General features: G+C 35.6%; 8 protein-coding genes across 16 annotated transcripts in view; 2 read left to right on the top strand and 6 right to left on the bottom strand.

The window, feature by feature from the left end:
- The window catches only part of LOC129242094 (transportin-1-like), a 4,346-nt gene extending 1,804 nt beyond the window's left edge, over window positions 1–2,542 (bottom strand). Inside the window, exons 1-2 of the mRNA XM_054878653.1 lie at window positions 2,444–2,542; window positions 7–663 (exon numbers count right to left, since the gene is read on the bottom strand). Of these exons, the coding sequence (XP_054734628.1) occupies window positions 7–663; window positions 2,444–2,542 (756 nt within the window). The remainder of the gene's footprint in view (window positions 1–6; window positions 664–2,443) is intronic.
- Window positions 2,543–11,846: 9,304 nt separating this feature from the next.
- On the bottom strand, window positions 11,847–16,932 carry LOC129242092 (transportin-1-like). The gene is made up of 6 exons (XM_054878652.1): window positions 16,834–16,932; window positions 14,276–14,947; window positions 13,050–14,126; window positions 12,821–12,991; window positions 12,573–12,738; window positions 11,847–11,878 (listed from the first exon to the last, which is right to left on the bottom strand). The coding sequence occupies exons 1-6, from the start codon at window positions 16,930–16,932 to the stop codon at window positions 11,847–11,849; spliced, it is 2,217 nt and encodes a 738-aa protein (XP_054734627.1).
- A 10,663-nt stretch (window positions 16,933–27,595) lies between these two features.
- LOC129241868 (U4/U6 small nuclear ribonucleoprotein Prp4) lies at window positions 27,596–29,799 on the top strand. The gene is made up of 2 exons (XM_054878412.1): window positions 27,596–28,969; window positions 29,035–29,799. The coding sequence occupies exons 1-2, from the start codon at window positions 27,730–27,732 to the stop codon at window positions 29,415–29,417; spliced, it is 1,623 nt and encodes a 540-aa protein (XP_054734387.1). The 5' UTR covers window positions 27,596–27,729; the 3' UTR covers window positions 29,418–29,799.
- Window positions 29,800–39,419: 9,620 nt separating this feature from the next.
- LOC129240080 (solute carrier organic anion transporter family member 74D) lies at window positions 39,420–189,001 on the bottom strand. 8 transcript variants are annotated; one of them, XM_054875561.1, is made up of 13 exons: window positions 188,555–189,001; window positions 184,629–184,805; window positions 153,141–153,184; window positions 118,356–118,445; window positions 85,954–86,138; window positions 68,344–68,774; window positions 47,915–49,642; window positions 46,358–46,837; window positions 45,921–46,284; window positions 45,673–45,854; window positions 43,169–43,330; window positions 39,749–39,925; window positions 39,420–39,675 (listed from the first exon to the last, which is right to left on the bottom strand). In XM_054875561.1, the coding sequence occupies exons 7-13, from the start codon at window positions 49,218–49,220 to the stop codon at window positions 39,506–39,508; spliced, it is 2,841 nt and encodes a 946-aa protein (XP_054731536.1). In that variant the 5' UTR covers window positions 49,221–49,642; window positions 68,344–68,774; window positions 85,954–86,138; window positions 118,356–118,445; window positions 153,141–153,184; window positions 184,629–184,805; window positions 188,555–189,001; the 3' UTR covers window positions 39,420–39,505. The 8 variants fall into 8 exon arrangements, with proteins under 8 accessions (XP_054731536.1, XP_054731532.1, XP_054731534.1 ...); XM_054875557.1 differs by lacking the exon at window positions 68,344–68,774; XM_054875559.1 differs by lacking the exon at window positions 68,344–68,774 and having other exon boundaries at window positions 188,602–189,001.
- A 3,838-nt stretch (window positions 189,002–192,839) lies between these two features.
- Window positions 192,840–193,364, bottom strand: LOC129242422 (uncharacterized). The gene has a single exon (XM_054879049.1). It carries the CDS (start codon window positions 193,279–193,281, stop codon window positions 192,913–192,915), a length of 369 nt encoding a protein of 122 aa, XP_054735024.1. The 5' UTR covers window positions 193,282–193,364; the 3' UTR covers window positions 192,840–192,912.
- A 67,805-nt stretch (window positions 193,365–261,169) lies between these two features.
- LOC129241344 (uncharacterized) lies at window positions 261,170–261,773 on the bottom strand. The gene has a single exon (XM_054877604.1). The coding sequence runs from the start codon at window positions 261,457–261,459 to the stop codon at window positions 261,292–261,294; it is 168 nt and encodes a 55-aa protein (XP_054733579.1). The 5' UTR covers window positions 261,460–261,773; the 3' UTR covers window positions 261,170–261,291.
- A 2,029-nt stretch (window positions 261,774–263,802) lies between these two features.
- On the bottom strand, window positions 263,803–264,652 carry LOC129240923 (cytochrome b-c1 complex subunit 8). 2 transcript variants are annotated; one of them, XM_054876995.1, is made up of 3 exons: window positions 264,577–264,652; window positions 264,073–264,271; window positions 263,803–264,007 (listed from the first exon to the last, which is right to left on the bottom strand). In XM_054876995.1, exons 2-3 carry the CDS (start codon window positions 264,245–264,247, stop codon window positions 263,913–263,915), a joined length of 270 nt encoding a protein of 89 aa, XP_054732970.1. In that variant the 5' UTR covers window positions 264,248–264,271; window positions 264,577–264,652; the 3' UTR covers window positions 263,803–263,912. The 2 variants fall into 2 exon arrangements, with proteins under 2 accessions (XP_054732970.1, XP_054732971.1); XM_054876996.1 differs by having other exon boundaries at window positions 264,073–264,290; window positions 264,577–264,591.
- Window positions 264,653–268,162: 3,510 nt separating this feature from the next.
- Window positions 268,163–270,049, top strand: LOC129241318 (uncharacterized). The gene is made up of 2 exons (XM_054877576.1): window positions 268,163–269,965; window positions 270,025–270,049. Exon 1 carries the CDS (start codon window positions 268,299–268,301, stop codon window positions 269,907–269,909), a length of 1,611 nt encoding a protein of 536 aa, XP_054733551.1. The 5' UTR covers window positions 268,163–268,298; the 3' UTR covers window positions 269,910–269,965; window positions 270,025–270,049.
- The last annotated feature ends 11,100 nt before the right edge of the window (window positions 270,050–281,149 follow it).

Below are 281,149 nucleotides of genomic sequence, written 5' to 3'. Positions count from 1 at the left end.
ACTTACCTCAATAATTTGTGACATATGCGGCAGCAAACGATCCATATGAACGTCTAACAGCATCACCAACCCGCGACATACATTCTTTTTTACCTCATAATCTTCATCGGACGTTAGGTTAAATAAGCTTTCAATGAATGCGTCGATGTGTAGCATCAGAGCCTGTGATCGGTTCACAATGAATTGGTTGATACAAGCTATGGCATGTGAACGTATCTTCGGGCTATTGTGGTTGAAGTATTGAAGAAATTTCGGAATCATCACGTTTAGAGACCGATTGATTACACCCAAGTCATCTTTACATATCTTTTGTAAAGTACTGAAAGAACCTTCACATACATTATAGTCCTGCGAGTCCAACATGTCACACAAAGAGGGAAGTAATTGGGGCCAATTTTGTAAACGGCCATTGCTGGTGATAGTAGTGATCAATATACCAACAGTGGCTCTTATCAGAGGTGACGGATCTCCGATAGCTTGCAAACATTCATGCTTGATATATTCAATAGTCTCTGGCGGTAGAGTATTTCTATGAATCCAGATGCTATTTTTTAAAATTAGACCACTTAGAGAACGTGTTTGCTCATCCTCAGTTTTTAGTTTCGTCAGTACATACATCAGGTAATTATTAAAATCGGGATGTTGATTCAATTCCTCTAGTTTCTGCGAATAGAAATATAGCCGAATTTATTTACTATTTGCTTTAATAAACATAAAAACATTCTTATGAGTGCGTCTGAGCACAATGTTCCTACATAAGAATATACTAGAGGCAAGTATGAAATTTTCATACAGTTTTTCTAGTGCTTATAATACGTCGAAGATCCTCTATTAAATGATTTCCTAAAGTTTTAAGCCGACTAAATCATTGTAAAGACAGATTTGGAATAATACGTCCCCTTAGTATTAAAATAGCCTATAAATTTTTTGATGTTTTGAGAAAATGAATTTCAAACTTTTCGTCGAAAGTAGCTCTCACTCAAATTTCGCTATGTCTATAAATATTTATTATTTTTTGACTGACGTTTTGACCCACTTTGTGGAACTAGAATTTGACAAAATTTTGACCACATATAAAATCGACGATGGAGAATCCAAAAATTCAATAAAAAAATAATAGCCTATGAGCACATAGGCTATTGTTATACTAAGGGGACGAATAATTCTGGTAGAAAGGTACAAAAAATGACAAGAAGGATGGAGTATTTTTACGAGCTGTTAAATGTAGGCATTATAAATTTTAGTAAGCCCTGTGAAATAACTTTGAACGATACAAATGGTGATGAAAGAAACTCTCCATGATATAACGACCACATAATAATCCGGGAGCAAGGGGTCATTTTGACCTCATAACTTTATGCCGACTGATTTTAATACTGAAGGCAGACGCCAAAGTGAACGTCAGCTGGCGCATCCGCGGTGGGTGTGATTGTGGGATTGTGTCGAAAAAAAAAAACTCCTACCAACTCATTTTATACCGGCTGCAATTTTGTTCGTGTATTGTTGAAATTTAGTAGAATAAAAAAAATAGTCAGCTGCGCGGTAGAGGGGGGAAAACACGTCAGCTGAACAGGTGAACTTGTAAAAAAAATTGAAAAGTGAAACTATGTACTTTTTGCCGATGTACTTTACATCATTTTTAGTTCGGGAGCCAGGGGTCATTTTGACCCTTTCATTTCATGCCGACTGATTTTAATACTGAAGGCAGACGGCATTCAACGAAACCAACCGTCAGCTGGTCCAGTAATGGTGGGAACGTGCGTGGGATGCGAAACGTGTCGAAAAAAATTTTTACCAACTCATTTAATACCGGCTGAACTTTTTTTGTGTATTGTTGACATTTAGTAGAATAAAAAAAAATGGTCAGCTGCGCCGTAGCGGGGGTAAATACGTCAGCTGAACAGGCGAACTTGTAAAATAAATTAAAAAGTAAAACTACTTTATGCCGATTGACAATTCCACTCGCCGCCGAGATGTATGAACGCAATGATACAAAGTGTCTTTCTGTTATGAAAAAACTCCTCATAAAAACTCATTTGCCGTTCGGAGTCGGCTTAAAACTGTAGGTTCCTCCATTTGAAGAATGACATCGAGGCACACGCCGCAAATAGGAGGAGGAGCTCGGCCAAACACTTAACAGGGTGTACGCGCCAATTATTTATTTATTTATCTAATCAGAGGTGCATCCGAGTAGGGTATTCAGTCTTAAGGTGAACGTGTACACGTATACTAAAGCAATAAATTAATTCAATAATGCAAACAGTTGTGTTGTCATTAGCTGGTGACTTTTATTTAACAATCCTGTGATCGGCCTGAGAGGAATTATTGTTAGACGTTTTAGTTGGATAAAAACGTAACAAATTCGTAACAATATATTATATATATAAGATAGTGTAATTTGAATGGACTTTTAACAGTTTTCGGACAGTATTTTTTCACTTACCTGTTTAACAGCTATTTGAGCGGCTTTATCCAGCGACTGAGCCTGTTTGAGGACTGTAATTAGTTCTTTTAAGTCTTCGGCTTGCGGTTCCCACGTCATCTTATCTTGATTTAATTCAATTATTTGGGGTGATTATCTGCAAAAATTTCACACTTGTATTACATATGATACTTAGATATATGTATATTAATATATTATATATTATAAATACTAATATATAAGAGACGAATTGAGTACTATAGGTGGCGTCTTCCTAAACCTGTTACTTTATTTTTCGCGATTTTGACACGTCTGATGTCAAAACGACGGGAAATTACATGTTTGTGAAAATTCAGTGAATGGCTTGGTAATTTGTGAGATTTAAACTAAACAAACTAATGAAAACGAAGTGCCGCGTGTTAAATTGTGAAAGCACAAATGATTATAATGCCTCCAAATGCAGTTTTTATGTCGGAAGACGCCGTGGCAAGAAAGTGTGTGTGTATGCGTATAATATCTTATGCTTGGTTGTTTCCATTGCTTTCGCCTACTCTTCCTATTCACAAACAAGTAATTCCCCTTCCTTATTTTTATTCATGGGCTCTGACGACATAGCGAATTCGGAAGGCGCAACCTGGTATTCTATCATTCTTGTATACTATAGGTATCTTCTATTCGCCATTTCCACGCTCGCTATCTTCATGCTCGATTAACTTAATGAGAAATTTGCATGCGAAAGCAAAAACAAAGTTATTGAGCAATGTAACATGTCTCATGTAATTTTAAGCAACTGCCTTTTAGCATGTTATATAAGGCACTTCTATTCCCACGTTGCCAATATATGTCCATTTATACCAGTTGCTTCATCTATTGACCACTTGTTAACGCTTGGCGAAAAGAAGAGGCCCTATATATAGATAAATAGGTACATATGCATATATGACCAAGGTGAATTGAATACTGAAGGTGGCGTCTTGTATTCTATCATCCTTGTTATATGACTTATTTCACGAACAAATTTATCAGCACTGCATGCGGTAGGTCAAGGCGAAACTTGTACAACATGCCAAGTATATTCTCATTTTATATACCTACATATGTAACTTCAAAACAAATCAGGGTACAACAAAATTAATTCATTATTATTTTATTTTGCCAATAAAACAAATTCTGTATATTACCATAATTTGTAAAATGCAAGCGCAATGGGGAAAAGTGCAATTCTTTTCAACGCGTAAGCAAAAATCGTACAATTACAATTTACTCGGCAACACGTGTTCAATTACCCGAAAAGATATAGTTTTGTTGATTTCGTTTAACTTTTAACTTTGCTTTGAAAAAAAGCAATGTTGAGAAAATATGGGTCCTTTACAATAATCCTGTTCGCAAACGCCAATGGTTAGATAAAGATGAAACACCAGAACCGACCCAAAGTCGGACGCAAAGTTTTGTTTCACCACGACAACGCAAGATCTCATACCGCAAGGCAAACATTAAGCAAGCTGAACGAGCTCGGATGGGAGCTAATGCCACATCCACCATACTCTCCGGATATTGCACCTTGTGATTATCACCTTTCCATATGTGTAACAAGAACTACTCCTCAAAAGAAGCTATAAAAAGGGATATCGATGCGTATTTTGGCTCCAAGGACAAACATATTTTTGAGCAGGGAATCAAAAATTTGCCTAAAGTTTGAGAAGACATTGTAAATAATGAACGAAAATATTTTATTGATTAATAAATACTTTAAATATTTTTTTTATTAATTTTAAAACCACCTTTAAAAAACGCACGAACTTATGGACTGACATGATACTATGTACATATATCTGTGCTTTAATTGAAAAAAAAATTAACATATTTGTTTAGACGGTGTTCTGGTAAGATAGATCGTGCCAACTGACCCGGGTTTACGTACTAGCGAGTTTACGTTCTCCACTAATTTCACTATTATTATATTTAGATATACAGTAGGTTCTGTTTTTATGCGGCTTTTTTTATGCGGTTTTGAAATAGTGCGGTTTTTTTTTAATTACAAAATGCATGTCGACCTATCGGGAATTGTACATATAAACAAGATTCTAAGCCAGCTAAGCAAAAACTCATCACAGATTACATCAGAAATGCTAACCCTACAAGTTTGGAACCGCCTGCATCACCATCCTGATCAGACGTGTACATTTCGTCAAGTGACGAAAGTGATTTTACGCCAAATCCTAAACGAACGCGCAATATTTGGGTATAGCCTGATTCTATTTCTGAATTAAATTTATTTTTCGATTCTGACGTTTCTTAAATAAAGATATAATTTTCAAAAATACAATATTTTGTTTGTGCGATTTTATTTAATTATTTCAGATTCATGCGGTCTATGGAACGTATCTATAGTTATAATATGGGACTAGTGCCCTTTTTTATGCGATTTTATTACATTATTTCAGATTTATGCGGTTTTAGCACTTTTGAAACGTATCTATAGTTTTACTATAGAACTAGTAGCTTTTTTTATGCTGTTTTTTTATGCTGTTTCTTGCGGAACGTATCTACCGCATAAAAACAGAACCTACTGTACTTATACATATGTAAGAAGAAGATTTCATGAACAAATTTAGCAATATTTATAAAAAACACAAACTTACCTTTGATTTACATGTAATCAAAGTATTATTTCACTAAACTTCCGCCTTTCACTATGTTAATTAAATTTCTAGACGCAATTTTTAAACATATTTTTTAAAGTGCTCAGAGCTACTGCTCGTTGTCCGTACAAGTTTAAGAATGATAGATAGAAAATAGTTTTTTATCATTCTTGGTTCGAGCCAAGGCACATCTACAAGGAGGCAGCAGTAGAGCAAAAACAACAATAGCTCATTTACAAGGTGGCAGCAGTAGAGTAAAAACAACAATGGCGTGTATTTTGTTGTTGCTTGAATTCTCTTGACCAGTGATCGTCAGGACATTGCTCATGAACGCTCTCTGAGTATGCTGTTCTAGACAATAGGGCAATAACAAAGTAAAAGGTAAACAAAGTTTGACAATCTAGAATTGAATTGTATAAAGGTCAAAGCAGCTGCTTTTCTGATAATGTCTTGTTTACGGCCTTCAGCTGACTTTGCGATTTTATGTCTCGATTGTCAAAGGGGCCTGCGTGCTTGTTTGTTTATATTCTCACAAAAACAAAACACATGTACTGAAACCTTCGTCCTTTTGGGGAGTTTTTACGTGCCTACCTGCAGCTAATGCTACTATTTGGTAGGTTTGGATTTTTTTTCGGTCCTCTGATATGCTGGTGCGAATAATCATTCGTTACAATTGCATTTCTATTTATTTAAGAATGGGCCTCTTTTTTCGCCAAGACTTAGCAAGTGGCGAACAGATGAAGCAACTGGTATAAATATACATACATATGTTGGCAACGCGGTAATAGAGGTGCCTTAAATTACATGTGTTTGTATGACAGTGAGTTATACCAGTCTAATGAGTTATAGCCATACTCGCTAGCGGCAAATCTTACTCCACAACTTTGTTGTTGCTTTCACACGCAAATGTTTCATAAAGTTAGTCCAGCAGAGAAGTGGCATTAGAAGAGGCCTATTATTTGCTTGCCCTTTAGCTACGGTGCTGCTACTCTACGTGAAAACATTACACGATGCTGACGAAGTTCGGGACCGGGGGATATTGTTATTATATTATAGTGAAGAAAATATGAACAAAACAGTGTTAAACAAATCATGAAAAAAACAGCTCAAAAACTCAGTTGAAGTAAGTTTTGCAGAAAGAATTGAAAGAAAGTTAATTTATGAATAATTTGTCAGCGGTATGTCAAATCTAATTTAAATAAAAAATGACTACTCCCTTCAATTGGGCGTACGAGTTTCGCTTTGACTTTCATATTAGCTGTATCTTTTGAATACTATTGTATATCTGTACTTTAACTGAAAAAAAAAATTAACGTATTTTTTTAGATGGTGTTCTGGTAAGATAGATCGTGCCAGTTGACTCGAGTTTACGTACTATCGGGTTTACGTTCTCCACTAATCACTATTATTGTATTTAGATATGTAAGAAGAAGATAATTACCTATTTCAAGAATAAATTTAGCAATATTTATAAAAAAACACAAACTTACCTTTGATGTACACACTAAAAATAGATTACACTTAATCGTGGTCTTTAATGGATGATGGAATTGGATCTTGTAATTTTTCGGTGATTGAAGTATTATTTCACTAAACTTCCTCCTTTCACTGTGTTCATTAAATTTCTAGACGCAATTTTTAAACGTATTTTTTAAGTGCTCAGAGCTACTGCTCGTTGTGCGTACAAGTTTAAGAATGATAGATAGAAAATAGTTTTTCATCATTCTTGGTTCGAGCCAAGGCACATCTACAAGGTGGCAGCAGTAGAGCAAAAACAACAATGGCGTGTATTTTGTTGCTGCTTGAATTCTCTTGACCAGTGATCACCAGGATACTGCTCATGAACGCTCTCTGAGTATGCTGCTCTAGACAATAGGACAATAACAAAGTAAAAGGTAAACAAAGTTTGACAATTTAGAGGACAGATTAAATTATAAAAAGGTCAAAGCAGCTGCTTTATTGATTTTGCGATTTTATGTCTTGATTGTCAAAGTGGCCTGCCTCAAAACCAGAACACATGTACTATCATCTTCACCCTTTTGGGGAATTTTTACGTACTTACCTGCAACTAGTGCTACAGTTTGGTAGTCGCTACAAGGGGATCGCTATACGCGTATTCTCTTCAAATAATTATGCAGACACTCTGTCTGCATTGTACGTGCGAACTTTTTTACCAAAAAAAATTCCAAGAAGGATATCAGGCAGCAAGGCAGGCATCATCTGGCAATGCAAGTAACACCCGCAGGAGTGAAGAAGGAGGTCCGGGAGTAACTGTACCGGCAGACAAAAAGGACGACACAGCGTGTCAGCCGTTTCACCGGGCAGCACCATTTCACGGACTACGAAGAAAGTGCTAGGAAATAAAATATAGAATTTTAAAAGAATAGAAAAACGCAAGAACAGTGAATTTTAAAGTTTCAAAGGAAGGAAATATCGAAACTAAGGAAAGGAAGGAAAAGCTTAAAGAAAACAAAGAAGCAGAAAATTTAGAAAATAGATCCAGTTAAATAAACATAAAATTGATGCGAAAAACAAATCGGAAAGTAAAAAATGTCTAATCCTAGTAACTTAGTCAGGCCACTAGTGGTAACGTTGGTGCACTGCATCCTAAATAATTCCTAAACCAATATGGTTCAGCTGACAGAAGTATTTACCAGTGTAGTCCGCAACATATTTGAAAGAGAAGACAGAAGTATTGTACAGGCCTCTTTAAATCCCAACTCAAATTTTTGGATGTGACTTGGATTTATAAGCAATATCTGGCAATCAATATCGACAAGATTCCATGTATATGAGAATTTTCAGGACAACCAGGAAAGTTAAGTTCCTGGAAAAGAGCGTAAATCGGGTCCTTCAGACCCACAAACCTCAAGAAGAACACCTGAATACTATGGAATTAGTATGAGAATATTGAATGTTATTCGAAATAAAATCGTGGGTAATGCAGACATTGCCTTAGAATCCTGTAATATCCTTTAGGAGTGGAACGCTTCTTCGATTAGTCATGCCGCAACCATAAACAGTTGATTTTGAAGTAGAATTACTGATAACAGCACTAACGAAGAGAGGGTGAGAAATCAAAAAAATAAGAAAATGGACAGTGATGAAGAATTAATTTAATGTTTTTAAGTATAATTGCATTATACGCTAAAAGAAAAAAATTGAAACAGAGAAGGAGGTGACGAGTGCATCCTATTAACGTGGATTGGGCGAAAAATGGATACTATCGAGAACATACCACAAAATTAAACAATTAAGCTAGGAAAAATTTTTTGCCTCACAAGAATGACTCGCCAATTGTTTGACTGTTTGTTAAACTTAATGACGCCGAATCTAATGAAATATAATATAAGGAGCAAATATATGCTGAGGAACGTCTGTCACTAACCCTGCTGTAGGTTTTGTACTTTTTTATATTTATAGTTGAGTATTATAATTACAATACTTGTCAGAGACTTGGCCCCCGATATACCAATTAGGAAAAACTACATTCCTCCACAATTTTATAATGCTAAACGACACGCAAAAGTGGTATTGCCCAGACAACTACACAGGTGCCGAAGGAAACAAGGGAGAATGGAGAAATGAACTCAATTCGAATGCGGGACACTGCGGTTCGCTTGAACTTTTATACGCAGAGGTCTGAATAGTGCATATGAACACAGATTATACTTAACTAACTACTTTATTAACGAAGGAGCAGTAGCCTTCCAAGATAATAAAGAGTAAATCACATTGAAAGTGTTATAATTGTTTTATTTCATTTTATTTCATTTGCTGTTCGTTGCAGGCCAGAGAAACTTGAGTTCCAACTGGATGGTTATCAAATTTGTTTATACATAACTTCTTAATAGTATTATAGTCTATTCCAAAGTAAAAATGTTTCATTACACAGTTAATTTCATTTTTTATGAAAGTAAAGGATGGTTAAGTTTAAAGGGCCGGTGTTGATTTTAAATAAAATACAATTTTTTTAGGAAATCATTGTCATTTCTCTTCATTATGATAATATTGGTATGACTCAATTACGTATGGAACAAAATATCGGCCAAATTGCGCCGATGGTCCAAATTTTCGATGACGCTGAAGCATAATTGAGGTTCTATGCCGTTAATGTGCCGAATTATCTCATCCTTTAGCTCCCGAATTGTTGCTGGCTTATCGACGTATACCTTTTCTTTCAAATAACCCCAAAGAAAGAAGTCCAACGGTATCGTTGACGTTTAGGTGTGGATCACATTCAATATGGGTCCTTGAAATTTAACCACCCTTTATATATATATCACATGACTTTTCCGGCTCTCAACTTGATCATTAAAAATATACATATATAAATTCCCTTTGGTATTTAGAAAAGAATTATTATTGGTCTTCTGCCAGAGCTATTTAAGGAATGATTTCATTCACAAATAATAAATAAAATTGGTTAAGTAAATTCTAAGTATAATCATGCAGGGCTGAACAAATCCAAACATATTTTAAGAATACCAAAAGATTAACATATTTTAAGAAAAACAAAAGATAAACATATGTATCTTAAGAATAACAAGATGTTAACATGTTTTCCCTAAACAGCAATCAAAGAAACTAATATACAAGTCGTGTACCTAACTACCTAGAACTATTGGAACTAGTCAACATAACTTATACCAATCCAACCCATATCAATCTGGTCGTTTTTAAAGCACTATCGGTATTTGACGGCAACGTTTCCAAATACCGCGTATGGAGGGAAGATGTCTCTAGACCTATGGATGGAATTAGTAATCATAGGAATTCCAAAAGATACGTAGAAGCTCTATCAATTATAAAAACTAAAATACAAGGTGCAGCATCTGACGTGTTGATCAACCATAACACAATATTTAATTTTGATGCAATCAGGAACAGATTGGACTATACCTATGCTGATCAACGACCTTTATATGTGTCGCAGGACGGGATGAAGAGACTCACACAAGGTAAACACAATTTAAGTGAATTCCATGACAACGTGAATAGAGCCCTGACGCTAATCACGTCAAAAATATCTATCAAAGCCAAGAAGTGACCAAAGTAATGACTGATGAGGCAACACAAGAAGCGGTTTAAGGATGGAATAAATAACTCATATATTCGATCCACCCTAGACGGAAATCCTATAAGGAATTTAGAGCATGCATTTGCAGTAGCCCGTACCATAGAGTACGATGACGAATATCGAAAGTTATGTCTAGGCTATGCACAACAGAATATTCATCCAACCAACAATAAACACTACTATGAGAAAGAACATCACCAGAGAGGTCCCATGTATCAGCAGAAATACAACTATAATCAGCCACCATCACAATTACCAAAACCAGAATCCATGGACACAACGGAAACACAATATTCAGGCAACCAACTCAGCAACAACGTAAAAAATTACACAGTTACAGGAGACGACAATGAGTTACCTGATATAACTAGCCATGGTCATCATAATCGCAATTCAAGCAGAAGGAGACACCAAAATAACAACCATAACTAACAGGAAATATATTCTAACTAGAACCGACGATGCAAATTTATTTGACGAATTCACATTTTTATTCTACGTAACTAATTCCTAAAAAATTACCACATCATACGAACAAATATTTATTAAAAGCACTAAAAATCCTATCATTGCTATTTACAAATATCCTATCATAAATAATCATTGTAAACTATTTAAATTCACACCACTTAGAACTAAGCATGTAAAGATTTTCACCGATAAGGAAATTGTCCTTTGCAACAATATTTACACTAGAGTGAATAACTGTAAAAATTATTTAGGCAAGAACAAGGAACAAACATTAATTCGGTATAAATCGGGACGATTTAATTTAGGAAGGGGAGAGTTAAGGAATGATTTCATTCACGAATAATAAATAAAAATAGTTAAGTAAATTCTAAGTATAATCATGCAATCCAAACATATTTTGAGAATACCAAAAGATAAACATATGTATAATATTTTAAAAATGACAAAAGATAAACATGTTTTTCCTAAACAGCAAACAAATAAACTAATATACAAGTCGTGTACCTAAAACAGTAAGATGAGGAATAAGTATAAATACGACTGTCAAATATGTTGGCACTCAGTCCAGTATATGTTGGCACTCAGTCCAGTATTAACATAAGTGATAAGAACTACCCTAAAATTAAATACAAAAAAATTAATTTTTTCCAAAGTCAAGCAAGTCCTTAACTATCTTCCAAGTCTTTAAGTAGCTCGCATCACTATTTCCGTGCACCATTGCATAACCGAGGCTTGCGCCTTCGTTTTTAATTTGGCAATAGCTGAACAAATCATAGTTCCAAATCCAGTTATTTCTGCACTCACATTTTCTTTACGAGCTTGTTTAGGATCATTTGACTTTGTACTTATGCCGCGCAATTTACCTTGAGGAAGTCAGCCGTTCTCTGCAATCGGGCAGGTTCTGTAATTCACTTCAGAGTGGATTTCATTGAAATATTCTGGCAATTGCATTGAAATTCGCTCGGAAGTGAATTACGAATGAGCATTATCTGCCAAGCTTTCTCATGCGAGGGAATCAAAGAAGAAGACTGCGGTACAGCAACAACATTTACATTTGGTTGTCTGGATGTCAAAATTTCCCTGGGAATGTAAACAAATAAAGTAGTAGGGCACTTCGACATTTAAATCACCAAATCGTAAGAAAAAAAGAAAATCAGTTTCTATAGCGATGTCACCTTGGGTGAAATCGTCTTGTACTCGGGTGTAATGATGTTCCATAGTGAAGTGACGTTCATTTACGTGGGTACTTTTCAAGTTCTTCGACTGCAAATAGTTATATTAAGTATTAATCACTTTATAGAAAAAATGAATGCATATACATATATAGGGCCCGCCATCTATCGTTACGGATTTGAACTAGGTATTATTTGAAGAATGGTAACACTTAGCTGTCATCTGACTTGACAGAAAATTAGTTTTATTCTTCCGCTGAACGAAAATGGTTGTGTATACGCTCAAAGAACGCTGGCAAATATTGCGACATTTCTTTGAAAATCATGGTAATGTTGCAGAATGTGTACGAAAATTACGTACGGCAATGGGAAGGAGAAAAGCACCGAATGAAGCGTATGTGCGTTACTTTGCGAAAAAAGTAAGAGAAACTGCGATTTGACGCCGTTGGATTATTATCTTTGGGGTGCCGTCAAAGACCAGTGTTATGCCAACAAACCAGCAACAATTGATGCTCTGAAGACCAACATACGCGATGTCATAGCTAAAATACAGCCGCATACAATCAAAAATGTGTTGAAAAATTGGACCGATCGTATGGGATGGTGCATGGCTAGCCGAGGCAGTCATATGAATGAAGTTGTGTTCCATCATTAACCGGAAGGATTGTACTTCAAAATAAAAAAAAAAAACAGTTTGAAAAATATTGAGTAGTTTCTTTTTTATAGCATTTTTAATTCCGTAAAGTTATATGGCGGACCCTGTATATGCATGTATTTTTATTTACCCGTCACTCTGTCGCGAATTTCGCTATAAGCGAAGTAAGCGGTCAATTCGTTAGGGCCACTCATATGTTTAAGTAAAGTTGGTACCAATTTTCCAAAGAATGGATACACATGTTGAAAACAGGATTTAACTAATTCTCCCAACAATTCGATCGACGATTCTTGCACCTGAAATTGTGAATGAACAAATTTTAAAAAATTTACATTCCAATAGAAGAAACTATTCTATAACTTTGGAGTTAATACTTACGTCTATATTTGTATCCTTCATGCAGTGGTGAACTAAATGTGTGATATTGCTGTTGGCGACTAGTGGCGCAATATGTCCCGCCAAACCTTCTGCCAGGCCTGTCAATAAATCTAATGCACCAATCATTCTTACTTTATCTGGATACTCGAGATCAGGATTAGTTTTGCATGCCTTTAATTAACTCAATTATTATACTTTTGATTTAATATACTTTATATTTGAATTATACCATATCTTGATTCAGCGTCTGTTCGATAAGTGAAATGCAACGCGGATAAAATAGATCGCAGTATGGTAAAAATCCCGACTTTAAAGCTGTTGCGATGCTTGACAAGCACTCCAAAAGAGGAAATAGGTCTTTGTCGTCATCCTTTAGCAAATTCCACTTTTTAATTAGTGGGGGCATCAAAATATCGATGTATTGTGGTTTGTTAAGATGGTGACCCACAGAGTCGGCTAGAGTTCCAACTGCGTCATATAGTCCAGGCAAATTTTTATGTTGATATTTTGAGAAGGCGAATATAAGTGTTTTTAATATATCTTCCAAATATGGAACCAATTCGGTGCAGGCTTCTTCTTCCAGAGTAGCGAATGCAAAGCAAGCTACCTCTTGTACACGTTTATTAGAATCTAATATGCGTTTTAGCAATTTTTTAATTAATGGTTTCAAATATTGATCATGTCGCTGGTTTACTACCCAGTTAGCATAGCGCGATAATGTCCAGCAGGTTATGGAGCGAACGAATGCCATCTGGTCCGACAAACAACTGATCAAGTAGGGCATGACTTCGGGCAGATATGATCTCAAATTGTGTATGCAGCCTTCGGCAATAGCACCCAGTATACCAATTCCAATCTCTTTGATATACCATTCTCGATGAAACAGAGTATCTTTAATAATGGGCAGAAAAATAGGTACACATTCTTCCTGAAAAGCTCTTGCTAATACAATCAGTGCAACGATGCTACATTTGCGCAAATCCCATTTTGATAGTGAACTGTCATCATCTATCACATCATCAACATTGTTTTCGTCAGATTTCGACTTGTGCGTATAAGATTTGTGGAATCGAGGACGTATGTGCTCCTCACGGTCAGGCACCATGTCGCCCTCCTCAACATTGCCGTTTAGCAGTTTAATATCAACTTCAGAGTATCGCATTCCTCTCACTAATACTGGAATCAGCTGTGCTAAATAGGGCGCTAATACGTCCCTGCAAATACCCTGTTCACCGAGAGATACCCAGAATTCTGACGCTTTTAATGCTACAGTTAGATCTGGGTTTTGGGTGTGTATGAGCATATACTACACAAAGAATTGATTAGTATTTTATAAAATACTTTTTGACAGTGATTAATTTGAACTCAATTGAGTACTATAACAAAATTGTTATGTTTTATAAATTAATAAATTAAATATTTTACCATTGACCAATTCATGCTTTAATAACTTACCTCAATAATTTCTAGTATATACGGGAACAAACGATCCATATGAACGTCTAACAGCATCACAAACCCGCGACATACATTCTTTATTACTTCATGATCTTCATCGGACGATCGGTTAAATAAACTTTTAACGAATACGTCAATGTATATCATCAGAACCTGTGATCGGTTCACAATGAATTGGTTGATACAAGCTATGGCATGTGAACGTATCTTCGGGCTATTGTGGCTGAAGTATTGAAGGAGTTTTGGAATCATCATATTTAGAGACCGATTGATTACACCCGAGTCAGGCATCTCTGCTGAATCTTCGCATATCTTTTGTAAAGCACTGAACGAACCTTCACATACATTATAGTCTTGCGAGTCCAACATGTCGTACAAAGAGGGAAGTAATTGGGGCCAATTTTGTAAACCGCCATTGCTGGTGACAGTAGTGATCAATACACCAACAGTAGCTCTTATCAGAGGTGAGGGATCTCCGATAGCTTGCAAACATTCATGCTTGATATATTCAATAATCTCAGGCGGTAGAACATTTCTATGAATTCGGATGTTATTTTTCAAAATGATACCGCTTACAGTACGTGTTGGCTCATCCTCGGTTTTTAATTTTATCAGTACATAAATCAGGTAGTTATTGAACTCGGGATATTGATTTAGTTCCTCTAGTTTCTGCGAATAGAAATATAGCCAAATTTATTTACTATTTGTTTTAATAAACATAAAAACATTCTTATGAGTGCGTCTGAGCACAATGTTCCTACATAAGAATATACTAGAGGCAAGTATGATCTTTTCATACAGTTTTTCTAGTGCTTATAATACGTCGAAGATCCTCTATAAAATGATTTCCTACAGTTTCAAGCCGACTAAATCATTGTAAAGACGAATAATTCTGGTCGAAAGGTACAAAAAATGACAAGAAGGATAGAGTATTTTTACGAGCTGTTAAATGTAGGCATTATAAATGTTAGTAAGGACTGTGAAATAACTTTGAGCGATACAAATGGTGATGAAAGAAACTCTCCATGATATAACGACCACATAACTTACCAATTGTAATAATAATGAATGCCAGTGCCGAATTTTTAAGAAGATTGTACAAACTAATAAAAGTGGTGTGGAATAGCAGTGCGAGATGACTGAAATATTGGAGGGATAAAGGCACAAAAGGTGTAACTCTGTCATTGTTTCATTATACAAAGATATCCTGGCTAAATGTGACGTACAAAATATTCGCTAAAATATTGAGCAATAAGATGACGCAACACGCTACGAGAGTACTACCTGGTTACCAATACAGTTTACGGTTTCTGACCTAATAGATGTTATGAGTACACACTCAAGTTATGATATGCCAGAAAAGATAATTAGTCTGATGATGACGGTAAAGAACACAAAACACAGAATTAGTATACATGCAAGAGGAGACATCCGAAAAATTTTCAATTAAGATGGGAGTGGAACAAGATGATGTACTGTCATCAACAATATATATAATCGTATAGATGCTTTCTATTTCAATTCAACCGGGTTATTCGGGTCATGTTCTTCGATTTCGATGTAACTCAAATATGTTGCTCTCTGGTCAAAATAACGAGACACGTATTTTTTTGTTCGCCCAAAAAATTTTTTTTCAAGATTTATCGGCAATTTAGTTTTTCGGCTCAAAATCGATTTTTTTAATTATATAAGAATTTTTTTTTTTTTATTGCTCATAACTTAGTCAAAAATGAACCGATTTTAATGATTCTGGGTTCAAAATGATCATCATTACTTCCACGAGCGACTTCATGTAGAAACAATTGCAAAAAAGTAGTTGAACATTTTTTATTTTCCAAAAAACAAAAAGTATGAAACAGGTTTTTACTCAAAAATTCATTATTCAAAAACAACTGATTTTAGCTACTGGGCATTCAGCTCAATTGAAGTTTGAGGTGTCCTCTTGGTTTGGAAAAAGTTGAAAAAAATACTCTTTTTGAAATATTGAACTTCGAAAAAATTTCGCAGTTTTTGTTTTTTTGCAATATAAAAATCAGAATCATTAAAATCGTTTCATTTTTGACTAAGAAACAATTAAAAAAAAAAATTAAAAAAAATAGATTTTGAGCCGAAAAACAAAATTGCCGATAAATCTTGAAAAAATTGTTTTTCGGGCGAACAAAAAAACACTTTTCTCATTATTATGTATTTTCGAAATAGCACACGATGAGACGGACCTCCATCTGTCTTGCGCTTTTTTTAGAAAGGAGTGTGCACGCTAATTATTTATTTATTTATATAATCAGAGGTACATCCGAATAGGGTATTCAGTCTTAAGGTGAACGTGTACACGTATAATAACGCAATAAACTGATACAATAAAGCAAGCAAGTTGTGTTTTCATTAGCTCGTGACTTTTATTTAACATTCCTGTGATCGACCTGAGAGGAATTATTGCTACACGTTTTAGTTGGATAAAAATGTAACAAATTCGTAACAATATATTATATATGTATATAAGATAGTGTAATTTGAACGGACTTTTAACAGTTTTCGGACAGTATTTTTTTACTTACCTGTTTAACAGCTATTTGAGTGGCCTTATCCAGCGACTGAGCCTGTTTGAGGACTGTAATTATTTCTTTTAAGTCTTCGGCTTGTGGTTTCCACATCATCTTATCTGGCTTTTATTCAATTATTTGGGGGTGATTATCTGCAAAAATTTCACACTTGTGTTACATATGATACTTAGATATATGTATATTAATATATTTATATTATATATTATTTACATACATATATGGATGCAAACAAATGTACATACATATATACGGAGCCGCGACCATTCGACATGATAAAAATTCACGATTCACCAAATATTGGCAAAAATTTCGTTATAAATATTTCAATACTAGCTTTAACCCGCGGCCCCGCTCGCGCAGGAGTAGTTTTGAGGGATTTAGGATATGTATGTATGTATGTATATAAAAGAATTACAAACAATAATTTCATAGAAAATATTTTTTTATTAATAACCATAATATTACAATACCCGGCATCCGTTGCTATGCGTCGTTGAATAAATTCAAAACAACCAATCAGAAAAATATCAAGCAAAATTATTTTTATTAATTTTTTATCTCTAACCGTTTTTGAATTTTGCATTTGGGTCATAGTTGAGCAGCTTATGCGGATTATGAAGTCTAGAGTGTGCTATAAATAGTGGGAAATAGGAAAAACTAAGATTTTTGAGATTAAATTTAAGCAAATATTCGATTATTAGTGACGAATGAGAGTGGTGGCGCGGCCTGGGGGCTGTGGGAAGGGAGTTCTATCATAAAAACATGCGTATAACCTTCTTTGGGTGAAATTATGAATGTATACAAATTTTTACGTCATTTGGTGTTGTCGTTTCGTAGTGATACGCGGACAACGTACAGACATTCACCTTTATAGTACAGAAGATGACTACAGTAGATTCTGTTTTTATGCGGTAGATACGTTCTTCAAGAAACAGCATAAAAAAAAACAGCATAAAAAAAGCTACCAGTTCTATAGTAAAACTATAGATACGTTTCTAAAGTGCTAAGAAACGCATAAATCTGAAATACTGTAATAAAATCGCATAAAAAAGGGCACTAGTCCCATATTATTACTATAGATACATTCCATAGACCGCATGAATCTGAAATAATTAAATAAAATCGCACAAACAAAATATTGTATTTTTGAAAATTATATCTTTATTTAAGAAACGTCAGAATCGAAAAATAAATTTACGTCAGAAATAGAATCAGACAATACCCACATGTTGCGCATTCGTTTAGGATTTGGTGTAAAATCACTTTCGTCGCTTGAGGAAATGTACACGTCTGATCTAGATGATTATGCAGGCGGTTCCATACTTGTAAGGTCAGCATTTCTGATGTAATCTGTGATGAGTTTTTGCTTAGCTGGCTTAGAATCTTGTTTATATTTATAATTCCCGATAGGTCGACATGCATTTAACTTAAAAAACCGCACTATTTCAAAACCGCATAAAAAAAGCAGCATAAAAACAGAACCTACTGTATTTTAATTTGGTATGTTGAATTTTAGATGTAAATTTTTGTCATCATTAAGAAAAATTGCCATATGGGGGGCTCGTTTTAGAATGAAAGTATTTCTATATTTTTGTTTTGCTGTACAATATTTGAAACTGTTCAGCGCCATGGCAACTAGAATGATGGCCGCTACGACTGCGCCTATGAATGTATTTTGTTCTTTGTAGTCGCTAGGCTTAGAATTTTAGCTTTGGGCGACATACGCATTAGAGGAATAAAATGAGTGTCCTGTGTGTGCGGTTATTTGTACATGCATCTGTGTATACTAATAAGCTTTGTTTTGCTGTATACCATATATTACATAGTATATGCATTGGCATATGCTAGGCAGGTATTCGATCATTCGGGTATTTATTACCTAATTATTGCATGTATATGTGCAAGTTATTTAAATAAATTTTTTTGTGTGGATATTTCGAATTTTGATAAAACACTTCATATCAATACAATTTAGCTAAATATATACTTAAAATTTCACATTCATGCATGCAAACTTATATACATACATATGTACATAGAAATAATTTATTAATCATACAATAAATAATCCATTTGCGGATGCAAAATGACGACGGCACATAAGCGTGAAAGAAATACATATTTATTCACAAGTCGGCTGTTATTTTACTTTGCCTAACACCAAATCATGGCATTTTACATTTCAATGCAAACGCTATATTTAATTCTGTTGACTACGCTTAGCTATTTAACTTTCCTATGTAAATTATTCCCCAGTCGTGGTGAAATATTAAAAATTTCTTAGCCGCGTTTTGTTAGCATTTGAAATTTAACCTGCCTATTCGTTCCTGAGCCTTCTCTATAAATTTACGTTATCTACTTATACTGAAAAAAAAATATTCAGAATGTTTGTGTACATGGTGCTCTGTCAGTTGACTCGGGTTTACGTTCTCCACTTATTCCACTATTACTCTCCTACTGTATTTAGATATACATACTTATACATATTTCAAGAACAAATTTAGCATTATTTATAAAAAAACACAAACTTACCTTTGATAAACACAATAAAAATAGATTACATTTAAGTCTTTAATTTGATGATGGAATTGGAACTTGTAGTTTTTCTGTAGTTAAAGTATTATTTCACTAAATTTCTCCCTTTCACTGTGTTGATTAAATTTTTATATGGAATTTTTAAACGTATTTTTTTCAGTGGTCAGGGCTACTGCTCGTTGTGCGTACAAGCTCAAGAATAATAGATAGAGAATAGTTTTCTATCATTCGTGGCTCGAGCCAAGGAACATCTACAAGGAGGCAGCAGTAGAGCAAAGACAAAAATAGCGTGTATTTTGTTGTTGCTTGAATTCTCTTGGCCAGTGATCGTCAGGACATTGCTCATGAACGCTCTCTGAGTATGCTGCTCTAGACAATAGGATAATAACAAAATAAAAGGTAAACAAAGTTTGACTTTACTGATAATATCTTGTTTAAAGGCTTCAGCTGATTTTGTGATTTTCTGTCTCTATTGTTAAAGTTGCCTGCTTCTGAGTTGTTGGCCTGCGTGTTTGTTTGTTTATATTCTCACAAAAACAGAACACATGTACTGAAACCTTCGTCCTTTTGGGGAGTTTTTACGCACCTACCTGCAGTTATTTGTTGATGATTCGGAGAACGTAGATAAGGTTCATCGGCCCGTTCCTCATTTTGGGCAGTAACAAAACAAGGGTAAGAAATTCAACTCAGAAATTACTTCACCACAAGTTAACAGTAGGAAATTAATTAATATGGCTGCCGGAGAGAAATGAGGGGGAGAGAGTGACACGCAAGTGTGAAAAATTGTAGTTTACATTAGCTTACATTTGCTTGCGTACATAATACGGTTCGATAAAAATTCTTAAGAAATTCAGCGCACATTCATTCATAGGCACAGCATTGTGTCAAAAATTATGAATTATGAAGCGTCAACAAAATTGCTTCATAATTTACTTAAACATTTTTATAGGTCTATACTATGAAGTAGTACATTATTATGTAGTCAATTTTAATGTTTAAGAGGATAAGTATGTAATAAATTTTAGAAATAAAAAATGCATATCAACTGAATAATATTAAATCAACAATTTGCGGCTTTGGTCCCCGTTGTTATGCACAGCGCTGCACAGCTCACATACGCTTCAATATTAAATATTTGGCACTTTGGGCTTCATCCGAAGGCTAAATATATACATACATACAATGTACAGTAACCTTCAAATAAGCCGCATTCTGATTTCAGAGTAAGTTTCTAACTTTGCAGTGTATACATAAGTTTTGGTGCACTTTTTATAAATTAGAGAAGTACATCCGTAAAGTAACGTACTAATTAATAATTTCATATTATCAGAGAACAAAAAATAAATGTTTAGAAACTTTCTTTAGTATCGAAATGGCCGGGACAGAACTTTTTTATAAGCTACTTGTTGCTGTCTTCTGCATTTTACTGTACGCTCATGCGCGCACTAGACGAACAGCAGCTGCAGTCGTCGAGCATTTAGAAAACATATTTACATACATATACGGAGCCGCGACCATTCGACATGATAAACATTCACGATTCACCAATATTGGCAAATATTTCGTTATAAATATTCCATATTGACTATTTTGATTTGATTTTTTCAATCTTAAAAGCAAATTTTTGTCATCATTGAGAAAAATTGTCATAAGGGCGGCTCGTTTTATGAATGAAAGTACTTTGCTCATAGAAATATGAGCTCGAGGTTATCAATGAATTGGTTTGTTTTGTTGTGGTGATGGCCGCTACGACTGCGCCTTTGAATGTATTTTGTTCTTGTAGTCGCTAGGCTTAGAATTTTAGTTTTGGAAAAGCACGCCTGTACAGGCCTAAAGTGAGTGTGTGTGGTTATATGTATATGCGAATATGCGTTGTTTTGCTCAGAACAGAAACATCTACGTACATACATATATTGTCCAAACATATGTATTCACACATATGTGCATACATACATATACATACGTAGACGCATACAGTTTAGATGAGTTTTTTTTTGCATATGCAAGGAATTTGTTTGCATATTTTTGTCTATTTACTCTTAATTTTTTTATAGGTAGGTATGCAATTTTCATCGTTTCTCCATTTAATGCGCTTATAATTTATTTTTCTGTTAAGTCTGATTTTTATAAATAAATACTCTAAACTCAGCGAGGACACCTTCCAATAAAAAGCTTCACATATGATATTTTTCTTCGTTCAGATTGTAGTGTCTTCATTTACATAGATGGAATATATGTATGTACGTACATACATATGTATGCCGCTCTGATGCGTATATGTTTATTTGTATATATATTACATAAATGTGTGCAGGTACGAACATTTTGTTACGCGTAGATTTGCGTTAAATTCACAATTATCGTTCAGGTATATATGTACAAACTGATTTAGTTAAACGTATGCATTTCAAAATACGAGGTGTGTTCAAAAAATAGGGTGAAGGTCGCGGGCTATGTACATTCGATTCTCGATTAATATTTTTTATATGTTGGTACACTCGTCTCGAAGATATGTTCACGGTTTTAGCAATATAGTATGTTAAGTTTGTTTGTGAGAGGCATAAATAAGACAAGTGTGTGCGTGTTCGGCGATTTTCTGGTCTCGACTCTTGGCTCCCTTGGACTCTTCTATTGGGACGAGTTAGCTTTGGTTTCGATGTCATAACCTTATACCCATGATTCGCCACCAGGTATGACCCTTTTAAGCAAATCTGCATCATCGCTAACGTCATCGAGCGTCGTCATTCCCATCTTCCCGACCTTCTGTGAAAAGCTTGTACCACTTGTAAACATTTTTTTGGCTCAAAGTACTCTTGCCGTATGCCACTGCCAACATTTCAAGTGTTTTTGAGCACTTAATTCCATTTTTATACAAAATTTGATGGTACTTCTCTTTTTTCGATAGCAGAAAATCGCCGAACTCGCAAAACACTTGTCTTATTTATGTCTCTTACAAACAAACTAATTATGCTATATTGCTAAAACCGTGAACATATCTTCGAGACGAGTGTACTAACATTAAAAAAAAATCGAAAGTTGAATTTCCATAGCCCGCGAAATTTGAAACCTTCACCTTATTTTTTGAACACCCCTCGTATACATTTATCAATACAAAATTCTCTATCTAAATATTTTTTGCATTAAGAATCTAAATCCCGAAAGAATCACTGTATTCGAGCAACATTATGGGCGATTTTTGGTATAACAAAAATAAAAGTTCTCCTGAGCAAATCAGTACACAAAGTCCATCGGGTTGAAGTTGGAGAGACTGCCTTGATGGAGGAACCCATTAGGAGAGTGATAACACAGTCTTTTCTCAAATGATACGACCCAGCAGTTCGCATATAAGTGTTACAACTGCGGTAAGACTGAGAATATTGCGCGGAATTCTAGTATACCACGCAGCAAACTGAACTCGAACTCAGGTAGAAGAATCGAAGCGCTGGGACTGACAATTGCGCTCCCGATACACAACAGCCGTTAAGCTAAAAGGTACCAGCTCTAACATTTTTGTTAGCTGAAATCATAGGTGAAGGAATAATTGGTGTTGATTTCATGCTGCTGCCCGGTTTTACTTTGAATGTGGGTAAGCGGTTTCTATCGCTTTAGAATAAGGATGTACCTCTGATTTCCAGGTATGAGGTACAGTGCAGAAAGGTGGCCCTAGGTCACCATCAATGGATTCCGCCAAGATTTGAAGCAGTCATATTCCCCAATATGGAAGATGGCTGCGCGACAGGTAAAAAGTGGATCATAGAAGCTGCTAAAGAGACGGCAAATATAATTATAGGAATAACACTGGTAAAGAGAGGGAAAAACGCGTGTGTGATTTAAAGTCAGCATTCATTTTGAATGAAGGAGCTATAATTGGAAAATGAACGACAGAACTCAACAGGAAAGCGAATAGTTCCAGGAAGCAAGAAAAAAAATCCCGACTTCATAAAAAATTGCTATAGAAATACAAATATATAATCGACGGTGGTTTTGGAAAATTTGTTAGAAATGGCATTGTGAAACGTCGAATAAATACAACAGATAAAAAGCCTATTCGCCAAGTTCAACTAGCAAAACGCGAGGAAGCAAATCGGATATTCTAAGATATGCAGCGAAGTGGAGTAATTGATCCATCAATAAGCTGGTCGATCGGTTGTACTGATTAGAAAGAAAGATTGTAGCACCCGGTTTTGTGTTGATTATAGAAAGCTGAAAGAAGTCACCAAAAAGGACAACCACCCATTATCGCGAAAAAATGGAAAGTGGTTACTCTCAGGCGGAAATTGTGGATTACGATCGTGAGAAGACAGCCTCCAGCATAGGAGACGCGTTGTGTTAGTTTTCTGTGATGCCATTCAGATTATGCAACGCGCTAGGAGCCTTTGAGCTTATGATGGAGCAGGCACTGAGGGGAATCCTTTGGGAAACGTTTTTAGCCTATTTGGATGTCATCATCATTATGAGTAAAAATTTTAGCGACCATCTGAAAAATTGGGAGAAGTTATTCAGCGTATTGCTTCTGTGGGACTACGATTGAACGATACGATACGACTGAAGTCGCGTATCTTAGACAGGCGAAGGCGTCGAGGCAGACAAGGAAAAAATAAAGTCAGTTGAAAGTTAGCCACGACCAAGAAATGTGCACTAAGTGCACAGTTTCCTGCTTGTGCGTATTACCGTCGTTTTCTTCAGGATTCGCAAATGTTGCTCGGAGTCTACATAATCTCATAATCAGAAGAATCTCACTAAAAAGATTTGCGCCTTTGCGGGGCACAAATAATAAGAGGAACCGTTCAGCACTCGAAAGAACTTCTTTGTATTGCCCCTAAGTTCGTTGTGGATATAAACGCTAGCGCATACAGAATAAGAGGACATCAGACTATTTAATTAACTAATGTTGCAACCCGATGATGAGTGGGAGCCCGGTGCGATAAGTAGTCAACTGAATGAGGCCCACCTGGAAAAGATCATGGAAACCGAAATTGCGATAAAAAGTCCTATGGCATATTGGGTGCATTGGATTAGCTTTAAAGGTATAGATGGAGCTCTATATCCATAAAGCGGGACGGAAATAATTACCATTACGTTTGGTTTCGCCAAAACTACAAGCATCCTGGGAACGTCCATATAAGGTGATTAAAAGATTAAATGATGTGGTGTTTCGTATACAGCAAATTAAAACTGTACCGGGGAATGTTAAAGTAGTTCAAATACTCGGAACGACCAAACTTGAGCGGAGAACAGTGTGGAAAATTGTGAATATTCGCGAAACTACTGGCAATACCAAGCGAAGGAAATCCTGAAACACAAATATAAGTGCCAACTATTCGTCCAAGGACTGTCACTTCAGCAGCATTTTCCGTATATTTATGGAAAATGCTTATGCTGCCCATAGTGAACAAAAACAACCAAATAAAAGAAATTATACTCATACATACTTTCATACTATGGTGTCATCCCAAGGAGTCTACGCTCCCTGGGGATCGGACGACTAAGCTGTATTCTAAGCTACCGTGGGGTTGCGGATAGCCGGAAAGCCTGTAGTAGCAGGGCAGTTGCGAAATAAGTCTATACGAATAAGCAGTCCCCGAAAATTAAGCGATCAGGAACAGAGGATGCGGTACAAAACTAGCACAGATATGATGAAGTTCCTATGACAGCGGCGAAAAACCACCGTCTCTTAGAATATGTGTTCCACTCATCATGTGTGGGTATAAGGAGTTATACAAAAAGTCCAGGCGCGTCGACCCCAGAATAGTCGGTTTCCTGGTCACCGTGTGTTCACCAGGTTAGGTGTGGCTGTTAACAGCCCGGTACGGGCTGCGGCGCAATGGGAGTTTCTCGACACCTTACTGTGAACACTGTGCTGTGAACTCCGAAGAATTCAGCGAAGGTGGTTTGGTAGTTCTTTATAATCCGCAAAGAAAGAAAGGGATTTCTCCAAAACTGCAAGCATACTGAGAAGGCCCATGCAGGGTGATTCAAAGATTAAATGATGTGAAGTATTGTATACAGCAAGGCAAAACTGGACAAGGAAAGGTCAAAGTAGTGCATCTGGAAATATTGGCTCCATTTAGATCGAAAGCGGAGGGCAATGTTCCATAGTTAAGTTTCGCGAACGAACTGGCAGTAATAGCGAACGAAACCAAAACAAAAACAGGAATTAGCCTTGATGGCGACAGCAGATAGTGAGACACATGACGTTTTCTGGGTTTACCGTTAAATAAGTTAGGCGAAGACGATAGGGGACTACATCGCAAAGACGGAGTTAAGTTTGCTGCTATAACAACAGAACTCGCCAGAAGATATGAGCTGTCAGATCTAGAAATTACGATAGTTATTCAGCACATGTAGTATACAAGCAGAGATGCATGCGCTTAGAGTGTTCATTGGAAATTGAGCTTGTAAGCGAATAAACGAAAAGTAATAGAGTGATTCAGTCTTAAGCTGTGTACATTTAAAGTAAAGTGTTGGAAATTAAGTAAAGCAAGTGTGTTACCATTAATTTGTGATTTTATTTGACAATCTAGTGATCGAACTCAGAGTAGTTATTATAAGAGATTTATTTGAATTAACAATATACTAACATCGTTTCTAAGTTAAACTACGTTTAACGTATTTAAATAATAAATAATATTTTATATTGCACTTAAAAGGTTTAAACAAAACAAAGTGCGAAAAGGAGCAAATTAATATAAAACCTTCAAATGCAGTTTTTGCGGATAACGCCGTGGCATGTGTCGTGGCATGTGTCGCATGTGTGTATAATTTCTTGTGTTTCGTAGTTTCCATTGCTTCCGCCTACTCTTCCTTTTTTGTTTGTTTACTCGTGGAACCTGACGCCACAGCGAATTTGGAAGGCGTAACCTTGTATTCTTCAACCTTGATTCTGCCATGTACCGAGATATAATACTACCTTTCCATACACGTAGTTTGCTTTCCCATTTGTAATCTGCAATTCATTTTCCCATGGTGAAAAGGATCAGCTAATGGGCTGACGTAACAGGAGTTTATTCTTGCACACAAAGAAATTGTGTTGGTGATATTCGGAAAAAAAATTCACTCAATCTCCATCAATGCTGCTTCGTTGTCGTCTGAGCAACGACTGATTAGACGGGTTTTTGAATATACATATGTGTGAAATGAGCGGGCAGAATTCGTCTCCTACTACTTCTAGTCCTAGTGCGGCGTGGCAGCCGAATTTGCTAGTATAATTTTGTTTTCCACATAGTGAATGACCATACATGGTAAATCTTGCATAGTTTGCCATACAAAATTTTAAGAACGAATTAGCTCATTTGTAAGTAATTTTGTCTCAATTGGCTTGCGAATTACGAACCAATCGTTGTTTTTTCCTGGTTTTTATCGGAAATTCATAGAAATTAAGCCTCAAATCAAAATAAAAAGTAAACCAAAACCAACAGCAAGAAAAAATCCTTAGTTCCTTCACTTTTTCACGATTTCTAAAAATATGCGGCGATTTTTACGGCAGTCGCGCTATTCGTTAATTTGTTCGTCACATTTCTCTAACAACGCCAAGGTGAAGGTGGATAAAGAACGTGACAGTTACTTCATTTTTCGCGATTTTGACAAGTTGATGTCAGGTACCTTAATAATCCAAAGCAAAACTTCAGTAAATGCTTGCTAGTATTGTGTGTGATTTGAGAGATTTCAACTAAACAAACTAATAAAATCGGAGTGCCGTGTGTGAAATTTTGAAGGCAGAAATGATTATTAAGCCTCTAAATGTAGTTGTTTTGCATTTTTATGCAGATGATGTCGTAACAAGAAAGTATGTGTGTGTAAGTATAATTTCTTATGATTGGTAGTTTCTATTGGTTTCTCCTACTTAAGTCTTCACAGACGATTAATCCTCATTTCTTTGGTTTGTATATTCTCGGAGCCTAACGTTACAGCTCCTTTTTTCTCTATTTCACCGGCATGCTGCTTTTTCCTAACACCTTTTCTTATTGCTGGAAGGTAGAAGATACAAATTAATATAATCTTCCGCATGAAATAATGTAAAATTTTAGTTAATTATTAATAGCATATAATAGTGATAAAGAATAAATAACAATACGAATACGCGTGGGAACAGGGTAATTCGCGAATTATTTAGAGAGCGAATTAGGTGTCGTGGGAACACAGCATAAACATTTGCCTGTGGAGATGTGATGTAAAGGCGCCGACTTCTATCTATCGATAGCACAAAAGCATTGATAGACTATCGATGAGTTATGAACAAAGTTGTTTCAGATGCCGGGTAGCTTTCTGAAATTTTTTGTGGTTTTTGTTCACTTTCGGCACAAATTAAGTTTAAATTTTGTTTATTAAGTTCTTTTATTTGATAATTAAAAAAATATGTCCGACGATGAGGACCTCCAATATGTTAAAAGGCAACGAACGCTTCATTATGGTTCACTTGAGGAAGTAGAAAGAAAGCGTCAAGCTGCAGCTATTGTTTCAAGCGGTAATCCTGCAGCAATAACTTGTACTTCAAGTGGTGGAGTAACGAATCAACTTGAGGATATCGACTCCGATGAAGATTATGAAGAAGTAAAGAAACCTTCCGCGCCTTCCTTGCCTCCTACATCGGGTGCATTGGCAAATAAGATCGATGATGATTATTTCGACTTGGAAACTGAAGTAGCAAAGGACAAGGAAGCGCTTCTCAAAGAATTTGAACGAAAAAAGCGCGCACGGCAAATAAATGTTTCCACAGACGACGCTGAAATAAAAGCCAACTTGCGGCAACTCAATGAACCAATATGCTATTTTGGCGAAGGACCTGCTGAGAGGCGACGTCGATTAAAAGAATTGTTGGCTAGCTTGGGAGAGAATGCGATCAAACAAAAGCAGACGGAAGAAGAAGAGCGAAAGCAACTTCAGAAAGAACAAGAGTCAACATGGTATCACGAAGGACCTGAAGCTTTACGTGTTGCAAGAATTTGGCTTGCTGATTATTCATTACCGCGAGCAAAAGAGCGCCTAGAGCATGCGCGCTGCCAACTGGATATACCAAGTGCGACTCGTGCAGGACGCATGGTGGAACTTCAAAAGAGGCTGCATTCACTTGCACCGCAATGCAGTCAAGTGGGCGACACACGTCCAGTTAGTGGAGTGGCTTTTAGTGAAGATTCTAAATTGCTCCTTACATCATCATGGTCAGGGCTATGCAAAGTTTGGACAGTACCAGATTGCAAGTTATTGCTGACACTGCGTGGCCACGCCAGTTACGTTGGTGGTGTTGCATTTCGACCCGGGGTGTCACAAGAGGATGGTAATGTTGTGACAATGGCTTCTGGAGGACATGATGGTGCTGTTAAATTGTGGGGCTTCAATTCTGAAGAATCGTTAGCTGATATAACTGGTCATATGCCGCATCGTGTTTCTAAGTTAGCATTTCATCCATCGAGTCGATTTCTCGCTACGGCATGCTATGATTCTTCATGGCGCCTTTGGGATTTAGAACAGAAAACAGAAGTTTTGCATCAAGAAGGGCATGCCAAATCCGTACATTGTCTGAGCTTCCAAACCGATGGCAGTGTTATTGTAACCGGTGGACTTGATTCATTCGGGCGCGTGTGGGATCTCAGAACAGGTAGGAAGCATGTGACTTGAAAAATTAGAAATGCGACATCATTCATTTTATAATAATTAATTCAGGTCGATGCGTAATGTTTCTAGAAGGCCATTTAGGATCTATTTTCGGAGTGGATTTTTCACCCAATGGCTTCCATATTGCCACAGGTTCTCAGGATAATACTTGTAAAATTTGGGATTTACGTCGACGCCAGCCTGTTTACACTATGCCTGCGCATACAAATTTAATATCGGACGTGAAATACCAACGTGATGGTGGTAATTTTCTTGTTACTTCGTCTTACGATTGTTCTACAAAAATATGGTCAAACAAAACATGGCAGCCATTAAAAACGTTATTAGGACATGATGGAAAAATAATGGCCGTGGACATCTCGCCGAATTCGCAACATATTGTAACGGCTTCATTCGATCGTACCTTTAAGCTCTGGGCTCCGGAAAGCTGATGCTAATGGACAGCATTTTTCATCTTCATGTGGATGCCTTATTCTTGGTTTTGATTATTATTATTACTTATCATTAAAATTCACTGCGAAGTTACATAGTTTATTTTTGTATTGTTAAATATGCTAATGTTGAAATGTTAGACCACTTATTTTTTCCATAGAACGGAACGAGGATTTAACATATCTTTAATGTTTCTTACAGTAATGTACCAACGATCGAAAATTTCATTGAATAAGCAACTCTAAAACGTATTGCGCAAAGATCTTTAGGTAAAAAAGATTAATTAAATATACGCTGAGCAAACATCCACTTTGTATTTGAATGAGAAGAATAATGTAATTAAATATAAAATAAAAGTGATTTGTTATGCATTAAAATAAATGCTAAGTTACGTTATTGTATGCATTAAGATACAGAAAAATTTTTAAATAAATTTTCAAAGAACTAGCTCGAAAGGGGATGAAAAGTTACTGTAAGAAAACTGCCTGCAAGACGTAGATTACCATGGTATCGCGAAACCCAGTAATACACTTAAAGATATTTATTCATAAGTTTTTTTGTATGCAATTATCTGACAAAGTAGGAACGAGTTCAAAAATGCATAAATTCAAAACATCAACGCCTTTGATTTTAAGCCACATTAGATGAAAATATCTAAATTGCGTAACTTAATTACAAAATGACTACGCGGGGTGGTTCAAAATTTATTTAGCTTTTAGTGAATGAATACAATAAAAATTATTGTAGGCTAAGTAGAACACAGTTTAAAATTAATAATGATTAGAATAAATAAAGCTACTTATAAAAAGAAATTCAAAGAAATTGTAAAGCGTATAGAGATTTGAAAACACTAAAGAGTCTCCCTCTGGACCCATCCCGTCGAAACAGCATGTTTCCTGGGCCTACCCCTAGATGAGCTAGACGAAGACGACCGGTGATCTGCCCGACACTGTCGGGGCTACTATTACTGTTAACAAACAAACAAACAAACAAACGGTTTTGTAATAATAAGTGAATATGATTAGCGAATGTAAACTTTAGGTAAAAAAATACTCCCAGGTCTTTGATTTCATTTGAACGCTGTGGAGCCGACATGGATATATGATAAGAACTCTGAGTGATTTTACAGCGTTTAGAATAGGTAACATGAAAACATTTATTTATATTTAAAGAAAGACGATTTTTAATGCACCAGTTGTTAGTATTATTGATATCTAATTGTATCAATTGAGAATAAAGAGAGGTTACGAGCGTTGAAGACCATTAGTGTATAGTAGAAAATTTGAAAAGGAGGAAACTGTACCGATATCTTTAATAAACAAGCAAACAATTAAAGCTGCAGATTTTGCAATGAACTAGAAGAGAAGAAAACTCTTGAACACCTTCTATGTTCTTGCTCTGCATTAGCTAGAAACCGAATGAAATGTTTAGGAGCTCTACAATATGAGAGGCAAGAATGTCTGTCGGGGTTAGAGCTTCAGAGTTTACTTAGATTCGCAAAAGACGCAGGCTTATTACAAGAAGCCTACTACAAGGAAACGTAAGGCTCAAGCCCCATCTGGTACCACTAAGGGCCAATAGGTCTATGTGATGGTTATCAGCCAGCCAGGTCAACCTAACCTAACCTTTAATAAACAAGACAAAAGGCAGACACCTAACATTGTCGACAACCATGTAGTGACGATTGTGTAAATCCAATTCAACTCGCAAAAACTGAGTGGAAACCGATGCACAGTGGTCCGGCGGCCGGACAAAATTCAATTTTTCAACATTTTTGAAATAAAAATTTGATAATGAAGATGTTTTCTTAAATATTCAAGGCAGATTTCCTGAAAATATTACTTAATTTAAAACATTTTTCATTGTAGTTTTTTGACTTTAAACATTAAATTGTATGCAAATCTTACTTCATACAAGAGTTTCATTTTCATGTCTGCAAATAAATATTACCATTTGATTGTTAACCAAATATTGAAAAAAAAGAAGATAATTGAATATATTAACGGAAACAGTAATAATTCTCTTAAGTTGTGGTACAAAATCCAATTTTTTTTTTTTGAAATTTCAAAATTTTTCGTAAATTTTTTTTTTTAAAGATCATTTTTTCGAGTGGTCCACACCGGTCCACTTGAAATCAACCTGAGTGATGTAGAAACATATTTCAACTATGATCTCAAACTGAAACCTGTTGCGCAAAGTTGCGCAAATTAAAAATAATGTAGCTTTTGTGCATTTACCCACAGGCAAAACGTTACATATGGCTTATGCAATTTTGTGTAAAAGACAGAAAAAGACATCACAGACCCCATCAGCATTAAGAGACAACTAAAAAAAAAATTTTATTAAAAAACAAAATTTTTTTATTTATTTTTTTGCGTTCTTCAGAAAAAAAAAGTTTTGAGTCAAAGAAGTTAGAATTACAAGATACAGAGGATTCTGAATCATAAAAAAAAATTAAAAATGGAAAACAAAAAAACAACTAAATATCAAAAAAAAAAAATTTAAAAACTAAAACAAAAAAAATTTAAAAATTAAAAATAAAAAAAAAATTAAAAATTAAAAATAAAAAAAAAATAAAAAAAAAAAAATAAAAAATAAAAAAAATCTAAAAACAAAAAACAAAAATGAGGAGAGAATAACCTTACCGTAAACCTCCACGTGGTACTCTCTGGGGTCGTGAAAAATGTAAAAATGAACTCACCAGCTAACTACGGGAGTAAAAATGTATTTATAGTATTCAATGAATTTAAAATTTGCTAAAACTAAGGTCAGATTCGTCATCACTGATCCTTAAGGGGGTAGTATGGTATTTTTTTTTTCATTTTTTTTTTTTTTTTTTTAATTATTCTATAACATCTTAAGATTATTGTGTGAAAGTTTGAAATGCATTAGAGTAAAATTGACAAAGACACAAAGGATTAAGTATCTACCTCTCCAACCGGATTTCACGCTGCCGAAAATAGCTACCTAATCTTTAAACGCGTTTTTCTCACACTTGCCTTTTTTACGGTCGGTGTCCACTGTAGATTCATATCTACTGCACCGATTCTTTTCAAATTTGGTTTTTTTGTTTCTTTACTTTATTCACGAGGTAATGACGTCGAGTTTTTTTTTTTTAAATTTTGTCATATTTTAAAACAACAAAGTTTTCAAGTTTTTTTTATGAAAAATCGGTGTTTTGACTTCAAAGCGCTTTAAAAAATTAAAAAAAAAAAAAAAAATTCGACGTTGTTACCTGCGAAACTTTATTAGCTGATGAAATCAATTTGGTTTTTTGATTTTAGTTGATCCAGTAATGAGTTCTGAGGGACACCGCAATAAAACTTTTTTATGAGACGTCCGCGAAGATTCGCTGCCACCAACTCATTTCTTCATAAAAATCAATGAAAATTTCACACAATATTCTTTAAATATGACTTTATAATGAAGTAATTTTAAAATTTTGAATAAATCAACTGTGTCGACAAAAAAAATGTCGAAAAATATGCTTGTTTTACACCGAATTAACCATACTACCCCCTTAAAACCCCTAAATATATATTTTCAGCTTAATTGAGCTTTTGAATTTTGTCCGCCAACGCCTTCTGGTCGGACCACTGTGCAATGTGAGCAAATTTTTTTTAACAGAATAACATGGGAAACCCTATCGAAAGCATTAGAAAAGTCGGAAAGCATTAGCCCCGTGAAATCTTAATGGGGAAGCGGCTATATTACCGTCTGAAAATACTTCTAAATTAGATACCGCGGAGCGGCTTGGCATAAAGTGGTGCTGCTCCAGAAATAAAATTCCTAACAGCAGATAAAAGTTTATTTTGGATGATGGCTTCAAAAAATTTTGACATGGCAGAAAATGTAGATCGTTTTTAGTACCTTTCTTGAAAGTGGGTAAGATGAAAGCTAATTTCCAATCAACTGCAAAGACGCCCAAGGACTGCCACTCCAGCAGCATTCCCCGTATTCAAGTATGGGGGATGTTTATGCTGCTACAACAACAACAACAACGCCCAATGATAAACGATTTATTCAACAACATGGGTACACTAATGATTTAAACAGAAAAGCAGACTAACAATCAAGACCAGCTTATGACGAGGATTTTAGCTGAATAATTAAGGACATTCTGAAAAGGATTCGTTATTTTGCTTAATTGTATTGTAGATTTTGTTGAATATTCAAAGAAATGGAAAGAAATTTACTTTTGATATTGCAGAGTTTCCTTCAATTTGAATCGGGCCAAGCCACTTCATAGTGTTTTTTGTGAAGATCGGAAAATCACGTTTACAAATTTCTACAACACCAGTTCTCAAAACCTCGGAACACTCATGGTGTATATCTGCTTTAGTTACAGGTAAATTACATTCTTGTAACCCTGTGAGAAAAAACTTAACTTTTTTCAACCTTTATTTATGTATTTATTATTTAAAGTAAAGTAAAGTAAATGTGGCGCATTCGCTACATATTCCCATACAAATGCGTTCAAATATATAGGCGCAGTCAGAGCCGCGTGGCCCAGCCGAAGGTGTAACTTTTGAAATATTTTCTTTCGTCTTTTTTAAAAGGTTATATATATAAATCGATAGCAAATTATATTTTATGAAGCTCAAATCGTTAGCTAGAATAGAAATATGTTAAATTCACCTCCAAAGTTGGAAAACGTCTGACCCGACCTGGGTGCCCAACGGAGGGTTAATAAAGTGCAAGTTTCAATCAGCTCGAAAATTGCGTTGCTTTTTTACTTTTTTGTTTTGTGGTGGCTTTCTTGTGCTTTTTCCTCATATAACGAATGCTCGACATTTTTTATATGTAAAAACGAGAGCACTCCATTATCCCGACTTTGAAAACCCCAAAAAAGACGTAATCGAGACAATTTTTGGAAATCCAGTCAATGAATCATCTGCGCAGGATTTAAAACAGGCATAATAAAATCCGGACCAGACAAAACAGTTAAGACAATATCCCGCCAAGGTAAGACCTCGACAACTCTAAATTCTGACAAGACACAATTCAGAGAAAAAATATAAATTCGTACCGAAAGAAAGCGGCTGATGATTGATATACAGGGTCCGGCACTCGAAGTGTAACCAATTAAAAAGGCCATACATTTAGTTTGGAAAATTACTTTTATTTAATTCAAAGTATAGAATGTGTGAAATTAATAAAAAATTATGAATCAATTTACTTTTGCTCGATATGACCACATTTTGCCTTAACTATGAGCTTGAGATGGTGTCGAAACGAGTCGCAAGCTGCCTGAAAGTGATTTGCAGGCATTTTGGCCCACTCGTGAACAATGGCTTTTTTCAGCGCCTCGAGACTGGTGAATCTTTAGTTCGTACCTTTCTTTCCAAAATGGCTCAAAGAGAATAGTTCATCGGATAGGCATCTGGTGAATTTGAGAGCCATTGTGTGGACGTTATGATGTCCGGAACGTTGTGTTTTAACCATTCTTGGTTCACTCGAGCTTTGTGAGACGGTGCCGAGTCCTGCTGAAACGTCCATGGTCTGCCACCGGAATGTTTGTCTGCCCATGGCTTCAAAGCAATCTCCAGAATAGTTTCTCGATAATATTCCGCATTTAGCTTTACGCATGAAATCGATTGGAGAGCGCCCATTTGCGGTTGTAGCTGCGCAAACCATTGCCTGTGGCGTGTGCTAACTCCTGGTGGCCAATCGATGACTCAAATTCTCGTATGAACGGTCGGTCAAATAAACCCTATAGTTTTGGGAGTTTACGAATTGTTCAATTTGAGAAATTTTCTCGTCAGAAAATACAATGTTCGGAAATTGATTGCTTTCGGCTAAGCGAAGCAACTCCTTCGTTCAGCCAAGTCTGACTTATTGCTGCTGTGCTGCGAGCTCAAGCCCCTTTTGGATCTTGTAAGGTTTGGCTTTGAGATAATGTTTCAGTATGCGCAGATGCTGCGGTTAGATATTTTCAGTTCTTTCGCTATTTTATTGGCACTTCGTCGGGCATTTCACTCAAGTCACCTCTTCTCTTTTTGAACCATTTCACGTGCCGTTGCAATCTTTTGATGACCACCTCCATGACGTTTCGCGATGCTATTAGTATCATTGTAACGAGTAATGGTGCGATAAACAAAAACTTGATTTACTTTAAGGTGGTCGAGCTCACGAACAATCGCTGGTTGTGATTTTCCAGCCAAATATAGTGCATCAATTGCATTATTACGTTTGAAATCCATTACTGATTTTCTTTTTTCGCGTTTACTCTCGGCAAAATGTTTCCGCGCGCTTGAAAACAATACTCTGGACTGTCACTTAGCCAACTGAGAGACAGCTGATACCCATGCATGAGCTGCGCGAGCGATCTGAAGTTGATTACACTTCGAGTGCCGGACCCTGTAATTAGTAGTGAAGAAAACATGTAATAACTTCCTATAACTGAAAAAGTAATATTTTATAATGACATTTCTTTTATACTTAGGTAAAATGCAAGGATGATAGATTTGCAAGGAGCGATCATTAACTTTGGTGAAAAGTAAAAGAAAATGATGAGGGGAACTTCGGCTGCTACGTCACAGGGGACTCGTCAGCCGGTTTCCGCACAATCATTTCACAAGTATTAACACACTCGTTCACTATGGTCTGATATTTCATTAGCCTATCTGGAGAATTTGTACGTAGTTAAGAAGTAATTTATAAACAAGGTGGCAGCACAAACTATTACATTAAATATTATTATTACTATAAACAGGGAATGTAAATATAACCGAATCTCCTATATGTACAATATTACTATTTTTTCTTATTTAGTTAGCGCCTCTATTCATGCGCACTATTAAATCAAGCGGAGTATTACCACTGCTGAAGTTTTACTGCTGCGAAATACCGTTTGATTGTTTAATATTTTGATGGATTTTTATTTTCGAGCAAAATACAGTTTTCACTTGAATTATCAGAAAACCTTGGATTACTAGATTGGATTACGGTTGCTTTAATAACCAATTACCTCAATAAAAGTGATTGCCTCTAATCAAGTGAACCGAACTCAATGGTCTTTGAAGGAAAAGTATCCATATTTTTATAAAAAAAATTATTAAAAGTTAATAAAAAATAAATAAATTGCTAAAACGTCCCTGTGTTCTAGCCCCTGAGCTATGCACAGTTATTTAACGCAGTGCATGTAGATATGTATGTGCACAGTTCCGTAAAGTGTTGGTTGCTTACCTTTTCATGAAAATAATAAACATTCTATCTTCTTTCTTTATTTTTATTTTTGACTTACATTTATAATTATATATGTGTATATATGTATGTATGTATGTGTATATGTATATTAAATTGTAACTAAAATTTAACTACCACAGATAGGTTGCAATTACATCAAATTTCTATACATTCAATATTACTAGATATTAAAATCGTATGAATTATAATTTGTGTGTGTATGTATGCATGTATGTATAATTGAAGTAAGTATATAGGATAGTATACGTACTTATAAGTCATGTGAAAATGTTTCTTTACAATAAATCATCGCTTCAGCTAACACTTTAAGATGGCTTACCATACCTACCAGAGAAAGTGTAATCTAAAAACTTGTTTTATTAGGCAATTAAAGGTAAGATTTGCTCTTAGTAATTTTTTTACACAATAAGTAAGGAAGTTATTGTACTTATGTGTAAGATGTTACTTTACAAAAAAAAGCACAGAAAAAAGGAAGAATAACAATGACTTTTGAGGCAATGTCCTTACATATGTTTAATTCGTGTGAATTTTTCCATACAGATAAGTATATCTGTTAATAAATCTGTAGTTTTGTATATGTAAATATAATATACAAACAGTTGCGAACACGAAAATAGCACTACCAAAAAAATATTAAATTTAAACAAAATTTTTAATCTATGATGTGAGTAGAAATTTTTTACTATTATTTTGAAATATTATTATATTCTTTAACTAAACACATATATGTATGTATAAATCAAAAATAAAGTAGCAGTTTTCATACAAGTAACGCAAGTTTACAAAAAAATTATTTAACAACCCGTCGTGATTTATATAGAAAAACAAAAACAAAAACAAAAATAAAAACAAAGTAATTTTTTATCGGTACTGCTATTTTCATGTTCATAGCTGTATATTGTTTGTTTTTATTTTATATATCTGCACCTTTTCTAGTGCTCGATCTATTTTTGCACAAATGATGTGCTAATGTTTTGATTCTATCATAATTAGACTATAACTGAGATTTATTTTGTTAAAATGTTGACAATTGTTAATAAGTGTATTTTATATATACATATATTTTATATTACTAAACATATACAGGGTGTAGAAGAACATACACACAAGTAGTTTGAAATATGTGTTTTAAGCTTTTAATATTTGTTGTTAAAAGTAGACGAATTCCAAAAAAGAATTATATTACAAATAAAAATAAAAACACATTAAGAAATACAAAGGTACAAACATTTAAAGTTAGATACACACTTGCCCATGCGCATATTGTAAATATGTATGCATGTGTGCAAACGTTATTGAAGCGATGTCTCCAGAGAACAATCAAAACAGAGAAAGTGCAACTCATGTACTCAAATTTGCGAACGCGAAAAATACAAAGTGCCCATGTCACTGCACTCGTCATCTATAGATATTTATATGTAGAATATTTCTCGCAATTTTATAGATGTTGGGACGCAGTTTATGAACTGAGCTTCATAAAACCAGAAAAATCAAGAAATATAAAGTCGAATAAAGAGTGAGCTGCTATGTGCAAAGAATATATGTATGTATAGAGACAAGAGGTGCAGTTTCAATTAGATTCAAATTAGTTTTCTAGCCGAGCAGAACGGGTCGGAAGTTGCACTTACTATTGTATGTTCTTTGCTATGAGATTTTGAAAACGACAGTAGGATTCACTATGTCTTGCAAAACCCTTGCAACGTTAAAGAATTGGAAAGTTTTCCAACACGCGCAACTACAAAACGCATGTAGGGAAATTTCTCCTCCTGCTTAATACCTGCAAAAATTGCTACTCCTGTAAATATAGGTATACATACATATTTTCTTGCAACGAAGCATGAAATGTGCGAGTCTGTGCCAGTTTTTTATTGTATTTTTTTAAGGTTTCTTCAGTTCGGCAAATATGCACTCGCGCTTTTCCTCACGTTAGTAGTTGAATTTTGGATTTCTTCCTATTCTTTAATTATGCAACGCTTAGAGAATTCTCTTAATAAGTAGCAAATTGCAAAAACGTATGGAAGTTTTGAAGAAGTAAACGACTTTTGTGGGTTTTTTTGTGTTTGAAAATTTGGAAAATTGGTTGGAAGATGAGTATTTCTAAAGAATTCTTGACATTCTAGCATTATTTATGGTTTTCCCTAAAATGATGCCATCGATCTTCTTTAGCTAAAAATATAATTGATAATTTTAGCAGGTATCCTTTATGGCGAAAATCGGTAACAAAATTTGTTAATTTGAAGTATTTGTTGAAAAAAACTTACTGTCATAAGTATTACGTGGTTAATTGTACCACATAACCAGGACTTCTGTAAAATTACCACCAATGTCCTTTTCATTAATCTGCCATTGGCGTACACGTACATACGTACATGTACATATGTATATATACTTATGAATGAATATATACGGACTTATTTCAAATGTATATACATATATATGTAAATATTTAATATAATTTTTTTTATTCTAGAATTCGCACATTTTTCTGTTTTAATTTATCCACAATTATCATGCGTGCAATCCTTGTGCATTTCGTTAGTATTCCACCGTCACGCTCTTTTTGCTGTCTAAAACTATGATTTCATTAACTAAACTTTAACTAAACTAACCAATAAATCAACTATCAACAATGAATGCTAGATCGCATTCCTTCGCTAAAATCCATCAAAGCATTTGTGTACGTTTGTTTTTCTTCAATTCCACATGTATCCGTTCCATTAGGCGTGTGTCATCTAACTACCGCTATAGCATTGTGTTAAAGCAAAAGAAAAAAACAAACATGGCCAACTTAACATTCAAACAAGGGTTCGCACTGTTTTTAAATTTTGATTTTGTTCTTTCCAGCTACTAATGACGACCCTTCTTGAGAAAATGCCGTTCAAACGCTTGTATCTGGCGCTACCATCGACGTTTTGCACTCCGTTTCAGCGGCGGTCTGTTTACCGTGCGATTCATCGTTGTCCTCTGGTGTGATATCAATACGATGTGCTTTACTCCACACAACCAAGTCCATTATGAATGCTAAAAACATTATGCCGGCGGTTATGCCTGCAAAAAAAAAAAATATATATATATATATTTATAATTACATACATAAGAGTAAATCCAAACATATTCTTACCCAAAAAGTAATGTCTAAACGTATCAGCATCGTACAGGGAACAGGCTCCATGCTTGCCGCACACCGTCTTCCAAATGAGACACGCCGAATCGACAACGGCGCCATAAATAATCGGACAAGGAACATTACCGAATAGACCAATAGCTGATTGTATGATGCCCATAGCCATGGCTTTATCTGTGTATTCAAATAAAATAAATTTTGTTATATTTAATTGAGCATTAAGTCGATATAACATATGGGCTGAAAAGTCCCGGGCCAACACATAGATGGCACTAGTTTTATTGCATTCACCTCCTTTTCAGTTAGTACTAGCCTTAAAGAGACAGCTGTTAAAATATCATGATATTCTATTCATTAGTTCGTGAGTTATTGCGCTAAGAGTGACGCTATTTTTGTCATTTTCAAAACCAAATAACATCAACAAGAATTTTGTGTTTTAATTGTACACTGCTGCTTTATGGAGAAAAATACCGTTCAAGTGAAGCAATGACTAGAAAAGTGTTATGGAGACTCCGCTCTATCAGAAACAACCATTAAACGATGCTTTGCTGACTTCAAACGTGGTCGTAGCAGCACCGATGATGCACAACGTATTGGAGGCAAATGAGGCAGTAACACCAGAAAACATAAAAAAACCCCACAAAATCGTTTTGAATGATCGAAAAGTGAAGTTGCGTGAGTTAGCTGACATCGTAAAGATATCCAAAGAACGCGTTGGCTTTATATTGCATGAGCAGTTGACTATGAGAAAGCTCTGTTCAAAGTGGGTGCCGCGTTCGCTCACTGTTGACCGAAAACCAAGGCAGCTCACCGTGTCACAAGTCAATCAAAACAATGGCAAAACTACATGAATTGAACATCGATTTGCTCCCACATCCACCGTATTCGCCAGATTTGGCTCCCAGCGACTACTGGCAGTTCGCAGACCTACAAAAAAAAAAAAATGCTTACTGGTAAGAAATTTCGCTGTTCTTGATGAAAATTATTGTACGTTGATGAATAAAGCTAATTTTGAACAAAAAATGTGCTTTCTTTGTTAGACCCGGCTTCGTTGGTGGGTTGAAGTGGTGATTCATCCAGAATCCAACTAGCGCTTTAGCCCCATTTTGTTGCCACATCCTCGCTACCAACTTGTTTAATGTTATTTACAGCTTGACTATAATCAGTCTGTGCTGTTGAAGAACCTTAATAGGTTGTTGACTTCTAAACCAGCAAGTTGTTCGAGACTCCCTTCCATAAGGCAGAGCATTCACAGAAGATATGCAAAACCGTTTCCTTTTTTCTGGTTATTTCCAACTGTGACAGTGTGTGTTGTGAGGGATGTCTATTTTGGCCGCATGTTATGCCAGTTATGACTGCCGTGAGTCTCTAAGCGTCCCGTCATTTCATGTTTATCAATAATGTATACTTAGTTTGAAGGACCCATCTTCTTCCTAGCATACGTTTCAATATTTAATTTTCAGCTGCCCCTAAGAGTCCAGAATTACCCCTAAGTACTTTGGACTGGGTGAAAGTGAGAGAGTTTGTGGATTAATATTTGGTAGGGGAAAATTGTGACTTTTTAGCTCATGTGTTAACATACACATTTAATTTAAATAACAATGAAAGCTAAAAACACAAGCAGCTAGTGCCGCATCATTTCCAATTAGTTTTCATATTGTACTCTAATATACGAGTAAAAGGCTAATAGGTACGAGGCCAATAAATAATAATAATAACAACAGCAATAATTTTATTTAATAATAAAAATAATAATAATACATTTTTAAAGTGCCCTTCTTTTGTTTTCCAGTTTATTGTGAAGTGAGAATTGGTACAATTCTGAAATGATGCATAAGGTTAAAATTATTACGCTGATTTTGTAATTTTATTTTTAAATAATAGATGCTGAGTTGACGACAAATTATTAAAAAACAGGATATGGGAGAATAAATAGCTTTATGTGTATTGATGTAGGGATTATGCTCGCTTATACCCGCCTCTGTAAAATATGAATTTACTGAAGGTGTCCATAAGGCGCGAATGTAAAAGCTTCAGCAAGCAATCGGATCAAATTCAAAGTGACATAGTCATGTGTCGCGTGTTTTTTAAGAGCTTGGGTATTGTTGGAATTATTTATTTTATTATATTTTATGTCCTCCGCGGCTATGAGTTACATGGTTCATTCGATCAGTCCAACTTTGGACTACTTTTTCCCAATGAACGTACCGAACACACACAGGAATTGAAATTTCCTTTAATTTGACAGTTTTGGTTGCAGTTTTAGTTAGAGTTTTGCGTCACTTCAACTTTAGAGCTGGCTCTAAGCAAAAAATACGACTCTAACTTGACAATGACTAAGGTAAAATATATGAGGGTGGTTCAATAAAGACCTGTTCCTGAGGGAAGTTGGTGATAGCATCGTGTGTTGCCATCTATCAAACGACGGCAAAACAAATTTCAGACTGATTGATAGGCTAGTTTGGATTTGGCAGCTATTCGAGTAAGACGTGTTTCGTGATTTTCACTAAGATGAAAAAAAAACAGTATCGTTCGGTAATTGGTTTTTTGTTTTTAGATGGGAAAAAATTCTAGGAGATAAAAGCAAAGTAGGATGCTGCCAATGGGGACGGCTCGCAATTTATGACCGCAATTAGATATTGGTTCAACGAATTTAAACGTGGGCGAACAACCGTTTTTGATGAGGAGCGACCGGCAGGTGGGGGTTATAGAGGAAATCATTCAAAAAGTCAACGACAAGATTCTCGCTGATCGACGAACGAAAATGCGCGAAGGAATAGAGGTCATAGGTGTGTCGACCGGAACTGTAATTAATATTTTACATGATAATTTGGCAATGAAAAATTTGTCGGCACGATGGGTGTCGCGATTGCTCACGGTGGACAACAAGCGGATGCGGTGTTTAACTTCGAAGTAGTGTTTGGAGCAATTTAAGCGAGATCCGAAGGTATATTTGCGCCGTGTTGTTACCGTTGATGCAACCTGGATTCATTATTACACACCAGAAACTAAGCAACAATCAAAACAATGAATTTCTTCCGGTGAATCTGCTGCAAAGAAGGCGAAGACAATGCCATCGATCGACAAGGTCTTGGCGATGATTCTTTGGGAACGGCGTCATTCTCATGGATTTTTTAGAAAAAGGAAGAACGATCACTGGACACTACTAAAGTGAGTTATTGGACTACTTTCACAAAAAAATTGAAGGAAGAAAGTACTGTTTTTCCACAATATTGAATGCACGCAGAAAAAATCAATGCCCTAATCGAAGTTGTGGTTGAACACTTGCTCGATAACTACAAAATGAATGAAGAGTACGGGAAATAAACATGTTAAAAAAAAAATAGAATAGTAAAGTAAAATTGCTTTAGATTGAATAATCTATGAAATACATTTGTATAAATTTTTTCCACAAACCTTTTGGATGGGTGCATCGCATCACCAGTAACATGCTGCCCACCTCTTGCGTCGAATGCATAAACACACAAACGGCAAATATTAAAATGAAGAACACGAAATTCTTGCAATTGCTATCACAGTATCCGTTGACCGCTTGGTACGGTTGAGGGTCCCTTAAAGCTGTAAGTACAGATAAACACGCGCACGCAACAGAAAGTTGGTTTGGGGGAGGGGGAGAAGAAAGAAGAGAAGAGAAGAAAAATGGGGTAGGTTATGTGACAGTGACTCGAGGAAATGGGCAAATAAATAATTTATATGAAAAAACAAATGAAATGCAAAAGTTAATGAAATACATGTAAAGCAATGCAAGTAAAAGTGTGGATGTTTCTATGTATAAGAATGTGCTTCCGTATATTGTTGAATGGTTGTAAATAAGTAAACGAATTTATAATTAGTATACTGTTACATGCAATACATGTCGAACTTTTTTAAATACTTCAAACCTTCCCTGCTTCGTTATCGCCTCCGAGAAGTCCGAAGTAGATATCAAATTTAGCGAAAAACTCTGTTTTCTAATGAGTGTTGTCTATCAGCAGCTAGGTCAATTAAAAAATTACATCTATGGATCAGAAAACCGGCATGTGATTGCTGTGAAGCAAATGCATTTACACAGAAACAGATCTTTGGTCGGTGGCATCATTGGATAATTTTTTTTCGAAATTTCAGCGGGAAGTGCTATTTTGATCAACAATAAATGCTACAGGGCTATGGTACCAACTGTTTTGCCATTTAAAGCTATGTTTCAGCAGGATAGTGCACCTTAGTACACAAACCAGGAAACAATTCAACTGTTTAGTCTTCTTGGAGTTGTATGACCTCCTTTTTGTTGTGTGTGAAAATCACATCATTCGTAAGATGAAATGAGAAATCGTATTATACGGATAGTGGGAACTCTTATTCTTTTTAATAATATGTATAAATGTATGCATGCATATATTAGGTTGGTCCAAACAGTTTTTTGTTTTGTTAATGCTATCCTCTAAATTTGTTCTATAGTAAAAAAAGGAGACACGAATTTTGCATTATTTCTTTTTTTAATACTATATTTACCCGTATAACCAACGCTTTGAAAAACACACTTCTTCGTAAATTTGGTTATCCTCTTTAAATTTTTCTTCATAATTGTCTAAAAAATGATACCCATATTTTATTAAAAAAAAACAACTTATATAATAATTTGAACTATTTTTGATAGAGACTATGAAAAATTGCAAAGTTTAAAAAATGGTAAAAAATAAAGAAAAAATTTAAATGTATAAACATGTGTTACCTTGCGTTTAACCGCCTGTTACCGCCTGTAAGTATGCAGCAAGTTGCGTTTTTGTTTATCATTTCATTTCCCGAGCAGATCGCAACTTATTAAATGGTAAACTTAAAGCATTTAGTAAGTAATAACTTAAGATAACATAAGTAATTACCTACTCAATGCTTAAAGCGTACACTCTGTGCATACTACAGGCATACCAAGTGCTCCAACGCGTCGCATCAACAAGCTCTTCCAATACATTTACAAAAAGGTGCTTAGCCATACCACACAGATGTGTGCTGACAAACCTTGTGAGCTATACAGCTCAAATAAATAAACACGTAAATGAGTTCACTCAGAACTCAACTCCTACTCCTCGGTTCCTCCACTTTCCCTAAATCTAAGCAATATGTTTGTTTTATTTTTGGCTCAAGAAATTTTTAATAATTGTTTAAATTATTTATTGTTGACACTTAAAAACTTAGTTTTATTATTTTTCGTCGAAATTTTATTTTTTTAGCGTCGTAATAAAAAAAGTTTAAACTACTTTAACCAGATCATAGGGTAGGGAAATTGTGAAGGGAAATTAAAAGGAAGATTAAATAATATCGATCTGTATATATTATATTTTATATCAAATTTATGAAGAAATGCATTTTTCCTATGGGAATTCAATTATAATCTTCAAACCATTACGGATGAATAATAATAAAAAGAAAACAAGTTAAAATAGGGGTCTCATTTTTTTCACCATAGAACAAATTTTGTGGGTAGCATCAAGAAAAAAATGTTTTTTGGACCAGCCTAGTAAATATATTTACATATAAGTAGCTAGTAAAACAGGCTTTTTTGTCGGGATGACAAGAGCAAAATTTTAGTTAGTTTTCTAATTTTTGTTTTATGTACCTAAAAGTAGATAAATTCCATGTAACATCAAATTTTTGCATTTGTTCACGAGTGTAACTGAGTGGGTTGTTTTAAAATGTTAGATACATGTGTATGCATGTCAATGTAGGTTCGATGTACATATATAGTTATAATGATAGTACTTCTTACAAATATATGCTATGACATCTCTTATATTATATATTATATTAAAGGCGATTATGATACTAAAATGTTATTGGTATCTACATTTGTAGTCTACAATGCGCTATGGGCAGTCAGGTAGAACGTCTGTGTAAATTGAGTGAATAAATAACATATTCAAACTTACAATCTGGAATGCATGTACAGTTACTGAATACGGTGCGATTATCGCTTTCACGCATCGAAGTTGCTCCACATCCAGCATGACAGGTGGATATGTATATACGTCCATCCGCACCACAAATGGGCGCGAAATTCTCTTTATCACAAGAACAATTGAGGTCACATGCTGCTTCGATCATGGCCGAGCTGTAATTTGGTTAAATATTTTAGGCAAACTCGTAAATTTCAAGGCTTATATTGCTTAGTACTCACTTATTGCTCGTGCCAGTCTTGTATCCGGCAAAGTCGCTCATGCTACATCCTACAAACATCAGTACGACCATGCCTGCTGCATAAAAGAGCGCTGTAAATGCAATCCAAGCGGCTACTGCTCGCGCCGACGGCTTTAATTTTAATATAACCAAGCCGGATATAACAATGCCCACACCCATGACAAGTATGCCACAAAAGGCGGCAATCATGTTGGCATCGTAGGAGGTCAAACGGAACTGTGTTTCGAGGTATTTTGGTAGAAAAGTATAGAGCCCTGCAATCGGCAGTAGATGGAAGACGCACGAAGCGGTACGGAACATTAGAATGTCGTTGCTTAGTTGACGGCGTACCGTTTTTGGGAAATCTTTGATAGAAAATGGGAGATAATAATTTTAAATCATGAATATTTATTATTACTTCAAATGGAAATGGCTGACCTCTCAATTTTGGTTTTTCATCTACCTCTGTAGTTGCTACAGCCTCTTCGGCACCTTCTTCTTTGGCCTCGCCTGCATTGGTTTTTCTTTTACCGCGCAGTTGCTTTGGGAATGAGAACATTGCGATGGATGATAGCATCATTAAGCTACCAATTACAACTGGACCCAGCCACCAAGCACCAATCCAACGCGGATCGCTTGGGTCGAAACCCGGATTTGAAAAATTTACGTACCATCGTGTGCAGAACGAACCCACTATAAAACCAGAAGCAGGTCCCAAAATGCGCACACCAATCGTTATGGCCATATACATTGGTGATTGTTTGCTAGCCACATTATCGTCTATGTACGGTATGCCCAGTGTTGCCACGGCCGTCTGTCCAATACCGGAGCTCAGGAGACTAGCAAAAAAGATGCACAGCACAATAACGGTAATTTTAGAGTGTGAAGCTTGTTCCAATTTTTGATTTTCGTCGCATTCTGGGGAGAAATGGAGGATTAAAGTAAACTTGGTTAAAATGAGTCAAATACTTGTTGGAAACTAGTGCTTTCATTAATCTATAAACACAGCCTTTTGCCAAGAGATCACCAGAAATTTATGCTACTTGAAAATACTCTCAAAATTGGCATGTACCATACCTTTGGAAAAATTCTGCATAAGTGTTCGTCAATAGCTTGCCATAAGCCCTTTTTTATTTTGTATTAAGGTAAGTCAAGCTAGATTAAACCGGCTGAAGTACCTGCTACCGGCTGAAGTAGACTGCAACAGTTCTTTGAAGAAGTGCTTTCCCGAAATCTGAAGTACATATTTATAGCTCCTGAAAAAAATGTTGTGCGGAACACCGAGCAAATAACCTCAGTGAGTTCTCCAGTGAGTGAGACCCTATATGAACAGTTTGGTCTACCTTTTATTATCAGGAGTTCGAGCTTTTTCATTTTCTTAAGGATGAGAAGTAAGGAATCGCGGGAATACTTTATAATTTAGAGCCGATGTGTAACGGACCGTCTTAGACGCTTTTTTTGCAGACGCCAAAATTTCAGTTGACGTGCCTTTATAAAATGTTTTATTCCAAAGTAGATTACAAATTAAATGCCAAGCGTATTCTTTAGAATCAGGTCACTACTGATATAGGAAACTGTTTCCTACTTAAATGTTTCTAAGAACTTTCTACAGGTGCATATAAATCTATAAAGTGAAATACCCGTGTTTATACACCATCTTCTAAGGATGGTGGACTTTTAGGCCTTTATAGGAAGCTTAAAAAAATTCACAATAACATTCTTTCGAGGCATTTATGAATGTATATTGGGATATAGTAATTTTCCCGAATTTTCGGGCGGGCGGACATTCGATATAAGTTCACAGCGGCATTCTTACACCATATGTGTCTCAAATAATCTCATAATGAAGACAAATTCTGAATACTTTCATACATTTATGAATTTAGTATAAGTAACATTTTAGGGGTCCTTTAAAATTTTTTTTCATAAAGTGAGTTTTCTGTAGGTTGAATTTCTGTTGCGTTTTGGTTTTGCGAATATATAAAGGATACTTACCCGAATTGGAATTTGTCGCATTCTGTCCCGGTATGCACAGATTCATATCATGTGGTCTTTTTACAGTAGTTAACAACGCACTTATGCTTCCCTCCAAAACATTCCCACTTGTTGCATTTACTGTATCATTAATTCCATGCAGTCCATAACTGCCATACAACATTTGTCTATTTAAGGAGCGCAACGCCGCATTAGCACCATTACCGCCATTGCTTAATGTGTCGAGAGATTGCATCAGTTGTTTACCGAATATAAAGTGTGGCAATGCGCAAGCAAAGGCTGCGATGGAGAATAACACCATGCCACAAGCAATCCAGCGTGGCCGATGGCCACGTCCAGCGAAGTAGGTTAGCAGCATAGCAGTACTAATTTGACCCATCTCACTAGCGCTTAGCAAAAAACCCGTTGTTTTGGATTTGATCTGAAATAGTTTCTCTATGGTTGTGATCACTGACACGAAATATGTCATATACATGCCCTGCAGGATGTAGGCGAGCAAAAAAACGACCATAAAAACATTGGTGGAAGCGAAGTTACGTGCCCATTTTGGCCGACAGCCGAACAGACCACAACCTGGAGCTTGCCGATCGATATTACTTAGCTCGGAATCTGAGTCTGACTCATCTGGCTCACGCGGCCGAGTATGCTTCTGTGTGTATAGACCGGTAAGCGGGTCTTGTTCGTCGTATTTGTCTGATACGCCTAGGCCAATGCCATTCTTGCCGTTCATAAGCGAACCATTATTGTTGCCCTGGCGATTGACTGGACAATGAAGTAGACCGTTTTTGAGATTATTTATTTTTTCGGCATCCTTCCACTCGTTGTTGTTGCTCGTCGATGTGGCATATATCACAGTTGTGGCATCAGCTAGGGCTTCATTCGGCTCCTGGTCAACCACATTACCAGCTTCACTTACCATTACGTTCTCACTACCAATTGTGTTGCCATCAACAGTGGCACTGCCATTGCCATTAATTAGAGCAGTGCTACCCGTGCCATTGGTATTAGCCAGTAGTGGTGTCCAGGCTTGAGTAGAGTCACGACGTGTACCATTCTGATAACTATTTATAGCGATGACATTGCCATGACCATTATGCAATGGTGTTCCATTCAGAGAGGCATCACCATTGGTCCCATGGTGTTTGTACCCATTTTCTGAACGTCCATTTGTTAAGGTCACGTTGGGCGTAATCACTGGGATATTTACTGTTGGGCTATCTTTTATTTGGCGTTGTGGTGATTGGAATTTTTTCATTTGTGGATTTGCCGTGGAATCGACATCATTAGCATAGGATGATGGATTCATATTAAATCGTGGTGATGGTGATGGCGATGGTGATGGTTGGTCTGAAGAAAGTGAGCACGGAATAAGAGTAGGCAGGGGTGCTTTTTACTGCAAGGGTTCCTACTGAAAGTTGAGCCTTGCTATGGGTGTCGTATGCGAATGGAATTTTCTATGATATTACTACATTTTTCTATATGCGCTTACAATTTCAAAGTAGTGTTAATGGCACTAAGGTACCTGCAGCACAACTCTATTTGCTTATTGTTGATACTTCTGTATATCGTTTGTGTTGTTTGTTACGTTTGTTAGTGGCTTTGCCGTGCGTCTGGCAGTATTTTTTATTCGGCAGAAACAGTTATTTATAATATTTTGTATCTTATCGAGGTAGCTGTAAAGTTGAAGGTTTGTAGAATTTGAAGTTGCTAGTTTTTATATGGCAGTGTCTGGAAAGATAAAGTTAAAAATGGTTAGATATTTTAATTAAGTGGTACATAATATAAATATAATATAAATTTAATTCAACAAGGTAAAGTTAGATTTAGAGTTTATTCGATACATTTCCCCAGTTCTATCAAAGCATATTCTTACAACATCCTGATCTTTTCGCCAATAGAATCAGAAAATAAGGAACTTGGTTGTGTGCTCGATGTCGATTCCTCGTGCACTCATCTACGTCCACATTTCCCGAAAAACCACTATGTTCCGACGCTCAATATTCACATAATCCGCTGCTCTTTCCCTATTACCTTTCCAGCCAAGTACAACATCCCACTGTTAAACCATCCACCTTATTCACAGTCGTGGCTATTGAGTAAAAATGCTGCACCAAAATTTACACAAAATGAATTTGAACATTTATCCTTGAATATTCTTGAAGAAAAACTAAATATTTCGCCAACAAAAATATGCATTTTAATAGCTGGATTTTTTATTTTCATTAAAAAAAAATACTGTTCATAGCTTAACCCAACCTTACTTGTATAAATAAAATTTTCAAACTTTACACCAAATTTAGAAAAACTCAACAATTTTGCATCTAAATTTTGACTTTATTAATTTCAATTTCTAGAAAACTTCTGGGTAAGAAGTCATAGGGCTTACAATAAGTGCAAGCTTTAAACGGCTTAAAATTCGCGTTTCTATATGAAAAAAGAATAAAATAATATGAATTGGTATTTAGCCCACAGAATTAACTGGAATGTTGATACAAAAATTTCGTGTGAAAAGCTATGTGTAATACTTATATCCATTTCAGTAAAAAATACAGAACAAATTTTCAAACTTTGTAAATTTTGAAAATGGGTGTATCCACCGCCCACATAATAAATTTTATAGTTCCCAAAGCACAAATAACATTACTGTAATCCAATTGTTCCGATTTGGTGTCTATTTGAATTTTTCCAATTGGATTTTGTGTACAGAATTACTCGTACGCTAGATGAGTTGAGGTAGCAGAACGGGTTGGGACTGCACCTTTTTGGTTGTTTAGGTTTTTTGTCCCATATAATAGACGCTGAAAGGTAGGTGAAATGGTTGAAGTGCCAGTCTGACACTCCTCAAGTAGCCCTAAAGCGCCGTTTTGATTAAAACGGACATAGACATAATATAGCTTTTGAGATAGTGCAAATAATAACACCAGGCAACAAAACTAAAAAAACTTTCGATCTCGAACTGCCAAATTTTTTTTATTATGTGCTTTGATATCCCAACCACGGGAAACGATAATAAAATTCAAAGGTACGAGAACTATTTTTTTAAGGGGATGGTCTAGAAAAATCAAAAATTCGTTTTTTTGTCTTTTCGATATTTCGAAAGTATGGTATCTTAACAATGTACTGTTTTCATGCGGAAATTCCCAATATTATAGCTTCTACAGTCCATTAACAAGGTAGAGAGCCGACCGCACGCTCCTGGTGTTATTAAGAAAAACAAAAAACTATTCAAACTAACCGTCTGAAATTTTAATATGTTGTTGTGATGACTATCGCTCGTAAAAGAATCATATTATTATTTCAATTATTTCGTATACATTTGATTAAAAAAATGATAAAAATCCGATTTTTAGAGTGTCAAATTCAAAACCGCGCCATTTTGTCAATTTTTTTTATTCTAGTAGCGGGACATAGCTACAGTCATACTGATTAAACATTTTTTTTGGTTTTTGTGTTTCAGATAAATAGAAGAGCCAAAATGGACAACACCGTCCAGGTCCAATTTTTCGGTATGGTCAACTTCAGCGCCATTTTTAAATTGTTAAAATTAAAAAAAAAAATTCTTTTTTGTATGTAAAAGAAGTTAAATAAAAAGTCTAAGAAATTTAAAAATCATTTTTAATTTTATTGTAAAAAAAGTTCCTGAAAATACCCTAAATTTTCGAACGCTAGACCCCCGGTACCCTTTAATTTTTTCGAGGTTTGAAGAAGGCAGTACATGGCTCGCTTAACTGATTATGATGATTAATATGCTAATCGATAGAAATAGGATAGGAACAATAGGCTTCAGTACATGCCATAAACATTTCAAGTGGTGTGGCAAAAGTTTTGGTGAATCTTCACAATTCTTTCTAACCAAATAAAAAAACTGTTGCCAAAAAAAAATGTCAGATTTTCTTTTCTTCATACATACATACATTTAGATCACATATTAATGTTGAGCTCTCACTCAAAATAATCCACCTAACCATAATAAAATTAAAGCAGTTTGGTGAATTTATAAGAATTTGATAAAATATTGTATTCTGGTACTTCAAATGAAAGTTGAGTTAACTCATCGAAATTCGGAATTTGTGTTACTTCGCATTAAAACTGGGCAAAATAGGCTATGCAATCAAGACAACTTTCCAAATAACCATAATTTGCAGAAAAACAAAATAACTTTATTAAGACTATAGACTACTAAATATGATACAAAAAAACCAATCATAGAAAGAAATACGATTTTATAAAAATGTGTTAAAAATGGGCCTGCTACTTTATACTTTTAATTACGCATAACAAAAGTGCACTCAAACAAAAGTCATGCCCTGGCAGTTCGGAATAAGAATTCATGTTGAGTTAGATTTTAGTAACAAAAAGAAGAATATGAAGGTTGAATGTATCGAAAGGCAACAAAAGTGTGACCTCAAATACCTAGTCACTCGTATTAAGATACTGATTTTCGTCTAATGGGGCAGATGGATTTAACACATAGCTAACTCAGCGCCTCAATAAAGATTTCAGAATGTAAAATAATAGGAAAACGTATAGTTTTGGTGCCGATTCCGGTTTCCATCGTTCGTTTGCAAGTACTTAAGTATATTCTATATATTAAACCGTAATTAAGTCGCTGAAATATTGCAGTCGCCAAATTGCTTTACAATTACGGAGAGATAGCAGAAAATATGGAGCAAATGAACCATTTGAAGGTCAATAGATAACAAATACTAATTCAAGATCGTGATAAAAAACACATAAATGGATCTATTCTACTACTAACTATTTATATAACATATTGTATGCGCACTATTACATGCACTTGAACCAATACCATTGGATTTCACTTTCGTTTTCAACTAAAATTACATTTATCAATTTTATTTGCGATAATTTTACTGCATTTTTTATACCACCAGGCTTCAGCTATTTTTTATCACTGCGATTTCACTTTCAATACAAATGTGGCCTTGAATTTCAACTATTTTTATTCGTGTATGTGTGCTTCTAGTATGCACGCTTATAAACATATGCTCATATACATATAAATATGCACGAGTGTATAGTTTTATTGGTGTGCCAATTGATTGCTTGCTACGAATGTAGGTAATGGGGTGACTTGAATTGTTATCAGTTGATTTCGGTTGTTGATAACAATATTTAAAATAATTTTTTAAATTGTATTTTGGGCTTTTGATAATATTGCATTATTGCTGCACACACTACACGTCCAGTGGCACCGAAGGCAAAACTTTGACTAAATTTTGTGAAATGTTCCAAAAAATGCACAAACGCAATTGTAATCGTAGCAAAAAAAAAAAACCACAAAAGAAAAAAGTCACAGTACATACCTACTCAAATTTTTTATCAGTGCAGTGCAGTCATTCACAGCCACAGTCTCAACGTCAATATTGATACAGCTTGCAAAAAACGACAAATAAGATTCGGCAGTCCACAATAATAACAATAATAAGATGAATTTTAGTGTGTATATAATTTAAATGTATGCATATAATATGTGCATGTGTATGGTTGTCGCACAAAACCCTGCAGGGAAAATCTGACGTGGCATGATTTTCGACCTAACACGATGCTGCCAATTGCGAACTATCGAGCTACAGACGGTGCCAGTTGTTGTTGTACTAGCACAAAGCATTTGCCATACACTTTTATGGAATTCTGGTGGGAAGACAATTTTTGGCCGGATATAAACCCAGGTGGTGCAGGTAACATAGAACCGACTGTGGTGGAAACTCATAGTACGAGTAGAGACACCTGCCTTCAGGGGTTATATACAGTTAAAATGTTCAAAAAATCGATTTTTTTATTTTATTTTCTTAATGTACATATATTTAAGAATACACAAAGAAAATTTAATATCGAGGCCAAAATTTTGGTCAAAATTGGCAAATTATTTTGCTTATTCGTTCGATTTATTACTAGCTTTAACATTACTTTAACAAAATCTGTTTGGTTTTTTAATTTCAGAGGATCCAGTTCAGAGATATAGTGGTCACGGCGGAACGTCTTTTTAAGAGGAGCTCCCGGAGATCAGATGTAGCTCTTTTCCAAATAAATATTTTTACTAACACTAAGTCTTTAAATACAGTTAAAAGATAACATAATATGTGACAATATTTTTAGATCAATAAATTTAAAAGTTTTCTCAGAAAAAATTCTGGAAAATTTGCTTTTTTCAGAGTACGAAAGTCAAAGCCGAAATGTAAATGCCATCTGAAAGATGTGACCTGTTTCCGAATACATTTAGTTGTTGTGTCTCATTTGAGTTTTATTGTAATATTTTTTTTGACGACATGGGTAAAAATGTAATCGACCTAAACGGCAATTAAGTATTCGCCATCATTTTCTATTAACTCATCAGACTATATTTGTCAACTAGACTTGTGGTATTGAAGTTACCTTGAGATAAAATTTTTAAAAATTAAATTACTGAAAAAATTATTCTAAATTATTCTAACCTTAAAACAAAGTTCCTTAAAAAGTTAACATACGTTTAAGTAAAATATACATACCTAAAAAAGTTGTACAACTTAAGAGAATAGTGAGAGCGAGCGAGGCATTTAGCACTTCTTAGGGTATTTACCTATTTAGAACAGAGAAGAAACGCGAACTAGTCAGAATTCTAAATTCGCTAGAAGCAAACCAGTACTAATGGATTTTCCTGCAGGGTTTTCCCAATTAGGAACACATTTACATAGCCATACCAGTAAACGCAATTTTCAGACGAGAATTCAATGTCAGGGTAAAAAGGTACAGCGCTGAGTGAATGGCAGCCGTATGCTAAATTGACGATTTTTGGTAACGTAAAGAATATTTAATAAGCCGGAGAAAAGCAAAAATAATACATTTTGATGAGTTTGATACAAATTAAGTAGTGTGAGCTTGCAAATTTTGAGAATTTTACTTCAGATAATTGGATATACATACATACATACATATGTACATATGTATTTTTGCAATTTATGTTTCTGAAATTTTTTACCGGTTTCGTATATTTTAATAAAAATACTATGCCACAAAACCGTGTTTGGCCTCTAATATTCCTAAAGTCTCTCCTCGAAGCGATGAATCGGAAAGTTTATTAATAAAGCTGTAAAGATGTCGTTCGGATAGGCAATACGTGCAGTTGCAAAAATTGAATATGAGCAGAACAATTGCTGTAACAGCACGCAATTGTCGTAATTTGTTGCATTTATTTTATGATAAACGCAGTTCTACTGCATTCGGGTGTCCAATGTTGCACATATCTAAACATCTGGGGGTTATATAACTTAATCTTTTAAGAACAAAGGACCCATTTGTCGTAAGGAGATAGCTGCTATGAGCTACGTTTGATAGATAATGTGGACTTTAATTTAGTTGCATTGCAAAAAAATAAATAAATTATTTCAGCATAATCGCAGCGTGCAAATGCTAACACATTCATGCCAAAAAAAGTATAAATTGTATATATTAAAAATAAATGATTATCAACTAGTACTAAACTAGTAACATTACATACCACATAAGTTGAAATAAATTCTGTTAAAAATTGGTTCTTAATTTATGACAAAAAATTTTTATTTTCACTTATTGTCGCAATTTTTAAAAGTCTGCTGAAAGTTTAATTTTCGACTATAAATGCAGAACGATAAAACAATTACACTTATAATCAACTAGTGCTTTTTCGGCATTGATATCTACTACACTCCACATCCATTTTTCGATAGTTTCAAACTAACATAGTATCTACAAAACCCGACAAATTATGCCTACGGGCAACAAAACCATAGGTTAACTGGCGCCGCTTATGCTGTTGATGGGGAAGAGCTTTCTCTTACTTACATATATATATATATTTATTATATACTTATAATTGGATTTTACTACTATTTGTGGTGTGTGTCTTGATGTTTTCGCATAAATGGAGGGATCTACAGTTTTAAGCCGACTCCGAATGGAAAATAGTTTTCATGAGGAGCTTTTTCAGGGCAGCAATAGACTCGGAGGTTTGCGATTGCTTACCGAGGTTTTCTATTATTTTTCTACTTTCTAATTTTTCTATTATTTGGTGTTAGAGTACTTGGAACGAATAAAACTATATCATATATGTATGTATTTGTTAGTTCTGCATCAGTTGTAGAAAAATTGGAAAATTTGTGTGAATGTGCATACATTTTTCGTTGAAATAAGTAGTTTTTTAAGGTTTATTCTCTTGTTTTTATTGTTTGTTTTCGGTGTCAGTTTATTTCATACTAGCAAAATACTGTCAAATTGCCACTATGGGGCCTATCGCAATTAGTAACTGCTAGGGAAAGTTTTGTGTGAATTATTTTAATAATAAATATTGAACTACCAAATAAACCATTTTGTTAAATTAAAAAATATATGTATTTATTATAATGCGTGAAAGGGTAGTGTGGAATATGAAAACTGCTGAATAATATTGATATAAGATGAATAATGATTAAAATCGTTAGCACAAATTTTTGATTATTATAAAAAATGTTAGGAAGTATTTGTACAGAAAATTCGTATATATATTCATATTCAAATAGCAATAGTCTGCAAGCACTATCGTGACTAGGAACCAAGGCGAATCTATTAAAGGTGGTGTTGGTAAATCAGCTGATGTGTTTTTTTTTCTTTCGCTGTGTCCATGTGGCTGTCAGCACAGAATAAAACAAGGCGAATTCGTTTTTTGTTTTCTACTTTTCCAATACTTTGCCGTGACAATCAAACGTACAAAGCATTGTTGTTGGTTTAGTGCCACCACTTTTAATAAATGCGCTACGAAACTCCTGTCTTAATTGTGACGCAAGTGACAGTTTGAATCATTTCGTTATTTGGCGTTTACACGGGACAGTTTTGCAAAGACAATAACAATACATTCACACTTTTTACTAATCGTTTGCTCTTTTTTACTAATACATTTACAATGATTTGACAATATTGACCAATTCGGCGACGTTTTCTTGTAATTAGCGAAGGAGTAGAGCAAGCAATTTGCACGAAACGACACTAAACTAACAGCGCTTGCTTAAAAGTGAATTGTATTTATAACTGTCGTTCTCTATTTTTACAACTAATACATACTTTCAATTGCCTTCAGAACATTGTCCTATGTAAACCCATGGTTACGTTCCGTTTGGCCCATTAAACTCAGCGATTGAGTCATTGCCCGGCTACTACATTGGCGAAGAAATACTATACATATGTCCAACTTTCGACTTTGCCACTATTGTACTCTAAAGACAGATCCCACTATTCGTGCCATGAGTAGCGAAGTGGTTCTCACTCATAGAAATTGTAGTAATTCTGCGCCAGAGAATTGTTTCATTAGTGGAGGTTTTTCCTATAGGGTTATTACCTGCTTGAATTTTTGTTTGCCAGAATGCTAAGGGTGTGTACGTGATACTGATAATTAAATTTTCGTTATCAAGGGTCGCCATGGTGTGCATGTGTTCTTTACAAGATTTGCTGTATTGGCGTTGCATTTTTTATTTCTTGAAGCCAGCGTTTTTGAAATGCGCGTTTAAATGTGTGTTTTCATTTCATCGCATGCATTTAAACTGTAATTAAATTTCACAAGAAATGATTTAAGCTTAGCTATAAGAAATGTGAATTTAAAAAATTAAAATTATGTTTCATCTAATTAATAAACATCGAAATACTCAGCTCCTATCGGCTGTTTTGCTTGGCTTGAAAAATGGAATTTAATGATTATAATATGAAAGCTTATAATTAAAAATATAAAGAGAAAAATGGCTGAAACACAGACAAACAACAGACTTAATACCTAATCAATCAGTGTATATTTTAAAAACACGTATGGTGATCGTGACTTAGTTTTACTTTATCTATGTATAATATATTTGATATATATGAAATACAAAAATTAATGTAAAAATGGTATGGCTCTTGATCTTTGAAAGGAGAATTCTGCGAAAACTCTTTCGCGCGATATGTAATAAAGGCGAATGGCGAAAGCGCTACAATAATGAACTCAAAAAACTGTACTACCCGTTTGTAATAATCATAATAATGATCAACAGACTGAGATGGGCAAGTCACATGTTATGGGCTAATACCGACTACCCTAACACAGATATAAAAAAAGGTGTCGCCCGCTGCTCTTATGGAATGTCGGTGTAGAGGAAGACGCAAGTTTTTTGGGATTTCGGGGTAATTTAATACTATATAAGTTAAAAGTTTCATGAACAAGTTGGAAAGGATCCTAGATCTAGTATAATATTTCTGAATGCTTTTCTTCTATAGTGTTTTGTGATAAGCATCCAAATACCCTCGTCGGTTCCTGATCAAATACTATCTTTTTACTTTGTAGCTTGTGACTTTGATATGATGAATACCCTTTTAATGCAATACGAATGGGATAGTTTATTGTCCTGCTCTGACATTTCTAGCTACTGTCATATTTTTAAAAGTTCAATGTTTGAATTTTGCTTAAATAATATTTCGGTTATATAGAAACTAACCTGAAAAAGCTAAAAAATATTAGAAATAAATTCTTAACAGAAATTAAATTATCTTGAGGTAATTTTTTTCTCGCTAACTTTTGACGCTATATAAAAGATTTTAATTGTTTCAACAAATTTCTTCACAGCAACTACACCACCTTGATCTAGAAGTTCGCGTAATATATTCAGAAAATTCAAAATACAAGTTTATTTCTCGAAAGTGATATTATCGCCTTTAAAGTACCCCACCCACTGCCAAGCACTTACGCCACCTAGTGATTTTTGATTCGATCAAACAGAAAAAAAAAACTGCAGGGAAACATCTCACGGGAATTTGTTGGCTGTTCGATCGTATTCGTTCCATTCTTGGTCAGAAATACACAAACAATTACGGCTCCTCGCAACGGTGCGTTATATAATATGTATATATGTATTTATAATTGGTGCGTACGCCTTTCTTAGGTGTTTGGCCGAACTCCTCCTCCTATTGATTTTGTTCCACAAATGAAGGGACCTACAGCTTCAAGTCGTCTCCGAACGGCACATATTTTTTATGAGGAGCTTTTTCGTGGCAGAAATACACTCGGAGATTTGCCATTGCCTGCCGAGGGGCGACCGCTATTAGAAAAAACGTTTTCTTCATTTTTGGTCTCTCACCGATATTGGAACCTACATACATTCTCACATTCGGCTATGGCGACGGTGCGTTATCATGGTGTAAAATCCACGAGCTGTTTTCCCACAAATCCTCAACGTGGTTTTTTAGATCTTGGTTCATTAGGAGCTCTCCACTCAATCGCCTGATATCTGGATTGCTGGTACTCGTAAATCAAAGTTTCGAGTAATGATGCGTTTGATAAATGTTGGATCGGATTCAGCCTTTAGAATAATGTCTCTGGCGATATCAACGCGATACCTTTTTGCATGCAATTCAGGTTCTTTGGGACCAATTTTGCAGCAATACGGCGCAAACCCAAATCATTAACTAAAATATCCTGAATGGATCCATAAGCCATGTTCAAGACCTGTGCAAACTCTCTGAATGTTACGAGTAATTTGCTCTAAATGATCAACTTTTCTTTCATTTTATTGAGATTTTCATCATTACGTTTCGATGGCGACGGCCTGCCACCTTGATGCACTCACGATCTCTTCTGAAGCATTCATGCCACTCGTAAACGACTGTTTTTTTAGAGTATCATTACCGGAACAGTTTCCTAAGATATCTAACCATTTCGCACTATTGAACCCATTTTAACCCAAAACAGTTAACAGTTTTTCAGTTCCAGTTTTGCAGTTGATGATAGTTATTGCAGGCATTAACAGTCTTAAAGCGTGTGTGAAAATGCATATTGACGGACTTTCATTATTCATGTATTTTATTAAAAAATTGCCCTGTTAATTTTACCCTTATACAAATTTTTGAATTTGTCATTGTTTTCTGGAATTTTCACAAATAATAGGAAATTTGAATCTATTAGCCCAATTCACAACTGAGACAGTAAAATTATAGATATGTATATGTATTTCGAAGCTATCTAATGTGTCGAAACCAAGGCGAATTTATTACAGGTGACAGCAAACACATATAAGTAAAACCCTACATGTATTTGTTGTTGCGTTTGGTGCAAGCATCATGTCAAAATCAGCAAGCAAATGTAAACATACGAATGTAAACATACCAATACATACAAACAAAGCATATCATTTTGACGTAAGCCATACCTACGGCGAAAAATTCAGCTGGGTGAATGCTGTCACCTTATTAAATCCACCTTGGTCGAAACTCTTTGAGAGTATCATTAAACTCTCTTTGAGAGTATCGGCAAATTCTCTACAGTTTCGGATCGTGGTGTTTTGAGTGAAGACGTCTTTTTCTGATGGACTTCAGGAACGTGTCGCATTAGATATAATAACGAGAAAGAGGAGTTCTTACAAAGTGAAAATGTCGTGCCGTTTGTTATTTAAATAGCAGTGCATCCGATGGCAGAATACCAGATGAGTGTTTATGGTACGAGGATGATCACCTGGTACATACATATACATATATAAGTACATACATAAGCATAAATACTACATAATGAAGGGACTTGTTGGTTTACGTCGAACCCGGTTTCGAACCTGGACCAACCGAATAGTAAATAAGCACAAACCATTCTGCTACGGCGGCCTCTAAGTTGCATAAACAAAAATCCAAGGTGAGTATGGCCACAGAGAAAATGGAGAAGCGAAAATAAGAGAAGGCTCTAAGCTTGGCCATAGTTGGCAGTGATGAGTAAAGTTCCTTGACATTTTGCACTAATGCAGCAACAGTGGCGTTAACTTTACTGACAACTATATGAGAACAACAATTGCCATAAGAAAAGTTGTGTATGCATATTATCTATGTATATAAGTTCGTACATACTTACATATATACATACATACATATTAACACGTTCAGCAGAAGATGGGCAGCAACAGAGGTGTATTAAGTTTGTTTAACTGCGATGAAAAGTATGTACATATGCACATACACACATGCATCATCATCATACCCACATCTTGTGATGCTGTTGTTTTTGTAGTTGCAATACTGGGCTTCGCTTGTTTTGACTATTATTTTTTGGCAATAATTCCTTTTTATTCATTTATGTTTTCAGACCACTTTTAGCCTTTGTTGAGATTCACATGCAACTAATCGTCAAAAAATGCAACCACAGTCCCGCAGCATTAGCAGCGATCATGGCAATATTGGCAAATTAAATAAAAATGCTGTTGTTCTGCTCATGGTTGTGTTTTGCAACAGCCAGTGTTCTTCAACCTGTGCGTTTGATAATAACCAAAGATGCTGTGGTAATGATGATGTCGTTGGCTTTGTTTTTTCTTCTTTGTTTGGTAAGAGATCATTCACTTTGGAGCAATTTTATCCGCTTTTGTTTTACACAGAGTGGCATGGTTGACGTACATAGCAGTCGCTTGGCAAGAAACAATTGCATGAAGCTAAAAGATCGAGTAGTGGATGCATCCGCAGTAGTAGCAGAGTTTTTTCAACGTAATGTATGCGTGCAAATGTTCTTATATATGTATGTCATGCATGCATACATACTCAATATATAGGGGGTATGTATTTTGGTGTTGCTGGCGAATTTTGAATGTTCTGAATTGTTGTTGTTGCTGCCGTTTCTGCCACCACTGCACTTTCAATTGACAGCTTTGCCTCTTCCGTTTCAGTCACTGTTTGCTAAGGTTTGCTTTGGGTTTTTATTGCTGTGTTGTTGTTCTTTCGATGCAGGTAAAGCACATTGAACTCAACAAGTGGTTGGTGGTATTTTTGTTTGTGTTGGGTTTCTCTTGGACGACAACTCGTTTGTTTGCTCGCCCTTTGGTTCTTTCGCCCATAGGTAGTTAGGCTGTTCGGTAGCCTCTTATTGTTTTGCACCTCCTATCGTTTTCTTTTACTTCATGTTGCAAAATGAATTGCATAACCTTATGTTTTCGGTATTTTTCATTAAATATTTAGGCCTTATGTTGGAGGTTTTTTTGAGAACAGCTCTTAAGATATGAATTTTTATTTAAAGCGTCTGGATGAAGCTTGGGTCTATCACTACGATCCTAAACCAAAACGAGAGGATAAAGTGGGGCGACCCTTTTCTTCGTCTTCGCAACGAGTTGGTGTCCAGAAATTGGCGAAGAAGTTGTTAGCACCAGTTTTTTGGGACGCGAAATTGGCCATTACTTCCGCCGTTCTGTGGTTGATGATTTGCCTCCACCGCTGCGACTGACAAAAGCGTCGAGTTAAAAAGATCATCATGTGAACAACGGTTAAAAAACAACTGATATTCGCTACTTGCCCCACATCTATCACATGACCATTTCATACCGTTGGAATTGATACTTTTACTTATTTCTGGTGTCGGCACAAAGTATCAGGTATATTTAAGTATCGAGTAAAAATCTGGAGTTATAAAAATCAGGCAAGATTTTGTGTTTTAAGTATTACTCTTGAACGAATGCGAATTAATTCATTTTCATTTCTTATTTGAATTTCACAAAGGAAAATGGACAAAAATTAGCATTTTTATGTTCAGTATAATATAATATAATATTACTTTAAAAAATCGTCCTCCCAACTGAGGTGCAAAAAGACAATTTTTCTAAATGTTTTAATGGTAAGCGGTTTCATTTCTATGTACCCAAATTTCCGGCTTTCAAGAGGGGGTTTTCGCATGGGAGAGAGTTTTTTTAGGATATTGGAGAGATTGAAAAATCTCAACTTTCCAAAAACCATTACACTCAGAAGGTACAAGAAAAGTAAACACGAAAACACAGCGGTAAATTGAAATTTACATGCCTTACTTTGACCTGAGGGGATGTGTTTATGACAAGTGATGGTCAAGGTGAATCGACAGCTGATTTGCTTATTTTCTTGGGTTTGCTGGTTGGAATATTTAAGTGAAGTGCTAGCTTCTTTATTGTTGCTTACTTCTTTACTTACATTCTTATTAAAATTTTCACTTTCGAAGGACGAAATTGCAAAAATAAAATACTTGTAAAAGCAGTTTTTGCCCTAGCGAAAGCACTTTCTGTGAATTCACTTTCAACTGATAGTTATACCGTTTTTATATAGTTAATACCGAAAAGAACGACCGATACCAGGACCAAACTAAAAAAAAATATCGAGTATATATAATATAAGAATTATCTGCTTACGAGTATTTACTTGCAAGTACAGGCATCGGAGTAGTACACAAAATTTCACACTGCCTTATTGGAAGCGTATGCCTTAAGATTATGGCCAGAAATATATACGACATTTTTTACACATAGCAGAAAATTGCCGAATACGCAAAACACTTGTCTTATTTATGTCTCTCACAAACAAACCAAATATGCTTTATTGCTAAAACCGTCAACATATCTTCGAGACGAGTGTACCAACATAAAAAAAAAAATAATACTCAAAATTCGAATGTACGTAGCCCGCGACATTTCAAAATTCACCTTGTTGTTTGAGCATTGTCATTTATGTCCTCATGACCATCTCTGAAACATGTAAACCACTCATGAACTCTGGCACGAAAGAAACAATCATCGCCATAAACTTTTTTCATCAATTCAAATGTTTCGGTAAACGTTTTATTGATCTTAAAACAAAATTTGATGTTAGCTCTTTGTTCGAAACTTATTTTTGTACCGATGACACAAACATAACTTCGCTTCCACCAAGCTTTTACTGGAAGTCAGCTAGGAATGTAACATCCAACGCACTAACTTACTAAAATGATGGCGCCATCAAAAAAATGTTTATCACGCTAGTCTTGTTTATTTTGAACTTCACCTTGTAAAACTAACAATAACAATAACAAAAGAGCTTATGATATACTAAATCTATGAAATAACAACAAGTTAAAAAATTTCATTCATACAAAGCGAAGCAACGTAGATATGAGAACTTTTGCGTGTGTTTCAGAGTTAAAAGCATTACAGATAAAAGAACCAACTACGGGTTGGATGCAATTAAGTTTATGAAAATCAACGAAATCAACAGCGTGATTATAACAAATGCTAAATGTGAGCTTTGTGTGTATAATGTTTAAATAAAAAAAATTATATTGGTCAATATAAGAGATTTATAAAGATTAATCTCTTATACCTTTTTCTTTTCAATTTATTATACCTATTGCTTATTATTCACAAATAAATGGCATTTTACAGATTTTATGTATTTTTCCAAAAAATAGAAAAATAATTTAAACGGAGACTTGAAGAAAAAAGAACAGTGTTGCAAGCAAATACTATTTCGAAGATAATAGCAAAATTGTCCCCTAAATATATATGTGTAAATGCCTCTCCTAAATATATATCGCACCCTAAATACAAAAGGGTCACAACTCAAAATGTTCCTTCTGCTCAAATATGAACGAGACGTTATCAATAAAACGGTCCACGAACGACATATGGCAAAAATAAATTTTTTGTTTTTTTGGTAGGACTGTTATAAGCTTACATGGCAAATTTCAGCGTGATATGTCACATAGTTTGTTTTCTGTGCTACTGTAAACAAGTCAAGCTCGAGTGTGGAAAATTTTGAGTTGTGACCCTTTTGTATTTAGGGTGCGATATGTGTAATGCCACCTTTTATTATTCCGCCATGATATATTAAGCCTTCTACAGATTAGGTGCAGGTGCATTTTCTTGGTTTAAGAACTCGCCTTGACGGCTTTTGCATAATCGTAGGAACTCGATGAGTTGAATTGCTTGGGAAAATGAGGGGAAATTAAGACGCAAAAATTAAAGATGTTACGCCAATCATATAAGGTGTAGATGTGAGCTTTTGCACCGTTAAGAATATGACTGAAAATATCGAAACGAACTGGGCTTGACAAAAAAACCAATACAAGGCAATTCAAAATAAAGTTTTTTTTATGGTTTTCTTTGAATGACGCAGTTTGGTCTACTCAAAATTCCTTCTAATAGAATCAGTTAGCAAATAAGAGGTATTGTGTACGCTTATAACAGAGTGGGAAGAGAATGTATCGTTGCAAGAAATCGAAATCTTGGTTTCTTAATGGCGACAATGAACCAGTTCACACATCTCACCGTGTACGTAACTATTTCACTAACAACTACGTCAATACCGTTACATACAGTCTGTGTCAGAAAAAAGAAACCGCGATTATTCATGAAGTATAAAAGGTGTATATTTAAATTTTGTTTTACATAAAAGTATGTACAAAACTGCGAGTCGCAATTACTTAATAAGCCGTGTAGTCTCCATGGTTGTCGAATATAGCCTGGCGTCTTCTCGGCATGCTTTGAACCAGCTTTTCTGCGTAGCTTGTCGACAAAGAGGACTAGATTTTGCGAACTTGACGCGCGAGTTGCTTTAAATCATGAATTGGCCTTCCAGCAAGATGCGATTCCATAGTTCCCCACACATTTTCAATGGAGTTGGCGTATGGGGACTGGGAAGGCCAGCCCATTACTGTGACCCCATTTTCTAGTTTTGTTGTTTTTCAATGTGTTTTTCTGAGAGCAGTGATTTTGATGATGTGGGACGGTAGGATATATTTGCTTCATTCAGTCGACATTCGATGGTGTTGATACTCACATCTATTCCCTTTTTAGCAAGAAAGTTGCGCGCTTGCCGTAGTCGCAAAGAAGGGTCTCGCTTAAAAAGTTGGACGTCATCAACATTTTTGTACACTTTGTACAGCTGATTCCACATGACAACAAACTACAAACTTTTTTGATTTTTTAATAACTTTTGCAGCCGCGGCGTAAGATAAGTTCGGGTCTTTCGAATGTGTGGATAAAAATACCGCTTAGAAATGCTTCGCGTACTTCTCACTCATTTTTGTTTGGTTGCGTTTTCGGAAAAATTTCGAACGACACTAACCTGAGTTAGCACTGGCGTCGCAGCAAAAAGCAGAATGTAATATATCTTGAAGTTACAAGAAAAAAACCGGTTCTTTTCTTCTGACACAGACTGTAAGCTCAGCTCTGTATCTATTTGGCATGACTATTTTAGGGAAATTGCACTCGTGACTGCACCTAATGGTTTGAATACCTAGTCTGCAAGAGCGTTATTCATGGCAGATCCCCTTCTTGCCAGTTCATCCGATTTTTCATCACCTTCAATGCTCCGATGTCCCGGGACCCAGATTAAGGTAACTTTATGGTTTTCGCTCAAGGTGGTTAGGCTAGTCCTGCTTTGTTCCACCACTTTAGAGGTTGTTGTAGCCGAACCCAGTGCCTGGATTGCAGCTTGGTTATCCGACAGATTAGCGATATTGCCCTTAAAAGAGGGATCTGCGATTAGTAGTCTACAAGCTTCCCCAATTGCCAGTACTTCCGCTTGAAAGACACTGCAAGCATTAGGGAGACGCACAGATTTTTCAATTTTAAGTTTATGAGAATATATACCAGCTCCGACACAACCATTTTACTGCCATCTGTATAGACTGTAGTGTCGAAGTTGTTTAGTGAGAATCCCTTATTCCATTCTTTCCTAGATTGAAAGAGAGTGACAACATTTCTACTGAATGTTACCGTCGGGACGATGTAGTTAGTCCTCTTCGAGGTATACTGGGTTTGTCGCAGTTATAGACTGGCATGACCATGAGCTTTTTCCTTCCAGCGACCCGCTTCATTTAACCTAAATACACTCATTGTTGCCATCTTCTTGATATGTAGATCTACCGGAATAACGTGTGTCAGAGCGTTCAGGGCATCCGTAGGACATGATCTGATTGTACCGACTGTTATTGCACAGGCTGATCTTTGTATTCTGCCAAGTAATTTGATATTATATTCTCTCTCTAGAGCTTTTCACCAAAATACTGAGCCATACCTGGAGCCGAAGAGTTAAGCACCTTTTGAATGATCCCACTGATCGTATTGGGGCACAGTCTTGATGCCATTAACACCATATCATCAGCGTGGTGAGTATATACTCGTATGTGAGTAACATTTCATTATTTCGATCACAGAATATCCAAATTATGCTTCTACAATTTAAAAGTTATGCTTATATAAAACATAGAAGTTCGAGTTTAAATTTGTCAAGGTCGTCTGTGTCATTCTATTTATTTCATTTGCAAATCAAGTTTGAATTTAATATTATAATATTGGGGTAAATGTTGCGGTGTGCTACTAATTATAATTAATGGTATTTCTAACTAGTATGGAAGGAAATATTACTAAAATTGAATATTTTTATTTCACTTACAACAACTCCCTTGTAGCTTACTGCAATACATAAGTATATGGAAAATACTATTTAAAAATTAGATTAACATCAGTGGAAAATTCACACGTTTCCTAATACATTTCTATTTTAAATATGCCAAAAGTACTAAAGTAAAATATTCCAGTTAGAATGAACATCTTCTTTTAACTATCGGCAGCAATTTCTTTCCGGGTATACCTGCCTTTATACATATAATTTGGCAGTGTGAGCGCGGCCTTAGTTTTCGCTATAATCCAGAAATTCAATGTGAAGGTCAAAGTCAGCGGCAGTGAATGACTGAAATCAAATCTAAAATAAACATTTAAATGGAAGTATTCAACCATTAATGTTTATATATGTATCTACGCACATACCCATATGTATGAAAATATTCATACAAGCACATTTAACATATCAAATATTTATATAACATAAAAGTGTAGTGTAACGAGAGTGAGAATTAAAACAAATTTAGAAAATAAAGAAGTCAATAAAGAACAAGTAAGGAATGATAAATTCGGTCCAGATCGGACCGGACTTTAAATACCCGCAAACATTTTAGGAAGATTTTATTTCGGCTGGCTGTTAATTCTTGGAATCAAACAAACTCATAGTGAGAGGTACAGCTTGTGACACCAGACGGGTGGATTGTGACTTAGTCTAAGTATATAAAAAAAGAGCGTGGTTTCATTGGATCTCAATAATATTATTGTTGGATTTAAAGAAGATGATAACAATACTTGACCCCAACTTAAGTTTTATTAAGCCGTTATCGAGGCATACGCATACAGCCTCTTGGTATTTCTTTTAATGGGTTCATCATTTGTATTAAATTTAATTTTGTTTACTTTAAATAGAGATATTCCGTTTTTTTCGTTCTTATTTGACACAAATAATGAAAAAAAAAAAAAAATACGGCGCAAGTAAAATTTCAAAAAATGGGTGTTGCCCTGATCATTTGGATAAATATTGTAAATGTTGTTTGGAATATTTAACTGTTGCACGAGCACTTAAGATTAGTTTAAATGAAAATTAATTAACAAGTGGTCGCATGTAAATTTCCTGATAAGCTTCTGTTTTAACAGGAACTGAAGATTACAACTACATTAAGTTAAAAATTTAAGGGTGAAAGACAGTTTTTGGCATCATGCAAGCTGAAATCACGTCCGATATCTTCACGGGTAATCAGGCTGCTATAGCGGTAAACTCAATTAAAATAACTTCCAAGCTTGTAATTCAGTGCATAGAGGAACTCAACTCACCCAGTTAATGCCTCGAATTCACTCTGGTATGGGTTCCAGGTCACAGGAAAATCAAGGGTTACGAGAAGACGGATGAGGTTTCTAAGCTAGGCTCCTGCTTAAGATCGACTGACCAGTAGAAGTTCCCTTCAGCCGGTTTAAGATGGAACTAGAGACTCACTATTACAGATGACCTTCAGACATCTCAAGACTAATCGCGATTCTCACAGAACATTGGAAGGTTAGTGAGTATACAGCGAGGTTGAATATACGACTCAATAGTATATGCCACAGTGGTGTAGAGAAGGGGGAAAGGAATATCCGTTCACTATCTTTTCAATCGTCTCGTGTTAAAAAGAAATAAAACAGTAATGCAACTCTCGCTGTCACCATTGGCGCAATATTCGATAGAGCAGAACATTGACGGTACTTTTAAGCGGTCCTAGGATCCACTGCAAGAAAAAAAGTTCAGGTTACATTTTTATTATATTTTATTAATATGATTGAACGTGAATTTGCATACTAACTATTTTTTTTATTTTTTTTTATAAAAAAACATTTAAGCCCACGTGATTTCAAACAGGTAGCTTAAGCTGAACTCCATATCTAGCATTCCACTCCGAATGGTATTCAGCCACGGCGGCGGTCACTTTTATAAAAAAACTTAGCTAAATCCGCTAAGAAATCTAAGAAAAGCGATACTACATATTTTCTCAGCGCTTAGCAATAACAATGTACAACTACAACTCTATTTTTACATTGTTTTGTTTTACGATTTTAAAATAAAACGTTTCACTAATCAATTTTTTAAACAAAATTTTCGTTTTTGCATGAATCTCAAAACAAAAAATTTTTTTCTAAGCAAAACATAATTCCCAAAAAATTACTTATTAAGTAAATATTTTTCGTGTAAGATAAAAGCAATAAGCACATTTTAGAGCTAACGAAATCCAAATGTGCAGTACAACTTCAACGTAATCTTTATATAAGCTTCCAGATTACGGCAGCTTGTGTTACTACTGGGACCAACTCCAAAGTTAATTATATCGTTTATTACAAGTATAACGTCAAAGATCGTTCTTCAGAGCAGGGAGGCAGAAGAAAGGTTGGCAGTGAATTGTAAGCTACATTTCTATTGGGTTTCAGGTCATAACGGCATTAAAGGAGCGAGATAGTAGACGACATAGCGAAAAAACGGGTTATCTCTATCTTCAGAACTTGTTAACGAAGTACCAAAGTCTATACGAACATTATATAACGAACTAGACAAAAACAAGACTGAAGATTCAGGACAACACTCAAATCTTAAAAACCCCCGAAATAAATAACTCGAAAAAGCAAACAAACCATTTTTTTCTCGCTTTTCTAAGGAACGTACATATCTTCCGCGCAGAAAAAGATGTCAGTGTACTTGCAGAGTTACCTTGGCTCTGATCATACTTAACAATCAGATAATGGCATTTAAAGACTCGTATCGCAGTTCAGATTTATTATATACTCGTGTACGTTTTCGGTGAACTTTTTCTTCATGTTGCATGCCTTAGTGAATTAGAAGACTAAAAATGGATCCCAATAAGGTTAAATAATTAGATTCAGATAACAAATGGATTACAATCAATTGTCACCAGACACTGAACAAGTTGTCGCATACAGATTTCCCAGTGAAGAAACAGAAAAGTGAAATGTGGCATTAGTGTATCGGCGTCGCACAGTGCACTTGAAATACATTCAAACGCACGATCCCAAAGCGTCAAAAAACCGGCTATTAAGCTACAAGAAGATATGCCATTGTAATAGTGGCCAGTACTCTTAGCAACATCAACAACATAATCGATGTTACACGGCAGACGAGCTTGACAATTTTGCTTTCAATGTTATGCATTTTGTGTCAAGTCATTTGGCTGGTTGTTATTGTTGTAGCAAGTCTGGACTGGACCGGGCCAGACCAGGCCAAGTTGGTCTTACAACTTGCTTGAATGCAACGGAAGACGAGTCGATCAAGTGCGGGAAGTTTGTGGAACTAGTAGTGAAGAGCTATTGTGAAAAAGAAAATAACAAAAGCAGCAACAATAAGGAAATGAATACAACTGCAATTTTGCAATAGTTGCGCTTGCGCAACATATACAGCTACTTGCTACATAGCTGGCAGTACGAACAGGGCATAAAAACAGAAAATAGCCATAAAAATGACAGCAACAGGAAATATAATAACAACAACACTGCCAATATCTTGCAAGCAATCGGCGGGCAAACAGGCACCAGGCGTCTAAAGCCGCCATAAAACGGTGGTATGTAACTATAAGCCACGAAATGTGCTATTGGGAAATAGTTTTTCCTTAGAAATCTGTTTTATAAACTTTCATTTTATTGGCAAGCAAGTGGCAGGAAAGTGGATGCCACTGCGTTCAATCATAAATATTATTATTCAAGGAACTTCAGAATGTAGCAATACATACAAACCTTAAATTCCTCAAGCTTAATATCTAATACTCGTATCCACTTGTTATAAGCGTCGCATGTAGGGAGGAATAAATAAACACTTCTCCTATTTTGCTATGCTGCTGTGCGAAACTGTTTTTAAAAACTTCTTCTTCTTAATTGGCGCGATAACCGCTTACGCGATTTTGGCCGAGCTTAATAAAGCGCGCCAGTCGTTTCTTTCTCGTGCTAACCGGCGCCAATTGGACACACCAAGTGAAGCCAAGTCCTTCTCCACCTGATCTTTCCAACGCAGAGGAGGCCTTCCTCTTCCTCTGCTACCACCAGCTGGTACCGCATCGAATACTTTCAAAGCCGGAGCGTTTGTATCCATTCGGACGACATGACCCAGCCAACGTAGCCGCTGGATCTTTATTCGCTGCGCTATGTCTATGTCGTCGTAAAGCTCATACAGCTCATCGTTCCATCGTCTGCGATATTCGCCGTTGCCAACGTGCAAAGGTCCAAAAATCTTACGCAGAATCTTTCTCTCGAACACTCCAAGCGTCGCTTCATCGGATGTTGTCATCGTCCAAGCTTCTGCGCCATACGTCAGGACGGGCATGATGAGAGTCTTGTAGAGTGTTAGTTTTGTTCGTCGAGAGAGGACTTTACTGCTCAGTTGCCTACTTAGTCCAAAGTAGCACTTGTTGGCAAGAGAGATTCTACGTTGGATTTCAAGGCTGACATTGTTATAGGTGTTAATGCTGGTTCCCAAATACACGAAGTCTTTTACAACCTCAAAATTATAACTGTCTACAGTGACGTGGGTGCCGATACGCGAGTGCGCCGACTGTTTGTTTGAAGACAGGAGGTACTTCGTTTTGTCCTCATTCACCACCAGACCCATTTGCTTTGCCTCTTTATCCAGTTTGGAGAAGGCAGAACTAACAGCGCGGTTGTTAAGGCCGATGATGTCAATATCATCGGCATACGCCAGTAATTGTACGCTCTTATAAAATATTGTGCCTGAGCGATTAAGTTCTGCGGCTCGTACGATGCTCTCCAACATCAGGTTAAAGAAGTCACACGACAGTGAGTCACCCTGTCTGAAATCTCGTTTGGTATCAAACGGCTCGGAGAGGTCCTTCCCAATTCTGACGGCGCTGCTGGTGTTGAGCAACGTCATCTTACATAGCCGTATTAGTTTTGCGGGGATACCAAATTCAGACATAGCGGCATACAGGTAACTCCTTTCTGTACTGTCGAATGCAGCTTTGAAGTCGACGAAAAGATGGTGTGTGTCGATTCTCCTTTCGTGGGTCTTTTCCAAGATTTGGCGTATTGAGAATATTTGGTCGATGGTAGACTTTCCAGGTCTGAAGCCACACTGATAAGGTCCAATCAGTTGGTTGACGGTGGGCTTCAGCCTTTCACACAATACGCTCGCTAGAACCTTATAGGCGATATTTAGAAGACTAATCCCGCGGTAATTGGCACAAATTGCAGGATCGCCCTTCTTATGGATTGGGCAGAGCACACTTAAATTCCAATCGGCAGGCATGCTTTCATCCGACCATATTTTGCATAGGAGCTGATGCATGCACCTTACCAGCTCCTCGCCGCCATGTTTGAATAGCTCAGCCGGGAGTCCGTCGGCGCCCGCGGCTTTGTTGTTCTTTAGGCGCGTTATCGCTATTCTCACCTCGTCATGATCGGGTAACGGAACTACAATTCCGTCGTCATCGATTGGGGTATCGGGATCTTCACATTCTCTATGACATGCGCAGCTGTCACTGTTTAACAGGTTCGAGAAGTGTTCTCTCCATAATTTAAGATTGCTCTGTACGTCAGTCACCAGATCGCCGTCTTTGTTCTTACAGGAAAACGCCCCGGTCTTAAAACCTTCTGTAAGCCGCCGAACTTTCTGGTAGAATTTTCGGGCGTTGTTCCTATTGGCCAGCATCTCAAGCTTAAAAACTACTTTCATTAAAAAAAAACTGAGTTTTCAGAGGTATTTTAAAAACCATCCAGCTCACGTAAATCTTGATATGGTTAGTTGGCGGAAGTCTGAAAATATATTTTCGTAATTCCGGTGGGACAACCTCAACTTTTTTTGGTGAGGCACACTAATGTACATACGAGGGTTACTCTTTATATTTTGGATTGCGTCTGATGAACTGTAATTTGAAATTTTAACCGAAAATTTTGGTATTTTTTACCATAAATTTACGTGTCACATTTGTGTTGCAAAATTCATATCGCTCAAAAGATGGAATTAATTCGTGAAAACTTTCGTACGATGATTTATTAAATTTTTGACGTGAATTTACGAGACAAAAGTGCATTGATAAACTTACTTTGACTATGGATGTTGAAGTACCACATTTAGAGACTGTAAAGCGCTGGTATAATGAATAATTTGACAATCGCCCAAACAAGGACTCGTGTCGATTGGTGTAAAAAAAACTTGAAGAAATTCAGTCGCGGTGGTTGGAAGCACATCTATGATGCCAAAACAGCTGAGGAATCTGGAACAGAACAGCAATCGACTGTATGGGTGTTCCAAGACGAGCTTAATCCAATAAAAGTTGTTCTCGGAAAATGCACCTCAAAGCAAATCACCGCCAGTTTTTTCGAAAAATTTGGTTATGTCACAACTGTACCAAAGAAACTTAAAACTGTGAATTTCCGAGTGGTACATAACTATTGTTTTGCTAGAAGTTTTCGGAAATTGTGAAAAATCAACTGTCGAAGACGAATCCTCCTTCAACAAGACAATCCGGGCTTTCCCGTACCGGCTCACACAAGAGAGTGTTTGAGCACCCGAAAGACCAAATTAATATCTCATTTCAGATCTGCATTGGCACACAATGACCTGATTTGGCACTAAATGACTAGCGTAATGACACCTGTTGAAGTCTTTAAAGAGGTCGCTCTTTAGGTATACACTTCTGAGTGGAAAGTGTGATTTCAATTTTGAAAATTTTGATTATTTTAAAAAACAATAAAGTCATTTTGATTATTATTTTACTGTGCCTCCGTATATATACAAAGACCGAATCGCATTTCATAGCGAAAAGTTTGATGGACCCATTATTTATTGAAAAACTGCAGGTGGTTTAAGCCACGGATTCCACCATTTAAAAAACGTAGGCAGAGTAATATACTGGTTGCCAACTGGTGATAGAGGGTGGTCCATGTCGTGATTTTTTTTGTGCATTCAAACAAATTAAGAACATTTTTATTTTCGTATATGTGAAGGAGCAGTCATTTACATAATTTATGGTACGATTTCAATCACATGACTACCTGGTCTGGCTTCGTAATAGCGCATGCTACCACCCAAGTTTTCCAAGATCTTGGTGACGATTTTTGGCTCTATCTCACGAATATCTTGTTCAATATTCACCTTAAAGAAGCGAATCGTTATTAGATTATGTACATTAGCTTCAGTCCTTCTCGCGCCCCACAAAAAATGTTTAACGGCGTAGAATCGCAGTTCCGAGGTGGCCGACCAACATCGTCGAGACGGCTGATAACACGATTGCGGAACTTGGCGTGCAAATGATCGATTGTGGCATGGGCTGAGTAGACATTCTGCTGAAACCAAAGACGTCCAAGTTCATGTATTAAATTGCCGATCAAAAATAAAATTTCTCAGGTCTCTGTAGCGCTTTCCGTTGACTGAAATAACGTTTCCAGCAGCATTTTCAAAGAAAAATTTTCCAATGATGCCACGGCTTTAAATTCACATCAAATTGCATAGGTTTCTCGATGATCACGAGCGGATTTTCCGATGCCAATATGCGGTTGTTTTACTTGTTAACAACGGTTAGGTTAGCATAGCCTGATTGACATTAAGCCACGCATAGACCTTTTGGTCCCTAGCGATACCAGATGGAGACCGACCTCTATGAATACTGAAAGTAGACATCATGTAGGATGTCGCCGCTTTTGGTGAATCTCAGCAGAGCTGCGAGATACGCTTCTGAGACGTCTTCCATACCCTCAAACTGTGGGGCCCAGGCATTTTAAACACGTTTTTGATAATGTCAGACAAACGCACAGAAGGTGTTCTGAATTTTCCTCAACACCCTCTCTGCATTTCTTGCATTTGTCCGTGCTAGCAGTTCCTATTTTGTGCGGCCAACATATTACGACCTGGCAGCATAGCTATAATAGCTCTGCAGCCCTTTCGTGAGAGCATAAGCACGAATTGAGTCTGTTTTTTGCACTTTGTTCTACACTTGAATGTTTCATGTAGGAGTCCATTTTGTTGTATACTGTATATAGTGGTTTTTGTGTGTCGCTCTCTTGCTCAAATGTGTCGCTCTCTTGTTCTTGTTCTAACATCACTTTTGGCTATCTCATCTAGTACTTCGTTTCCCATAATGCCTTTGTGGCCAAGTATCCAATAGATGTGCGGTCTTCTGTTTGCGGCTATTTGAGCTTATTGCTTTTATTGCTGCTTGACTGTCCACATATATAATAATTACTAGCAAACCCGGCCCCCTTCGCTGGGCACACTAAAATAGAATAGATATGGTTTAGAACAGAAAATATATGCTTTTCATATTATTTATTTCTTTATTCTTTATTCAAGCGCTTTGGCATTAACAATATTTTTTGTTTTTCTATTTGTTTTTGAGTAAATATAAAATATAAATTGAAAATCAGGAAAAAAGAAGATTGTTTTTAAATTTCAAATCAACGCATATGATCATCCATGAATTTTTCGTTTCAATTTATATGTTTTATTAAGCATTGGAGCTTTTTTAACCATTATCCATTTATATTTTTCAAAAAAAAAAACGAAAAAAATTTTTTTTCCACGAACACATAATTTCATTCGGATTTCACATTAAATTCTCAAATTTCGTAAGAAATTATTCACTGTTCCAAAATCCACTCCAAAAAAATTCACAAACAATTTTTACATGTTGCACTTACTTTTTCCTTATGGCATCCAAATCAGAAAGAAATATTGACACACTGTCAATTTGACAGTTCAGTTCCGCCCCAAGCGTTAAAAAAGTAAGCGACATTATGGCTGGTTCAAAAGAACGATGTACCCGTTGCCAGTGCTCCGAATTACAACCACATTTTACGAAACCCATTTTCAATACTTACTTAACAATGTGCGTAAGTTTGGTTTAATTCGGTGCAAAGACACGGCGGGTCCACGTTTTGGCATATATTTCGAGACCCTAGTCATCAATAGGTATGAAAATTACCCCGTATTAAAGCACTTATCAACAGCTTTCATTTGATACCCATATTGTACATACACAACCAAAGGTTACCCGGGTCCACGTTTTGACCTATATCCCGAGACCCCAGTCACGTAGCGGCATGAAAAATACTTTGTACTAAAGTAGTCACCAACAGCTTTCATTTGATACCCATATTGTACATACACGTCCGAAGGTTACCCGGGTCCACGTTTTGACCTATATCTCGGGACCCTATCTACCAATAGGTATTCAAACTATACGGAAATCATCTTCAATACCTACTTAACAATGTGTGTAAGTTTGGTTTAATTCGGTTCAAAGACACGGCGAGTCCACGTTTTGGCATATATTTCGAGACCCAGTCATCAATAGGTATGAAAATTACCCCGTATTAAAGCACTTATCAACAGCTTTCATTTGATACCCATATTGTACAAACACAACCAAAGGTTACCCGGGTCCACGTTTTGACCTATATCTCGAGACCCCAGTCACGTAGCGGCATGAAAAATACTTTGTACTAAAGTAGTCACCAACAGCTTTCATTTGATACCCATATTGTACATACACGTCCGAAGGTTACCCGGGTCCACGTTTTGACCTATATCTCGGGACCCTATCTACCAATAGGTATTCAAACTATACGGAAATCATCTTCAATACCTACTTAACAATGTGTGTAAGTTTGGTTTAATTCGGTTCAAAGACACGGCGAGTCCACGTTTTGGCATATATTTCGAGACCCTAGTCATCAATAGGTATGAAAATTACCCCGTATTAAAGCACTTATCAACAGCTTTCATTTGATACCCATATTGTACATATACAACCAAAGGTTACCCGGGTCCACGTTTTGACCTATATCTCGAGACCCCAGTCACAGAGCGGCATGAAAAATACTCTGGACTAAAGCATTCACCAACAGCTTCCATTTGATACCCATATTGTACATACACAACCAAAGGTTACTCGGGTCCACGTTTTGACCTATATCTCGAGACCCCAGTCACAGAGCGGCATGAAAAATACTCTGGACTAAAGCATTCACCAACAGCTTCCATTTGATACCCATATTGTACATACACATCCGAAGGTTACCCGGGTCCATGTTTTGACCTATATCTCGAGCCCTATTTCCAAAATAAAATATAATCGATGTTACTCGTGGATAATGTAGCTTTCGAATGGTGAAAGAATTTTTAAAATCGGTCCAGTAGTTTTTGAGCCTATTCGTAACAAACAAACAAACAAAGTTTTCCTCTTTATAATATTAGTATAGATTAAGTTATTTTTTGTTTTGTTGTAGCTCTTGGAAAATACTGCTTTAGTCTGGCAGCTTAATAGGCTGCCTAATCCCTAGTTTTGAGCAGTAAATGCCCGCTCCCACTCCGTCCAAAGTTTTAGAGCCGTCTGTCTAGATGTAATAAGTCCTACGGCCAGGCTTCATGCCTTTGTACCATCCCTCCTCTTCAATTGTAGTATGAAACCTTCTCTCGCAATTAAAGAGCGGAGTCATGTAGTCTGTGTAACTTGAACTTCTTTTTCATATTACGCTATGCCCGAGGGTTCTACAAGTGAATACTTCAGCGCGGATTTCGCTGCCAGATTTTGTGCCACAAGATCAATAGGTGATATGCTGAGTGGTTTTCATCGCTCCTGTTATGCAAAGAACAGCGAGTCGCTGAATCCTTTCCAGTGGCATTAAGTATGTCAATTTTCCTGTCGCAGTCCACCATACTAAGGTTCCGTACAGCAATATCGGTCTGACTACTGCCGTGTAGCACCAATGCATCAGAGAGGGCGATAGACCTCAAGTAACGCCCAGTATTCTTTTACATGCCATACAGGCCATTACTGGCCGTTTTCACCCTTTCCTCAACATTGTGCTTCCAGAGCAATTTGCTGCCCAGTATTACTCCGAGGTATCTCGCATGATCTTTGAGAAGTAGTTCGTTGTTGCCTAGTTTCGGGAGGTTCTCCGACGGGACCATTACTTCCTAGTAAAAAGTATCTCTGCGCCCTGCGCGAGATGCCCATTGGTTTACAGTTTTAAGAGTGTGCTTGTTAACAAAGCAGGCGAGATGAAAATGTGCTTCATAAGAAAAGAAGAGCTGCTCTAAGGCCCCATATTTTCCAACGTAAAAGTGATACTAACTTCTATCAAGATTTCAGGCGGAAATGAGCGGTCGCTGTCAAAATATCACATAATTAAAACATTATATTGACCAACCTTTACGTTCATTCATTTATTTATAAAAGAAAATTGCATTTGCACTGCTTGGTTTGAGGATGATGAAGCTATGTAACAAATCTTCTCTTAGTTCTGTTACAAGTTCTTGTAATTATATATTGGAACAATGGGCGTCCTATGTATTGGAGAAGTAGGAGAGTGGGTTTATGCGTGACTACCATTCGGTAGTGTGAGAGTTCGAAACCTACTGTGGGTGTGAAACACAAAAGGAAACAAAAAGTTTTTTCTAATAACGGCTAACACCTCCGACGCCCGAGTGTATTTTTGTCAAGAAAAATCTCCTAAAAAAACTGTCTGCCTTTCGAAGCTGATATAAAACTGTAGGTTCCTCTATTTGTGGAGGGAGCAAATAGGAGGAGGAGCTCGGCCAAACACCCAAAAAGGGTGTATGTGTGTGATATTACAATACCAAAAAAAAATCCTTTCAACAAAATCTTAAAACTAACAAATACGTGATACAGTTATGTGATCAATATTCTCTTTAAACGTTTGGCTTCATTTTGGCATTGTAAAACACAAATTTGCGTTAAGTAAATACCATCATTTCATGTCAATTCGCGACAGAATTGACTGCAAATGTAATGAAATTCTGAAACAGTATACATATTTACGAAAAGCATCGAAAAGGTAAACAAGAAATATCGCATATACATTCAAACAAGTACAAATAAGGAAGATAAAAGCAAAATTTTCCATTGATGTGGTCCAAAGAGGAGAATTCATTTTGGAGGCGACGACAACATTGAGACAATGGAGTAACTTTCACGTATACTTAGCACGATCCATAACTGTACGCACTTTCGTCAACTCTGAATTGCTGACGAATCATATATTTGAGTCAATATTTACTTATCCAAGCACACATAGCCTTTCGCTAAAATTCAGTGCAAATTTTTGAAGCTGGTACATACATGTATATGTGTTTATGCGAGTATACATATGTATATGTATGTACATACCCAATAAAAATATGAAACAAATTCTTAAACCTTTGAAAAAATCTTAGTTCTCAATCGGTTATTCAGCATTACTTATCATTTGTAATATTTTCTTACATTTCTCTCAAATGTTTGTAATCAACTTTATTACAATACTTGTATATGTATGTATGTACCCACACATGTGATAAACTATGTATAGTATACGTAATATATGAAATAAATGTATTGTATTATGTTTTGGCAAATTAAAATAGTTAGACAATATGAGTAGCTGCAGTAGAGTAGCAAATTATTTTTTTATGCGTGAACCAAAATATTCATGCATAAAAATTAGCTCCTTTTCATAATTTCGTATTTTTACGTATCAGTGGCAAGGCATGGACTGATAATGACTCAGATTCTTATCGCTTTTTACATCGGTTTTTAAATTAATCTTCAACTCTTTCAAGTCTTTCAGATGATGAGGTCGAGCATGTCATTTTAAGCATAAAACCCTCCTTACAGCCTGATATTGTTGGGGTTTCAGTAATTTTTCTAAATAAAAGTCCTATAGTTATCTCTCCTCTAAAAGTAATCTTAAATAAGCACTTTTCACCGATAACTGAAAATTAAAAAAAATATATCCTCAATTTCTAAAAGCGGCAATAAAAATAAAGTAAGTAATTATTGACCAATTCCAAGCTCTCAATAATTTCTAAACTTGAAACCATTATCAAAAAAAGATGGCCTTTACCACTAAAATCTAATTTCATGCAATCAGCATGGATGCGTTTCTGGACTGTCCGTAGTATTTAAGCTCGCCATTTTTAATGAATATTAGATAAGAGCCTTCTGAGCAATGCAAGAAGTAGACTGCATTTACACGAATTTACACAAAGCTTGCAAAATTTTATGATATGAATTATCTTCGTTTGGGTTTCACCCTGTTTTCCTGCAATGGTTGCAACTTTATTTGTGCGGAAGGTGTTGTGTGGACACAATTGATAGTATAGTATAACCTCTGAAACATTCACTGACTGCTCTGGAGAAGCTTTTTAGGTCCAATACTCTTAGCGTTATTTATCAATGACATTTTGCTCTCATCTGCAGATTTTCTGTTATACTGTTGATGACTTCAAAATAGAAATTTTCAGTTATAAATAATACAACTGACGGATGTAGGTTTCAAGCAGATATAGACAAATTTGTTATGCAAAAAATGCTGTCATGTAATTCATTCTGTTAAAATAATGTTTGTGTAATTTTTGACAGTCATCTTGTTTTCTTGATTTCGTGAAATAAATAAATATGGATTTCATTTCCTTCATATAGAGCTGAGATTTATGATCTTTTTCAATTTGAGAACTAAAGAAAATCCCCTATTAAAATTTAAAATGGTGTCAAAGGCAAATTAACACGCATTTGTGTTGCAACACTTGAAGTTTGGGGAAATGATTAGTTATCAAATGCTCCTCAACTTGAGACCGAACAAAACTGTTTATTGGGTAAATTCGTGTGTAAATTCACTGTATTTACTTACCTTTTCGAATTAATTTACAATTGACTTGAAGTTGCTGTGTCAATAAATATGTACATATATTAAATTTGTGTGCGGGAAGTCGGTAAATACAATTTAATAGGTCACTTAGTTATTGACGTAAGTCATAAAACTGATGCGAACTCGTAACTTACAAATTAAAAGCAGAATTTCAACTATTTAATTTTTAAGGGCTATTTAGTCGCAACATCTCTAAAAGGAATAGGAGTTTTAATATTCTAACTTGTTAATTATTTCAGTATTTCACTAACAGAAATGTACAAAATAGGACATGAAAATAAATCTTGGCAATAAAACGTCTGATATTGCCATTTCGATTGATATTCATTCGACGAATTTTGGCACCGGGGCCGTAAAGTAAATAATAACCAAGTAAATGAAATAATTTAACAATAACAGCCGAAACGTTAACACAACTAATGGTTAATAAATATGGAAAAATAATCAATTTTATTTATTTATTTATTCATTGAGTCAATAAATATAACAGATTCATATAGGTTAAGAGGACAAATTTTAATGTATTTTAAGGTTAATAGGCATTAAAAAAGGAAGTACAATTAAACTATCTATATGTATATATTTGGCGCGTACACCCTTTTTGGGTGTTTGGCCGAGCTTCTCCTCCTCTTTGCGGTGTGCGTCTTGATGTTATTCCACAAATGGAGGGACCCACAGTTTCAAGCCGAAACACAGCTACGAGTTTAGAAATTGAATGGCGAGGAGTCCAAAGAACTTTCTGAGTCCTTCGTATATTGTACTGGGACCAAGGGGTTTTCGAAATAGCACATGAAGAAATGGAGCTCCATCTTTTCTGCTCTTTCCTGAGAAAAAATTTGTGCAGTTCCCCGATGCCCGGGTTGGAGGTCTCTGACGCCAATTCAATCCCCTTCCTGGCAAGTTAATCAGCAACTTCATTTCCCTCTATGTTTCTATGTCAGAGAAATGCTACCTGCACACCCAAGAGATTTGATCTCCTTCTTACAGGAGTTTACTAGATTCGTTCTGCACCATGGCATCGTCAGAGCCTTGATCGCGGCTTGACGTTCCCTAAGCATTTTGGATGCCTGCAGGATCGCTTGAAAAACACTAGTAGTATTCGGCAGTTTAAAGGAGATAGATAAATTGTTTGATTTAAAGAAAACCACTGCTCCGACTCCCGATTGCATCTTAGAACCGTCAGTGAAGACAGAGGTGCAAGCTTCGGTGCAGATTTAACGCTTTTAACTCTAATTTGAATTACTCTATTTGTATCTTAATTTTTGTTATAGTTCTTTTCTGAGGTAGTTGACTGTGACTGATCAGTCGATTTGCTATTACTTCATTATAGGTCTCTTTGTCATTAAAATTTATTTTATACTTTTTAGTTCGATTGGCAATAAAAGCGTGTTTTTTAGTTTTTTTAAACTATTTTTTATTTATACTCGCATGCTTGTGCCCAAGGGTATTCTGATTTTGTTCACATAACGGGTACATCTGGCAGCATATACTAAAATACTCAGAGTGATAAAAAATCGGCGAAATCCTTCAGTAACCACGCTCATCTCCCAATTAACGGTAAAAAAGAGAAACCCCTGATATCGGCTTATAATGAAGCAAAATTACTCAAATTTGGTGTAAATAATAGACCCAAAATAATAAATCGCCGCACAAATTTGGTACAAGAATTGCTCCCCACCTCTTTTACATTCGACATAAATATTATTGATATAGTGTTATTTAATTGTCAGTATTGCCTGCATGTTTTCACGACAACTCCGCAATAAGTATTTTTCGAACGAAATGCATGCAAAAAACAATTTTTTTCTTGACCAACTGAGGCTTCCTATAAAACAAAAATCTAACGAATGTACACCCAAGCTTGTGGGATAATATTTTCATTTAAATATGTATGGCCGTAAGTTTTGTCGAAATTTCTCATAATTTGTCATCAAGTGTTTTGGTATTTTTGGCCAAGTACTTCTATTTTTATTTACACTTTTTGTACTCTGTACACGAGCTCGTTTGTTGACCAAATACACGGCCTTACATACACGCCTGATTGCTACACCAATAACAAAATCGTTAATATTTTTAAGCAAATATTTGCGAACATATCTATTTGCACACAATTTTTTGCATGACTGGCCCATTTATGGATCTAATGATTTTGGCAAAGCTTAACTCGACGATGTTGGCAAGGCGTCGAAGAAATGTAAATCAATAGACGAAATATCTTACCATTGTCAAGCCATTGTTATAAATATGCAAAGATCATTTCGAAATTTCACAACACAAGCAGCAAACATTCACAAGTATCTATTTACAAACGTACATACATAAATAAATACATGCATATATACATACTTATGTATGTATATTGAACAATCATACGAAAGTAATGAACCTATGCATGTATAATAGGTATACATCAGGTATTTATACGAATACAAAATTTACATATCTGCGCATAAATATTCATATGTACATACATATAAAATTGTATGTATAAGTATATAAGAATATGAGCATATGTTGGTCATGTAGGTGGCCCAGTCAGTTGGATTCGACTTATTTACGCCCAAGACAATTTTTTATTAAGTCCTTAGCGAATCTGTGTAGCATTAAATTTTTATTATGGAAACGCTTGGTACACATGGATTCTTTCATTGCTCGCTGTTATGATAATTATTATTTTACTTATTACTAGAGAACGATTAAACTTTGGCTTTGGTTATGTTCGGCTACAAAATATTATGGTTCGGTTTCGGTGCGGCTTCGGCAGAAAAGCCTTCAGAAAAATTCAAACAGCCTTGCGATTTACATGATAGCGATATGATTTGCAGTAGTAATATTGAAAACATTATTTTCCATTAATTAACGAACTGAACCAGGAAATTCTAAAATTTTGTAATACTGGTATCAAACCTACATTTTTTGTTGGGGAAAAAATTAAAACCCTTGAGTGTGCCTAAAGAGCATTTGCTCCGTGCTGCGGGTCAGCTCTATATTGATAAACAGTGCTGCTTACTGATGCCGATAAGCTACTGCTTTACATTCCAATATGAAATTGTGCAACTATGTATGTGCTCTAAATAATTTCTACATGTCCATATGTAAAAATAAGTTTGTAATAAATACATATGTACATATGTGTACGTAATTATATGCTAAGAGCTGAAATTAATGTGATTGTATCTTACATATGTACGTATATTTACTTTTTTATTAATAAAAATACTGCATTTTTAGAAAGTTCGTGCTTGTTTATTGCTTGAGTTCTTAAAAATGTTCCATTCGGCCTTAAAAATTGATGTGCGATCGTTCCTAGAATTTTAGTGAATCTATGGAGATGTTAATCATCGCAATTCGGTAAATATAGAACAGACAATTTCAGATATAATAAAATTTTCAATAAAAAACTTATAATTTAAGTAGGTTGATGGTTTGAAGTGATATGGAATATTTGTGCAGTCGTGGAAATTTGTGTAAAAAACTTGTCAAACAAATTTCTCAAGCATTTTGCGAGGTCGCAATTTTGTTCTTAAGAAAAAGGTACACTTTTACTTCAGTAACTCTAATTGTTTAAAAAAATAAATCGATATAGTCACCACTAAGCGTGTCCTACCGGACAGATAGTCCAAACCCAATTTTTTCATCGATAACGAAGTTTTTATATCCTTTTGTATGAATCAATATAAAAGTAATAATCTACAACTAACGTTTATATGCATGAAGTGCGAATATATGTATTAGTTTTGGTTCGTTCCATTAACTTGCAACCAGTATCGTGGTTGACAATGTGGAAGATTGGATTCCAAGAGAAGATAAATATATACATATGTACATATATTAATCTCCTATGGTGCCATTTAAAGGTGGGAGCTTAGCAGAAAATAATGGCAAACATGTTTTAGAAGAGTATTGATAAATAGAAATAGTTTAACATATCTAACAACATATCAAAAATAACTTTTATATACATATATTTGACAGCATTTAAATTTTTGTATAGCGGAACTCTTAGTTTGAATTTTTCCGGTAACGCATTGGTTGAACATACTGTACATATTTCTTTTCAACACATTGCAGGTGGAACGTGTGAAAGCTTCTTTCATCTAGCAAGACGGCAGCCTCACAGTCGACAGGCTTGTAACCGGCCAACAGCTTCAGAGAAATATCCGATATGAACACATAAACCGAACTTCATAACTGGCTATTAGAGGGTTTGGAACGGCAGGAAACCTTTGACAGAGCTCACTTTACCGAAATGGTGAAATATTCTATTCATATTTACCGACATACACGCAGATAGCCCGTGACTTGCTTTTCTGAACTTTATAGTTTTGAAGAAGTTAGACAGTTGATTAATGTCTTTAGCTCAGCTTGGGTGTCACTGAAGATACGTACAAACCTGGATTTCTATATACATATGCCGCGCTATGTAGTCCATATTTTGTCAAAGGAAAGTGAAGCCTATACTAATTTTCTCCGACATAAACTCAGAACCAGTTTTGGAGACGCCAGTAAAGGTATCACCGAGCCTGGTATTTCCTTAAACTCAAAATTGTAGTATCCCTTTAGCCACATAGTGGCGGCGTACTAGCTCGAGGCTTTGAAAAGATATTAGTGTTAAATCTCTATGCTAGTGTCTTAGCTTCGAGTTTTTTAAATTTGTTACTAAATATCGGAGTTTAGACACAAACGCACATATGCAATAAAGTGGGCAAGCACAGTACCCAAATACTATTTATGAATGTTAAGTGGCAAAGTTTAAATGCATTCTTCCTTTTTATAAATATTAATGCATTGAAAAATTATGAATGCAATGCTTTGCGTCAAGAGTTGAATAAAGTTGCGTGACTTTTAATAAGCTTCCATGAATTTACGTGCTGTGGGTGAATAGACTGCGCTAAACACGCACCAAATATTGAATGCATTTACCTCAAAACATATGTAAGTGTGTGCATATCCAAAATCGAAACGACAATAATTTGTAGGTATGAATACAAAATAATGAATATCGAGAAGGATTTTATAAGATTTTTTATCGGCTTGTTTTTGGACAGCTACTTTCTGTTTACTTTTTGTCATAACAGTAATTATATGTGTTTGGAATCACAATGACGCATGACTTATACAACGCGTGATTTTTATGGTATACTAGATAAAAGTATTGAGTTTTAAACACATGCTTATACACAATTTGCTTTGGAAAAAGTAGACGAAAAAATCATATGCAAATACTTTTCACCATGACTCACTCACCTTTTTCCCTTTTTGTGTTTTTCTTCCTGTTTTCTCCTTTAAATTTATTTCTAGTAGAGTTTAACTAAATGCAGGCGACATGAAGTAGCACGAAGTTGCTGTTTGTAGGCCTGCTGTTTGTGCAGTGTGTGTATGTGTGTACGAGTTTCTTGAGTTTGCAGGCATTAAATGCAATTTTTGCAGTTCTGTAAAAAACAAACGGTAAACGATCATTTAATATACACAATATGTAGTATGTGTTTGTATATGTATTTACATAAATTTTAAGCATGCACATATTTACAGTGCAGTGCACATTCAGAAGATGGGTAAGTGTATGTAAAAATATAAGGAATAATTGTGCATTATTGTATATGAGCTATGTATATACTATACACAACGTAGGAACATACGTACACACATGTTTTTTATAAATACGTACGTGTATGAGTGTAATTATGTGCGTATTGTTATGTATACGCATTCCCTTGCTTGACTACATTTACATTTGAAAAGTAATGAAATGACATTCAAGCTGTTGTCGAGTTGTTTTCCAGTTGTCGTTGCGCTGTTGGGTTGTGGTGTAACGAGCACGACCGACATATATAGAAGCAATAATGCGATTATAAAACAGCAGCAACTTTCCGACAAAACTGGGTCATGTTCTGCCTCCATTCTTCGCGCCTTTTTCTGATTGTTGCATGTAAATCTAAGGGTATGAGAATTTTTATATACAGGGTGGGCCAACTAACGTTTAAAACTTTAAATAGCTGGTGCTTGTTTTTATTTGAAAGCACAATCTTTACGTTTAATTATGGAAGACTATTTCATCTTAATCATTTCTTTGCAGTGCGCGTCAATCGAAGTCTTTGTTCAAAATTCGCCTCAAAGGTGTACCTATGCATGTATACTCGTACGTGAAGTGTTCAACTGTGAGAACAGCCTCAATTTGTTCGACTGAGTGCATTGTACCAGCAGGAGGACGTGTTGTTGTATCCAGTGCGTGAAACTGTGCACGTACAAATTGCACGGATGAGACTTCTCTTTAGAGAAAATTTAGAACCTAATTGCTTCCAGTTTAATAGTAATCCACCATTTTGCTCAATCGTAAATTCACCCATTTCTGAAACCGCAGATGTTAAACTAACTTTTTGTCTCACTACTTGTTAAGTGGCCCACCCTATATAAATATGTACATACTTCTGTATATAATAGTAAGTATTTTAATTGAGTTGAGGTAGAATACCATTTATAATCTATTGGGAGAATAGTTAGTTGCATCGTTTGAGTACGCATTCGCAAACTGGGATACTTTCAGTTCAAAATTTTATGAAGATTAGTCCAAAAAGTTACCAACTGCATTGAAATTGATCTGCAGACTATTTCTGTAACTATTTTCCATCAAGTTCTTGATTGAAATTGTGGATTTGACGTCACACTGAATAATCAAAGCATCCTTTGAGATTATTTACATCACATTAGGTTGCTTTTCTGTGCAGACATTCTTTGAGGTACAGCTGTGGAGCGTAAGTTTGTAAAACTCCTTCCCTTTTTTATGCTTAGATGCTGTGAGTTTCAGAGTATAAATATTACTCACTTGGGTGGGATCTCATAAGATTTCTGTTCTTAGAACCGGGGGAACCATATGAATTTCAAACTTGCTCTCTTAAATAATGAGCTTAACGGGATCACATATCATGATGTGGAATAAATAAATGGCGAGGGCCCCTAAAATTTTGCGTGGCCAGGTATATATTTAAGAAAATACAGTGTACTCTCTTCTAACGGACACTTGCTTTCCACCCCCAAAGGGTATTTTAATTTCCCATAACCGGATATCCTACAGTATAGTTTTTACGTTTACTGTCTACCTTATTCGTACAGCTGTTGCTTATACAATAACACTTGTACGAGGTATAGAGGGGGATCCCGTAAATACGAAGAACTTGTTTTTAATGAGTTTTATAAAGCCCAAAGGTCTTAATATTGATAAATTGAGCTACGAATGTTTAGTGATGGCTCGAAATAAAGGCACTCCAAGGTACCATATTTGATTGAAGGATTCGATTCGCGAAAAATTTACAATGCAGATGGACTGGCTTGTTTTCCCGATAAAGCATTTGCATTAAAAGGGGGAAAATGTGCAGGTGAAAAATGGTTAACGATAGGCTTACGATTTTAAACTGCGTCAATATGGCTGGAGAAAGAGAACGCCTTTTTGTTATTGGGAAATCTGCAAGACCTCGGGCATTTCGCAACATGAGTTTAAACAATTCACCCGGTACGTGGCGAGTAAACAAGAAGGCTTGGATAACGTCTGATTTGATGACAGATTTTCTCGTGCAGTTCAGTAGAAAAATGCAACTCCAAGAGCGGAGCGGCATTCTATTTCTAGATAATGCGGCTTCACTTCCTCGCGATCTAAAATTGAAAAAATGTTAAAGTTATTTTTCTCCTAGCAAACACAACAGCGTTTTATCACCCCCTTCATCAAGTCGTTGTAAAGAATTTTAAGTTCATGTATAAATCGTTATTTTCAAAACACATTTCGTTTCGGATAGAAGAGACAAATTCTCCTATGGAGTTGTCAAAATCAATTTATTAGATGTTGTTTATTTCATGCACAAAGCGTGGGAACAAGTGAGTCCACAGGCAATACAAAATTGTTTCATTAAAGCTGGTTGGACCGCAGAAGACGAGCTTCCGCTATCAGCACTTGCTCACTTCTGCAACGTTATTAATCGAGTTCAGAACGAAATCCAAGTTGACATAGAAGACTATCTTAAATTAGATAAAGGAATATTTTGAAGAATCGTTGAAATACAATAGGAAATGAGATTGACGATAAGTTAAATTCCTATAAGGAGGCCTGCATATTATACATCCGCGTGAAACAGAAGTAATCGCAAAAATAAAAGTGCATACGTATTGCGTACATGTGTATGTGTGTAGATATATAATCGTGTATGTGTATAATCATGTGAGTTTTCATAAAAAAAAGCGAGAACACCATTCACGCAATTTAATTACGCGGGTATTGTATGTTTGCAGTCTTTGTTGTGGCAACCTTAATATTCATTTTGCCAAAAATATACTTACATATTCATATACACACGTATGGATATGTACGTGTACTAATTTCAATCGCTGGAAATATTCTTATTGTCAGGCCTAAATGCTTGACTGCCGATATGAAACGTCGCTTGCCACTCTACTCCCGCTTTTACAGTTTCCAACCAGTCACTATCGATTGGGGTTGCATGTAATCATTCCTAAATTCATACATATGTTTGTGTATATCTATAAGTATCTGCCACTGCAAGTCGGGCATTGTATCTGCGTGTAGCCGTGCCGGCGTGTGCACGAGTAAATGTATGAGTTTGCGCAATTGTGAAACAAAATTATCAAAGGCCTTGAGCCAAAAAGGAGTGCATGACTTGCATGCACTAGTGCAACGAAAACAATAAAACAAATTCGTTGCAAATGTGTGTGTACATATGTATATACGAATGCATACAAATGTATATACTTATACATATTATACAAACAAATGTTTAATATTTTTTTCATATCAAACTATCTACTTCGGGTTACTTATAAATAATTACAATAATGTTAGATATGATTCTAAGTAGCAAAATTATGATATTGTTTTTTGGTTTTTACGAGAAGCACGTAACGAAAGCCTATGCCACTCAGAGTGCGACTTTAACTACACTAAGCCGCCTACTGCCAATGAATTAATCGGCTCGGCAGTACTTGTAAGTGAACACTAGGCTCAACTTCGGTTACTGCAGTCTGTCGAAAGTTGCATCTATCTTCTAGTCGAGTCTTTTCGTAACGAACTACTATTATGTATGCTGTCCTGCAGAGCTCGTCCCAAAGTGGATAAGACTATGTTTGTAAAAACAGTCCACTGAAAGCAAACTCTTTAAAAAATTAATAAAACTTAACTAGACATTTCGTGCAGTGTGAAGAAAGGCCGTAAGTACAAATAATAGGGCAATAACGAGATATGCGGGGCATACATATTCTAATGTGTAAACGAGTTCACCTAATTGGGCATTACATTATCCGCCAACCAAGCCATGTCGGTAGCAATCAATGACTGAATACGGACAGTCAACAAAGCTTATAAGGCTAATCTAAAATTGCTCAGATCTAAAATATTATCGCGTGAGCAAAAATTAAGAATGTATAAAACACTGACACGAAAGAAACTATAATAAGATTTATTAAGTCTTAATGACTTAGATGGCTGGGACATGTGGCTAGAATTCCAAGGGAGCGATCAACGAAAAAGCTCCTAATAAAAAACCATCTGCCTTTCGGCATTAGCTTGAAGCTGTATGTCTCTCAATTTGTGGAACAACATGAAGACGTACGCCATGAAGTGGAGGAGGAGCTCGGCCAAACGCCCAAAAAGAGTGTAAGCGCCACCTATTCTTATAATATCTATATTAATAGGTACAGTGGCTCATAGCTTATTTCATGCAGGCGAACTACTAAAACTTCGAGTGCTGTATTTTAAAAGCTAAAGCCGTTTTTGAAAAAATTTGGATATCAAATAATTCACTCGCAATTTCAGTATAAAAAAGGTACTTCATATATTTTTTTAAGCTTTAAATAAAAAAAAAAAACACAGAACAATTCAAAATTTTATGTCACATCTTATTTCATGCAGTATTCATTTTTTCTTAAATCTAAGTTAAACTAATGATTAAAAATGATTTAGTACTTTGTGTGGTATCCTTTGGCTTCATTAACAGCTTTTAACCTTTCTGGCATTGACTCCACTAGCTTTTTCGTAACTTCCGGTCCGATTTTGTTCCCCACTTCCAAAATTACGGTTTTTATCTGATCTCTATTGCTTATGTGATGTGTGCGGATATTTGTTTCCAGTAATGAACATAAATTCTCGATGAAATTCATGTCAGGTGATTGAGCCGGTGATTGCATTAAATACGGACAGTTCCATATGAGCCATGTCTGCACGATTGCCGCCTTATGCTTAGGGTCATCGCCCTGATACAAACGGAAATCTTGAGGTATTCCAAGTTTCGCTGCACTTTGGAGTAGATTTTCTTTTAAATTATTGAGATACATTGTTTTGTCCATAACACCCTCGACAAACACTAAACTTCCTACTCCGGCTGCTGACATACATGCCCATGCCATTATACTGCCATGTTTCACAGACGGTTTTATGTTACTTTTGTGGAGCTCTGTATTAGGTTTCCGCCAGACGTAAGACATTCCATCTGAGCCGAATAGGTTCAATTTGGACTCATCAGAAAATATTACCGTTTTCCAGAAATCAAAATATTTAATTTGGAGCTCTCTGGCGAAGGCAACTCGGCTCAATGGGTTTTTTGTTATTTATGAATGGCTTTTTTCGTGCAACTCGACCATTAAAGTCCTTTTCACGTAGTACCCGTCGCGCTTTTTCGACGCAACATGATTTGCTCACTTCTCCTGAATTTCGTTTAGCAGGTTTGGAGCCGATAGCAATGGTGATTCTTTTATTTTTCGAAGAATTAAATGCTCATCAAAAATTTTATTTGTGGCACATCGGCCTTTATTTTGCATCCGATTTTCATGAACTGTAGAACTACTTAAACAAACAATTTCCGCACTCATAAGCTGAAACTGCATGAAATAAGCTGTGATCCACTGTATGTGGATAGATAAATACGTATGTATGCATTTTTTTATTTTGGGAAAAGAGATAACTGAGAAAGTCTTTTTATTTCTTTTTACATTCAATTGATAAAATTAAAATTTTTTTTTAGATAATTTTCTGGTCATCTTTTTTAAGGGGTTATATACAGTTAGGATTTTCAAAAACTCGATTTTTTTATTTTATTTTCTTAATGTACATATATTTAAAAATACACACACAAAATTTAATATTGTTCCGGTGAATATTTTTGAAGTTATACGCAAAAAAAAATATAAATAAAAATTTTCAAATTAACGGTAAGTTATGCAAACATTTTGATGTGTAAGTCAATACGCACTTTCTTGAAATACGTCCTTTGAATTGGTGTTGGTACATACTAGCAATTTTTAAAACTTGACCTGTATATTTGCAAATTTTGGCAATCGCATATTTCAATGTTTCCATACATACATACATTGATTTTATTATTATTATTGCTTATCGTTGAACTCCGTAGAGTCGATTCATTTATAAATAATTTCCACATCTGATCTTAAAAGGATTGTCTTTTTCACATTCACTTCATTTTGTACCCTTGCAGTCCAATTCAATAAACACTTAACACGTCATTGCCGTCACGTGAGAGAAACTTAAATTTTATTATAAGTAATAATTTTACTTGTCTTAATTTTGAAGTAATTACTTTAATTTTAAGGAGTTATATTGAACTTCAGAGGTTACATTTAATTGTAAAAATGGCGATTCGCGTAGTTCGCTTACTAGAATTTTTGAAACTTTGTTAAACGAAATTGTAAGAAGAGCAGGCTATGGAGACAACTGAGGTGGTAATTAAGCAGAAATTAGAATTGTTTATTAAATTTTATCACTTTTCATGATGGACACTTTTTGGAATATTAAAATTGATTATTTTCTTCTATATAGTCAATTGTTAGAAGTGTAGTGAAATACACCTTTTATTATGTGGGCATTTACTAAGAGCATAGTTTTTTAAATGCCGTTAGTTAAGGTAATTTGATCTGCACTATTAAATGCTTCGATTTTTAAATTGAACAAATAGTTTAAAAGTAAAAGTTATTAAATTATAATAATTCTTAATTACTTAATTAAATATTTAATAAGTAATCATAATTAAAACGTAGTTATTAAACTTGGGTGCATTGATTATTATTCTTGGTAAAACAATTTAACAATTTAATTATTTATTATTCTTGTACGAAAGATGAAATCAATTACAATTCTTATTTTTATTATTGCCTAATAACTGTACTAAAACTGAAACAAAAACTCATGTACACAGTTGTAAAATTAAAATCTGATGCTCCATAGACCCGATTTACACGAGGAGACATCTGGAAGGGAAACATTTTGTTCAAGGGCGAAGGACGGTCGGGGAAGAGAGAAGGGATTTTGTCTCCCGTACTCGGCGACACGCTTTGCTCTTCTTATTCGTATTTCTTATCTTAAAGCAATTTTTGACAGTTGCTTCATTCGTTTTCTTCTCTTGTGGAAGAAAGTTCTAAGTTATGTGTTGGTTTTCAACCAAACGGAAGATAACAACGATGACAAACATCCGAACGCTGCTTGGGAAATGCACGATTATTTTTGCTAGTAAAGTAGGTATAATTTAAAATAGTTATGGGATATGTTTATGTTGATTTCTAATTTTTCCCTGCATTTCTAGATACTCAAGTTAATTTTAAGTTAATTATTTACATATGAAGTATTTTTAATTTAATTTTTTTTTATTCAAGTATAAGAATTTATAAATAATAGGACTATGAATAAGTTCGTGCGGTTTTTTTCGGATTCCCTTTGTGAAAAATTCGGTCGGTTTTGCCGCAATCCACGAATCGATCCATTTTTTGACTTCATCGTAATTACGGAAGTGCTGGTCAGCCAGGCCATGTTGCATCGATCGGAAGAGATAGTAATCGGATGGCGCAAGGTCTGGACTATACGGCGGGTGGGGTAGGACATCCCATTTGAGCGTTTCTAAGTATGTTTTGACCACTTGTGCAACATGTGGCCGAGCATTGTCATGTTGCAAAATAACTTTGTCGTGTCTATCGGCGTATTGCGGCCGTTTTTCTCGCAGTGCTCGGCTCAAACGCATCAATTGTCGTCGGTAGACATCCCCCGTAATCGTTTCATTCGGTTTCAGTAGCTCATAATACACAACACCCAGCTGGTCCCACCAGATACACAGCATAACCTTCAGGCCATGAATATTCTGCGCCGACGTCGATGTTGAAGCATGGCCAGGGTATCCATACGTTGCCCGACGTTTTGGATTGTCGTAATGGACCCACTTTTCATCGCCAGTCACAATTCGATGCAAAAAACCCTTTCTTTTGTGCCGTTGAAGCAGTTGTTCGCATGCCATAAAACGGCGTTCAACGTCTCTTGGCTTCAATTCATACGGCACCCAATGGCCTACCTTTCGGATCATTCCCATGGCTTTTAAACGTTTGGAAATGGTTGATTGATCAACTCCCAAAGTTTTTGCAACCTCTTCTTGCGTTTGAGCCGGATCTTGATCGAGCAATTCCTCCAATTCGGTATCCATGAACTTTGGCGGCGCACCCTCGCGTTCTTCGTCTTCCAAGCCAAAATCACCACTTTTAAAGCGTGCAAACCACTTCTGGCACGTTCGCTCAGCTAGAGCATGCTCACCATAAACTTCCACCAAGATACGATGACTTTCGGCTGCTTTTTTCTTCATATTAAAAAATTCCCCGCAAAAACACATTATTTGGCACGAAATTCGACATTTTCAAGTGTGGTAAAAATATTGTTGCTTACGCTTCAAATAAAAAACTTATACTGACGTTTGTGCCTTACGACAGTAGCTCTCCAATGAATGTTTGGAAATGTGGATCGATGGAATAATAATCAAGTTACGCCATCTGTTGTAAAACCGCACGAACTTATTCATAGTCCTATTATATTTCAATAAAAAAAACAACAAATTATTTATTATTTAACCAGTTTGCATTTTTCATTCATATATTTAAGAAACTGCTAGAATACATCCGAACCAGACGATGCTAAAGTATTAAATGCCAAAATGTCGCGGAAACATTTTTGCCCGTGTGTACGCGAATGAAACATCAAAAGAGAATTTCCAGTGTCTCCCTTCCAGATGTCTCCTCGTGTAAATCGGGACATATTTGTGCTAAAAACAAACTCCGCTCGCTATGCCAAACTTGGCCGCAGCTTCGACGATATGATTCCCTCAAAGACAAATCGTTATATACAAACATATACACTCATGCGTATATACATATTTACATGGTTATGACATGCAATTGTATTTGCCATACTGAGGAATTGAATAATAAATTATTTATAAACAAACCAAATATGTAGTTGTGTGACGATAAAACCAATTCACATGCAATCATACTACTACCAACTACAACGCGCAGAGTTACAACCACACTATATCTACTTATGCGACAATAAAAAGTAAGAACAACATCAATGCACTCTGCGTCAATTTAAGTGAAGATAAATGAGAACAACTTAAAAATGGTAAACGACACATGCAATTGCATTGAGATAGGTCACTCACACGACGCGTCACACACACTTGCGTACATACATGGTATGCACGTCATATTCAATACATTCACACAATGTTATGTACATGTATATAAATATTGACAAACAGGAGCTGGTGTGCAACTGCAGTGCAATAATTGCAAATATTTCTCTTTGCAGAGGGGAGTGGGAATAATGCGAGTAGTGAGCAATGGCCCATGTGTCAAGAGGTCTGAGCGCTGAGAGGGAGAGTGCAGGATTTATGTAGAGAGGGTGCAATTGCAACGTATTGCATGGACGCTAAAAAGTAGACAAAATCTTTGTGTTTGCGTTTCTGGGTACACAAAACAAAAACAAAAATAAAAAACGCTATGTAAATATCAGAGACAAAAGAGAGGAGAGAAACAGAAGTAGTAAATATATATTTAGTATGTACTGTAATAGTAAAATATGTAACTATTAAAAATTAAGCTTAGTTCAAAATCGCACGCATACCGAGCTATATGTATGTACATTTTTAATATACTTATATACATACATAGATATGTACAGTGTATAATTACCCTTATATTGGAGCATACATAGTTCGACTTGCGCATACATGTGTAAATAAGTACATATGTATCTCCAAACTAATTCCATTCGCTTTTATTTGCGCGCAAAAGAGTATGAAAGAAGTTTTTCACGTATACGCCCCCACTAACCTACCAACAGCAAAAGTTGTCCCCCACACAAAGTCAGCACTAGTCGCGCCTCCTCATTCGCAGTCACAGTCACAGCAATAGCAACAACATAACATCAATTTCATTTTCATTTCACTCTCAATTGCACCTGGTTTACATGCACCTCCAGCTCTGCGGCAACCTTCTCTGTAGTTGCTGTTGTAAACGGCATTTTAAGAGTATGTGCTAGTCTTAAAGCTACATCTCGTACATATGTATACCCGTCTGCCATGCAAGCAAATATACCGCACATGCACTTTGTCTATACAGTCATACGCAAACGCACACATACACACACACATACCCTTCTCAATACATGCAAACATATGTACATTTATATTGCAGTACCTTAATTGCTACTCCGAGTCTGCCGTTTTGCTATTTTGTCAGCATTTATGCATTTTGAGTATTGGCGAGAGATGCAACCATATTCAGTTATATGACAAGAGTTTACTGAGTGGAGAGAATTCGTTTTACTTTCCTAGTTTGGCTGGTTATTTGCCGCTTACTCACAGTTAGGCAGTTGTTTAGCTATACCATATTTGCTTACATATACTTGCATGCATATGCAGAATGCCGATATGTTATGAATGTGCAAAGTGAGGGGAGAAGGTGGCTTGTAATCATTAAGTAATATGTGGTTGCGCTATCAAAATATTGAAAGTTTGAAAATTGCATACATACTTGCAAACAATGTCAACAATGCTAGTATGTTATTATTTTTAATTACATGTAATGTCTACAAAATTAAACTTTGTACTTTCAATGGATGCGGTGAAGATTTGTATTCATTAGCAAAAATAAGAAAAAATGCAATAGCAATAAAAACAAATTTTATGGCTACAAATAGGCAACCGGTTACACTCATTCGAATATTAATGCCTCGTTAACAGAGAATTTTAATCATATATAACTACACAATTGTGTGTGTATATACCATATAAATAGGTGCATATATACGAGTAGCATATGTATATGTAGAATATATGTACATACACATGTATGTGTAAATTATACTACATACATATGGTATATTAATGAAACCGGATACGAATAATCAGAATATATCTATATTAGGATATAATAACTTCATACATGCATACTTATACATATGTATATGTGTACCTAAGTAACGTTGTTATGACATACATGTATGTGCACATATACATAGAATGTATGCTAAAATGATGAACGAAATTCACTTGAAAACTGCATTGTCGTTTGTTTTTGTAGACAAAAGAACTCTGATGCTTAAGCCTTCACTCTCTTAGATTTTGTTATTGTAAAGGGATGCAATCTGTCAGAAATCCCCTACAGCTCCTTACAAAGCATTTTGCAACTGTTTCTGCAAATTCTCAATGAAAATAATTTTTTTTTTTTTGAATTTTCATGTAATATTAGATAAATAAATGACTTCTACTCCAATCTCTGGTGCTCTTTTGTACTCTGTACTTCTAAGTCTAACATTAAATCTTATTATTATTTTTTATAAAACGGATTTTAGCTCATAAGCGTAATTTAAAAATTACTCGAGAAAACAGTATGCGAATTCTGTATACACTAAGATTTAAAAACACATTAGGGTTGAAAATCATTATATGCACATTTGTATGCATAATCATATGGAAATGCTACCCTCTGACTAGGACAACAAATTTTTTAATAGCCTATTGCTTCGCCTGACAGGGATATCACCAAACCAAAAGTAACACAGATACACACTCACACTCACTCACAGAAAAATGTATCTTGCATGGTTGAGTACTTGGCAAAATTATCTTGAAAAATCTGTGTGTACATGCTGCCTTCTTTTGCATCGACTTGCAGAAACAAAAACACCCTGGAAAAAGTGCTGCCAATTTCAAACAGCTAAAGTCTCCCGCAATGAACGCGGTGTAATGAAACTCTCTTGAAAGAGGGTTGGCACAATTAAAAATAAAGAGTTATAATAGATGTACCTCTTGAATAGAGTTGTAGTGGACATCGGGTAACGCGTACCCGCTGTCAAAATTATAACACATTTAATACTCGTAGCATGAATTTGCACAGAATTACAGCGGGGACGGATTTCATGCCGTCGATTATTTTTACGGCAGAAAAATACACTTCTCACAAAAATTAAGGGAGCAGTAAAATTTCCTAAATTTTGTAGTGATTTTTGAAAAGCTGTATCGCGGTGAAAAATCATCGCACGGAGTTCCAACCAAAAGTAATTTGAAGCTTTTAGCTTTAAGATCTTTGAGCAAAGTTTTTTTTATTTAACGGTTATTTTGTAATCGTTAGTTAAAGGGCGACACAAAAATTTTCGAAATTTTTTCCTTTTCTTCGATTGCACGGGCTTGGCAAAATTTTTCCGACTAAAACTAGCCATACAGTCAACTAGCTTGATTATCTAGCTTCAATGCGCTTTTTTTGAATCTCGCTTCGATCATTTCTCTCTGAGATATCCGCATTTTACGAAGAAAATACCATTTTATATTTGATCATTGATATCTCAGCAACTAATAACCCCACAATAGATGGGATAATTTCCTATAAGATGTTAATTTAATTTTTTTAGAAAAAAGCTTTTTTTACCCTTAACGTTGGTTTGAAGTGAACACAAAGAACGCCGTTTTACGGTTTTGCAGAAAATCTATCGCTCACTTACAAATATTAATGTGGGAACTCATGTTTCTAGGGATTTTTACAGTTTAATATTCGACTAATAACCCAGTAAATTTTTAAATCGATCCATCAAGCCGTTTTTCCGGACCGACAGCTCAAACTTTTACAAAATAATTGAAGGAGCAAGTGCACTGTTTTTAAACATTATTACATAAAATTGAAAAAACATTTTTTTCAACTTTTTTCGCATTTTTGCATTAGTATTTTATTAAATTAAAAAAAAAATCAAAATGATTGGTCAAAATGATTTGTTTTTTTTGTTTTTTTTTTTTAATTTAATAAGATACATACTAACAACAGCAACAGCAGGCCAATAATAAGCAAATAGTATTCGATTTGCACAAGAAATTGTGGGTTTTCTTATCAATAATTTAGAAAGAAGTTGTTTTTTTGAAACAATGAGCTTCAACGATTTGCTTAAAAAAATAGCAAACAAAAAGATTTGTCTACAAAATAATGGTGTTTTCCATCACCGTCGTAATTTTGTTAAAAGACTGAATTCTCCGACGGAATTTTGTCAGCTGATCACCGCCCGTTAACCCATCTACCCGTTACCTGCTGTCTCGCTGCAATTCTGTTTTGAGCAAATTTTTGGTCAAGTGAGCAGAGCCCGGAGATCGCGAGCATGGAAACGATCCCGCTTAAAGTTCCTCCATTTTGTTCTGTTTTGTTTGTTCATCCAGCAGTTGGACTTTTCGTTTTATTCAAGGCTAATTCGGCCGCCGTAGCCGAATGGGTTGGTGCATGACTACCATTCGGAATTCACAGAGAGAACGTAGGTTCGAATCTCGGTGAAACACATTTTTCTAATAGCGGCCGCCCCTCGGTGAGCTGGTGCATTATCGTGATGCAAGAACCATGACTTGTTGTCCCACAATTCCTTCCTTTTAAGACGAATGTTCTCGCGCAAACGCTTTAAAACGTCTAAATAATATTCAGCGTTAACCGATTTTGCGATTTGTGCGATTTTCAAGCACAATTTCCTTTACTTTTCCGATGTTTTCGTCGTTTACTGATGTTGCTGGACGACGTTCATGAGGCAAGTTTTCAACCGATGTACGGCCCTCTTTGAACGATTTGTACCACTGGAAAACACGTGCACGCGATAGAGCAGAGTCCCCATAGGTTGTCTGCAACATTTTTAAGGCGTCTGAAGCCGAAATTTTGTTGGAATAACAAAATTTCAAACAAATTTTGTTCAACTTGAATTTCCATCGTTAAATTCGAAGAGCACACTCGAGCTTGACTTGTTTACAGTAGCACAGAAAACAAACTATGTGACATATCACGCTGAAATTTTCCATGTAAGCTTATAACAGTCCTACCAAAAAACAAAAAAATTATTTTTGCCATATGTCATCCGCGGACCGTTTTATTGATACCGTCTCGTTCATATTTGAGTAGAAGATGTATATATATATATATATATATAATATAGTGGAATAAATATGTTTGTTTTTGTATATTTTTGCTAGATTTTGCTTCATGTTTCCTTAGTAATTTTTACTTTCAAAAAGTCCTTTTTTCATTTGGTATTAGTTTTCTTGCTTTGGTTTGTGTGAGCTTGATTTTGATTTGTTATCATATTTACAACAAATTTCAGTAATTTTGCTTCATTTATAAGACAGATATCACGATTTTTTTCTTTGCGTATTTACCGTTATGTGCGAGGTGGGTGCAGTTGACCTATTTCGTTAATTTTCAATACTGTATGCGAGTATATGTCCATATATGTATGTCCGTTATGTCAACAAAGTTATAACAATTCATAATATTTAATTTTTACTCTAAAAGTTATGTTCCAAGCTGAATACCGGGATCATTTTAAAAATGTTCCGCTAATATTGACAACCCGAATATACATATGTATATCCAACAAACGATTTGGTAAGTGGGTGGCGAATCGAAAGCAACTACTGTTAAACTACACTTTACAAAGTTGTACAAGTTAACACGCGCTACGTTTATTTTCTCTTTTTCCTTTGCTTTTGCTTTACTTAATTGTAATTTAATAAGACAAACAAGTTGTAGACATTAGCTAAGCAATTTATTTCTTAAGCGTGCCGGAAATGCAAGTAACAGAATATGACCTGCAGGCACTAATTGGGCAATTCTTTCCAAAGAATTAAAAATGCAATATTTGCATTAATATTGTAAAACTTAGTATAATTAATTGAATTGTAAAAATAAATTTTCAGTCTAAAACTGGAGTCCAATAAAGCGGTGCATTAGCTCCGATCTTTTTTAAAAACTCAATTCGACTTTCGAATTAAAAACTGGCGCCCGAGCAGGGACCAGTCGCGAAAAAAGTGTAAAGTGTTTAAAAGTGTCTGTGAAAGGAAGAAATCAAAGTTGACTTCCCAACGGCACCAACCCTATTTTCCGACTGGTCATCAGGACTTCCAGCAGAAGACTCAGGCTCTCTTGTGTCCGTCCGGAGACCACCTCGCATCGAAGTGTTGCAGCAGGAGCCGCAGTAGGTCGGAACGACCAAAAAGGAATACATCCGTGCAGCCAGCGAGGGAAGAGTAGTTCAATGCTACTCCTACTGTAAGTTAGCGTATTTAACTAAAAACATTAAGTTAAATTAAACCTTTTTAAATTTACAAAATAATAAAATTAATAACTTGAGACACTAAATAAGAAGTGAGTGAAATTAAACCTTTTTAAATTTACAAAATAATAAAATTAACAACTAGAGATATTAAATAAGAAGTGAGTTATTACATTAAGTGAAATTAGACCTTTTTAAATTTACAAAATAATAAAATTAACAACTAGAGATATTAAATAAGAAGTGAGTTATTACATTAAGTGAAATTAAACCTTTCTAAATTTACAAAATAATAAAATTAATAACTAGAGATATTAAATAAGAAGTGATCCATTGTGTATTCCAATATATTTTAACTAACTTTTCGCATAGGTACGAAAAGCGTGTTCTAATTTGTAAGGTCCAAACCAAGAACTATAGAAAATCTTTAATCGACAAAAAAATAAAGTGTAATAAAATAATCTGAAAGTTAGGAATAAGATAAAGAAATCCAATTCTGGATCAAGACAAAATCTAAATACAAGTTAATTTTGACATTTCCGTTATTTAAATTATAAGGCGTAAATAATCGAAGATGAGTAATCCAAGCAATCTGATAAGACCACCGGTTCTAGGGCAAATCCCTCCGGGTGCAAATCTCCAAAACGAAGAAAATAGGGGCATAGTTAGGCAAATAACAGAAGTGGTCAATAGAATATTAGACGACAGGTTAGCAGTTAGGAACGTTATAGAGGTAGACGAACCTGTTAACATAGGACCCCAAGGAATCAGTGAACTCGACAAAATTCCTGATGTTGTGCGTTCTTTGCGAGAATTTTCAGGGGACCCAGGTGAATTCGGATCCTGGAAGAAAAGTGTCGATAGAGTTCTACAACTGTACGAGCCAATGCGAGGCTCACATAAATACTTTGGTATCTTAAACACCATACGAAACAAAATTACAGGCCAAGCGGACATTGTGCTGGAGTCCTACAGCACACCCTTAAATTGGACCGCGATTTCACGTTGTCTCACAACGCATTACGGCGACAAACGAGACCTAGGTACTTTAGAGTACCAAATGGCCTCACTGACTCAGGGAAATCTAACCATACACGAATATTATCAGAAGGTCTATTCAAACCTTTCTCTGATCCTGAACAAAATTTCTTGTTTAGAAACCGGATCAGAACCCCGGAAACTTCTTGTAGACACGTATAGAAACAAAGCGTTGGATACCTTCGTTAGAGGTCTCAATGGTGACCTTCCGAGACTCCTAGGGATAAGAGAACCAGCAGACCTTCCAGAGGCTCTGCAATTATGCCTCAAATTGGAGAATCAAACCTACCGAGCAAATATCGTCAGTAGGAAACCACCTGTAAATCTACGAAGGAATTTCCCACCACATCCCCACGCCGTACCGAAACCATTTTACCCACACCTTGCCCATTGGAATCAACCAATGCAGAGACAAACACTCCCACCCTCCTATATCCCACCTCAACAACAAGGGCACTGGCAAAGACCCCAGAATTTTTTCCCACAACAACAAAACTTCAATTCTCAACCTCGACACCTGCCACCACCTAGACCTTTTGCACCAAAGCCTATGCCAAGACCTGAACCAATGGACATCGACCAGAGCATGCAGACGAGAAGGGTCAATTACATTAATAGGCCACCACAAAACCTAGCATTTCACGGGAAAAGACCACCACCTCCCCAGCAAGGTATGGAAAAAAGACAACGAAACTTTAACATAGAAGCGGAACAATGCAACAGCGTTGCATACCGACAAGATTTGGAATATGCAAACCAACACGACGAAATTAGACAAGACAATTACAACGTGCAAGAAACTCTCGAACAGTACGGTACACACGACAACGCTGCAGAGGATTTTTCGGACATCCATTTTTTAGATTAGCAAACTCCTCACTTCCATATTTTGAATGTAAAACGAAGGAAGGAGGAATTTTAAAAATATTGATCGATACGGGCTCAAACAACAATTATATGCAACCCTCTATTGTACCCAATTCCCTCCCAAATAACCAACCCTTTTTTGCTAACACTATAGCTGGAAAAATAAAAATTACGCACCACACCAACGTTAGTTTATTCGGAATACCCGATCTAAAAATTAAATTTTTTTTATTACCCTCCTTAAAGTCATTCCACGGCATCTTAGGCAATGACAGCCTCAAGCAACTTTCGGCGGTAATCCACACAAAATACAATTATATGACAATACAAGATAGAGTCAGGATTAAAATAAAACAGCAAACCATACAATCGATTAACGCAATAGACATACAGACTGACCACCTAAATGACAGACAGAAGACCACACTTAACGCAATTGCGAAGAATTTTCCCAAACTTTTTACCGAACCTGAAGAAAGACTGACATACACTACGAAAGTACAAGGAAGCATAAGGACGTCCACGGACACACCAATATACACCAAATTTTATCCGTACCCTATGTCACTGAAAGTGGAAGTAGAGAAACAAATCAAAGACTTGCTACAAAATGGTATAATAAGACCTTCAAGGTCTCCATACAATTCCCCTGTATGGATAGTACCAAAAAAACCAGACACTTCAGGAGAGAAGAAATTTCGCATGGTAATTGACTATCGAAAATTGAACCTAGTAACTATATCGGACAGATATCCTATACCCGAAATAAATGGAGTACTAGCACATCTAGGAAGAAATAAATTCTTCTCAGTACTCGATTTAAAGAGCGGCTTCCACCAGATTCCTCTAAAGGAATCGGATATAGAGAAGACAGCTTTTTCGGTAAATCACGGTAAATACGAATTTACCCGGCTACCTTTCGGCCTCAAGAACGCTCCTTCAATTTTTCAAAGAGCTCTTGACGACATCTTAAGGAACCATATAGGAAAGAGATGTTACGTCTACATCGACGACATCATAATATTTAGTAAAGACCAGGAAACTCACTTTAATGACATCCAACAAATCTTCGATACGTTAGAAAAAGCAAATCTAAAAGTACAACTTGACAAATGTCAATTCCTAAAAACAGAAGTGGAATTTTTAGGTTTTATAATATCCGAAAAAGGCCTCAAAACAAATCCACAAAAAACCGACGCAATAGCAAAGTTTCCAATACCTAAAACTCTAAAAGAACTCCGATCATTTTTAGGACTTTCAGGGTATTATCGCCGCTTCATCAAAGACTACGCGAAGCTCGCGAAACCCCTTACAGTCCTCTTAAGGGGGGAAGGCGGACGAGTGTCCAAGAATCAATCAAAGAAAGTCATGGTAACCTTGAACAAAGACGCCTTAGATTCCTTCGAGAAACTTAAACGATCACTCATTGGTAAAGACATAATGCTTGCATACCCCGACTACTCTAAAGAATTTGTGTTAACAACAGATGCCTCCAATTACGCAATTGGAGCCGTACTATCGCAAAACGACAAGCCAATAACTTTCATCTCTAGAACTCTTTCTAAAGCCGAAGAGCATTACGCAGCAAACGAAAGAGAAATGCTAGCGATAGTGTGGGCGCTGAATTCCTTGAGAAACTACCTTTACGGTTCCGCGAAGGTTAAAATCGTTACGGACCATCAGCCACTCACTTTCGCCCTAAGCAACAGAAACCACAACAGTAAGATGAAAAGGTGGAAGGCCAGATTAGAAGAGTATGACTACGAGCTAATCTACAAACCAGGAAAAACCAATATTGTGGCCGACGCACTCTCAAGACCGCCACAAGTATCACAAATCAATTCATTGACAGGAACGCAGCATAGTGACGAAAGTTCGGCGCACAATCTTATCCCAGCTGTAGAAGGACCTATAAATGCTTTCAAGAACCAAATTTGGCTCCTAAATGGCGACGAAAATAGTTACCAATTCAAAATACCCTTTCCCACATACCATAGACACATTTTTAATCAACAAGATTACGATGAACAAAATCTAATTTCAATTCTTAAACGTTATTTAAATCCCTCGGTAATAAACGGACTTTTTACCTCAGAGCCAATCATGGGAAGAATCCAACGATTATACCCCCTTCATTTTTCTAAATTCAGAATACGTTTTACCCAAACCAAAGTCGAGGACCTTACAGACGAAGCCAGACAGGAAATAGAAATGCTAGAAGAACACAGACGCGCCCATAGGAATGCACAGGAAAATAAAATCCAACTATTACAAAAATTTTACTTTCCAAAAATGAGTGCTAAAATAGAAATTCTAGTCAGACAATGCAAAATTTGCAAGGAGAATAAATATGACCGACATCCAAATAAGCCACAGCTGCTCGAAACTCCCATTCCGAAATATCCCGGTGAAATAGTGCATATTGACATTTATAACACAGAGAAAAATCTAGTTCTTACTGCAGTCGACAAATTTTCCAAATATGCCCAAGCTAGAGTAATAAAAAGCAGAGCTTCGGAAGATATTAGGGAACCTCTGAGACAGATAATTTTTGCATTCGGCGTACCAAAAATGATAGTAGTAGACAATGAAAAAGCATTAAACTCAGCCTCCTTATGTTTTATGTTGGAGGATCAACTCGGAATAGAAATCTACAAGACACCTCCTTACACAAGCACAGTAAACGGGCAGGTGGAACGATTCCACTCAACCCTCTCAGAAATTGCGCGCTGCCTAAAGGCGGAACGAATCCATAGAACATTCCTAGAAATTTTGGACAGATCGGTATACGAGTACAATTGCACAGTCCACTCGACAACAGGGAAGAAACCGATAGAAATATTTTTTGGACGCAGGGTCTCTACAAATCCTGACCAGTACGAGAAGGCCCGGCAGGAAAATATCGAAGCACTTAGGAAAAAACAAGCAAAAGACTTAGAAGTACACAATCGGAAGAGGACCCCAATGAAAACATATTTGCCAGGTGACATTATTTACGTGCGAATAAATAAAAGACTAGGCTCAAAACTTACTAACAGATACAAAAAGGAAATAGTAAAGGAAGACAAATCTAGTGTAGTTATAACAGAAAAAGACCGAACCGTACACAAGAGTAATATTAGAACTTAACTCATCTATTGCTTTCAGATTAATAATACCACTCGCCACAGGCGAGTTCCGTATCCTCGATTATACAAATTCACAACTTGCAACCTTTAATACAGGATGGACCAAAATCCAAAATGGCACTTACAAAATTATACATACAATAGACACGGACGAATACCAAAGGACTTTGAACGAACTCAACTCCACGATAAGACACAAAATAACTCCCGACAATTCCTTACTCCCCTTCTTGCTCCATGAAATGTCCGAAATACAAAGTTTCCTAAGTAGATTAAAGCCAAAGGTAAACAAGAGATCCATAAACGCAATTGGTACCGCCTGGAAATGGCTCACAGGGAGCCCGGATCACGAAGATCTCGTTATGTTAGAAAATCATATAAACAATTTACTTGAAAATAACAATAACCAATTAATAATAAATAGAGCAATGAGCGGAAGAATAAATAATATAACGGAAGTGTCAAATAAAATATTTAAAATATTAAAAGATAAGGAAGATGTTCAGCATGATATGGCTGTAAACATTAAATTTAAGCTACAATTAATAAAAGATGAAATCATAAATATCAATTATGCAATACATTGGGCCAAAGTTGGCATCGTAAATTCATATATATTTTCTAACGTTGAAATGAAACTAATAAAAGAAATTATTGAGAAAAATAATATTCCCTTCACTAATATAGAAGAGGCATTTGAATTCAGTAACGTTAAGATAGCCTCTAGTAATTCTAAGATTGTATACTTAATTGAAATCCCAATAACTGACAACAATTTATGTGAATCCCTATTAATAAAAGCAATAAAGAAAGGGAATAGATTATATAAAATACCATTTGAAAAAATTATAAGATGTCAAAATAAAATCTTTGGAAAGAAAAGCAACTGTAAAGAACATAATGAAATTAAAATTTGTACAAAGGAAAATATTGTAGACATCAGTAACTCCACATGCATTCCTCATCTACTCAAAAGCCGATCGCCTAGCTGCATCACGATTAACAACCAACACATTCCCACTGTCCTAGAAGTCCTCCCAGGAATAATACTTTTAAATCGATTTAACGACACCGTTCACATCGACAAGGAGAAGATTAACTTAACTGGATCATTCGCAATCCAGTACCATAACTCCACCATTATAATAAACAACCAAACATTTCTGTCTAAAGAAATCTCCAGCGGAAAACCCCTTCCTGCAGTTCTACAACCAAATGCAACACTTACGGCCGAAGAAGAATTACTAAGCCTGGAAATGATGAAAGAACTTCACCTAAAAAACATAAACTATATCGAGACTTTAAAAAATAAAGGATTAACAACATCAATAGTTAATTTTGGGATATCTGGTATAACTTTAACTCTAATGGCAATCGGGGTACTAAAACTAACTTCAACGAAAGGCCCAAAGCGAGGGGCCAAACACGTCTCCGAATTCTTCAAAAGGGCCCCATTACAAGAGGTAACAGTTAAAAATTTCCAACAACCCGAACCACATCCTGAAGATTATCCTACTCAGACGCACGAGGACGTTCGTTTTTAAATGCGGAGGAGTTAACACGCGCTACGTTTATTTTCTCTTTTTCCTTTGCTTTTGCTTTACTTAATTGTAATTTAATAAGACAAACAAGTTGTAGACATTAGCTAAGCAATTTATTTCTTAAGCGTGCCGGAAATGCAAGTAACAGAATATGACCTGCAGGCACTAATTGGGCAATTCTTTCCAAAGAATTAAAAATGCAATATTTGCATTAATATTGTAAAACTTAGTATAATTAATTGAATTGTAAAAATAAATTTTCAGTCTAAAACTGGAGTCCAATAAAGCGGTGCATTAGCTCCGATCTTTTTTAAAAACTCAATTCGACTTTCGAATTAAAAACTTACATAATCAAAAATTATTTGAAGCTAACATAAATTCGAATTACTGAGTCTCAATAGTTTTTAATGACAGACGTTTGCTCAAGTACGCGCATGCATACAGGCATGTACGTACATATGTATGCATCGTCATCGACGTGTGACATAATTAGTGAAAGTGAAATTTATTGAATGCGACGACATCAACAACAACAACTTTGCCATTGGCTGTGCCAACGATCGACCAGCACCACGCCAACACCAACACCAGCGCCAATGCCAGCTACAGCATTAGACATGTCGAAACACAAGTCGTATAAAATGTCTTCGGTGGTGTTTTCTTAACAATATTTTATACGAGTTGGTATGGTGTTGACGAGGTTGGATGCTAATGATGAGCAGTAAACTCTGGAAAAAGCAAGCTTCCCGCATGTATAATTCGTATAATTAAATGTGCATGCTCGTGATTAGAAAGCTCTTAGCTTCTAGTAGGATAAACATCAAATGAAATTTAATTTATGCTTTTGAATATACCGTAATCTGTTTTCCAACCGGTTTTAGTTTCCCAAGTCGGTTCTCAATGAGGTCAACAAATTTTTTTTGAACTACTTGGAACAGGTGGATTTCGCATTGAGAATAACAACGCCCTTAACTGATAACTTATAACTATTTTCAAATTTTCTGAAAAAATCAATGAGAATAACAGAAATGTATAGTTTTGAGTGTCATACACAAATATCCAAGTAACACTGTTTGTAGAAGACATTTGAAATTTATTATTGGCAACGGCATTCACATTCATCAATGGATGCAACGCGACAGTTGATTTGATGCACAGTTGTTGAATAATTTGTTATTTTTGTTGTTGCCATTGTAGCGACTACTTGAAATGCAAGAGTGCAGATCAATGCCATCGTCGGCAGCAGTAGTATCAGCAAAATCGATTCATACACGACGACCTAAATGCATGAATATGTACATACAAGTACATACATATATGTAAGTGCACATACAAACAAACAAAGATGCGATTGCAATTTTTGTTGGCGCTTATTTATAGTTAGTTGTTTCGAATGTTTGTTTGATCAAAAATGCCAAATGAAATGGAAATGAAATTCCAGATGAAAACGAAACTGAAAATAATGATTGCAAAATACACAGATCCACACCTACATACACAGCACACGAACACACCTACATGGAAAATACCTGAAAATTAATAGATAAACCGACAATGAAATATTCATGGGAGCGTATGTACCGTTGCACTGTATTATGACTGCAACTTCAGCAACAACAATATTAATGCAGCAAGTACATTGACACACATATGCATTAGGGTGGCTCATCATATTTATACGCAATTGAATTTGAATCGTATTTTTGCGCTTTTCGAAATTAATTTAAGGAAAGACATGTAATTAAATTATTATGTACATAAGTGGGGTATATGAAACCAATCAAGGAGCTTACAAAATTTTTTTTGGGCTGATGAAGATTGGTGATACCACCTTCATATATGTATACAGAAAACTTCAAATATAAGTTTATTCCCCAAAAGTGATATTTTCGCCTTCGAAGTGCTCCCCATCAACTGCAACACCTTAAATCGCCATTTGATCCTGTTCTCGAAACAATTCTGGAACTCTATTTTCGGTATAGGGATCAGAGTCGTTTTCGATTTTTCCCTTAGTTCCTTTCGGCTGTTCAAACGCGTTTACCGTAGGATTTCTTTGACTCAATCAAACGGAAAAAGTCGCTAGAAGCCATTTCAGGTGATATCGATGGCTGTCGTATGGTATTCGTTTCGTTTTTGGTCAAAAATTCATGAATAACTATGGCGAAAATCACGATATTTTTCTCTCAAATCCTTTTTTTTTGGGCAATTACTTTATGGAAACGCTTTATAACGGTCAAATAATAATTCTTATTAACTGTCTGACCTTATGGCAAAAAATTCGTTGTGTACAATACCGTTGTAATCCATAAAAACTTTGAGCATCGCTCTTTTCTTTTGACTGAAAATGGCGTGGGTTTTTTGCTCTATGTTCATTCCGAGCTCCCCACTGATTATCCTGATGTCTGGATTGCTAGTCGTACTCATAAAGCAACGTCTCGTCTCCAGTAATGATGATGGATTGGATTCCGCCTTGAAAATAATATCTTTGGTGATATCAACGCCTTTGCAACAACACGGCACAAAGCAAATCAGCAAGTCGGCACAATCAGTATCTACAATGTCCTTAACGGATCTACAAGTAGTGCACAAGTCCTCTGCCAGCACTCTGATGGTTAATTTGTGGTAGGTTAATGAACAACTTTTATTTCACTTTATTGATGTTTTCTTCAGTTTTCAATGTCGACGACCTGCCACTGAAGATGAACATTCCTCGACGAACTCACGATCTCTTTTGAATCGTTCATGCCACTCGTAAACGGCTGTTTTCTTTGGAGTATCATTATCAAAATAGTTTTCTATGATTGCTAAGGTTTTTGCACCATTAAATCCATTTTTAACGCAAATTTAATACAAACTCGTTGTTGCAAAATAAAATACATTTTTAAAACCGAAAAAAATCGAAAACACGTGCAGAGGTAGATTTACTCAAGGCGGCATAACTTAAAGAGATATCAGTCAATGGAAATGCAACTTATTAATCACAGATGAGTCAACCTAACATAAACAAAAATAGAAATCAAATCCGTTGACTTAGAACGTCATCTTGTGGTTGTTACGGGAACTTTTTAATCAAAGTGGTATGCAAATTCTGGTGCAAATGCGTAGAATAAGCAATAGAAAAAAAATTAATAAAAACTAAAAATATGTGAAACCATTTAATGAAATATTGTACTCATTCCAAACATTTAAACTGAATTAAATACTTTAATCAGCAGTTTCATAATAATTATGCCATGCATTCCCTATATTATTTTTTTAATAACTGGCAAGTTTTCAGTGGAGAAATATCTTAATTTCAAAGAGTTTTTAGTATTAGTATTACTATTTACTCTTTACTGTACATTCTTTGCTACCTACTCATTATTTTGTTTCCATATCGAAATAGAAACTAAATAGAAGCAGATTCCAAATATGCAGCAAATGAGTAATTCATTAAAGTAAAGGTATGCTTAAATTAGTTCATATAAAATGGCAGCAGGTATTCATTTCCTTTACAATGCATGCAGAACATTGTTGCTCCAAATGCATTTTATTGGGTTTGATTTTACGGAGCGGCTCTTATTACCGGAGAACAGCTGCATTTAAGCCCGGGATTCTGTAATATTTACACAGATTATCACCTTTTCATTATTTCATATATCGGTTGAGAATTGCTGCCGCCTGTGGTAAATCAATGGATTGTATTGAGAAAGATATCATTTTTTTGGAATATCGCGCACATTGTGCATATACCAAGTATGTTATGATATGTATGCAAGTAAAAAACACAAAAGAAATACTAAAGGTGCCACTTTGTCAACTTATGTAGTATTTTTGCACGTGGGCTGTACCGACTTAATATTCGCATGGCAAGTATATTTATTTATATACAGAGGCGTGCACGAGGCCTTTCAGGTGCATATGCATGGAAGGCGTCAGCAGTGACGGTGTTGCTCTCAAGGTGTGTGTATGTGTAATTGTACCTATGTGTGGGAGCAATTTTTGTCGTTCCTTTTGTTGTTGCCATGCTGGGCCGGTTGCTTGTTGTTGACATAAGTAATGGGGTCAAAAGCGTTTAAATCGCACCAGGCGCACTGCATAGAACAACATACAAACATGTTCATATTATTGTGGTAAGCATATGTATGTATGTATGGATGTGCATGGATAGACATATGTACATATACCGCAAAAATAGTTTTCTAATAGAACTTAATTTCTTGTGTCCGTTGAATTATTATCACCTAATCACCTCTTACTTATGGCTTCGTAAAATAAATAAACTCTAGAGCGAAAATTGCAAAATACCTACATTCAGCGTGCTTTTTTAGGTTATCTGGCTCAGTATCCTGATCGATTTCCTCGGGACTTAGAAGCTGAGATAATTGAAATATCACTAAGGCAATCTCTATGCTAGAGACCAGGATCTTTAGAGCTAATATGAGTAATATCAACATAACTAAGAAAGTCCACAGGGGCACTCCACAGGGGAGAGTATTATCTCCACTTCTTTGACTATGTGTGATCAGCAAAATCTTAATAAAACTTAATGGAGGTGGGGTAAAAGTGATTGCGTAAGCTGATGGTGTGGTGTTAATGGCATCAGGACTGTGTCCCAATACGATCAGTGGGATCATTCCAAGGGCGCTAGGCGAGCTTAACTCTTGGGCTACAGGCTGTGGCCTAAGTTTAAACGCGCGTAAAACAGAACTCATGCTATTTACGACCAGATATAAGGTACCAATCTTTACCCTATCAAATATTAACGGACAAACCCTCTCACTTTCACCCAGTGCAAAGTACTTAGGGGTCATTTTAGACTCCAAACTTAGCTGGAAATTAAACGTCGAAGAATGGGTAAGGAAAGCAGAAACGGCTTTACATGCTTGTAAACGTATGCTTGGAAGAAGGTAGGGTATTCAACCCAAGTATACATTATGACCAATTTTAACATATGCCTCGGTAGTTTGGTGGAAAGCTCTAGAGAGAGAATACAACCTCAAATTACTCGGCAAAATACAAAGATCAATCTGTGCAAATCATATCCTAGCGAGGCACTCAACGCACTGACACACGATATTCCAATAGACCTACACATTAAGAAGATGGCAACCATGAGTGCATTTAGGTTAAATGAAGCGGGTCGCTGGAAAGAAAAAATTTATGGTCATGTCTGTCTGTTATTACGAGAAACTCAGTTAACCTCGGTTAGGACTGACTACATCGTCCCGACGGCAACATTCAATAGGAATTTTGCCACTCTCTTTCCATCTAAGGAGGAATGGAATAAGAGATTCTCACTAAACAACTTCGACACTACAGTCTATACAGATGGCAGTAGAATGGATTGTGGTGCCGGAGCTGGTATATATTCTCAGACCTAAAATTGAAAAATCTATGCGTCTCCCTAATATCAGCAGTGTCTTTCAGGCGGAAGTACTGGCAATTGGGGAAGCTTGTAGACTACTAATCGCAGATCCTTCTTTTAAGAGCAATATCGCTATTCTTCCGGATAACCAAGCTGCAATCCAGGCCCTGGGTTCGGCTACAACAACCTCTAAAGTGGTGGAACAAAGCAGGACTAGCCTTACCACCTTGAGTGAAAACCATAATGTTGCCTAAATCTGGGTCCCGGGATATCGGAATATTGAAGGTAATGAAAATGCAAATGAACTGGCAAGAGGGGGATCTGCCATGAATAACGCTCTTACAGAATTGGTATTCACACCATTAGGTGCAGTCAAGAGTATAATTTCCCTAAAATACCTCCGAATCGCGGATTATATTGTGATGGAGAGACCAGACGAAATGCAAACTTATCAGAACGTTATGGTCCACCTACAACCTCAAGGATTCGTCGACATTGATAAACATGACATGACGGGACGCCTGGAGACTAACGGTAGTCATAACTGGCTTTTGGTCTGTCGCAGAACAAGAAGCCAAAATGGGCACCCCTCACAACACATACTGTCACAGTTGTAAACAACCGGAGAAAAAGGAAAAAATCTTCCACTTCCTCTGTGAATGCCCTACCCTATAGGAGGACATAATGTTAACCCTGGGCAAACCACTGTTCGAACAACTGGCTTCGATGTCAACAACCTAATAAGGTTCTTAAACCGCACAGACTGCCGTAAATAACTGGTAAACAAGTTGGTAACGAGGATGTGTCAACAAAATGGTGCGGAAGCGCTAGTTGGATTCTGGATGAATCACCACTCTAACCAACCGACCAACCAGGGCAATCCATTAGTTTGGTGGCCGCCGTAGCCGAATGGGTTGATGCGTGACTACCATTCGGAATTCAGAGTACCTAGATTCGAATCTGTGACTTTAATGCTCGTACATATATACATACATACATATGTAAATTATACACGTGTAGAAATTGTGGTTATCGTTTTAAGTCCCGGCCCATGTCGTTATAGTTTACATATTAACGTATATACATATATAAATTGTTATTTCTAATATTTTGGTCGTTCATTTTAATTGTTGTTGTTATTAGCTCGGAAGCAGTGGTTGAGTTATTGCACGCTACATATTTAAATGTTATTTTAATTTTTTCATATTTTTTCTGAGTGTGTTTACTTGAACATTTACGATGTAAATTATATACATATGAATATGTATGCATTTACAAACCTACATACACAAACATAGTCATGGGTATATACATACATACTTGTATGAATACTGTAAATGTGCTATTTAAATATTCCACATTTGCGTTATCAGTTGAATTTTAAACTTGTTTACAAATACTGTGAAATATGTTGCAACTTTATTACGAGTACATTTGAGTACACGCATTTTTAAAGAGAGTTTTTCATGGCATTCGTGACTGTTGTGCTGTTCGGGTATATGGCTATGAGAGTTTGGCATAAAGACTGCCAAAAGTGTTTTTAGTTGTAATCTTAGATGTTCTCGCGTACAGTTTTATTGTAAATTGCATTCAGTGGCGATGATCGCTAACTTAAGTTAGAATAGATTGCGATTTGTGCCCAGTTCGTAGCACGCACACCCTACACAAATTCATAAACAATCATTTCATTATGATCCTCGTACTGTTAACATGCAAAACGAAAAAGTGGATAATTGTGGATTGCTCTTGCATACTTTTTATTTGCCATAATGATGGCTCATTTTTAAAACACTATAAATTCTAAAAACTTTTTATTAACACTCTTACTTCGACAACGGTAAGTAAAAAATGAGAAAATCCACAAACTGCGCCACACACAGTAGCAACAAGTCCCAATTACTTGGGATTTGTGTCCGCACTTCGCCATGCACGAGGAATTTTCTCCGAACTGCAACAAATCGCTGGGAGTTGGGCTTTGTTTATGGCCGGCTTAAGTAAAAGTGCTCGCTTCAAATTGAATATAAATTCGTCTATTGTGAGCTGTTGTGGGTAATATTTACCTACCAACGGCTAAAATCCAAGCATGGCGTAGTTAAAAAGTGAGAGCTAGGATGCTGGGGAGAGGCAAGATGCGAAGCTGAGGTGTAGGCGCTGAGATGATTCCACATTGTCTTCTATATAACTGCCACGAAGTTATGTTCAGTCGCATCGCATGAATGCTTCCGAGGTAATGCCCAGTTAGGCCATACATCACTATAGACAGTTGCTTCTTTGCTTGATTTTCTTAGTGTTCTTGTTTCTAGATTGGAAACTAAGACGTGATAACTTAGCGAATGGACTTTTAAAACGATCAACGGATAAGCTCTCTTATAGGCCCGGCACAATTGGTCCGTTCCGTCCGTTGCGGCAACGAACTTGACTGACTGCAAAATAAATTATGTGTATTTGAGTCGAAGACGCCACATACGTGCCGTATGCCAAGACGGAATGCACAAAAACTGGCAACTTTCTACTTTTGCCATACGGTAAGTGCAGCGAAAATAATAACTGTTTAAAGAAAAACAAATTATTATGTCAAATTAAATGCAGAAAATAAAAGGAATTAGAATTGATTGAGTAATTTCATATGCGGCTTTATCTCTTGGAAGAGTAGAGAAAAGTCTAGGCTTAACCAAGTTGTCCTGAAAAATAAATATGCATCCCGATCTCGAAGTTATGGTTGCATCCACTGTCTACGACTATCATAAATTCTATTCAAACCCTGTTTCTATTGAATAAACATTAATTTTACAATATAATACATTTTACAACCATCAAAAACAAAACCTTTTTACAAACAACTAAATATAATATTTGCTTTTACGAGAAGAACAATTCTTTTTTTGCTGTTGTTAATATGTATGCGGCAATACTTCCGTTGTGTCACAACAGTACGTTTTACACAGCATCTAAAGCCTTGTAAGTTTGCTTCGCACAACGACGGTTGTTGTTGTTGCAGCAACATAAACATTCCCCATACAAATACGGGGAATACTGCTGAAGTGACAGTCCTTGGCCAGATATAAATACGGGTCGTTTCGGTTACGTAGACCGTGGGAACGGTCATCGCAAGTGGTGGCTAAGCCAAAATCACGAACTTTTTGCATAGGCTTCGTACGTATATTTCTCGTCATGGGTTTAAGCCAATATATATAATATATATATATAGACATAATTGGCGCGTACACCCTTTTTGGGTGTTTGGCCGAGCTCCTCCTCCTATTTGTGGTGTGCGTCTTGATGTTGTTCCACAAATGGATGGACCTACAGTTTCAAGCCGACTCCGAACGGCAGATATTTTTATGAGGAGCTTTTTCATGGTAGAAATACACTCGGAAGTTTGCCATTGCCTGCCGAGGGGCGATCGCTATTAGAAAAATGTTTTTCTTAATGTAGGTGTTTTACCGATTCGAACCGACGGTCTCTCTGTGAATTGCGAATGGTAGTCACGTACCGACCCATTCGGCTACGGCGGTCGAATTAGTCCTGAATAAAACGAAAAGTCCAACTGCTGGATGCACAAACAAATCAGAACAAAATTGAGGAACTTTAAGCGGGATCGTTTCCATGCTCGCTATCTCCGGGCTCTGCTCACTTGACCATAAATTTGCTAGCAATTTGTGAAAGCAACAACAAAGTTAACGAGCAAGATTCGGCACTAGCGAGTATAGTTATACCTCATAAAGCTCAAAACAGAATTGCAGCGAGACAGCAGGTAGATGTCTTATTATCTGAAGACTGATATGCTCAAAGTACCAAGGTGGCAAAAATTTAAACTATTTTTGGAAAACCTAAATGTTTATAATTTTTTTTATAAACTATTTTCAAATTTTTTAAAAGTATATTATATATTTAATTCTGAATGGCTGACTGGACCAATGTGTGAATACGTGTGAAATGAGCAGGCAGAATTTTGTTTCAGAGTTCCCGGTGATATGACAGCCGAAGTTTGTCAATTGCGTTTGTCCTTTGGTTAACAATCAGATCTTGGCTACTTCTCCAAAACCTTTTCACCAAAATATAAATAAGTCAAATTAAAGAGGGAATAATATACTTAAGCGCTCTTCACATAACCATATACACACATACCTATTTACATATGTATATATGTATAAATGTATAACTTTGAAGTTGAAAAGAACTAAAAAGCCTCTAGCAATTTTTGACTCAGAAATTGTAAAGCAAAGTAATTTCATTGCGCTTGTATTTAACTAAGAAACATATTAATTTACTTATGCAATGACTTGAAATAGCAAAGGTATCGGAAAGGCTTTTTTCATGCTTTTTATCCTTATAGACTTAAGAAACGAGAGAAGACGTACATATGTTGCTGGGAACTCAAACTCAAATTATGTGTCAGTTGGTATTTATGTATATTATTTTTTCTGGTTAACACTTTTTTTGTATGAAACGATACTCCTACCTACACGCATATAATACACGCAGACAATTATTCATATAATATAATGCAATTGTGTATTTGACACATCGTCAACAATTAGTGGCAAATTGCTGACAATTGCAGGCAACTCGTGTGCAGCAAATCTAGTTTAGTAGAATAATTTGTGTTGCCCTGCCCTACAACTTATATACATACGTACAGATACACATATGTATGTACATATATACTCGTACACCGACAATTGTGTGTTAGGTTTTGTGTGGTGTGCCAATGGCAGTGGCACTAGTGACGCAGTTGCAACATCTTATACATTATTGTAACATTTGCAACGATTACGTCGGTGTTGCAGGCACTACCACATTATGTCGATTGCTGTTGTTGTGTTGCGGCACATAAATTGAAACGTGGCAGGCAAGCTCACAATTCATCTCAAGTGATGGACGACTGAATTGATTGTAATGAATGTGAGAATGACAGCAGCCAATTGAGTGAGTGATTGAGTGAAAAATTATGACCACAACTATACATCTGTACATCTATACATAACTACATTACTACATGTGTACATATACTAATATAGTGCATACATATGTATGTACATAATGCAATGCAAATGGAATTGAGAATGGAAAGTGATGAAAATTGAAATTAGAATAAATGAATGAATAACATAAATTTAAAAATAAGTGAGTCAATGAATGGTGTACGGCAAGCAAACAAATTTCAACTGTGGCATATCAATCCATGTGCGTCCATGTACATATATACATACACATATGTAATATGTTTTCGTATATTAGTATCAATTTACATACATATTTACCTATGCGGCGTGTAGGCTGTGTGATTGTACATAGAGTATTTATGTGCCTTACTAACCGTTTGTAATTACCTTATTTGTTTAAAAAACACTTCATCATTGTAGTTGTTTTTTTATTGTTATCATTGTTGTAGGTTTGTGGCACAATTGTTGTTAATTTAGCTGAAATATGACAAATAGAAGCACTGATTAGTTTAAATTGGAGTTACGTAATACATATGCACATACATATGTATATGCCCATATGAAGATTAATTTAGGTAAATTTATTAAATGTAGGTATGTTAACAATTATTATAAGTTGTAGAGCTAATGTTCTTTGGAATTGAATAAGACTTTTTGTGGTAGAAAATAAAAAGTCGAGTCCGACATTTTGAGCGTTTCGTTACTTGTAGGAAAGAAGTCTGTAAAGAGGCGCACTTTCATCTCGGCGGCTATATTTGGTAATATTGTTGTATCTGGTATTCGCAAGACTTGTATCTGATAGCCAGGAAGCCATTGTATCCACCAAGAGTGATAGTTTATGGTTGTTTGAGACTTTGAAGTGGTGACATTGTACATATTTTCAAAAATTGCAAAGGAAACGTCATTGCGGTTACGAAACCATAGTTACGGACTTGGATGGTCTAAAATAGTTTATATAAACACAGCTCACCGAATAATTGATCTTTGGGCCTTATGGGCTTAGGGGTAGTCAGAATTTTCATTGGTAGATTTCAATGAAATTTATAGTGCTTTTGAAAAACATAAAAACTCGTGCTTGATCGAAGGATTTTTTTATTTCGATTTTTTTTAACAATTAATTGTCGGCTTTTTCTCAAAAATCTGAAAAAAATATTTCCTGAGGCCGCCACATAGTTAACTTTGAAAAAAAAAGCTTCGATGAGGCACAAGATTATCTATTAATAAAATTAATTTCTTTTGTCCGATTGATTTTAGGTGAATCTCCAAGGAATTGTGATGATCCCCGCAAGGGACTTCTGGAGAAAAGGGGCTCCACTCAAACAGCAACACATTTACAAGTCAAGCCGAAACTTGATGTATTAATGCTATGTTTTTATTTTTGTAAAATAAAGCAATTGACTAGCAAAAAAATTATTGAAAGTCATCATTATTTCGGGCCTCTGACTACCCCTAACCCCTTATATTCGCGAGTCATGTAATCAAACGCCTTGGCGATGCCAACTGGCTGCCTTAGCGCTTTGATTAGATCCCTTTGGAATTTTTTGTTAGTAGTCATTGGAAATCGTTCTTATGCGGATAAGTAAGAAATTATCAAGATTTTTAAGAGAAATTTAGGCTTAGTCCCATCAATAAGGTCTTAGAAGGGTGTGAGTCGACAGGAGGGGGAGCTACCACAGAACCCCAACCATTCATTTGAATGAAGTTATATTCACAATTAATCGGAAGGTTTTCGCTTTTTAATAAAGCAGAAATCATTGAAAATATTGAACTGTGTTTTTATAGCACTTTTAAAGAAATGCGCTGATGAACACCCTTTACCTATAATAATATAAGAGTACATAAAACAAGTTTGGCGCATACAACTTGGTTCATTGCCTAAATATACTTCGAGGCTTGCCCAATGACGAGTGCCTTTGAAGTAGAGGCGTGTTTCTAGAACGAATTATGTACATAGGTACATATGCATGTATTTGTATGCCAGATTATACTGCTCTTTATATTTTCACCCATAAACTGTACGATGCAAATTTCATTTTAAATACTTATACATACATATAATACATATGTCCATAAGGACTTATGCTTGAAAAGTTTTTGTTGTTTACAATTAGATTAAAATTCTTGTGATTCATTCCGAAATGAGAAAAACTAGAGCATTTATTTTTAAAGCCTACACTTGCATCCAACACTGCAACGCACGACTGCACGAGGGAATATTGTAGATGGCGTGTCTCAGTGTGTTGAGAAACTAGGTCAGAAATATTTCAAAATAGTAAAGCATAGTAGGCAAGAAGTTGACGCATTTATTAGTGGTTAATTATTCGGTGAAACTTGTTTTTGCAGGGAAAGAAAAAATAAAAGTTTAGTTTTGCATTTCATTTTAACTCTGTTGTCTATAATTTTTTTTTAATCCGTCCAACGCTTCGGAGCTATGAAATTTTGAAGAAAAACATACTTACTTCCAACAATTTGAAAAGTTTTCAAAATCATTCTGGATTTCAAAGTATCTCATATAAGACAATTATTTCCCAAAATTGCAGAAATATCAAATCTCTCCCAGTTCAATTTTTTATTTTTGTTCTTGATATGGATTTATAACGTAAAAGTTTTTGCGATATATTTTCTGCGAAACTCCAGCGAAGCAGATAATTATTGTGTAGTGGCTGATAGAAAAAACCTTTTTTTGGTTAAACTTTTGGAGCTTTAGGAATATCTTTTATGTATATCAGATGAGTTAAGAAGAACAAATTATGTAGATACTGAATGATCGGGATTGAATGAATGAATGCACACAACAGGTTTTGCGTTCATCGGCATGCTCATTCAGTATTAAAAATATTAATTTCAGCATTCGTTTTTTCCAACTGTCATTGAATACGTTGCTGTGTGAATACAAATTTTCTTTGCAGTGCATAATTAAAAAATTATATGCCTCATTCCCAAAGGAGGTTAAATGTAATATAATATTACTTCATAAACGTCTTGCTGTTCCAAAATCCTCTTTGGAGGGTTGAAAACCTAAAAATTAAGAAACATTTTGAATGAATGAATGGATTGGTGCGTGATACCATTCGCATATTCGTGCATGAAACAGCAAAATTATAGAAAAAGTTTTTCTAAAAGCGGTCGCCTCTCAGCTGACAATGACAAACCTCCGAGTGTATTTCTTCCATGAAATAACTGCTGTTCGGAGTTGGCTTGAAACTGTAGGTCCCTCCATTTGTGGAACAACATCCAGACGCAGACCACAAATAGTAGGAGGAACTCGACCAAGCACCTAACCTTAATAAAGTTCTCCGTTCAAAAGTTATTGACATTTGAAAATTAGGTAGCACGAAAATTAATATCTTGGTAATGTGGCAACCACGCGTGGCATGGATCTAAAACTAAAATTTGTTGTTATGCATAAATTATTTACAAACAATTGGACAACATTTCGGAGAATACCTCCTATGTACGTAATTAGAGGTTTCGAACTGAAATTGTATCCATCATTCCAAAAATTAAATTTCGAGATGAATTAATAACATGAAATTAATTTGTTTTTATAAAATATCCTAATAATTTAAAATTAGTTTTGAACCATGTTTGGTAGGCCAGTGCTCGGAAATATTAATAACATCATAGAAATCGTTGATTTGGACCGGCATGTGGTCAATACTAAGGAATTGAATGTTAGTCATATTGGAATCATTTACATGAGACTATTGGGTTGGCAACTAAGTAAATGCGGATTTTTTTTTTTAGAAAATCAAAGACAATTTTTTCAACTAAATAACTTTATTCTGTAATATTTTGCTCATTTTGATCAATGACCATCTTTCAGGCAGCGTCATAATCCCACGTTCATAAAATTTCTGGTTTTTATTAGCAAAAAACTGAATCAGGTACAATTTGACATCATCATTGTTGAAATTTTTACCATTCAAGGAGTTTTGTAAAGATCGAAACAAAAAGTAATCAGATGGTGTAAGGTCAGGACTATATGGTGGATGTTGCAAAATATCCCAACCTAGCTCCAATAATTTTTGCCGAGTGGCCAAAGATGTGTGTGGGCTTGCATTGTCATGATGGAATACAATACTTTTTCGATTATTCAATTCTTTTGATGAATATCAGCTTTTGATGTTGTTTGAGTTGGTTCACCTGGCCTTCTCCACGATTGTTTGTGCTTGATATTGTTGTAAACAATCCATATTTCATCATCAGTTATCAGTCGTTTTAAAAATACATGATTTTCATTACGTTTCTTTAGCAAATCACAGCTGTTAATGCGTTGCGTTAAATGCGTTTCTTTCAGTTGGTGAGGAATCCATATATCGAGTTTTTGAACATAGCCAAATTGTTTTAAGTGATTTTCAATGTATGTACATATGTGATACATGAAGTTTCTCTGCAATCTCACGTGTTGTACTATGATGCTCCGAATGGATTATTGCTTTGATTAGGAGGTCATCAACTTCAACTGGACGACCAGAGCGTTTTTCATCTTTGAGTGAAAATTCAGCAGAACGAAATCTGGCAAACCAATTTTGACACCGCCGTTATTTTAAGTCTTCGTCACCATAAACAGCATATAACTTTTATGAACTTGCGATGCGGTTTTCCCTTTGCGAAATAAAAAAGCAAAATATGATGAAAATGTTCCTTTTGATTTTCCATTTTTCAACGAACGCCAAACGAAAACTACGCAACCGATCAAGAAACAGCTGAATTGCCAACTATCAAGTAACAAAATGTGTTTTACGTTTGTACTACGTATGCAAACCTAAAAATTCAACTGAAGCCATATATGAGTGAAATCCGCAATTATGATCCTTAGTTGCCAACCCAGTATGTTAATTTCATCGTCGTTCATCCGATATTTGAAACAATTTGTGCTATTTGTACGGAAGATGATAGAACTGTACCATGTGTTTATTTACACACGAACTTCATTATTCGTGACTATTTGGGAAAAATATTCCATAGTTCTTCCATAACCAGATCGCCCTGATTTAGCTCAGTATGATTTTTGGCCATTCAACAAATTAATAAGTGCACTTCCTGGGCACCATTTCGAGTCTACAAGAGAAACTCAATGTAAATCACTGGCACTTTGGGGGAAAGGAACTGAAATGGTGGGACAAAATTGCTTACAACGGTGATAAATAGTGAATAAATCATAAAATATACGGCGATGTTAACTGGGTCGATGTCGTTCGTATGCACGTTGTTATCACGGCTTGAAGTTTATTCGATGTGACACTCAACGAAAGGAAGAGGTTGAAAAACTGACGTTTTTTCGCAGACTGCAATCTGTGTTTATGTATGTATACATATGTATCTATTTAGTTGCTAATGAAGCTGAGATCCGTTATGGGGTAACTACTGCATACATATGCACATGAATTAATCACTGCATAAAAAAGTCGAATGCCTCATGGAGCATGTCATGGTTCGACTTATCTCCACGTCGCTCTAAATATGTGTTGATTATATACGTATGGTTGTATGTATATGCATATGTAACTGGCCCAGGATGTACTTAGTATTACAGAGTACTCGGAATCGGAGCGGCAACAAACTCTGGACAGTGCAATGCATCACGCTTCATTTGCTATACATTCATGTTCACATTTGTCTATACATATGTATGTATGCATTGGTTGTGCGGCCAATGCAATGGTGCAATGATTGCAATCTTTTTTATTATACTTGTTATTACTGTGCGGTAGTATATTGCCAGACAAGAGTATATTCCACCTACAACAAGGCAAGGCGCGTACCAATCATCGGTATCGGTTGATTTTTTGCAACTATGCATTTGCTGTGGTATTTAGACAAGAAATGAATGAATTGTTGTTTTGCTATTGATTTTAGCGACTTTAAGCTCCTATTTGTTTTTGTATTTACTGACAATCGCTTTTGCTTTCATTGACAGTAACAGCGTTTCGCCGACAAATTTATTGCCTTTTATTCGACTACTCTTCTTTCCTCCCTCATGCAGGCCTCTTGGCGCACGCTTCACTTTCTATTTTACTTCGAAGTAACTGCTACAGTTGGCGCAGACACAGGCACGGCTGTTAGTGTGCAAAACATCTTAAACAATAACATCAAAGCATGTCTGGAGCTATGTAAATATGCACAAATGTAACGGTATATGTAAGTATGAGCCATGCCGCAAAATGCATTTGCTAATGATTTTTGTCTGCATGTTTTGCTTAAACGATTACAAGCTACCTCCAACAATGTGGGAGGTCGTGAAAATCTGAGAAATAAAAAACAAGGTAATATGTAAATAAATTCAATTGCACTAGCAATTCTTGGGGTAATTAAAGACGTGAAGGACTTTACTTTTTTGTTGTAAAGTTTAGTTTAAAGCTGGGCACAAAAATTTTTTGTCGACTTGAAATCGATTGCGTGTGTGTGGCGAAGTTGACGATTTTTCTCATTTGTTTTGAAGTGTGCACATGAGTGGACAAATGGCAACATTAAGCAGCCCTGCACCCAAATCGATCGCCTTTTTTCTTCTTCTTTTCCTCCATTCTCTTCATGCACAAATAAATACCATGCAGTATAAACATTTTTTCTGCGATAAGCGGGAAACTAAAATTGTCAATAAATCTCCACGTGGTGGCAAAATGATTTTTAACCTATTGTTTGGATTTGTTTTCCATCTGTGCCCGGCTTAATCAAAGTCTTTCAGCGAGTTGAAGTACTTGCTTTTTATTTACTTCGCTGAGCACACATACATACATAGGTATGTACGTGTATGTATCTGCAATTTACTGCTGGCTTGTGAACATTTTATTGAGAGCGTACGCTGTTTGCCTCTTATAAATATAAGCAAACTCTTACAGATACCAGCCCGAACTACCCAAATGCTGAGCCGTTACAACCTCAGCAGCTGAAGGAAGTGCTTCCAAGCAAATGAGTCAAAACGTTTGATAGAAACACTGAATAAATGCGCTGTCAATTCTAAAATATTAATAACACTGTGGTACAAAAAAAAAAGTTGCAAAAAAACTTTGGACAGGACATGGTGAGGGTTGTAGCCTTTGAAAAACTGAAAATAATGGTATAGTTGAAATTTCCAATACACCCCCAAAATCTCATTTTATGGCCATAAAACCGTTTTTCAGTAGGTTGATATGAACAATCACTCCTAACTTCGCCAATTTCCATCCGATTTCGAATTTGCTTTTTTAGTTCGAAAGAACAAAAACAAGCCTTTTTGACAGTGTGTTAACATTTTTTCTGAAATGACAACTGACGAGACTGTAGACGGAAGTATTTGGAATTTTTTTATTTTTTCTCTATTTTTTCGACTTTGACATAATTTTTACGATATTATCCGATATTGAGGATTTTTTTTAGTACAATACTGTTATAGTAAATTTAATTTTGCGTCGAATGAGCTATATTTGACTGTAATTGAATTAAAATTAAAGAGTTGTGTGGGTTTTAAGATTTTTTCTTTTTTTACTACGAGATTTGGTATGCGTTTCGAAGCATGAAAATTATAACAAGTGTCATTATAAACGCATAATATTTATTGGAGTATTGTGCAGTGCAGCACTGTACGGTATGGTACGGTGCAGTACACAACGGCACTAGTTCCAAACTTAAAAATGCATTGGAAACGGCCCTTTGGAGTTTAGTATGGTACGGTACATTTGTCATTTCTTCATCAGTTTTGAATACTTCTCTGTAAGAAATTCGATCATCATCATTCATCTGAAGTCGTCATCAACTAAATTCCATTGTTTAAATCGAGAAGCGAGCGTTTCAGATTGTCTTCCCGATAGAAGTATGTAAATCACGAGAAAGATCCTGAAAATCTGAATTTGATACAATGTCTCGTTCTGAAAACTTAGAACCAGACGGAAAGTACTCTTCATCATCAGGTTTATTGTTATCAGTTTGATCATCATCAGCAATGAGTTGAACTTCCTTCAGTTCATGACCTGCAGTTGAGTCAATCATATCGTCCAAGACTACGGGGTTCTTAACAGTTGCAACATCAGCATACTTTATGTGCTTTCGAGTTTTATAATGATGACCGTTTACGTCCGTTTTACAAAAATAACAACCATCTGGTTTATGATAAGGCTGATGATGCCATATCATCGGAGAATATTGAGAAAATTGACTTTTCTGGCAACGTTTTGATTTATATCTTTTGAATTTCAATGAAACAAACAATAAAACTTTGACGTTTTAATAAGGTTAAATTATAATAACAAACTTCTTTTGTTAATCAATGTACAGTGTGAACTTTGGCACACTTGGGAGCTTTTTCATATTTCTATTGAAAAAAAAAGTGCTATAATATGTCAGATATTTTCGTAAGTTCTAACCAGTTCTGTTGTATGCAGTACAGTGTACTCTTATGTATACATATACACTCCAATATATAATACCTATCTGTAATAACGCATCAAAACACGTCCTTATTCCTATTTAGCGTAAGTTATACCTACACGCCAAATTAGTAAAAAAAAAAAACAAAAAATCTTAAAACTCGCACAACTCTACTAATTTTAATTCAATTACAGTCAAATATAGCTCATTTGACGCAAAATTAAATTTACTATAACAGTAGTGTACTAAAAAAAATCCTCAATATCGGATAATATCGTAAAAATTATGTCAAAGTCGAAAAAATAGAGAAAAAATAAAAAAATTCCAAATACTTCCGTCTACAGTCTCGTCAGTTGTCATTTCAGAAAAAATGTTAACACACTGTCAAAAAGGCTTGTTTTTGTTCTTTCGAACTAAAAAAGCAAATTCGAAATCGGATGGAAATTGGCGAAGTTAGGAGTGATTGTTCATATCAACCTACTGAAAAACGGTTTTATGGCCATAAAATGAGATTTTGGGGGTGTATTGGAAATTTCAACTATACCATTATTTTCAGTTTTTCATAAGCTACAACCCTCATCATGTCCGATCCAAAGTTTTTTTGCAACTTTTTTTTTTGTACCACAGTGTAATTATCATGTTTAGGTTAAGTTAATTTGGCTGCTCAACACTGCTCTTATATAGTCTAGAGCTAGTCCCCCAGTGTTGTTAAAATTGTGTGGAGGCGTAAGCTAAGTCTTACTTTAGTTCTAGTTATAGTAAATTGTTGACTCTATGTTCCGCAATATCCCTCAATGAGAATGCAGAACGACGTTAAATTGCGATATCCAATATGGTGTAGGACAGCCTACCAAAATCTTTAAAACTCTTATCTGATAATGAATGAGGCTTACTTCCAGTATGCAATATTAACTCGGTGTAGCCAATTGCGTTATGTTTTTGTGTAGCGTTTCTTACATCTCTTTTCGGAGGCATTTTGATGACAACTTGCCACGTGTATGTTTTTAAGTTTTTAAAGAAGTCTCGCTTCACGCGTTCATCTATTATTTAACTGATTTTTTTAGCTTCTGTTTCATAACATACTTTATTTTTTATTACAGTTTTTGAAAAATGGGTGTATTTAGTGACCAAAAATTACATTACTATTCAAGCGTGTTGCTGTACCAACCGAAGCCTCGTACCACCAAGTTCTGCTAGTACCCAATGATTTTATACACGTATGTTAGTAGCTCATTGGTTTACATACATACGTATACAGTTTGTGATTTCATCCACAACGAACATTCACTTTCAAATTCAACCAAACGTGTTAAAAATAACATAAACAATTTTAGTAAAATTCATGAATAATTTTTTGTGGTATTGACCCACAGTGCATGCATGCATGAAAACTTTAAGTAATACTAGCGTTACATCCACTTCTTGCAAAATATTTCGCTCTTTCATCCACGTTTCGATAAAAGTATTCGTATATTACTTTTTAATTCATAGCATACAACAACAGTATACTAGCGCATACGATTTTTAGCACAGTAAAATGTCCCTAAACCAAAGAGTTTATAAGACGGACAGTGGCGATAATCACTGAAATCCATTGCTTTCTATTGTGCATTGTGTTCTGTAGTGGAGTCACTGAGCTTTTTATTGCCTCTAAAATACGGAAACTTTTATAAAATAATTTTGATCTATTACTTTTCTGAGAACTCCCGCATTGCATTTAAACGAAAAATACCTCAGGCTTAGAAAGTATTTCGCACGAGCGATGTTCCATCTTTTGTCCAAATACTTTCATGGATTTTGTAAATATCAACGTTACGTGTTACTAATACTTAACGGTTAATACATTTTAAAAATTGTTGGTCTAAAAGAAATTATAATAATATACATGTACAAAAATTAAATGACATTTTGACAAAAGAAGTTTTTTAATTTTCAATGTGCAATTTTGTACGCAAATATTTGAGTTATGTACAATATAAATTTAAAATAAAGTAATAGCAAATATTTTCTAGAAATAAGCATCTTCAGATACTTGGAAACCCTGTATGAGAAAACACACACTTTTCCCAAAGTTACAACGTTCCTACAATGAATTCTGGTGTAGGGGATGAAAAAGTTGTTGTAATTGCATAATAAAATGACACAAAAATAGTTTGAAAGCTGAGGCGTTAATAACTAAGACTTGTAGCTTAAAATATAATTTACGTAAACTTTCAAATCGTCGATAAATGTATTTTTTTGTCGCCTTTACCAGAATCCATTCTCGTAATCTTGCTGTGGTGTTTGTGCTGTGCAGTGTACACACAGAACATTTCGGTAATTCGCACACTTTTCGGACTTTAATTATTCGTATTATAGATATTATGCTGGGACAACATATCGTAATCAAGCTGTTTAAAATGTTATTTAAGGTAGGCTTCATTGACCCATAAATAAATTCCTAATATTTAAAGACGAACTATTCCAGTTGCTTAGTTACTAATACTAAGAAGGCTATGTACTACATATATACCTCTCTAGAACTTCTGAGCTAAGTAGCGCACATCTTTTACAGGCGGCCACAAAATGATTGGAGTGCCGGCATGAAAAATGTATATGAATACATAACCTTTTTGTACCATATACATATAAGTAACGTTGAGCCGGTACTCCGAGCTGAACGCTAGTAGTAAAATTTGAGGCAAACTATGTATGTATTATTGCTGCGTTAGTTATTTTAAAGCAGGACTATTTGCTTTTTGAGACACTTGATATAGCCTTGCATAAAATAATAGGAGTGCTAACGATTTTAATCAATATAATTTTTAGTTTTAAATTATATACACAAAATTCGAAATGTAAATAGCCTACTAGCAATTTTTATAAACTATTACTAACTTACTCGTACGATTATGTATTGGTTTTTTGGTCCTCGTGGAGCAGAGAAAAAGCGAGAAGCACAGAGAAAAAGCGAGCAATGATCAATGGCCTAAAAAAACAAAGAAAAACATATAAGAAAATTCAAGATTTCATAGTCATGAGATGGGGTAACTTTCAATATAGCACAGTAGGACCAATTTATTTGGTTGAAGGCACCATGGATCAAAGCCCATATGTGAAAATATTAGACGAGGTCATGTTACCATATGCCACATAGAATATGCCACTGAGATGGGTATATCAGCAGGATAATGATCACAAATAGTCCATAAAAGAAGGTTAAGGATCAACGGGTTCTAGGTTATGTGTTGGCCTGCTCAGATTTCCGACCTTAACCTCATAGAAAATTTATGAGCCGACATAAAAAAAAAACGGAAACCAACCAATTCTAGAGATTTATGGAAGGTAATACATAAAAGTGGATCTCATAGACGCTATGCCACGAAGGTGTGATGCAGTACTGAAAATCCGAGGGTATTCCACGAAATATTAGAGTTTTTCGTTTTATAAAGTTTTGAAGGCATTTTATGCTATGCATAATCATGTATTATGAAAATCACTTCTGGATCTAATTTTTAGTTTAACAATAAATAAATAATTGGCGCATACACTTATGTTAGGTGTTTGGCCGAACTCCTTCTTCTGTTTGTGGCATTCATCTTGACTTTGTTCCACAAATGGAGTGACCTACAGTTTTACGTCGACTCCAAACGGCAAATCGTTTTTTTTTACAGAAAAAAGAATACACTCGGAAAGTTGCCACTGCCTGTCGAGGGGCGACCGCTATTAGAAAAAACTGTTTCTTTCATTTTGCTGCTTGCACTGAGATTTGAACCAACGTATTCCCGAATGATAGCCACGACTATGGTGGCCGAATGCTTTACTTTACTTAAGTCGAAATTAAAATTTTTGCTTAGGTTTGATTGAAATACGTGAACTTCGGAAAAATAGGTGATTTATTTTCTGCTAAAAATTTTCAAATATGTAAAACCGTTCTTTTATTGAAAATTTAACATTACATATTTTTCATGTCGGCATTCCTATTATTTTGTGGACAACTGTAATTGTGGCCTTGATGGCAACTGGTTGCGGGTCAGAGAAAATGTGTGCCGGGCCTAATGTTGCCATATTATCAGAAGTACTTGAAAACGTCTCATTTGAATTGATTTTTTGATTTCCGACCTTGAACAATAATTATAGAGTACTGATGTGTTTGACCCTATCCTAAAAAAAAAACCTCACAGATTTTTCATTTCTCTTTGCTTAAGCCTGCTTTTGGTCAACTTGTAGGTCGAAAAGTTGTTTTGTAATCCTCCAGGTTGGGATGGTTCTGATGGTTCTAATGAAACTTTCGATGTATAAGAATGTTCTCTTAAGTTTCTGAATATTTTTTTATAAATATAATATGTTCACCATAACGGTATTAACTGCAGCCTTCAGAGAAGAGATGGTGTTATGAGGATGTTTATGGGTTTCACACTCCACTACGCCCCCTGCGTAATAATCTAGAGGATTAAGGTCTGGGGGGTTAGGCGGCCAAAAGTCCTAGTCATAGACCTTCTACTCTTAGTAAGTCATATTTGTGCTGGCTGCGTGCAAATGATAATGTACGCGGTTTTGTAGGGCAGTTTACTTAACCAGAATATTATGTTTGACCTTTAACTAAAAAGTCACTATAAGCTGTTGCAACTTATGGGGCCAAACAGCCTTCGGATCACTTTTCGTTCGAAAACTTTTAAGCTCCTTTCGTCTTTGCTTGTCAATGCCCAGCACATGCAGCCATAAGACAGCACCGGCAGTATTATTGACTGGTAAAGGCAGAGTTTACATTCATGCATTAGCAGTTTGGACTTCAGCAATTTTGTGTGGGCGTGATATGCTTTGTTTGCTGTATTCTGCCTTGTATTGTGTCTTAACTACTGTTGTCATTTTTTATTAACACTCCCAAATATTTGATATACATATATATTATACATTAGTTAATGTTCTACACTGTACACTTATGTATGTATGTATGTGCAAGTTTGAATTAGTCTATACATATTTCTGTTCAATTATATTTAAAAAATAGCCTGTAACTACGAGTAATGCATGAACATTCGCATGCGTGCATACATACATATGTATGCGCAATTTTGATTTTCAGCAAGCATACATATGTATGTATATATACATATGTGTATTGTGTGTGTATACGAATGGACAACGCGTGCCAGAAGGATTGCTAACTTGTGCTGTAGGTGTATTATTTCACTAGTGAATGCAGTTTGTAAGTTTTGCAAACAGCAATTTTGCCCCTCGAATTTTTGAGCTTGCAACGCATATCTGTTCTGTGCATCATCTGCGTCGGTGAGATGCCATCAGCATGCACCAAAAACGCTAAACATGTTTTCTTTAACATGTGTAGCCTGTATGCGTGTTTGTATGTATGTAAGCACGTGTATGGGTGTGTAGGAGAAAACCTATACATAAGCACATATTCAGAGGGTACCAATGCACTGCAAACTGGAAAATCCTGTTTGTGAATATCTTGCATTCTTCTTACAACATCCACTAAACAAAGCGTAAAAATAACAAAAAAAGTTGAAAAAAAACGCAACTGTGCACTGTGTGGAAATTGCGCGATGCTGCTGCTGTTGCTGCTGCCTCTCCTTTTGGAATGGGCAATTTTCTAGAGACATAAATTTTGCCTTTCAAGTTCAAGTTGAAATGACTGCGCTACCGCATGGTGTTGTTGCACAGTCAGCATCAGTTGGTGGTGTTATTGTTGTTGCATTGCATTCAGTAAGTCAATGCCTGCTCAACACATTCCAGCTTGCGTGTTACATGAGCTTTGTTGGCGTAGTTGAGCATGGTGTGGACGTGGATAAGTATTGGTTGCTTGCTACAGCTGCATGCAGTCGCATCTTGTTGCAAGTTTTGTACCCACCATCAACTGCATGCAACGTTCACTTTCTATCGCCCCTGTGATTCTATCTATTCAAGTTTACATGTTTGCACGAATAAATTCTTTCTCCTTTTATTGCTATTGAATGGGAATTTTCTAGAATAATTCTTGGTAAACCTGTAATAATGGTATTACTAAGCCAATTTACGAGTTCTTTCACGATTGGCTGGGATGGTGGGTTGATTACTTTCCTTTGCTCTGCCGGAGTAGATGGTACAGTTAACAAGCACCCAAACGTAAGAGCGAATGTGTGGAAATAAATACTTACAATTGTTTATTTATAATGCATATATAAATATGTGTACGTGTATCATCATATTTTGTGGCGTTATTCTCAGGTGCATATGAAGGGAAGAGAATTTCTTTACATAAAAAGATGATTCTTTAGTTGTAAATGAAAAACGATAGTGCACTTTCTGATATCCTACCTGGATGACTTGCAAATTGCTCTGAAATGAACCACTAATATATTTTATACACTCATGTACTGTAAATATGTACGTACATATGTACAATATATTTAGGCATATCAATTTAGTTTGTACTAAACCCACCCAATCTTTCCTGTACATGCGCTTGCTGTCGTGTACTAATCATTGACTAACTCATTTTCTTTGTCCAGTTTAAAGTTAAAAAAAATTGTAGCGCATTTATTATATGAAGAAAACGCGCAATACTGCCAGCGGAAAATATTATAAAAACACGCAGGGATTTATAGCATCTTCAGCCTTGAACCTTATTGCACCAGAATGTATTTATTTAATATACGGAAAATAGCGATAAATATTAGTTTACCATAAAAGGAGCACTAGCTGCCAGGGCTTACGGCTCACTGCTCTAATAAGATTATTTTTTGACTAGAGAAATTAAGTTTTTAGAAAGTAAATTTTTTTGGTAAAAGATTATTAAGTATTATCGATGTATGAATTAATAAACAAATGAAATAATGTTGGAAGCAAATTCATAGGATATACGAAGCTTATTTACATATATAGATATTTAAGTAAAGAGACTTTTGGTTTAAATCAATTTTCTCAGATGCACTCTAATTAAGTAATTTGTCTTTTTTACAATGTTTTCCTGGAAAGGAGTCCTTAGTAGTCGAGACATGTTTTCTTGAGATTCATAAAATCCGAACAGTGCTAGAGTTTAATAGGCTATAAAACTGCATACCAACAATTTTGTTATTTGAGATGAAAATTTTACCCTTTATTTTATTTATTTATGCTTAAAAAAAAAATATAAAAAAAATTGTCACAACTAATAAAAACGTTGATGTGCTATCGTTTGTCGTGGGCTGCATGTACGAGTATACATCGAAATGAAAAATAAATTCATATTAATTTCACTCACTTTCCTCTTCTCGGAGATTTGCTTCAGTAACCGGCAATCCAGAAACGATCCAACGCTAATATAAGGTTGTCAAAAAAGTCTTGCGGTATTTTTATTGAATTTTCAATTGTTCATAAAATTGGTTATAATAATGCGATTTAAGTCAAATATGCGCCGTTTTGTTCGATGACGAGTTCCCAACGAGATGCCAACTTCATAATGCCCCTCTTATAGAAGCTCGCTTCCCTATTGTCAAAAAACTCAGAGAGCCAATTTTCACAGGACTCTCTTGAGGACAACTTCCGACTACCAAGCTCGTTCGCCCTGGACAGAAATAGGTGGTAATCACTTCGTGCGAAATCCGGACTATACGGTGGTTGTAGAAGAACCTCCCATCCGAGCTCTCGGAGCTTCTGGCGCGTCACCAAAGATGTGTGTGGCCTGGCGTTGTCCTGATGGAAGACAATTCGGACTCTGTTGATCAAAGATGGCCTCTTATGCATGAGTGCTGCGTTCAAGCGGTCCAGTTGTTGGCAGTACAGGTCCGAATTGAGCGTTTGGCCATAGGGGAGCAGCTCATAGTGGATGATTCCTTGCCAATCCCACCAAACACACAGAAGAACCTTCCTGGCCGTCAATTCAGGCTTGGTCACCGTCTGGGCAGCTTTACCGCTTTTCGACCACGACCATTTGCGCTTCACGTTGTCGTAAGTGACCCACTTTTCATCGCCAGTCACCATCCGCTTCAAAAACAGATCGATTTTGTTGCGATTCAGAAGCGATTCGCATACATCCATACGGGCAAACATTTTTTTTGCGTCAAGTCGTGTGGCACCCATACATCGAGCTTCTTTTTGAATCCAAGCTTCTTCAAATGGTTTATAACGGTTTGATGACTCATGCCCAGCTCTTGGCCGATGCTACGGCTGCTACTATGCCGGTCTCTTTCGATCAATTCAGCGATTTTATCGCAATTTTCGACGACAGGCCTTCCGGACCGTGGCGCATCTTTGATCACCTCTGCACCAGAACGAAAACGTTGAAACCATCGTTGTGCGGTGGAAATGGAAACTGTATCGGGTCCATAAACTGCACACATTTTATTGGCAGCATGAGATGCATTTTTGCCTTTATCGTAGTAGTACTGTAAAATATGCCGTATTTTCTCTTTATTTTGCTCCATGTTTGCGGCGCTATAACTCACGAACGACTAAAAGCAAACAACAATTAATCAAAAACGTGTTAGCATGTGAGAAGAGCTTTCCAAAAAGCTCTAGCGTGAACCGATGCGACGAATACAACTAGAACTACGCGCTTGCAAAAACAAGCTTGCGGAAATACCGCAAGACTTTTTTGCCAACCTTATATTATGCGAACCATTCGTAAGAGGGCGTCGAAAGCTGTCAATCGGTATTGGAAATAAGCTTTGTTTTAATGGATTGTTTGGATGGATCCTTAATTCTTGGATGGTTAAGAATAGCGTACAATTTCTTAAGTTTTTATGTTACGTAAGATTTCCAACCTTCGTTTTTGAAGAAATTATAGTTTTTCAGAACTGATTCCATCTCATCAAATGTGCCTCCAAAAAGTAAAAAGTAAAAAAGCAAATAGCCACGAGGTACAATATAAAAAATAAATCTAAGTATGTATGTATGCATATCTGCGCACACTCGAGTACGTAAGTATGACTGATGAATTGCGTGCTTCCACTATTCACTTTATACTTCCAACGAAAAGTCGTTTAATTTTATTTTACTGTTTTCATGCGTTCTTTACTTCACGGAACCTTTGTTCATATGTATACACTTTTACATTTAGAGCACGACTGTTGCATTATATACATGTGCACATCTACGCCTACATTTTTTCTTAGGTGTTGGGATATTAGGGAGTGGTACAGAACAGCCTTTATAACTCCCAATATTCCGCAAATAATAGTTTTGCGATTATTTGCCTTCAAAGTGCCTTCGGCAATTTCACTGTTGTGTGCCACATTATATAAGTAATAAATTGTTTTCCAAGCCCCACTCCAATTCATAAAATCAATAAGTACACCCATCCGCATGTTCTTGATTGTTTTTATACTTGTATTCGTATATACATATATAATATTTATATGCGATAATAAGTATTGCATTGAGTTCTACCCAAAAATACTGTGGATAGCTCAGTCGGAGTCGGACTGCTAGGGGCACCACGCAAAAGTTTAACAAATTTACAAACACCGATTGTATTTCCGCCATGAAAAAGCACCTCATAAAAACACTTGCACTTTTCATCTATAAAAGACTTTGGAACATCAATTTCGGAGATAGTAAAGAACATGGCAAGGCGGCCGCCGTAGCCGAATGGGTTGGTGCGTGACTACCATTTGGAATTCACAGAGAGAAGGTAGGTTCGAATCTCGGTGAACATTTTTCTAATAGCGGTCGCCCCTCGGCAGTCAATGGCAAACCTCCGAGCGTATTTCTGCCATGAAAAAGCTCCTCATAAAAATTTATGTCGTTCGGAGTCGGCTTGAAACTGTACGTCCCTCCATTTGTGGAACAACATCAAGACGCACACCACAAAGAGGAGGAGGAGCTCGGCCAAACACCCAAAAAGGGTGCACGCGCCAATTATATATATAAATATAAAGAACATGGCAAAACCCGCAATTAAGTCCTTTGTTTTTGAGGCCAATACTATATTACACTCATATTATTGTTTCTAACTGGCAGGATAGCTTTTTCATATCCTCTGCTCTCCATGTTTTATTTCACCTTTATAAATAAAAAAAATATTTACTAAATATATGTACGTAGAGAGCATATTTACTTACATATCTACTAGAGTACTAACTTATTACTTTCAAATTATTAGATGGAGTTTGAAATACTTATTTTTATGATGATAGGAATATTTCACAGACCGCAAAAAAGTCATTACATAACCACGCACTTTTTACTTACAATTGACACATTGCGTGGCTCGTTAAAAACAAATCCGAATACGCTTTCTTAATATTCTGAGAACGCCAAACACTTCAGCAGGGGCCTATTATTTCAATGTACCACAATACCCGCAGTTACGCTACTATTGGTGTAAATAATTTTTAAAACCAACATATGCACTTTGAAGTGTTTGCAGTTACATTTGCAACGAGAGCTAAAGGAAAATTCACTGCTGCGACGGCTGTGCTGACAGCTCAGTTGAAATCCGCAAAAGTAATAGATCGCGGCATGACGATAGTGGCAGGGCTCTCCGCGATCAGTGGTCGGTAAAATAAGATTTATCGTCGGCCGCAGAGTAGAACAGTAGTTGGGTAGCATCACGCAATTCAATTCCCATACAAAAAAAAAAAATAGCGAAGCGGGAAACCTTCAGCGGTTTCGACAAGAACTATAATTGAAATTAAAAGCTATCGAGCTTAGGAAAATTCACAGATGTATGTACATACATATGAATATTCTGGAGAAGAATGGTGGAAGAGTCTGAAGTAGAAGCATGTACAACATGATATAAAATCAAAAGCATAAACACACATTCATGCATATACATACCTATGCACATACATACATACATATTCACTTATTTTCTGTCTCAATGTCAAAGGCATCGTGTTATTGAACCAATTTTACTAGGATGGCAAGGGATTCTGGTGGGGTAATGTGCAACATCTCTCCGTTGTTATAGAGTGCGACATGATGACTATGGTCATGGTGTAGCAGTTGCCGTTGTTGCTGTAACAGTGGTGTAATAAACGAAGGACACACGCGACACATACATGCATACATATGTATATACAACAAACACAAAGAACGAGCAAATAAACAACGACATTTAATACAATAATGCTACGAAGCAGCGATAACAACGACACTAGTAACATCGATGCATACCATCAACGACACGATCGCTAACAATAACAGCCAGCCAGTCAGCCAGTCAACCAGCCAAACTGCAACTTGTAACGCTGAGCAAGTACGCAAGAATGCAGCGGTGGATGTGGTGGCAGTGGTGGAGGCGTCTGCTGGCAGCCTGACTCAGTGACAGATTTTTCTTGTGCCCTCTATATCAACTAAGTTCCCGCTGCCCATTCAATTACCCATCGCCCTGCATCTTTCATTGACATTGAAATATCTTCTTTCAATTTGCGCTAATGGAGCACTTGAAGCGTGCACAGTTGGATGACAGGGCTGTTGTCAGATTGAATTGACAGCCTGAAGATGGTATCTGAATGGAAAAGTAGGAGTCACAGTACATTCACATACAAACATACTGTCAATGTGTAAGTGTACATAGGTACATATGTAAATGAAGAAGTGATGATTAATACCAATAAAAAAATATGTGACAGTAGATTTAAGTAGTGCGTAAGTATATACATAAATATTTTTAGGTAACGAGTTTAAAAAAAATTTCTTTGGGCCCTCTGGTGACGAACTTTCGATTATTTTTTTTTTTTCAAAACTGAAACAGAATAACTAAGTAAAAAATAATATGTATATAATTTTAACGAGATTTTCAATAGGAGTGCCCTCTATTCTCAGTTATATTTTAGATCATCTACAAGCGTTGACAAGAAAATAGTGTATGCAAAGTCAACTTAGTCAATAACAGTGGTTTGACAATAATTTGTAAATTTCTTTAGGAATATGCCCAATGGGGTTTATGCCTTTATATAAGGAATGTCATATGTAGTACATACATATCTTAGCATATGCATGGCTAAATGTGTATATACGAGATCTTCGTGAACCGTATGCACTTCATTACTCTGACCACTTTTTTATAGGTTTTTTTTGCCGGGACAGACACAGTTAAATTCATTGTACTCGCATTCCCTTTTTAATTTTTTTTAAATCTACTCGACCTCCGAAGAAATCTGAGTAGATTTTGTGGTGCCAAGGAGCCAAGATGGTCGCTTCTTAACACATCAGTGCCAAAGACCTCAAGCCTGATTCGAGCGAAGGCGGGGCAGACGCACAGAAAATGGTCCCCCGTCTCATTCTCCTCTCCATATGCCTGACAGAGTGCACTGCCTCAGATGCTCACCTTTTCCCATGTACTTTGCCCATAGAAAGTGGCCCGTTATCATTCCAACCAGCCTCCTATAGTCCCTGAGTCCAATTTCTGGCTAAAGAATTAGAGATCCCGTTACCCGCGGTTTCTACGTGTCCCGGCACTCATGTTAGCATCAGTCTGTTATGTCTACCGACATAGTTCAGCTTGGATTTACAGGACTCGACTACCCTTGAAGTGGTTGGGGGCTGTCTACGGTCATGAGCGCAGCTTGGCTGTCGCTGCAGACACATATAGATTTGCCTTGAACAGCATACACCTCCGCCTGAAACACAGATGCATGCATTCCAAGAGCAAAGTGCAGTTTTGTTCCCCTGGATTCCAGAGCCGGAGCCGTGCCCGGTCCTGGAGCCATCTGTGAAAATGCCGGGCTCATTTTCTGAGTTTGACCACAGTTGAGCCTCTGGCAGCACCTCACTGTATCTCTTGTCAAGCACTACTCTGGATGGCATGAAGTTAAGGGTTTATATAAAATAAATTTAATTACTTTTTACAGTGCAATTTGAATATTGCCTTTTCGTAACACTACAAATTTCGCTATGCTATCCTCGGTAAAGAGCACTTCCTCAGCAGGCATCGGAGTTGGCACAAGTTTATAGGTCCACCGATTTGTAAAACAATTGATATGTCTCATACCATAAATTGAAGGAGGAGCTTGGCTAAATATCTAACAGAGGACGGCATATATATCCTCGGATATACATACAACACCATCAAATTTGACATTTTGTGTATACCTTTTGGAAAATATTTTCGTGGTATGCCTAATTAGGGTTCAATCATCGTCAACGCAGGTTAGTTTTTTATTCCATTCGTAGCACGTATTTTTAGGTACATACATATAGAACAGATCCCAATATAATTGAAATCACTGCAAATCTGAGCGAAATTTTTCTAAATGTATGTACATAGACAAATATACTTACCATGCACGATTGTTTGTTCGTACTTACTCGTACATAACTAGTTGCTAATGTTTGTTTATTGTGATTGTTAGCTACTTCGAAAAACAGGCAAACTACATTTCACACATATCAGAAAACTTTCCACAAAATGACCAAAAAACTAATTCCACACAAATATGTGAGTAATAAAAAAGTATGGATGTTGGCATGTTCGTTTGCAAATGAGTGAAGTGTTCGCAAAATAATTGCCTAAAAAACATTTAGCAAATCACAATATATAGCAACTCGTTCAAAGTCAAGTTCAATTTATTTCAATGTCAACAATGTGCAGCCTAATTTACGACCGTAAACATAAAATAAAGCAGCAACACAAACTGCTGGCAAATGTATTCAAACATATACATGCATATGTATTTTAATATCTACACTAACACATCTATGAGCCAGTATTTACTACAAAGTTTTGGGTATGAGTGGATGGATTTGACGTTTGGCCATTCCAGAAGAAGAAGCTGAAAGTAATTGCTAACAAAATGTAAGCGGACACAACTCTTCCTTCCATATACTAGTTGTAAAATTGATTTTTTTTCGAATAAGTATGTATTTTTCCTTATATTTGAGACACCAAATAACTCGCCATTTGTTAGCAGAAGTCAAGATAGTACCTTTATGTATTTTTTTATTATTATTTTTTTTATTTTATTTTTTTAACATTTGCGCAATAATAAATTACTTAACAAAGAACGGCTTAACAGCGCTAACAACAAAGGCTTTTGGCTGTCTCTAAATTAAAAGTAGTTTTATAATGGATAATTGATTGATATTATATTCATCTTAACAGATCAGTCTCTTTCAGAAACTTATCAATGTTTCCAATGGTTGTCTCTCTAAGAAGATAGAGATGGTCGATGACATTCTAATAATATGTGTATTATCGATACTCATCGCAAAATGGGCAGTTGCGTCATACATCTACTAAAGGCTACTCGATGATGTGAATAATAATTATTACGTTGCAGTTACATAGAATTTCAGATATTACAGTTTTAAATTCTGCTCCCTTTTTTAGTACCCATATTCCCAATATTTTTTTCGAGTTTTGTACAATATTTTTCCACAATTCTTGACTAGCCATATAAGTACAATATGATATTATATGTAAATATTAAATTTGTTATCGATGTCATAATAGAGCTTAAAAGTGGGCTTGTCACTTTAATATGCCCAAATTTTTGAACTACTTGTCAAAGGTGACTTCAAAATGTTCAGACCTTAAGTGTCATTTAAGTAACATTGGCAAAGTTGCAAAGTTACTACTGCACCCATGACAAACCGTATAAAGATTTGATGCGCTAGAGAGAGATAAGCATACAAGCAAAACGACCTACGCATTAATTTAGGTATGGTTATAACAACTATAGTAACAGCTAATAATGTTTTACGACAAATTGTTTGAAATACAACTGACAAGTGCCTCGCATATTTGCCATTTTATCTCAAAAAAAATTGCATATAAAAACAAATAGCTGATTTGTGACATGTAATTTTGCGAAGTTTGCAACAAATGCCTTTACTGTGCGATATTAAATGAAAACCACTATTTTTATTTTATCACAAAAAAAAAAAAAAAAAAAATCTTTTAACCACTGTACATGAAATACAGCTCTAATTTATAACATAAAGTTGGCCAAATTTGACAGTTAGAGTTATATTTCGTATTCCAATGCTTTTAATGGCTTTCGTCATAATTTTGTTGGACATTATTGGAGTATATCTCCCCATATAATCATCCTAATAAGCAAATAGCTTATCTTCATAAAAACTTGCAAACACGGATTGAGTTTTCTTTCAAATAAAACATAGACAAATTTCAATTTTTTTAGGTTTCACTTTTTTTTATTCAAAACACGTCACTTATATGAGAAAAATTACATAAATGAAATGCCCACCATGAGCCAGTCTATGTGCAGATAAAATCTGCCAAATAATCGATTCATGGCTGCCTAATTGTTGAGAACGTCAGATATGGATGTTGAAGTTTGTTCAGCAACACTTTAAGCTAATCAGCAGCAATATTCCAGAACGTCCAGTTTTTGGTCGTCAAAACCAATTTATTGAAATTTTTTCACGAATCTTTGAATTGTCGACGAATGTACTATTTGTCGGGGTGATTATTTCCACCAAAAAATCACAAATTTTCCGATATGTTTATTTTAAGATCGACTATTTTCATAACAAGTTTCAATAATTTTAACTCGTTGTTCTATCGTATCTGTCTACTTGACAAATGTGAAAGATGACAGAAAAAAGGCATTGCCTAGGAATTATTTACTACTGACATCTATGCGTTACTTTTGAGTAGCCAAATACCGTAAGTAAATAATTCAGACATGTATTTAATAAAAAAAATAATCATTTTAGTAAGCCAGAAATTTATTTACAAGAGAAAGGGTAAAAACAGTTTTTTTCTCATAGAAATTCTTTTTTGACAAATACTTTATGGCATATATAATATTATGACAGAGTGGTCAACATTGTCGTTGTTTGCATTAAATCATATGCAATTTTATGCGAGTTACTTTCTCCGCTAGAAATTTTGACGAAGCGCAACGAAATTAGTCGTTTTACGCTTGAAAAACGAGCGCACTGTGGAGAATGTGGTTGCAGTGATTTTTAATTTTGGAGCGCTGGCGTCATTGACCCATTTTTATTGGAAAAATGCTGAGATAAGGCCAGAAATCGTCGCTTTAAATAGCCAAATTTACACACTCTTGTAACTATTTATATCTGTTTTCTAACGTTGACCTCTATCCCAATCAATTTGCATATCTGCTATAGTTACAACAGTGGGAGCCTGCATTATTCATACGTTTCGCTGATATTATTGATTTTATTGTATAATTTTGGGTACTTTTAGCTGATAAATGTTCCTACTTGTCGAACATCTCACAAAGAATTTATATAAAATTTGGTGATGGCCAGATTGCCAAAAGTAATAAAAAACACAAATAACATCGAAAAATAAATTACTATAAATATCACATACCAATTGGCAACACTACTGAACATAGCACCGCAATATTGTAACAACAGCAACAAAATGAAAACTACATCATAATGAAAGTGAAATGCGCAGCGCAGTATGCCACATGGCGTGAAATTTGGTATTCCCCAGCATAGGGAGCGTTAAGCACCGATACCGAGTGGTTAACTAGTCGGTGCAACATCTATGTAGTCGGTTTGGTAGCTTTGCACATGCATTTCTTTAATATACATGCGTATGTATGTATCTATGCTGTTAGACTGGCAATATTTTCCAGTCGTGTCTGGGTTGGAAACAATATGCGCAAGCCACAGAAAGTGGTTACATGAGAAGGGAAATGCCACGCGTTGCACATTACAATTTGTATTCTTTTTATCAAATGCAGAGGGCAGTAACGTGTGACGGGCAATGGTATGTTGAAGCGGTAACACCTCCAGCATCATAGCCACCGAATGTGGTAGGCCATCTATGATGACGTTGCTGTAAAAATGTGTAATGAGCGGCTGCAATGCGATGCAGGCTGCGGTCGGTTGAATGCTATGGCTCGCAACATTGTTGTTGTGCAATATCACATGTTTGGCGTCGTTAGACGACTTTTGTATACAATTTTGCTCAACCAATTCACCATAATGGAGCATGTGAGAATGAATTCGATGCAATGCGGGCCACAAACGGAAAACAAATCCAAACAATCGGTTGAAACTCATTTTGACACACACGTGTGGATTTGTTAATGATTTTAGTTTTAGGCTGTTCGTTGCTGAGTGAACATCGAACGCGGAAAAAAATGATTGTAAGTATGGCATTTATTTGTGCTTGAAAAGAAGAGAGAGAGGAAGATTTCTTTTTTCAAATTTTCCGTATTAGCTTTTGGCAACTTCTTTATGTTTTTCTATTAATGATGACTGGCTTTTGAACAAATCTTTGAGGTCCTCCGTAAGTTATTTATTTATTTGAAATATAATTATGCATTATTATATTTACTTATATGTTATATGCAAATAATTATATTACATTACGAAATGCACTAGTAGATAAGACTATGGGTGCCTTTCAATAAATGTTTTGCTTAATGTTGTCATTTGAGCGCTCATGTGCACACTTTAAAATGTCAAAAGAAAGTGGCATTTACACAGGGAAACATTTGAAAGGGAAACATTTTGTTCGTAGGAGAACGACGGACGCGGAAGAGAGACGGGATTTTGTCACCCTGGCGACACATTTTGCGCTTTTCGTTTGTATTTTCAATCTTAAAGCAATTTTTGCTTCATTCGTTCTTTTTTTTTGTGGGAGAAAGTTCTGAGTTATCTGCTGGTTTTCAATCAAACGGAAGAAATCAACAATGACAAACAGCCGAACGCTGCTTGAAAAATGAAGGATTATTTTTCTTAGAAAAGTAAGTATAATTTTAAAAAGTTAGGGGACATGTTTATGTTGGATTATAATTTTTCCCCCATTTCTAGATACTCAAGTTAATTTGAAGTTAATTATGTATTTATATATGAAGTATTTTTAATTCAATTTTTTTTTATTCTTTTGTGTAAATAAAAAACAACAATTTATTTGCAGTTTGCCTCCTTTATTGAAATATTTAAGAAACTGTTGACGAACGTTCTTCGCTTTACTTGTTAGCGGGTTGCCACATACGCATCAATCTGTTGAAATTTCAACCGATTGTTTGCATTTGTTTTCCGTCTGTGCCCAGCTTAAAGTAGATGCAATGTTTTTTAAGTTTGTTATTATAGAGATTTTTAAATAAACACCATACATGTAGTCTTTTTTGTTTTTTTCTGACGAGTTGAATTTTTTCTGACATTGAAATTCACTATATATGTATGTATGTATGTAGGGGTCTTTGTACGTGCCAAATGAGGGCAGGACAGATCCTGGGATATTAAAAATATAGCAGTTCTTTCTTACAATAACAACAGGCAATGTGAAGTCTTCAAAAGCTTTGGAGTCAGCATAAAACCCTAGGAGACTATTCGTATCACGATATTCCCCACAAAAAAGCGGTGAATCTTTACCAAGCAACTAATAAAGTATATTTGAAGTAAAGGGCTTAAATATTTATTTCTACGGCTTATCAGTAAAGAAAATATTAGCTCCATTTATATTAGCTCCATTTATTTCCCTCTCTTCTCCATGGTCTTTGAGTTTGTCATTCTCATCTTGACGGGATGCTAGTCCTTAAGAGCCTGTCAAAGGTGAGTTTAGGGAAAGAGTAGTCTATTACTTGACTAAAACTACTCATAATATGTCATAAAGAAACGTATCCAATCCGCCGTGTCTTCCATAGCGCCATACTATTAAGCCTAAGCGCTGGTCACGTGTTTTCTACCAGATTTAGAGCGGACAAGTTCACTGGCCCCGCAATCACTTTATTAGGGGTGGTCCTTAAAGCGCCCATGATCTTTAAACACGCAGATCTTCGGAGCCTGCTCAGCAGTTTTGCATAACTTGCCTCTTGAGTTGATGGCCACCACACAAGTATTCCATATAGTAAAATAGATCGAACCAGCAAAGTATAAAGCCAGTGCGTGATACGAGGTGTCAATTTCTATTTGATTCGGACCGCTTTTTTGCATCTCTGCAATACTATGATGTCCTTTTGAACCCTATTTTCAATATTAGATTTCCATGTAAGCTTCCTGTCTGATATGAGTCCTAAGTATAGTATTTAAAATTCTCTTTTAAATGAAAAGACTAATACTACATAATTATATATTTTTTTTCAAGTTTTATAATGTTTTTTGCTTCTTCTGTAAGACTTCAAAAAAATCTTTGGTAAGACTTTTGTGCATTTAATTAGTATATGCCTGTTTTCCGTAACTTTGACTACTTGACTCGGATAATGGGATGCCAATTTTGCTTCCACTTTGCTGTGGTTAGGAGTTCTTAATTTTTCCCGTTTCCTCCTGGGAATATATCCTCTTTGATGTCAGTAGACTCTGGACTCGGGTTTTAATATTGCTTCAGCGATTTATTTTTCGTCAATGGGTACTATTTTTTGTTGCTTTTTAGATGGTGAACTTGTTTGATGTAATATTTATTTAAAAATTAAAAAAAGTTCATTTACACAGGCGAAATTTTCTATTTATCTTGACTAAAATTTCCAGTATAAAATTATTAGAAAAAAATGTCACTGCACCACTAGGCCAATTTCGGTTAATGGAAAGCTAATTATGAAACCAAATTATAAAGGGAATGTGGTGAATGTGAAAATATTTGCTTAGTGGCAAAATCTGGCTAAAAAATCGTAAATCGGGGGAAATATTACCTACAATTTTAGCTGAAAATGTTCAGTAAGGGTATATTACTATTTCGTTGCTGCTTTATAGTATGTTGCATTAGTCGTGCGCTACCACTGAAAGGTAAATTAATAACTTTGAACGAAGTGGATTCTTCAGTGTGCAGCTGTGATGTGCGTTCGCTGACGGTGGCAGCATTGGAGGTAATATAATTCAGGAGAGTGCTTCGCAACCTATAAATAAAACATTTATAGCAGTGATAATGAACGATTTGAGGTGCATGCCACTGCTCAAGCTTATCACGATTGTAATAGCCATGACAATTCTTTTAGTGGCACTCTGCTCATTTAGTTGGTAAATTGGTATGAGAAAAATTCGCAAAATATTAATTGAAAGTCTTTCTCAAAGATCATTTAAGTGTTATTGTTATAAATACTAAATTGAATCTGAGATAGTAGAAGTTATTTTTATCTCTCTCACAATTAACTCCAAACCTGCTATTGTGTAAGTTTGACATCTCGTATGAGTAACATTTATTATCAAGGAAGGAATTTACATTTGGTAATTTTTGGCGGTAATTTGGGGTGGCCGCCGTAGCCGAATGGGTTGGTGCGTAACTACCATTCTGGAGTGCGCAGGTTCGAATCTTCGTGAAACACGAAAATGAAGAAAAAGTTGTTTCTAATAGCGGTCGCCCCTCGGCAGGCAATGGCAAACCTTCGAGTGTATTTCTGCCATGAAAAAGCTTCTCATAAAAAATATCTGCCGTTCGGAGTCGCCTTAATACTCTAATTTTCTCGATTTCTGCAACAACATCAACCCCCAGGAGAAGTTGCTCGGCCAAACACCCAAAAATGGTTTAAGCGTCAATTATATATACATATAGGTATATGTGGGAGTGAACTTTAGTAAGGTAGGAACTCATACTTGTGTCGCCTTGTAGCGCCACGGCATCGATCAAAAGATGAGCAAAGAAGTTTGAGTTAGCAACGAGAACTTACGGAGAGAACGACGGTATCGAGTGCGCTGCTACTAAACGATTTCCAACCAACCAATATTTCAATCCATTTAATTCAATTTCTATTTCATTATAAATCATTATTAATTTGTGAACTTTGTAATAACTTAAAATAATACTATTAAACTACATTCTGACGTCAAATAGTCAGAAACATCAATATCTTTCATTTCACATACATATGTATAAACATATACACACATATGTATATATACACAACATCTGACCCAAAAGTGTGCCTGCTTAGTTCAGCGAATACCGCTTCAAAGGAAAGTAGTTTTTTCTGTTATCCTTCTTCCTATGTCTCCAAGGTTGAATGGATTGTGCTCCGAGATCGATTTTTTTCAGCTTAGTAAAAAACTCCACTACCGCCCTGTTCCGATTTTTCAGGAAGTACTTATTTATTTTACAGGCAATGAATCTGCACCAACGGTCTCTGTGCCTTTTGTATATGAATTTATGGAACCAACTAAGACCTGAACCCATCATTGGCTCTTGTCAAATTGGACGAGTTTCAGATCTACATTTCACCAATTCGTCAGATTATCACAAAAGTTTAAGTTTGTTCCATCGCTGTTACTTAGATTTCTGGACAGTTTCTGATGATAGTTTTTGCTGACCAGATACCTCGGAAATCGGTTCTTTATACCAAATAAGAGCCAATTTTAAAGTAATTTCAGAAATTCTGTTTCGTCAAAAAAAAATATATATATTAGGGAAGAAAGATATGTTAAGCGCACAACACTTCTACTAGCAGATATGTTCCTTTCTCAAAGAACTAATTATTTATATTGAAAGCGCATACTTAGGAGAAAAACTGGTTCCTTATCGAATAAATGGTAGTTAGCCGCAAAATATATTTGTGCGCTAATCTCATCATTGTGCCTAGTAATCCACATGACGTACAACCTTGTAGAGGTAGTTGACTTTAATTAGCCTACTAGACAGTTGAAATTTGTTTCTCAGGAATCCAGACGAGTTATCAAGGTCAACTTAATAAGTTTTGGTACCACAGCGCTCACATACCACTTTCGTCTCTACCCACGGCCTACAACATAAGTGCATATGCAATGCCAGACTTTGTTATTAAAGGGGGAAGCTACTCCAACTAAGTTTTTACCTGAGCATTGCAATATTCTTGGTTCACACTGTTTTTATCTTGCACCGTGAGTTCAACCCGAAGTGTAACGGAAATCGTAGTACATAGAAGGAAGTTGAATGAGCTTTTCATACCATAATATTATCCACCTAACGATATACTTATATACAGGCATGTATTCTTCTAAGTATGCTAGTTTTGAAATTGGAAAAAAAATCAATAAATGCCAGCCCATCTGAAAGACATATAGCCAAGTGGCACGTGGCCATTTCGAATACAACGACATAATTATCGTCACAAATATATGCATTCGCTTTGTAGAAAAATCGATATTCTATAGGCTCATGTTTAAATGTAGGTTATGCTAATAGGCTGTGGAGAAAGTGAATGGTGGTTTCTATTAAATAAATTCGTATTCGAATTTGCCTGAATTAAACAATGCTAAGTTCAACTGTGTGGTTTTTTTTTTCAAAATCCATAGTCCCACAAAATAGACGCAAATACTATAATAGGTTGAATATTTAACATTTATTGAATATTTAACATTTATTAAAAAAGTCGTTGGTTGAAATACTTAATTTTTGTTTTTTTATTTGCAAAAATACTTTCCCCTAGATATTCCTATGCAAAGAATATTTGACCAAGTCTTGCCGTGAGTTCTCAATGCCCGCTAAACCATAATCAGGAGAGCGTTCCTTACGGATTTTATACCATTGCGGCGGTACAGCAACTGGACGATGTCTTTGCAATTTCGGATCCACGGTGGGTGTCGAGCTATTCGCCATAGCAACACAAAATGCGAGTAGTAGTAGACACACTTTAAAATCCATTTTTCAAGTGATTTGCTTTAAGCGACTTAAAGATGCAAACTGTAATTTGAGTTTTGCTTTGTTGACTTTTATAGTCCAAAGCTGTGGATACAAAATGCTTTGCGGGGAATCCCTTGCATAGCTTAGCGATGTGGTGATAGGGAAGACCCTCGCTGTACTATCAATGTGGTTTTACGTATTATATTCCATATGTTTCAAAATTCTTGATAAGGAATGCACTTACAGTGTGTCAAAAATGTTTTCCTAAGGAGACAAAATCATTTTCTACTTTTTCGTTTCTAAATAAATTGGTCGTTTATTAAAACAAATTATAACGATTTTTCGTATTTAAGGCTTACTTATTAAAAAAAAAATTTGAAGAATACTTTAATTTCAATGTCTCATAAAACCATTTTAGGGAGGATTTTAAGCTATTTATTTTTCTATAACTTTGATAGGACTGATATTTCTCATTCTGCTGTAATTGAAAATGAAATTGCATTAAAAATATTTCTGTGCCCAAAAATTAAGTATATAAGATCCCATTCGTGCCCAAGAGTCAGCTGACAAGAAATGATAATAGTTTGACTCCGATTGACCACACAGAACATTTGCTCGAGAAGATAGAAAAATGAGACGGAAACTCAGCAAATCTCGTTAGATTTTGCCAGAATTCTTGCGAGTCATTTTAAGAGTGAGTGTTATAGTTGTTTCACACGCTCAAATTGACTTATAATTATGTATGTAATAGTTGTGGAGACAATAGATATAAATCCATTTATTATGTGAATAGGGAAATATTTGAGCCCGCTTGAAGAAAAGTGTCAAAATAGGACAGGCAATTGGTTGAAAATATTTATTTACGGTATGTCAGAAAATGTTAGACTCTTGCGACATATGAAAATTGGCATTAACAACACTTTCTTGGAATGTCGAAACGAGCGTATTTTTGTTCGAAATTTTCAAATAAAGCATCTCACTGTCTCAAATCTTTTTTTGAGGCCATGGAACTCAAAATATAGTAATTAATAGAAAATCTAAATCAATTAAATTTCAATAATCCAACAATTTATTTAACGAAGAAAGCGTGAAACAATTTTCCCTCCTTGTAAAGATTTTCTTAACACACTGTATTTATGTATGCATGCACATATAGAAAGAATAGGGGTTTACCAGAATTTATATTATTTCATATACTTGTAAATATATTGAGTGACCTAAGCTTCAAGCAAAATTCATTTTATAGGTGAATTTTGTAGCGTAAGGTATTAAGCCGAGAAAATATTGAAATTTAAAGCATTTTAATTATAAATACAGAAAAACACTACAGTTAGGTTAGTAATATTGTGAAAATCAAAATATTATATGACTTACAGTTAATGGTGATGCTTGGGTTACTTTCGGAATGTGCACAATCAGACTGTGTGCAAGTGTTTTCGGTGTTAAGATAGAGAATCATATACTTAGCCATTCGGAAGCGATGCGTAAAAACTCATTGTGATAATAAAAATATATTTGCATAAGTAAACTTGAAGTGATTGTTGGTGATTTTAAAATTAACGCTTTTTATGGGTTTATATGGTTATTCGTAAGTAAGCAAAATCTACGCGGTGAATTTTAATTCTTCTCTTTGATACAAATCTAACACAATGATTTATTGCAATTAGACTCGCTAAAAACTTAATAACTTACTAATATAATCCTAGCAACCATACTATCGATGTTGTTCCACAAATGGAGGGACCTACAGTTTTAAGCCGATTCCGAACGGCAGATATTTTTTATGAGGAGCTTTTTCATGGCAGAAATACACTCGAAGGTTTGCCATTGCCTGCCGAGGGGCGACCGCTATTAGAAAAATGTTTTTTCTTAATTTTGGTGTTTCACCGGGTACCCTCTATAGTTTGAGGTACGATTAAAGCTTTTCTTTGGGAATAAATCTTCCCTTTTATCATTAGGTAGGGTGATGAAGCTCGCCACAAAGCTACACATACTACATAGTGTGGCGAAATTTTTCGAAATCGGTGCATTGTAGTGGGCAATTTATTTTAAATGATTCTGCTGCACTGATCCTTCGTTTTTTTTAGTTGCTCACATTGAATGTATCACATCTTTGAGAGGTACCCTTATTTAGATTCATTTCTAAATCGGAACATATGTTAGTTACATATGTATGTACATATGTATATCTCCACACCGAATTTAAATGTGATACATATGTATAACTTATAGTTCCAAAGTTATGCCTCGTTGCTGAAACGTGCAATGCACACCCAAAATCTCACCGAAATCGATTGGGCGGTAACGGCGACTACGATCATTGTGACACTTGATTTGCGCGTATTAAGATAAAAAGTATTAGGAATGCATGCTTGTATTTTATCTACTTATAAGTGTATTATACATATGTACATATATTAATAAATATATGCAAGAACATAATTTTTGGTGTGAGATATTATCAGCTTCAATTTTGCGACAACAAACATTCCCACGGGGCTCCCTTTGTTTTACTACGTTCAGCACCTAAAAGTCTACGCATTATCAACTTCTCAGCAAAGAAAGAGCATATAAAATATAAAAAAAAAACCGAAACACAGGCTATAAAGCAAATAAAAGTTTCGAATGTATATATAATGCGTGTACGAAAAAAGTGGTTCAAATAAGTTCGTTACCCTATAAAAATCAAATCTGTATCATGTATATGTATTAACTAAAATACTTAGTTTTTTTTGTTACATTTCTTTTGTTTTTTTGTTTGTTCCTGTTCTTCTCACGCATTGCTTGCTTTTGTGAATAATTTAGGGGATTTTGTTTTGTTTTAGATACGCAATCGGAACTATTTTCTAACTGATAACACAATAATTAATGTACTAAATATGCGTGCATGCATAATGGGTGTTTGTTTTTAATACAAAAGAGAATGTGCACATTTTTTTATTTTAAAATAATTTCAAATAATAACGTTTTCGTTTTGTGTTATTTTATCATAATCGGCCTTGTCTCGCTAACAATGTAGGTGGACTTCCAAGACGTCAATCGCAAGTATATCAGCTTAAGTTCCATGAGGAGTTTAATCGCATGGCCATTGCATGAGTTGGGAAGTTTGTTCCTTTACATTAGTGTTGATCTAAATACAACAATTTCTCTTATCACTCAGCTAGAAGCGGATCTCATCATTAAACACAAAATAGATGATTTGAAAATTGTTTAATGATTGCCGATTCTGGAAATAAATTTTTGTGATTTGTAAAATATTAAAAGTTGCTAGTAAATTTTCAAAGCATATTGGTTCATTTGGACGCCTAATTTGAAAGTTTTATGTATCTAAAAAAATACCCTTTAGCAGATGACAACACGAGTGCGAAGCCAATTTGCGTAAAATGTAGCAAAAATAGTTCCGCGCCAGCCGAGACTCCCACGCACTCAGTCGCTAACAACAATTCGCAACTACAAGGGGATTCTCTGCGAAAAAAGCTTGTTTTACTAAATAAATACATATAATATATCCGTATATACATAAATATGTAAATACACAAATATGAATTTGTTTGCTAAAATCAATCATTTTATGACGCCAGTCATCTCCTTTTGACAACTCGTTTTTTACTATAAACGAAAAACCTGTATTTGTATTAATTTAATAAATATTTATTTTATCAACATATGATCTGGTCAGATATTTTAATTCGCTAACAAAGTATTTATTTCCAGATTGTTCGGCTAATCGTCGATTATATTGTAAAGTCAAGGTCTCAAGGTGCTCATAGAAATATTATTAATATATGAGTACACAGCTCTTTACGTTAGGTTTATTGTGATCTTGACCTTAAACTATAAAAAACCACTTGGAGCAAAAGCAGGGGAGAACGTGGATATATTTAATTTAATTAGACGAAACCTTTTGAGAAAAATTACTAATATAACAGATCAAACAGTTGTATTATTCAGACGCCTTTGAAATGTATTTTCAATGATAATCGTAACTTACATATTTAAATCGGTTAAGTATGGCGGCATCTCGCTACATGAATTTAACTGGAGATATGGACCGAACACATAAAAATGCCTCAATGAAATAGCTCATACCTATATGTATATAGCTAGACAACACTAGCTTACAATCAAAATAACCTATGAATCCAAGCACTATAAACAAATCACTTGATTTGATTGGTTGACATTTTCTTTAGAAATTTGAAATTTGTATTGTCTGCCTTATGTTCTTTAATCCAAAATCATTATATGACGATATCTCAAAAACCACATGACAGAAAAAAAATTGAGTGGATTATCAGACTCAGCGACCGATTTTACGAAGGAATAGGGTGGCCACCTAGGGTGAAAAAATTATTAGTTATTTGTAAATCTGTTAATAAACGTTTTTCATAGTTGTATTCACGGGACAATTTTTCTAGTGATATTTATTTGCCACTTACTGTTTAGCACTGCTTAATATAAGTATTCGAAAGGTTTATGTGATCTGCAACAAAGAAAAAATATACCATTAATTCGAGTTATTATTATTATCATACCAAAATAAAATTAAATCAAGTAAACATGTAAGTTCGGAATAATAATAAAAGTTTAATATAATGCAAGTCAATACAAATTCAAAATTCAGTTATTGGATGTATGGACCAATTATAATTTATAATTTATATCTACTTAAACCGACCGCCGTAGCCGAATGAGTTGGGGCGTGATTACCATTCTGGAATTTTCCAAGATGCTAATAGGTCATGAAGAGAAGAAAATACTTGGGTTACAATCAGGCTAATTTGGCCGCAAATAGATAAGAAAAAGTCAGGAGAACTGTTCAACCTCTCAAGAGAGAACAGCTCGAAGGTTGTGACTAGAGACACCGGTCATTGGCTGTTAGGTAGGCGCTATTTTAGGCTAGGAGTATTTTCTCAAGAATACTGTAAAAGTTCTAAAGACGAGGAAGAGGAAGAAACAATAGGACACTTACTCTGTAATTGTCCAGCCTTAGCTAGGAGTAGGGCAATGTCGTTAGGAAAACACTCTTTTGACTCGCTTACGATAAAAAAATCTATCCTACACTTCATAAGAGCGTCTAAATGGTTTCATTATAAATCAGTGTTACACAGTGGTACCACAACGGACCTACATGGTCTAAGTGAGTTAGCTATTTTTAAAATTTACTGTCACAAAAATCTAGCTTAACCCTACCATTCTGGAGTGCATAAGTTTGAATCTTCGTGCATGAAAGAAAAAAAATTATAGAAATTTTTTTCTAATAGCGGTCGACCACCGACAGGCAATGGCAAACCTGTGAAACTGTAGATCCCTTCTTTTACGATGCAAACTCCTACAAATAGGAGGAGAAGCTCGATCGAAAACCCAAAAAGGGTATAAGCGCCAATTATATATATAAATATATATGCAAATACATATATACACTTACTCGTACTTACTAATTGTACGAATTTTTAAAGCTTTTTTAACTTAATTACATACAAAACAAAAGTGAAAATTACTCAACGAGTTATTTTCAGTGCAGAGTACAACTATGTATGTATAGCCACGAAATTTGATGTTTAAAAAGAAGCCCGCTTTATAAAATATTGAATGTGATTTATGTGAGTAGCATTAGGAAACAGCAATGTCTTTTCACTTTTTGGCATGAATATCGAAAATATTGTACAACTTATTTAAGATTTGTGTGTGCACAACAACACTTCAGCACCTCAATGAACGCCCCATAAAAAGAAAGTGTCGAATAACAAAAGTGAGTTGGTCAATTGGTTGACGAGTAGTTATGTGCTATAGGGCATAAGCAATTGAAGTGAGGATCACTTGAACTCGTTCGTATGCATTAGCAAAGCTTGAATATCGAATAGCTCAAAGAGCCGCACGCATGACAACAAACAATATAGACAAATGAGAAATTAAAAAGCGGATATCTATCATACGCATGCAAGTTGCGAAATAACTTCAATTCATGCCGATTCGCCATTATCGTTTGGTACTTTCTAATTTGCAATCACTTTATGTATTAGCAACTTGGACAAGAAGCCAATTAATGAAAGAGTTGATAAATTTATTTTATTGAAACAAGCAAATAACATTACTTTCTACAGTAAACACATATGTACGTGCATTTTGTTAATATGATAGGGACAATAGTTCCGCAGAAAATTTGAAATTTCACTAAGAAAAAAGAGTTTTTGGAAAAATTAAGAGATTAAAAGCATTTTTGAATTTGATAAAACAAAATTTTGATCAAGACGAATCTATTAAAGGTAGTAGCTAATTTGTTTTTTTTTTCGAATTCATTTTTTGTTTTCCACTTTGCCAATACTTTGCTTTGACAATCAAACGTACGAAACATTGTTGTTAATCTAGTGCCACTAGTCTAGTGTTTTAATGAATGAGCCTTGGTATCACTTGTAATTTTAAATTTTGTAATGAGTTTAAATTCATAACTATGAAAATTTTAAAATAATTTTAACACGAGGACTAATTTATTGCTTTTTTTATTTTGCTTTCACAAATAATTCACTTCCTTGATTTCTCCTTTGACGTGACATTTTAATGTACAAAATGTTGTTGTTGGTCTACAACAAATGTTACAAATGTTTGATACAAGAAAGAAAGTGTGTAATTCCTTTCCCACAGTTTTAATGCATTCCAAGATAATAACTTTTGACATAGCGTTGCCCCATTGACATTTTTTGAGCGAGGAGTTTAATTCAGACATTTGTTCATGTGTTCATAGTGATCAGTAGCCAAATATCTACGTGCGTGACCAAATGATAGAACATTGTTTTCTAATGGCGGACGCCCCTTGGGAGGCAGTGTCAAACCAGCGGTGTATTTCAGCCCTGAGCGCACCACAAATAGGAGCTCGGCTAAGCATCCAATAAAGCGGTCTAGGCGCTAATCAGATACTATAAAATCAGATAAATATATGTTTATGTCTACCAATAAAAAATACTTTAGAAACTTTTGCATATAGTTTAGAGCAAGGTTCTTTCAAAAAAAGAAAAATTAAATCAGGCGGCTTTGGAGCATTTCGTTTCTAAAATTATGCCTGATTTTGTCGTATGTTGTTTTTCTGTCCATTGAATCCCGTGAGCTTCTTGATATTTTTCAATAAAAATATATATAATATAATTGGAAAGAGTATTGTAAACATAATTGGCCTCTATAGCCTTTGTTCGGAATTTGGCCGACCTCCATCTTCTATTTGGTAGTCACGCACCTACCCATTCGGCTACGGCTGCCGAAATTGAAAAGATTACTGGCGGGAGATTTAAATATGTATCTCAATTGTCACTATTGCTTACTTTGAAGTACTGTTTATGTCTGTAAAAATATTTGGAGTAAATTTTACGATCCCAATATTTTCAAAATTAAAAAAATCCACTCCGCATTTACTTCTGAGCACAAGACAATTTTACTGTTGACCTTAAGATTGATAAATTAGGAACTCAACTTTCATTTCCAAAAGCTTTTTTCCACATATGTTGTAACTAATTTTAGTGCCAGCGTATAAATTATTTCCTTATGCAAATAATTAAACCAATCTTCATACGCTAACAACCATGCAGTAAATTTAGTTGCTCCTTAAAGGACAGTCCTCATTCAAAGAAAATGCTTTGTAGAGTATTAGTTTTGTTTGTCAAAAAAAGCACTGTCCGATTTTGTTATCAACGACCCGTAGGTGAGCAACGGGGAATATCCAAGAGGCAGTTGTCCGTTAGTCGTATCATATCGTGCAACAGATGCAATTAAGTGTCACTCTCTGCAAAGCTTTGGAGGAAAACAAACTTCCAGTTAATTAGTTCGCGCTGGCGCTACGATACAAATACCCGATAGAGTAGAATGTTTGCAAAAACTAATGTATGCCCTCGATTCGATTTTTTGAAGGGGCCAACCCCGGTTTATAATGATTTTTTCCTCAATAACCTTGCCTACCTTACCTACAATCATGCTGCATCGGGTGTTGTTTTTTTAGCTACATTAGAACTATCGTATCGATAACTATGAGTTGACAGCTGAGAATGGCAAATTGTGCATATATTTCTATTCAGTTAGGTTTGGTAAGTCATCATGAATCGTTGAACACCAGAAAAACGCTTCTTAATGGTGGAAATTTACTTTGCAAAAAAAAAAAAAAAAGAATCTTTTAACGAAGTTCATAGATCAATGGCGGCATCATCGGTCTTAATTTCTTTCGAGCTGTGGAAGGAGCTGCCGTTACGATGAATAGCGAACACTATTGAGTTATGCTGACTCAATTTTTGTTTCCAAAAATTAGTCAGCTAATTATCGAGGACACTTGGTTCCAACAAGACGGGGCAACTTGTCATGAAACGGGATTAACAATCAGTTTATTGCTATATTCCAGCCCCCATTGATGCCATATGGCCAGATTTATTGGAAAAAGTAGTCAAAAATTGCACTGATCGAATGGACCATGCAACTCACAGCCACGGAGGACATATGCTGGAAATTATAATACAAAAAAATTGAATGAAATTGTCTACCAGAATATAATATTGGTGCGCACCTAAGTTCTCGCTGTGTGTCAATAGATGCCGCCAGCAGTGGGTGCTAGTCGATTCTAACAAAACCTAAACGTCATAAACCAAGCTTAGAAATTTGGTAAACAAACTGCTTCGACCCATTAGTGATTTTGTTTTGTTATCATATACTTTTGGTTTCAAAAAGGAATTTCAATTGCAGCTAAATGGAAACTTTTTCTTGCAGTTTGTCGTTCAATACAATCATACGCAGCACAGGTGTGGGGTTTCGGGTGGTTTGAAGAAGTTGATATCACATCAACATCACATATGTCCACATACACTTTTTTTTTTTAAACCGGCATGCAAGAAAATCATTTGTTCACCTTAGAACTATTCTTTAAGTAATATATATGCACAGAATTTTGTTTATGTACTCAGAAAATCGGCTGCCACATTATCTGTCCAAAATTGTTATAAAGAAAAAAGTCTTCTGGATTAGAGATCTAAAGAACTTGTTCAGTAAAAACGATGTCATATGGCGAACAGATAACATACAATCAGAAAGCTGGATAGAAGATACAAAATTGCTTTTAACAAACCACAACCAGGCTAGGATGAATATGTACACAAGAAAAAACCTTAAATACTAGTAGGATATATAAGGAATTAGATTGGTGAAAAGGTCTGGTTTATTTAAAAAAAATATGGTATAGAATCAAGCATGTGGATAATGAGGGCTAGAAGTGACATGGTAATTTTAAATAACAACAGATTTGACACAGAAAATAAAATTTGCTCAATGTGTAATTTAGGCGAGCTTGAAAACATAGCACATTTCCTGGCGCGCTGTCCAATATTAAGAGAATATAGAAAAGTCTTTTTCGGAAAATTTACCTAATGATTCACAACTGATTGAGATTCTCAATGGGGAAAATGATCATCGGGATAAACTTTTGCGTTTCATTAAATATGCCTCTAGATACAGAGATTACTTAATAAAAGAGTTTAACTGGTTTTAAAAAACCGTAAATCGAATAATTGTTTTGTACGAAAAATAAATCGACAGACGGCTCATGCCATTGTCGTTAAATTATTGTAAATATTTATTTTTTCTTCATATTACAATAAGTAAATTTCAAAGTTTGTATATTTTACTTTATTTGCAATAAATACTACCACTTTGGATTTGTGAAAATGTCTAATTTTGTGCCGAATAATCGTCATTTGCGGGATGTGTTGATTTTCCTCTTTCATTCGAAAAAAAAATGGCGGCTAAAGCGCATCGAGAGCTACAAAAAGTTTATGGAGATGCTGCTTTAAGTGAAACAACGTGCCGCGATTGGTTCCGTCGCTTCAAAGACGATTATTTTAATGTTGACGACCGTCCGCGTGAAGGAAGACCAAAAACCTTCGAAAATGCTGAACTGAAGGCATTGCTCAATGAGGATCCATGTCAAACGCAAGTAGAGCTTGCTTCAATATTAGGAGTTACCCGCCAATCCATTTCCACGCGATTGCATGCTTTGGGAATGATTCAGAAACAGGGAACTTGGGTTCCTTATGAGTTAAAACCTAGGGATGTTGAACGTCGTTTTTTCGCTCGTGAACAACTGCTCCAGCGGCAAAAAAAGGAAGACTTGCTTCAGCGAATCGTGACAGGTGATGAAAAATGGATTCATTACAGCAATCCAAAGAAAAGACATGTCATGCTTCTACTTCGTCGCCTCGGCCGAATATTCACGCTGCGAAGGTTATTTATGTATGTATTTGGTGGGACCAAGTTTGTGTTCTTTATTATGAACTGTTAAAACCAAGCGAAACCATCACCAATATGCGGAGAGGCATGAAAAAATGATTCTAGCGCATGACAACGCTCGGCCTCACGTTGCCAAACTTGGCATATTCTCCAGATATTGCGTCGTTCGATTATCACCTTCCGATCGATGCCACATGGTCAAGCTGACCAGCAGTTACATTCATATGAAGACATCAAAAAATCCTCATTTCGATATCCTCAAAAGATGAACAGTTTTATCACGAGGGTATACGCGATCTACCAGAAAGATGGGAAAAAGTAGTAGTCAGCTACGGGCAATACTTTCAATGATTAGCTTGTATCCATTTTTTCAGAATAAAGTTGTATTTTCATCAAAAAAACAGCGAGCACTTAGTTGCGCACCTAATACTATGTATATCAAAAAATGCTTATGCTAATGCTTATAGTGCTCAAACCTGTCCAATTTCTAATATTAACTTTTATATCGATTTAAGAAATTTTCTTTCTCTTCTTTTCCATTCACGTGCATGGAACCAATTGAGTAGACATCGTGCTATGTTCCTGGCAGGTAACGGGTACCTAACTGTTTACTTTAAATTTATTTTGCATGGGTTATACATACGAGTAAATAGGATTTAGAACTTATAGAGGATTCACACATAAAAAATTTCTGTTTTACGAAAGACTTTGCGAGGTCACAGCAAACAGTGCATAATGAGTTTTTTGTTGAAAATAGGTCGTTATATTGGAATTTTAGAACGTGATACACATTTTCAAGAAAAGCTCTTCCAGATAAATAACGAAGGATATTAGTGCTGAATATTATGTATACATATGCACTATATGTAAGTGTGTATTTAACTTTAATTTATATAGATTTAATAAGTATTATTTATTGCGACTCGTAAGCTTTATATTGTATTTATTGAAGTCCCTTTACTGCAATCTAGCCAATATGACTTGAGCTAAGATCAAAAGGAGTTTAAAAATAAGTAAAGAAGAGCCAAATACGCTCCGTGTCGAATTTTTCGTACCCAAACACATTTTAGTAAAATTTTATTTGAGACACCCATGCCATTTGTTGGAATCAAACATGAGAGTTACAGCAAATACCAACAGCCGAATCGACGGCAATTTAGTCTCATTAGTCTCAATAAGTCTTTATCGAGATACTCGCATTTACTCAAAAGTGTACTTCGTGTCGGCACAAGTGCGCGCGGGTATAATAATTGTTTGCTAATTTTCCGGTTTTGAAATTTGAAGACCAATCGTGGAAAGCGTTGATAAAAGCATAGAAACCGCTAGATGAGCGTTGTACGCAGGAACTACTGAGCAGCGGATAAAAATTGATCTTTTTAAATTAAAAATCAACTAATCATAACTCCATATGCTAATTCATAATGTAGACTATATTCGACAATACGTATATAGCCGTTCGCTTGGCAGCTTTAAACGAAGTACTAAAAGTTACTCAGTATTTCTACAGAAATTACAATTCTGGTTCCCCGCTTAAATGGAAACAATTATACTGATAAAATGGTTCTCATTTCCTTTCGCTTAAAAAACAGTCAATAAACACAAATACATACTTATCCTCAATTCGTTTTGCATATTCTGTTTTACAGCGGAGTTACACTTATATGTATATGTATTATACATATAAATAACACAAGTCTACAAAATTCATTCTTATATTCCGATGTATCTTTGTGCGCTGAACACGCTTTTGGGGCTCTAAAGTGCCTATCACGTCTTGGTTTTAATAAAAGGCGGGTGGTTAAAAACCCATAAAACCACTTTTTGGGGATTGTCTAAAAAGCCTGACGTGCTAGGGACTTTATAACCTATACTCAAATTAAAGCTCAAATCTTACGCTATAATAACCATATCTGTAGTTAAAAAAGAAATAAATAAATAAGGCCCAGACACTACGATCAAATTACAAATTGAGCTTAGCTCATAAAAATGATTAGTCTTGGGGATTGTTGGGGTCGGTGATTGTAAAATTGATGTCAATTTTTCAAAATTCAAAATAACGAATGCAATATGGGGATTGCAAAATCAAAAACTTCTGCTGAGGTTACCTACTGAACACTCGAGCTTTTTGAAGTAGCTGAGTACCGCATACAAAAAATAAAAAACCATATAGGCCTGTGTAATACTCACATAGCAGAGCTAAGCACTTGTTTAAGTGATTGCATGGTTGGCTGACTGACTGATTTTATAAATAACCTATTAATCGTTCGTGTGGATGGGGAGAGTGGTGCTAAAGTGAAGTCCCAAAATATGCACGCATACAATTAGATTGTTTTTAATGTATGCTTATTCGTGTGTGTGTGTGCAAGAGCACGCGCACTTTAAGTCAAGTTCAAGGACTGCCAATTAAGTAAAATACGCAGCAGCAATTGAAAAAGAGAATTCGAAGCCACAGCTGGCGAGGAAATAAAGCGTGCGATTGATTGGGCAGACAAAAGCGAGAAAAGGTGCAAAGCAACAAATTAAATAATATAACGACGATATTAAAACTAATAGCCAACTAATTATACAACTAAAAGTCAAATGAAATAGATGCGGAAGTAAAAGAGGTAGAAAAATGTTTTGCTTAACTTAAATATACATACCTACACATATACACATATGTATGTGTTTATATAAGGGTGGCCCATTGTTTCGTGATTTGAAAAATATTAGAACGAAAAGTATGCTTAAAATTCAGAAGCTAAGATAATAAGACCAAAACTATCATAAATGTAAAAAAATATTATATTTTATGAGTCAATATTTTTGGCTGGTCATTCTTGTGTTCTACATAGGTAAAATATGGGAATATTACAATGTAGTGCAACTGTTTCAAGAGCTACGAATTTTTGTATTTTTTATTTATTTTTTACTTTTTTATGGTACACCTCTCTGTCAAACACGTTTAGAGCAAAACGAATTCAAAATAATTAATTAATTAAAATGTTAAATAATACAAAAACTACAGGTTTGAATTTAATTTCAACTTTGCATTAGTTTGATAGATTTTTCCTTATTTGTAATATATTCAACACAAGATGATCGATCATGAGACATAAGTTCATTTAATGCATTTATTGCGGTAAATTGAGTCGGTAAGAAAATTGGCAAATAAATTGCATGCTATTCACATTACAGTACAAATACTTCAAAAAATATAGCCGAAAGTGCTTCTGGGGGTCCGGTAGGCGGGAGCAGGGATACAAGAGACCGCCATGCTCGCTTTCTTGTGAACTTGGGGGTCAGTAGCTATGCTGTCAATCTTGTGAAGCACTTTCATATTAAATGCTAAGGCAGCAGAGAGAGAGATAAGCCAGTGCTAAACAAACCGCATTTGCGTTTAAGAAACGCCTTAGTTGTATCGCAAGAAAACTGAAGAATTGCTATTAAGGTTAATTAAGCTATGGTTAGACTTACGCAATGCATTGTAAAACAAATTACTATTCACGTACTTGTACACTTTACTTTGCTTTACTTAATTAGAATTGAGTTAAACTAACCGATTTTCAAATAAGACACCTGATATTGGACTAAGGAGGAAGGGTGGGCCGTCAATAATAATTTAAGATTTAATTTCTAAAAATTGTGTTGATCCATTAATAAGCAGTGTAAGGAGACGTATGGTATGTGTAACAAAATATTCCAGTTTTGGGTCACAAAATAGGTCTGTTGATGAGTCAAATGCAGTTCTTTGACTGAATTCAGAAGGAAAAGCTTGGTGATTTAAAATGGTCCCCACAACCTATCGATATGAATTTTATTAAGTATTTTCGGAGTGACGTAAAATCACAAATTACTAAGACTCCAATTCCGCCCAATGGAGTGAATGACCTTTAGGATCTATGGGGAAGCATAAGAAAATGTTATTAATAATACTTTTTGTTACGAAATTAGTTTAAAATATATAAGAAAAAACGTGCGTGTAAAGCTGCATGTCAAATGTTCAAGATTTTTGTCGGCTTGTAAGCAAAAGGTGTAATTTTAGTCGGTCGAGATAGGAGTTTATCGGGAAACAAATCACGTTAGTACAAGTTTTCAACTACCCTACTTCGGCAAATGTCTAATTGAGTCTAGTAGTAGTAGTAGTAATTCTTCTTTATTTATTTATAAATTTCATCTTACATTACAATAATTTTTACAATAATTCGTTTAAATATGCATATAAATACATAAAGAAAGAAATAATAAATTTGTGGCAATAACAATGTTGTCTGTCACAACTCAAAAATTAATCAAAAATTGAACTCTGCATTAAGAAAATTTCTATAGCGTAAGGCTGAGTATATAAAGCAAGTTAGTATTTTCCAATTGTGGCCATTAAGTATATCTATTACTTCTGCTTCATTTAGCTTCGCTGCGTTTAGGTATTTTATTCTGATCTCCTTCAGTACCGGACATCTTCCTAAGAAGTGCTGCATATTTTCTTCCTCGTTTAAATTGCAGAGGGTGCATATTTTCTGAGCATTTCCAGTAAACCACATCTTGCTTTGAAAATTGTTGTAATATCAGCTAGCCGCATATCTTCTTTAATATATGATTCCCCTTTTGAGTAGTCTAAATGTTTATAAATTCGCTTCTCGCTTGACTGTGCTTTTTGCCTTGCCATGTTGATATCTTTTACTCTCATTTCGGTAAGAAGTTGCGCACAGCGATCTTGCCAGTCTATAGAAGTGATGTTTTCTTCAAACTTCAGACCGAACTCCATTCCCATGTCGTTCAGATGTTTAAGCCAAAATACATTTTTATTTAAGATGCCTTGTGTTAGTTTGTGTGGGAGTCTGTTGCAATTATATTTGTAAATAGTTTTCCAGATATACTTCATGTGTAATTCTAAAGAATACATGTGGCTATCTTCTATATTAGTTTCTAATGTTATTGCATAATTTGGAGTCTATTGAATTGAGTCTATTGAATGTACGAAATGTTTACGCGCCCCTCTCTATTACTCATACGCCGTGGTATGCCCTACCGGGGTAAGTTAAAGTATATACCTATTAACAACTATAAATTGTCTACTGAGGAAACACAGAGTAAGAACTATTGTTAAAACAAGTATAAAAGTATTCAGTATTCATTATAAACGCTAAAGAATTATCGTATTTCGATTTGATTTATTCCTCTCGCTTCTTAAAAGCTTCTTTCATAAGCCGTGTGGGACACATTATAAAAGATTGCGAAAGTAGCAATAAAGAAGAGAAGTATGTAGTTATAAACTGTTATAGAAATATAATGAGAGAACCCAGTCAAGTATTTTGTGGTCAATTGAGAATTAGAGAAAAAAGTAAAAGCTTTGAGGAAAAGAACAATAAACATTGAAAGCAAAACTTTGAGCAATACACACGTACATACTCACCTCAGATTTCACTTATAAGCTCGTGTGCAGAACTAATATACAAACATTCTTATATACACACATACACACATATATACGTAAATAGATCGAAGCGAACCAACGAGTCAAGTTCAAATCTTGCCAGCCACGCATGCTTAACTGAGAACTTTTGCATTTGTGTGTCTCAAGCAACCAAATGATTGACTAGCGATCTGTCAAGTAGATATATGACACAACTCGAAAATAAATGTGGCCGATGTGAATACGTGAACAACTTGCTGATGGTTGACCATACCGATCCAGCTTTTTCCAAATCCCCTTTCGTGCGCAGAACAGTAAAAACAAAATTTCAATCGATACAAATGCATGCATAAGCCTACATACATATGCACACACAAAAGCAAACAGAAGATCGATATTACATTTACGAATACTGCCATAAATGTAAAATTGTTTAACGAATTCGAAGATACATACATATGTATGAAAAACTTAGAAACGTATGTAGGTTTAGAGTTTAGCCCTCAAAACATGTTTTTTGAAAGCTGAATGGTTACAATGTCAGCTCTTTCTATGAAAGAAAGCTTTTGTTGTTGATTCTAAAAAATATTTATATACGTTGAGGAACTACATCTAAACTGGCCATAGTCGACAAAGAAAATAAAAGTAATTTTCTTAAACTTCTCTGAATATGTAATGAATGGATGTAAGTAATCCACATCTTGCATGAATTAGTTAAATTCATATACTGATACATACATACACATGTGTGTGCGTGTGTTTAAATAAAACGAAAAGTGAAAGAAGCATAAGCTAGAACTAGAAAGAATAGAGACACGACTTTAGAATTCAAAACTAACCAAAATCAAACTTGTACTTGAATTACCACTCATTTAAATTCTTTGCAGAATAACTTCGGATAGTCCGAAAACAGTCTAGCAAAAACAAATAAAAAAACAGTAAAACATTCGCGAATGGATATAATACGAACATGGAATACCAAAGTTGTTTACCAATATATGAGTAGGTATGTGTGTATGTGTATGAATGTGTGCACTAACATGATTCTTTAAGTTTCTAACAATGAATTGAGTTTTTGGCAATATGTGCATTAGGTTGGGTCATTGTCTTGAGAGAGGAAATGCTTGACCTGCCCATAGAGATAAACACGTACCTAAGGCACGCTTTTGAAAAGTAGTCGAAATAGTGCTATCGGAAGATTGCCCCTTTATTTTATAGGCAGCACAACTATCTAGACTCGCCGAGCCCAAACTTTCCGAAGCTGTCTGTAGTATTATAAATTTCAATTTAATTCTACAAAAAATGATGCAGAGTTAAACTTTCATAAAAATAAGTTCATATTTTGTGCTAGGAAATTTCAAAACTGCAAAACGAAAACAAAGAAAAAATGTGGTAGTGTACAAAGACATGGACATAAACTTTATAAAAATTACCAAGCAGTTAATGAACATATTCTTTAAGAAAATAATAAGCGGACGATGATCAAATACTAGATTTTAACCCGTACCTGTCTATACCCGTAAAAGTTTCAAGCAATATTCGTTAAAATATTTTCAATTCAAGTTATTTATTTTGCTATTCCCATTGGAACAGCTTTTTTTGAGTTTCAGTCAAAGATTTTGCTAAGCAAATTTTGCTGCATCTCATAACAATTTAATGTATGTTTACAAATACATATGTAAAAATATATGTATATCGGCTGTTGTCTTACAGTTGTTTTATTGTTCTTTGCTTCAAGCTTTAGCAGGCTTAAAATTTTAAAACCAAAATTCTCTGCTATAAATATAAATCACCCTAATGCACATATAAAATCACATATCTTGTTTCCAAGAAATTGGAATCATATTTTTTTCTTATTATTACTTTTAAACATGTTTTGTTTTCAATTTATTGTGCTATTTTTTTGTTATATTTACTTTTTTTTATTTTGGTTCCTCATCAATCATTTTCGTTACTCTTTTATTCTCTTGCATTTGAGTACTCTTAACATAGCTTTTGAAATCAAATAGTAGATAAAGCTTAATATTAAACAAAAAATTGAAGTACTCTAATAATAAATATCGGGTATTTAGCTGGATGAGAACTATCGGTATCGATAACTATGGCTTGGCAGCTGAGAATGGCAAACTGTATTGAAATTTCTGTTCGGTAAGGTTCATGGTCATGAATCGTTTGACGCCAGCGAAACGCTTCCAAATTGTGAAAATTTACTTAAAAAAAATAAAGTGCAGCGAAGTTTATATAGCGAAGTATTGAAGAAGGCAGCGAAATGTTGATTCGTCGTCATCCTGAGCTAGTTCACCCCGTAAAAAATGTTACGTAAGGATATTGACTTATGTGCCTATACAGCTCGAGAAACAATTGATCATCATTTGCATCGCATTTGTGATAATTGGGCTCACTTAGATTTATTTTCAGATTTATTGGAAAAGCAGACAAAAATTGGACAGATCGAATAGACCGGATATCATATAAAAAAAAAATAATGAAATTATCTACCAGATTATAATAAAAAAAAATTCATTCCAATAATATTTCTGTTTTGTTTTATCAATTTAAGTTTTCAAGCTTTTAAGAAAATACCTCATATATGGCGAACAACACGTGGTCATTTGTTTGATGACAGAAATTCAAAACACTACTGCTAAATAGAATCAAGAATTTCCTTGTTTCATGTCCCCATGCGGGCAAAGTACATTGCGCGCAGTACGGCAATAAGTGGTCAAACACAGACTATGCCCATGTTAAAATCCTGGATGCCACGTTGGGGTTTCCCGGACAGGTGGACTATACTTGCTATTACAACGTTCACGACCTTCCTACCTTCGAGGGAAGAGTGGGAACGGGATGAGGTAAGACAGGGCGACATGTATACACAGATGGCTCAAAGCTCTAGGGTAAGGTGGGTGGGGCTGTATATTCCGAGCATCTGGGGGCCTCCTTCAGTTTTCGACTTCCCGACTACTGAATTGTCTTTCAGGCTGAAATGATGGCAATAATGAAAGCCATGACACAGGTACAGTGTGATGTGATAACTGGAGATGATATCTAAATTTTCACTGATAGCAAGGCGGCGATAAAATCCCTCATAAAACCTCCAAGGTAGCCATGAAATGCCGCGCATATCTTACCAAGATGGCTGATTCATTTCACCTAATGATAACATGGGTTCCTGGCCATTGTGATATTGAGGGGAACTGCAGAGCCGATGGACTAGCGAAATCGGTACCAAATTGACTGATGAGTACATAGACAATGATATATGTAGGTATACTCTTGCAAACGTGTCAACTACGTTTCCGCTAAGAAATTGTAAGAGTAGCAAATGAAAGATGGCATAATGAAGCCACTTGCAAAATCTCTTGATATTTTTGGCCGACTCTCAATGCTAAACGCACGGAACTTCTGCTAAGACGAGATAAGCACAGTCTTAGCACACTGATTTCATTAAAAGGGGCTTTGCCTAATCAGTAGGCACGCCCAAAGGATTGGTGTGCAAACACATGACTTCTGCAGAAGTTGTCTAGACGAGGAAGAGACGGTCCCGCACCTTCTGTTTCACTGCTCTGCTCTATCAAGACGTAGTCTCGCCATTTTCGGTAGACAATCTTTTAATGAATTGAAAGATCTCTGGTCTGTTCAAATTGAGGATTTAACAAAATTTTTGAAAAGTACACATTGCTTTTAGGAGGTATAAGGGCTAGTTTCCCACGCCGCATCACAATCGACCATGACCCTGAGTGTGTCCTACAGTGGACAACCGCTTCAACCTAACCTAACCTTAATGTCCCCAGCAAGAATGATCTGGTCGTTGCTTATATTATTTTATTAGGCCTTAAAAAACATAACTTGTTCCTTAATTTCTTTCCAGCCAGATTTTATAAGTATTTTTCGAGGTATTGACGTACTTCGAGACCTAATACTGCCCGTCGATGTTGAAAGGTGTTTAGGTCAAACTTCACTTCTAATTTTAGGGCTGCTTTTTACAAAGTGAAGGCTTGTGCCAACTATGATCGACAAACGGTTTTTATGAGAAGATGAACTGAAAGTTGCCCGCCGCAGCGTAGGTTTTAATAGTACATAACGCATAAAGATGAAGTAAAGAATACAGTTGTAATATAGGGAGCTTTGCCTGGTTTTAGTTCTTTTTGCTTCCGCAGAATACTATACGTTCCTAATATTTGAGCAATCAATACCAAAAGTGACTAATAAATTGTGGCAAGTATCGAGAAAGCGGCTGTATTGTAAACCTTGGGGTATTCTTTAGTACACTTTGCTACCCACAAAACAGGCTTATGTTTGCTACGTTTTCTATTGATAAAATAATTTAAACGTAAAATTCTGATTGCACAGCGAACTGGTAATTCAGCATGATCTTTAATAAATGGCACGAGATATATACCTTTTTGCGTCTAAATACGACAGAACCAATCTTACATGGTGGGATACTAGAAAGCCCCGAATCAGTCAAAATATGCTTATACATTTTCTGCTCAGGCTTACCTACTACTCCGATTAGTAACCTAAAAAAAACTTGCAAATTATTTAAAAAAAAGTAATGTTGTTTGAATATTACAGAAGACATAGAAATCAAAAAAAGTGGAAGGGTCACACAGTTCAACCTTAAAATCTCATTCGGGTCCAATGGACCGGCCGGTAGACAAAGGGTTAAAATAAGAATAGGACAATTGATCCAAGTAGTATTATAAGGCATCAATAGCGAAACTAGGACAAATCTGTTATGACAAATAAGGTCCTATGCAATACACGTTGCGTGGTTTTAATAGAAGAGTTCACTCTTAACTCTTCTTAGTCTCTTGGAGCGTTTCCCAAGGTATTGTCTTAGACTCCTTGCTTTTCTTTTCCACGACAATCGGTTCTGCGTTACCGGAATGGTACGGATTTATATTCGGCCAAGGACTATCACTCCACTCTGGCCTGGCACTTTCACTCCCCATACGATTATGTTTATGCTGTTACTAGAACAACAACTATTTACGTTTTATTAATATTCGTTTTATTAATTATATTTTTAATTGTTTTTCTCTCTATTTATTTACTCTATGCGGATGACTTGAGAATGTTTTCTATGTTTTTCTGTTACTAACAACTCTTATTATGTACCCGGCCCACACGAAGATGTCGAACAAATTCATGTTGCATTCTCTTAACTACGTAGTCCACTACAAACGTCGCGTAACATCTTCATAGTGTTTTTCAATTCGTTGAAGGGACTTAGTTGTAAGTTCGTCAGATTCATTGAACTCATATACATATGCTTTAATTAGAAATCTTTTGCATATATATTCCATTCAGTATGAACAGTTTGTTGACTTTCGAATAAATAAATAAATTACTCAGCTGAACATAAATTAGTGTAAATGTAAATGGTTGCCATCGTGTGATGATATGAAACTCCAGATTTTTCCGGCCTATAAAAATTCCGAGCTTTGTTAGATAAACTTCAAGCCATTCTTTTATTGCTTGCGGGTCATAAAGAATATGGAGGATAATATATATTAGAATCGGAAAAGTTGAAAATATAAGTAATAACATCTAAATTCTGAAAGATAACTCATTAGTGCAAACCAAAGATGGAAAATGTGGGCAAGTATGTGATTGCCGAACCTATCCACATTGCGAAAGAAAAACCGAACATATGATATTTTGAAGTGAAGTAGTAAAATTGTTTGGTCGGTAGACGTACGGCCTGACTCTGGGGACCGCGAGAATCGAGGCACGTAGAACCCGTTTAGAGGCAGAAGATGGAGAAAGAGTTGAACACATTCTCTCTTAGTGCCTAGCAATCTGTATAATCACTCGATACACTGAGGCTAGACTTATGCATATATGTATATGTACATATTGACTTAGATTGTACTGAGAAGAGCCTGAGAGCTGAGCTAGCGATTTCACAAACACTCCCTAAAGCAAACTTAAGATAAACTTAAGAACTCATAAATAGTCATCACAATCATCACATACCATTTATTTTTAAGAATCGCACAATGCGCCTTAATTTTTGCCCATGGTAATTTGCTTTCTTACTAAAATCATTAGGGCATATGAATTAAAGAAAAAATGTAAAACCTTATGAGATAGCACTGAAAACTATTATCAGCTCTTCTGTGTATATATCTATTTTTTTTTCGTTCGTGGCCATCCAATAAAACTTAAAATTGAAAGTTGGCCTAAAAACACATTTAACTAAAAAATGTGCGCCATCGAAACATAGTTATGAAAATAAACAAATACATACATGCGTAGTGTAATGGATGTACACAAGTATACAAAAATTAATTGTGAGTTGTCTTTGTATGAATGAGCCGTCGTACATACTCATACATATGCACATGACTTAATCGTGCACATCGTGGTCGACAACTTTTTTGACAAGTAACCGACGAAATAGACACAAGCAAATGACAATGGTTATGATAGCGAGAACGTATTGAAATGCCAACCGATGAACGTGGGCCATAAAGTATTAGATCGCCTCGTGATTCTCATCGCTTCTCTTTGCTGCTTACTGCTGTTTAATCATTCAATGACTAAAGAGAAGCTCCCAAAAAGTTTGACTGCGTGTCGGTCAAAGCTAAGCAAACAAGTTGAGTTATGGCTAGCGGAGGAGGAAAAGGGTAAGGAAAATTGGTTTGGAACAATTACAATCAGCCTACACATGAAATATAATATATGCACATATATATAAACACTTGCATACATACATATATATATATATATATAAATGAAATTAAACAGTTACAGTCAAGTAAAATTATGAGCATATTTGGTAACGAGACAATTTTTAATTAGAAAAATATTTTTAAATTTATAAGCTTAACTATTTCTTGATTTGGTTGAGTTTGTTTGGATAAATATGTAGACATAAGCACCAGTTCTTATTTCATGTTAAAAAAAAAATTAACATCAGTACCTAATCTCTCTTTTACACTGGGATGCAAGTACGGCAAATTCAAAGCTTTGAAACAGCTTTCTTATAATTTTTAGTTTTTGAGTTATGACGTTCTATCAGCAAACTACCGATGTATGCAAGCATCGTATAGCTGAAAAGGCATCCAGTTTTTAAGATAATTTGCAGAATAGTTTCCACACAATTCTTTTTTTAATGATGTGAAGAAGTAAGAAAGACTGAGTGAAAAATGGTTAATTCAAAAGTTATCAACCAGCCATTTTTAATTGTCAGGATTTGGTTCAAATGTGATTGATGACTTTTATTAATCGACACACTCTTTAACAGAAAACAAACACCGTACCCTTCAACTAACATTTAAAAAAATGGGCGTACACGAAAAAAACAATCTTTTTTAGTAATCTAATAATAATCAATTATAATAATAAGCGAAAATCTCGGAAACTAAATCAGAAATTATCTAAATATAATGTCCGTAAGTATCTAAGATGTCCTTCCGATAATCCTGTATTTGTAGTTTGGTGTGATAAGGTCAATTCGGGGAAAAAGGAATGTTTTTAAGAATTTTTCAGGCTGAGAGAAGCTGCAGATGGACAAAACTGATGTTACCTCTCATGTCCGACCGACGGTGAGAGTTCTTCCTGTCACTAAACAGACGGGCCTGTAGGCAGCTGTTTGGACTGATGACGGGCCATTTTCGATGCGCAAAGTACATGGAAAAGGTGGGTATCTCAGTCAGTGCACTCTGCGCAGCATGTGGAAAGTAAGATGAGACGGCGGGCCACTTTCTGACACTTGGCACTTGGCATCATAAGATCTACTCAGATTTCTTCGGAGGCCGGGTAGATTTAAAGAAAATTAAAAAGGGAACCCGAGTACAGGACAATGGCCTCAATTGTATCTGAATGCTGTACTTGCTATACAGATAGTGTTAGTTTTTTCAATCATTCAGTCACATTTGAACAATATTGAAAATGGAGTGAGTGAGTGTTTTTCTAGAAATATGGCTGCGAGAATGTTTTTAGACCTTTAAATTTTTCGTATCTCTTGAAAGCCTAAAACTCTACTTTGGTATTGTAGGATTAATAATTATTAAAAAATAAAAAGTTAAAATTAAAAAAGCGTATTTCAAAACGATTGGTAGAGTAGATATGATGTACACTTAGTTCGAAACTAACAAGTTTCAGAAAAACGCTTTAGTGTCAAGCAGCTGTATAAGCCATGCAGCTGTATAAACCATAATTTTGTCAGTTTTGCTCTGACCGACACAATAATCTTGAATTATTATGGATTCATATAAAGAAAAAAATAGAAAATAAAAATTGAATACTCTTATTAAGGTAGTAGTCTGGTCAAATACTCATATTTTATAGATAGTTTTTAGGAATTTTTTTTTTAAGAAAATAGAATCGTTTTGACAATCGACATTAAATAGTATATAAAAACAATTTTTTTTACATATTTTTTTGTAGTAGTGTGGTACCAAAGTAAGCGTTTAAAAAAAGATAAGTGGCTTGTCAACGGGATTTTGGCTCTTCAGGACATCTGAAAATAAGTTAACCTGTTTATTAATCTGTAGGTTTGTCATTCTGGCAGGTGCTACTTTCGTTTCTTTTCAGCCCTAACTTTCCATACTACAGTCTGATTTCCACTCGAAAAACATACCTTTCTTTCAAAAGTCCGCCATTTTGTTATTTTTCAAAAAACAAACTTCCTATTGTAGCACCTGCCTGAATGACAAACCTACAGAATAATAATCAGTTTAATTTTTTCGTTTCAGATGCCCTGAAGAGCCAAAATCCTGTTGACAAGCTACATGGTTGCCCATATTCGACGGACCCATCTGGCATCCCTGTATCTTTTGACAGAGACGTCAGATCGCTTAATGAAATACCGCGTTGGAAGCGTCAGTCCAAGCAGATTTTTACCATGGAACAGTACACGCCACACGAGCGCTCCCAAATTGTTGAAATTTACATTCAACAAAAGAAGTCAAAAGAAGAAGAACAAAATCATCATGTCTGATGAGGCTCATTTCTTATTGAATGGGACGGTAAACAAGCAAAATTGCCGTATTTACGCCACTGAAAATCCTCATGAAATTCAAGAGGTACCTCTTTACGATGAAAAAGTCACTGTTTGGTGCGGCGTTAGTGTGAAAACTCTTATTGGGGCGTTTTTATTCGAAAATGAAGATGGTCAAGCTGTTACCGTCAATCAGGAGTGTTATCGCGATATGATAACCACTTTTGTGATAAAGATTATTCGTTGAAAGCGTATGAGGCAGTTCTGGTTTCAACAAGACGGCGCTCCACCACACACAGCTCGCACCACAATCGATTTTTTGAAGAAATTGTTTCCTCGTCGTTTGATGTCGAAAAATGGCGATTTTGACTGGCCACCGCGTTCGCCCGATTTAACGCCACCTGACTTCTTCTTGTGGGGATATTTAAAATCAAAGGTTTATATTAATAAGCCAAAGACCATAGAAGAGCTCAAGAACAACATCCGTGAGGAAATAGCCGCTATTTCAGCCGAAATGTTAGCTAAAACTATGGAAAATGCTGTAAAACAAATCTACTTAAACCAAATAAAATGATCAACATCAAAAAAATTTGGTTTTTCTTTGATTTAAAAAAACACATGGGCCCGTCGAATATAGGCAACCGAGTACCTTTTTTTTTTCTTAAAATGCTTACTTTGGAACCACACTACTACAAAACAATTAAAAAAAAAATATTGTTTTTATATACTATTTGATGTTAGTAATAACATACTATAAAGTCAAAACGATCGCATTTTATTTTTTAAAAAAAAACTTCTTAAAAAATATCTATAAAAAATGATTATGAAAGAACGACATTTATACGACGAAAATACCTATGAAAGAACGACATTTTCCACATAGCATCGTTGGAACCACTCTAGCAATACTAAAGCGCAGAGGTGGTTCGAGGTGGTCAGAAGTGGTTCGAGGATTAGAAAAAGCGTAGAACCAAGTGCGCTCTATCTAAGGGAAATTACTAGATATTAGGGGACAAACAAGATATTGACGAACAAATACAAGATTTTTCGAATCATCTTACTTCTTACTAGATTTTTATGATTTTTTTCGGGCATACAGTTTTGTACATTGTGTAATTTTAGTAAAATATAGGTAGTGACTTTTTAACCCCTAAATATTTAGTAGACAAATTTAGCAATGGTGGAAAACATTCCAAACAAAAAAATAATAAAAACGCGTATACATCTACTATATATGTGGATATTTTGCAAATCTCGGTTAACTTTTTAATTTTGTTTTCTTAGCATCGACTATGGACGATATTCATATATTTATTATGTCTCAAGTTGATTAAAATCGGCTGGTCTAAAATGAGGATTGGATGGTTTTATACGAAGCTTCCCAATAGCACAAGCTTGAATGTATTAATTGAGATCTGAGGCTCAGGGGACTCTCGCACTGAGTCGCTCGTTTGGGAAAAGCTTGATGCGAATCTCAGTGATCTGCTCGGCAAACGAAATGATAAACAAAAAGGCAACTTGATACACACTTACAAGCGAAAGTCGCTTAAACAAGCCTAATAATCATATTAACGACTTCTTGCATAAGTTTAAGTCTCCAGCAAGACTCCGCTAGAATATGTTAATCTTCGTAGAATCTTCAAAGCAGCTATTCATTTTCTTTTGAAATTTTCATTGCCTATTGTAAGGCAATCTGTCCCATGATTTACAAAGAAAAGGATATATATATGGAATTTATTGCGTGGCTTCTCTTTTATTTTGAACTTTGAAATTTGGTTTTATGTGAAATAGATTTGCAATCGAAACGGCATCCTAACCGTAGTAAGAAAGTTGTTTTCAGGTGATTTGGATATTCAAGTAAAACTTACAATTTAGTTTAAACGCACGCTGTGTAGAACTCAAAATGAATTCGAGCCAAAAAAATAAATACATGTGACTAGGTATACCTTAATTTTTAAACTGTTCACGTAGCGACAATTCCTCTTTCTTCGTTTTCTCATTTTTTAATAGCCACCAGCACTTTCTTCAAGATACTCTATGTACTCAAGCAAGTAAATCTATAAACATGTATGTACACCTCCAACTTACTTAAGCTTCAGTGAAAAAAGAAAATATGTTTGTATGCACGAGTATGTACATATGTAAGTTATTCTAAAATGTAGCTCAGTCAACACGTTCATTATTGAAGCCCTTCGTTTTCGGATCAGGTAATTGTTAATTGCTTCACTTTTATTTTTGGACTTCAATTGTGCTCTATTTTTGATAATTACATACATATGTACGTATGTTTGCTATACCATTAAACTATGTATTTTTTCTCTCGTTGCGAAATGATAATTAAACAAACGTCAATCCATCTCACTAACGATGTCACCACCAGACTACTGATCGGATTTTTGTCAAGTAGTGAGCCCAACCTCGAGCAACTGGTTTTTACGCCAGAATATTAGTGCAGAATAGGCGTACTGTCCATTTTTCACTAGATGTCTTTACCGCACGATGTACTCAAAAAATGTTCTTTCACAGTTTGAAGTATGGTGAAGTAAGTTGTAGGCTACTGTCATCCAAAATGAAAGTAAAACAAGAGAAAGTTTCATACATTCTTCAGTACCGCCACAATTAAGGTAGAATAGAGGAGGAATCGCCTAAAGAATGTGCGCTACGTAGTCCAACGATTCTCTAACGGTAATAAGGAAGACGATGATGAGACACATTTCGATAGGCCAATCGTTGAAAATGCCGATAAAATAATGGTCGTACTTGTGGTTTCGAACTAGCATGTGAGTACTTGTTTTCTTGCTCAGCAACTGAATAATAACCAGAAAATCGTTTCGGTCCATTCGCATAAGGCTGGTCGCCAGAGAAAGCTCTATGTGTGGATGCCCCGCGAATTAATGTATATTAGCATAACCTTGTAGATCGAATTGACACCTACGACTATTTACTGAAACGTAACGTAGTCGAACCATTTTTGAAATACATGGAAAACTATAGGGGAGCAGGTTCAAACGATCACCAAGCGCGGACTTACATCCAGTAAGGTTTTGCTATGTGCTTGATGGCATTGAAAGGGAATCATCCACTATGACACAATAGGCAAATCGAGCCTCTACTGTTAATAACTGGCCATATTGAAGCAGACGATCGATTAGAAGTAGCGAAAATTAAGACAACACTACGCAGGAAACATCGGTAACGACATGCCAGAAGCTCCGATAACTTGGATAGTACAGACCGTATCCGCCGTATAGTATAGACCTGGAACTAAGCTAAAGAGTTCTCCAATAACAGGTGTTATTTTGAAGCTGCCATTTTTTGATATCGTGAAGCAACTTGTCGGACCGCAATACAGAAATTGGTGAAAAATTCGAGCTGTGGAAACAAGTTAGTGATGTGAAGAATAAATCCCATGCACGTCGCTCAAGAACAGCCGAAAGTATTGCTGTTGTAGCCGAAAGTGTTGAAGAAAACCCAGGTTTGTCCATTCCTCGTCGTTCTTTGGAATTAGGCATTCCACAAATGTCATTACACCGTATTTTACATACAGATTTGGGTCTTAAGACTTATAAAGTCCAGTTAACACAAGAACTCAAGTCGGCCGATCATCAACAACGTCGTGTCTTTGAAATGCATGAAAATGATCCGAAATTCCTTCGAAAAATCATCTTCAGTGAGGAAGCCCATTTCCATCTCAGTGGCTTCGTCAACAAGCAAAATTTGTCGGATCTGGTGCTCAGAAATTCAAGAGTTATAGTTGAAAAGCCTCTCTATCCTCAACATGTGACTGTTTTGTGCGGTTTATGGGCCGGCGGAGTCATTGGACCTTACTTTTTCGAAAATTAAGCTGGAGCAACAGTTCGGTGAATAGATTATGCTATCGAGAGATGATTAACGATTTTTTATTGGACGTTTATTTTCAACAAGACGTCGCTACGTGCCACACAAGCAACGAAACCATTGATATTTTACGGGAATAACACCTCTTATTGGAAAACCCTCTATTACCATATTTTCAAGCATTTTAAAACTTTTTTAATTTTAGTATACATAACTACATTTATATTTAAAACTGCGCAGTCACTATATGTATGAATTTTATATTATATTAAATTTTATTTCATTCTAATATTTAGTAAAGACATATATTTTTGTTTGTCAATTGCCTGCCAAATTCACGAATTTTCTTTAAGATGCCAGCGATTACGACGCTTTATAAAAGCAAATTAAATACGCAGTCACACTTCGTTTGGTTTCCAAAGGCGCGGAAGGTGATACTCAATTTCGACCGAAAATGGTTGTGGTGAAAGTCATCCTATAGAGCTTAATAAGTCACATAGAGAGCTCCTTGTCTGCTATAAAAATCAACTTTAATGCCCACGATGGGATGGTGTAAGACCATTTATATGTATGAAGTTATTTTTCAGAATTTGACGTACTGTGAAAATTTGTGGGACGTAACGGGTATATATATTTTTTAACTTCTTATTTCTTAATTCTTCTTATTTTTTTATTTTGAATTTTTATTTATTATACTTTTTCCGAATACCTATAATCGCATAAACTAATGTGGCAATTCACTGATACACGCACATTAATATTTAATCTTTCAAACAAAGAGAGCGATTTACTTCATTTAATTCACAAGAGAAAATCGTTTCAAAATGCGAGGCAATAGTATTTTGTTCTATACAAATGGTAGGTATTTTTCAGGCATAGAAATATAAATTTATTTCCTTGCAAGACCTATTTATACTTTGAGGTGATCGCTTATGCTTCTGAAGCTGAAGTTGCTGAATACCGGGGAAACTTTTTGACAATCTGCATGTTTTTTAGTGATCTTACTCTTTTACTTTAGTTACAAATATTTTAGTTTCTTAAATTTAAAAGCTCAAAGTTCGCCTATAGAACTTATAATTAGCTGCCATGTAGGCCATTTCCAATTTTCTGTTTGACAGCGTTTTTGACATACGTTAAGAAGAGCTTCGAATTATTATGAATTTGTGAATTATTGTATATATTCGTCATCTTTATAAGACACTTCGTGTTCGTAAATTTTTCATGGCACCTTCGGACTTAATTTATCTCGGAATAATAACCCAGCAGCAATAGTAAAAACAAAATGTTTAAAACGAGGATAAGGGGGCCGGTGGTCTAGAGCTCGAAAATTTAGGGTATTTTGAGGAATTTTTTTTTAAATAAAAAAAATCAAAAACGATATTTTAATTGTTTAAGCTTTTTATTTAATTTTTTTTACATACAAAAATGAGGAAAAAAAACAAATTTGTTTAATTTCAATAATTTAAAAAAGGCGCTAAAGTTGACCCACCCGAAAAAGTGGACCTGGACGGTGTTGTCCATTTCGGCTCTTCTATTTATTTGAAACACAAAAACTCAAAAAATTATTAATCAGTACGACTGTCGCAATGCTCCGCACTAGAATAAAAAAAAATTGGCAAAATGGCGGGGCTTTGAGCTTTACACTCTTAACACTAAACCTACCGATACTTTAAGTATTCTTATTCCTACCAAAATGGGTCAAATGACCCGTCTTTAAAATGTTATGTATATTACTAAGATCACATACATATATTTCTCGGTAAGAAAATTAGCAAGAGAGGAGTAAATCTTGAATAATACATTCGATGTATTTTTTAATAAAAGCCGTGAAGGCAAACGGCGATTTAATAACATTATTTTTAAGAACTTCTGACAAAAAGTTTAAAATTGGTCATTTGACCCGTCATGGTTGGTTTAGTATTAAAATCTGTTTTTTTCAGTTTTTTAATCAAAAAAATACAAAATAATTGAAATAATATGATTCCAGTACGGGCGATTGCCATTCATGTTGTGAGCAACATATTAAAATTTCACACGATTCGGTTCAATAGTTGTTTTTTTCGTGACAACACCAGGCTGAAAAGAGAAATTTTGAGATAATTGTTTAAAGTTTTGAGAGTGGCCGCCTGACGAATCTGACTCTACCTACTAAAACGGCTATAGAGTCGAAAATACTGGGAATATTCTTTGACAGTATATTCTTAAAAGCCTATACTTAAAATATAAAATAAAGTCGATTTTTTGAATTTTCTAGACCTTAATATTGTCGTTTTTTATTGTCAAATTTGTCGTTCTTATATAGTTCTCAGAATCTCCTGGAACCAAAAAGTGGCAAATTTTAAAATATATAAATCATTTTTTTGTTTTGAAAATTTATATTTTCTGACTATACTTATTTTTACTTAAACGGCTGTCCCACATACAGATTCCACTCAACAACATAAATTTACTGTTTGGTGTCAATTAAATGCTGATGAAATCACTAGAATTATTTCTTTTAAAATACTACCGAAGAGCACGTAATTTGTTGGAACATACAACAGAGCATTGCTCAACTAAGATTTATTTTCAGGCAAGCGTGCCATTGATGTAAACGAATTTTGTATGTACATAGTAATTGCAAGTATGATTGTCCATATTTTGATTAATATGAAATCATCCAATAATTTGCCTTTGTCGACTCTACGTCAAATAGCAATAATTGAAACTTAGTATCACACTATCCAAAATCACTGGCAACCGTTCTCGTTAGCGGCTCATTTCATTCACTCGCGCAGCATATAGTTATTTGGTTTTTCAAGTTCAAGTTTCTTCTTTTTTGCTGCTTTCAAGTAAGCATATATTGTGAATAGGAATTCATTATCTGTTTATTGGCATCGGAAGTAGAAGGCTTACAATTCGTGAATGATAAACGATCTCTCCCAAATGTCGCCCGCCTGATTGCTTACACGTGTCAATTCTTTCGGTGACACTTAGACTTAATTGGATCTCGATACATATCGATTTATTACTGAATCTATAAGATGGCTCAAGTGTTTTGAGCCCAAATTACTGCAGAATAACGTGGAATTAATTTTCATAGCAGTCCCGTTGGCAATACATTGATTGGGTTGTGTGGCATGTCGCACTGCCTTGTTAAAATCACATATTGGCAATATACACGCTACCAACAGTGTATTAATTTCTCAATATTGAAATTTGTTGATACTAAGCGCACTTCCAGGTTTATTTTCGAAGAACAAAATGCCGCCATAAGCCCACAAGGCGCATATAAGTGAGAAGAAGAATGTTAAAACTTCCAATGTCCAAGTATGGGAATTTTGTCTGTTTGAACGTTTTGAACGAGTACGTATTTCAAATGGAAGTAAGCTTTGTATGAGAAGGGGATCTTTTCAGCAAAACCATCTGACTCTTTTTGGGTGAAAATAAGGAACTATCGACATTGTCGATGATCGTATGACTTCAATTCTTTCACCAACTCAACCAAGTCCTTACACTAATATTGCCATATGTTGGGTGCAGATATGCCAAATTGCTGTAATTGTCATTAAATTGCCGAATTCAGATCGTCTGCAAAACCTTCTATTACAGCAGCGATATGTCTGTTTTATTGAAGAGCCGGAAAAAGTACACCGGTGTTTTACACTTTATTTATTTTAAACTCTTTTAGACGATGATAGCAGCTGAAAATATCTACAATTTAGCAAAAAGTGGGTTTTACGGAGTACCCATTTTCGCAATGAATTAAAATTATTATATACGATTCTGGCGCGAAATCCAACTAATTTTAGTAAATTGTAGATTTTATGTCTTTGTATTAGGGTCCTTTTTTCTATATTAAAAAAGGTATTGCTCCTACTGAAATGGTTGATAAGATTTTATATGAATCTTTATTTTCAACAGAATAGCGCACCCTGTCACACAGCTCATTAAAGAATCGATCTCTAGGGCTCTCTGTTTGGTAATCGTTTCCTCAGGCATCTTATTGATGTTCGTTTTTTTGTAGGACTTCGTTAATGATCAAGAAACGATGCAAACCACTAAGAGGAATATATGCATTTGCATTCATGATATGTAGTAAGAAATACGTCAACATTGGAAAATTGGGTCAACAAGATGTAATTTTACAGGGCTGAGCGAGTACTGAAGGAGGTTACAAAATATTGAACCGTGTACGTATTTAAATGGCGTTTTTAAAAAAGTTGTTTCGTTCATATAAACACACGCATACATACAAATAATATGTAAATGTGACCTGTTTATTTGTTGATCTGTTTATCTATGCATGTATGAATGTGTAAGTACATCCATAAGTATGTATGCCCATGCGAAATTTCTCCCAATTAAATCGAAATTGTACCTTCTTTTCAGTTCTTAAGTACCTACTATAGGTATTCGTGTGGCTGACAATATTGCAGTCTTGTATTCAATATGTTTTTTAGTTAGTTTGTGTTTTTACTCTTTTTATTTTTGCCTTGTGCATATTTTGTGATTTCACTTTCACCGAAAATAACTGAGCCTCGTCGTGAAGGTGGTCACAGGCTCGTTCGCCTGTGCTCATTCCGATGTAAATCTGTTAACAAATTAGTGGGCTACGGCTTCGATCATTGTACTCGTACATACAAGATACCGTTTTTTATTTCAATTTTTGGAAAGTGTCACATTTTTGGAGCACATACGTACTGTATGCACGTGATAAAGTTGCTGATATTGAAAGAGCACATACAAACCTAATGTACATATGTATGTATGAATGTACTTAGTACTTTTTATGTACATAAATACTTTCGCATTTTTTTGTGCAAAATCAGGTCAATGGAGGATTTGTCATTGTTGTTTAATTTGTTGTTTTTCTTTCAAAAATTAACAAGAAATTTTCACAATTTTACTTTAAAATATTAAGAGTAAATATACGTCTGCACACGTAAAACCGACTGTTTTCACATAAGGGCGAAACAAGTACATTTTGGAGTAATACCAAATACGCTCGACGTGGCCGGTTCAGTGCAAGCGTTGAATATTGATGCGCTTAACTATGTCAATACAGCACGTGTTTCATTCGGTTGTAGTAGTTATCGCTAATACGAAGAGGACCGAAGATTTTCCGAAGTATATTTCTCTCGAATGCCCCAAGAGCGGCTGCATCAGCCTGCGACACAATCCATGCTTCAGCGCCATAGAGTAACTCGGGAACATGAGCGCATTGTTGAATGTTAATTTTGTCGGGCGAGAGAGGTCTCTGCTACACATTTGCTTCCTGAGACCGTGGTAACACCTATAGTATTAGCAAGCGTGGTAGTTGCCTGAGCTTAGACTCCATGTAACATCTGCACCTTACCCTAAACAGAAATTCAGCAACTCTCGACTTTTGTGGACGTATAAATCGGCTATTTATTGGTTGCGATGCTAATGTCCATAACATCATTGAGGGACCATTACAGTTTGAAAGCCTGCTACCACTATTTGCAAAGTGGTCCTAAATCTTACATTCTGCAATAGGACGGTTTCTGAACTCATATGGAATTGGCGAGTGTTGGATGAATCATCGAAAATCATTGGAATCATTGTAGAGAACAAAAAATTGGTATACAATACATACATGTGAAGATACAATTTTTTATTTTTTTGGGTAATCTATTGGTGCATGATATTTTACATAAATATGAGGTCATATTAGGTTCGGTTATGTTAACTTAAACGGGTTGCTCGTTAATGAAGCACGGTGGCCACTGAAGCTCTTTGTGATGACTTTGAGAGAATTTCGGAAGACTTGTTCTTAGTTCCCAAAAGTGAGTTTTTACGATGTAATCTAGTAAAGATTGCTCTGAATGTAAACACGACAATAGTTTTTCAATGTGAATATCAGTATTGTTTGTATATAACAAATTAAAAAAAAAAATAAATATTTTAAACAGTTTTGGACAATTTCAGACATTTTTTTTTTTTTGTTTGGGACATTAAGTCCAATGTATTTCTTTAAATATACTCGACCTCCGAAGAAATCTGAGCAGGTCTTGTAGTGCCAAGGAGCTAAGGTGGTCGCTTCTTAACACACATCAGTGCCAAATACCTCAAGCCTTACTGGAGCCAAGGTCGGGTAGGTGGTTGCTTCTTAGCACATCAGTGCCAAAAATCTTAAGTCTAATTCGAGCCAAGGCCGGGCAGATGCACAGAAAGTGATCCGCCGTCTCATCTTCCTCTGCATCTTCTCTGTCTGAGATGCCTATCTTTGCCATGTGCTTCGCCCATAGAAAGTACACCGTCATCAGTCCATCCAGCTGCCTACAGTCGCTTCAGCTTAATGACAGGAGGATCTGGTGACATCAGTTTTGTCCATATGCAGCTTCTCTTAGCCTGCCAATCTCGCTTGTGGGTTGAAGTAATCCGCTTGCTAACCGTGGCTTTGATGGCTGCAGAAGGTACTCCGGGCCAAAAAAGTTGGACTCAACTTGGATTTACAGTACTCCACTACCCTTGAATCGGTTGGAGGGCTGTCTAAGGCCATGAGCGCTGCTCATATAGACACTTACAGATCTGCATCTCCATCTCTTTTCCACAACACAGTTCATTGCTTCTTCAATAGCATATGGAAAAGCATTGTTTTCCAACTAATATTTTAGAATTCCGTATAACATTGGACCTGTAAACTTTGTGGTAGTATAAAATGAAAAAAAAATTACTAATAGAAATACTTAGTTAAAACGAGTCGTCTTATTTCTCATAACCTATCGGAAAAATCAAGACGCCACAAATAGAAGGATGAGCTTGGTCAAACACCCAAAAATGGGGTAAGCGCCAATTATATATGTATGTATGTATAAAGTATGCATCAGAAAAATACTATGAGACTTAAATTTTTGGTCATTTATTGCACATGTTGGGTGCCTGAAGATAACACTCTAACCAGGTTATTCTCGCCTACATTCTAGTATTATTCAATTAAAACTGATTTGTGAGAAATGCAAACATATGTGGTCCTTTGGGTGTGTTTGAATTAATAAATAGAATTGCACTCACTTGTAGGAATTGTCATTCTTTTAATTTTTAATCGAAGCTAATACATATAAAATAATCAGATACATAAAGTCTTTCTCAACAGTTTAAATGTTCTTCAATTTTTTCTTTTGTTCACTAAGAAGTTGCCAAAAGTTGTTATTAAGCGCGATTACAGATTGTGAATTATTTTATTCAAGTTGTTTTCTTTTACAATTTTTTTAAATAATTTATATTACGAAATTTGTGGTACGTCACGGGTAGGGTGAAATTTTTCATATTTTTCAAAGCTTCTTTGCATTATCTGTAAATTGAATGTTATTCACTAAGAAAATCTGAAATAGGCGAATTAGTAAACTAATTTCAGATCACAAATTTTGGACCTCATAATGTTTCGGTGTTTTAAAATAATTTCGCTTGAAAAACTATCACCATAAGCCCCCAAAAACAGAATGTCAATATATGTATGTATGTATAATTTTTTTTTTTTCTACTTACCCAGATTCTTCAATAAATGCAGCAAACTGTTATTCGAGATAAAATTCTGATCAGAATGATACATTTTTCACATTTGCTATTTTTTTAATTAATTTCGTTTTTTCCAAAAATGTTTCTAATATTTAGTGCGTTGTTAGTTTCTTACATTTGTTTCAAAGCAAATGCGACTGTATTTCACTTGTATTGTGCAAAAAAAACAAAAATTATAAATTAATTTAGCACTTATAAACACTTTTTATTATCGATCAATTAAAACGGGTTTAATAAAATTGTAAGACCTGAACATTTTTCACGTATCAGAATATGCACAAATCCTTATTGAAAATGTAACAAATTTTTTTTTTAACGTTTACTTCTCTACATACTATATATAAGATACATTTAGTTGGAAATTTGTTTCTATCCATGTAGTAGAAAACGATATTTTTTCTGTTGCGATTATTTTATAAACATAGAGATTTAAATAAGTATTTTTTACTTCGATATCTTACTTTGCTGAATTTAAAACTAATATTTATACAAAAAACATAATTTAGTATATATTTTTTATAGCTTTTGAATTATGTTTTTGTTTTTTTTTACGTTGATTCGTAGTTCTCTATAAATTCCGTTTTCTAAAATTCCAAGCTGATACAATATTTGTAATATCTTTTTCACGTTTTCGTCGTTGCATATGAACATAAACACATTTATTTGGTGTATTCTTTTAACATTTACTTCTTTGCGTAGATTACTTTATCTTACATTATTACTTTGCGCTAATTTTTTACAAAAAACTTGTCGCACAACGTCAGATATTTAAAAATAGCATTAAAAAACGCAAAAAGTAAATAAATGCAAAAGCAGCCGAAAAATAATGAAAGCAATGTAAACACCAGAAACAAAAATATACAAATGCGGAGAACTTAAAACACGAATATATGTACGAGTGTTGAGAATTTTATGGATCTCATTATTATTATTTTTTTTTTGAAGCAAACAATTTTTAGACACGTATTTCATACTTTTAAAGGCAATAAGCATTGATTTGTTTTAATTTTGTTCTCGTTTCAGAAGGCGACTGCAAAAATTAACGGACGCAAGTGAAAATTAAAAACAAAAAAAAATAAAATAAAATGTTGGCAAAAAACACAATGCTAAAGAACAGGACAAAAATCGGGCCTGTTTTGGCAATAAACGACATATGTATGTATGTACTCGTACATGAGCTCAACTCCAAAAGCTGTTCATAAAAATATTAAGTATTTTTTGTGTAGCGTACGATATTAATGTTACTACTGTTTTGTACCAAAAATCTCATATTTTTGTAAAAAATAAACTTCATTCATTCAGTAAAAAAAATAGCTTATGAGCTTTGTTTCCACACAAATGCACACACTGTACATTGGTACACTTGTTTGCCAACAAAAAAATATATTTTTTAGCTAAACACACAACATCACTACCGCAATTTATTGGTATTCGCACTGAATACTATTCCGGTTGGGCTATGTGACAAATTCATTCTTAAAGTTGTCAAACGATAATGGGAAGCTCGAAACCACAGGACGTATTTTTACGAAATTTCGGGGGATCCGCACTGCAATGCTGCTCGCGATTGAATAATTGCGAATTGTATTTGCGGCTAATATTAAATATGCGAAATGCGAAAAACGAGCAGAGCGGAGCGGAGCAACGCAGAGTGGAGCAGCGCGCCGAACACCAACATTGACTGGCAAACAGGCAGACAGACGGGCCGCAAAGCGGGTAGAACAGGCCCCACAGCGGTGATGATGGAGGCAGCAAAAAGGCGATGGCATCCAAAAGTGAATACGAGTATGAAAATAAGTTTTAAGAGTTTTGTTTTTGGTTTTTTCAGTTTGGCTTCCCCTAAAAGCGAATGTTGACTGTTTGTTCTCCCAAATGCCAAAACCAAAAAAAGCAGTAGACAAATATAAAAATTAGCATTAAAGTCGATGTTCATATTTAAGAAATGTGTAGAAATATTTAGAGAGGCAACATAGCGGGCACTGTGCAAACAATTTTTTTTGGAAATAATTACACATATGGATACTTATCTGTAAATTTTTTTGTTAATTAAAAAAAGAAATTTTCGAAATAAAACAAATTTTCATCAGTCAATGGCAAGAGGAGAATCGCTGATGTCCAGACGCAATTGTTTATATAGTACATATGAATATATCTAAATTATATGAAAGGTCTCCTATGGTTAGTTAACTGCCCATCACTTGCCGGCCTTTTCTGTTGTTGTAAATACATATCTGCTCTCAGTCTCAGCTCTCTTTATACAAATATAAGTCAACTCTTTATTGGCTCTGAATAAAAGAGCATCAGTACACATACAAAAGATACAACAGCAACTCTTTCCTGAACATGCTAGCAGAATAATCAGTAAGGTCTCGAAGGTGCCGATGAATGGTCTATAATTAGACAAACTGTCGAAGTTGCTTTCTTTCTTGTCGAGAGTTTTTAAAGGAGTCTTGTTCGGCGTTCAGAAAGGGCGTCCCTCATTTCAAAGTGCCTGGTGTGATTCTTTTTAGTTTAAAATATATACCTTTCGGCGGTGGTTTTACTACAAAGAAGCAAAATGGCTTTCAATACTTCGAGGTTTTCAATTTTTTCTATTGGATGAAGTTCGTTTTGGCACCAATTATGAAGACACTTTTCCGTGATTAATTTTCAGGAAATTTAGGAGCATCTTCAAAAAATATAGATATGCTACTACATACTTCGTACTGCCTGTGTCCATATAATGAGTAAATGTAGCTTTTCAAAAACGTGGCAGTCTATACATTAGGGGAACAAACTTCTCTTGGATGAGGCAGTTTTGAATAGCGGAATGGAATATTCTAAGCTCTGGTTGCGCCATCTATGTGTGACATCGTACGTTCAAAAGGTAAACACTTTCACTCTATATTATTAGGTGACTTAGTAGAATAAATCGGCAGCGGATACCTAGAGTAGGGAGAAGACAATGCCTAGTTCTGAGCAATAACAAGTATGGCTATTTGAGGCAGTGTAAGGTATGCTACATACCATTTTGAGCGAGAGTTGCTAAAGAGCGCGAATGCGCGATAAACGATTGTGTGTGAGTACTGCTCATGCATATATACATATATACTATGTACGTATATAGAGTAGAACAAATTCACTGATATGTAATACAATTGTATTTGTGCAAAGCGATGTATTTACAAACTTACAATCATATATAAAAACGAAAACGAAAATAGGGAGCGTAGCGTTGTGTTTTATCTTTACTTTCTTAGAGAACCTCCATTAGTAGGGGTGTGTGTGCATGTGATTATGCGTTACTACATGCTTTTGTTTGAAATAGTGTGTGTATTTAAGGTTGTCTGCCTTTCGGAAAGTCAGAGATGAAAATACTTCTTTACTTGCATTCGTACATTTGTAGCTTTTTTGTTGTATCTCAAATTGTTTTCATTTTACCTTATTTATTTTTTGTTTTGTTTTTGTTTATCTGCCTTTTTGGGAAAATGAAAACAAATTAGTTTTAGTAACTCATATAAATACGTATACATTTTCGTAGTGTCGGAGCAAACAAATGAATAGATATGTATATGGGATTGTATGAGTAATCAATAGATTTATATAGATTTTACTAACTAAAATCCGTTGCAGTGGAAAAAATTCACTTAAATCATGTCTGAAAAACTAGCATTGAATTCAGAAATATAATTGAATTAAAATATCAAAAATTGTTAATTTGTTTTAATTTTTCCTTTAATTTTTTTCACATATGCCAGCTCAATGAATTGAGTCAAACCATTGAAATTTTGTTTTGATCATAAAGAAATTTATGTAATTGCATTACACGCCAAAATATAATATGTTTTTATACATATGTATGTGTAGTCAACGCAACTATTTTCTATAGGACATAACAAATTTATATTGGCGCTCACAGTGTTATACGCAATTTTCAACACTTCGGCATACGCACACGACATACCCATGTATATATACATTTGTATGCAATTAGGTGTCATTCCTTATACATATGTACATAGATATGTAGGCATGTAATATATATTTTTTTGCCTAGGCTACGCTGGCCTTTTTTTGTTGTGTATTAAAACTAAATTGAATAATCAAACACTCGCGTTTTAAACGGCGCCACGCGTACACATACACCGGCCGACTAATCAAACTAACAAACTAGTGAACTCCAAGTAACTAATCACGTTGTTGTCCGCGCTGTGATCGCTCACGTTCACATTGTCCTCGGCGTTGGCGGTTTTGATGGCTTTGTCGCTGCTGCCGTGGTCACACGCTCAGTCAATCACTCTCGACACTCGACGGTTACTGAGGATGCGGCCAAACGCGTTCGAAGGCGAATCGAAACTGAAAACGAAATTTTTAAAATAACTTCAAATGTACGAAAAAAATATATACATATGTATGTATGTATGCGCACAAGTTCGAGCAATGGCCTAAAGATATATGTATGTACGTGCATATCAATCCATAATCGGAAATGCGTGAGTTGGCGTGAGTTTTGCGGAGAGTGCATCATTCCATTAAGCCAAATGTGAATTTGTACGGCGAGCGATTATACCCTCTCTTGCCAAAATGTTGAGCGCCTTTGAGTGCAATGAGAGACCAGCGTATATATTTTTTTTATTTCAATTAATTATTACAATAAAACGAATTGAGAGGGCAGGTAGTAGTGAGCTAAATACAAAAAAAGTCATTAAAACAAAACATAAATAAAGATAAGTACCGAAAGTCAAACAAAAATAACCAAAAAGTAAATGTTGCATTCACCTTTCTATATATTTAGGCATCTACATGCACAAATGTGCATACATACATATGTATGTGCATATGGCGTGCCATGGATGCGGGTAGATACAAATTGTATCACATTATGACAGTTCATTGTACAGCAAGTTTTCGTAAAGAAATAGATAGGAACATATGCTGGCGAACGACATGTTTCTATAGATTTGGTTTATTAAATTTCATTTAAAATAATAATTATACAAGGCAAATCTTAGCATAACCGCTGACGTACTTAAATAAATGTGCATATAATAATGATAGTACAACACATGAAGCTATACGAGTATAATATATGGTATGTACGGGTATATTCTCTGAGCGCATCTTGCCTACTCCCTCTTTTCTCTCCCTTTATTGTATTTCTCATTTGCTGTAGTACATTTAAGAAATGTTGGTCTCTGCTGAATAGTTTAATCAAAAAAATTCTGCTCTTGGTATTATAGTTTTGCGCTCTCTCAAGTTGCTGATAACACCGCGCAGAGCATTTGCAATTGTGTCGTTATCGCTAGACACACTGTGCTGTATGGTGTACAACACAATTGCGGCACCGTCCAGCATAGCCATGCATTAATCTTAATTGCCTATAACTAATCCTAAACTCAATAAGATGTATGTGTGCTTTACATATAGGGGGTATCAATAAGATTGTCTAAAACTAAGTATAAATAAGTTTAATTTTGGACGAACCTGAATTTTATATGGCGGGCGAACATTCTAACTTCAAATAAGGCTAATAGACGGATGAGAAATGTATATGTAGATATTACATATATAATACATTTTTTCAAATAAATAATTAAGTTTTACCACTTTTTCCTCGTTAGGAAAGCAATACATGAATTTGCTTGATATGAACAAAAAAAAAATATTATAACGTTAGTCGAAATATCCATTTATTGGCATCTTTGAAATCGCTGTTGTATGGAAGGCTTAACTAAGTATGTCGATAGTAACATGCGTATTAAGTCTCGCTTAGGTAAATCGTTATACAGTCAGATAACACATGGACTGAAAAGTCCCGAGCCTAACAAGGAAAACACTTTTTTTGTTCAAAATCAGCTTTATTCATCAACATAGTTTTCATCAAGAACAACGCAATTATTCCACCTTATAAATTATGCTTCATTAACATCTTTCTTCTGATAAACTTTTCTCATCCCATTCAAGGTCAAACATCGCAGAAATGTGGCAGAATACCTATACAAAAAACACCAGCTGGAACGCTGAAAGGCATAATTTGTTGCGAAAAATTCGAAAGTATCGGCTTGCCTTTACCTTCGCTCGAAATACCATTATTTAATACCTTGAAAAAAAATCCAAGCAGATTGCACACATTCGATCGTCTCACACCATACTGCACCACGTACTTTATATAAGCAGCGTAAACATTAAAACGTGTAAGCATTAAACGTGCAAGCACGAGCTCTACTGGACTCCGCGTCGCAAGTCATCTTGATGACCGAGAAGCTGGCACAAAAATTACGAATTCGAAGAGAAATGTCGACTCTCATTATAATTGGAACTGGCACTGAAATAAAATGGCCTATGAAAAATTGTACTGCCTCAATAAAGAACACTTTTGGAACACTCCTTGAAGTCTTTCTGATGGGCTCTGAACCAATTACTGTTTTGACACATGTGGACCGGCGGTGGACTTTTTTAAATTCTAACTTTTTACTTATTTTTCGGATAGAATATATTTCTTTCCATAAGAGCCAGATCTGTTCTTGTTCCTTTTGAAACATTTCTTGAATTAGGTAAATTTTTAATTTGCTATAATTAACGCTACTCAGAATGTTATGAATTTATTGTCAATTTATATAATAGGTATATTCTAGGATTCAATGATGTATTCTATGTTTCAGGCAAATAACAATTTTTTGAGTGGATATGACGACACTGTCGGAATAACTTAAATGAACTGCTAGAAAATATATCGGTGATGGTTGAATGATATTCTAACAAATAATATTCTAGCAAATAACGGCATTGGTAGACCTGGAAAAAAAAATTTGAAAATGTCGAGCCAAGTAGCACCAGGAGATTTGGTGGCTCCTAAAACACTCAGGCTAAAAAGCCTATTGTATTTGAAGCTCTGGAAAGGGGGTAGATGGTCAAGGAGGGAAGGAGAAAAGTATCAGAGAAAGGGATAGGAAAGAATAGAGACAAAGATAGAGATAATTAGTCCTGTGAGAATGAGAATGACATCGGAACCCAAAACTCGTAGCCGTGCTCTAGCAAAGGCAGGACACTCACAGAGAAAGTGCTCAGTGCTATCCGCCTCCTCCAAGCATGAAAGGCATACTGGGCCCTCAATGATTCCAATGATGGTCATATGCTGACCCCATGTGTTGTGTCCTGTAATGATACCGACCATCAACCGAACGTCTTTCCTTCTAAGTTTTAGTAGAAAGTTTGACAGTTTTCTGTTCGGACTTGTCACAAAACACTTTGCAGTTCTGCAGCGTTCTAGACCGGACTACCGCTCTTTATGTAGATTGCCTACATAATCCCTGATCCAATTTATAATACCTGCAGAACTGATTCCGATAACTGGCTCTGGCCCTGTGGGTGTAACGCTGATCCACGGTTGGCCAATTCGTCGGCAATTTCGTTTCCAGCACCGGAGTGTCCCGGAACCCATATAAGTAAAAGACTGTTTTGTCTTGCGACAGAATTGAGCTTCTTCTTACATTCTTGAACAATCTTTGAAGTTTGCTTCGCGTTCTCCAGGGCCTTCAGTGCAGCCTGACTGTCACTGAAAACTCCAGACCTGATAAGAACTATGATTCCTTGGTCCACCTTTTATTTGGGTTTCTTTCGTTCGGTTTTTTCTTGCTAATCTATTTTATTCTTTCAATCGATTATTTCTGCTGTTCGCTTGTGCATAGTTTTTCATTTATCATAACATAATCAAATAGGGGCAGACTTATGAATTGAATAATCGAATATTTTAAAAATTTCAATAACAATGATCTCGGAATCTTCTTTTTATATCAGCTGGCCACTTCCAAAGTTATCGAAATTACCTTTAATTCCAAAATCAAGTATTAGTAATTTCTTGCCTATGGGCATTTTAGATCAGGCTGGACCAAAAGTCATTTAATAAAGCTTTCAGAGATATTATGCCCCTATGATTAAACCATACAGGCCCCATAATTTTCTTTCATATTGCTAATACTCAATTCCTCATAAGCTCACAGCTTCATCTATAGCCTTTTAAATGCGTGGAAATGCCTGCAGTAAGCCCAACTTTTTGTAGCCAAATATTCAATTTCCATGCCGTCAATATATTCTGCGGTCTAAAAATTGGTAGGATCAAATAAAAGCTCTTCATATTCATTACAACAATCTAATATGCTTGTAAAAAAGTAATTTTCCCCTTTTAAAGTTATAAATAAGTCCTTAAAGCATATATTTATGTTTATATTTTAGTAAAAAAATATATATTTTAGTAAAATTAATTTGTATAAATTTTTTAAAATCGAAAAGATCCTTGAATACCACCGCTAACATCATTCCGGTTAGCATCGTAATTTCTGGTACCACGAGCATAGGCATCTACCTTATAGCGTCCATTACCACCAGTATATATATTATGATCATACTCGACGGAACCTTGTCTGCCGCGTTGTGGAGTGTCCTCATAGTGTATTTTCACGCGCCCGTGACCTCCCTCCTGTGAACGCACTTGGCGTACCAAAACCAATTGTGGTTGATCAACTAGTTCATGATCATCTGCAATATTAAAATTATTGCTGGGGTCTTCATTGTAAAAGATGATGCTGGCGGTAGTTGTAGCGATAAAACAGCAACAGCCCAAAATCAGTACGCACTTGCTGATCATTTTACTTATTTATAGATATTTTTCCGGACTTTTGTGAACTCTACAAATTTTTTTACATTTAAAAAGCGACTTAGTTTGATTGAAGGTTTCAAATTGATTGATGCAGAATTTGGAATTTTCTGTATTATTTATATTCTTCGCGAAATTGACGAAACTGTCGTTATTTTCAGAAAAAAATAATGCTTGGGATTCACCATTTCATTAATTCGTGTTTTTGTTTTTGCTTTCTTATCAACAAATTGGGAATTTTTATTTACCCATACATGTTAAATAATGGTTTATTATGTTTAGCTTTTCATATTATATGTATATATAAATATTTTCTCCCAACAAACAATTCTTATATATGCAGGCAATTAAGGCGAATTCGTATAACGTGATTTTTTGATTTGATTTTTGTAATTTGGTTGTGGGACTACCAAAATTTCAAGTTTAAAAAATATATATTTTCATTTGAACATTTTGTTTATTTATTCAAAACGAAAGCATGAATTCCTTTTGAAAAAATTGATGCTTTTCGTTTTTTATATTATATTAAAAGATCATAATAATAAATGTGTACATATAATAGGACTATGATTAAGTTCGTGCGGTTTTTTTCGAAATTTGAAACTTTATTGACGTAAAATGGTTACAAATTTAATATTCATAGTATTGTCCATCGCTTGCTACTACTTTTTCCCATCTTTCTGGCAATTCACGGATTCCCTTTGTGAAAAATTCGGTCGGTTTTGCCGCAATCCACGAATCGATCCATTTTTTGACTTCATCGTAATTACGGAAGTGCTGGTCAGCCAGGCCATGTTGTATCGATCGGAAGAGATAGTAATCGGATGGCGCAAGGTCTGGACTATACGGCGGGTGGGGTAGGACATCCCATTTGAGCGTTTCTAAGTATGTTTTGACCACTTGTGCAACATGTGGCCGAGCATTGTCATGTTGCAAAATAACTTTGTCGTGTCTATCGGCGTATTGCGGCCGTTTTTCTCGCAGTGCTCGGCTCAAACGCATCAATTGTCGTCGGTAGACATCCCCCGTAATCGTTTCATTCGGTTTCAGTAGCTCATAATACACAACACCCAGCTGGTCCCACCAGACACACAGAAACTTTATTGACGTAAAATGGTTACAAATTTAATATTCATAGTATTGTCCATCGCTTGCTACTACTTTTTCCCATCTTTCTGGCAATTCACGGATTCCCTTTGTGAAAAATTCGGTCGGTTTTGCCGCAATCCACGAATCGATCCATTTTTTGACTTCATCGTAATTACGGAAGTGCTGGTCAGCCAGGCCATGTTGCATCGATCGGAAGAGATAGTAATCGGATGGCGCAAGGTCTGGACTATACGGCGGGTGGGGTAGGACATCCCATTTGAGCGTTTCTAAGTATGTTTTGACCACTTGTGCAACATGTGGCCGAGCATTGTCATGTTGCAAAATAACTTTGTCGTGTCTATCGGCGTATTGCGGCCGTTTTTCTCGCAGTGCTCGGCTCAAACGCATCAATTGTCGTCGGTAGACATCCCCCGTAATCGTTTCATTCGGTTTCAGTAGCTCATAATACACAACACCCAGCTGGTCCCACCAGATACACAGCATAACCTTCAGGCCATGAATATTCTGCGCCGACGTCGATGTTGAAGCATGGCCAGGGTATCCATACGTTGCCCGACGTTTTGGATTGTCGTAATGGACCCACTTTTCATCGCCAGTCACAATTCGATGCAAAAAACCCTTTCTTTTGTGCCGTTCAAGCAGTTGTTCGCATGCCATAAAACGGCGTTCAACGTCTCTTGGCTTCAATTCATACGGCACCCAATGGCCTACCTTTCGGATCATTCCCATGGCTTTTGAACGTTTGGAAATGGTTGATTGATCAACTCCCAAAGTTTTTGCAACCTCTTCTTGCGTTTGAGCCGGATCTTGATCGAGCAATTCCTCCAATTCGGTATCCATGAACTTTGGCGGCGCACCCTCGCGTTCTTCGTCTTCCAAGCCAAAATCACCACTTTTAAAGCGTGCAAACCACTTCTGGCACGTTCGCTCAGCTAGAGCATGCTCACCATAAACTTCCACCAAGATGCGATGACTTTCGGCTGCTTTTTTCTTCATATTAAAATAATGAAGAAGAATTCCCCGCAAAAACACATTATTTGGCACGAAATTCGACATTTTCAAGTGTGGTAAAAATATTGTTGTTTACGCTTCAAATAAAAAACTTATACTGACGTTTGTGCCTTACGACAGTAGCTCTCCAATGAATGTTTGGAAATGTGGATCGATGGAATAATAATCAAGTTACGCCATCTGTTGTAAAACCGCACGAACTTATTCATAGTCCTATTATACTTGCACATAAATATATATGAAAAGCTTTCCCTGTATGTACTTTGAAAGCTAAACAGTTGAGAGATATACATACATTAAAAGTGCACACAAACATACAGTGTAATAAATTGACTTTTTTGGTGACATCGCCTTACAACAGTAGTTAGTTAAAAACAAATACAGGGGCCGAATTATCAGTGACAACCGGCTGAGAAATAGTAAATTTTAAAATTAGTTGAATTTCCTACAAGGTATTTCCAACTAAAGCTTTATCAATTTAAATAAAATTTGAATTGCTTTTTGAGCGCATGGAGCACAGACCGATACTTAAGATAAGTTAGTGTAAGGTTTTACTTGTCCATTTAGTTACATCTGTTATTTTGGTAGCCTAGCGTATATATTAGGGCGGGTCAATTTCTTTCCCGACATCCTTCCTAGCAGATTCGAATTCTACATAACATTCTAAGACAAAAAGTCCACTAGAGCGTAACTCGAAAGTCGATTTCGAGACCTCCATATTTTAAAAGAACCTATCTATAAATAAAGAAAGATTTTAAGATTTACTTGCAACCAAGGTGTATTTTTTCTACTTTCCGCCTTCATTATCATTTCAGTATTAGTTAAAGATAGCTTTTTTTAAATTTGGGGGTCTCGAAATTGAGTTTAGAGATATGCTCTAATGGACTCTTATCTTAGAATTTTATGTAAAATCCGAATTTGTTAGAAAGTAAATGGAGAAAAATCGTTCTATACAAATTGACCCGCCCTAGTATATATTGTATATATTCGTATGTATGTGGTTAAAATATGGAACTTCAGCTATCGGATGCTAGCTTAGAAAGTGTTTCGAGAGCTAGACCAAGCGTACTTATAATTGCAGTTGATGGGGAGTACTTTTAAGGCGATAATAACACTTGTGAGGAATAAACTTGTATTTTGAATTTTCTGAATATATTCCGGGAACTTTTTGATGAAGGTGGCTTTCGAAATAAACACTAAATTGGTTAATACTGTCTGTTTAATGGAAGCGTGACCGCCATAACTTAGGAACTATTTGACCAGTTCGATTCCACCAAACTATAAGTAATTTAAATGGGATTATAGACCATGCATTAGACGCAATATTTTCAATAACCACCAGTAGCTGGAATGACTGCATATCATTGACTTAAACTTTGTGTTAATTTCTGCGAAAGTTGTGGGAATGTTCGACTTCAAATCAGTCGAGTTTGCTTTGCTAACTGTTTGATCCTTCATATTTGTTTTCCTTTGAGATTTTGCTTAAATATTGCCTAAACATTTTCAATTGGGCATCCACTATTTCAATACCATTTTGCTGCTACCACTCGAAAAACCCTCGGCTTCGATGCTCGGGATTGTTGCCTTCTTGTAAAATCTAAGCTTGACTAGTTTTTCCAAACGTCTTTTACTTGTGGTAATTATGCTTTTTGGTAAATTTTATTCATCAAAACTGCATTACAATTGGCGGTAAACACAAATATTCAACCAAATCCTTTTTCGGTGAAGTGGCCCCAAATAAACAGTTCGCTGAAGTTGTCGATTATCAGCAGAACTCCAGGACCGATGTATGCAACTATTCGCCCAAAAGGGAAATTCATCCGTGAGCATTACGTTTCGTTCTGAATTTGCCTTAGCCCATGCAAGTCTTTTTTATTGTGTGATGATGAGAACATTAGTTTTTTCAGTGCGCTCCGGAATTTGAGGTCTTCTGCACATAAACGTTCTCGAATTGTGTCTTTGGATATATTAACACCACCTTTCCTTAAAAGTGCTTCAGCTGCACACAACGATAAGTTCAGTTGTGTCCCCAACAAATCAATGACTTCTTATCTTGCTTTGGAGAGGGTTTTTTGGGCTCGTAAGAGGAAATCGGCAATGTTTTTAACTTCGATATTCTATTATATATATTTATGATTGGAGCTTACACCCTTTATTTTGCCGAGCTCCTACTCCTATTTGTGTCCTGCCTCTTGATGTTGTTCCACAAATGGAGGGACCTACAGTTTCAAGCCAACTCCGAAAAGCAGATATTTTTATGAGGAGCTTTTTCATGGCAGAAATACACTCTGGGGTTTGCCGTTGCCTGCCAAGGGGCGACCGCTATTAAAAAACAACTTTTCTTTCATTTTGGTCTTTTGAACCTAAGTTCTCTCCGAATTCCGAATGGTAGTCACGCACCAGGCGATTCGGCTATGGCGGCCGCCGATACTCTATTGCATCCATTTATCTATGAAAGTCTTATCCTTCTTCAAATATTTTGCTGCAGATATAGGTGATATTTTGGACCGTTAGACTGTGTATATAGAAAAACTGATTCAAATCGTTTTTCTTGCGCGGAACTCAATTTTTAAAAACAACGTACGTTTTCTAAATTTCTCACAAAACTAACAAATTGCACGACGCATATTGCCAAAAGGATACGCCTATTTAGGATACGCATTTAAATTTTTTTATAACGGAATTAATTTTGAATTTCCTTTGCCATGCTTCCATTAGGCAGACTGTAGTATACGTGTACATACATTTTTTATTTATCACATCTCTCTTCATGTCCCGCAGACAATTTACAACTGCTACTCTACGCAAATATTGAATGAGTAGATGTCCCGCCATTGAATTCAAGAAGCAAGACTAATTCTAGGGAGGGGTAGTGAGCTTTCGATCTCTCTTAACCTTAGCCTTCGTTTATTTGTCCACTGCAACGTGCTTCAGGCTAAATTTGAAGCAGCGAAAGAGAATTAATAGCAACGAAGCAGACAACTATTTTTTGTAAAAAATTTTGAACATTATTAATATTTCTGAATTCTGATTCTGATTCATTATTATTATAGGTACTTTTAACAATAGAAAGGTAAACCTCGAAAATTTTACGAGTTTATTTTAAACAAAGCCACCCTATTGCTCTCAACATTGCACTAACATTGCAATAACTTACAAAGAATTTCGAAATTTTCAAAACGTTTATCAAATAAAATAATTTAAAAATAAGCATGAAATAAAACGGCGTAGGGACACTTTTTAAGAGATTATAATTGTTTTTAATCAGATCACTCCTATAGTGACTAGTCGTAAAATTTACGAGGTTTACTTATGGAGCATAGTACTAAAGATGTCAAATCCAAACAAATTACATTGTCGTGTACCTCACGGCAAAGTAGTGCTCAGTTCACAACATGTTATTGGCAGCATGCCAGCAACATGATGATAGCGACAAGATGCCAGCAACATTATTTCACACCTATTTCAAATTGAGCGTAAACTGGCAGTCCGTTTGCGAATGCGGTGCCTGAGTTCGATTACTCCAAAAACATGGAATTTTTAAGCAAAACGTCTTCGTAAAGAGCGTAATTAGGAAGGAAAATTTCCATATTTTGTGTCATTACACTTATGTATGTATGTATATGTTGTAATTTGTTTAAAAAACTCTTCTCTTACCAAAATTTTCTAACTGCTTCTGAGGCGATGCTCGTAAATTTGACGTTTCTTTTCATGTTTATTGGTGGCAAAATTTCAGTAGCACTGGCCTTAACGTAACTCCAAAGGAGATTAACTTTTTAGTACAAAATCACCGCTGATTTTCGATTACGAAGGTGTGGTGCACTCGGAGTTCTTTCCGCAAGGCCGATCGGTTAACGCTGAATATTATTTAGACGTTTTAAAGCGTTTGCGCGAGAACATTCGTCTTAAAAGGAAGGAATTGTGGGACAACAAGTCATGGTTCTTGCATCACGATAATGCACCAGCTCACACATCACGTCTTGTTCGCGATTATTTGAACAAAAATAATGTTAATATCGTTCCGCAAGCACCGTATTCGCCTGATATGGCTCCATGTGACTTTTTCCTGTTTCCCAAGCTCAAGTTGCCGCTCCGTGGAAAACATTTTGAGACAATTGAAGTCATAAAAGAGAATTCGAAGAACACACTCGAGCTTGACTTGTTTACAGTAGCACAGAAAACAAACTATGTGACATATCACGCTGAAATTTTCCATGTAAGCTTATAACAGTCCTACCAAAAAACAAAAAATTTATTTTTGCCATATGTCATCCGCGGACCGTTTTATTGATACCGTCTCGTTCATATTTGAGCAGAAGGTATGTATACTCGCATTATTTATATGAGGTAAATATTTTACATTGGAATGCTTTCATATCTTGGATTTGAAAAAAACTATGTTTTTCTTTCAAAATAGGCTGAGTTTATGTACTTCACAACGTGCGAAACCAACACCAATCCATATAATAGTTGGGATGTTAATGTTCTAGGTCACTATTCTGTCGTTTTCCCCTTCTAGTCGAGAACGAGATCCTTATTTTACTGCACGCTTTTCGTCGTTCACATCTTCTCGGCCTTTTCAGAACATTTTGTACCACCGATAAACGTTACTTTGGTCCAAAGTAGCTTCTCCGTACGACACAGTCAACTTTCGGAATGCATCCGCGCAATTAATTTCGTTTTTCACACAAAATTTTAACCAAAATTTGATACAGGTTCTTTGATCCATCTTTTTGTGTTTCATGTGCAAGCAAAGCAGCTGTCAACAATTAACTGAACATTCGAAATGGCCGAACTCGTTGGCATGAGTCAGAGACATGAGTACCAACCTATCGCCACAAAAAAATCGAAACTCAAATATACGTATCCTGCGAAAATTCAAAATTCGCGATGCGTTTTGAACACACCTCGTATGCGTTATTGAATAACTGTTGATAGTTGTAAGAGCAGAAAAACTTACATTCAACTATCACCTTAGAATACCTTGAAGGTATTTTGAGAATCTTATTCAGAATACCAAGAATTTTCATAAACAAATTACATCAGATAAGAACACCATGTATACGAGCATTTGTAATTGCGTTTGAGAACAAAATGGAATGACGTCACGGTTTTGAAGCTTCGGGTTTTGTTTACATTCCATTGAATGTTCAAGTTTTGATAGTGATTTTTTCGGTGATTTTGATGCAAATATAATAAATGAAAACAAGTGTTTTTTTATGTGGCTGTAAAAATAATACGGTACTTATAAGAAAAGAAGAAAATATGCATAAATTATGGGTTCACTTTTGTGGTAAACGCCTTAGCAAAAATACGAACATTTCGAATAAGGAGATTTTGAATGTGACAGAAGAAAGTGAAGAATCTTTTGCTGCAATTATACAACAAAGTGCGTGTACAGTACGTCGTTCGGAAGGAACACCTGGCATTCTTGTAATCAGAGTAATTTCAAATATAAAGTATTTAGAAAGCCGTAATCTTTTTCTGACAGTCGTGATCGCACTGTATATTATAATATATTTTTAAATAAGCATAAGTCTGTTATTTTATGTTTTGATTTTCAAAAATCGTTAATGACATATAAAATAAACATTTAGTCACTAAAAAACCTTGTTTTAAAAGCATTTTCATCAATTTAATATAATTTTCATAATTCTCCCAGTCTGTTTTCCTGATATTTCTACCAGGCTTAGGTTTCAGTTGATTTTACTACCCTCAAAAGTGATATATCTATGATCAGAGAAGCAATGTTCTTCCAAAACTTTCCAGCTCCTAATTCTGTTAATAACGGAGTCAAAAGCAAAAGTAGCGTCTAAAACTTCCTGTCTATTACCTATGACAAAAGTAGGTTTATTACCTTAATTAAAAATCTGTAGTTTAGTTCCTATCAGATAATCAAAGAGACACTCACCTCTAGCGTTAGTATCAGTGCTGCCCCATATCACAGGTTGCGCATTTACTATACATCCGCACCAATAATTAGTTTTGCGCCAAGCTTCTGCGCCAGCGCTACCAGATCTTTGAATATTAATCTCGGTAGCTCCTCATGGTCATGTGCGAGGTAACAGGAAGATAGTCACATCCGTTAATTTCCCGACTCCAAGCTAATGATTAGAGAGCATGAAAGCATTTATTCCTTTTCTTATTGGCACGCACGCTCTAGGATAACCTTTGTTGCGGGCATACATCAGCTTATATTTTTGAGTCCTTAGTCCGCACACAAGTCCATGTGATACCCATGGTTCTTGAATCAGGACAATATGATATCCACCTTTGGTGGATTATGAGATTGGTGGACGCAACCTTTGAGTGGTGAGGATTAATTTCATACCCGTGCACTTAGGCTCAGGAGTGTTATAATTTTGTTCACATAAAGGTGGTATGTAACAGCATAAAGGAATCAACATATATATCGACCAAAATGAGTGTCGATGCATCATCTAACTATGCGTCCGAAAACGTAAGCAAAAATTAGTATATTCCAATGAAACGTGGTACACATATAGCTTTTTGCCCAAAGTAAAAAATAAAAAAATGGTTATTTCAGCTATAAATTAGTGAAAATTGCTCAAATTTGGGATGATGAGCCTCAGAAGAAAACTCGATGCAAATAAAATCTAAAAAATGGTATCACATCTACTTTTAGGTAAATGCATATATCTTGATTACAACTTAATATATCTTGCCGAAACGTGGTACACATATTGTACCTCAACTCATTTACATACATTTATTTATTTCAGTCTACAGTCCTATTATTGAAATCGGATATACCTCTTATCGAAAATCCACTATTCATGCCCACTTTTTATGTGTTTAGACTAAATTTCGGCCCGCGTCTCTGATGTTAGAAACTATAACTCTCTTTGTCTATGAGTTAGTTTTAATTCAGCCTAATTTTGCTAAAATACATATATTTATGTATGCAAATTTGGTATGGACCGAATTTAGAATACTTATTAATTTTGCTTTTCAAATATTGTTTCCCTTAAATTTTTTTTTGTTAAACGACATCGTGGATTAGATGATATCTATTTTTGTACCATATGTATGTATGCATGAAGAATTTAGAAGCAAGCAATAGTTGGTATACCTTTTTCAGTTGGCTTAGATTAATTTCAATTTATAAAAAATTTTATTTCCAAAAATTGGTTCAGGGTTTCTTAAAATGACAGCCTACAATTGGACAAACTGTTTCTGTTGTTGTTGTTCTAGCAGCTTCCAAATCCTTGTTTAGAGCGGTGAAACCTTCAATCCTCGTCGTCAATATAATCTAACGGTAGATCCTGGAAACGGGTAGTTTCGACGAGTAGTAGGACCAGAAGAGAGGTTAGTAATAGTTGAGTAGATTTAAAAGGGGACCGAAAAGCTCCATCAGTGAAATAAAATCAATATCGAAGAGTTAAATTACACTTCTTCTTATTATCGATCATACTTTTTTAAATTGATTTTTTACCATTTCTCGTTTATTATTGAAAATTATAGCCACAAGATAGGACCACCTATGTAAGTCGACTTAAAAAATAACTGAATTACATATTTATGCATATGCTATCATCTTCTACTACAATTTTATACTTATATACAATTCATTTTAAAAGTTATTGATAAAAACATGTTGGCTTGGCATAAAGTACTTCTCCCTGAAAACATGATTTTCGAATTAGCGGTTACTGTATAGTATGTGGCCAACGAACTAACGGGTGATTTTTTAGCTATTGTCTTTTTAAACGGTTGGCTTAAACAACTGACGCACGTTTCGTGTTTATAATTTAACAAATTTTACAAACAAACAACGCTTTTCATTGAATTTTATTATAAAAATGCGTGTTCTGTTAAGAAAGTTTATCGCGCGCTTCTTCCATTTTATGGTCAGTTTAATCGACTCACTGAAGCGGCTATTAGAGCTATTGTGACAAAATTTATAACCAAATTTACATTATTGGACATCAAACCACCAACACGCTTAAGTAGAGTGCGAACTGAAGAAAATATCGCAGCTGTATCGGCCAGTGTTAATGATGACCATCAATTATCGATTCGTCGCCATCGCAGCAATTGGGCCTCTGTTACTCAACAACGTGGAAAATTTTGCGAAAGGATTTAGGTGTAAAGCCTTTCAAAATACAGCTGGTGCAAGAATTGACGAAGCTCATTTTTAGATCAATGGGTAAGTAAATAAGCAGATTTGTGTATTTTGGAGTGAAGATCAGCCAGAAGAATTGCAAGAGCTACCTATGAATCCCGAAAAGGTCACAGTTTGGTGCGGTTTATAGGCTGGAGGTATCATTGGACCGTACTTCTTAAAAGATGCTGCGAATTGTAACGTAACTGTGAAGGGTGAGCGCTACCGTGAAATGATATCCAACTTTTTTTTACCCAAAATGCAAGAGCTTGACTTGCATGACATGTGGTTTCAGCAAGACGGTGCCACATGCCACACAGCACGCGTAACAAAGGACTTGTTGAGAGGCGAGTTCGGTGAACATTTTATTTCACGTTCGGGACCTGTCAATTGGCCACCCAGATCGTGCGATATAACGCCTTTAGATTATTTTTCGTGGGGCTATGTTAAGGCTCATGTCTATTCAGACAATCCTGCTTCAATTAACGCATTGGAAGACAACATTAAAGCATTTATATGTGAGATACCGGCCGAAACATTGGAAAGAGTATGCCAAAAGCGCAGTCGCGGTCAAAAATTGCATCAAATAATTTTGAAACATTAAATTATATGGATTGTACTATCGATTTAAATAAAAATTTCATGCATTTTCTAAATTTAACGTGTGTTTTTTTGAAAAACTTTCCTATAGCTCTTAAAAAATTACCCTTATTTTTCGTAATTTCATTCGCTTCCTTCAAACGTGCATTCGTATTGTATTTGATGACGAATGCTATGCCTCGGGTGCTGTTCGTTAGAATCTTTCGGATCTCAAACCGTCTAAGATTAATGCATATGTGTCCAAGTATACCTCATTATAGCATTGATTGTGACAGGCATGGTATGTAGCTGCTTTTAAAAATCATAATAGATGGTTGGTAATTTCTTTATAAATGAATTTATTTAAAATTGTTTCACATTGAATTGAAATTCTTGGCTTAATAAAAATCCCATTCTTAATAAATTTATTATTGATATTTAAAAATATTGCCATCAAAATTAGGTTACAGTTTAGAATAACTACCTTACCATACTGAGACAGTCCGATTTACTGCAGGGTTTATGTGTTTATATGCATACATATGTATCAACTTCATTGTCTATTCTACATATATTCTGCTATAAATGTGTATGCACGTATGTGTGAAATATGTTAGGATGTGAACCAATATATTTGCATTTAAATTTAATTTTATTCAAGGTTAATCAATACTTCAGACCACAAAAAAAGCATAACTATTTACAGATGTACTCACAAAAGTACATATATCTGTATGTATATACAAATTCGGGACTGAGGCAAGAAATACACTGGCAAGTTTTGGATCACTAGTTCATTGTTTATGTTATGATTTGTCAACAGCTGAAAGATGATAAAAAAATTTGCTCTCAATTTTTTGATAAAAATGGGTAAATAATATGTGAGAAGTAAATTGTAGAAAGCTTTTTCTAACAGAGGTCACCCCTCCCCAGGCATTGATAAACGCGGTGTGCATTTCTGCCATGAAAATTAGGTTTCATAAAAAACTTGTCATTCGGAATGAGCATAAAACCCTTTGTATTACAGGATCGAGGTAGGGTGCATCCACAAATTGGAAAAAAGCTAGGCTAAACACTCCAAAAAGTATAAAAGTCTTAAGGAACAAGTTATATTTGGACTTTTAATTTATTTGATAGAACATTATCCGTAAATCCGAACTTTTATTTTTCTAATCCTAAACTGGTTCTCATTTTTTTTTTTTGGCCGAAGTAAAAGTTCGTCTCTTCACAAAGAACCATTTGTCGTTCAGAGTCGGTTGAAGACTGTGGGCCCTCTATATTTGGGGAATAACATCAAGAATCAACACGCATGCCACAAATAGGCGGAGAAGCTCGACCAAACACACAAAAAGAGTGTAAGCGTCAATGAGCGTCACCTATTCATAATAATACCTTCTGCTCAAATATGAACGAGACGGTATCAATAAAACGGTCCGCGGATGACATATGGCAAAAATACATTTTTGGTTTTTGGTAGGACTGTTATAAGCTTACATGGCAAATTTCAGCGTGATATGTCACATAGTTTGTTTTCTGTGCTACTGTAAACAAGTCAAGCTCGAGTGTGTTCTTCGAATTTAACGATGGAAATTCAAGTTGAACAAAGAATTTGTTTGAAATTTTGTTATTCCAACAAAATTTCGGCTTCAGACGCCTTAAAAATATTGCAGACAACCTATGGGGACTCTGCTCTATCGCGTGCACGTGTTTTCCAGTGGTACAAATCGTTCAAAGAGGGCCGTACATCGGTTGAAAACTTGCCTCATGAACGTCGTCCAGCAACATCAGTAAACGACGAAAACATCAGAAAAGTAAAGAAAATTGTGCTTGAAAATCGCACAAATCGCAAAATCGGTTAACGCTGAATATTATTTAGACGTTTTAAAGCGTTTGCGCGAGAACATTCGTCTTAAAAGGAAGGAATTGTGGGACAACAAGTCATGGTTCTTGCATCACGATAATGCACCAGCTCACACATCACGTCTTGTTCGCGATTATTTGAACAAAAATAATGTTAATATCGTTCCGCAAGCACCGTATTCGCTTGATATGGCTCCATGTGACTTTTTCCTGTTTCCCAAGCTCAAGTTGCCGCTCCGTGGAAAACATTTTGAGACAATTGAAGTCATAAAAGAGAATTCGAAGAACACACTCGAGCTTGACTTGTTTACAGTAGCACAGAAAACAAACTATGTGACATATCACGCTGAAATTTGCCATGTAAGCTTATAACAGTCCTACCAAAAAAAAAAAAAAATTTATTTTTGCCATATGTCATTCGCGGACCGTTTTATTGATACCGTCTCGTTCATATTTGAGCAGAAGGTATTTCAGACCAAATACAAGAATAATACACCAACTAACCTACAGCATTACAATTATATTGAAACGTTTAAAAAAAGAGTTTCAACTTTTTAAAAGTGTTATTCTTGACATACATATATAATAATTAAATATATAGATTATAATAACCTTCGCATTGATTTTATTTATATTTTCTAATCTTAAGAAAAAAATGTTTAAGTCTTGGAGAGTTGGAGTTCAACATTAAACAAAATTCGTCAAGATTTCGAATATTCAGCAGCGTGGCAACAATTGACCGTAGATGAGAGGAGCTTGGTCGAGAGCACCGTAATAGTATAAGCCCTTCATTTCTTAGAAATAAAACTTGAAGAAAGCAAATTGCTTTTGGGCAACTTCTATTTATTTATTTATTCTAAAAATTAGAAATGTCTCATCAGCTGAAAGTGTTTGAGACTAAATTCGACCCCTGGCTGAGGCGTGCCTTTTCCAAAGGAAAAATACAATTAACTAAAACTTACCTTAAGGTCCTACATGGAGAATTTAAAAGAAGTTCTTTGTTTAACAAATCGTATTACCTAGTTTTTGTAATTCTTTTTCAATTTAGAACCGCCACTCATCCTCTCTAGATTAACAACACAATGAAGATATGGCATTACTTGTGGATGAATCCTCCATGCAAAGCCCGTCATCCGATGAGGACTCCCAGAGATTTGTAAGGAAATTGGAAAGGCTTTTTATGAAATTGACACCTATAAACAAATCAAAGCAGTAATCAATATTGCTTCTCATGGCTTCGAAAACCCACTCGCATTCATTAGGCGTCTGCCACACAAGTCAGTATTCCACATGTGTTATAATCTAACTGAACAAAATGTGGAAGCTATATATTATACAATATTTACATATGTATGTATATGAATATTTTAAATAAACGCAGTATTTGAAAAAAGTTTTCACCATAAGTATTTTATTTTATGAAGAGAATTGATTCATCCTCGTTAGTATTTTTTATTCTACGCAAAAGTAACTCACATAGTCGACCAAAGCTTAACCTTTCATGGGCCTCTTCAGTTTCGGGAACAAGAAAAAGTCGCAGGGGGCCAGATCTGGAGAATACGGTGGCTGTGGCATCATTACTGTGTTGTTTTTGGCCAAAAAGTCGCGCACAAGTAACGATGTGTGAGCAGGAGCATTATCGTGATGCAAGAGCCAATTTTTGTTCTACCACAAATCCGGGTGTTTCTGGCGGATTGCTTTGCGCAAATTGCGCATAACTTGCAGGTAATATTCCTTATTGACCGTTTTACCATGTGGCAAGAACTCATGATGCACAACGCCACTGCAAGCGAAGAAAACGGTAAGCAAAACTTTACCATTCGACCGAACTTGGCGCGCTTTTTTCGGTCTTGGTTCGTGCGGCAGCTTCCATTGAGATGATTGAGCTTTGATTTCCACGTCACAACCATAAATCCACGATTCGTCCCCAGTTATAACAGAGTCCAACATCTCATTGGCAATGTTCATGCGAGGCTGCTTTTGGTCGAAATTGAGCAGTTTTGGTACGAATTTTGCGGCGACTCGTCTCATGCAAAAAACATTGAAAAAAATTGAATAGCACGAGCCAATCGATATGTCTAGGTCCACAGCAACTTCTCTAACGGTGATTCAACGATTGGCCAATACCATTTGCTTCATTGTAGAAGTATTCGTGCGTCCGGCACGCTTTTCGTCGTTCACATCTTCTCGGCCTTCTGAGAACATTTTGTACCACCGATAAACGTCAACATTCGGAATGCATCCGCGCACTTAATTCGTTTTTCACACAAAATTTTATACAGATTCTTTGATCCATCTTTTTGAGTTTCATGTGCAAGCAAAGCAGCTGTCAACAATGAGTGAGAGACATGAGTACCAACATATCGCCACAAAAAAACGAAATTCGAATATACGTAACCTGCGAAAATTCAAAATTCGCGATACTTTTTGAACACACCTCATATAGGACTAGAAAAATAATTATGCGAATTTTTCAGTTATTATTGGAGCGTTTTCCAAAAATTTGAAAACCGAAAATGATCCATAAAAGGTACTGAGGATTAAAGGATGCAATATCCCCCATGATAAAATTTTTACACTGACTTTATAGCTTTAGGATAATACTCAAACTGGATTAATACTCCATGAATTAATACTCCATTTAGAGTAATGTATAAAAGGCAGAAGTCGAAAACCTTGACATATGTTCTAATAAGATAAAAGTTGCCCCGAGGTGGGAAAATTCTCTACACATGCAAAATACAGTAGGTAACCGCCAATATTTGCAATACGTAAATTATTTTATAGTCCGAAGCCCCTGAATAAAATGAAGTGAAAATAAATATTTTCGCGCATCTGTCGAAACCCCACTTTGCCAAGTCAAAAAAGTTGAGTGATTTAAAGCGTATTTGTTTGAAAATCAATAATTTCAATTCATTTATAATGATGCTGCTATTAATATGAACAATATTGTACCAAATTTATGCCCAGCCATATTTATGTGCATACATCATTCACCGACAAATACTTTTCTCCGAAGAAACCGAATCTTACTCAGACAACCAGTCGGTTTGGTAGAAATCAAGTAAATACAAGGTGACAGAATAAATATATTTCAAGGTCTCGGCAGTTGTCGTTTTGTCTACTAATGCCCTTGATTTCTCTTTTTTCGCTTTATTGCTATTATCATTATTCCTTTTTTCTTATTTAAAATGTAGACACAAATATTATCTAACACGAGTGCTGTACTATATGTGCTGTTGTATTCACAGGCTGGTGTGGCAGGAAGAAAGGGAGCATCCGCACTGCAAACATCTACATACAAACATATATCGAGTTACCTCGCAGGGAAAACCGTAACACATCAAGCAAATTTCTAGTTCAGAATTACTACTATTTCGCCAATAGTGAATCACTTCGCTATCCATATTGCGAGTAGCTAAATATACACTTACATATACATATGTCTTCCGAACATGACTGTGTCGAAGCAGAAAAGTATATTCATACTTTGGACCTCCTGAATTGTACCCCAATGTTTCACATTCGATTATAGTGGCATCGGCAACAGCACGAGTTAGAGAATTGTTTTGTTTGTCATATATGTATATAAATTTCCGATTTTAAGACTGGTGCGAAACTATTGAAAAAGGTATGCAGGGCACACTGGATAGGTACATGGTGCTACCCAGATCGGCGCAAACTTTCCTAGTTGCATATACATAAATATATATGGAACAGCGAAGAAGTGCGAAATAGTCATTGGGCCAGATATTCACCAGAAGCGATGGAATTCCCTACAGGGTACAAATCACAGGGAGATCCAAGAGAAAAGGGAATAGCTACATGAGCGGCCGTGCCAGACAGTAGTCTTAAGTTGTGCATACATATGTACCTACATATGTATTTAGATACTCGTAGACAGTTGTGTAGACAGTATCGTGGTTTTTGTTATTTTGATTGCTTTCGCTTACTTGTACATGCAACCTTTTCAACCTATTTTTGTTTGTGGGGGGCTGGCAACAACTTGTTGTTGTGTCGGCAAAACTTGTCTGAAAAACAAATAAAGGTGTATGCCTTAAATCGAAACACGCGCAGACACTCAACAACCGAAATTCATCTCAATGAGGAAAGAGGACATTAGAAAAAAGGTGAATAATAGGAGGACAATCGGTGAAGCGCCGCCAATGTCTGCAACACCGCATTGTCTGTGCGAGGCAAGATATTTAGCTATGTGTTTATCTATATATACATATACACACAACCATGTGTACTTGTATGTTGTGAGAAGCTTGAAGGAAGCCTTGAAATCGTTTGAGTTATATGGCAATAGAATGAAACTGTTTCGGGATTTTTTGTTGTGTTTTATTCAGCTTTTTCCTAAAACAATTTTTTATCAAGGTATTGCGGGTTCTCATGTGAAATATGTCTTCCAAATATTTTCTACTTCTTTTTCAGTTTATTGTTATGTTACTATTTTTTGCTCCTTCCAGACTCCAATAAACCAATACAGCAACATTTGCACGTATGAACATATCTATGAAAAACGAAGCTATGCATGAAAAAGATCAGCCACATGCCCATGTACATATATGCCTATCCACATATTTAAATACACTTAAGTACATACATATGTACATCTACATATTCAGAATATGGTTTCATTTTTACATACATACATTCATACGTACATACATACGTATGCCTGCAAAAATACCAGTAGCAGCTTTTTCGTATAATAATATTTATGCCTTTGCAAATTTACACCCCATCTACGAATCATTGCTGATATTCTTTTTTCTTTGTTTTTGGTTTTTCGATTCTACTGATGATGATGTGATTATAATGGTCACTTACCACCTACCAAGTTACGAGTTTATGAGTTTATTTTGTTAGTTTTGACTTAAGTGTTAACCTTCTAAACCCTTGCCATTTATTGCTCCGACTGAAGTTCCTTCAAACGCGCTACTAATTTATTATGTTTGCACCATTTTGATGGTAATTACGCAGCTAAAAGAAATTTTAGCGAATCAGTGAGTAATAAATAATCAAATATGTTTATATGTATACTTGGTATGTTTCTTTCTGCGGACTTTAGGTATTTAAATGGTGTGGCAATTGAAATGGATGCAAAATTTTATATATTTTATTGGTGAGTATCTTAAATTAATACATGCATTTTTTTGTGGCATGCAAGTCAAGCAGGTAAGCGAATTCTCCGAACTGTGTGTTAAAGGTTGATTTCTTAATTCAGTTCGCAGACAAGACGAATTGCATCAACAGGTAAATTAATAAAAATCAACTACATAAAATAAATATAATTTAACTATGCAAATATACTTTAAAATCGAGTTTCGGTGAACTTTTTACGCCACATTTGATTACGATCTCATAAATTCTACACCTCAACCCCATTTGGCGAAAATTTTGCCATTATAAATATAATATTTATATTTTTCAGACATACTCGTCACGACAAAAAAGTAGTTACCTTGGGTATTTAAGTTGTAATTGTTGCAAAAATGAAATATATTCTTAAATTTCAAGATGTTTAGAATAATTTCAGACCATGCCGGAATAAAAGAAAAAAAATTATTGCATGAGAAAAAAATATATGAAAAACTAATATGCGCTTGATGACCATACTCGTCATTGTTCGATTTTCGCGACACAAATTTGTGCGCACTTTGTAAATCGAGCGACAGTTAACTAGTTAATTGAAACTTATTTACAAGGACTATTAAAGAGCTATAATATTTTTTTAGCTTTTACATCTACGTCGTATTTAACAGCAAGCGAACGTAGCAATTTAGTGTGAGGGCCCTTCGTCGAATGCAATACTCCTTTCATCTTAAAAAAGCAAAAATAAGGCTACGGCTACCCCAATTCGTATTATAGTTGTAATTTTTTCGTAGGAAAGATATTAAGCGTAACAATAAGCCGGCGCTTTGGGCTTATTCCACATTGTCGGTGAATTAGTTTGTAGCCAAGTACTGCATATCATATCAGGCCATCCCCACAGTGAAAAGAATTCAGAAAGTGTGGCCAATATCAGACCGTTAGCCGGCTCTCAGCGAATTTTAAAGGCGTCCCGGGATCATGAAAGCGAATGGTTTATGTTATATGGTATATGGAAAAAACTCAGATTGTGTTGGTGATATACGAAAAAATCATATTACTTCGTTGCCATTTGAACAACGACTGATTGGGCAAGTGTGTAAATGCGCGCGCATTCTGCTGCCGTGAAATGCGGGGCTGCCAAGTACCCCATGGTGAGCGTATTTTACAGAATCGGCTGACGTCACTTAGGATGTGTTTGACAAAATTTAGCTTGTGTCAGTGACATACAAATGCCATTGCATGAGAGTTATATCTTTTAACATAAGAGAGGCAGACAGAAAATTAGCTCTTTGACATAAAGGAAATATACGTAGTTTTTACGATCTCAGTAATATTTATGTTGAACCTAAATGACTAATATGTGGACCAAGTTTGGGCTTGTTTTGTTAAGCGTGACATGACCGATTTTCTAAATGTTTACTTGCGTCGTATCAATTTTTTCTTGTTTATGAGTTGTATCAAATTTCAGTTATTTTACTTGTTTTATAGCAGAGGTATCACAAACAGGGATTCCTTGTTGGCCACTTAGTAAACTTTACTTACGTATTGTATTATTCATTCAAAAGTGAGTGCTTTTATTCTCATGCAAATAACTTTTATATCTTTTCGAGGATTTTTTTCATTGATAGCTCACATTTTTTGAGATATGACAGGTTTAAGAAATAAAATCGAAAATTTTGTATTTTTGAAGAAAAAAGTAATTTTTTGCAGTGAAGCACAAACGAAAGATAAAACATTTGATCGATTAACGAATTCTCCAAATATTATAAATTTTTAAGACCTCCTTACTTGCATTAATCTAAAACCTTTAAAACTACGTAACAGAAAATCAAGTGAATTTGGTATGGTATGAATAGTATGGTTATTGGGATTCATTCTACAGTAAACTAGTGAAATATAGTATTGTAAAATAACTGAAACTTTTCATCTTTGGCAATATTTTCTGTAAAATTTCACTGGGGGAAAAATTAAATACTTTAATTGCCGTGTACACATCTGTTTGCTTGGCGTGTATACTTCGGAACTGTTTTGGAAAATTATTCATTGAAAATTTTTACTAAAGGTATTCTCCAGCAAAAGCTTACTTTCACCAATATGTACTTATATATGTATATAGTATGTATATATTTGAATCATTTTTCCACCTTTTTGAAAACAACTTAGATCAGATCATGAAAACTTTATAGGTCGTAAAAAAATTTGGGACTATTACCGGGCTGGTCTGATTTGTCATAAAATTGTCGCACAGTGTAAGTTGCGATGATTTTTTTTTCGACAATTTTCGAGTTAAATATGGAATATTTCTGGCATTGCCTGTTTCATTACCGAAATGCGTAGTCCATTGTTTGGATCGTGTATTTGCAGGCTTTTTCACCGATACTGCCAACAACATTAGAAGGCCAAAACTATTGCTGCCCAAACCACTTTCAAAGAAACTCAATCAACTTTGTCAAATTGTGTCGGTGGCCAAAGTATCTGGCGATGTGCGTTGCACACTTATGCACGGACACACAGACTCTAAGGCCAAATACGGTCGACATACTTTGAAATCAATTTGAAAACCGCACATGCACTCGGTGCGTATTTTTCGATTTTTCTTTTCTACTCATACTTATATACATATTTGTTTTCAACTTCGAAACAGTTACCAGTTTTTTGGTTTTGCTTTTCATTTTTTCTTTTATTGAACGTTTCATATTGTTTTTAATTTAATCAAAGCATTTGGACGTGTTGATTGGCCGAAGTGATGGAGTGCATTGAGGATTCGAACTGCTTCTTAGATTGTTAACGTACAGAAGAGCGAACGGGAGTCAATTGCCAGGGTTTGTCGGCGGGCCACTGTCGCTTGGTGTGCCGCACAGTGTGAGCACTGTCCACAAAATGGAAAGTAATTTCGTTAAGACAATCAAACAAATCAAGAATAAAAAGGTTATTAATAAATTATTTTAACTTTCAAATAAATTTCTAATTTAGAAATATAGACTGATAATATAAAATGTTTTATATTTTGATTTCATATAATACATTTGCAATGCTTCTTACGAATTTCCATTTTTGCAAACAATCAACAAATGGTCAGAAAGTAGATTCTTTTGTAAAAATTCAAAAATTTCATGGAAACAAAATCTTATTTTAATATAACATTTTTAAAGTACATACCCTAAGTACAAGAAATTTGATATTTATTCCATTCTCTAGCACAAAATGCAAGTATGATAGAATACAAGATTGCGTCTTCCGAATTCACTGCGACGTCATCTCTTCAAATAAACAAACAGAAGATAGAGAAATTACTTGCTTGTGAATAGCAAGAGTAAGCGAAAGCAATGGGAATTGCCAAATACAAAATATTATACACATTCAAACACTTTCTTGCCACGACGTCATCGGCAAAAAAATGCAAAAAAGCCGCACTTGAAGGTATTGTTATAAATTCGTGCTGCACAATTTAATTCGCGGCACTTCAATTTAATTCGTTTAATGTATAAATCACAAATCCTAAAATCACAGCATTTCCAAACCATCCACTGAATTTTTATAAACAAGTAAATAATCTTTCGTTTGTTTGTTTATTTGAAGAGGTGCCGCCAAAAATGAAGCAGTGGCTTTCAGAATGCGCCACCTTCTGTATTCTGTACTGCACTTGCACTTTGTTTTCTCAGTTCTGAGTGATGGATGGATAATTGTGTGGCAGTAATGATTAACTATTACAATTTTTAGTATTATCAAACCCGAAAAATATTTCGTCAAATGATGACAGGAATAGTTTGGGTGCCGAAATTGAAAATCCTTTTTCACTAGAATTAGAAATTGGTATTTTCGATATTATTATACCTTAATATTATGCACTTAAGGAAGAAATTTTTAATATCGATTTTATCGAAGTTTTTGTATTAATCGAATTAATAATCTATTGATGTGATTATAATTTATTAGTTGAAAAAATAGTTCCACTTTATATTGGCGGTAATGAGAGTCTGAAGTTTATTTCAGTTCTTATATATACGATTACAATTAACTGTACCAAACTTCAAATATCTAACTTCATTTTCCGAATTTATATAAAAAACCAGGTGGCCTTCTGAACCATTGTGCAATGTTTGAAGTATTTCTCTGTCAACTTATTTAGAACGGATACCCCCTCATCTTTCACAGATTCTATGAGCTCAAATCTTGTTCCTTTTAAATCAAATGTCACCTTAGGAATTCGCATAGCGCAAGTTCGGCCGAAAAAGGTGGATGGACTGGGGATGCTATACTTTATAAGGAACCTTTTGACAGACAATGCAGAATGAACAGGAAGTTGGTTTGTGGGGAACCTTCAACTTGTTCTGATCAAATTCAGATCGTGTTTTGCTGATTATTTCGTTTAGCTCAGTAAAAACTTGAAAGCAAAAGTGTTGACGATAGACACATAACTTCTGCAAAAGCTGCCTCAATGAAGAAGACGAAGGGATGATCTCCCACCTTCTGTGGCGCTGTCCTGCTCTATCCAGACGTAAATTCACCACTTGCAGTAAACATTTTTTTAATTATTTGAAAGATCTCAGTACTGTGGAGATAAGGAGTTTTCCAAAATTTTCGAAAAGTTCACATTGGTCTTAGTGAAATCAGAACAGGTTCCCCATGCGGTATCACAGTGGGATATGAGCCATGGTCTGTCCCACTGACGCTTGGCGCATGGGTACCTCATTTATACCAGCGTTAGTCTTGCAATTTTACTCGTATAAAGTTCAGATCTGTCTCTTCTTCACTTGTTACGTTTTGTTGTTTTATGCTAATGATTAATATATTATTTACTTTTAGTTTTGAAAAACATGTTCAAAATATTTCAATACTTTGCTACTTCAATACTTAAACATTAAAAAAAAACACTTGCTTTACTATATGTGGCATGGAGTTTATAAGCTGTTGTAAGCGTTGAAAAGCATATTCCATTCCATTTTACGAACAAAGCCCTTCTCAGTTGGGCTTAAATAATGGGCTTAAATAGTCGACCATTTTAATAAATTTGTTGCCCAAAAGTATCTCTCACAAGTCTTCAATTGATTTTGCCGGGATTAAAACAAAAAAAAATATTTTTATTTGCTACATTAATCATACATCTGCCATGACAACTAGTACATTTTTTAACAATTAGTTAGGAAAATTATTAAATATATTTCATCATGGCCAGTGCCAAGACGAATACAGCAATTACATTTTACACAGAACAGTTATTTTAGCATACGAGAATTCATATTTAATTGAATAGATCAATTAGTCCATTTCTCTTCAGACGTCGTAAAGTTCTTCTTTCAAGATGTGAGCGCGTATTGACTTCTTTGTTTTTATGCTGGTTTATTTCGTTAAAATATCTTGTTGATATCGCTTTTATTTCTTCGTCGATTAATGGTATATTGAACGTTGTATGGATGACATCATTTTTTGTGTACCTGTCGGACATTGTTATCATACGTAAGATTTTTGATTGTTGTCGTTGTACTTTGCTTATGTGAGTTCTTTTTGCAGTTCCCCACACTTGAAGTCCGGACGTCCAGATTGATTTAATGAACGCTTTGTACCTATACTAGAAGTTTGTTGGAAATACCGAGCTTAGGGTTTCTACCTACTAGCCAATGCAATTGTCGAAATTTTTCCTTTATTGCTTTATTTTCTTTTTGATGTGATCTTTCCAAGTTAATTTTGAGTCCAGATGTTTGCAGATGTTTCAATTAGTATATTTTTATAGTTGAGCTTAAGTGACATAGCAGCAACCTCTGTTCTTGTCGGAAATATTACTTGTACATTTTTGTCCTCATTTACTTTTAAACTTCATTTGTCAAACCACTTCTTTTCATTGTTGGTGTATATCTGTAATTTTGTTGTTGTAGTTGAGAGGTTTTTGTCAGATGACAATAAAATTGTGTCGTCCGCAAATGTTGCTATAGTTGAATTAGTTTCATCTGGGAGTGGTATGTCTGAGGTAAATAAGACATATAGCAGTGGTTCTAGAACGCTGCCTTGAGGAACTCCTGTTATTAGATGTATATGTGAGTATATGTCATTGTATTATTTAATGTAGAAGCATCAATCAGTAAGGTAGCTCTTGATAATTAAATAATAGTCCAGTGGTAATATTGTCCTAATTTTATGTAAGCGGCCTTTGTGCCAAACTTTGTCAAAAGCTGTTGCGACGTCCAAAAATACAGCAACGCAGTATCGTTTATTTGCCATGTCTGAAATTATTTTTTGTGTAACTCGATGTATTTGTTGGATAGTTGTATGTTTTTTTCGAAAACCGAATTGATGATCTGGAATGAAGTTTTTCATGTGGGGTAATTCCGTCATGTAAAAGTTTTTCTGCAATTTTAGATATAGTCGGAAGTAGGCTTATATTTAGGTCGATATGAAGTTAAAGCTGTTGGGTTTTTACCCGGTTTTGGTAGCGCAATGATTTCTGCGACTTTCCATACTTTTGGGAAGTATTGTAAGAGAAACATTGCAATAAACACGTTTCTAAGGAATATGTAAGCCTCAATTTGTGGCTCCGTAAGTGCTTTGCCTGTCAGCATATCATGTCCGGGTGCTTTTTTATGTTTAATTCGAGTTTTGATGCATAATATCCCTTCTTGTGTGCTTGTCTTTCTTATTTTTGTGATGGTATCAGTATTAACATTACTAATCGTGTCAATTTGTTTATGTTCATCGTTCGACAGGACATTTTCGAAATAATTTCCCAATGTCGCTGCTTTTTCATCATTTGTAAAAGCCAGCTGGTTATGGTTAAAATTTTTTGTTTTACAGAAATCGATTAAATCTGGAATTTTTTTAACATCCGTAGGCCAGTAAGTTGATTCACCCGTCTTTATAAGCTTGCAATTTTTTTTATGGATTGCGTTAATTCAATATATACCTTTTTTATTAGTCAACCTTGAACGACAGTCAGTATGCTTTGCGCTTAAGTCTCCGCCAGCAATGAATCTGTTGTCGAATGTCTTAATGTAATCACCATATTGATCCGTCTTTATCAAATGTCGTGGTGGACAGTAGATAGAAGATATTGATATGGGTCCATTGTTGTCAACAATTTGTACAGACGTGGCTTGAATGTGAGGTGACACATAGGACAGTCGTTCAGTATGCTTTATGTTTGTTTTAATGATAAGGGCTGTTCCCCCATGAGCTTTTCCGTCGTGATGATTAGTTGCATATAATTTATATGTTAAATAACTTTTGCCTGTGAAATGTGTTTCAGCAATTAACGCAATATTAAACCGCTTCAGCTCTAAATATTGCCGAGTTAGTCCATTTGCACTCCAGATAAGAATTTTTTGTTATTACTTTCGTTCATTCGAGCTATTCTTGAACATTGTAATTATAAAAAAATGGTATTCGTATTTCAATGTCGATACACTGTAGTCATACACAATACGAGTATTTTATCGTTTATTCGAGAGACGTAGTAGTTTCACCACATTGGAAATTAGAGAGGGAACTTGAGTGCATTCTAGTGGCATCACAGGGGGCCTCCAGGGTCACTATTTCCTTATGGAGTATGGCAACCACCGTAACTTAAACTGACTTAACCTACACTCTAGAAGCTATACAGGGTTTCATTGAAAAGTAATGAACCTTCCCGCGCGGAACGTCTGCCAAGCGATCAACCGAATCGGCTGGTGGGGGAAAATGATCGTTGGACCTTCTCCTTCCACTAGAAACCGGTCCCAGTTTGCTGGCAACAGCGGTGCAGTCAACATCGCTACGCGCGTGACAGCTGTTTTAAAAGTGTGTTAGGATTTTGCAGTGGCGAAAATGCAACGATCGTTGGAGCAACGTTACTCGATCAAATTTTGCGTAAAGCTAAACAAAACGAGTACCGAAACTATTGGGCTATTCAAGGAGGCTTGCGGGGACCAATCTCTGTTCAGTGCTCAGGTAAAATGGTGGCACAAGTCGTTCAAGGAGGGCCGGGAGGACGTCGAAGACGAACAGGAAGGCATTCGACGACGCAAACAGACGAAGATGTGAAGATTGAAAAGTGGAAGATGTGGGGATTGAAAAATAATGAGCCTTATTTTTTTTTAGCAGTTTTATTAAACCCGGTGCGGATGCACTCCTGCACTTGGAAAAAACTTTTTTGCATTTATGGGAAGGCCCACTTCATGGATGTGGTATGTTAATTTCGCCATGAAACACTTGAAATATCAGGGAGCAAACCTACACAAACTTCGCTATTATTCACATATAAATGACATTTTACGTACAGGGTGGGCCATATAGCGTTTGCTTTGGAACCACCTATTTTTTTGAGAATGGTAACACAAATGACATGTCAAATGTGTTCATTATTTACTTAAAGGTTTGACATTTACGAAATGGGACGCTATACGCTTGAACAAAATTGGGAAATATTGAAAACCTATTTTCAACGTGGTAAGTCTTCTTCTTCTTTTCTGATTTTCACATCGGTGGCTACGTCAATAAGCAAAATTGTCGGATTTGGGGCTCAGAAAATCCACACGTTACTGTAGAGAAGCAAATGCATCCACAACGAGTCACTGTTTGGTGCGGTTTTTGGTCTGGCGGCATCATCAGGCCATTTTTTTTCGAAAATGAGCGAGGAGCCGCGGTTACAGTAAATGGCGAGCTTTACCGTGACATGCTCAACGAGTTGTTTCCAAAAATTGAAGAGGATGACATGTACGACATTGGGTTTCAACCGGACGGTGCAACTTGTCACACTCCCAAAGTTACACTCGAACTTTTGGCTACCGTTTTTGAAAACTATAATCAGAATAATCAGCCGAAATTCCGATATCAATTGGCCGCCTCGGAGCTGTGATTTAAGCCCGTTGGACTATTTTTTGTGGGGAGCCGTTAAGGACAAATGCTATGCGAACCATCCAGAGACGATTGATGCTTCAAAACACAAAAGCGAAGTTGCCATTCATGAAATTGGAGCCCAAATAATCGAAAATGTGCTTAAAAATTGGGTTGATCGTATGGCCTACTGTAAAGCCGGTCGTGGCAGTCATTTGAACGATATTATTTTTCATTCATAAATGACAATGTTCAATCTATTCTTTAAAATAAAAAAAAAGTTTGAAAAAATATTGTTTAGATTTTTTTTATAGCCGATTCAAAAAGAAAATTTTACATGGCCCACCCTATATTTAAAAATAGTATTTTGAGCAAAATTGCCTCCAAAGAAATAACACCTACACGCTCATCGAATAAAGACATTATTGTGGAATAAAAAGCAGCCGAATGTCAGCGAATGAACAGAGAAAGCTGCTTTATTGCTTCAGATTTATTTTTCCGCCATAGGTCTGATCTCAAATTGGTGGTTAAAGGAGAATTTTGGATTTAAAAATAAATTAGGAAATTTAACAATGGATTAGAAATAAGAATCGGTTCAAACGAAAATGCGCGTTTACTTCTTTCCCTGAGGTATTAATAGGTAAAATGAGAACAACTGTATATGTAATAGTTAAAAGTCTAAAAAGTCACTTAATCAGAAATTAAAACACATTATTTTTTACTAATGGAAATAAGTTTAAATTTTGAGAAGCCTACATCCCACTGTGCGTTTGTTTAATATGCGTGATAGAATTTCAACGGCTCCAACTACTATACTGCACATTAGAATTTTCCATAGAAGTTGATACATTAAGCCAAAGCATCAAAAGCAAAAATATTTATAAACTTAGTCCGTACGCCTCAACTAACTCATAAATAACTGTTGCAATGCGATTTCGTTAAGCTTACTTAGAAGCGATTGGTAAAACAAATTTATTTTCGGGTGCGGTTAATTTCATTGCAAAATTGTGTAGACTTACTAGTTTAGAACGGCACACATGCATTTAATATAATATTTGTAAGTTACCACAATTTTTTGCAATCTATTGCATAAGCAAATATCCAACCACAGATTACAAAAATTGCATATGGATTTTGGTTAATTACCTTAACAATTTTTGTACCAGCGCATTTCTGCTTAAGGGTATTCAAATTTTTTTACGTAATGGTTGTATATAACAGCATAAAGGAATCGAGATGGATATCGGCATATAACGAGAAGTATCACGAATTTTGAATTTTCGCAGATTACGTATATTCGAATTTACATTTTTTTGTGGCGATATGTTGGTACTCATTTTGTGTGAAAAACGAAATTAAGTGCGCGGATGCATTCCGAATGTTGACTGTGTCATACGGAGAAGCTACTTTGGACCAAACCAATGTTTATCGGTGGTACAAAATGTTCTCAGAAGGCCGAGAAGATGTGAACGAGATAAAAGCGTGCCGGACGCCCGAGCACTTCAACAACAAACGAAAAAATTGTTGAAGTGAAGAAAATGGTATTGGCCAATCATCGAATCACCGTTAGAGAAGTTGCTGAGGACCTAGACATATCGATTGGCTCAATAGCGATTGTCATTCAAATTTTTCAATGATTTGGGCATGAGACGAGTCGCCGCAAAATTCATACGAAGACTGCTCAATTTCGACCAAAAGCAGCATCGCATGAACATTGCTAATGAGATGTTGGACTCTGTTATAACTGGGGACGAATCGTGGGTTTATGGTTGTGACGTGGAAATCAAAGCTCAATTCAGCTTCCATTGAGCTGCCGCACGAACCAAAACCGAAAAAAGCGCGCCAAGTTCGGTCGAATGTAAAAGTATTGCTTACCGTTTTCTTCGATTGCAGGGGCGTTGTACATCATGAGTTCTTGCCACAGGGTAAAACGGTCAATAAGGAATATTACCTGCAAGTTATGCGCAATTTGCGCAAAGCTATTCGCCAGAAACACCCGGATTTGTGGTAGAACAAAAATTGGCTCTTATATCACGATAACGCTCCTGCTCACACATTGTTGCTTGTGCACGACTGCCATGAAAAAGCTTCTCATAAAAATATCTGCCGTTCGGAATCGGCTTGAAACTGTAGGTCCCTCCATTTGTGGAACAACATCAAGACGCACACCACAAATAGAAGGAGGAGCTCGGCCAAACACCCAAAAAGGGTGTACGCGCCAAATATATATAATATATATATTAGGGGTGGGATTATTTTCGAATAATATTCGAATAAACATTATTCGAATAAAACGAATAATACTATTCGTTTCAAATAATTCGAATAGTTCATTATTCGAATACCTTACTATTCGAATACCTCACTATTCGAATAGTTTACTATTCGAATACCTCACTATTCGAATACCTTACTATTCGAATACCTCACTATTCGAATACCTTACTATTCGAATACCTCACTATTCGAATACCTTACTATTCGAATACCTCACTATTCGAATACCTCACTATTCGAATACCTTACTATTCGAATACCTCACTATATATTCATTTATATCAGGGAGAAAATGCTTTTAAAAATATAAAAATTACATTGGCCCTTCTCATGGTGCTAATCAGTTTTTCTCGAATTTTGAACATTGTGACTTTTTGATTTGACCGCTTCATGTTTCAATTAGCTAATATGATAATATTTCTTTGGTATTGTTCTTGATAAAACATCGACAGGTATACATACTTATATGTATGTGCATAACTAAATGTTCATAAAAACATCAGAGCGTTTCTAAAAAAATATTTGGTTTTCCCTCGTAACAATTCTTGTGTTTAGACGCCTTAATATTAATATTAGGGTGGCCCGCACCGCACTTTTCAATTTCCCATATAAATTCTATGGAGAAATATGATTTCACATTTTCTATGTCCGCATCGGTTTTAACATTCTCGGTAACGGATCGAAATAATGGTTTTCTCTCAAACGATAAATATGGAGCCTTAAAATCTTCTTTTGCTTAATCTACAGATTTAGAAGTTATTCAAGGCCAATAATAGGATAGAATTATATACATATGTACTTATTTATGTACACATGCAGATTGCTTTGAAATTGGATTGATGCGCAAATGCATGTGTGTATGTATCTATGTATGTATGTAATTTCAAAAAATTACGCAATAGAAGAAATTAAATAAAAATATCACTTACTTTTTGTTGCTAATGTGTGTACAACAGATACATGACAACAACAACAGATACATACATGACATATGTATGTATATGTACATGTACCTACCCTGCTGAGTGGTCAATAGTAGGTAGATATTTCTTTGTATATTTAGTTATAAGACACTATTTGTGATAAATAATTATCATAGTAAATGGTTTTTGAAGTATTTATGTACGTATGCTTTTGCTAACGCTCTTCCTTTTAAAGTAAACAATTTTTTTTAATTCGATAATAAAATATATATTTTTTATTTCTCTTAAAAAGAAGTCTGAAATAGATTACGTATTTCAGTGTCACATGCAGTTTATTGCCTGAAATGTCCATATACATACATATGTATATAATTCTCATCGCCAGTTACCTAAGCGTATGCATGGGCGTAGGACTGTCTGCACTCGTTTATCGGGCTTAGGTCAGTCAGTAGCAGGTAGAGTATATGGGTATATGTATGTATGTGCATATAATAGTACTGCGAAAAGCAAAAAACCTAAAAGAAAATAATTTCATGCCTCAAGCAAGAGTAGTCCGCTAATCTAAGTAAATATTTACCAAAATATGAAACAAAAACAAAGCGCCGACACAATAAAAAGTAGGTAGTATTTTCATTTAACACGTTCCCTGTACGCTTAGCCACATATGGTTCAGTAAACGTGCGCCTGATAAGCACTGATACGTTCCTGAGCCATATGTGTGTCAGCATAGAAAAAGTTCCCTGAACCACATGTGTTTCATGAACATGCAGAAGCAAAAATGGACCATATGTGTTTCAGGTAGAAATACCCTGCATCCGTTTTTTTTGTTTAGTTATTATTATTACTAAAGCTATCCTATGACTACAAAAAAACAAATTTTTCAAAAAACCCTGTTGGACTTGACGGTCAATTTTGCATTTTTGTATTGGGACAGGGAACGTGTTAATATAAGCCTTTGCGTGGTTTTTGAATTTGCATATATAGGTACATGCACTTGTACAGAAACCGATTAGTAGTCCGCTTATCTAAGTAAATATTTACCAAAAATATTCGAATAGTGAGGTATTCGAATAGTAAGGTATTCGAATAGTGAGGTATTCGAATAGTAAGGTATTCGAATAGTGAGGTATTCGAATAGTAAGGTATTCGAATAGTAAGGTATTCGAATAGTAAGGTATTCGAATAGTGAGGTATTCGAATAGTAAGGTATTCGAATAATGAACTATTCGAATAGCATTATTCGAATAAACGAATAAAAAATTCGAATAAATATTATTCGAATTACGAATACCTCTCGAATAAAAGATTTTATTATTCGAATAATTTTTATTCGAATAGTCCCACCCCTAATATATATATAATGATGCCACAGCCACCGTAGTCCCTAGATCTGGCCCCCTGTGACTTTTTCTTGTTCCCGAAACTTAACAGGCCCATGAAAGGACGACGCTTCGCTACAGTTGACGTGATAAAAACGGCATCGAAGGCGGAGCAGAACAAGATAAAAAAAATGATATTTTGAAGTGTTTCGAAGATTGGAAAAAACGTTGGCACAAGTGTATGATGTTTATTTTGAAGGGGACAAAATAGATATTAATGAATAAATAAATAATTTTTGAAAAAAAACACAAAATTCGCAATACTTTTTGAACACACCTCGTATATATATTACCTATATACCAAAACTCTCATGACGGTAGGAGTTGTCTTAGTTATATATGTATATCTTTTCTATGATTGAAAAAGCTTTTTTCTGATAGCGTTTGGCCCTTGACAGGCAATGTTAAACACCCGAGTGTATTTCTGTCATGAAAAAGCTCCTCATAAAAACATTTCCATTGGGTTTAAAACTGTATGCCCCACCCAACAACAAGACGCAAACTACTAATAGAAGAAGAAGCTGTGCCAAACACACAAAAAGGGCTCCAATTATATACTTATACATACATATATATACATATATAAATATAATATACAAAAAAATATGTACATATATTTCTCCGTTCGGCGCAGAATTCACTCGAGCAAAAACTTATATATCTCAATGAAACTTGGTACATATTACTCTTTCTCCAGGGTAGGCTGATATTGAAAAAGGGCGAATTTAGTCAATAATCGCGCCCACCATATGACTGGTAATTTTCAAAAAAGAAAAAAAACCTTATATTTCTGTTATAAAGAAAGTAAAATTATGAGCCAAGAAAATAAATACCACGCAAGTGAAATATTTACCTTAGTTCGATTCGGCACAAGTATTATTGAGATCGGATAAAACCACACCCCGTTTTTTATATGGTAACTCCGTCTGATACAGCAAGCTATAGTATAATACAATTTATAATCAAACAGTACGTTGAAAATCCGAAATGCTATGTTAAGATTTTTACTTAGTTCAGGACGAAATTATATGTTAAGGGGGACTTTGCTTTTGCTGAGTGCAGTATTTTTGATAATCGCATACAGGCACAGAGCCAATAAAGAATCAGGCTTACCAATATGTATTTTGAATTGATTACACCATTTACCAGCAGAGTCTTCACTCGGATAATTGTTTTTCTAGTACTTCTGTGAAAACGTAGAACAGTTCACCCAATAATGCCTAAAGCAGAAAAGATAAAACTCATGTATGATAGAAAACAATTTATTCAAATTTTAATCTAATTAGTTAAGTAGCCCGCGAGATTTACTAAATGATTTGCCTCTTCTTTGTTTTGTTTTTGAGACGCAGTTTGGTTGAAACGCCGGATTGAGATAAACTTTTTAGTTGGTTTCCAATAAATTTATGTACGCAAAGGCAAAAGTTCATGAACCTCTTCTTCTCCCATAGAAGACCTTCACAAAGTTGAAAGTTAGAAATTTGAGTGGGAAGGTGGAGAATTGTTTAGCCCTAGGATACCACGATTCAAAGAATGCAAAAGATTGTGTGCATCGTGGTACCGCTACTCAGTTTTCAAATAGATCGATAGAATCAGTTATTGAGTTGACGTATTTTAAAACTTTTATTAATATTCATTTTGTTTAGAAACAATTCTCTCCTTTCTATTACCTTTTTAATAATCTTCCCGATTTTACATGCAATAATTTAGTTTTTCTTTAAAGAGGCCTCTAAAATTACGTCAGAGCAAAATTTCTCTACAAATTCCACTTCAATCTGCGTAATTTTGTATTCTATCTTCTTATCAGGAATTCAATGTTTTTTTTCTACAACTGGTTCCTTAGAGCAAATTGCAACAACTGTCGCCTCCAAAACTGGCTTTAGGCAAAATGAAAGTTACTTTGGAATGTGATTTTTTTTAAGTAAAATCCCATAACCTTAAATATGATGATCATAAATGCTAAAAAGCCTATAACCACGCAATTTATAACTCCTTAATTTAAAGATTCTTAAAGGCTTTGTTGTTATGTCTTTACACAAAGCATAATGCGTATGTGTGAGAGTATGTTCCGACATCTCGTCTCTGTTTGTCAGCGATATATATGTATGTACTCGTACATAATTCATTTTTAATTTCAGAACTGTCCCAATTTTCGGTAACGTGAAATGCTGCGCGTCACGCGGCACTGTAGAAAAAAAGAAGTGGTTTTGACTTTTTTGCACTTCCCACCTGCATTGCAAAAATGCGTGTAAAATCCAAATGGGCGCACTCCAGGCTGTTGATAAATTGCCGCTTTGTCTTTTATGCGTTTCGTAAATGTGCACCAAAAGAAAATGAATAACTCGAAAATACTTTAAACAATACTTTATTGGATTTGCAAAGACACATACAAAAATATAATAAAAAAGCCTTAAATGTGATCAGGAGAGTCCAAATGTCAAGAGTTTGGCACGATCAAGTGCGTCATAACTCACGAGTTTCGCAAAAAAAAGGCGCACATATTTCAGAATAAAAGCAAGCGAAAAGAGAGTGACGGGAAGAGTCTCGGAAACGCCAGTAATTCGTACATCATTAAGCGTTTATCCCAGAGATACAGTATCTTTATTAAGAATGTGTTTCGAAAAACGCAGAATTACATTGAAATGGATACAAAATTGAATACGAGTATAGCAAGCAAAGAAGTGACTGAATTTGAACGGAACTTATCTGTATATACCCTGCGCACGTTTTGAGTAAAGTTGAAGCGCAATAATACCTTTAACAATTTAATTTTCAAATTACACGATTTGTATTAGAAGTGAACGGTCGTTCTGGTTAAACATATTTTACCACATATGATACTAACACCACAAATACTAAAATTTATTGAAGACATTTGGCTCACTCTGGCTCATAATAAATCTTTAAAGTCGCAGTGCTAAATCCCCTTATAATAATAATAATAGGGTGATCAGATAAGAACGATAAGAAAAGAAAGTTTAATGCAGCAACAATGTTAAATACAACGATAAAGGTGTGTGATGTTAATTTGATTCTGGTTTTATTTTGAAGCTGCATTACCTCATTATGAAATCGTATGCATTGAATAGCACATAATTTAAATGGCACCTCCATTTCGTTGGCAGTGCTTCAAGCGGTTGGTCCAATTTTTCATGACGCGGGATAATATGGTATGTGCGTCGCTATTCAAGTTATGTTGTCTTGAATGTTGGCATCGTCCGAAGTGTTTGACTTCTTAGCGAGGATAAGGGCTTAAGGAGACATCCATTTAAAAAACCCCAGTTAGCCAGGTTAGCACCGACTAACATTGGAAAATAATGGCATAGCTCAAAAGAGAATACAGGGTGGCTGATGAAAGCCGCTACCAAAAAAAAATTGAATAACTTTTTTTTCTTTTAAAGTTATCTGTTCCATTTTTGTTTTAATTTGCAGATTGATCTTTAAAATTTATTAAAATGGATAACTGGGACACGCAAACAAGAATTTGGATAGTCCGCCGCTATCACGCACTGGAGTCCGTAGTTTTGGTACAGAGAGAGTACAGGCGGATGTTTGGCGGCGATCCCCCGAGCAGATGGACCATAATGAGACTGGTGAATAATTTTGCTGAGCAAGGAACAGTCGCAAGAAGGCCTTATCATCGAAACCCACCAGTTCGGACGGAGGAAACGATCGCTGCTGTAGCTGCAGCTATACAAAGCAATCTAAGGGTTTCAACAAGAAGCTTATCTGCTCAACTTGGTGTCAGCCGACAGTCTTTGCATACAATAATGCACAAAGATTTAGACTTATTTCCCTACAAAATTCAAATGGTTAACAAACTGAATGCAGCAGACTTGCCGATTCGCTTGGAATTTTGCCAGAAGATCCTGCAAATGGTGGAAGAAGACCAAAACATGTTAAACTGCCTTTTCATGTCTGATGAGGCCCATTTCGACTTAAACGGCAATGTGAACAAACAAAATTGTCGAATATGGAGTACTTCTAACCCACAGATACTCCACGAGACGGAATTGCATCCTCTTCGCGTGACAGTGTGGTGTGCGGTTTCTTCACGCTGTATTGTCGGGCCTTATTTTTTTGAAGAAAATGGTCACACCGTTACGGTTACTGGAGACCGTTATTTGAAAATGCTGAAAGAATTTTTCTATCCAGAACTACGCCGAAAGAGAATTTCTTTCAACTCTGTGTGGTTTCAACAAGATAGGGCAACGTCTCACATAGCCCAGACTGTTATGACAGAGTTGCGACGAAAATTTCCCAATAAACTGATTTCAAGAAACTCCGAATTTCGTTGGCCCCCCAGGTCGCCTGACCTTACTGCACCTGACTTTTTCTTGTGGGGTTTATGTAAACAAGAAGTTTATAAAACAAAGCCAACAAATTTGGATGAACTAAAACAATCCATTCGGGCAACAATTGCGGCTATTCATGTCGCAACTCTCAAAGCAGCAATGAACAACTTTTTACTAAGATGCCGCACTTGTGTCAACGAGCATGGGGGGCATTTAAATTCAATTATTTTTAAAACTAGTTAAGGTACATTTAATAAAATTTAATGACCTTCAAGTTGAAAAAAAAAATAATAAATGAATTCCATACACTAAAAAAAAAGTTATTTGAGTTTCTTAATGTAGCAAAATTCATCAGCCACCCTGTAATTGGAGGGTGTCAATTCCAATTGATGAACGTTCGCCGTGATATAACCCAGTCATCAAATTTCTTCTCCCTAACTTCGAACATTGCGTCCCTTGCATGGCATATAGTGATGTCTTATTCGAACCATACTTCGAATATATTAATATTGACTAGCTCTTGCCACAACCAGGCGGTTATCATCACGCAATACCGAGTGTCATACACGGCAACGATGTTTCCTTCATTATTTCAAGGAAATCATAACCACACCAAACCGACCATCTTGTGCTTGATACTTGGTCGACCACTTATGAACTCTGCTCGCTCCAATACCAGCATTTTTACTTGTTGGCACAACAGCTGAGCCAAAACAAGGCTTCCTTCGAGAAGATAAAGTTCAGGACGAAATTCATGTTGCATATTTAAAAGTGAAATGGAATTTCGATAACATTTCTTAACAATTTCCATACGTTCCACAAGCATGAAACGATGCACGAAGAAATGGCAGATCTTACTCAATATTTTGACAACTTTATGTCATTATTAATTTGGAAATCTGCTGAAATATGAAAAATGTCTCACCCTTTACAAGTATATTTCATCTGAGGAATACTCAATTCAATCGTACAATAAATTCCACTATAGCTGGAAAATGATAGCTGTAGAATATTCAGTGGCCATTTTCTAACATAAAACTTCAGCAACTTTTCTTCATAAACCGTACTTTTACATTACCTCTATATGGAAAGTGGGCGTAGATATGGTTCTATCGGTGAGGCACCTCAATTTTCACTCGAGTATCCCTTAAACAGATAGACGGACTGCCGGCAGACATTGCTAAATCAGTTCCACTCCGCATTCTGAATATTTTTGTACATATATAATATGCATACTGGTCTACATACCTATATCTATTTCGTTTCCATTAGACTGTTACAAACAACCGTTATTTAAGCAATGTTATGAGACCCTAGTGCATTCAAGCACATGGGTATAAAAACGAACAAACAAGTATACAAGAGAGGTACGAGAAATTAACGAAGAGATCAAAAATCAGCAAGCATTGAAATGCATTACGCATGCACGCAAAACGTTAAGAGTAAAGCTAATGAATACCGAAAACCAAGTAAATAAAACAAGAAAGAAAATTCAGCCGAATGCGAGTAGAGAGAAACACACACAAAAATTCCCAACCGACCCGCACCCACACTCTAACTATCCCTCAACACCGGTGCAACTTGGTGCATAAAATGTGGGAACTTTTTTTGTTGATACGTTTGATATACTATAAATGCGTATAGTATATGCGTGCGTGCGTTTGTTTGCTCGTTAACAAATGTTTTGCCACTAAAAAGTGTTATTGACCCTTAAACCGTTAATGTTGGGACAGCTTGTCCGGCCAACAGTAAGGGTGAGGCCCAGAACAAGAATAAGGTAGTAGCGGCGATGGCGGTGGTGGTGATGGTGGTCACACTGCTGGTCCGGAGGTGTGACAGAAGCACATCAAAGAATTATGGCTTGACAACAACCATACCAAAATGAAACCAATGTATGTATGTGTATGTACACACAGAAATGTTTGAATGTACGCATTTGCCTGCGCTTGCAACTGTAGGCGGTGCAGGCGGATATAAGTTTTTATATCCCGGAGTGGAACATATTAAAAGGGCCAGAGGACATTGACGTCAATTCGCATCATAATCGCTGCATCAGGGACGCTATGCCACTGGTCCAATACACATACCCAGCGCATGTCTTTTGTTTGTCCACCCGCTCGCATAGGGTCCCGTGAGTGTTGGTTGTAATCGAAAGCGTCGCACGCGAATGTTGCAGCGTTGAATAACCATCACCAGCGACTTTGATAGTGTTATTGCCTAAACGCACTGAAACAACCACTAGCACACTAAACCATTTTGTACATACATACATACTGCATACTGCACACTGTTTTCAGTTATCGTTCTATCCAGCCTGTCTTTACGTTCACATACTTTATATATTCTCATAAGATTTGCAGCTTTCAAACTTCTTTGACCAAGAATTCGATTAACGAAAAATGCAAGGAATGCAAGTGGATGAATATGCTATACATATATACATTTAAGTCAAGACTCATTCTCTAAATGAATGCAGAAGTGTACAAATTGGAACAACCGAAAAACTAAGAGCCATCGAACCACCTTTAAAATAATGGCCTATGCTATTAATTCAGTAATATAATAATTTATAATTAAATTTCATGTGAAACTAGAGTCCCGAACTAGACTATGCAATCGTATACTTAAACGATAACATAATAAAAGCAGGAACACAATCTGCACCAATATTAGACACTTTAACAACAAAAAGGTCCCTGCTTTTATTTTAGACAAAATCAAACAAAAACGGCAACTTAGAAAATACTGGCAACGCTCCAAACACCCAGCCGATAACACTAAACTAAAGAAATCATCAAATGAACTGAAAAAATTCTCCAAGAACATAATGACAATCAACTGAAGAAGTACCTTAGCAGCCTCGAAACAACTATAGCTACCAACTATTACCTATGGAAAGCAACAAAAAAGCTCACTAAAACAACTTCCAATAAAAACAAATTCAAACACATGAGCAAGAAAAGCAAAGAGAAGGCTGAAACATTAGCTGACCACTTTAAAAGAATATTTACAAAAAGCATGGATAATAAAAATATTGAGCTGCCAAACACAATTGAAAATACAGACCTCGCAATACAAAACACGACAAAAGTAGAAATCAAATATTATATAAAGAAAATTAAAGACAAAAAGACACCAAGATATGACCAAATAAATGGAAAAATACTAAAGGAGCTACCCGATGCTATAATAAACTACATACGAGGCTTCTTCAACGGAATAATTAGGCTACAATACTTCCCAAAAGCATGGAAAGTTGCACAAGTTATAGCGATCCCCAAGCCAAACAAGAACGCCACCGCTGCTAGCTCGTACAGACCAATTAGCTTGCTTCCCATCCTCTCCAAATTGTTTCAGAAAATACTGCTTGACAGAATTGACCTGATTCTAAAACAAAAAGACGCTATCGCCTCACACCAGTTCGGTTTCCGAAAACAACATTCAAAAAATTACAGACGACTGCGATAAGAAGAAATATTGCATTGCCGTGTATTTGGACACCGCGAAAGCTTTTGATAGAATATAGCACAAAGGGCTTCTACATATATAAGCTAAAAAACATTTAATGTCCTTAAAAGCTTCATAATTGATAAACACTTCTTCATAAAATACGGCGATGAGTGTTCTGAAATCTTGGCGGCGACAGCTGGAGTACCTCAAAGAAGCGTACTGGGCCCCATACTATGCTTAGTATACACAGCAGATAGACCAACGCCAATCACTCGAGGATCAATGATAGCTACATTTGCAGACGACACAGTTTTAATGTCGGCTGACTACAATGAAGAAGCAGCAACAAAAACACTGCAAGATACGCTATCAGCTACAACAAAATGGTTTGAAAAATGGGGCATTGAGGTCAATAAAGACAAAACACAACATGTAATATACGCGAAGAGAAAATCTGCAAGATATCCAATCCAAATTAACCGAGAAGACATAAAAATACACTCAAATGCAAAATATTTAAGCATAACGATTGACTCAAAACTCACATGGAAAAAACACATACTGAACAAGAGAAACGAGATGAAAAACAAATTCCGACAACTCTACTGGTTACTAGGAAAACAATCAACCCTAAGCTTATTTAATAAACAAATGATATACAAATCAATAATCAGACCGACATGGACCTACGGACTAGAAATTTGGGGGACTGCCAGTAAATCAAACCTACAAATTATACAGAGAAGTCAATCTAAGATGCTAAGGACGAGCACAAACACAAATTGGTAGATAAGACATGACGATATTCACCGTGACCTCGGCATAGACACTGTCACTGAAACAGTAAAAAGAAGCAGCAGTAAGCATATCTTGCGACTATTAGAGCACAAAAACTATGAAATGAGACTGATACCGAAAATGGAACTTAAACCAAGAAGACTAAAGCGCAAAACACCCACAGATCCTACTCGTACTAAATAAAATTATAGAAAACTATGTTGTGCTAGTAAAATTGTAACCAAATGCCACCAATGACAATAATGTTCTCTTCCAAAGGGAAGGGGCATTTTAACTCCAAGCCCAACACCAATTACTAATTGTTTCCATTCTAAATTACATAACAGATTGTAATTTAGAATGGAAATAAAAAAACACTGAATGAAAATAATATTTGCGATACTCGGATTTTGGTACCCCAAAATTCTTCCGGAAAACATGTAAAAGTTGTGAATTTTCCTCTCGGCAGATATGTTTCTAATATTTTATATGATTTCAAACCTTCTCCAGTGCAATGTGGCATAGTCTTGCCTGCTCTCAGAATAACTGTAGTATTTTTAATTTTTTTTTTATTAAAAGCTTATTGAAGAATTACAGATTGTTTTTATTAAAATAGGGATGACATTATTTTACCTTTAATGAGAACTCTAAACTCGAGAGCGAACATCAAAAACTTTCGTTATTCCTTCCCATCGGCCATAAATATAATGGATTCATAGATATTTATATATTATATATATGTAGTTACAGAGCTGTTGACAAGGTTGAATCCCCTTGTATTGCTAGAATGCTATTTTTGAGAGGCCTTAATGCAAGAAATCCGCTCGAAGGTTTGACATTGCTAAGCACTTTTCATACTTGAAATTAACTTCTCATACACTGAAAAAATTCAATTCTCGGCAGGCGTGTACTTGTAAAATAATGATGCAAAAAACGACTTTGCTCTAAAGCTGGAATTTCTTGACAATAAATAATGGTATGATAAAGAACTCGTATAAACCTTAATCACAGAAACTAAAATGTAATATACTTTAATATGGAATGCTAACTCCAGACCCTTGATACAAAACTTTTATCTACCAATTATATTTTAATTTCCTGAGCCTCAGGCAGGACTTATTGTTTCGATAAATTTGTATACCCAAATTTAATTTTAAACTGCGATACCACTACAAAATCGATTCCCAAGGCTTTTTGGAGATTTATCAATTCAAAAGAATCTAGTTTTATTTCCCAGTTTTTTCTGAACGAAAAATCAGCTTCTCCCCTTTTGAGATTCCTAATCTCATTGCAAATTTTTCCGCTCCAATTTTATTTCGGATAGAGCTCCTGAAGTAGAGCTTTCTAGTACATTATACATTTTCACCAAAGCCAAGCCCAGAGTTTGTAGGATTTGGGTTTGAGAGAATTATGGTATATACAGCCTATCAATTGGCAAGCTGCTCGATATTGACAAGCTACTTAGAGTTCTGGTATAAAAAAATTTAAATACTGCTAAATAGGCGTGTCCTTCTCGCAATATGCGTTGTGTAACTTGTTAGTTTTATGAGAAATTTAGAAAGCGTACGTTGGTCTTTGCAAAATGTGTTCCGCGTATGAAAAACGATTTCACGCAGTGTTCCCACTTGGATGTACACACCCTCAAGGTCCAAAAATGTCACATGCATTTGCAGTAAAACATTTGAAGAAGTCGAAGGCATTCATAAAGAAATAGGTGTAATGGTATTTTTGTTCTCCTGATTACTCCTTTGAGGAGTACAGGGCTTCTACAAGGCTTCTCCAACATACGCAATTAAATACTATCGTTTTAGTATTGTCCCAACTTATAGAAGATAAGTCATGCAGGATGGATCTTTTCCCGATGATCTTTGGCTGACCGCGGCTTCTGCTTCTCTGTCGGTCTTCTAAAAGGGCGGTTTTCTATCTAACATCAACGTATACCGAAGTGCAATGTTATTATATATCGAGCATTATCACACAGAAGTTGAAGACTTTCATAAATAAATGGAGAATGGATGATTTCCCCATGAGAGTCCAAGAAAATACCTTTCCAAAGCAAGATCAGAAGATCATTGATTTGTTTGGGACAAAGCTGAACTTATCGTTGTATGAAGCTGAAGCACTTTTAAGGGAAAGTGGTGTTGATATATCCAAAAGACACACTTCGAGGACGTTTACTTGCAGAAGGCCTCAAATGCCGGAGCACGCTGCTTTCATTATTACACTTTGAAAAAGGACTTGCATGAGCTAAGGCAAATTCAGAACGGAATTGAACAAACTTAATATTCACGGACGAATCTTCTGTTTGGGCGAATAGTTTTATGTCGGGTACTTTATACCGATTTTTAAAAGCTTTTGACCGGGTTTCACACTCAAGATTAATCAGTAAATTTGTGAGTTTTCAGCTTCTACCGGTTTTATCTCTATTTAGCTTTAATGGATAAAATCTTATTTAACTTATCGTAGATGTGTAGTTAATGTTGACATTAGTTGGGTTTCTTTTGCCAAATTTCTTCCAAATGCTGAAAACCTAAAAGTTTGCTCAAAACCGATTCATAAATGTTAATCGCAGAGCTTAATAATTTCGATCATAGCGTGAGAAAATCGCTTATATTAAATGTTAATAAATGCTATCTTGTCATCTATAGCAAACTGTTTCTCAAACATCTTATCAGTTTCCAATGCCTATCTCAAATATTTCCATGATATTAAAGATTTGGGAGTAATCTTTGATAGTAAGTTTACTTTCGTCAACCATATTAACTTTATTATTCCTAAATCGTATGAAATGATGACTCTTATTCTTAGGGAGAATTCTGAATTCGCATACCCATATACCTTAAAGTTACTTTTCTCAGCCGAAGTTAGATCCAGGTTAGGGTATGCTTCCTTTATCTGGGACTTTATCATACTTCCTATATTAACCGTAGGTAAAAGGTTTTTATTCGATTTCCACCATTAAGAGTTTTACATCGATTTGATTTTTTTCATATTGGCTCCGTAAAAACAGTGTACACTTTCACGAGAGCTTTTCAATCAGCAAAAACAATTTGAATTTTTTTTTTTCTATTGGGGTTTATTATTTTTTAAATGACTTAATTAGTTTCTAAGAATAATTTACGTAATCATATACTAAATTACACATGAACATACAAACTCTAATAAGTCGCATCATGGTCGAAAATTTAAAGTTGGTTCAACCAATCGGACTCATTCTAAAATACCCACAGAGCCAAATTCTTTGCTATTTTATAAGAGTTCCGAAAACGGATCCACTACATATCTTTACTCCGCGTACTCGATATCCATCTGAGTACTTGCATGAAGGAGTTGAGTACAGAAAGTACTCAGTGCTTTAAGAAAGTATCGAATACAATAAATTTTACTTTTATCAGAACAACACCAAGTAGAACGGCGAATGGTTCCTTCCATAAAATGACCTACAGAATTTCACGAATGCTTTCTTTTTGGCCGCCTTGAAATCTGTTAGAGTTCCACAATGTCATCAATTGTTCGAATGGATCACGGCTTTATGTTTCTATGATTTCTAAAAAGAGCGCACGCTGTCGGCTCTTTGTAGGACTTGTTAGATAAATATTTAGAACGCTTATATCGGCTTTAGTTAGCCACATTTGTAAAAATGAATAAGCATATTTTTTATAGTCTGAAACCAAAAGTCGAAGAAAATTATAACTCGGCGCTTTAGTTTTTAGATGCTCACCCTCATATTAACATTTCAGTTATTACTACTACTTATAATCGATTCTTACAACTAAGTGTATGTCTGTACATATTTTATGGGTAAATAAAGAAATTTTCTGCGAGCATTTTTATGAAAGGACTTGAGACCTTTGGCGACGAAACAAACAATGAGTACATAAATATTTGTTCAAGTATATACATGCAAACAGACAAGACAGGGTGAAAAATGAGCACAACTCAAGGAGGCAGCGCAAAAAATTAAACGATGGGTGTAATAAGAATTTAAACTTAATAACATACGCGGAGGCATCAATAATGCCGAAATTGTTGTAATGAGCCTGTGTTGTCGCTTGCAACAACGGGACTGGCACCTCCTATACCACTTCCATTACCGTTCAACGTCGCCATGGTTATGGTATCAAATCCACATGCGAGGCAAAAAGCTTAAAGTGAGATATTGGAAGAGTAGGGCTGATGTTGATGTTACTCCTGGAGCGGTTAAAAGACAAACGCGCACGCGCGTTAATTTTACAAATTATTTTGTTGGTTGCAACTGAAGCAAGTCACTTATACTTGTTGCTGCGTAGCCGTTGCGAAGATACAAATTTGTGATAATAAAAATCCATACTTTGTATTGTGTATGTCCATCACGAACTACCTATTCGCCCAAAATGCATCCAGAGTAGTGGTGTGTCGATCAGTTTGTCGTTGCCGCACAGTGGTCAGTTATCGTGCTCCAATAAAAATTCCAAACTGATTACAAACATACATTTGTATACAATGAAATATTAAGAAATCTAAATTTTCAAAATTGTCTTTTTTAGAAAAACAATTTAATGAAGTTGGTTTGGCATACAACATATGATGCACGCGCTAATTATAAGCATATACGAGTACACATATGAACTTATTCATATATAATCTAAGCTTCTAATTACGTGAGCGCATTTTGGTTGAAAATATATTTCTTTCAAAAGAGGTACGTTAACTAGGTTTTATGGTCTTACATTTAAATATTAATTTATTGTAATCAAAAGATGTTACTTAAATAAGTGTTAGGTGTCAGTTTTTAAGACCAGTGACAGGATGTAACATGAGCTCCGGTCAAAATTGCACATTCCTTTGAACTTTCTGATATTATATTTAATTTATATTCAAAACCCTTCCGGTCAGAACAAAGGGTTGAACTTTTGGAACAGCACAGTCGGATCAATTGGCATCATAAACAAATTATGTGACTCACTGAAGTGTTAAGTAACCACCTTATCAAATAAAACCACACTTGTCACGTTAGTGAAGCTTTGAGAGTTCGTTGTTGGATGAGGCAACGTCACTTGAGGGCTTCTGTTTACATTCAGTAATTTGGGAGAATGAAAATATGTGTGAGATATTTTGAACTATTCGACCATTAAATTTGAATTTGCGAATTTGAGCGGTCGATACGAATACGAAAAAGCAAGTGATTGAAAATGCATAAACAATGGAAATAGAAAAACACTGCGTTCTTCAGAGTTGCCCAAATGAAGAGCGCTCTTTATCGTTGGTTTATCCGAATGCGAGATAAAAACTGGCCAGTAAGTGCTCTAATGTTGAAAGAAAAGGCAAAAACACTGCATGCAAAATTAAAAGAAAATGAAGCAAACTTCTTCGTTAGTGATGGATGGCTCCAATGATTCAAGATGAGGTACGGTATTCGTCTTCTTAAAATATCAGGCGAAAAACTGTCTTCGCAACCTCAGCTAGTGGATCCGTTTAAAGAAAAACCTAAAGCTAAAATGGTCAAATTGGAGTTGTGCAACGATCAGTTATATAATGCTGATAAGTCGGGGTTATTCTGGAGACTTTTGCCAGAGAAAACGTACGCGTCATGTTTGGAGAAGACGGCCCCAGGGGTAAAGTCCGAGAAGCAGTGAATCACGTTTTTATGCTGTTCAAACGCCACTGGATCCCACAAGCTTAAGCTTTTGGTAATTGGAAAGCCAAAGAATCCACGCTGCTTTAAAAACTTTCAGTGTCCCACCGACGATAAGAGCTCGAAATCCGCCTGGAAGACGTCGGCTATTTTCAAGCAGTGGTTTCATGAGTCATTTGTTCCACAATTTCAGATTGAATACACGCTACCAGCCATTCATGAATGGAACGAAGATATGGAGGAGGGCAATGCAGATGACGATCATCAACAAGAGGACGAATCCGATGCTGACAGCGTATCAGAGCAACTGGAGAAAATTAAGCCGACTGAAGCATTAAGCCGATCAAAATGATATGAGTGTGTTAAGACGGTTACGGGAGAAAGCTGTACTTCAAGTTTTAGAAAAACTGAAGATGCAAAAAAAGATGACTGATTTTTTTTAAATAAAACCATCGCATGACTTAATTTTCAATTAATATGTAACGAAAACAACAATAAAATATGAATTTAAATGTGAAAAAATATATTTACTTAGTCTTTTTGGGCATTCCAAAACGGGAACACTTTTGTTAACGTGAACTGCCTTGAATTAGTTCACGTTATCGAGCGTGCGCTGTAGTTGTCAGGACATAAATGACAATGAACATACGGGATGCCCAAAATCAGGAATCACCGACAACTCCATCGTTGAAATTCATGGATTCGGAGTCGAATATTTCCAAAACAACGGTTTATCGCATTTTAACTGATAATTTGGGCTTACGAAAGATCTGTGCACGTTTCATTCCGCACAAGCTAACTCAGGACTAAAAATTGCAACATTCGAAAAACCTCATTAAAGAGGCGAAAAGAGACGTGAACTTCCTTCACAACATTGTAACTGGTGATGAAACGTGGTGTGTCCAACATGAACCTGAAACTAAGCGTGAAAGTGCCGAATGGAAGGCCCCAGAAGAGCCACTACCCGAAAATCGCGCTTGTAGAAGTCAAAAATCAAGTCGATGCTCATTAGTTTTTACGATTCCAAGGGAATTGCCCACAAGAAGTTCAGGCCAACGGGCCAAACCGTCAATGCAATTTTCTATCTTGGCGTTTTGAAGCGTTTGTGGCATCGCATTCGTCGAATTCGCCCTGAATAGCGCGAAGGAGAAATCTGGTGCTTATTGCTTGATAATGCACCGAGATGTGACCGATCCACTCTTGTGACTGATTTTTTGACTAGAAATCGCGCTTTAATCACTCACCGTATTTGCCAGATATGGCTGCCTGTGACTTCTACCCATTCGGAAAATTGCATTTGGCCATCAAAGGAAAAAGTTTTGCGTCCGTAGAGGCCATCCAAAAGGCTTGTATCGACATCCTGAAGGACAGTCAATGATCTGAAACACTCTTTCGAAAAACTTTTAGATCGCGCAAAACATGTCGTAAGAACAAAGCTCTAGTCGTTTCTATTTCAGCTCACTCTTGTTTATTTTGGACTTCACCTTGTATATAGTATGTATCATTTCAAGTTCGTAAACGAGGTTGGAAAAACTCTTCTATACCAATAGCCCCACTATGTTCTAAATGGTTAAAAATGATATCAATAAGTTGAAATACCATAAACGAATGGAATTTTTTAGAAAATATATGTATGTTTCTTCTGATGAAAAATTTGTGATTTTTACGGGTTAAGGGAATTAGAGCGGTACAGTTAATTATCATTAAATAAGAAGAAATAGCGCAACTAGTTATTGATTAGTCTATTATTCGAGCTTCAAAAAAAGTAAGCACACTATTTTGAGAATAAATTGTAGGATTTTGGGCCGAAATATTAAATAATTGCGTAATAAAGCTCTCGATCAAAGTAAAACTTGTTTAAGCATCTCTTTCAGAACTTCGGTGGACTTAATCGAGTTAGTCTTTGAGCCGAATTGCGCCGTGGCACTTAGCATGACTTCTGTTCTATGGAAATATACCGAACGGTACCATATGCATAATTATCAAATTTTGTATTTTTCACAATTTTACATCATTTTACAGTGGACGAAAAAGTTGCCTGCTCACCCGACATACACATATGAGCCGATCCAAGTAAATTTAGGCAAATATTCCCAATACTTTTTTTACATCGCGTAAAAAACTTTTCTTGAAATTCGGTGTAAAAAAATACATGCGACGTATGGGAAATTAAGGGATATGCTCCACAACTTTAAAAAATTGTATAATGAAACAGCTTGACATATTTCCCTGTACCATTTCCCATTATCTTATCCATGTTACTTAGCACTATTCTGAAAGAGCTGGCTAAGCGATGCACCACGAACGTTGTCTGGATTCCTAGGCACAGACAAGCGGACAAGCTGACAAGGAAGGGATCTGATCTTAAATCAGACAACTCTGCTTTGTATGTTAGCATCTCATTATCCTCAAGCAAGCTCTGGATTAGGTCAGACTACATCGCGCAGACCAACCGAAGACGGATAACTAGAATACTCTGGCCTAGAAGGTGTACACACAGAATTAAGACTCTCATCAATCCAGACTAGCCTTTCATTATTACAGTGGTTGATATCGTCACCGGGCATATGGGGTTTCCCTCTAATGACTTCTGTCGCAGCTGCAGAAACGAGGAGGAAGTGAAAGTGTTGAACACTTTCTTTGCAACTATCCCGCTTTTACCAAAACAAAATATCGCTGTCTAAACTTTTACTTCTTTGGATGCCTGCTAGTCTTGGAATGAGCAACCATCCACAATTGTTCATAGTTTTGTCATGTACAAAAGGGTTTCACCACATCGGAAATTAGAGAGGGAGACTTGTACTCAAACAAGTGGTATCACAATAGGCCTCCAGATCTACTATGTATGGGCCCCTCTACACTCTCATGGAGAATAGCAACTGACGTAACCTAACCTAACCTGCCTATTTATATGATAAATCAAAAACCACCAACCATGGCTTAGTCAAATTAGTTTTATAACAATAATTCAAATTTCAGAAGTAGTACTACTATTTGTATATTGCAAGAATGGTGGTCGGGAGCCTTAGATTAGAGTTAAAAGAACTAAAGTTCAATTGAAAGGATTTAAAATAATGAAGAATGTCCTCGAATTTGTAGTGTACTTGAAAGTTGTTCCTCAAATGGACGGACCTACTATTTAGTGCCAACTCCCAACGGCAAGTGTTGCTGCCTGCTTGTCACGTTTTGGCGACTTAAATAAATCTAAAAAACAAATTCCTATTTTAGTTTCCCGGCCTCACTGTGCCTCACCTGCACGGCATACTATTTATTAAATATTCACAAACTCAAATATTTTTTATTGATTTCAAATTATGGAAATCATGCTACCGAGTTAACGTTATTCATAATTGATACGTTCCGAATTTTACAGCAGGTTTTATGTTCCAACGCATGGGTATATGTACTTCATACTTCAGTGGATGCATATGTACGTACATATGTACTTATACATCAGAGGTATGTAGTTTAATAACAGTATTTACCTAATACTGTAGAGTATAGTAAGAAACGTTTAAAAAGTGAAAAACTGCAATTTGGGTTACGTTTTGGTATTTTTTCCAGGAACACATTTTATAAAATCAGCAGAAAATCCGTGTTTCATGATCCATAACATTGTTTAAGTACCAAGTGGTATGCCATTGTGGATGCAATATACTCGTACAAATTACATATAGCAAACTTTCACTAGATTCCTGGCATCGTTTGGGATATGCCTACATACTACATATGTACATTACCATGAAAAACACCATGACCATGACTGTTATAAAGGTTGTCTATAAAAACCACTTTAAACTTTTTGAAAAAAAATAAATCATTTTTTAACTCACATATATTCAACCGAATGTATCATTTGCAGACTTTTTTAAATTAAAAAATAGGAGTATATTTTACCAATTATTTTTTCTGGGTTTCATTCTTTGACTTTTGTATTATTTTAGCTAAGAAAAAATACAATAATTACACAGTAGGTACACGTGTTTATTATTATTATTATAATTTTTTTTTTTATTAAATTTGTTTCCAATATAACACAATTATGGTGATTTAAATTGCCAAATCAGGTCACTAAAAGCAGGAGTAAAACCCAATAAAACATGTTTTTGGGTATTTTTGCTCCCAGTTTTCGCAAAACATGACGCATTAGCGACTTAAATTTATACTCAAATGAAAGCTTTAATCTTTCCAAAAAAAAAAAACAATTAACGGATTTGAATAAAATGGAGTTAAATAAAGCTTTAATTTAGGTATAATGTAATTAAAATTTTAAGTACGTCGGTTTTTTAAGAAAAGTAGTAGTAAAAATACGTTTCTAGTAATTTTTACCCCCCACTTTTCTCAAACCCGGATAAAAGGCAATGACAGTCACGCGGTGTCTAGCTAAAATGGTTAAACTTGTTTAAACTTATGTCCACTGTATTGGTTTAGTCGTTTTGAATTTTGGAAAATAGGTATCGGATTTGTAATCAGCGACGCCGAAACCTTGAGCTAAGCTTAACGTAATTTTATAATTTGCAGCTTACCACTAGCTCTTACCGGACTAACCCCATTTTGTTCCATAGATTTTTTCTAGTAGCCGTCGCCTATCGCAGACAATGGCAGAACGTCTGCCGTTTCGAGGTAACCTAAAACTGTATGCCCTCCATTTTCGATATAACATGAATGCGCAAACTATAAGTTAGAGGAGGTGCTCTGCCAAATACCTAACCAAGGGTGTAAGTATCAATTCTATATAGTATATACTGGTTGTTCAATAAGTTTGGCGGCTCGATAGGAAACAGAATTTTATGGTTTGAAATATACTTTATACGGTATATAGTCTCCCTGAACACCAATACACTTATTCCAATGAGATTCCAATTTATGAACTTGGTGAATATTTTTTTTTAGTAGTAGGAAATCTTTATTTAATTTATAAAAATTATGGTTAACAATTGATTAGACGCATACATTAATTCATTTAATATATTAAAGTAAATAAAGAAATAAATAAAAATGTTGTCTGTCACAGCTCTTAAATTAAAAAATAATTGAACTCCGTTGTAAGAAAATCTCTATAGTGCCAGGATGAGTATATGAAATCAGTTAGTGTTTTCCAATTTTGGCCATTTAGTATATATAGGTATTACTTCAGTCTGATTTCAGTGCACTTTCCTAAGAAGTGATACATACCTTCTTCTTCGTTTGAGTTGCATAGTGTGCAAATTTTTAACGAGTTTCCATAGGCTATTGCATTCAATTTTAACAAATCACATCTTGCTTTAAATATTGGTGTTATACCAGGTAGCCGCATATCTATCTTCTCTAAAGTATGAAACTCCTTTTGAGTGATCTAAGTGTTTATAAAGGTTTTTTCAATAACAGGGGTTATTTTGAATAGCTCGCTATTTCGGTAGATATCACTTTTGAAGCTGTCATTTTTTGATATTTGCCAAGTAGAAACTACGTCATTAGTAAAAATGGAACGATACATGCTTAAACAACGCAATGAAATTATTAAAATTCAATATAAAAATGGTGAAAATTTGGCACAGACGGTTGGGACAAGTTAGTGATTTGAAGAATAAAACTCGAGCACGTCGCTCAAGAACTGCCGAAAATATTGCTGTTATAGTCGTGTTCTGGAAAGTGTTGAAGAAAACCCAGGTTTGTCCATTCCTCGTCGTTCTTTGGAATTAGGCATTCCACAAACGTCATTACACCGTATTTTGCATAAAGACTTGACCCAAATGAGGCTTATAAAGTCCAGTTAACACAAGAACTCAAGCCGGCCGATCATCAACAACGTCGTGTCTTTGCTGATTGGGTCGTTGAAATGCATGAAAATGATCTGGAATTCCATCGAAAAATCATCTTGAGTGATGAGGCCCATTTCCACCTCGGTGGCTTCGTCAATAAGCATAATTGTCGGATATGGGGCTTAGAAAATCCAAGAGTTATTGTTGAAAAGCCTCTCTAACCTCAACGTGTGACTGTTTGGTGCGGTTTTTGGCCCGGCGGAGTCATTAGACCTTACTTTTTCGAAAATGAAGCTGGAGCAACAGTTCGGTGAATGGATTGCGCTATCGAGAGATGATTAACGATTTTTTATGGCCGGAATTGGATGGTATTGATCTGGACAACGTTTATTTTCAACAAGACGGCGCTACGTGCTTGATAGTGCTTGATAGTGCTTTTTATTGATAGCTTTTTATTTTGCCAAGTTTAAATTTTGTAAGTAAAAAATTGCGCCATGTACAATTAATGCTAACTTTTGCTGAATTATTTCTGGCTTGCACATCTTCAGTAAACACTATTTTGGATGTGAGAATGACACCAAGATATTTATATTTTGCTACCACTTTTACTTCCTCGCCTTTGTACCACCATTTTTCTGCCTTGCCTAGTTGACCTTTTCTAAAGACCATCATCTCAGATTTCATTACATTTACTTCCATGTTCCACTCAGCGCAATATATTTCTGGTTTTTTAATCATAGATTGCATGACATTGGGATTATCCGCCAAGAGAGCAATATCAACAGCATATAGAAGAAGGCGTACATATATTCCAAAAATCAGTAGACCACCTTTCAAATAGTCATGCAGATCGTTAGATCGTTCAGGTATTATGAAAAGAGCAAAGGTGATAACGGACAACCTTGTTTCACCCCTGTACCGGATTCAAAGTAAACTGATACTTCCCTTCCTGTCCAAACTGCTGTTCTCGTATTCGAATATATATTTTCAATCAGATTTGTTATTTTGTTGGATAATCCCATCTGTCCAAGTTTATAAATTAATGGCCTCCTAGGCACCCTGTCGAAAGCCGCTTTGAAATCCACAAAGTATGCATAAACTTTTTTGTTTTCATTGAACTTTAAATGTACTATAGATGCATGATTGTATATGTCGAATATTTTGATTTTTAAATGAAACAAAATAATAAAAATGGAGAGCTGCCCGATAAATTGTGAAAGCAAAAAGTTTTTTCATCTCTGCGTATGTACAAAGGCAAAAAATATTCATTCAAATAAATTTGAATAGAAACTTTTACCAACAAATTGGAGTTTTCTCGAAGATACCAGAGTTATATTTATTATGCAAATACTGCCACAATTTAAAAATCGAATTGCAAATCATGCATTTGTATTTACATATACCCATGTACATTTCATATAACACAATTCAAACACGAACTATCGAAAATAAATTATTTAATACTTACCCGGCAAAGAAATTTACTGATAGAAATTGTACTCTGTTTTACTAGTCTAGGCTTCAATCCATGCAATCAACTGGTTAAATCGCCCCGAGCTCAACTAGTACTTAATTGGGCCCATTCGAGACCAAACCGGTCTTAAATACCACAAATTATGTAGTAGAGATTTGTTCGCTAACGAATTTTAGTTATAATATTTGGACTCTTAAATATCACATTTGCTGAATATGAAATCTGAAATCTTGAGTAAAAGCCAAAATAAAAGTATTAAATAATTTGCTTTGAAAATTTAATTGAAACTCTTTTCTTTTTTGACATGAGTAATATTAAACAATATCCACTTCAATTTTCATTTCAAAAATATTTAAAGTTAGATTGCAGTAAATCTTTCTTTGCCGACAATTACCCTAACCTAATAGTTATTTTTAGATAAAATGTTTGCTTCAATTAAGCTTTAATACTGCTCTTAAGCGGCCACCAAAGCCAAATGGGGTGGTGTGTGACTACCATTCGGAAGTGATCCGTGCATGAAACTGCCCACCAGCGGGCCAACAAAATAATGCGAAAATTAGTTTAGTAAAGGTACTCACTCCAGCCTACTAGAATTTGATGTCAAAAACAAACTATCACTGCCAACATTTTTAAATACACAAAATGAGTTAAGAGGTAGTCAGATCCCCGAAAAAATTATGATTTTCAATAATTTTTTTTTGCTAGTCAATTGCTTTATTTTACATAAATAAAAACATAGCATGTTTCGACTTCACTTTAGCAAAATTTAAAAAAAAAAATTAATAATTGTAAAAGTTATCGCTGTTTGTATGGAGCCCGTTTCTCCAGAAGTCCCTTGCGGGGATCATCACAAGTCCTTGAAGAGTCATCTAAAATCAATCGGACAAGAGAAATTAGTTTTATTAATAAATAATCTTGCGCCTGATCGAAGTCTTTTTTTTTCAAATTTAATCATATGGCGGCCTTAGGAAATATTTTTTAGATTTTCAAGAAAATAACCGACAATTAATTGTTAAAAAAAAAATCGAAATTCAAAAAAAAAAAAATCCTTTGATCAGGCATGAGTTATTTATATTTTTCAAAAGCAGTATAAATTTTATTGAAATCTACCTAGCGGTTTTTAAGTTACAATGATTACCATTTCAAAAAACATTGATCAACATTGATCGCATTTAAAGTTTTGCTACTTGCTCTCGAATGCCCGAGCGCCCTTTGTTAATTTTTGAATAACTCGACGGGTAACGGTCAGATTCACTTCAAATTTTCACGCAATATTTTTAAGATATTAATTACACTTTAAGAAAATGCAAAAAAATATATCCATTTTTTTGAAAATTCTGACTACTCCTAACCCATTAAGGCTTAAAAGCATGGAATAATCTTTAAGCAACCTTAGACAGATCCAAATCCTAATATGGTTGTACATAAATGTTTGAAACTATTTGTCTAAAAACGGCTTAGAACTATAAATTTACACTTACTTCGCATTATAACAAAATGTTGAATTAAAGTGAATACAAAAGATATTTAAAATACTTTAATAATGCATATCGCATGTATCCTTTTTTCGGAACACTGGAACCATTTTGGTTTTATGAGTTATGACACTATTGAAGTAAATGAACGACATGTATTTAATCCTTTTTGTTTCTATTGTAGTATTAAATATATTTATTTATAATGTATAAGTAAATTTTTGGATTCACAGAAGTAACGGGTGGGCCATATAGCGTTTGCTTTTTGAACCACCTATTTTTTTGAGAATGGTAACACAAATGACATGTCAAATGTGTTCATTATTTACTTAAAGGTTTGACATTTACGAAATGGGACGCTATACGCTTGAACAAAATTGGGAAATATTGAAAACCTATTTCCAAAGTGGTGAGTCTTCTTCTTCTTTTCTGATGAAGCAATTTTCACATCGGTGGCTACGGCAATAAGCAAAATTGACGGATTTGGGGCTCAGAAAATTCACACGTTACTGTAGAGAAGCAAATGCATCCACAACGAGTCACTGTTTGGTGCGATTTTTGGTCTGGCGGCATCATCGGACCATTTTTTTTCGAAAATGAGCGAGGAGCCGCGTTTACAGTAAATGGCGAGCGTTACCGTGACATGCTCAACGAGTTGTTTCCAGAAATTGAGGAGGATGACATGTACGACATTTGTCACACTGCCAAAGTTACACTCGAACTTTTTGCTACCGTTTTTGAAAACCGAATAATCAGCCGAAATTCCGATATCAATTGGCCGCCTCGGAGCATTGATTTAAGCCCGTTGGACTATTTTTTGTGGGGAGCCGTTAAGGACAATGTTCAATCTTCAATATAAAAAAAAAGTTTGAAAAAATATTGATTGGTTTTTTTATAGCCGATTCAAAAAGCAAATTTTACATGGCCCACCCTATACAAAGCAAGAAAACCCATTTTACAACACTAGTGCACTAGTCCGTATTTGGCGGAATGGGTCTAGTTCCTTCGTGACATGGTCGTATATGTATATACATACGAGTATGTACTTGTACAAATCTTGGGCATAAATGTACGTGTGAACATGTCCTGCTTTCAGTTGTGAGTTGCTATGAGTTTTATGCAGCAGATGAGATCTCACGATTCTCAAATACGCGTTTACATACATATGTGTGAATAAATAATGCCGCGAATTTTTGCATACAGCTTTGACGGAAACAATTTGTGTAATTCAATTTCGCACTCTTTTTGACTAAATCTAAGGAAATAGTAGCAAACAATATTCTAGTTAATATTTAACATCGAATCACCCAATACAAATGAGACTACTTCCTCCGGCTTTTAAATGGCAGTCATGTCAGAATCAAACCTTATAAGCACTACAAAAGTAATAATTGAAAAAAAAAATTTACATAAATTACAAACTTAAACGATTTGACGGTCTCCTAATAATAATAAATATCATGAAGACGATTCACTTTGGGGGCATGACATCTTTTTCATCAATAACATCTTTTTGCCAGCATTTGACGAAATCATAGTGGCTTTTAACAAACTGCGAAATGAAAAGACAAACGGCGAAGACTCTATAGCGGTTGGAGTCATAAAAGAAGGCGGTGAGGAGCTACAATATATATATATATAATTGGCGCGTACACTTCTGTTAGGTGTTTGGCCGAGCTCCTCCTCCTATTTGTGGTGTGCGTCTTGGTGTTGTTCCACAAATGGAGAGACCTACAGTTTCAAGCCGACTCCGAACGGCAGATATTTTTATGAGGAGCTTTTTCATGGCAGAAATACACTCGGAGGTTTGCCATTGCCTGCCGAGGGGCGACCGCTATTAGAAAAATGTTTTTATTCATTTTGCTTTCACCGAGATTCGAACCAACGACCTCTCAGTGAATTCCGAATGGTGATCACGCACCAACCCATTCGGCTACGGCGGCCGCTACAGGAGCTGCAATAGTACCGTTAATAATAGACGTTTGAGAAAAAGAAGCCATAGAAGCCTAAATATATCTGGACCGATTTAGCAACGTGGGGCCTGGCGTTGTTATGCAGCAAAATCAAACAATCAGTTTCTCATGTCTACCATCCCATTCCGGCCGCTTCTCTTTGAGAGCTCGATTCATATGCATTAGCTGCTATCGGAACGATCGCCAGTGATGGTTTCAGTTGGTTTAAGGAGTTCATAATACATGACACCCATCTGATGCCATCAGATGCACAACATAACCTTTGAAGCATGAATATTTTTTTCGCTGTCGATGGACCTGATTCACCTGGCAGGTTCCAACATTTTCGACGCTTAGCTTTATCGTAATAGATCTTTTTTCATCGCCGGCGACGATGCGATGCAGAAAACCTTTTTTTCTGCCGTTCAAGTAGCATCTCACACGTCACCAAACACCTCTCGATATCCTCCTCCTTCAGTAGATGTGGCATCCAGTTACCTTCTTTCTGGACCATTTCCATTGCATGCAAATGTTTACCGACTGTTATCTGTCAACGACCAACTCTTTAGACATATAATCAAGGGTTCGATATGGGTCTTCATCCAATAATTGTTGTAGTTGAGTATCTTCGAATTTTTTCGGTGCCCCTTAGCGATCTTTATTACTCATGTCGAAATTGCCACTTTGGAAGCGTCGAAACCACTCTTTACAAGTTGTATTTGATGGAGCGTGATTACCGTAAATATTGATCAATATACACAACGTTTCAGCGGTACTTTTCTTTAAAAGGTAATAATGAAGCATGACTTCCCGCAAAAGCTTTCCGATGTTCGGGACAAACGTAGACATATTTGGCGTCAGATAAAAAAGGATCTTTACGTTTCAAACGAATTTCAACTACTGGAATCGAGACCTCACATATACACCTTAAAATCACCTATATATTACTAGAGCGAACCCAAAAATAGTATCTGCAGCGACACCTCTTTAAGGAGGGCGTAAACGTATTCCCATACCAATAAAAGGATTTTCACATGATTCTTAATGTCGTATAAATAAATGAATAACTTTCCACTTTGTTGTTCCAACACACATTAGGTGAACCCTTCCTCCTACCACCACCAGCAGACGCAGCATCAAATAGTATCAGAGTTAAGTATTTGCAACCATTCGTATCAAGGACCAAAAACCAGTTATCTGGAGCTTACAAATATGTAGAATGAGAAATATTTGTTTCGTTGCCGATAAAACTTATTTTCCAACATTTATTTTTTACTCTGCCAGTCTGTATCTACTTAAGTATTAGGCCGGGTCGATTTGTGGGGAGGCAAAAAAATCGCCCATTTCTCTGTGAAAATCATATTTTAGGGATCAAAATAAGAAACTTTGCCGAAGGAACCATACCTCTAAAACGAATTCTGATGCACCCCAATTTGGGTCGAACTTTTTAGTTTCTTTTGTGGGGAGGCAAAAAAATCGCCCATTGCTCTGTGAAAATCATATTCTAGGGATCAAAATAAGAAACTTTGCCGAAGGAACCATACCTCTAAAACGAATTCTGATGTCCCCCAATTTGGGTCGAACTTTTTAGTTTCTTTTCTCATGTAAAGGCCAAAAATGATGATATTTTGAAATGATTGTATGGGAAACCCCTCAGGGGAGTTCCAGGGGGTGTGCCACTGGCATGGGTGGATCGGCCGTCCAAAGTTAGTGGGGGTCGGTCATACATTTGGACTCGATTGGAGCACTCTAAATGGGTCAAAGTGGGATTTTTCGTTCGACCCAAATTGGGGGACATCAGAATTCGTTTTAGAGGCATGGTTCCTTCGGCAAAGTTTCTTATTTTGATCCCTAGAATACGATTTTCACAGAGCAATGAGCGATTTTTAAATCGACCCGCCCTAATGTATATACTCTGATACATGTATGTATATATGTATATACAATATATATATATATATTATATATATTCCAACTTGTGGCATGCGTCTTGTTTTTGTTCCGCAAATGGAGAGACCCACAGTTTTAAGCCGACTCCGACAGATATTTTTTATGAGGAGCTTTTTCATGGCAGAAATGCACTCGGAGGTTTGCCGTTGCTTGCCGAAGGGGCGACCGCTATTAGAAAAAACATTTTGTTTCACGGAGCTTCGAACCTACATATGTACTCCGAATGATAGTCACACACCAATCCATTCGTCTACGGCAGCCGCTGTCTGATAGAATGATTAATTTTTATTATATTTATATTTTTTAGTTAAAATATGAGCAATAAACTACTCTCGCACCAAATAACATTTAGATACTTACGCCGCACGTAGAACAACAGAAATTAATCGGAAAGATTTATAGTGCCATTTCATTCATAAAATTCGAATATATTTCAAATTTCAAAAGTTTCTTAATCACTTCAAAAATACAAATATTATTACGTATGCGTTCTAAATGGCGCATATATCCGCTAGTTGCCGCTATCGAAAATACTATTTGTAAGCAGAAAAAAATAAAGCAAAAATAATAAAATTAATAAAACGCCTGCGCCTCGATACGCTCTATTGCATATTGATTGGTTTGTATGCTTCTTGCTTTGGGACTTGAATGCGTTTAAGTCACGTTCCAAGTGCATTGCATTGCATTTCCCTGAATTTCTTAGAATAACCGAAAAACTTTGCCAGCACCAACTTCGACGCTCGAACTAGCAATTGGCGATTGCCACTGGCATTCTAATCGTCATATTGAGCAATTGATATATGTGTGTACGGACACACACACCCATATGTATATAATATAATATATGTGTTTGTATTGTAAGTAAAACCATCGGCAGACTAGGAAGTCTTTTACGCATTCGCACCAGGAAATGCAACGCGTGTAGTTATCTAATTTTGTTCATTGGTAGGCAATGGATAGGACGATTGATTGGGTCGCCACAATCAATGCACATCGCGGCATACCATATACAAACAAGTTGTGTGTGCATTCTTTTCCGCTGTAAGAAATGTTTTGCGGTGTTAGAAAAGCTGGAAAAGAAGGGTCAATTTAATTGATTACAAACGTACTCACATACTTACATATCACAGCAACAACCAAACTCAAACCCTTGGTGTAGTATTCCATTAAAGTGGTAGGTAATGTTGTACAACGATTTGAAATATGTTTCTATTACACTCACAGTGTGGGCAATTCTTTTTTAAATACACATACGTACATATATACCTATACATATATTTGAACGTACGTATGTGCATAGGCGCATCTGTGGCTTTTCTAATTGGTTAGTAATTTATGCTGCAGTGCTTAATTTATGAAGTCCCTTTATGATTCGCATGCACTGTATATTTATATGCATTATGCAATTACGCGAATAAATAAGAAGAATGGGGTCAAAAAAATTAGGTCAAATTTTAACTAATTAAAATTTTTTATTAAAAGTAATAATTATAGAAATGGGGGATTCTATGAAGTCCTAGTGGGAGAGACTTGTTTTAATCGGCATAAACCCTGGCGTGGATTGGCAGTCTCTTAAATATCCGAACAGTAAAAGCGGAATTGTGAGGGGAGCTGTTCTTTCTCCAGACACTATATGCCAAAAATAACACAGGTATAAATTAGAGAATGCTGAGCCTGTAACGAATAAGTGGAGCACCCAACTACTAAAGCATCCCGAGAAAGATCCAAAGCTTGCGCGCACACATTTCTTGTTTATGTATAATAAAATCATTGTTAATCAGCCAGATTAGGTAGCGATTCGACAATGCATAGAAGCATCTAGGAATATAACACAAAAAACACTTTAAACTCTAAAATTCTAGGTTCCTACCCACAGTGAATTTTTGATAATTCGAGGCATTCGGATGGGCTGCAAATTCCGCACATTTTGTGTTGGCGGTAATATAAATAGTTTGTGGATTTCCTGGTAAGTAAAGATATTTAAAACCCCTTCAGTCCTGCTCAAACTCATCAAGTTGTAATTATGGCATTATTTTTATACCATGTTTAAGAATTTAAATGACCACCGGCTTATAAATTCACATTGTATATAATTTAATTCTGAGTATGGAAGTTGTTATAATGTGGAAAGTGGTTTAGTGTCTAGAGCGAGTGATTAGCAAGTATGGTGCGCAAAAATAAACTAAGTATTGGATCGCTTAGCCCAAAAGGTGTTGAATGTAATTTATTTGACGGTATAGAACTTGACTTCGGGCCAGTCGTAGCTTTGGCATAAAGTCCAAAATAAACAAAACTGAGCTAAAATAGAAACGACAGGAGTTTTGTTCTGAGTTTACTGTTTTGCGCGATCTAAAAGCTTTTCGAAAGAGTGTTTCAGGTCATTGATCGGAATCTCCTTCAGGATATCGATACAAGCCTTTTGGATGGCCTCTACGGACGCGAAACGTTTTCTTTTACAGCCAAATGCAATTTTCCGAATAGGTAGGAATCACAGGGAGCCATATCTGGTGAATACGGTGAGTGATTGATGGTTAAAATTCGATTTCTAGTGAAAAAATCAGTCACAAGAGTGGATCGATGAGATGGTGCATTATCACGCAATAAGCGCCAGCTTTCTCCTTCGCGCTATTCAAGGCGAAATACGACGAATGCGATGCAACAAACGCTTTAAAACGCCAAGATAGAAAATTGCATTGACGGTTTGGCTCGTTGGTACGAACTTCTTGTGAATAATTTCCTTGGAATCGTAAAAACAAATGAGCATCGACTTGATTTTTGATTTCTCCAAACGCGTTTTTTTGGGTGGTGGCTCGTCTGGGGCCTTCCATTCGCCACTTTGACGCTTTTTCATTAGTTCATGTTGGGAGCACCACGTTTCATCACCAGTTACAACGTTGTAAAGGGAGTTCTCGTCTTTTCTCGCCAAATGAAGTCTTTTGAATGTTGAATTCTGAGCAATTTTTAATCTTCAGTTAACTTGTGCGGAATGAAACGTACACAGACCTTTTGTAAGCCCAAATTATCAGTTAAAATGCGATAAATCGATGTTTTGGAGATATTCAACTCCGATTCCATGAATTTCAACGATGATTTCGGTTCATTTTTGATAAATTTACGAACAATTTCGATGGTGTTTTCGGTGATTACTGATTTTGGGCGGCCCGTATGTTATTTGTCATGTCCTTGCAACCATCTCTGAAACGTGTAAACCACTCATGAACTCTGGGACGAGATAGACAATCATCGCCATAAACTTTTACCGATTTTAAAATAAAATTTGTATTAGCTCTTTGTTCGAAACTAATTCTTGTACCGATGACACAAACATACTGACACTTTAGACGCAATAACTTTGCTTTCACTGAACCGAATGTCACTGGAAGTCATTTTTTTTATGAGAAAGCGGGAATTGACGGAACATGAGAAGATGTGAAGTATTCAGAGCACGTGAAAGTCAGCGCTGACAATAAGAAGCTTTTCCCAAAACAAGAATATCTCAACTAATTAAACATTTACACAAATAAATTCAAAATAAAAAAAATATTTAAAAAGGCCTCTAAATATAATAATAATTAATTCAAATAAATATACATTCTGTCAAAAAAATATCAGGGAATTGTTCATTTAAAAAGCGAGCGTTAAACATATGTCTACATTTTTTTGCTGGAATGTTGGTACAACTGTCCTCTATAGTGTCGCAGATTTGTCAATTAGCTTGTCCTTGGCATTTAATCATATCAGTCAACCGCAGGTGTGCTCTGCGATTTTCACTGTGAATAAAAATATCGAACAAAGAATTTCTCTTAAATTTTGTGTTTTTAAAGGGATTTCATGTGTAGAATCGTTGAAAACGTTACAGAAAGCCTATGGCGGGTGGGCTTTATCAAAAACACGGGTCTACGAGTGGTATAAGACTTTTACAGAGAAGTCGTGGAAGATTTGCCCCGATCAGGTCGCCCATCAACGTCTTCAACGGAAGAAAACGTCGACAAAGTCAAGAAAAAGGTACTGGAAAACCATCTTTTTTTAGTTTGAGGGAGGTAGCTCGTGACCTTAGCGTTTCAATTCGTCAATTCGCAACATTTTACACCACCAATTGGGCATGAGACGTGTGGCTGCTCGACTCGTTCCAAGAGAGTTGAATTTATTTAAAAAAATTCATCGGAATAAGGTGGCTGGAGACATGTTTGAGCAAGTGAATTCGGACCCAACGTTTATCCAGTGAACGTGGAACGATGAAAGTTTGACATAAAAACCTATCAACAGGCGGCTGAGTGGCGCTATCCACATGAGTCGAAACCCAAAAAACCACTTCAAAGTCGGTCAAAAGTGAAAGGCATGCTACTCGTATTCTTTGATTATCATGGTGTTGTGCACTCGGAATTCATTCCAAATGGTTCTACGGTAAATAAGGAATATTATTTGGAAGTTTTCAGACGTTTAGGAGAGAATGTGCGTATGTGCGTAGGAAACGGCCCAATTTGTGGAATGAAAACTCATGGATCTTGCACCATGATAATGCACCGTCTAACAAGGCTCATATTGTGAACACTTTTTTGACGAAAAACTCGACAAATATCACCGAACAACCACCGTATTCTACGGATTTAGTGATGTGACTTTTTCCTTTTCCCTAAATTTAAATTGCCACCCCACGGACGCCGTTTTGAGCCGATAGAGGCTATTATGGAGAATTTACTGAAGGAGATCTTTTCAAACGCGCTTAAAAAGAGCATATTTGAAGGCAAAAAAATTTAATGTTGATGATTAAACAATTATTTTGTGTTTTATTGAACAATTACCGGCACTTTTTTCACAGAATGTATGTATTAGGATCATAATACTCACGTACATAATAGCGTCTAAGCTTCGCAATCGGTTTTAAATTTAATTGACATATTTCTGGGATTTAGTTAGCCATTTTTTAATGCCAGAGTTGGCAATTTATTCCACATGAGTATTTATTTATAATATGTTATTTACATTCAAATAGTATTATTAATTTATTTTTTAAACAGTTTGCAGTTCGTTTCCATTTAAGTAAAAAAACACTTTTTTTGCTACCATTTTTAACAAAAGTGATTTGATTTTTCCATATTCTTCACCAGTCTTAAATTCAGCCTTTTATAAAGGGTTTTTCAATAAGGGCGGGTAGATGTTGAAATGGAATAAAATGGCCTTTGCTGTGTGGCACGTAGCGCCGTCCTGCTGGAACCACATGTCGTCTAGGTCCATATGGTTCAATATGGGCCATAATAAATTGGAAGGGCCACCACGTCTACCGAAAAACGGGCGCAATGCGCGCAACGTCTGCGTTAATGAACACTCATTTTGATAATAAAGTTTTATCATTTGAACGTGCTGTTCAATCGTGTAACTTGCCATGATGATTTGGCATAAATAACTGAATAATAAACAAAAGATTTAACAGATGTCACCAAAACAAAATGGCTGCCACAGGGCGCCAAAATCGACCCGCGCCAATTGAAAAACCCTTTAGTTAAAAGAGAGTCGAAATTCTAATGCCACAGTGAGCAAATATTTAATAATTAAGTCATGTCTGTATTGTGTGATCTTATGAATGTAGGACTGCAAACATCTGGCTTATTGGCAAAATTTTGTAATTGAGAAATTTATCTAGTAAAAAGCTTGTAACTTTGCTTAAAATGAAATTTCTCTTTGCGCTCTCAATTTCCTCTTGTATTTCTTCGGGTACGAAAATACCAAAACCTGATAACAAATGTTAGAATTATTGCTGTTCGTCAGCTATTTTGTGTTGAAAATCATTTCCTCCTAGGCATATCAAAAAGGTAAGAGACGGAGTAGCTGATTCCGCATTTTTTATATTTTTATGGGTCTTAAGAAGCAGTAAAATACCCTCACAAATTTCACACCCTAGGGTTTTATATTATATATCCTAAACTTTTGGTCGCGAGATAATAATTTTTACTTAAGCAGTTTCAAATTAGAGTAATAAGACTTATTTGCTGCTAAAACTCTGTCACTAATTGTCGATGACATAACGAGAAAAGGGGAATCTATACAAGGTAATAGTATAACAACTGATTCTTTTTTTCTTGCGATTTGGTGGCTTGAATGTCAAAATGTTGTTCCTTCTTAGGGATAACATTGGCTGTTTCGGTAATGCAAGTAACGGTTTAATTACGTTGGTTCTGGGCTCAAATTTCTTAGAAGTACCACTCATGTTTTGTGACCCGGCTTCAGCTGCGCTACTATTAGGTGCAAGGTTTGTGACAAGTGAAAGTTTGTGAAAGTAGTATAATGATTAGTTTGTAGTCTGAGCACAGTTAACATATAAAACACAGACAAAAAACCTATCGTCGAATTCTATCAAAATATTGCAGATTCTAATAATTGCTATTTCAAGGAATTCTAAATTCCTTGTTATTAAATCATGTCAAGATCTCGAAGATATTTGGACTTGTAATTTAAAATAATAAATACATACATACAAGGTGAAGTCCAAAATAAACAAGACTGGCGTCATAAAATTGTTTTTGTTATGAGTGAGTGCGTTGGAAGTTACATCCCTAGCTGACTTCCAGTGAAAGCTTGATGACATTCGGTTGAGTGGAAGCGAAGTTATTGCGTCTAAAGTGTCAGTATGTTTGTGTCATCGGTACAAAAATTAGTTTCGAACAAAGAGCTAATATTAAATTTGTTTTAAAATCGGTGAAACGTTTGGGGAAGTATTTGAATTGATGAAAAAAGTTAATAGCGATGATTGTCTATCTCGTTCCAGCATTCATGAGTGGTTTACACGTTGCAGAGTTGGTTGTGAAGACATAAATGAGAATGAGCATACGGGACGCCCAAAATCAGTAATCACCGAAAACTCCATCGAAATTGTTTGTAAATTTATCGAAGATGAACCGAAATCATCGTTGAAATTCATGAAATCGGAGTTGAATATCTCCAAAACGGTGAAACCAAAATTAATAAAACATTTTTCTAATAGCGGTCGCTCCTCGGCAGACAATGGCAAGCCTCCGAGTATATTTCTGCCATGAAAAAGCTCCTCATAAAAATATCTGCTGTTCGGAGTCGGCTTGAAACTGTAGGTCCCTCCATTTGTGGAACAACATCAAAACGCACACCACAAATATGTGTAGGAGGAGGAGCTCGGCCAAACACCCAAAAAGGGTGTACGCGCCAATTATATATAATATATATATATATATATATATATATATAACTGATAATTTGGGCTTACGAAAGGCCTGTGCACGTTTCATTCCACAAGATAACTGAGGACTAAAAATTGCTCAGAATTCAACATTCGAAAGACTTCGTTAAAGAGGCGAGAAGAGGCGTGAACTTCCTTTACAACATTGTAACTGGTGATGAAACGTGGTGTGTCCAACATGAACCTGAAATTAAGCGTCAAAGTGGCGAATGGAAAGCCCCAGAAGAGCCACCACCCGAAAATCCCGTTTGGAGAAGCCAGAAATCAAGTCGATGCACATTTGCTTTTCGATTCCAAAGGAATTGTCCACAAGGAGTTCATGCCAACGGGCCAAACCGTCAATGCAATTTTCTATCTTGGCCTTTTGAAGCGTTTGTGGCATCGCATTCGTCGAAGTCGACTTGAATAGCGCAAAGGAGAAAGCTGGCGCTTATTGCGTGATAATGCACCATCTCATCGATCCACTCTTGTGACTGATTTTTTCACTAGAAATCGAATTTTAACCGTCAATCACTCACCTGTGACTCCTACCTATTCGGAAAATTGCATTTGGTTGTAAAACAAAAACGTTTTGCGTCCGTAGAGGCCATCCAAAAGGCTTGAACCGACATCCAGATCACGCAAAACAGTGTATAGAAGCCAGAGGGGATTATTTTGAATAAATAAACTCGAAGCTATCGGAACAAAGCTCCTGTCGTTTCTATTTTATCTCAGTCTTGTTATTTTGGACTTCCCCTTGTATATATAATTGGTGCGTACACCTGTTTTGGATGTTTGGCCGAGCTCCTCCTCGTATTTGCGGCCGGCGTCTTGATGTTGTTCCACAAATGGAGCAACCTACAGTTTCAAGCTGACTCCGAACGGCAGATATTTTCTATGAAGAGCTTTCATGGCAAAAATACACTCGGAGGTTGCCATTGTCTGTCGAGGGGTGACCGCTATTAGAAACAAGTTTTTCTTCTTTTTGGTCTTTCACCGAGATTCGAACCTACGTTCACTCTGAATTCCGAATGGCAGTCACGCACCAACCCATTCGAGTACTGCGGCCGCCGTTCCCATGACAATCAGTTCTACGTTAGCGGAACTACCCGGACTTATTTCCAGCCATTGACTGTCACTCCAGCGGCATTCTCCGTCCATGTATGAGGAATGTTTATGCTGCTACAACAGCAGCTACTGCGGCCGCCTTTTTAAATAACTGATCTAATTTGTGATATTCTCCTTACAGAGTGCATTTTTTACGTCGTTTTTTTAGGATTTAAGTTGGCGTTTGAAGATGCCCAATCCAGAAGAGTGATGGAATTGCCTTCGAAAAACTTCTTTGTAACAACAGAAGCGTGCTTCGGATCACGATTTTGTAGAAATCACAGGTAGATTCTCTTCGGCATAAAGTATCATTACATTTTGAAGTATCTGAATGGACTTGACCGCATCCACATTACTTTCAACACGATGAGTTGGCCCGACATCGTCCCAGGAAAAGCAGCCGCACGCCATTATTGCTTCACGATTGGTGAGACGAACTTGGGCTGGAATGCTGCATGATTTGGACTCCGCACGGACATTCCACCATCTGGACCAACTTTATTTATTTTCGTTTCACTGCCGAATAAAATATAACGCCACTGATTTTGAGTCCAGGATATGTGCTCTCGAACACACGTCGAAAATGTGCTCTCGAACGGCGTTGTCGTTGAGGTGAACAAAAATTTCTCAATGAATGTCAGCAGCACTCTTCCTAGGATCCTGTTTTGACAATTTAACGATCATCCCATCAATAACAGTTTTCCCTTTCGACATTATTGAATCGTTTCAACCAAAGTAAAGTGCTGTGGGAATAGGAATAGACCGAATAGTTCTAAAGTATATTTCTTACAAAAATAACAGTGCTCCTGCAAAAACGCGAAACACAGTGCGAACCTTTCGAAAGAAATAGTTAAATTAACGCATTTCAATGAATGTGACCCTAGCAAATATATTCAAGCGCAAAAGTACCGTTAAGGCTCCGTATCCGATAAAAGATTTGGTTGCCATCGCATCGTTGTGATGTATTTTTTAATACAGATATAAGTATATATATATATATTTGTACGTTCCCATGATAGTCGGCTCTACACTACCGGGATTTTACTGTCGCTCCACTACAAAAACTTCGAAAACAAAGCGGGAAGGTTTACTCTCCGGGTAAATAATGCATAGTCTGCAAGTACCAAGCAGAGTATCTTTATAAATTGGTTTCGGTGATGCACACATCTGCTTCAAACTTGGTGAAGGTAAGCATATTTTCTAAAATTTAGATGAAATTTTGTTTATCTTTTACATAATGCTTTCATCCTATCAAGATTAATTACCAAAATACAAATTTTGTAACTTTTTACCGTTATATTCAAAGTAGACCGGTGTTGTCCAATTACGCCTATTTTAGTTTCATTCCTTTATAGCGTGATATGTTTTCAGCCGGGAAATATGTTTCCATGGAGCTAACGGATGGGCGGGCAAACAGACATAGTCAAACACATTCGGAAAATTTTAGTACACACCCCACAACTGCTTAAAATCTACAGAACTCGAATCTTATCAAAATCGGGTTTTTACATTTTTACTACTCATGCTGCACATCTAAACTAGATAGTAAACGGAATGTCAACCCAATCTCTATTGTAAACTGTTGCCAAAATATTCATGCTGATTGCAAAAGATTTAAAAATCACTCTCAAGACGTTCCATAATAAGTACAATAATTAAAGCAACTATGTTAGTATAGAGATTTCAAATTCCAACTGCAATGACAAATAAAATACTTTAATATGTATATGTATTTAATGAACCTTAATTTATTAAAATAATACATAGTCTGCATCACAACATCAGCACGAACTCATCCCCTCATTTAAACTAAAAATTTAAGTGCCACAGAAACTGCGAAAACGATTCTTAAGTAGAATCACAATAAACAGTATGCCTACGGCCACGGTGAAGACTTGGATGTTGATAACTTTCGAATCCAGCACCGATCTCAACAAATTATGAAATGTTTGACCGCGTACTTCGTTACTGCAACAATCTTCCATTTTTTATGGTTGTCCAAATACCAAGGCGAATGGAATATCAAATGCATCCGATATTGTCCCAAAGAAGAAATACTTCTGCTCCTTAAAATCCAAACTACACCAAGTCCTTTTCACGAATACAAGCGTGATTCCAAAACTTATATAAATAAAATGACCACTAATGCAACCGCTCACGAAATCCGCCAAAAATATTGTACAAAAATGACTATGCCACAAAAAAACAAAGAAATTTGTTAAACGAGAAAAATGCAGCTGGTAATTGTATTTCGACGAGCTGTGTCAGCTGATGGTCTGACGTCATGCGCTACGACACTTTCGTGATAGGTTACTGCAGGGTGTATCGCATGAACAAGATTCTATAAATCCAAGATGCAGGGGATAAAATGGTGGTGCCATCCGCAAACAGCTACATGGTGATTTTGACGTTTGAATTACGACAGTAGCGCCAGCAATAAAACTAAAAAGTAAACTAAACAAGTCATTGTGCGTAAAGTTTCTTGTTTGTGTTAGTTGTTGTTATAGTAGCATAATCCTTAAGGAGGCTTTGCACGAGTGCAGAGGATTCTTGACAAAAGCGATGACTGGTGCATGAGACAAGGTCTTTCCGTTAATCCGAACAAAACAACCATAGTCTTGTTTACGAGAAAACGAAAATTGGATGGACTCAGTCTTCCAACACTGAAAAGTTAAATATCTAGGAGTAATTTTGGATAAAAAGCTGACTTGGGAGACACACGTTTCACTAAAGGTGAATTGCGCATTGAGGATTTTTCAGCAATGCCGTAGAGCCTTTGGTATAACCTGGGGTCTGAAACCTGCTGTGATGCTATGGATATACACAACACTTATCAGACCAATCATCACTTACGCTTCTCTGGTCTGGTGGCTACGGAGCATAGTTAAGTCCACAATTCGGGAACTATACAGGCTACAAAGAAGTGTATGTTTATGCATCACGGGTGCCATGAGTACAACCTCTGGTGATACCTTAAATGCTATGCTTGATTTGCTCCCCCTGGATCTTAAGATAGAACAGGAAGCAATAAAAGCAATGTGTATACTCCATAAATATGGTTTCTGGCACGAAGATGGAACTTCGGGACACAGAGAAATCTTTAAGTTGCTGTCGGAGCAGTATCCAGTGCTTTGGCACCTAAAGATGATCTGATACCCACAGTTTCATTTGGAAGGAAATTTGATGTCAGATTTCCATTGCGTGAACAATGGAGCAATCCAGAATGCATGCAGGGAGGTTTGACGGATATTTTCTTTACCGATGGGCCCAAGAATGAAATAGGGTCTGGAGCCGGATGGTACTTAAACGATAGTTATAAGTCTCATTATGCTATGGGGGAAATGGCAACGGGTTCCAAACAGAAGTTTTTGCCATCCTGAAAGTAGCCGAATGGATAATCGAGAGGAGATGGAGCGGGAAACAGATTGGAGTTTTCAGTGACAGTCAGGCTTCACTGAAGGCCATGGAGAACGCGAAGCAAACCTCAAAGATTGTTCAAGAATTTAAGAAGAAGCTCAATTCTGTCGTAAGACAAAACAGTCTTGTACTTATATGGGTTCCGGGACACTCCGGTGTTAAAGGAAACGAAATTGCCGACGAATTGGCCAACCGTGGATCAGCGGTGCCCCACAGGGACCAGAGCCAATAATCGGAATCAGTTCTGCAGGAATCATGAATTGGATCAGCGATTATGTAGGCAATCTACATAAAGAGCGATGGTTCGGTCTAGAACGCTGCAGAACTGCAAAGTGTTTTATGACAAGTCCGAACAGAAAACTGTCAAACTTTCTACTAAAGCTTAGAAGGAAAGACGTTCGGTTGTTGGTCGGTATCATTACAGGACACAACCCATGGGGTCAGCATATGACCACCATTGGAATCATTGAGGACCCAATGCGCCTGTCATGCTTGGAGGAGGCGGATAGCACCGAGCACTTTCTCTGTGAGTGTCCTGCCTTTGCTTGAGCACGGCTACAAGTTTTGGGTATTTGTATTCCTTTGGGAATTTGTGCATCCTCTATAACTAGTCATTTGAATTGTTTATTTTTTTAAAAGGCACACATACATATATGAATCCAATATCAATCTCACATACAATTTTAGTTTATCTTCACAATGCCAGCAAGCTTAAAAAATATTATGACCGACGAGTTGAGCGAACAGTTCTACCTCCCTTTTATTTTACTATATATCCGGCCAAGAACTGCCACTCTCCATCAGCACTCCCGTACATGTATGGGGAATGTTTTGCTGCTACGATATAACCTTGTTCTTACCAAGTATGCAATTTCTTAAAAATTCCCATGCATTTAACAATTCGATATACATCCAGTAGTAAAGATAAAATACCCCGGTTCGTTTATTGCAAATTGAACTACATTTATATTTAATTTCATAGTTTTTGGTGCCCACAATCTACTTAATTTAGACACATGGTTTATTCTTCATCCTCGAAATCCTTGGGATTCTTACGAGTTAAGTGGTGATGTTCCCGTTCCGTCAGATCATAGATTAGATAACCAACAATAAAGGCTGCAAAATAGGTAAACATAATTAGCAATTTAATATAATTTTTAAATCAAGCTTTCACAACTTACGTGGGGCCACAATGAAAATATTTGAGCGGATACGGTTGAAAATATTTGGCAGGCCTTTACTAATCGCTCCAGCAAATGCACGCTGTTCAAAAGGCGACAGTTTATAGGTGACGATGCCGTGCACCTTGGCCAAGTTGCCGAAATGGGCTCCAAGCAGGGACGAGGTGATGCGCATTCTGGCTGCTATGTACTTTCTACACTGGAATTACAAACAAACACTGCTAAATCGATGGCATTACATTCTGTCAGCAAGCTAAGAGGTGCACAATTATTTGTATAAATATACAAATAGTTATTATAAACATATTGGTATAGAATTATTTCCTATTTGCTCCCCAATCAGTTATGTAATATTTCCTCGAGTTTTTTGCAAACTCTGGCTGCAATGGGCACTTTTGCACGTTTGTGATGCTTTTGCCAAAAATATGCATATTTATAGCCTTTTGAAATATAATGTATTCGCATATTATTTTTGGAAAATCCGCGCACAAATTGCTTTATTACCTCAATTAAAGAAAAAACACAAAAATTATGTGCCTTCAAATAGCTCTATAACCTGCAACACAATGAATAAACACACACATAGGAACGGAACATTTAGGGTTTGGAAGTAATGTCAGTATTATGAAAATTTCCCCTTTCGGGCTAATCATGTTTTGAAAAGTGCAGGACCAAATGTTTTCTAACAAACTGCCAAACAAAATATAAAATTAAATTTAATTTCGAATAAAACATTCGAATACATATAACATTTCGAATATAATTTAAGAGTTAAAAAATCACATACAATTTAGAGCTACATTACAGCATTAGGTATTTAGATTGTTCGGCAACACTGTTGGACTATCAGATTTAAGCATTGCCAAGTAAAATATTTCTCTTCTTCTTGGTCGTCGTATCCATGCTGAACGTTAGCAATTATATACAAACGTTAATTTGATCGTATAATACGTTCACATATGCATCAATCACCTACTTATAAATCCACCAAATTAATCTAGGTTGCAAAAAATTATGGCAGTAATACGCATAGGAAATTTTATATTACATTTTATAATAAGTAAAAGGAGGACAAAACGTTTATGAAATCACGCTTTTTTCTGTAAAGTGAATTCCTAATTAATAATATTTAACAAACATCTTATTAGAATTATGTTTAAATACCTGTTTTCTCTGCTGGCTTCCATTTCATTTAGTTTTTATTTTGATGTTTCTCCTTACATTCGTAATAATAATTATCGATAACACAAAAAACACAGGGTTGTATGTCAATAAGTATTGTTATTATTTGGGTTTATTTTATAATCTCAAATTTTGGGAGAGAAATTTTGTGTGGGAAATCGCGTTTTTTAATCACGGATTTTGAGTAAAGCGCGAAAAAGTAGATCATCTACTTATATGTGAATGTGTTATTAGCCATATGCCGTTTCTCTAAGAAATGGACGAAATTTGCGATAATTATTTACGTCACATCGATTCGATCTAAATTACCTGTTTAAAAAAAAAAGTATTTTCGAAACTTCTGACTTCGACCATACGTTTCTGATGGATTTCAGTAGTCAATTTCTATGAAAATGACATCAACACTGCAAATTGAATGAAGTTGGCAATTCATGTTATTTCATATATTGCCAACATCTGTGAGATAATGCGCTGCAGAGAACGTTAAATATAGAGAAGTCTCAATGACTTAAATGGCAGCACTTTTCAGGGGTACTCGTTTTGCGCGCGTGGTACACAACAGCGACATCTGAGCGACATTTTTCACAGAACGTTAACAGAAATATGCTCAACTGCAGAAATTTAACAGCTTTTGAGAATTAAGAGCTTGTTTTTTGGAAACTTTCCGTTTTGTGCCAAAGTTAGGTTACAGGTGCTTTTTGTCTCTTTATTTGCATGAAAATTCATTTTTGAATTTGAATTGATTTTGCGTAATTTGCGCCAAAATTTCCATGTCAAACCAAAAGAGTCTAATGAACTTTAGTTTGAGAAAAACTTTTGATTGACGTCGCGCAATTTTCAAACGCTTTCGATTTTCCGAATTTTTTTTAAACTTTTTCGATTTAAAAATGAGCAGAACGTGTCGTGTGCGCGGGTGTTATTTAAAAAACAGTGAAGTGAAATTATTTTCTTTCCCACAGGACCCCATATTAGCAGACAAATGGAGGCAGAATTTGCATATTGCCAGGACGGAACATCTTCCACCCCACAACTCATTTGTGTGTGTAAAACACTTTGAGGCATGTGTTGTGGGGGGACAATGTTTGAAAAAGGGTGCCATCCCCACCCTTCGTTTAGGTAAGTTTTTGCGCAATACATAAGTAGGTATGTGTGTTTTTATATTTCGCTAAAGCGAACCTACAATAATATCAAACACACATACCTACTGATGTATTGCATTCATTTGATATATATTAATATTAGGGTGGATAGGTTTTATTGCATACATTTGATATAATATTAGGGTGGATAGGTTTTATTGAGGGTGAGGTTTGCTAACTGGTAGCATTAGAGTTTTGAGGCAGGAAAGTGGAGGAAGTTAAGAAATTTAAATTATTTTTGAATGTGTATGTGCATATATTTCATAGAAAATAATTTTTTATTAATATAATAACCATAATATAACAATACCCGGCATCCGTTACTATGCCTTGTTGAATAAAATCAAAACAACCAATCAGAAAAATATCAAGCAAAATTATTTTTATTAATTTTCTATCTCAAACCGTTTTTGAACTTTGCATTTGAACAGCTTATGCGGATTGTGAAGTCTAGAGTGTGCTATAAATAGTGGGAAATAGGGAAAACTAAGAGTTTTTAGATTAAATTTAAGCAAATATTATTTATTTATTATTATTTATTATTACTAAGTCAAAACATACAACCATAGGTTATTTTTACAATGATTGACCTTAAGAATAGTTTACATAAAAAGATAAACAGTAAAATCAAAATTAAAATTAAAATTACAGATAGTAGTAAAGATAAAGTATTAAAAGGAAAGTAAGGTAAAAATAGTAGTAGTAGGAGTAGGGACTAATAGGAAGAGATTTAAAGTACATTCAGCAATATTCGATTATTAGTGATGAATGAGAGTGGTGGCGCGGCCTGGGGGCTGTGGGAAGGGAGTTCCATCATAAAAACATGCCTATAACCTTCTTTGAATTATTATACGTTTATATTATATTATAAAATAAATTTTCTTAATAGGGCACGACGATGACCCTACATACAGCTGTACAATTCCAAAAAAGCAACGGAGCTGTTGCGTGGTAGGATGCGTGGTGGAAAAGGGTCATACGTTGTATGAATTTCCTCGACGAGGAGAGGCTCGAATTAGTTGGGCCCTGGCTTGCAACGTGCAACCAGCAGATTCTGACAAGCTATATGTTTGTAAGCGCCACTTTAGTCCAGAGCAAGTAACTCGTTATAAAGTTTTAGATGGGGCTGTTCCATCTTTAAGATTAGAGCCAGTTACTAGAAGTCGCTCACCTAGTACTGGCTCTGATTGGGTTTGCCCGCCCGTTACTAAAGTGTACGTAAATCGTACAGTAGGTGTAGGTGTAGCAAATGATCTCACGTTAGAAGAATTCGAAAAATATTCTATGCTAGAGGAAACAAGGCAGGTACCCAAAAACAAAAACATCTGTGAGGACTTAGAAATCCCAAGCAGTAGCGAACGATTTGCTCAGGCTGCTCGTTATTATCGGAGCAATGAAATAAAATTAAAAAAAAGAATTCAAGAGTTAGAAGCAGAAAATGAGAAGCTACTGCAAAAATATAAATATTTGTGTACTCGTGCAGTTCTTGCGGAAGAAACTTCAAGCAGTGATGCTGTAACTTTCGCAAGAATGATCGTCAGTGGCCAAAAAAATCGTTATAGCGAGGAGGAAAAGACATTGGCCCAAAACATCAATTATATGTCCTCCAAAGCATATACGTTTATGCGTGACGATCTAGGTTTTGCTTTGCCCCATAAATCATCCCTTTCGCGTTGGCGCCCCATCAAATATGTTGTTCCGGGGTTCGATGCCAATGTCTGTGATAATTTAGAAAAAATTGTTTCAAACATGTCCGACACCGAACGCATAAGCGTTCTATTATTCGATGAAATTATCATCAAGTCGGACTTGAGCTATAATAAAGCTAGAGATGTTATCGATGGGTTTGTAGACCATGGGGAAGGTCAACGCGAAAACAAAATTGGGAATAAATGTTTATTTTTTATGGTTAAGGGATTGTGCTCCAAATGGAAATACGTGTTTTCGTATTATATCTCCAGTGGTGGTATACGTACGGAGACATTGATGTCCATTTTGGACAAAAATGTCGCACAACTAAAAAAAATGGGGTTAAATTTGAAAGGTATAGTTTGCGATCAAGGGCCCTCCAACAGTAGTATCTTTAAATCTTTGGGGATTTATGAGGATAGCCCCTTTTACGTGCACGAAGGCACAAAAATTTTTTGCATGTTCGATTACTGTCACTTGATAAAGTCCGTCCGAAATACCTTGATGAAATATGACATCTTAACATCAGATGGAGTGACAAGCTTCAAGGTGATTGAAAAATTGTTTGATATAGATCAAATGAATCCCCATTTTAAAATTTGTCCGAAACTAACGGAGGCCCATATATATCCCAATTTTATGGATAAAATGAGCGTTTCACGCGCGACTCAGGTCCTGAGCAATTCGGTAGCCTCTGGTATCGACATGGCCTTGTCCCAAAATTTATTAGGCAGTGACGAGTACGTGATAAAATGCGCTAAGCCCACACAGATGTTCGTTAAAAAAATGAATGATCTGTTCGATGAATTGGATGCAAAAAGATTCCAGTCGAAAAATCCTTCAAAATGTCCGATTAGGCGGGGTGACAGCAAAAAAATTGATAGATTGAATGAACATCTAGATTTTTTGCGGTCATTCCAGTTGCCGGAAAACGCACGCGTGCAGTGCATCGAAGGTTTCCGCATAACGATTTCAGCGATGCAAATGTTATGCGAGGAACTTTTCATTGAGCACAGCTCCCTCAAATTTATTTTCACCGGGAAAATGAATCAAGATGCGTTAGAAAACTTTTTCTATCGCATACGAGCTAGTCAGGGTATGAATACCCATCCCTCAGCTCACGAAATTCAATACATAGTTGCGCGACTGATCTCAATGAAAATTTTACGCCAGAGATTTGAGAAGAAAGGTTCTAATTGTACAGATGATGACGATTTAAATTTAGATTGGTATATAGGCCCCGAGGATCGTCATCTTGAGACAGAGGTAGGAGACCAGCGAAATGAGGATCTCGTTTTAGAAGAGATTGATGTGGAAGACATACATTTTGCTGAAGAAAGTAATGAAGCTGAGGTACAAGTGCAGCGTTACTTCACAGGCTATGGTATTTACCAGAAAATGCTGTGCAAGTTAAAATGTGAAAAGTGCACGAACGCCATGACGAAAACAAAAGGGGAGCTGAAGTTGCATTCAGAAGCCCTGATAAGATCAAAAAACTTCACGGATGACAGCGATTTAAGGCTTGTCAATCCTGAAGACAGGGTTTTCGAAGTGTGTCGACTCCAAATGGTGTGGTACCGTCAGCTCTTCGCAAAATATGCCCACATTGCAGGTCTTAGGTGTTTAATGTTGTCCGCTCTAAAAGAAAAAACACAAAAAGTGTTTCCCGACTGGTTTGTAGGATCTGGCGAGTGTAGAGATCATCGCGAGAAGCTATTAGATTTTCTCTTAACTGTCCTTTTATTCAAGAATGCAAAGTGGCTCTTGCGAAATGAGGTTAATAAAGTCAAGGAAAGAAAACTACAAAATAAATTAAAAAAGCTGTAGGTTATAAGTAGGTTGTAAGCCAGGGCCCCACGAAAAGAGATTCGCCGTTCACACAGGTAATTAATAATCTACTAGCTATCTTTTGCATATGATGATACCTATTCTTTTATTTCAGGGTTTTCCACTTTTCTATATTTCAGGTTTTTTTTATTTATATATTTTACAGGAATTTTCCCGTTTCAGGTTTTTTCTATTTTTTAGTCTATTTTACAGGTTTCTTTTTTATTTTTTCTTCTCTTTCAGCTAGCACCCGAGCCTAGATTTTTAAAGCACTACAATTTTTTCTTAATCATGATGGATTGAGAGTAGTGTTTTAAAAATCAGGTAAATCGCAATGACTTAATCGATGTCAATATCGAAGTCGTGTGAGAAATTGTTATAGTATGAGAACAATTTCGTAATTCGTGCTTTCAAAATTTTATATATTTTTTTTTTCATTTCAGGAAATGTAAATACCTATTATTTATAGCATTGTAATATATATACATATACATATAAGAATACTTAAATTACTTGTGAATAAAAATAATTATATATTTTTTTCATTTCAGGAAATGTAATTACCTATTATTTAGACCATTGTAATATATATACATATACATAAATTTCTGTGAATAAAAATAAAAAATTAAAATTAAAAAAACTTATTAGTATTTCATTTTCTTAAGGTAATAATATTTATTTGGTAAGAGGATCTTAAAGAAACATATACCAATAATACAATTCGACAGGATTTCATTAGAATATCAATACACATATTCGTTCAGCTCAATAAAATAAATATCTGCATATGAAAAATTGTTCCTATGGACGTGCAAAAGCAAAACACTCATATATAGTACATAAATACATGCATACAAACTGCCATAGCCATACATATGTACATATGAGGCTGCGAGCACTTGCGACAGAATATTTCGATTTGCTATTGCTGTCGAGAATTTAGAACACATATTTACATACATATATTGATGCATACATATGTACGGAGCCGCGGCACTCGACTTCACAAAAATTGAAGATTTACCAAATATTGGCAAATAATTCAACGCGAAATATTACAATATTGACTATTTTCGAATTGGCGAGAAAATTGGCATATGGGCATATGAGCATATGAGCTCGAACTTAGTGTTATAGAATATTTTGGATTTTTCAGCGTCGTTGCGACTAAAAAAATCTGACCGCTGCGACTGCGCCTATGAATGTATTTTGTTCTTGCAGTCGCTCGGCTTATAATTTTAGCTTTGGAAACATACGCGTGCAGAGGCATAAAGCCAGTGCTTTGTGTGTGCTGTTGTATGTACATACATATGTATGTATATACTAATAAGCATAGTTTTGCTGGGAGTCGAGAATATATGTATATGTATGTACGGACATACATACAATAGGGCATCAATATGCCAATACGTGAGGTAGGTCATGGTTGCTTTAGTACATTGAACTTTTGCTTAATTGTTTCTTACATGTGTATGCATACATGTACATACATATGTTTGTAGTAAGAAACAGTTTAAACAGATTTTGTTACTAATCCAAATATACATACGTACGGTAACATACGAATATGCTTTTTTATCCTATAAAATATGTAAATATGGAGGATATCTTGGGTTTGTTAAAATTATTCTTTTATTTATTTTGAATATCAAAACTTGTATACAAACCATGCTTGTATACCTCCTGCAATAGGATGTGGATGAAAAATTACAGAACGGAAATAAAAACGTAATGCCTCAAATGCCTTGCAAAATGCTGTCGGTCAATTTTATTTCAAACAAATGTATGTATAACAATGCCCAATTTCTTTTTGTCCAAAAATAACAAATATATATGTATATGCAAATACATACGTTTCTTTGAAGTTTTCTGTTATTTATTTTAAATTTCAAAGTTTTATACTATCTATAAAATGCATACATATATTATTCTAAATTGAAAAAAATTTCTTTTGCAAAGGAACAAATGCATGCATATTCAAATGTAAATATGATACATATGTAACACTATAAGAATTCAAGATCCAATTGAACTTTTGCACAAGCATAGCTAACATAATACATATACATATGTATGTATATATTGATATACATATATTTACATACATATGTCAAAATACCAAAGCACTTGTATGTAAAAATTTTCATCAAATTTGTATAATTTTCAATGCACAAAATGCACATACCAAGATGTGAGAGGTCGTTTTATAGTGCATTTTTTTAAATTAAATCAAAATATTAAAGTTACTTTGATTTGAAATGTTGGCGCATATAATAAATATTCAAATTATTCATCAATAATCATTTAGTTGAATAAATTTTCATTCATCAAGGGAACATATGTAGAAATGAACAAGCAAATTCTTTGCAAAATGCCGTCGGCTAATCGTCAATTTGATTTTCTACAGAAGCAAAAGCAGAGAACGTTATGATATACAGAGAACGTTCTCTGTGTGCAGAGCCAATATAGGAAGAGAGAATTCACTGCAATCAGCTCTGTTAAACCCCGGCCGCGGTTAGAGTTCAGCTCTGTTAAACCACGGCCGCGGTTAGACTTCATTTTTGACAATTCACACCATTCGTAGCTCGTGAGACTTCTCTATATTTAACGTTCTCTGTGCGCTGCAGAGAACGTTAAATATAGAGAAGTCTCAATGACTGAAATGGCAGCACTTTTCAGGGGTACTCGTTTTGCGCGCGTGGTACACAACAGCGACATTTTTCACAGAACGTTAACAGAAATATGCTCAACTGCAGAAATTTAACAGCTTTTGAGAATTAAGAGCTTTTTTTTTGGAAACTTTCCGTTTCGTGCCAAAGTTAGGTTACAGGTGCTTTTTGTCTCTTTATTTGCATGAAAATTCATTTGATATAATATTAGGGTGGATAGGTTTTATTGAGGGGGGGATAGGTTTTTCTTCTCTTTCAGCTAGCATCCGAGCCTAGATTTTTAAAGCACTACAATTTTTTCTTAATCATGATGGATTGAGAGTAGTGTTTTAAAAATCAGGTAAATCGCAATGACTTAATCGATGTCAATATCGAAGTCGTGTGAGAAATTGTTGTAGTATGAGAACAATTTCGTAATTCGTGCTTTAACAATTTTATATATTTTTTTTTTTCATTTCAGGAAATGTAAATACCTATTATTTATAGCATTGTAATATATATACATATACATATACATATAAGATTACTTAAATTTCTGTGAATAAAAATAAAAAATTAAAATTAAAAAAACTAGTATTTTATTTTTTTAAGGATAATAATATTTATTTGGTAAGAGGAACTTAAAGAAACATATACCAATAATATATGTAATTCGACAGGATTTCATTACAATATCAATATATTCGTTCAGCTAAATCAAATGAATATCTGCATATGAAAAATCGTTCATATGGACGTGCAAAAGCAAACACGCATATACTACATAAATACATGCCTACGAACTTCTATAGACATACATACATATGAGGCTGCGAGCACTTCGACAGAAAAAGTATTTCGATTTGCTATTGCTGTCGAGAATTGAGAACACATATTTACATACATATATTGATGCATACATATGTACGGAGCCGCGGCCACTCGATTTGACAAAAATTGAAGATTTACCAAATATTGGCAAATAATTCAACGCGAAATATTACAATATTGACTATTTTCGAATTGACGAGAAAATTGGCATATGGGCATATGAGCATATGAGCTCGAACTTAGTGTTATAGAATATTTTGGATTTTTCAGCGTCGTTGCGACTAAAAAAATCTGACCGCTACGACTGCGCCTATGAATGTATTTTGTTCTTGCAGTCGCTAGGCTTATAATTTTAGCTTTGGAAACATACGCGTGCAGAGGCATAAAGCCAGTGCTTTGTGTGTTCTGTTGTATGTACATACATATGTATGTATATACTAATAAGCATAGTTTTGCTGGGAGTCGAGAATGTATGTATATGTATGTACGGACATACATACAATAGGGCATCAATATGTCAATACGTGAGGTAGGTCATGGTTGCTTCAGTACATTGAACTTTTGCTTAATTGTTTCTTACATGTGTATGCATACATGTACATACATATGTTTGTAGTAAGAAACAGTTTAAACAGATTTTGTTACTAATCCAAATATACATACTTACGGTAACATACGAATATGCTTTTTTATCCTATAAAATATGTAAATATGGAGGATATCTTGGGTTTGTTAAAATTATTCTTTTATTTATTTTGAATATCAAAACTTGTATACAAACCATGCTTGTATACCTCCTGCAATAGGATGTGGATGAAAAATTACAGAACAGAAATAAAAACGTAATGCCTCAAATGCCTTGCAAAATGCTGTCGGTCAATTTTATTTCAAACAAATGTATGTATAACAATGCCCAATTTCTTTTTGTCCAAAAATAACAAATATATATGTATATGCAAATACATACGTTTCTTTGAAGTTTTCTTTTATTTATTTTAAATTTCAAAGTTTTATACTATCTATAAAATGCATACATATATTATTCCATGTAATAAATCTAAATTGAAAAAAATTTCGTTTGCAAAGGAACAAATGAATGCATATTCAAATGTAAATATGATACATATGTAACACTATAAGAATTGAAGATCCAATTGAACTTTTGCACAAACATAGCTAACATAATACATATAAATATTTATGTATATATTGATATACATATATTTACATACATATGTCAAAATACCAAAGCACTTGTATGTAAAAATTTTCATCAAATTTGTATAGTTTTCAATTTACTAAAATGCACATACCAAGATGTGAGAGGTCGTTTTATAGTGCATTTTTTTAAATTAAATCAAAATATTAAAGTTACTTTGATTTGAAATGTTGGCGCATATAATAAATATTCAAATTATTCATCAATAATCATTTAGTTGAATAAATTTTCATTCATCAAGGGAACATACATATGTAGAAATTAACAAGCAAATTCTTTGCAAAATGCCGTCGGCTAATCGTCAATTTGATTTTCTACAGAAGCAAAAGCAGAGAACGTTATGATATACAGAGAACGTTCTCTGTGTGCAGAGCCAATATAGGAAGAGAGAATTCACTGCAATCAGCTCTGTTAAACCCCGGCCGCGGTTAGAGTTCAGCTCTGTTAAACCACGGCCGCGGTTAGACTTCATTTTTGACAATTCACACCATTCGTAGCTCGTGAGACTTCTCTATATTTAACGTTCTCTGTGCGCTGTCATTGCGCATGTTTGACAGCCAATAGATATTTTTTGACACGTTTGCATTGGCAGCATCTTTAATAATTTTAGTTTTCCAGACTGTGCATATGCCTTTACAAAAGAAGATTCCCCTATAATCTCGGCGTTCTTCTTTCCCCGCATCGTTTAAATTAGCCATGTTTTCAAACAGTCAAGAGCGCTGATACAACGTACTGGCGTACTTGACATTTTCAAAATGATGATATAACAAGGCAATGCTCACGTTTAAAATATTGCCCTTCGCATTCAATCAAATTTGACAGTTGATTTAAAATGAACAATTAAGTCTCGACATGTTTTAATAAAACGTTCGGTTATTTTAAAAGTTCGGTCTACAAACGCGCTGATTTAATAAGCAAATTGAAATATTCAAAGATTCAGAATAGATATGTGATTCTAATTGTAGCAATTGTAATTAATAGCAATATTTAATGTTAAAAATGCTTCTTTTTTGCATAAGCTTGAAAAAATGCCCTATTACAGACGTTTATTTTACTTAAATACAAACACAGAAAAGTAACAATATTCACTTATAAACACTCTTTATTAATTGGAAATTTAATTTAAAACTATTTTTACTAAATAATACTACAAATTCTATTAAAATTTTATTATTACAAATGTTCTTCTAAACGTTTGTCAAACCGTGCAGAATAAATGTGAGGAGCGAACTGTCAAACGAACGATGAGAGAGAACAAAGCGAATTTTCACTTTCCAGTTATTTTTATTATTTATAGAGGCGGTTTTTCGATTTCGAATATGAATACATGCTACCAAAAAAATATTTTTACAACTACTGCAAATCGCGCGATTTTTATTCCAAATTTTCAGTATCTGTAAAAAATTTGTTTTTGTAATATGTATGTCTCCCTAGTTGATAAATATTTGTGTAACAGGTTATGTTTCATTTTAAATATGAATAATAAAACATTCATTACAGTTTTTGGGTTGATGCTAAGCCGTTTTGAAGTATCGAGCATGCATGTTATTGGGGTCAATATAGAGTGCAATAGAATACAGTGCTATAGAATATAGAATACTTATTTTGTAATTTTTGCAAGCCTATTTGTCGTTTCTGTTGAACCCAGGAACAAAATTGTAGAACAATACTTAAAATGGGCCTTGATCATCACATTATATAATCTTAAGGCGCTATCAATTGACAATATTTTTCTTATTCTGCGAAAAAATCAGCCTTCTTGGCAGTTTTCCTACATACATGCATACATAATACATAGCTCAAATGGCTTTAAAAATTGAAACTTTTCTATCTTTAACTATCCCTAGGTAATTAATTTCATTAACTTTTTCTAATGTTTCATTTGAATTTCCATTTATTATGATAGCCTTAGCTTTGCTAACATTAACTTTTAACTTGTTCATTTTCAAATACTTATGTAAAGGGTTTTCCAATAACAGGTGTTATTTTGAATAGCCCGCTATTTCGTTAGATGTCACCTTTGAAGCTGTAATTTTTTTGATATTTGACAAGTAGAAACTACGTCATTAGTAAAAATGGAACGATACCGCAACAACAACGCATTGAAATGATTAAAATTCACTATACAAATGGTGAAAATTTGGCAGAGACGGTTCGTAAAACACGAAACTTTTTGGGTCATCGTGAAGCACCTTGTCGAGCTGTTGGGACAAGTTAGTGATGTGAAGAATAAAACTCGTGCACATCGCTCAAGAACTGCCGAAAATATTGCTGTTGTAGTCGAAAGTGTTGTAGAAACCTGAGGTGTGTCCATTCCTCGTCGTTCTTTGGAATTAGGCACTCCACAAACGTCATTACACTGTATTTTACATAAAGATTTGGGTCTTAAGGCTTAAAAAGTCTAGATAACACAAGAACTCAAGCCGGCCGATCATCAACAACGTCGTGTGTTTGCTGATTGGATCGTTGAAATGCATGAAAATGATCCGGAATTCCATCGGAAAATCATTTGAGTCATGGGGTCCATTTCCACATCGGTGGCTTCGTCAACAAGCAAAATTGTCGGATCTGGGGCTCAGAAAATCCAAGAGTTATTGTTGAAAAGCCTCTCTATCCTCAACGTGTGACTGGTGCGGTTTATGGTCCGGCGGAGTGATTGGACTTTACTTTTTCAAAAATGAAGCTGGAGCAACAGTTACGGTGAATGGATTGCGCTATCGAGAGATGATTAACGAATTTTTATGGCCGGAATTGGATGGTATTGATCTGGACAACGTTTATTTTCAACAAGACGGCGCTACGTGCCACACAAGCAACGAAACCATTGATCTTTTAAGGGAATAAAACACCTCTTATTGGAAAACCCTTTATATTTTATAAATTAGTGTTTATTCTTTCAATGATTCGTGCGTTGAACTATCAGTTGTATATGTGCGGAAGAGTCTCATCAGTAAACTGGCATATCTCGACTCCACGTAACACTTTTTCCGTATCATTGATGTATATGAGGAATATAAGTGTTCCCAGCACTGCTCCTTGGAGCACTCCCAACGCAATGGATTTCTGGCCAGACATCTAATTCGATATCGGTGTGCAACAACAGAATTGTTTAAGTAGCTTCCGAACCATTTTCGTTCAATTCCTTCATTTCCGCATTTTGTAATTTTTTTATTAGAATGCTTCTGTCGATTGTTTCGCATGCTCTCTTAAAGTCTAGGAAGACAGCCACTTTACATTTGCGTTCAGCTATTTCTGATTTTCATCTCGTGATCACTTAATTTACCGCGTACTCTCAACTATGGTGTTGACTAAATCCAGATAGTAATCGGTTATTCTCCATATGCGCTTCTAATTGTTGGGGTACAACTTTCTCAAGAAAGTAAATTTCATCAGCATTTTAATTGGACGAAATTTCTCTGGCTTAATTTTTTTCTACAGGTATGACTGTTGAGAAGATTGGGCCAATTAGGTGAAATGCACAAAATATCATTTTCGTAGATATCAAATTGAAGTCTTTTTTATTGTTCATAATTTTAATCCCCCTTTCTAAATCGTGTACTCGTATATGTAATTAATGATGTGAACTGGAATTAAACATTGCTTTGCTGTATATCGTCTTTATACTCGACTATTGGAAAGCTATTCTTAATTTCGTCTACACTTTTTATAAAAAATACATTTATTTTGTTTGTTATTTTGTGAACAAAGTAAAAAAAAAAACAAATCATCTACGAGCTGCTCGCCTCGCAGAGAAGAAAAAGGTGCGTTGCAGTAAGAAGTTTGACTCAAAAGCTTTATTCATGCGCCTCATTTATTTTATTACAATGAGAAGACATTTTTGGACAACCGTGAGCAATTTATATGAGGTTTGTTCATGACAACAATGACTTTTAAAAATGTTTCATTTTAGTTTATTTTTTTACAGAAAGCCGTCGAAGTAGCAATGGAAGCAACTGATTTAGATGTAAATTTGATAGAGGACTGTTCATCGCCATCACCGCCCGTTATTGCAAGGAAATCTTTTAATGAAATACTATCGCTATCATACTCGCCGGCCTATATCAAGTTTGTCACGCTCATTGAGCACCGACGCTTTTTGTTCAAGCAGAAGGCACACAGAGAAACCAAATTTAGTAACATAGCGGAAGCAATTAAAATACAGCTAACGCAGTAGAAAGCGACAATGTATTTACATCAATTGGAAAGGCAATTGCACTGCATCTGCTTCAACATCCACTGGTTGGCACAACAGTGACGCAACTGTCAAAATGGGCAAAGGAACCTGTCATTGAAAGAGCGGATACAAATTTTATTAAAAATGACCTTTTTTTTTTAAGCTTTTTGGACCTTTGCACGTTGGCAACGGCGAATATCGCAGACGATGGAACGATGAGCTGTATGAGCTTTACGACGACATAGACATAGCGCAGCGAATAAAGATCCAGCGGCTACGTTGGCTGGGTCATGTCGTCCGAATGGATACAAACGCTCCGGCTTTGAAAGTATTCGATGCGGTACCAGCTGGTGGTAGTAGAGGAAGAGGAAGGCCTCCTCTGCGTTGGAAAGATCAGGTGGAGAAGGACTTGGCTTCACTTGGTATGTCCAATTGGCGCCGGCTAGCACGAGAAAGAAACGACTGGCGCGCTTTGTTAAACTCGGCCAAAATCGCGTAAGCGGTTATCGCGCCAATTAAGAAGAAGAAGAATTTTTATATTTAATATTTAAAAAAACGTGTCATTTTTATTTTATTTTAGACAATGAAGTGATAATTTATTTTTAAATTTTTTGAATACAAGAACTGAATACATATTTTTGTTTATAGTTTAATTGATTGAACACATTATAAAAAATCTCCTGAAACAAAAAGAGTTTTAATTTTTAAGGACATCAGGGAATGCACATTTTTTACGAAATATTTGAAGAATTCGTTTATTTTGGATCCACTGGTATGGAACATCACCACCGGTTACCCAATACATTCGGACGTTCTCTCGAATTTGACATGCGAACTTGTATGTATCCTGTGCTTGCATTGGCATGGCAGACATGGTCGAGGGCAAAATTTTGTTGAACACCATCTTCTGCAGGCGCTAGTAGTTCCATCAGTTTTCGCAAAAAAAAAAAAATTGTGTAGAATACAACAGAGTTTACCAAGTATACCACACGCTTCCGCAGATACTTCGAGAGGTCGATTCAAAATACGGAATCCCAAATGCTATTTGTCATCCTTGCTCTACTCAATCGGTAATTAAACGCATTTTGCGAGAAACTGGGCTAAGGGCTCAACCAACTTCAGACCGCTCGCGTAGCTGATGCCATTTAGTTGGCTAACAAGCGCGCAATGCTTCAGCCATGTCAAGAGTAAACGCGAAAAAAGAAAGTCAAACGAAGCTACGTATTTGCCTGGAAAATCACAATCAGCGATTGTTCGTGAGCTCGAGTATCTTAAAATAAATAAAGTTTTTGTTTATCGCACCAATACTCATTACAATGTTACTGGTAGCATCGCGAAATTTGATGGAGGTGGTCATCAAAAGACGTCACGTGAAATGGTTGAAAAAGTGAAGATTCGACTTGAGCGAAATCCCCGACGAAGTGCCAATCAAATGGCGAAAGAACTGAAAATATCTGGCTGTAGCCTCCGCCGCATACTGAAAAATTATCTCAAAGTCAAGCGTTACAAGATCCAAAAGAAGCATAATCTCATACCAAAGCAGCAACCAGTCAGACTTGAGAGAGCGAAGGAGTTGCCTCGTTTGGCCGAAAGTGGCCAATTTCCGTACATTGTGTTTGCTGACTAAAAAATTTTTCAAATTGGGCAATTCGTAAACTTCCAAAACGATAGAAGAACGAATATGAGAATTTGAGTCATCGATTGGCCACCAGGAGGCAGCACTCGCCACATGTAATACTAGCGATCGAGAATCGTTATTGCTTACGAGTGACGTAAATTGCGAGCAGCCTGGCGCTCAACTGCAGTCATTGATTAACGTATATTTTCCATAAACATAAGACCTTTTCTCTTCGCCATTTCCCCGCTCGCTAACTCTATGCTCTATTAACTTAACGAAACATTTGCATGCGCAAGCAACAACAAAGTTATCGAGCAAGATTCGCTGCTAGCGTGTATGGTTATAGCTCATTAGACTGGCATAACTCACAGTCGTACAAACACATGCATTTTAAGGCAGCTCTATTCCCGCGTTGCCAATGTATGTTTATTTATAACAGTGGCTTCATCTCTATTCGTCACTTGCTAACGCTTGGCGAAAAGTAGATGCCTATTGTATAACTATAGCACTTGCATACTTGCATTTCAGCCGATTATGCTGAAATATGTTTCTTCTCAAGACAAGGACTAATTCTGTCTAAAAATGTATACATATCATTGGGAATCAGGCGGTGCAACTTTTCAAATTGGTCAACGTCCAAATCAAATGAATAGTTTACATATCGCAGAGAAAATCTTTCAAGCAGTCCTTGTTGAAGCAAGCTGTTGTGTCCTTTCAGCATCAAAGCCAAGAAACTGGAACGTCTTT

This window comes from Anastrepha obliqua, chromosome 3 (genome assembly GCF_027943255.1).
Source record: "Anastrepha obliqua isolate idAnaObli1 chromosome 3, idAnaObli1_1.0, whole genome shotgun sequence".
Taxonomy (NCBI): Eukaryota; Metazoa; Arthropoda; class Insecta; order Diptera; family Tephritidae; genus Anastrepha; species Anastrepha obliqua.
This window is presented reverse-complemented; position numbering and strand designations above follow the sequence as displayed.

Coding starts and splice junctions, on each gene's coding strand:
- LOC129241318 (XM_054877576.1), top strand. CDS start 268,299: ATGGTTAAGGGATTGTGCTCCAAATGGAAATACGTGTTTTCGTATTAT.
- LOC129240080 (XM_054875561.1), bottom strand. CDS start 49,220: ATGAATCCATCATCCTATGCTAATGATGTCGATTCCACGGCAAATCCA. Junction 43,331..45,672: donor CTGTACATGCATTCCAGATT/GTAAGTTTGAAT, acceptor CTGTACTTACAG/CTTTAAGGGACCCTCAACCG. Junction 39,926..43,168: donor GCGATGCACCCATCCAAAAG/GTTTGTGGAAAA, acceptor TTGAATACACAG/ATAAAGCCATGGCTATGGGC.
- LOC129241344 (XM_054877604.1), bottom strand. CDS start 261,459: ATGGAAGATTGTTGCAGTAACGAAGTACGCGGTCAAACATTTCATAAT.
- LOC129242422 (XM_054879049.1), bottom strand. CDS start 193,281: ATGATCAGCAAGTGCGTACTGATTTTGGGCTGTTGCTGTTTTATCGCT.
- LOC129241868 (XM_054878412.1), top strand. CDS start 27,730: ATGTCCGACGATGAGGACCTCCAATATGTTAAAAGGCAACGAACGCTT. Junction 28,970..29,034: donor CGTGTGGGATCTCAGAACAG/GTAGGAAGCATG, acceptor TAATTAATTCAG/GTCGATGCGTAATGTTTCTA.
- LOC129242092 (XM_054878652.1), bottom strand. CDS start 16,932: ATGATGTGGAAACCACAAGCCGAAGACTTAAAAGAAATAATTACAGTC. Junction 12,992..13,049: donor AGACGCTGAATCAAGATATG/GTATAATTCAAA, acceptor AGTTAATTAAAG/GCATGCAAAACTAATCCTGA. Junction 12,739..12,820: donor TGAAGGATACAAATATAGAC/GTAAGTATTAAC, acceptor TCACAATTTCAG/GTGCAAGAATCGTCGATCGA.
- LOC129240923 (XM_054876995.1), bottom strand. CDS start 264,247: ATGCGCATCACCTCGTCCCTGCTTGGAGCCCATTTCGGCAACTTGGCC. Junction 264,008..264,072: donor TATTTTCATTGTGGCCCCAC/GTAAGTTGTGAA, acceptor CCTATTTTGCAG/CCTTTATTGTTGGTTATCTA.